We start from the raw sequence: 288,358 nt of genomic DNA on the forward strand, positions 1-288,358 counted from the left end.
TATCTCTGTGCTCATGGAACTTACATTCTAATTAAGGGAGAGAAGGCAGAAATAAAAGAAAAGTGGAAGTTGAAATCTTGGGGAGGGGGTGTGTGGAGGAAGAGATGGTTTGGTGAAGGGACAGAGTGGGAAAAAAGGTTTGGAGATTCTGGAGCAGAGCCCAGATGGAGGTACAGGAATGGCAGACAGCCAGTGAAAGTCTTGTTCATGGGAATGTTACTGGATAGAAGGGGAGGTATATGGAAAGACAAGAAGACTGGAAAGGGAAAGCTCAAACAGGAGTTTAAATTAGATCCTGGATATAATAGGGTTGGCAGCTAGGTGGCACTGTGGAGAGAATGCTGGCCTTGGAATTGGGGAGATTCATCTTTTTTTGGAGATTCATTAAATCTGCCCTTAGAGATGGTTGTATGACCCTGGGCAAATCGATTCACCCCAGATACCTCAGTTTCCTCATCTGTCAAATTAGCTGGAGGTGGAAATGGCAAACCACTCCAGCGTCTTTGCCAAGAAAACCCCAAATGGGATCGTATAGAGGCCAAAATGAAGAGTGAACAGTTCAAAGGATATGAATAATGGTGTGGGAAAGGGATGGTGATTGGGTCAGATCTATTCTTTAGAAACATTACTCTAGGGGCGCAGCTGGGTGGCACAGTGAATGCAGCACCTATTGCCTTGTAAAAACCTAAAAAAAGAAAAAAAGAAAGAAACATCACTCTAGGCCCATGGTCTGGAGCAGGGGGAGACTTGAGATAGGGAAACCCATTGGGGAGTGCTCTGGCAATAGTTCATGTGGGAAGTGATGAGGGTTTGTACCAGGGTGGCAATTGTGTGAGTGGAGAGAAGGGAGCATATAAGAGATGTTTGGCACATCATTAATAGATGCATTTTCATTCATTTTTAAACATTCACTTTCAATTCTTACTCTGTGATCCCCAAATGTCCCATTGGTTGCCAAATCTTGCAATTTCTTGCTCTACCACATCTGTCACATCTGTCTCCTTTTCTCCACTCAAATAGAATCGCTGGTTCATTTGGTCAACATTTATTAAACACCATTCCATATGCCACCACTTCCCTCTGGTCTATTGCAACAGTCTTCTAATTGCTCCCATTTTCTCAATAAATCCAGTGATTCTCTATTTTTTTCCAAGATTACATTGGAAGTCTGCTATTTTCCCTTTAAAGCTTTTTACAACCCAGATACTTTTCTAATTTTTTTACATGCTATCCCTTTACAATCCAGGCATACTGGTTCAGTTTCCCAATGACTACTTTCCTGAACTTTTTCCATCTCCAGAAACTCATTTTGCAAGAAGAAATCATGTAAGAAAATCAGGTACTCATGACTTCCCTCTTATTGAAGAGGGGTAGACATCTGGAGTTCCTCTTCTGACCCTCCTCCATTTAAAGCTGGAGCTCAGGAGATTCTCCTCATTATTTCCCACCCACTCTCTTGGACTTTATAATCTTTGAAAACTCATCATTTTGCAAGATGAATTCTGCATCTTTAGATCATTTCCGATTTGGGCAGTATGAACTTTATCATTTCTCCCCTTTTTCCCCTTTCCAATTTCTTTTTATATAGTATGTCTCCCCATTAGATTTTTGTTGTTGTTGTTTTTGTAAGTCAATGGGGTTAAGTGACTTGCCCAAGGTCAAATAGCTAGAAATTATTAAGTGTCTGAGTCTAGATTTGAATTCAGGTTCTTCTGACTCTAGGGCCTGTGCTCTATCCACTGAGCCACTTAGCTGCCCCTCCCCATTAGATTTTAACCAACTTGAGGGCAGGTTTTTTCATGTCTTTCTTTTTTGTTTGTTTTTTGCTTTTGTTTTTGCAAGACAATAGGGTCAAGTGACTTGCCCAAAGTCACATAGCTAGGTAATTATTAAACGTCTGAGGCCAGATATGTCTTTCTTTATATCTCCAATGCCTAGCAAAGCAGGTGCTTAATAAATGTTTATTGACTCTGACTCTGACTGGTCTTTTCTATTCCTCATGCTCACGTTTCCACCTTTACACTATGCCTATGATGCTTTTATTTCAGACATCATGTCTACCAATCTCCAATTCAGAATCCCCGACCTCCTGTACATAACTTAAACTTCTTATAGAATTAAATGCAGTAAACAAATATAAATGACATTTTATCCAAGAAGCCTTTCCTCTTATCCACAGTGGTTATTTGGTTGATGGTTTAGTGCTTGGTTTTCATTATTGAAGAAGACCAAAACAACATCTCTATGTTAGAGACAAGTTGTAGGGTGCCAGCTGTGGCTGATCAGACCAATACGAGTCTGGTTGGGCAGAAATAGCCCATGTAAACACCTGGAATTAGTACCATCTCCTCAAAGGTTACCTTTGGTGGATATTTGTGTATGTGTGTGTATGAATATATATATATATAAATATATGTATTTATGTATATTATATATACATATTCATACACACATATATTTACTTGGTATGTATCTTGTGTAGCTGAATTTAGAAATCCTGCCCTTCCCCCTCATTAGAATGTAAGCTCATTGAGGGAGTTTCTACTTTTTCTTTTTCTTTCCTGTGCTTTCAGCACAAGATGTAAAACACAATAAGCATGGAATAAATGCTTAGTTTAAAATTTTTTCTGAACTCTAGTGTGTCTTTTTTTTAGTTTTTGTTTTTTTTTTTGCAAGGCAATGGGGTTAAGTGGCTTGCCCAAGGCCACACAGCTAGGTAATTATTAAGTGTCTAAGGCCGGATTTGAACTCAGGTACTCCTGACTCTAAGGCCAGTGCTCTATCCACTGTGCCACCTAGCCACCCATAATGTGCCTTTTTTTAAAAAAAAGTTAAATTAGTCTCTTTTTTGGCATCACTATTGATAGTTGCTTTCCTTCCTTCATTAACCAAGAGAAAGAAAAGAAAAAACTTCCATGTAACAAATATGCCTGGTCAATCAAAACATATCTATACAGTGGCCATGTCCAAAAATGTATGTTTCTGTACTTTGTGACCACCACCTCTCTGTAAGGAGGTGGATAACCTGCTTCATCATAGGTTCCTGTAGATATTGCCGGTTGTTGCTTCGAACAGACAGTTCTCAAATCTTTCAAAGCTGTTGTTCTTTACAATATTGTTGTATAAATTGTTCTGATTCCATTCACTTCACTCTGCCTCTGAGATCATCTCTACCTCAACCTTCATTTCTTATGGTGCAACAATTTTCTCATATTGTTTACACACAATTCTTTCAGCCTCCTTAATAGTCCAAAAGGAAGTCTAAGGCATTCCTTTAAATTCTGGTTCTTTTCTTTTCTTCTCCTTTAATCTCACTTTCAGGATCAGGAATTTTATTTTGTTTATGGTTATTCCCTACCTAGTATTATATTCCTCTTAATCCCCATAGCTCTCTATTCCTGTTGTGTCTGCTGTACTTCTACACCGAACTACGTTTGTTAATTCTCCTTTGTCCATTCAGTGACATTTATTTGAAGCTCTCTCTCTCTCTCTCTCTCTCTCTCTCTCTCTCTCTCTCTCTCTCTCTCTCTCTCTCTCTCTCCTCTCTTTCCTTTGTAAACTATCACATTCTTCATTTTATCCTCTATCTTTCTCTCTCCTCTTCAAACCCTCAGACAGAACCAATCCACAACCAGGACTTCTGATATAATATCCTTTGAAAACATCAAGGTTTTTATTTTCTTGTCTCGCAGTTACTAATGTCTCTTTGGTCCATTCTAATTTTCAAAGAACCATTTGAATGAGCAAAGTTTTATATCACTTGTATCAAACTATTCATTTTCTTTCCAGTTCTTCCATATCTCTAATTGACATTAAAGTTCTAAAGAGACATTGGTCTATAGCAACTCCTGGAGCAGCTAGGTGGTACAGTGTATAGAGCCTTGGGGCGTGGAGCTGGGGAGTCTTATCTTCCCAAATTTGCTTAGGCAAATTAGTTAGGTGATCCTGGGCAAGTCACTTAACCCTATTTGCCTCAGTCCCATCATCTGTAAAATAAGCTAGAGAAGGAAGTGGAAAACTTCTGGAGTATCTTTGTCCTAAAAAAATCTAAATGGGGAACATCAAGAGTTACACATGACTGAAAAGCAATTCAATTAGTGTTACATATAATCATCGAGCTTCTTCCAATTGCTCAAATTAATGTATTTTTCTAGGTTTCTCTGGACTCTTGTGTTATATTTTCAAGTTCCTATTCAGCTCTGGATTTTTTCATCAGAAATGCTTAAAAGTCATCTATTCCATTAAAAATCCATTCTCCCCCTGCAGCCATAGAATTATAAATAGCTTTTCCTTATTTTTATTTATTTATTTATTTATTTATTTTAGGTTTTTGCAAGGCAAATGGGGTTAAGTGGCTTGCCCAAGGCCACACAGCTAGGTAATCATTAAGTGTCTGAGACCGGATTTGAACACAGGCACTCCTGACTCCAGGGCCAGTGCTTTTTCCACTGCACCACCTAGCTACCCCTATTTTTTATTTGTTTGTTTTTTTGGTGAGACCAATTATTTTTAAATTATTTCTTCTTGACTTATTTTCCAGATCAGTAGCTTTTATATCAGCTACAATATTTTATTCAATTTTTAAAATAAAATTTTATTGATATTTTCCTTTTTACAACATTCATATCCCAGAGAACCATTCTTATTTTTGGTTTTTAAGATTTTATTAATCTGTTACTTTTACTATTCTCCCTTCTTTGAACCAATTCAGAAAAGGGCTTGAAAAATAAGCTCTCAGATCTTATTTACACACACACACACACACACACACACACACACACACACACGGAAAAATATTCCCACATTGCCCATAAATGTATCTCTTACCACATTTTAAATTATTTGGAATGAGTGTTATGTTTCTTTTTCATTCTTTTGGACTTATAACTTAATCATTACATTTATCAGAGTTCTAAATTCTTTGGAAGATGTTTTTTCTCTATAGTGTGAGCACTGTATAAATTGTCCTCATAGTTCTGGTCACTTCAGTCTATGTCAGTTCATAGAGGTCTTTTCAATTCCCTATGAAATCATCCATTTCATCATTTCTTATGTCACAATAATATTCTACTACATTTTTATATGAAAATTTGTTCAGCCATGCCCCAATAGGCTCCTTTAGTTTTTGACCAACATGGAAAAAAAAGTTAACGTAAATATTTTTATACCTATAGATAAATTTCCTATTTTATTTTTCTGGGGTATTGATCTAATAGTGGTATAGCTGGTCCAAGGGTATGAATAGTTTAGTAAATTTGGGGGCATGATTCCAAATTATCTTCCTGAATAGTTGGACCAATTTACATTTCCTCCGAAGGTACATTAATTTACCTGTTTTACCAAAGGTCCTTTGACTTTTGTAATTTTCATCTTTTGTCACTTTTATGAATGTGATTTGGAACTTCAAAACTGCTTTAAAATGCATTCTAATTATTAATGATTTAGAACTTTTTTCAATGAGGCTGATGGTAGCTTGGTTTTCTTTCTTTGAAAACTACCTATTCATATTCTTTGACTATTAGTCTCATAAATATGAATCAGTTCCTTCTATATCTTATATATGAGAACTTTATCAAAGAAACTTACTGCAAAGATTTTTATCATTATTCTTCTGGTTTTGATCATGTTAGATTTGTTAGTGCAAAAACTTTTAAATGTATAGTAAAAATGTTCTGTTTTATCTTGTATGATCCTATCACTTTTTTATTTTTTAAATTTATTTATGCATCTATATGCACATGCATATTTCCAAGTTACAAAATTTCCCACCCCCTCCCCATCAGCAGGGAACAGTCAGGTTAGCATTTTACATTCCTATTTTGTTAAACATGTTTACAAATTAGTAATTTTTGGCACCAGGAATTAGGATTAAGGGAAAAAGATACATAAGAGATAATTTTTATAAAGTGTTCATCAGGTTCGGAAGGGTTTTTTCTGTATTTTTTGTTTGTTTTGTTTTGTTTTTCTTCCTCTGGCTGGGGATTATATAGTCCATAACCAGTCAGATACAATTGTCCGAGCTCTCTGGACTGCTAAGAGCTGCTGCTTCCATCAAGGTTGTTCATCTCATAATGTTGTTGTTGATGTGCACATTGTTCTCTTGGTTCTACTCCCTTCATTTAGCATCAGATCCCATAAGTCAATCCATGCTTCTCTAGAGTTTGAACATTTATGGTTTCCTAGAGAACAATAGAATTCCACAGTATCCATGTACCATAACTTGTTTAGCCATTCCCCTGTTGATTGGCATCCCCTCAATTTCCAATTCTTTGTCACTACAAAAAGAGATGCTACGAATATTGTGGAACATGTATGATTTTTCCCACTTTTTATAATTTCTTCTGGATATAGATCTAGAATTGGAATTTCTGGGTCAAAGGATTTGAAAGTTTTTTGGCTCTTTGGGCATAGTTCCATATCGCTCTCCAGAAAGGTTGAATCCATTCACAACTCCACCAGTAATGTATCAATGTCCCAATCTTCCCATAACATTGATCATCTTCCCTTTTTCTCATCTTGACTAATCTAATAGGTGTGAGATGATAGCTCACTCTTTTAATTTGCATTTCTCCAATCAATAGTGATTTGGAGTATTTTTTCATATGATTATATATAACTTTAATTTCTTTGAAAACTGTCTGTTCCTATCCTTTGACCATTTATCAATTGAGGAATGATTTGTGACCTTATATGTTTGATGCAATTCTCCATATATTTTAGAAATGAGACCTTTATTATAACTCCTGGTTGTGAAGATTGTTTCCCAGCTTTCTCCTTCCTTTTAATTTTAGCAGCATTGATTTTATTAGTGTAAAACCTTTTTAATTTAATATAGTCAAAATCATTCATTTTGCAGTTTGTAATCTGCTCTAATTCTTGTTTGGTCATAAATTTATCCCATTTCCATAGATCAGATAGATAGAGTATTTTTTTTGGTCTATTAATTTATCTATGTTATCAGTCTAAGTCTAAATCCTGTACCCATTTTGACCTTATTTTGGTATAGGGTGTGAGATGTAGATCTATGTTTAGTTTTTTGATAGGAAAAACTAGGCATAGATCCTATCACTTTTTTAGCCACAAAATCTTCTCCTATCTATAGATTCCAAATCTTGTGATTTTGTTCTAATACTTCTTGCTGTTTCATGGAGTCATTGATTTTATTCATTTTTTTATTTCAGGGATTTCATTTGTTGAGTAGGTTCATTCCTGTCTCTTCAAAGAAACTTAATTTTCCTTGGGTCTTCTCCAGTAGATTCCTCCTCTCCTGCTGCCTAAGAACACAGATACTTACAGACTCTGTATGACTTGTTTTGGGCCCTGATGGCAATCCCTTTGCTATAGGGACCCCCTTTCCCATTGCTTCTGGTGTCTGAATGATTTGTCATTTCATAGAAAAGGTCATATAATATAATTTATTATCAGATTTCTTGATCTATGTGATCAAATGCAAATTTCAGGAGTTTGTTGGAGTAGGTATGTGGGAGCTGAGTGGCCCTGGATTAAGGTACTCGTCTTCTCAGAAAATTCTAATAAATGCTTTTTAATTGATTGATTGAAGACACCCCTCCCAGAGACCTTAAGAAAGGGCATAAGAGCAGCTCTCTGTCTCTGAAGCTTTATTTCTCTGGGACCTAATGTAAATAATTCACTTTTTAAAATTCAATTTTACTTTATTTTCAGTTCCAAATTCTCTCCCTCCCTCTAGAGAAGGCAAGACATACAATATCCATTATTCATATGGATTCATGCAAAACATATTTTCACACTGGTCATATTCCAAGGAGAAAAAATAGAAAAAAATTATGCTTAAATATGTACTCTGAATCTAACACTTCTCTATCTGGAAAGTAGTTTGCATTTTTCATCATAAATCCTTTGAAATTGTTGGGGATCATTGGTCAGAGTTACTAAGTCTTTAACAGTTGATTAACCTTACAATATTGCTGTTATGTAACTTGTTTTTCTGGTTCTGCTTATATCACTTTGCACCAGTTCATGTCTTCTTAGATTTCACTGAAACTATCCCATTCACTATTTCTTATAGCACAATAATATTTCATCTCATTCATGTACTGTAACATGTTCAGCCCTTCTCTAATTGATAGGCATCCCCTTGGTTTCTTTGGTAAATAAGAATTCAAAAGAGATGAGAAGTTATAGCCTGAGCATAGGTTACAGAACAAAGAAAAACAGTTAATAATAACCAAAGAAATACAACCAGTGCTTGACGGTTTACTCAATATTATGTGCCAGTAGCCCCCTCCCTCCGGTGAAAGGAGAAAAATATATTTCATTGTTTTTTCTCTAGTTCAAAGATTGGTCAATGCAATTCATTGGAGCTTAGCTATTTTTAGTATTTTTTCATTTACATAAAATATAGTTATCCTATATATTTTCTCTTGATCCTGCTTCTGTACAAGGTTAAATAAGTCTTTCCACGGTTCTCTGAATTCCTCATATTAGTTCTTTCTCATGGTTCAATAATATTCCATTATTTGGCTAGTGATTCTCCAACTGATATATGTGTACTTTGCTTCCATTTTTTTCTATCACAAAAGTGCTGCTATGAATACTTTGTTTTATATAGTATCTTTCTGTCTTGCATCTTGTTGGGGGATATATAGACATTTATATTGTTTTGTTTAAAATGAAACATTTTTAAACTTTTGCTTTTGAAATTAACAAATACCAAAAAGAGATCGATAACTTTCCATATACAATTTAAAACATAAAAAGAGAGAATTTTATATGAGAAGCCATGGAACTCTACACACAATTCATTTTTAATTTGAATAAATTAAATATATAACTTTCAGACTTGTCCTGCTTGTCTTTTTTCTTCTGAACTTCTGTTCTTTTTTGTGCATTTAAAAAAATTTGATGACTTTTTGTTTCTTTCATTTTTTTTGCAATACTATCTCTAGCTCCTTTCTCCCTACCTCCCAGATTTCCCAAATAAAGATATAATCTTCAAAACATATAAGCACAGTTACATGGAATAAATTCAAAATTATGCTATTGTTTTTTTAATTTAAAAATCTCATTTAAAAAGTTGGTTTTTTTATATCATATTCTCTTCGCTCTCCCCTCCCCTACCAAGTGATAGTTCTCTATTATTACAAAATCTTTAAAATAAAACCTCAGGAAAAAAGCAGTTCAGTAAAAGTAATATGTTCAATATTCCACACCCTTAGTCTTCTACCTTACCAGTGAAGTACATTTTTCTCAATCATTCCTTGAAGTGTTTTGGTCATAATTACACAACTTTCAATTTCTTTTTTCTTTTTGATTCATTCTTTTTATGTTATGATCATTGTGTATAGTATTTTCAGGTTCTGCTTAATTCACTTTGAATCCATTTATCTGTCTTGTAATGCTTTTCAAGAAATGTTCACATCTGTTTTTATTGATGGTGCTTTGTACTCCATTTGACTCATGATTTGGGCATTTACTTTGTTACCATTCACAATCATTGGGCATTTACTTTGTTATCAGTTCTTTGCTACCACAAAAAGTGCAGCTAAGAATCTTTTGATGTATACGAGAACCTTTCTTTCTTTTCCCTCCTTGGATTATACAGTCATCATCCAGATCTAAAGGTACTTTTCCTATTGGCCCCAAATGGTGGACTCCCCTCCATGATTATCAATTATTATCAACCAATCAGCAAGACTTAATCAGGTTTTACAAGTATTTCTAATGGTGACGTAGCTGGAACAAAATAATCTTTCAAAAATCATCTTTACAGCTTTTCTAATAAGTATATACAGAGTACAGAGCAAAGTGACTTTGATTTTAGAGAAAGTAGGTGACCAAGGGTAGCTCTTAGCAATCCTATATAGCTGAAGTCCTCAAGACATTGCCTTAGATAGGTATGGTGTCCCTTCTCTGTTCGTAAAGCATAAAGTTTTGCTTTTCCTCATCAAGACCAGTGTATCCTTGGTGCCTGTTGTAGACACCCTTCTGCCAGCTGTTGTTCCCTGGGACTCTAAAGTCCTAATCTTTTGGTCTTCCAAGGTTCACTGAAATCTTCTTCTGGATAAAGGGGGGATAGAATGGGGAGAAGTCTGATGCTGACTCTGTTCCTCTCCTCCAACCCCTCTCTCCAGAAATTCTTTTACAGGGACTTGAGTGGAAAGGCAATGAGAATGGAATCCAGTATTTGAATGTGCTTGCAGGTTTTATAGAAGCCCCCCACCCCACCCCGGGACAGCTCAAAATCAAGTCCCTAAACCTGATTTTGGTTCATCCAATGACTTTCAAGACTGTTGAGATAGCTGGGTGTTGTGGGTAGTGTTGGATCTGCAATCAGGAACATCTGAATTCAAATCATTTCAGACCCTAGCCGTGTGACCTTGACAAGTTTTTTAATCTTTGTCTGCTTCAGGTACCTCAACTGTAAACTGGGAATAGTCATAGCACCTCCATCACAGGCTTGTTGAGATGATAAAATCAGAAAATACTTTCAAAGTACGTTTGCAAACCTTAAAGCATTTTAGAAATGCTAGCCACTTTTTGGTTATTATTTCAAAGATAGCTAAATGGATCGATTAGGACATAGTCCACAATTAATTGATTGGATGGAGGTGCCTAGGTCTTGCTCATTCCTAGTGGGTTCTCACTTACTTAAGGTTTCTAAGTGTAGCATCGTTTCACTTACTATGAATGGAGAGGAGTGTAATTGTTTAGGCTAACTCCTATACTTATTACCTCTCTCTGTTTTTGATATTTGCTGTCCTCAGCAAATCTACTGGAGAATTCTTAATCAAGTCTGTAGTCCCAAATTCCAGAGAGCTTTTAAATGACTTGAAGAAATTTTGCATTACCTTTTATGAATACCTTCCTTAGTGTCTGGTTCTAAAGGGAATGGAGTAAAGGCTTAGCCTGGAGTAAAGACTATGTGGCAAATAGGCATTTATTTTAAAGAAGATTATCCAAGGAATCTTATTATGTAATTTTGCTATTTCTTATAGTTCATTTTTTTCCTTTAGGTTATGATTTCTCTCTCAACACATTCAATTTTGATCAATATATACATAGCATGGAAACACTCAAAGACTATCAGACTGCCTTCTGTGGAGGGTGGGGGGAGGGAAGTGAGATTGGGGGGGGAAATTGTAAAATTCAAAAAACAATTAAAAAAAAGGAAAAAAAAGAAGATAATCCAGCAACAGTTCTTATTTTGATAGTGCTCTGGGCTAGGAGTAAAGCTACCTGGCTCTGCCATGTGTCATGTCATGTCATGTGCCATGTCATGCCTGGCCTTGGGCCAGGATCTACCCCTCTCTTGTGCTCAGTTTCTTCTCCAAAGATGGTAAGACTATTTGGTCTTTGGGGCCCTTCTTTCTCTGAGTGCTTGTGACTGTGAATCTAGATTGAGATGAACTATTTTGCTCAGGATTTACAGGAAAGGTGTTTGGTAAAATACTCTTGCTGGTTTTTTTTTGTTTAGGTTTTTGCAAGGCAAATGGGGTTAAGTGGCTTGCCCAAGGCCACAGAGCTAGGTAATTATTAAGTGTCTGAAGCTGGATTTGAACCCAGGTACTCCTGACTCCAAGGTCGGTGCTTTATCCACTATACCACCTAGCTGCCCCTCTTGCTGTTGTTTAATGAAACCAAGACTATTCAGATAGATTCTGGCTGAGCTCCTGCTGAATTCTGAATTCAAACAAGCTCATCTCCAAGCTCACCTGTTAGACATTGTGGCCTTGCCCTCTATTTCTACCTCTGTTCTCCCCAAGGATCTGAACCTATTATTCTATGATTGTGCCTCATGCAGCTGAAACTTTTTACAGTCATTGTGCAACAAATTAATTTTCTTGTCCTTGGACAATCTGTTGGTATATACTACTTCTTAGGCTGAGGATAATGAATTCGTTTTCTCTATTCTTAATAGAAATGCCTTCCTGGAGAGCTGTTAACACAAGGGACAGAATCAATGAATTATTTTGCCTAACATTTATTAAATTCTTCTGCTTTCAGAGTCTGCGCTCTGAAATGTGAGGGGAAGATGTTATCAACCAGATAACAGGGAATGAAGGAAGACTTCTTGGAGAGGAAGGAGCTTTATGAGTTGGACTTTAAAGCATAGACAGGAATTCAGCAACAGAAGGAGAAGGACAAAAGGGATCTTTCCCTCATAACTCTTATAGGTCTTATTGTGGGATTCAAGCAGAGAACACAAAATGTCAGAATTGGAAGGGATCATGGCTTATAGAACACCAAGAACTGGAGTGGGGGTGGAATGTTGGAATATAGAATGTCAAAGCTGGGAGGGACCTTAGAACATAGAAATAGAATCTCAGAGATGGAAGTAATCTTAGAAAACAGAGAGATCTGAGAACATAGCAATGTCAAACCCAGGAGGGAACCTTAAACCACAGAATGTCAAGACCTGGAGGATCCTTGGAATCCAAAATGGTATAACTGGAAAGGATCTTAGAATATAGAATGTCTGAGCTGAGAAAGAACTTAGAACAAAGAATGCAGAATAGGAACTGGAAGATCCTTGGGACCTAGAATGTCAAAATGGGAGTTGGACCTTAGAACAGAGAATGTCTGAGCTGGAAAATATCTATCTATGTATCTATCTATGTATCTATCTATGTATCTATCTATGTATCTATCTATGTATCTATCTATGTATCTATCTATGTATCTATCTATCTATCTATCTATCTATCTATCTATCATCTATCTATCTATCTATCTATCTATCATCTATCTATCTACATTTCCAATTATATACAAAAATAGTTTCTAATTATCATTTTTGGTAGGGTTTTGAATTTATGCATTTCCCCCCATCCTTCCTTTCCTCCCCTCCCCCCAGAAGGCTGTCTGATAATCTTTACATTGTTCCCGTGCTATACATGGATCAAAATTGAATGTGTTGAGAGAAAAATCATTTTCTTGAGGAAAAAATAAAAGTTTAGAGATAGCCAAGTTATGTAGTACATAAGTCAACTTTTTTTTTTTTTAATTGAAGGTAATAGTCTTTGATCATGTTTAAAATCCACAGTTTAGTATTCTCCACAGATAGTATTTATTCTGTCTCGGATACCCTAAAATTGTCCCTGATGGTTGCACGTCCATCAAGGTTGATCATCACCCCCATGCGGCTGTCAGGGTGTACAAGGTTCTGGTTCTGCTCATCTCGCTCAGCATCAGTTCATGCACATCCCTCCAGGCTTCCCTGAACCCCCCCCCCCCCCCCCCCCGCCCCGGTTTCTACTAGAACCGCGGTGTTCCATAATGTACATGGACATTCACTGGATGGAAAAGATCTTAAGACAGAACAGAATGGCAACTGGAAGGGACTGGAGACACGGAATGTCCGAGGAGATGGGCCTCGGCGCAGAGCATGGCGAGCTGGGCGAGACCTTGGCGCCCAGAATCCGGTGGGGACCGCAGGGGGCTCGGGCCGCAGAAGGGCAGCGCAGCACAGGGCCGTGGGGCCGCGCAGCGTCGGAGCGGGCACGGGCCTCAGCCCGGGCGATGCCGAGCGGGAAGGACGGGGCGCCGGCCGGGGGCGGGCCCGGGTCCCTCCTCAGCGCCCCCCTCCGGGGGCTCCTGCCTCCTCCCCGCCGGCCCGGCCCCGCCTCCGGGCCCGGCCGCCTCCCTCCAGCCCTCCCAGCCCTTCCCGGCGCGGCGGCTCCGCGCCGGCTTTTCCAGCGGCCCGGCCGGGGCCGGCCCAGCCCAGCTGACGGGGCCGCTGTGTTTACTGGCCAGACTGGCGCGGGGAGCGGGGAGCCCTGGGGAGCCCTGGGGAGCGGGGAGCCCTGGTGCCTGCGGGGAAGGGGCCGCAGCGGGGCCGCAGCGGGGCCGGGGTCGCCTAGCGCAGCCCGAGGCCCGTTCTCCCGGCCGCCGCGGGGGCTCCGGGGCCCGGGCCGGGGCCGCGCTCTGCGGGGAGGGGGCGCGGGGCTGCCGGACGCGGCCCGGCCTGGGCCGAGCCGGGGGAGGAGTGAGGGGCCCCGGCCACGCCCCTCGGGCCCCCCGCCCGCCTTTCTGCGCCCGCGGGCTGGGGCCGCGATGCGGCCCGCCGCCCCCCGCCGCCGCGCGCCGCCGGCCCTCTGACCCGCCCGCAGCCCCCCGCCGCCGCCCCAGGGCCATGGGGTCCGCGCGGCCGCCCGCGCCGCTGCCCCCGCGGCCGCTGCCGCTGCTGCTGCTGCTGCTGAGCGCTTCGTGCCGCTTGGGCTCCGGAGAAGGCAAGTACTTTCCGGTGTCTGGGCGGGGGCGCCTGGGGGCCGGGGCTGAGCTGACCTTGGCCTCGGACCTCCCAGAGTTCAGCCCCAGGGGCCTTTGGGGGCCCCACCTTGGGGGGGGGGGTCTGCCCAGCCCTAGGATTCAGGCAGCTCCCCCATCTCCCTGCTTCTGGGGCTCAGCCCGGGCCACCTCGGCTCCCTTCCTCATCGCCTCTGGGGGTCCCCACTGGAGACCCCCCCCCTCCCCGCTGTCCTTCTGCCTCTCCGCATCCGCTACCCTTTCTGGGTGTCTTGGGAACCATGGCCCAGCCCCAACTGCATGGCTCCTCTGACTCAGTGGCCCATGATTGCTGAAGAATTCTCCCCCCCCACCCCTTCTCAGTCCCAGGATTGTCCGTCCGGGAGTGGATCTGAGGCTCCTGGGGAGAGCTGGCTTTCCGTTTAAAAGCCCAGATTTCGCCTTTCTCCTCCGGGAGGCTCCGAGCCAAGGGCCCTGAGCAAAGCCGCCTTCTGAATCCTTCCCACCTTCCCATCCCGTCTCATCCCCAGCCTTTCAGGATTTTGTTTGTGGTTGTTCCCTACTCCAAACTGCTGTGGGAGGGGCTGAGGTCCAGCCAGGGTCAGTTATAGGGGAGGAGATGGTTTGGAATGAAATGGGAGGGTTGGCCAGGTCCTGATCCAGCTTTGGTGTTTTGGAAGCCACATGGAGCCACAGCCTTGCAGAGTCAAAGGACTTTAGAGATCTTTTCATTGTGCAGAAAGAGAAACTGAGACTCAGAGAAGCAGAGACCTGCCCAGGGTCACACGACGACTTCCTTCAAAGTGTGGCAGTCTGGCTTTTGCTCCATTCTTCTGCTGAGACCTGTTAATTCTTCACTCTGAAAAAGAAACTTGTTTAAAGTTTATTACCCTGACTGATGGTCAGTCCATAAATCGGGGTTTTCCCCTCTGACGGTCCATCCCTTGGTTTTCTGGTAGATGTAGAATGGTGCCTCTGGAAAGGTCTTCCAGTAGAAACCCAGGCGAGATGGAAGGGGTGGGTTCGAACAGTACTTTGGCTGTCAGGCCTGTTTGCTCTGTTTTTGGGTGGGAAGGTGACACCTGACTTGGGCCTTTACAAGTGATTTTCCATCCTTAGCTCCTGGCTTGAGGAATTCTGGGCTTCTCACTGAAGTTGTTAATACAGGGGATCATCCAGTAGTGAATGAAGAGCAGCCACCCCCGAGATACACAGGAACTCATCTGAAGAATTCCTAAGACCTTCCTGAGTTGGGATCGATCCCTATCATTTTTATTATTATTGAGAATCATCAGTGCTCAGATTATCTGAAAGGGGAGGGAGATGGTCTAGTGTCTGTTTTCCAGAACTTGTTGATATCAAATTTGCACCCTTAAACCTGGGAGAAACAATTGAAGTGGGAAGAAGACCTTTGGGTTTGGGACAGTGAGGGACAGACACTTTTCTTCACCATTCCACCAAACACATGTGAGCTGGGGCATGGGAATTGTCAAGGATCAAGATGCCACCCTTTGCTTCATAGAGTTTCCAAGTCAGATTCCATTTCTGTTGCCTACCACTTGTGGGACCTCAGGCAAGTCTCTTAACCTCCCTGGTCTTCATTTTCCCCAGCTGTAAAATGAAGGGGTTGAATTAATTGTCCTCAGGAATCTCTTAAGAGAAGCTAAATGAGTTGATCAGTCTAAGAGAAGTCCCAAACACAGGAGAAGGTAATCCCCAGTGTCTAGAAGTTGTTCCTTCCTCACTGCTACCTCAGATTTTAACTTGTTTTTTTTTTTCAAAGTACAGTTGTGACCTTTCCTAATTTTGCACCAGGATCTTCCCCTTTGTTAGTGCTCACTATCTCTTTCAATGACTTCAGTATTATTTGTTTATACTTTGTATTTATTTATCTGTGCAGTGCACATGCTGTATCCTCCTGGGAGAGAACATCAGTTCCTTGAAATGAGTGTGACTGGTTTTTGTCTTTGTATTATTTCCAGTACCTAGTTCATAGTGCCATTTTTTTTATTTGTGGGGCAGTCTAATTTATGAGGGTTAAGTGACTTGTCCAAAGTCATACTGCTAGTAAGTAGCTTGAGCTTGCAAATGTCTGAGGTCACAGTTGAACTTAGGTCCTCTTGACTTCAGGCTGGTGCTCTATTCACTGTGCCACCTTTCTTCCCCCATAGCGACATTTCATTAGCATCAGGGGAGGAATGCTAGTCACCATATGAGAGGCATAGGCCATAAGCATCCTGGGAGCTCAGGGAAGGGAGAGAGAACTGTGGTATTCTGGGAGATCTTTTGAGAAGAGATGAGTCTGGAGCTGGACCTTAAAGTCTGGGTGGATTTTGAAAGTCAGAGACAAAGAGAAAGGCACCTTTTGATGACCATGACTTAATTATGCTGAACTGGTGTGGAAAGTTCTTGTAGGGGAGTAGAGACACAGATTTCAACTGGATAGTTGAAGGGGGGAAGATATTCCTAACAAGTAGAACCATCAGAGTGGGCAGCGAAGGGATGGGTAGTGAACTCCCCATCACATAAAAGGTACTTAGCAAATACTTGTCCATGTATTACTTAACCTTCAGAATTAGCCCCTACCATATTATCCAGAGTAACCCAACTGTTTGGGTTTCCCTAACAACCAAGGCATTTTATTAGGGAGGAAATAATGAGAGAGAAGAAGCCTGGAGAGGAGAGACTTGATAGCAGTCATTTAGTATTTGAAGAATGGGCATAATGCAGGAAAAAAGGGTTAGATTTGTTTTCCTTGGCCCTATGAGAAAGAAAGAGTGGCAACAGAAGGAGAAACTTTTTTAGGTTCCATATATCGAAAACTTCCTAATCAAGAGAACAATCCATAAGTAACCAGGGACTGCTGAAGAAGGTAGTGAACCTCCCCTTAAGTAGAGGTTAGAAGATCACTTGTGGATGTCTTATAGTGGGGACTCTTCTTTAAGTGGGGTTTTTTGACTGACTGCCCCCCCCAGGGACCTTTTCTACTCTGAGATTTCTTTATTCTCCACAGGCACCCCTTCATTTTGTCCCTCATGTTTTCCTACTTCCCCTCCCTCCCTTGGTACCTTCCTGACTCTGAGGACCAGAATGATTAATTTGGATAGAGTCTAGATTCAGGTTAGGTTTATCCAGTTTGTGGTAACCCCCTGTTTCACAATAAGGTTTGACTTTAAGAAACAGGCGTGTTGTGGCTTCTGTTGTTAAGAGGCCTACCCTAGGAAAACCCCGGGTTTGATTCTCTTAGGTTGCCAATTTGGAAGTGGATTGATGACTCTTAAACTAAGATGTCACTTAACTGGATACTTGGCTGTTACACATTATAGAACTCTAATGCCTTATTCCCCTGCTCCCCCACTCTACTTTTGTATTTTGTTCATAAATATCTACAAACAGGTGTGTTTGTAGACTCAAGGTGGTGTGCTCTATGGCAAAGAGTTCCCATTCAAAGACAGAAGACCTGAGTTCAAACCTATCACTTGCATCTTACCTCCTTTGTGAAGGCATTTCCTCTCAGTTTCCCCTCCGGAAAATGGAATTGGATGATTGATCTCTCAGGTACCTCCAAGTCAATCTCATTTAAGTGATTATTGTGTATTAAGCACTGGGGATAGAAAAACAAAGGGAAAGTGTCCTTTACTCAAGCAGCTTATTTTCTGTTTTGGTATACACAGGTATACCTATAGAAATCCCTTCCAGGGATTGTACCTTGTTTAATCTTTGTATCTCTTCCAGTGGGGTGCCTAGGGATCTGTACAGAGTGGGCTTTTAATAAATGTTTGATAGAAGAATGAGCAAGAACCAAGTCAGGGGCCATGTTTTGCAGGCAGAGGAATGCAGGGTAGGCAGGGATAGTTAGGATAGTCAGTGGAGAATGTGTCCAGGATCTTGCCCAACACTTTTGCTCCCTCAAAGCAAAAGCAGTAGGTAACAGTTTCAGAGAGGTAGGTTAATAGAAGGAAGGACCCACAATTCACTGGGTCCTCAATTGGCCCAGGTTGTTTAGAAGGTATTCAGGCAGAGACTGAATGGCCACTTGTCAGGGCTATTGTGGAGAGCACCTGTGGTTAAATATCATGTCATATCATATTGTAAAGCTTAAGCCCTGAGGTCCTCTAGTTCAACCCTCTCATTTTACAGATAGGGAATTGTTTGGGTCCACAGAATCCCAGAATTGATCGAGATGGCCTCAGGGTTCTTCTGATATGAAAATTCTTGGATTTTGTGCTGTTCACTCTTTTTCCCATGATCCTTTGCTTCTGCTATTCCTACTAAATGTGTGCTTGACTAACATCTTGGAAATGAGGCAGGGGAGTACAATGGAGAATGTGTTAGGTGAGGAGTGCTGCTCCTTACTACCTGTGTGATTTTGGGCAGCTCACATAACTTCTTTGGGTTTTCATGAACTCACTGGTTTAAAAGGAGGGTGGTAGACTGGGTGATGTCTGAAGTCCCTTTGAAATCTCAGAGCAGTAATGATGTATAAAACAAATCTGTGATGTGTAGGGCTCTGAGGGCCTCTAGGAATCAGCAGGATGTAACTGTGAAGCCAGGGAAGGCCAGGAGATTTAAAAAAAAAAACAAACAGGGTCCATTTGACTGTCTGTCAGACTGTCCGTTGCTGTGTGGCCAGCGGGGAGTGAGTATTTTTGTCTACCTCCTGCCAAGGGTTGAGAAATGGATTGTAATAAGAGACTCCTCGGCAGGCTCTCTCTCCTTAGACTGAATGAGGCTGTTTTCTCAATTGGGAAACTTTTAATTTGGGTCCCAGGGGGCAAAGTGGGGGCAGTTTTCTTGCAACCCTTCCCCCCAACAGTTATGAGCTCTATTGAGATTTGAGAAAAACTTGGTTTTGTCTCTCCTGAGTGATGCTGTGGTTGAACCTAGTATTTTACATGCATTGTCTCATTTGAACCTCTCAGCATCAGGTAGGTGCCTGTTATCTTCATTTTACAGATGAGGAAACTAAAGTTCAGAAAGATTGAAAGATCTATCCAGGATCACACAGCTGATTAGGTGTCTGAGTTGGACTTCCTTCCAATTCTGGTCTTCCACCAGGCAGACTCCAGTCCACCAGACTACCTTTATGTAGTCCAATACCTTTACAAATGGGTAAAACAAGGTCTGAGGATGGTGGGGGTGGGGGGGCAGAGGAAAAGAGAAGACCTAAGCAAGGTCACAAGAGCAGTAAGTATGGGAGCTCAGGCTTGATCTGAGGACTTCTGACTACAAATCTTGCCCTCTTCTGCTTGCTAATCATTCTCTTCAAAGTCTAGTCCAAACCAGCACTGCCTTCCTCTCCCAGTTTTCAAGTTTCCAATCACTTAGCCTTACTGTCTGCAGGTATTTACTGTAAATCAGGTTTAAGTTCCAGAAACTTCTCCCAATCCAGACAATATTTTGAACACTAAGGTTTGACAGGGAGCCTGGCTGCTCCAAGCAGCCCCTCCAGTATTGCAGTTAAACTAGTTTGTCCAGGGAGAGCAGGGGCCCGCCTTCCACTCTGAGAAACTCAGGAACCTCTGCTCCCAGGCAGGGGCCTCCTCTTTCCCACCCTGCCCCCCCCCCCTTTCCTGGAAGTGTTGACAAAGTGGATCACTCTTAGATTTTGAATAAAGTCATTCAGGAAAAAAGAACTTGGAAATCTGGCCCTGTCTCTGTTTCTCTGGGTTCTCCCCCTGGGAGGCTGGTGCCCTAGGAAGGAATAGGACAGGGGAGATCAGTTTGGAGCTGGGGCTGTTGAAGGGAACATAGGCTTGGAGCTAAGGTTGGGCCCAGGCTTGGGGGTGGGGTGGGGAGCTTCCATCGTGGCTTGGGGTAGAGGGTGGAGCCAGAGCAGAGGGAGTTTCTCTGCTCAGTCCATCAGTCACATCTTTTTTTTTTTCTTTTTTAAAGCTGGCAAAGTCAGTTTTGAAGATCCTAAAATAATGTCAGTTGAAAACTGTGATAACAGCATAGTGATGCATGCTGGCTGGCCTGCTAGTCCTGCCCTCCAAAAATCTTGAGATCTTGGAGAAACCCAGGCCTCTGCAATTGAATGATAGAAGTGGGGGGGGGGGGTGAGTGAGTGACCTGTTTGTGTGTTTGTGTGTATGTGTGTGTGTGTGTGTGTGTGTGTGTGTGTGTGAGAGAGAGAGAGAGAATGTATTAATATTTATTAGATGCCTATTATATGCCACAGAAAAGCTAGAAACCAAGAAATAAAACAAAATCCCAACTACCTCATGTATATGTGTATATTAGTATTTATTAAATGTCTACTGAATGCCAAAGAAAGGTCAGAAACTAAAAAATAAAACGAAATCCCAACAATCTTATGTGTGTGTGTGTATATTAGTATTAAATGCTACTGGATGGCAGAGAAATGTCAAAAACCAAAAAATAAAACAAAATCCCAACTCTCTGTGTTTGTGTGTGTGTGAGACACTCCCATTTCTGATAACTGGCATTCTTAATAGCTAAACTGAAACCTCTCCTGCAATCTTCCTAAGGCACTTTCCCCAACCTTTCTTTTAGCATAGGATTTTTGTTTTTTTAAAACCTGGATTCCATAAACTTGCAGTGTTTTTTTTTTTTTTAATTTGATATCTACAATTCTACAATTATTTTCTTGGAAATCCTGTGTATTTTATTCATTTAAAAACCTGATTCTGGGAAGTGGGGTCCATAGGCCTCACTAAATGGATCACCCAAGGACATAAAGAAGTTTGGGAGTCACTGACTTAGAGGCAGTGTAATATAGTGGATAGAGTGTCCCAAATAGAACTGAGTTCAGATCTTTCCTTGGGTCTATCTGGCGTCTCCCTTTACTCTCTGAACTTCAGGGTTCTCTTCTGGAAAAGGGAGATAATTCCTAAAACAGGTATCTCATTGAGCTCTTATGAGACTCCCCTGAGGCAATGTCAATCAACTTTATAAGGCTTATAAATGTCAGTTATTGTTGCTATTTGCTGTCATCCTTCTTCATCATGTCCACTTGAACCCCAAACTAAGTCCTCAAAACCACTCTCCTTCCAACCTGAATATATACATGACTGGTGCCTGCCTGTGGGAGGTGAGGTGTTTTGAAGGAAGTTGTGGCCTTGAAGCCCCAGGGTCTGGCTCTGGTACTTAGCATGAATGTGTCTAAGAGCAAATCATTTAGCTTTTCTGGTCTTTAGTATTCTTATCTTTAACTGGAAAGGATGGAAGCTTAGTCCTGAGAAGAGATGAGAAAATGTACTTCCTTCCCCCTTCTTTGCAGAGGTGTGTGATTATGGGTAATGGAGTATTATATGTGAAAAATCAGATCTTATTAATTATGTTGGGTTGGTTTTATTGAGCAGATCTCTTTTCCTTTCTCCTTCCTTCCCTCCCCCTTTTAAAAAAAATATTTGTCACAAAGGATGGCCCTCTGGAGAGGGATAGTCATTTGGTTAGTGAAGGAATATATTCAGTAATGAAAGCTGTGTAAAAACAAAAGATATAAGTAAAAAATTTAAAAGTAATGGGGTGGGGTGGTCTTTGACTTCATTCAGTCTTAAGACCTGATTCACTGAATTTGGAACATAAGGGCTTGGGAACAAATTCCTAGTCAGCCACTTACTGACTTCTTTGGGTGACTTGACTTAACTTGACTTGATTTGACTTGACTTGACTTCTGGGTTCTCTCCTCCATAACATGAGGAAGTTGAACTAGGGTCTCCTCCAGCCCTTAGGCACCACCATATCAGAAATAAAATGAATTCCCTAAAGTTCCAAGAAGGAAAATCCTTCTTCCATAGAAGCAATGTTACTTATAATGACTCTTTGGCTTTTTGGACCACAACGCTGTTGCTAGGGCAAATACCTATAATTTGTATCAATGTTTCCACCAATTTCTCATACAATGAAGAATACTACAATAGAGTCTGGCTCAGATTTTCTGTATTTGGGGGAGGGTGATGGGGAAGGAGGAACAGGAGCTGTCCAGCGATAGGGATTGGAGTAGATGCTAGAATTAAAGCTTCATGAAGGATCTTTCAAATCATCAAATCTACCTTCCTTGTTCTCTCAGCCTCAGTTTCCTTATCTGTAAAATAGGGATAATCATACTTCCTTCCCAGATTGGATAGATGTAAAGATATTTAGATTTATGTATTTGCATGTGTATTATATTATTTTGGAAATCTTAATGGACCATATAAATGGTAGGTATAATTGCTACTAATTATTGTTATTATATATATTCTACTCATATCATCAAAATTTGATTAAGATCTTACTCTGCACCAGGGAGAAATTGAGGCCCTAGAGGCTAGTCTAGGTGGCACAGTGGATCTGATTCTGGAGTTAGGAGGACCTGAATTCAAATCTGACTTCAGACACTTAATAATTACTTAGTGGTGTAACCTTGGGCAAATTGCTAAATTTCATTGCCTTGCAAAAACCCCAAAAAAGAAAGAGAGAGAGAGAGAGAGAGAGAGAGGATGAAGTGACTTGACCAAAGTCCTATTAGGTAGTGAATGAATGGCAGAGCTGAAATTTAAAGTCAGGTTTTCTGACAACAAATCCAAATTCTTTCCACTGTGTTCATGTTTCTTTAACTAGAAAAGACGATGGAGAGAGGTGTACCCCCTGAACTGGGCCTGGAGGAATTGTTGGGTTTTTATCATTTATACTCAGGGCATCCCTGCCATGGGAAGACTAGAACAATAAAGGTTCAGAGATGGGATTGTGAGTGAGTCTAGTGGGGATTTGGAAGCAGAGCAGAGCAGGAATGAATGTTTTCAATAGTAAGAGGTTGGAAAAGAAGGGTGGACCTTGAATACTAGGATGGAAAATGTGAATATGACCTGACAAGATTCCTGATTAGGGGTTTTTGTTTCTCTTACAGACAAAAATAGGAGCATTATAATAGAATAATAGAACAGATATTTTTTTAGGCCCTCATTGGATGCAGAGACTGTTCTATTCCGGGGAGAGATAGAATAGAAAGTTTATATAAGGTAGTCCCTGCCTCGTGGATTACTTAGTATAATAGAGATAAGACATTAACACTGACAGCTTTATATTCATAATATTCCATGAGGATGAGATATATAAAATGCTTTGTACATTTTTAAGTGGTTATAAATGTCAATTATGATGATGATGATGATGATGATGATAATAATAATTGCACTGGAGTACTTTGAACAATGATCATGTTTGCAGCAGTAGTGAGCTCCTTCTCCCTGAAGGTATCCAATCAGAGATTAGATCATCTTTTGTCAGGGAGGCAGTTTCCTGTTATTCCTAAGATTGAATTTAGAGACTCTCTAAACCAGGTACATTCAACTTGAACATGCTGCCCTCAAAGCCCATTCTTTCTTTTGTTTAGTATTTGTTCTCTATCCAAAGGCCTCAAAGGTTTCTTGGGGTTTACAGGTTCCAAATCATCTTGGCTGGACAACAATGGGTCCCAGACCAAGTCCATTTGGTCATCATTTGGGCCCTGCTTGGTTCAGAGTGAATTCAAACAGAACTTGTTTCTGTTCCAGCCAGAAACTTTGAGGGTTTGCCCCTCCCAGACTAATATCTTTTTGGACCATGCAAAAGGGGTTCCTTTCTTTACCACTTACCTGAGATCCTTGAGGATCTTACCCTTCTAATAATTTTTTCTTTTTTTTGGGAATAGTAATTTTTTGCCTCATCTCTCTTACCTAACTTTAATGACTGAATGTGTATTGCCTCAATCAAACTGTGGCCTGGGAAAGGCCTAGCTTTAAAAAGCCAAGGTCTCATACTATATTCAGGGCTATCTCCAGTCATCCTGATCCATATCTGGTTCCTGCACCTGGATGGCTTCAGTGAGAAAGTGAGTGAGGCTGGTGACTTTGCACAGCACCCCCACCCCCACTTAAATCCAACATACTTAAATGTCATGGTATTACCTCCCTGATTTCATGATCTTTGAGAGGACAAAAACAACAGCAACAACAATAAAAAAAACCCATTCTTGCAGCCCACTTTGGGTAACTAAACAATGAAGTAAAAGGTGAGTGCATGTACCAGCTTTATAGCATCCCAGACCAGTTTAACCCTTAACTAATGTGGCTTGACTTTTTCATGAAACTAACATTGTGTGGTCTCACATACTACAGGAATTTTTTGGTTTTCATTTTAAACAAAATATATGCATATAGGAATTAATATTTTTATTTTAAAGATTATCTGATACATCTCAATTGCAACAGGCAACTTTATTTTATGCAGCATTAATTACTATTTTGTCACAAGACTTAGAATAGATTTCAAGATTTTTAGAAAAGACCATTTGCACTTTATATAATTGCTATGCCATTCTCAGTTGTCATCAACACATTGCTTGCAAATATAATGCATAGAGTTGCAATCAAATCTGCAACTTGTTTTCTTTTTTAGTTTTTGCAAGGCAATGGGGTTAAGTGACTTGCCCAAGGTCACACATCTACGGAAACATTAAGGTCTAAGACTGGATTTCAACTCAGGTCCTCCTGACTCCACTGTGCCACCTAGTTGCCCCTCAAATATGCAACTTAAAGAAAGTTAATTTATTCTGTTCTCTCTGGTCTTTATTGCCTAAAGAAAAATATCTGACACTTCACAAAAATGTCCTGTTTATGAGGTCTCTTTTGGGGAGTATCTTTATTTGTGAGCAACTTTTTTTCCTATATGAAGCATACAAAAAGTAAAAATAGAACAAAAATTTCAGCATCTTGAAAGTATTCTTTGCATCACTATGACCCTTATCAAACTACATATAAATGCATTGGTATCAAAAAGCAGGCTGGGTGTTCACATTAAAAATGTTATGTTTTTGTTTTTTTTAAATTAAATGTTTTATTATGCTGATTTTATTATGTTTTATTATAATTTATATATTATTATTACATTTTATTATTGTATTCATTGGTAATATGGTTACATTGTAGTCATAAATCAATATGAAATTCTCTATGTAGCCCTTTGACAAGTTGTTGTGTGATGTGGCCCAGAAGAACTAAAAGGTAGGACATCCATGCTGAAGCTCTTCCTCTTCTTGGGGTTCTAGTGTTTGGTGGTGAAATGCACATTTTTAGAAGAATCACTTTGGCAGCAAATTCAGGGAGGCTGGGCAGCCTGTACTAGACCCCATTCTTCTCTTAATGCAGCCTAGTCACGTTAATTTTTTTGGCTTTCATATCATATGTTTGACTCTTTGAGTTTAGTGCCTCCTGGAATTCCTAGATCCTCTTTAGAAGAACTGGTGTCAAGCATTATCTGTAATCGGGATAAGTTAGAAGTCTTCCCAACAAGATCAGAGATGACTAGAAATGTTAGTGTTAGCAATAAATGAGAAGTAAAAGAAATTAAAGGAATTAGAATAGATAGTAAGGAAACAAAACTTTAATTCTTTGCAGATAATATGATGGTATACTTAGAAAATTCTAGAAAATCAATTAGAAGAACTACTGTCTGGCTGTATCTCCTTATGACATTGATTTGTGGTCTTCACCTTTTCCATCTATTCCATAAAAAATAGCATAAGAAAAGTTGTCAAATGCTTCCCAAAAAACTACAATACTCCTTTGAATCACCAGGAGATAAGCCCCATTGTAAGTTAGCCTGGTCTGACTTGTTCTTGATGAAGTTATGCTGTCTCTTTGGGATTACTGCTTCCTTTTCTGAGTATTTACTAACCATTTCTTTAATAATCTATTTTAGAATTTTGCCAGGAATCAAGGATAAGCTCACTTACAGCTTGAGGAGTTGATTCTATTACTTTTAAAAAAAAATTAGGACCATATGCATCTTTCTCCTCTTTTCTCTATCTCCCATTCTCAATGATTTTTCAAAACTTATATCTTTGATGGTTAGTGAGTAACCAAATTGGCTAGTTGATTTTGAACCAGAAGAGGTAATTTATCTGGACCTAGTATCTTGAATCATTCCAAGGCAGCAAGGTGCTTGCACTCATACCAACTCCCCAGTTATCTTCAGTATCATCTCCTTATTAGTTCATTTTGTTCTGTTCTTTCTGGTCCAAAGTTCATTCTTCTTGGCAGGAATACTAGATGAAAAATCAGAGTTGGGGGAGAGAGGGAGAAAGTGTAGGGGAAATGTGATGGGGTGTAAGGCAGGCTGTGTGTGGAACCATTTCTATAACAGTACTTCCAACAAACAGGGGAATCTTTTGCTCCCCAAAAGATTTCTATTTTCAGGGTAACATTTCGACATCAGGGGACATTTCCCTGGGACTTTTGATAACTTCGATTTTTTTTTTTTGACCCTTGGTTGGCTCTGAGTTCTAATAACTTAGTTCTAATCTCAGGGGCAGGTTAGCCAAACAAAGTGATTAGATAAACAGGACAATAAGGGGATGATTAATCTATTTAAGAATTTTGACACCGTCTTAATTGGTCTCTCTGGCTCCAGTGGTTCTCTTCTCCAAGCTACCTTCACAGCATCCAAGAAAATTCATCCTGATTGCCTTCCAGAACAGTTTTACCTCCTGATTCTGAATTCAAGGTCCTCCACCATCTGACTCTAACCTATCTATCCTTAGTACAGTCTAGTCCTCTCCAGACATTCTGGATATAGACAAAGTGCCCTGTTCTGTGCTTCTGTGGCCCTGCTCCATTTCGGTAAATTTGCTCCTATTGCTGTCCTGGATCCATCTATTACAATTTACCCTTGTCTTCAGGGCCCAGCTCTGATGCCACCCTTTCCATGAGGCTTTGTTCCCCCCCCCCCCAACCACCAAAGTGTTCTCTTTTCACTTTGCTTTGACTTTTCCTTTACACTTGGAGGAATCACTGAATAGTAGAGTATGGAACTTAAGAGTTTGGGGTTGGGGGATGGGGAAAGAATTACATTCAGTTCCATTTCAGACATTTAATAGCTTTGTGACTCCGGGCAAATCATTTACCCCTCTCAGAACCTGTTTTCTCATCTGTGAAATGGGGATAATCTATGAAGTACCTAATTATACAGTTCTTAAGAAAGAGCTTTGCAAATCTTAAAGTTTATAAAACATAGATTATTATTGTTGTTGTTGTTGCTATTATTATTCAATCTTTTTTTTAAGTTTTTTTGCAAGGCAGTGGGGTTCAGTGGCTTGCCCGAGGCCACACAGCTAGGTCATTATTAAGTGTCTGAGGTCAGATTTGAACTCAGGTACTCCAGGCTCCACGGCAGGTGCTCTATTCACTGCACCACCTATCCTCCCCAGTTGCTATTATTATTACCATTGGATTTCTTTCACTCTTCCTTGTATTGTTATGCTTATTTGCACACAAAACTTAGCTTCCTAATCATAAAGGCTTTAAGGGCTGAGAATGAGACTTCTTTTAGTGACTTGCATGCCGCTGACTTTTAATCAATGTAGATTTGAACCCCAAAAGCTTTCAGCCCATGGAAAGACTAATTTTCATAAATCATAATATGCTAATTATTAAAGCAGGTCCCTTCAAGTCTGATTTTTGCCAGTGACAATAGTTCCTGGCTACATATGGGGCTGTGCAGGTAAATGTTTAACAGTAGACTGGGGGTGGGAATCTATCCACTTTACTCTTTTACATTTAGTTTGCATTTTCAACATTTTCTCCATTACTTTCTTAAGTCTAGACAATCAATGAATTAATAAATCCAGTCCTGATTTGTGACATTTTCTAAATTTCTCATTTATAAATGTTTACACTGAACATTTTACAATCACCTTTGACTCTAGCTCACTCTATTTTTCAGGTCCCTTCACACAATATAGTAGAGTGTAAAAGTAGGTAAAGGATCACCCAGTTCAACCTTTTCATTTACAGATTTATGGAGAATTAAAGTCCTGACAAGTTGTGACATTCATTTCATGTGATAATTCATTCAGCAAATATGTATTGAGTGCTTACTAATATGTCCTGGGGAAGTATCCTAGCTGTTGGGGATGCAAAGCTCAAAACAAGAAAAGTCCCTTGCTATCCAGGAGCTTATTCCCTACAGAAATCCAGTCTCTGTTCCCTTAGTTCTCTACTGTTCTGTACATTGAATGATTCCCTGCCACTGACTTGGGGTCTCCTTACTAGACAGCAGGAGACAAGCTGATGTTGTCCTGGCCAGTCATCGCCTGATGCAGCTAGGAAGCCTATCTACTGCTAGAAGAGCAGAGACTCCTAAATGTGAGACTATTAGAGCTGGAAGGGATCTGAAACCATCTAGTTCAGCCTCCCTCATTTAACAGATGAGGAAACTGAGAAAGCAAATGACTTGTTCAAGGTCTCCCAGGAAGAATTTGATGTTTGTTCTTCATTCTCAAAGAAGACTATGACATCAGGAGAGGTGATGCTATGACAGGCACATGAACTGGATTTCAGTGAAGGGAGGCTGTGCTAAGTCACCAGTCTCACTTTCTCCTCCAGGACCATCTGGATACAGGATGAGTGGAGGTGGCCCTGGATGCAAGGCAATCAGGGTTAAGTGACTTGCCCAAGGGCACACAGATAGTAAATGTCAAGTGTCAGCCTAGATTCTAACTCCCAGCCTGTTGACTCCAAGGTCAATACTCTATCCTCTGCACCACCTAGCTGCCCTCCCAAGGAGGGACTGAGCAACTCAGAATTTGAATGCAGGTCCCTTGTCTCCAAATTCATCTTTCTTTCTGCTGCCCCACTACCGGGATTGTGGACACTAAGTGGTGTAGTGGATAGAGCACAGTCCCTGGAGTCATTAGGACTTGAGTTCAAATGTGACCCCAGACACTTAATAATTACCTAGCTGTGTGGCCTTGGGCAAGTCATGTAACCCCATTGCCTTGCAACCCCCCCCCCCCAAAAAAAAACCAAACAAACCCAGGTCTTCTGATTCTGATCAGTGGAGAAAAGCTGAGGACTCAGGGAAAGATAGTGACTTTCTCAGGGTCCTACACCATGGATTGGGGGTAATCAGAGGAGGTGAACATGAAACTGGACTTTTATAAAAAGACTGGTGGGATTTAGATTGGCAGGGAAGAGAAGGAAGGGCAGGAAGTAAATAAATGGAAGATCTGTTTTAGGGATCATTAATTCCCTTGTTTATTGGAAGTGGAGGGCCCATACAGGTAAGAACAGAGATATATTTTCTCTCTATGTAAGAATGAATGCTTTAAATCTGTTCCAGTGTAGTTTAGGCTCCTTTAGGAGGTGATGGATTCCCCTCACTGGAAGTCAAGCATCTTAGTTTAGAACTGGTTGGAACCTTAGGAGTCATAAGACCAAATCTCTTCATTCCAAGATGAGGAAACTGAGGCAGAGGTTAAATGATTTGCCAAAGTCATACAGCGAGCTTGATGTTGGGGTAATTCTTACTCAGATAGGTACAGGTCAGACTAAATGATACTTTTGAGGTTCTTGCCCTTCTGAGAGCTAGGATTCTGTGAAGCAGTCTAGCCCTACTTATCTGACTAATTTTGTTCAAAGGCAGCTGAATAAAGTACTGGGTTGGGAATCAGGAAGGCTCATCTTTCTGAGTTCAGTTCAGACATTTCCTACCTGTTTGATCCTCACCAGGTCACTTAATCCTATTTGCCTCAATTTCCTCATTTTTAAAATGAACTAGGATATATCATAATCATATATATCATAAGAAAAGCAACTGATATGATGAAAAGAGCAAGGAAAGATAATTTTTAAATTATTGAATTATCTGAAAGTCATGAGTTTTTTTTAAATGTGATTATTTTTCCAATTCCATATAAAGTTAATTTTCAGCATTCATTTTTGTAAAATTTTCTCCCTCTCACCCTTTCCTCCCCTCCACTCTAGAATAGCAGGTAAATGATGAACCAAAGCAAAAGGGAAAAATTAATAAAATAAAAAAAATTTAAGTGAAAAAAAATGAACTGGTAAAGGAAATGGCAAAGCTCCAGGATCTTTGACCAAAAAACATGGGGGGGGGCGGGGTTCACAAAGAGCCATATGACTGAACAACAAATAACTCAAGACACTACCTCTGTGACTTCAGGCAAGTCACTTAAGTTTCCTCATCTGTAAAATGGGGATTATACCATCTTCCTCTTAAGACTGTCATGAAGATCAATTGAGATAATATTTATAAAGTACCTAGCACTTAGTAGGCATTATATAAACACTAGCTATAATTATTATTATTATATGACTATACACATTTGGAAATTATAGAACTATCTTCAAAGCATCTTTAATTCAGAGGTCTTTCTCTTTCCCATGAATATCTAGCTTTCTAGAGCATTCCATTTTATTCTGTGATCCCCAGTAACTTTATTTCTTCTGTCTTGGGGTACTAGGAAGTCAATGTGATGGGCCATGTTTCTTACTCAATGTGGGCGTGATAAGAGGTGAATGTGAGCTGTGATGGGTGGAAGTTCCTGGGTTGTCAAATATTACTTGCTTATCAAAGTGTGAAAAGAGAAAAATACTTGGTAGGCGTTTTTGGGTGTGTTGCCCTGCCTGCCTAACGTTGCCAGGGTTGCTCCAATAGACAAGGTTTGGCCAGCCCTGCTTATTTGGCTATGATGGTGGGTTGGGGGAAGCCTATCTGGTTTGGGAGCTTGAGTATTTGACTGTATTCTGGACCTGAGGATTCAGAAGCTTTTAATATATATGCCAAGCAAAACATCTCTGTTTTCGTGTTGAAGGGGAAGTTAAAAATCCCAAGTAGAGAAGATAAACTTTATTATCAAATGTTAAACATGGGGTAACCATTCAGAATTTTATTTCCAGGAAAGGGGTTCCTGCAGCTGGCAGAGGGTTGGGTAGATCAATGACCTCTAAGCTTCTAGATAGTGCTGAGGGATTGAGATCCTAAGATTCTAAAACTTTCCACTCTCCACCCTACTCTTCTCCCCATTTGGTAGACTGAAGAACTAGCTCTGGAAGGGATCTCAGAGGGCATCCCACTCACTCAATTCCTTCCTTTTATTAATTGAATACAATAGACATTTAAGTACCTACTTTGTGCCAGTTGGAGTATTTAGAAGGTTCAGTATATAGAAGGCCAGACCTGGAGTCTGAAGTTCAAATCCAGCCTCAGACACTTCCTAACTATGTGACTCTGGGCTAGTCACTTTACCCTATCTGTCTGTTTCCTCATCTGTAAAATCAGCTGGAGAAGGAAATGGGTACTAAACCACTCTAGTATCTTTGCTAAGAAATTGAACTTCAACATGTACCAAACACTAGGCTAGGAGTGAGCATCCAAAGCCAAATGAAACTGTCCCTGCCTTCAAGGCATTACCATCCCACGGGTAGAATATATGAATGCCAAGAAAGACAAATTGGAGATCTATACAAAGAAGGTACAAATGAGAGAAGGGCACCAGCAATAGAAGTGGATCAGGATAGGTTTCCTCTGGGAGGTGACATGTTGGAAAGGAAGCTAGAGAAGGGAGTGGATTTGATATAGTTGTGAATATGAGCAAGTCTATTGCCAGTTGTTTGTCTCAGTTTCCTCATTTGTAAATCGAGATAAGAAGAGCATCTCTGGGGCAGCCAGGTGGCTCAGTGGATAGAGCACTGACCCTGGAGTCAGGAAGACCTGAGTTCAAATGTGACCTCACACATTTGATAATAACTATCTGTGTGTCCTTGGGCAAGTGACTTAATCTCATTGCCTTGCAAAAACAAAGATACAAACAAAAAAGAAAGAAAGAAGAGCTCCTATCTCCCAGGGTTGTTATAAGATCCTAATGACAGAAAGCTTTATAAATCTTAAAGTACTATATGAATACTAGCTAGTATTGTTATTTGCGGCAGACAGCTTGCAAGGTTCTCCAAAGGTCAGGGATAAGAGAGGTAGCACCCAGGCCCATTTTCTGGAACTTTCTAAAGATGCAAAGGAGAGTAATGACATTAACCTTCAGACACAGGCTGGAGCCTGATTGTAAAGAAGAGTTTGTAATTTGTCCCTAAAGTCACAGGAAACCCTTGAAACTTCTTGAGAAGGGGAATGACTTCAGGATATTGCTTCAGCAGCTGTGAGAAGGATGGCATGAATAAAGGGAACCTAATTAGGAGATTTCCACAATGATTCAGGGGAGAGGGATGGGAAACCAAGGTTGGCTGATGGGTTGACTGGAGAGAAGGAGATGGTTTGGAGAGAGATTCTAGAGGTAAGGGAGCACCTGGTTGGATATGAGGTGAAGCAATTCTTGTGACTTTCAGAAAGTCATACCAAGGCAGGAAGAGTTCGGCTGGGGGTTGAACCTCTCCTAAATACAGTTCTCTTTCCAAACCTGCCCCATGCTGCCCCCTCTATTATTCCTGCCCTGTGAGAAACTAAATCCTTGCGGCTCTCAATGGCTGGCCTAGTACTTACAGTAACTCCTTCCTGAATATTTGCACAGGGCTTTACTGTGACAAAGCCCTTTCCCACCTATGATCTCATTTGATCATATGCTTAGAAATATTTCCATTTGGTAACATACGTCAGTGAGACAGACAATCACATGCCAGTAGACATGGAATCTTGCCATGAATGGTATTTCAGGACTGGTACTTTCAGGAATGATTCCTTCATAAGGTCAGAGAATTTAGAGCTGGAAGGGACCCTAGAAACCACCCTGTTAGAATCTCTCATCTTTCTGGGGAGGAAACTGAGGCCCAGAGAGAAGCTTTGTGACTTGCCCAGGGTTACTCAGAACATAATTAGAAATAATTAGACCTAGAGAAAAAAGGACCTCAGAGATCATTTAGTCTTAACCTGCTCATTTTACAGAGGAGGAACCTGAGGTTCAAGAAACAAATGACTTGCTCATCGTCACTCAGGAATTACTGTGTTTGAAATCTGAACACACGTTTCCTGGCTTCAGGGATCACTGTATCTCACTGCCTTCTCTAATCCTTGACAAGGGGTCATTCACTTTTTGTTTGCAGACCCTCAATGCTCTTTCTATTATACCCACAGAGAGCACTAATGACTTGAAATAAAATACTGTTCATTATAATAATGATAATTTCTAACCTTTATATAATAATTTGAAATTTACAAAGCATTTTACATTTATCATTATTTTCTTTGATCCTCGTGTTGATCCTGGGAGGTAGAAGTTATTATTACCACCCCCATTTTGTGATGTTAAGTGCCTTACCTCAGGAGCTCTGAACTAGTATATATCTCATGCAGGATTTGAACTCCAGTCTTTCTCCCAAGTTCATTATTCTATATCCAAGATAGTCTTTTGTATTAGAAAGAGTAACAGGCATGAACATTCTAAGTTTGATATTCAGCTTGGCCTCTTAAAAGCTATATGATCTTGACTAAACCTTTTCCTCTCTCTGAACCTCAGTTTCCTCAGCTTTAACCTGAGTGCCATTTTTTACCCAAGATCTCTCCTAATCTCTTCCCCTAAAAAGTAATATCCTACTTTGGATTTACTCTAACTCTACAAAATACATTCAAAATGATTTCCCTGGACCCCGTGTACCAGGTACTATGCAAAGACAAAAATGAATGTAAATTTCTTGAAGGCAGGGACTGATTCACATATATTTGGATCTCCAGCTCCTAATATGGCATTTAATATTAGTAAGATTGATAAATGATAGTTGATCAAATCCCTAAATACCAGAGATCTTCTATCTCTTTCCCCCACCCATCATTCTATCTTTTATACTTAGCTGGTCTTTCTTTAGCCACCCTTTGTTCCCTCTCTCCAACAGAATATAATTTTGAAAAATCATAGATTTGGAACTACAGAGAACTTTAGAGACATTCTTGTCCACACTCCATATTTTTTAGATGAGAACATTAGATAGTTGTGGTTACCTATTCAAGCTTAAATGGGTGGTAAGTGAAAAGGTTCAAATTGTGACCAAAGTTTTCATCCTGCCTTTCCATGCTCCATGGTAGGGACAGTATAGTTTGGTTTTTGTCTCTGTATTCTTGGTACCTACTAAACTATGCCTTACATCAATTAGAAGCTTAATAAATAGTACCTAAATTTCAACTAAGGTCTTATGTCTTAAAGCTACTTCATTGTCCAAGAGGTAGAAGAAGGAAGTACTTCCTAAAGGATTTCAAGGGTAGTTATTGAAGCATTCTAGGTCTAAAACTGGTCTATATTTCAGCTGGTGCTTCCTTCCAGCATTAGAACATATGGCTGATAGCATGGAAACTAGTCACAATTTCAAAGAAGGAAGTCCTAGTTCTGAGCCCCATTTGTAAATGTCAACATTCAGTCCAATGGGGACTCTTGGGCTGTTGAACGGTGGAGCTGGAAAAGTGGTTGGCAAGGAGAAAGTCCTGTGAGTCAGTAGAGAATTAGTGATAACAGGTGTTTGGTTTTAAAGGGGGTTGAAAACAGTAGACTTGTCTTTAATTACTTCAATAAAAAACCCAGGCTTTTGTGAGCTGGGCAGGGCTGTCCCTCCCTTTCCTTGTTAACTAGGTGTTGTATTTTGTGTTGGTAGCTGGAGTTACCCACTGGGACCATGGCCTAGGGACAGACAGCAGGTTTCTTCCTCAAATAGTGGTCAGGTAGAGTAGAGGATTGGTGCATAAGCCGCACAATCTGCTCTAGATATAACTGAGAAGTTAGTGGTCAGAGTAATAAAGGCTGTGGATTGTGGCAAAAAAGGATGTAGATGGTGTTTGGGAAGGTTCTCAGGTCATTAAGGACCATCCTGTGTGAATACTTCTGATCAGGAGAATCTGCCCCTTGCAAGGCAACCTATTATGTTGTGGAATATTTGATTGGGCCTGACCATAAGGAAGTCTTTCCTTCTGAAATCCATGACCCTGTAACTTCCTCAGCACATTTCCCCTCAACAATGGACATGGACAGTGTTGTTTTTAATTTACCAAAAAAATAGATATCTTTTGTTTTTACATGACCTCCATTTTCAAGTATATTCCTCCCCCTTCTCCTCATGCTTAGAGAACCATCCCTTATCTCAAAAAAAGAAAAAAAAGAGGAAGAAGAAGAAAGTACATTTAATCCACTCATTGGTGACATTCAAGACAATTTGGTAATCTACTGATTCTTTGGGGTAAAGGAGTTCGTTTCTTGACATTAATTTCCTTCTCTGGAAAATGAGAAGATTGGACTAAGTAATCTGAAATTCTTTACCATACAAAGTCTAGTTCCACACCCCCAGTCTCCAGGCTTGGCAGAGAAAGAAGGAACAGTGTTTAGTGGTTGTAAAGTTGGTAAATGTGACACTACCTCAGTGATGGAGCAGCCTCAGTCTCCAAGTTCCTGCTTCTGGTCTGAGCCTACTTCCCACCTTGTGAGCATGCAGAACATGTACAGATGTGGTGGTCTTCTTTTTCTTTCAGTGAAGTTTGAATCCCAGGTTTGAATGCTACTCTATGTTATGGAGCTAATGACATGTCCTCTCTGGGACTCAATTTCCTCATTTGGAAAAATGAGAGAGTTGGACTAGATGGATTACTTGAAAGGGATCTTTGAAGGTCCATTAAAGTCGATGCCACAATCTTCAATCCTTCAGCCAGTCCTTGTATGACCTGCCTCATACTGGTTACTCTTTTTTGTGTCTCTACCATATGCAGATAATGTGACCAGGCCCTGGGGAAACTTAGCTGAGAGAAAATATAACCCCTTGCCTTCCTGGAGCTCACGGACTGGTGGGAGTAGGGGTCCTAAGATGGAAGCCTAGGTCATCCTCCTGTGCTTTCCTGCAAGTAAAGTGCCCACTCAAGGGCAGAGAAGGGAGAGGACCCGAGTTAGCCTCCCTCAAGAGGCGTAGTTATTATTTGCCAGGTCTCCAGATTGGTGGCAATTAATTACAAACTCAAGGAGAGGCATCAACATAAGGAAGAGAACCAGAGAAAATCCTCCGCTCCTATGAGGAAATTGGCTTCAGAGGAGAAGGTTGCAGAAAGCAGCTTCTTTGGCCCTTGTTCCTGCAGGCATGAGAAAAGGGAATGGCAGTATATAGACTGGGGATGTTGGTAACCAAGTTCTGTTCAGGTCATTCCCTTCCTTGAGGATATTCAGTGACTTCCTATTAGCTCCAGGTTAGGACGTAAACCCCTAAGTTTGGCATTTAGAACCTTGGACAATCTGACTTTTCCACCTATCTTTAACATCATGGAAACAAAAATTTAGAGCTGGATGAGACCTCAGAAAAAGGAAGGAAGGAATAAATATTAATGTAATACCTACCACATCCAGGCATTCTGCCAAACCCTTTTTACAAATATGTCTTTTGGTTCTTAGAACAATTCTGTGAGATGGGGGGCTGTTATTATCCTCCTTTTACATTTGAAGAAATTGAGGCAGCAAAGATTAAGAGACTTGCCTAGTGGTACACAGCTAGCAAATGTCAAAGGCTGAATTTGAACTCAGGTCTTCTTGAGTCCAGATCCAATGCTCTCTATTGACTTTGGTACCTGGCTTCTTCGGTTTCTCCTCCTGCCCAATGGGGAAAAGCAGTCAGACTCCATGTTTCCCAAGGGCCCTTCCACCTCCTCTTGTATGTGATCACATTTGTCTGTGGTTGCTCACAGCTTCCTTTGGGAAGTCAATTTGCTTACATGACCCTAACCGATCCATCTCCTGGCCCTTTGGGCTGTTGTTAAGAGCAGCCAGAAGGTGGACTGTCTTGCTCTGGTTCAGGACCTTTTTCTGTTGTTTTTTTGTGTGTGTATGTGTTGAAAGGAGAAGGGAGAAGAGGCAGGCAGGCTGGCCTCCTTCCGAGGTGTCCAGAGCAGGAGACACACAGTAGCATTTCTTTTTTCTTTCCAGTTTGCCCTCTGGCATAGCAAGTTCTGGGGAACTGGCTTCTGAGAAGTAACTCTTCCTTTGAACAAACGTGAACTTGGAGAGCTGGGGAAAGTTCATCTTGCCTTTCAGACCTGGGCAGCACCAGTAGAAGCAGGGGGCTGTCGCTAGGGGCTTGGAGGTTTTCTTAGCTGCTGGGATCCTGGGCCTTCAAGCCTCCTCCAAAGTGTAGTGGGTGAAGAAGCACCCCCCCCCCCCCAATAGAACACCGGAAGCTTCCTTCTGCCCAGGATAGCTTCCCACCCCCACCCCATTGCTCAACAACCTGTTTCCTTGTAATCCCACTGTACTAATTACATAATATGAGCTGTGGGCTCTGTTGAGTTTGGCAGATTCTGAGTGTTTATCTTTCTCCCCTTAAGATGTGGTAAAAAGAGCATGAGGTGAGGTGCTGAAAGACCTGAGTTCTAGTCTCAGCTCCTCCTTAAACTGTCATTTTCTTTTTTTTAATTAAAAAAACTGAAACTTAATTTCATTTTTTAATGAATAAAAGTCTGCTCCTTCTTCTTTCCCTTCTCTCCCAATGGGGAAAAATAGAAAGACAAAATTCTTGTAACAAATATGCATAGTCAAACAAAATGAATTCTAGCCTGGGCCACATCCTTTGGCATCATGGTTGGTCATTTTGAGTTGGCATTTTTATAGATCTGGTCATGGCATTCCTTTGCTCACAAACCCTCTTGGGGTCTTTGTGTGCCCTTCGATGAGGCCTTTCACTTTCTCTGGGACATGGTCACAAAGTCATAGATCTACAAGGACATGGTAGGAGCACAGGTCATAAAATCATAGACAACAAGGACATGGAAGCAGAATAGGCCATGAACATTGTCTAGGACATCAGAGGATGTGGGTTTGAATCCTGCTTACTCAATCCCTATGCTTGTGGAATCTGGTCCAAGTCATTTAACTTTCTCAATTTCCCCAACTGTTCTTAGAGGTCCCTTCTAGCTCTAGGTCTAACCTAGTTCCAGCTCTATTTCCTCTCAAACTTGTGGCTCAGATTTTTTGGGCTTCAGAAATGGCTCCACTCTAGTTGATGTTTTAACTGACTCTGGAAAAAAATGCCCATAACATATTTTAAAATTTAATCTGACTCATTGGCATTTTTCTCCATCACTTTTTAATAAACAATCAACAGAACAGTAAATTCAGTTCTGACTTGAAGCATTTGCCAATTTCCAAGGTGCAAATGGTCATCCTGAAAATTTACCAGTCATTGGAGCTGCTATTAACTGGCTCCAGCATACTCTTGGTTCAGGACCCTTTACGCTCTTAAAAATTATTGCAAAACAAAGAACTTTTGAATTTTTGGGGTTACATCTATTTATATTTACTGTATTAAACATTTTAAATTAATTAATTCATTTAACATTATAATAATAGACCTATGACATGCTAATGTTAAATAACATTTTAAATGAAAAATAGCTAAAACTAAAAAAATTATTGAGAACAGTGGGTTGTTTTCCATGTTTGCAAGTCAATTTAATTTCTGACTTACTAGAAGACAGCTAGATTCTACTATCTGCTTCTGTTTTCAATTTGTTGTATCAATGTTGTTGCTTTGGTTGAAAAATTTGAAGAAAAGCTGGTCTCACACAGATATGTAGTTGGAAAAGGGAAGCATATTTCAATAGTCAAATAGTGTTTTAATATTATTAAAAAATCATTTTGACTTTGAGGATTCCCTCTAAAGCTTTCAGAGACCCTGAAGGATCTGGAATCACATTCCGAGAAGCACTGCCTCTGTTGCCTCATTTAATTTCAGAGGTCAGAATTGATCCTTTGTGGTCAAATCACTTAGCCTCCTTGAACCTCAGTTTTCTCATGAGTTAGATCAGGAAAGAAGGACACAGAGGGAAAGATCTCTGACTATGAGGGGGAGGAACTGGTTTTGTTTAGGTCTGATCCTTATTACCTTTGTGACTCATCTGTAAAATAAGTGGGTGGATTTGATGGTCTCTGGGGTGATTTCTGGGTCTTTGATCCTGAGGTTATTTGGATATGTAAAGTCTTCTAGATGTCAGGTTCCTTCATATAGAATGCCTTTAGGTAAAGTAACCTTCTTGTCTTTTCTTTCCCTGTAGTGTGCCCTAGTATGGACATTCGGAATAACCTCACACAGTTGAACATGTTGGAGCGTTGCTCTGTCATTGAGGGCAACTTACAGATACTGCTGATGTTTAAAACAAAGCCTGAAGATTTCCGGGAGCTCAGTTTCCCCAGACTTACCATGATTACGGAGTACTTGCTGCTCTTTCGAGTGTATGGGCTTGAGAGCCTCAAGGACCTTTTCCCCAACTTGACAGTCATTCGGGGGTCCCGCCTCTTTTTCAACTATGCCCTGGTCATCTTTGAGATGGTCCACCTCAAGGAGATTGGTCTCTACAGCCTCATGAACATCACCCGTGGGGCTGTGCGCATTGAGAAGAATAATGAGCTATGTTACTTGTCAACCATTGATTGGTCTCAGATTCTAGACTCAGTGGAGGACAACTATATTGTGGATAACAAAGATGACAAAGAAGAGTGTGGGGATGTCTGCCCTGGGGCAGTGAAGGGAGTCAACAGCTGTAAGTCCACTGTGATCAACGGCCAGTTTATTGAACGGTGCTGGACCCACAACCATTGCCAGAAAGGTAGGAACCAGACTCGAACTCTTTAATGTTATCCTTGAAGGGCAGTCGAGTGGAAACAAAACCAGCCTTGGAGTTGGTTCAAAGCCTACCTCTGGTACTTAGAAACTTGGATATTCTTTGATCTGAGTTCCCCTAGTTCCCCCCCCCCCAGCTCTGACATTCTGTATTCTAAGGGTCCTCTCAGCTGTGGCATTCTTTCATCTAAGTTTCCTCCCAGCTCTGTTATTCCATATGCTATAATTTATAACCCGATAGAGTCTTAATGGCTATTGAGGAGTAGAGGGAGTCTTCTTATTGAGAGTTTCTTGTACCAATGAAATAAATCAACCCAACACTTTACTTGCCCCTTCCAGTCCATTTGTTGCTGGGAGAGGAGCAGAGATGGGAAATTCCATAGTCCTTCCCCTCAAGGAGCTTACAGTCTGATGGGGAAGGGATTGGAGGAAATACAACATAAAATGAATACAAGGTAGAAGATGTTAAGGGTCAAAGAGACATCTAATGTGCTCTGGGGAAATTTTAGGAGAGAGAAGGAAGAGCCTTATTTTCTCTAGCTGAGGCTCCATGGAAGAGGTGATACCTGAGGGCTGAGCTGGGAAGAGGAGGTTTGTAGGTACTGGAGAAAATTAGTCAGAGGGTAAACCAGAAGGAGATCAGGAAACAGGACCAAGTCCATGTGGACCGGAGTTTAGAAATATAGAATCTGGAAAGAGGTGGAGGCCCAATTTTGGAGGACATTAGAGGTTGAGGTGAGCAGTTCAAGTTTTCTCTCGGGGACAACTGGGTGCTACTGAAGCAAGACAGACCTATATGTGAGGAAGATTATTATTATTATTATTATTATTATTATTATTTTATTTTTTTTATTTTGCTGGTGGTTTGGAGGCTAAATTGGAGAGGGCAGAAGCTGGAGGCAGGGAGGTCAGTCAGATGGAAGCATCAAATGCGCTCACTCATCCTTTCAGCAAATATTTATTGACGACAGCTGGGATGCAAATATTTATTGGCTACAAAGGTGTGGGAGGCACCGCCTGCTCTCTTGGGGAGCTGGAGGAAGTGGGCTGCATAGAGAATGGCCTCTGGGGGCAGAAAAGCCTGTTCCTACTTGAAAGAAGTGGTGTGAGGGTAATGGAGGTCCCTGACAAAGACAAAGAACACCAAGAACCTTCGAAACTTGGGGCCCTGAGACCTTGGTTCAGACTTTTGTTTTTTTCTGGATGTCAGTTTTTTCTTCTTCATTTGGGGGTAAGATGGGCTGGACTAGGTAGCAGCAAATCTGTGAAGTCTGGAATCCCTATCTAGTCAAGATAGGGAAGTGGGAGCGTGACAGTTGGAGTGGTTCTGCTTTTCTTTGAAACCTTAGGGTTTAGCACAGGACCTGGAGTACAACCTGGGAGCTTAATAAATGCTTATTGTTTGACTAATGGAATAAGGGTGTGATTGACTGTAGGGATATGTGTGTGTGAGACAGAGAGGAGGGGGGAGAGGTGGGGGGAAGAGGAGGGAGAAAGACAGAGAGAAGAGAGAGAAAACAGAGAGAGAGAGAAGAGAGAGAAAACAGAGAGAGAGAGAAGAGAGAGAAAACAGAGAGAGAGAGAAGAGAGAGAAAACAGAGAGAGAGAGAAGAGAGAGAAAACAGAGAGAGAGAGAAGAGAGAGAAGAGAGAGAAAACAGAGAGAGAGAGAAGAGAGAGAAAACAGAGAGAGAGAGAAGAGAGAGAAAACAGAGAGAGAGAGAAGAGAGAGAAAACAGAGAGAGAGAGAAGAGAGAGAAAACAGAGAGAGAGAGAAGAGAGAGAAAACAGAGAGAGAGAGAAGAGAGAGAAAACAGAGAGAGAGAGAAGAGAGAGAAGAGAGAGAAAACAGAGAGAGAGAGAAGAGAGAGAAAACAGAGAGAGAGAGAAGAGAGAGAAAACAGAGAGAGAGAGAAGAGAGAGAAAACAGAGAGAGAGAGAAGAGAGAGAAAACAGAGAGAGAGAGAAGAGAGAGAAAACAGAGAGAGAGAGAAGAGAGAGAAAACAGAGAGAGAGAGAAGAGAGAGAAAACAGAGAGAGAAGAGAGAGAAAACAGAGAGAGAGAAAACAGAGAGAGAGAGAAGAGAGAGAAAACAGAGAGAGAGAGAAGAGAGAGAAAACAGAGAGAGAGAAGAGAGAGAAAACAGAGAGAGAGAGAAGAGAGAGAAAACAGAGAGAGAGAGAAGAGAGAGAAAACAGAGAGAGAGAAGAGAGAGAAAACAGAGAGAGAGAAGAGAGAGAAAACAGAGAGAGAGAAGAGAGAGAAAACAGAGAGAGAGAAGAGAGAGAAAACAGGGAGAGAGAAGAGAGAGAAAACAGGGAGAGAGAGAAGAGAGAGAAAACAGAGAGAGAAGAGAGAGAAAACAGAGAGAGAAGAGAGAGAAAACAGAGAGAGAAGAGAGAGAAAACAGAGAGAGAAGAGAGAGAAAACAGAGAGAGAGAAGAGAGAGAAAACAGGGAGAGAGAAGAGAGAGAAAACAGGGAGAGAGAAGAGAGAGAAAACAGGGAGAGAGAAGAGAGAGAAAACAGAGAGAGAGAAGAGAGAGAAAACAGAGAGAGAGAAGAGAGAGAAAACAGAGAGAGAGAGAGAAGAGAGAGAAAACAGAGAGAGAGAGAGAAGAGAGAGAAAACAGAGAGAGAGAAGAGAGAGAAAACAGAGAGAGAGAAGAGAGAGAAAACAGAGAGAGAGAAGAGAGAGAAAACAGAGAGAGAGAAGAGAGAGAAAACAGGGAGAGAGAAGAGAGAGAAAACAGGGAGAGAGAAGAGAGAGAAAACAGGGAGAGAGAAGAGAGAGAAAACAGGGAGAGAGAAGAGAGAGAAAACAGAGAGAGAGAGAGAAGAGAGAGAAAACAGAGAGAGAGAGAGAAGAGAGAGAAAACAGAGAGAGAGAGAGAAGAGAGAGAAAACAGAGAGAGAGAAGAGAGAGAAAACAGAGAGAGAGAAGAGAGAGAAAACAGAGAGAGAGAAGAGAGAGAAAACAGAGAGAGAGAAGAGAGAGAAAACAGAGAGAGAGAAGAGAGAGAAAACAGGGAGAGAGAAGAGAGAGAAAACAGGGAGAGAGAAGAGAGAGAAAACAGGGAGAGAGAAGAGAGAGAAAACAGGGAGAGAGAAGAGAGAGAAAACAGGGAGAGAGAAGAGAGAGAAAACAGGGAGAGAGAAGAGAGAGAAAACAGGGAGAGAGAAGAGAGAAAACAGAGAGAAGAGAGAGAAAACAGAGAGAGAGAGAAGAGAGAGAAAACAGAGAGAGAGAGAAGAGAGAGAAAACAGAGAGAGAGAGAGAGAAGAGAGAGAAAACAGAGAGAGAGAGAGAAGAGAGAGAAAACAGAGAGAGAGAAGAGAGAGAAAACAGAGAGAGAGAGAAGAGAGAGAAAACAGAGAGGGAGAGAAGAGAGAGAAAACAGAGAGGGAGAAGAGAGAGAAAACAGAGAGAGGGAGAAGAGAGAGAAAACAGAGAGAGAGGGAGGAGAGAAAACAGAGAGAGAGGGAGAAGAGAGAGAAAACAGAGAGAGAGGGAGGAGAGAAAACAGAGAGAGAGAGAGAAGAGAGAGAAAAAGAGAGAGAAAACAGAGAGAGGGAGAAGAGAGAGAAAACAGGGAGAGAGAAGAGAGAGAAAACAGAGGGAGAGAGAGAAAACAGAGAGAACAGAGAGAGAGAGAAAATGGAGATAGGGAGAGAGAAAAAACGGAGAGAGAGAAAACGGAGAGAGGGAGGGAGAGAGAACACACACACAGAGGGAGAGAAGAGAGAGGGAGAGAGAAAACACACACACACAGAAGACACAGAGAAAGAGAGAGAAAATACAGAGAGAAAACACACACACAGAGAAAACACACACAGAAAACATACACACACACACATACAGAAAACACACACACACAGAAAACACACAGCGAGAGAACACAGAGAGAGAGAGAACAGAGAGAGAGAAAATGGAGAGAGGGAACAGAGGGAGAGAGAGAGAACAGAGAGAGAAAATGGAGATAGGGAGAGAGAGAAAACGGAGAGAGAGAAAACGGAGGGAGGGAGGGAGAGAGAGAGAGAGAACACATACACAGAGGGAGAGAAGAGAGAGGGAGAGAGAAAACACATACACAGAGAAAACACAGAGAGAGAGAGAGAAAACACACACAAACACAGAGAGAGAAGAGAAACACAGAGAGAAGAGAGAGAAAAACAGAGAGAGAGAAGAGAGAGAAAACAGAGAGAGAGAGAGAACAGAGAGAGAGGGAGAGAAAACAGGGGGAGAGAGAGAGAAAACACACACACACAGAACACACACAGAGAAAACAGAGAGAGAGAGAGAGGAAAAACACACACACAGAGGAAAAACAGAGAGAGAGAGTGAGAGACAGAGAGACAGAGAGAAAGAGAGGAGAGACGGAGAGACAGAGAGACAAGAGGAGCAAGAGAGAGGAGAGACAGAGAGAAAGAGAGGAGAGACGGGATAGGGGAGAGAGAGAGAGAGAACACACACAGAGAAAACACACAGAAAGAGAAAACACACAGAAGATACACACACACACACACAGAACACAGAGAGGGGGAACAGAGAGGGAGAGACGGAGAGATGGAGAGACAGAGAGGGGAGAGGAATGACAGAGAGGAGAGAGAAAGAGAGAGACAGAGAGAGGAACGAGAGAGAGGAGAGACAGAGAGAGGAGGGGGAGAGAGGGGAGAGAGAGAGAGAGGAAAAACAGAGAGAGGGGAAAACAGAGAGATGGAGAGAGAGGAGAGAGAGAGAGAGAAAACATACACACAGAGAAAACACACACAGAAAACAGAGAGAGAGAGAGAAAACAGGGAGAGAGAAAAAACAGAAAGGGGGAGAGAGAGAAAACACACACACAGAGAAAACACAGAGAGAGAGAAAACACACACAGAAAAAACACACACAGAGAGAGAAAACACAGAGAAAACAGAGAGAGAGAGAAAACAGAGAAAACACACACACAGAAAACATAGAGAAAACACAAAGAGAGAGAGAAAACACACACAGAGAAAACAGAGAGAGAGAGAAAACAGAGAAAACACACACACAGAAAACATAGAGAAAACACAAAGAGAGAGAAAACACACACAGAGAAAACAGAGAGAGAGAAAACAGAGAGAGAAAACAGAGAGAGAAAACACACACACACACACAGAAAACACAGAGAGAAAACAGAGAGAGAGAGAGAGAGAGAGAGAGAGGAAAAACACACACATAGAGAGGAAAAACAGAGAGACAGAGAGACAGGGAGAGATGGAGAGAGAGAGGAGAGACAGAGAGAGAAGAGAGACAGAGAGAAAGAGAGGAGAGACAGAGGGGGGGAGAGACAGAGTGGAGAGGAGTGACAGAGAGAGAGACTGAGAGAGAGAGATGGATAGAGAGAGAGAGAGATGGAGAGAGACAGGAAGAGAGACAGACCAAGAGATGGAGAGACAGAGAGAGAGAGAGGAACGAGAGAGAGGAGAGACAGAGAGAGAGACAGGGAGAGAGGGAGAGACGGAGAGACAGAGGAGAGAGAGAGACAGAAAGAGACAGAGTCAGAGAGGGGAGAGGAGTGACAGAGAGGAGAGAGAGAGAGACAGACAGAGAGAGAGGAACGAGAGAGAGGAGAGACAGAGAGAGAGGAAAAACAGAGAGAGGAGAGAGAGAGGGAGAGGAGACAGAGAGGGAGGAGAGACAGAGACAGGGAGGAAAGAGTAAGAGAGACAGAGAGGAAAGAGCAAGGGAGACGACAGAGACAAGAGATAGAAACAGATGGGAGAGAGGAGGCAGGCTGAGACAGGGAAAGAGAGAGAGACACACACATATACATACATACACATATGGTCAAAATGAGCCATGTGCTGGAAGAAGTCAGAAATTTCAAGCCCAAACTAAAAGCATCAGACTTGTTATCTTGAAAAGGATCTTGTTCGGTAACATGGAGTTTTAAAAAGATTTTTACTTCGGCTGGGATTCTCTTAAGAGAATTGTGTTGCAAATTTGACATTTGAAGAAAATGCTGAAAAAAAATACTAAATAAATCTTTAAAAAAGAAAAAAGAAAAGAAAACCCCCCAAACTGTGACCACCATAGAGGTCTCAGGGTAGACAAAGGGAAGACTGAAGATTTGCTGTTTACCCTTTAAGAAACATGATTATTATGGGTTTATAAAGAAGTTTCAGTAGATCCCTGTTGATTTTTAGAGGAAAAAAAAACCAACTAAACTCCTTAGCTAGGTCCTTAAAATCCTTCACATTTTGGCTCTAGCTTACTTTTACAGGCTTATTTAACATGAATTCTATGCTTGAGCCAAATTGGTTTCCTCCAAGTTCAGCATTCTATCTCCCACCTCCAGGCCTTTTCATAGCTTTCTGTGTTGCCTGGGATGTCATTACTGTACTCCTTTTCTGGTCTCTCAGCTCTTGCGGGTTTTTTCTGTGGGATATCTTTCTTGAATCATCTCCTCTGCTCATATTATTATTATACATATACTTTGCTCTTTATTTGCTGGGCTCCTCCCAGGAAGATGCAGGCCTTTCACAGGACAGGAATCTTGTTCATTTTTTTACCTTTTGTTTTCATCTCCTGAGCACAGGGCAGTGCTTTGCTCAAGCCTCATTGGGTTAAATTAAAAAGGAAAGTTGAGTTTTCTGATAATGATTCTTTTACAGTTTATTGAAGATTGGCAAGACTGTCCCTCCCATGAGGATTGGTGGCCACAGGATGATTCTGGGATGTCTGGCTCCAGCCATCTGGTGCCCCAAAATCAGTCCAGAGGATTCTTCTGACTGGGTCATAAAGAGAAGGAAATAACTATACATTTACCTCAAAATTTTTTTTTCACTGAATTTTGTTTATTATTGATTCAGTCAGTCAGCAAGCATTTATTAAATGCCTGCTGTATGCCAGTTCTGGGGATATGAAGAAAAGCAAAGCACAATCATTGTCCTCAAGGATCTCTAAGTCAAAGTTTCTGATTGCCTGTCTCAACCTCGCCCAACTGTTATTGTTAAAATCTTATTTTATTTTTTGACTAGATCAAGAAGCTTAGGGACAACAAGGTGGTGCAGTAGATAGAGCACCAGCCCTGGAGTCAGGAGGACCTGAGTTCAAATTCATCCTCAGAACTTAATAATTGCCCTAACTGTGTGACCTTGGGCAAGCCACTTAACCCCATTACCTTGCAAAAAACAAACCAAAAAAAAAAAAAAAAAAAACAAGAACCAGAATCATATTAGTATAGGAAACTCATGCTGGAAACTCCCTCCACTGATCAAGATCTAATAATGTTTGTCCTTCATTTTTGAAGAAGACCACAACATCAGGGAGATGATGCCATGACAAGAAAGCAAATTGGATTTGAATGAGGGGTACGGTGCTAAGTCACCAGCTTCACTTTCTCCTCCAGAACTACCTGGGCCCAATGGTCAAATATGGATCAGGATGACTGGAGTAAGCCCTGGATGTGAGACAACCAGGGTTAATTGACTTGTCCAAGGTCACACAGCTAGTAAGTGGCAAATGTCTTAGGCCAGATTCAAAGTTCCATCTTCCTGAATCCAAGACCAGTGCTCTATCTGCAAATTTATTCTCAGGGATCAAGTGACTTGGCCTTAGTCACACAGTCAATATGTATCAGAACAGCACTCAAACACAAATCTTCCTACTCTAAGGCTCAACTCTCTATCCCTTCCTCTATGCTGTGTATCTTGATAATTTTTTTAATTGTCTTTTTCCCTTTCAGTTCTCTTGCACTGGGAATTGATGATAACTAGTCTGGGGCTTGAAAATTGCCCCTGATATTTTGTGTGTTCATTTATCTAATCTTGGCTCCTGTGAATGTGGTCTGTTTTTCTCTCAGCTCAGAACACACGTCTGTGGGTTGTTATGGAAGAACATGGGCATGCACACTCATGATGTCCCTTGAACACCTGCTCCAGCCCCTCAGGCTGTGTTGGAAGCTTGGTTGTTTTTGATTTGTTCAGGAGTTGTCGTATGTGCACGTGTGTGTGTGTGTATGTGTGTGTTTGTGTGTGTGTGTGTGTGTGTGTGTCGGTTGGGTGAGGAGAGTGTTGGGACTGCCAGTCTCCTGGAAACAGATGGTGGGAGATAACTGTTCTTTCCATCCTGAGCCTGTTTGGTGAGTCTTTTAACCTATTTCTCCTGGCCTTTGGGTACCTAGCCAACCTTTCAGTTGAGGTTTTGAAAGACTCTAGACATCCCTGAGTTCTTACCTCAGGCTAGGCTGAACTGGATCCTGAGGACCCCTCACTTTTGGGAAGGACTTGAAAGTTTATAGAACATTTGCTTTGCGACTGTGCATATTGGTTCACTCTCCTTGAGGACAGGAACTATTTTGTTTTTTTGTTTTTTTCTTCTCTGGTATCTGTCAAATAGTGAATGACTGGGCAAGTATGGGAGTGGATATTATGTGTTTGTCACTGTGAAAGGCACTAGGGGTAGGTACAAAGACAGATTACAAAGTGCAAAGTCCTTGCCCTCAAGGAACTTATACTCTCCTAGAGGAGAAAGGAGAATGTTATATACTCAAATAATTATGATACAAGAAAAATTGAGGTAGAAAAGATTAGACCCACTTTTAGATGTGGAGGGTGCAGAAATCAGGAAAGCATTCCCAGAGACAACACCATTGCAAAAAAGCTGATTTAAACTTGCTATGAGGACAAACTTGCTAATGATAAGAGCAATTAAAAAAGGGGAATGGGTTGTCTCTCTAGGTAATGAGTTCCTCATCACAGGTGTTGTAGCAGAGACTATGTCATCTTTGGGGGCGGGGGGTTTGTAGAGCAAATTCTTGGCCAGGTTCAAGTTGAACTGGATCACCTCAGACATTTTTTCTAACTCTAAGATTCCATGGTATGCTGTGTGTGTGGAGCAATATTAGGACAAGAAGAGTGAAAGTTTCTAGATTGTTGTGTCAGAAAGGAGCATCAAAGGGAGATCGGTGATGAGAGTATCTTAATCTGGGAGTGTTACATAGGATAAGTCCAAGTTGGTGATTCTGAGGGTGGGTGTGTACAGAGTCCCCAGGAGCAGGCTAGGGTTATGGTGACTTCCCATTTGAGCTGAAGGTGTGGCATAGATCTTAAGGGTGGAATGAGATGAACCTAAAAGCTGAGCTGACCCCGAGCCAGAGCCAACAGATGATTCTGGGAAAGACAAGTGGAATTCCAATGGGACGCAGTGGAGGAGGGAAAGTCACACAGCAGCAGTTCTCTGCCCAAGATGACTCTCATATCATGTGATGTGAGTTGATCCTTTGAGAAACAAGGTGGATTGGCTCAGTAAGCAGAAAGGCAGCCAGGGATTTCCTTTACTCCAGACTTTCTTTACATTTTAAGATTTGGCGTGTTTTTCTTTGTGAATATATATCTCTTTTATAAAGATTGCTTGGAGCTAAGAGTCTACAACAAAGGAAGAGGAAAGTTGAGCTCTACAATTGGGTTATCCAGAAGTGATTGCAGTCATGTGAGGATGCAGGAGTGAACATCAGAGTGGGAATAGCTTAGAATGCTTTTCTTTCTCATCTCTTCATCCTATAATTCCTAGCTTTCTTTAAGAATGACATTGGGGACAGCTACATGGTGCAGTGGATAAAGCATCAGCCCTGGAGTCAGGAGGACCTGAGCTCAAATCTGGCCACAGAACACTTAATAATTGCTTGTGTGACCTTGGGCAAGTCACTTAATCCCATTGCCTTAAATAGAAATTTGTAAAAATATTTTAAAAAAAGAATGACTTTGAGTGAAGAAATCATTTTGACTATTTTAAAATACCCAAATCCAACTATAAAAGACATATAAAGATGCTATCTACATCCAGAGAAAGAATCGATAAATAGAATATTATGAAAAATATAACTATTTGTGATGAGGGAGAGAAGGAAAAAGGTGGGGAGACATTTACATGATAGCTTTATTATAGATTTAAAAGGAATAACAAGTTACACAAAATAGATTTGCAGCTTTATGTGCAATCATCCTTTCTTATTACATTATTATGGAAATGCTTATTTTATTCCAAAAATTAAAAAATAAATGAATAAATTTTAATTTTTCTTTGGGGTTCAGCTTTTTCTGGAACACCATCCTGATCTTCTTACCCCTCTCCATTCCATTACTTTGTATTGATTTTAAATATTTTAAAATTTCCCTTATCTGCATACTTGGGTTTCTTCTCTCTCTAACAGATTGTATACTCTCTGGGGGTTGGAACAGTTCTCTTTTTGACATGTCTCCAAGGCCTATTGAGGTACATAGTAGGTACTCAATAAATGCCTTTTGAATGCCTCAATGAATGAATGGCTCTCACTCTTAAGGCCAGCAGAGCCCAGATCTGGCTTCCTCGGGGAGGCCAGGTTTTTGGCTGGGTTTTGGGGCCATGTCCTCATAGGCGTGTTGGCTCTTTATCTTCACCCAGAGATTTGATTACTCAGAAGTAGTTTAATAAAGCAGAATGACGACTGGTTTTATTTTGAGGAAATGGCTTTAGTTTCTCAGCGAGTGGACTCTGTACTCCTGTTTTGATTTTCTTCTTGACCTAGCACCCTGTTGTATGGGCCCATGGAATTAATTTGGCCCCAGCCCTGTGGAATTTGTGACCATTTGAGTACAGGATGGGCTGGACAAGCATTTACCTTTGTACTGTTTATGAAGGGTTTGCAAAGTAAATTAATGTAAGAGCTGAGGCTTATTGAGAAAGTGAGTTTGCAGGTGTAACTACCAGGGCTGTTTGCATGTCTCTCTTCTTCTGGCCTCCCTACCTTTGTGTTGGTGTGCCCCAGTTTTCATTTCTGCACAGGAGGGTTGGCGTGTTTTACCTGTTAGTTCTTTCTCTACCAATCTGCCATAAACACTCCAGCTTTCCCCATTCCTTGAGGAAAAGATCTGTTCTTTTCTTTCTCTTCTCTCTGGCTTTGGCTTTTGTCGAGACTAAGGCTTAGTGAGAATATACCTGTGGGAATTCTATTGACTCCCTTCTCAGAATCACGATGTTAATGCTTTAAAATAAAAACATACATAATTACAAAGGAAACCTTTTATCTTGAAATCAACATTATCAAAATATTAAACAAAAGTTTGTGGAGCCACGTTAAGAAGCCCTACTCTGAATTCATCAAACAAATCAACAAAAACAACTGAAAGAAGTTGTCTTAGAAACCTAGAACCAGGTGTCTTCAGAACCCAGGAAAAAAAATCTGTCCTTTTGAAAAAAATACATTTTTATTGACATCTTTTAATTTTAGATCACTTCCATTACCAACTATAACTCATATCTCCTCCTTCCCAAAGAACTGGCCCTCATAATAAAAAATAAAAAGGAGGGTGGTGGAGTGGAGCAAAATCATCCAACACATGGAAAAAATGTGACACATTTCTTGTTCCACACCCATAGTCCCCCACTTCAACAGAGCAATGTGTCTTGGGGCCAAGTGAATGAAATGGAAAATGAATGTTCTTTAAGAAGTGATGATTGTGATGAATACAGAGAAGTAGGGAAAGCTCTCTATGAACTGATGCAGAACAAGGAAATAAAATCAGGAAAACAATTAGTGACTAAACAATGTAAATGGAAAGAACAGAAGAAATGGGATGGTTTGTAATGTTAATGATCCAATTTAGCTATGAAGAAGGGACAACATGTATCTCTTGTCTTGCTTTATCTGGTAAGGGACTATGGTCCTGCAATATTTAGTCAGCCTTGATTGGGGCATTGGTTAGTTTTCCTTTTTTCCTTTTTTTTTCCCTTTGTTAACAATGGATGGCTTTTTAGGGAAGGAGAGGGATATATATTTAGAAATGATAGGGGCGGCTAGGTGGCATAGTGGATAAAGCACTGGCCTTGGATTCAGGAGTACCTGGGTTCAAATCCGGTCTCAGACACTTAATAATTATCTAGCTGTGTGGTCTTGGGCAAGCCACTTAACCCCATTTGCCTTGCAAAAAAAAAAAAACAACCCTAAAAAAAATTAAAAAAAGAAATGAAAGTGACATAAAAACAAAAGATATCAATAACATTTTTGAAAAATGATAAAACTTGAACTAGATTGTCTCTTTGGCTTTTTCCAACTCAACTCCCATGTTCGTGTGAGGTTTTATGAATGTAAAGTAAGATGGATGATGATAGGAGATGAGGGGCATAGAATCAACTTTCTAGTCCAATTTATATCTGATTTAGAATCCCCATCCTCCCCTAGCTGACAAGTGCTCTCTTATCAGCCTGTGCATAAGGACCTCAGAGAAAGGGGAGTTTCCACTTTTTGGACAGCTCTAATTTTTAGGTACATTTTTATCACTGAGTCTAAATTGGCTTCTTTACAAACCCAGGGTTCTGCCCTCTGGGGCCAACAGAACTAACTTAATCCCTCCTTGTCTGTAACAAAGAGGGATTAGGAATTCCTAAGTGGTTCCATCCACCTGTGTTGGAACAAAATTAATTATACTGTCCTAGAATTAAGTGTTTCCAGGACCTCAGAGCTTATTTGATCCTGATCCCACATTTTTTGAGATAGAAGCTAAGAAAGGGGAAGCAGAAGTGGTCAAGGTCAAGAGATTTGAATCCATGATTTCTGCTTTCCAAATCTGTGGGGTTTTTTTTTTTTTTGGTGTTATATCACTTAATTATATAATTACTGACAATATCACTACTAGTTCCTTTTACTCACTTTGGAAAAAAACTATCAGTTTGAAAGAATGCAGAAATCTCCAATCCCAAGCATAGCCTTCATGATTTTAAAAGCTACAAGGTCCTCTGGGGCCACCGTGGGAAAAGTGAGGCTGGGGAAGCTGTCCCATACCCAGCATGCCGTGGACGTCAACCGGGTCTGTGACTCATAGCTACCATGGCCCAGTGGGATTATCAGTTGCATTCTTGGGTAAATAGTGAGGGAGTCAGCCAGTACTTTCATATGGAAAGCCCCAGGTTTCCCTAGAGGTTATAATACCTTTCAGGTTGTTGTCCATCTTCACAAACATTTGAGGGAAGGGAATCCCTCTGTTGTTTTATAAACCTTTAGCCTCTGTCTAGGGTGATGTTGGAGAATAGGGAAGAGATAACTTTTCTCTTTTTATTTTTTTGGAGGCAGTCAAGGTTAAGTGACTTGTGCAGGGTCACATAGCCCATATCTGAAGGTGAATTTGAACTCAAGTCCTCACTTCAGGACTGGTGCCCTATCCACTGCATCACCTACCTGCTCCTAAGAGTTGGATTTTCTGTTTCATTCATATCCATCAAATAATCAACAACTATTTATTAGATGCCTTCTGTGTGCCAGGAATCTGGAGATACAAAGAAATGAGATAGGCCCTGCCTTCAAAAGTTTCCATTTTATTGGAATGGAAATTGCCCAAATCTACAAATATGATTAGCAACAAAATAAATGCAAGACCAAATACAAGGGAATTTGAGGGGGAATGGGAGAAGACAGTAGTAGATGGATACTCAGAAAAGGACTCATGTGCAAGGGGTTGCTTGAGAACCAAATGTGCTCACATCTGTATTGGAAGGGCGGTATCTTGTCTTCCTTGACCATAGGCTCAGAAAAATGGAAGGATAGTTCACATTTCTTCTATGCTCCAAGGCTTGCAAACTGTTTTGTCCATAATTATTCCTATAAGGTAAGATTTTCCCCATTTTATAGATGATAAAACTGAGAGGGGGGCATGTAACTTATCCAAAGTCACATAGCAGCTAGCAGCAGGTATATACAATCAAGAATTCCAAATCTGGAGAGCAACTTAAGAGACCTTAGTCCAAGTCCTTACATCTTACTGATTGGTAAACTGAAGTAAAATGAGATCCATGTGAGATCATTGAGTGAGGCCATGGCAGAGCAGGGACTAAAATTCCCAAGTCTCTCTCCTCAGCCCAGGGTGTTTGCCCAGCCCCATGAAAGAAAGTTCCCAAAGTTCCCAAGGAATCAGAAAGGCAGATGTAGAGTGTGCATTGGAGGGTCCCCCTGCTCTGTTTGGTGAGGGGGACTTGCCCATTTGACCCCAAGCCTTTCAGTCTCCTAGCCTTCTTGGCCCCACTCCCAAGAAGGCTGGAAGATTCTTTTCACACACACCCCCATACACACCCTGTCATTTGCTTGTGGGTTTGTACCAGGGATTCGGCAGCGCAGGCCTTGCCAGGACTAAAGTCGATGGGCGGTTTGACCTGCTGCACGAGCTCTGGCATGGGCTTACTGGCTGTGTTTCCAGCCCTCGTTCAGAGGCTGACAGATGCTTCTGGATGTCTGGGAGGCAGCATGGGGCAGGGTTCTGAAGGCCTGGGTCAGAGCCCCAATTCTGCCACTTGACTCCCAGGTTGACCTTGGGTAAGTCATAGGGTCCCATCAATGGAAGGAAGAGACCTTGGGGCTGTGCAGAGCAACCAGCACCTGGACAGGATTCTTCTCTACACCATACCTGACAAGTGACTGCCCAGGACCTCCAGGAAAGAGGAACCTACTCCCATTTTGCTGTTGGACAGCTCTTATAAGTTTTTCCTTCTGTTGAAGATTCTTCTCTACATTCCCTGATAAGTGGCTGCCCAGGATCTCCAGTGAAGGGGAGCCTTTTCCCATTTCACTGTAGGACAGCTTTATACTGAGCAGAAATTTAACTTGGACATTTCCCCTTAGTTCTGCCCTTCAGGACTAAGCAAAATGAATATAATCTCTTTTACCAGCCCTTCAAATGCTTGAAGACAACTATCAAACTCTTCCCACCTATCCCTAATTCTTCAACAGGTCTTCTCTTCTTCAGGCTAAATGTGTCATGTCAATAAACATTTATTAATTGCCCATGGTATGGCATGATCCTGAGCCTTGGGGGGAAAATCTTCCTCAATTCCTTCAAAAAACCCCTTATTTATGGGGCATAATCTTAAACCCAACACCATCCTTTTTTCTCCTTTACTTTCTAGCTTATCATTGTCCTTCCCAGAAATGGTCTTCAGAATTGAGCATAGCTCTCAAGATGTGGTCTTGACAGGATAAGAGGGTTTTCTAATCCTTCTGGTTATACCCTCCTGGTGGGGAAAGATAACAGTGTCCCCTGTTTTGGGAACGCCAACCATGCCTTAGGTGATCATTGCCAGGTGGTAGGCCAGCCCTCCAAATAGAATGAGTTGGAGTTAGTCCTGGGGGGGGGGGGGAATCCAATTTTTACTCTGGTTCCCTCGAAGAGATAGTCTGTCTCATCCACTGAAACGCACATCACTGGAAATGTCAGAGCTGGTCGGGATCTTTTCATTTTATGGTGGACAAACACAAGATTCAGAGAGAAGAAGATAATGGTCATATCTAGAAGTAGGGACTATAATCTAGATTTCCTATAGTTCAGGGCTAATTTCATTAAGACCACATGTTTTCTTCTTGCCTTCTTCCATGTCATCAGGGAAACATCAGGTGTTTAAGTATTTGTTGTAAGTAGGGTAGAATCAACAGGACCTTGCCTCTGGGTACCCTATTTATTTATTTATTCGTTTGTTTGTTTTAAAGATTTTATTTTGAGTTTTACAATTTTCTCCCTAATCTTACTTCCCTCTCCCCACCCCCATCAGAAGGCAATTTGCCAGTCTTTACATTGTTTCCATGGTATACATTGATCCAAATTGAATGTGATGAGAGAGAAATCATATCCTTAAGGAAGAAACATAAAGTATAAGAGATTACAAGATCAGACAATAAGATATCAGTTTTTTCCCTAAATTAAAGGTAATAGTCCTTGGTCTTTGTTCAAACTCCACAGTTCTTTCTCTGGATACAGATGGTATTCTACATTGCAGAGAGCCCCAAATTGTCCCTGATTGTTGCACTGATGGAATGAGCAAGTCCATCAAGATGCATCATCGTCCCCATGTTGCTGTTAGGGTGTACAGTGTTTTTCTGGTTCTGCTCATCTCACTCAGCATCAGTTTATGCAAATCCCTCCAGGCTTCCCTGCATTCCTATCCCCCCCGGTTTCTAATAGAATAATAGTGTTCCATGACATACATAAACCACAGTTTGCTAAGCCATTCTCCAATTGAAGGACATTTACTTGATTTCCAATTCTTTGCCACCACAAACAGAGCTGCTATGAATATTTTTGTACAAGTGATGTTTTTACCTTTTTTTCACCATCTCTTCAAGGTATAGACCCAGTAGTAGTATTGCTGGATCAATGAGTATGCACATTTTTGTTGCCCTTGGGTGTAGTTCCAAATTTCTCTCCAGAAAGGTTGGATGAGTTCACAGCTCCACCAACAATGTAATAGTGTCTGGGTACCCAATTTAAAAGGTATTTGAAGTTCTTAGTTTCAAAGAAACCATAGAATTTGTTTGCTCTTAGTTAGCAAGATAGGAAGTGGCTAAGTGATAAGTTGAGGTGAGCCCCCCACCCCGTGTTTGTGGGACTGCCACCAGTAGCTTTATTTTTGGGTCCCAGTATCTCTGTCTTGGGTTCTTCCCGGTTCCCTGCTTTCCTGCTCTTGTTTCTTGCCCCAGGTACAAAGGTAAAGGTTCTTTGTTAAAGCTCTGAATGGATCCATATACTCATTTTTAGTTTATTTCTCCAAGAATGTCTTATTCCTCTCTCTCTCTCTACTTCCTGGCTCTTACTATTTATAACCTTTTCTGCGCTTTCTTCTCTTGCCTGGCCTAATTGCATCAAAGATTTAATTTTCACCACTCCCTGTTATGGGACTTTTTCTCTGTCCAATGGCCACAGACTTGACTCTTGTCAAATGTCCTGTGACCCTGTGATGTTGTCAGTGTTGATCTCATAGACACCAGGAGAGTGATGCCGTTAGCTCAGGTCATAGAATCTCAGAGTCAGAAGAGTTTCTTCTAGTTCAATTAGGACCTGAACCAAAATCCCCTGTGTCCAACATACTTGAAAAGCCTTTGCTTGAAGCTCTTTCAGATAGGAAGATATTATATGGGAGGTATGACTGCCTCCCATTCCTGAGGAAACCAACCCAACATCCCATAGGGATCATCCATCCATCATTTCACCTCTCCACCTGTCTGCCTTATCATTTTCCTACCTGTTTTAAGAGAAAACGAGGTAGCCAGACTTCCTCCTGCCACCCAGTGATCAAATTGTCAGACCTGGAAGGAAATTTGGAATCCCTAAAGTAGAATGGAAAAGACAATATATAAAAAACTCTGTCTACTCTTTGACCCAGCAATACTATTTGGTCTGTTTCCCAAGGCAATCAGGGAAAAAGGAAAACCGTTATGTTCTAAAATATTTATAGCAGCTCTCTTTGTGGTAGCAAAGACCTGGAAATTAAAGGGATGTCCATCAATTGGGGAATTACTGAATAAGTTGTGGTATATGATTGGGATAAAATAGGGAAATAATATTGTGCCATCAGAAATAATGAGCAGGTTCATTTTAGAAAAACAGGGAAAGACTTGTATGAATTAATGAAAAGTTAAATAAACAGATTCAAGAGAATATGTTATATAGCATCAGCAATATTGTTCAAAGAACAACTGAGAATAGCTAAATCATTCTGAGTATTATAAATACTCCAATCAATTACAAAAGACTTATGAAGGAAAATGCTATCTACCTCCAGAGAAAGAAGTGATGAAAAGAAGTTTGCCCAGTAGAGTTTTCCATATATTTATAAATCTGTGTGAAATGATGGCCTTTTCTAGTGAAGGGTAGGGAGGGAGGGAGGGAGTCTGGAATTTAAAATGCAAAAAAAAAGTTTTTAAAAGAGGGGATATAATCTAAACTAATTCCTTTATTGTACATATGGAGAAACTGAGACCCAGAGAGGAGAAGGGATTTTCCCAAGGTTCATATAAGCTACTTTTTTTTAGTAGCAGGACCAGGACTTTAAAACCCATGTCTTTTGACTCTAGGGCCAGGACTTGTTCCATTCCACTCCCCTTCAACATCTAAGTCCTCTCAATATAAATAACAGCTCCCTTCCCCTTTTATCCTTGGTTTCAGTAGGCATCCTTTCATTAAAGCCCTTCATCAGTGGGCTCTTTTTGTTTGAAGACCAAGATGACAAACTCCCTTGGTTCCCTTCCATCCCCTGGGCCCACTGATTACCTTGAGAACTGGTGCTTTTTGCTGGCGGTCTGAGCAGCTGGCAGTCACTTTAATGTTTCCTTTGGAAGGAACAAATTTTGGCAAGGAGCAGTTTTGTAAATATACTCTTCAAAGCGCAGTTTATGATGTAAGAATAGCCATTGTAAAAGACTATTTCCACGTCTCCCCCCTCCAACCCCCCCCAATCCCAGCTTCTGGGAGGAAAAGTCCTTGGTAAGTGGAGTCTATTATTAGTGGAATTGTTTAGGGAGCTCTCAGCTACATTATGAAGTTTGTAGAGGAACTCATTGTGTCCTGGAGGAAATTGTACCAAGCCCTTCTCAGTTCCTAACAATAGCTGGTCAAGAGGTCATTGACCGAATTTCCTAATTATCTCCTCTTTTTGTGTGTAGCTCCCACTAGAGACTGGTGAATGACTGGTGAATAGGGCTGGGGGGTGGGGTGGGCGGGGACAATACTCTGGGCATGAGAAGGCCTGAATGTTGTAACTACTCTGTACTGAGTTTTATGGATGGGAACACTTTATTAGGAGTCAGGAGCCCTGGGTTCAAATTGTTAGGCTCTGTGACCTTGGACTTGATGCTCATCTTTCGTTTTTGGTTTGTTTCTTCCTCTGTAAAGTGATGATCAGGAATTCTTATACTTGGAGGTTGATTTTAGGGGATCTGTGAACTTGGAAGGGAAAAAAAATTCATCTTTATTTTCAACTAAGCATTTCTTTTAATTATTTTAAAAAGATTATTCTGAGTTAGGGGTCAGACTATCAAAGGGCTTCAGGACACACAAAAAAGTCAAGAACTATTGGACTTAAATGATTCATAAAATAAGGGGTGGAAGAAGATGACCTCCAAAATCCCTTTCAGCTTTTCATGCAGTATCTGATGTCCTGGTAAAGTCCCTCCTACCTAGAAAGCCTCACTTTGCTTCTCTGTAAAGTGAGAAAAAGAAAACCTGTGTATCTTGGGCAATAAGCATTTATTAGGCACCTTTTGTATACAAGACTCAGCACTCAGATGAAAACATGGTCCTTGCCCTCAGGGAACTCCCATGTCAACTGGGGAGAATATAACTGCCTCCAAAAAGGTATATTCAAGATTATCCATCAGTTGTTATCAATCTGACTCTTTGTGACTTCATTTGGGTTTTCTTGGCAAAACTCCTAGAGCACTTTACCATTTCCTTCTCCAGCTCATTTTATAGATGAGGAAACTGAGGCAAACAGGGCTAAATGAATTACTCAGGGTCATATGATAAGTTTTAGAGGATAGATTTGAACTCAGATCTTTCTGATTCTAAACCCAGCACCTTAACTACCCCACATTCAAGACTGAATGAGGTTAATCTCCACTAGAAGGTTAATCTCTGAAGGAAGGCACTATAGGATGGGGGTTGGGAATACCAGGCCAGGAATCCTGGTTTGAACTGAGTCTTGAAGAAGCCAGGAAAGTCTGGAAGCAAGGGTGAGGAGAGGAAGAGGGAGAAAGAATGAGGAATGAACCAAAAGGTCCCTGTGACTTTTGAAGGGTACAGTGAGGGAGGGGGGGAATATTGGGTTTGGGAGCAAGAGGCCTAGGCAGATCCATCACTTTGTCCTCTGGGACCTCAGTTTTTTCCTCTGTAAAATTAGTGAGTTGGATTAGTTGCCTCTAAGGTCCTTTCAGGCTTCAAGTCGATGAATCTTTGATTCTAGTCCAAATCCCTCACTTTATGGTTGAGGAAACTGACTTTTCTTCCTTTTAATAGGACTTTGTAAACCCCAAAATGCCATCTAAAGGTCAACTATCATTCCTGTTGAGACATTGTGGACACACTTGAACTGACTCAAGAGAACCACCATCTCTGACACTCACTGGGTCACCATGGACAACTCACCTGAGCCTCAAGCTACTCTCCAAAACTCCCTTGGAAAGATTTGTCCCAGAAACAAAGTCATGGGTCTTTGATAGTTAAGCATTTGAAAACAAGAGCCTTATGAAATTGCCTTATGAAATCAAGAGCAACTCCAGGCCTTTGTAAAATGGGGGTGGGGTGAGGGGGCAGCTAAGTGGCACAGCAGATGGAGCATCAGCCCTGGAATCAGGAGGACCTAAGTTCAAATTTGGCCTCAGACACTTAATAGTTGCCTAGCTGTATGACCTTGGGCAAGTCACTCAAACCCCATTGCCTTAAATAAAAAACTTAAAAAGTAAAATGGGGGTGATAAGCCTTGTCCCATTAGGATTATGGGGAAACTCTAATAGAGATAATTGGAAAGGCTTTTCAGGACCATGGAGATGGGAGGGGTTAATTTTACTTTGACTGTGGAAATTGAGAATGGTTCATGTTTTTCTGCTATGCTAATAAATGTGTGAATGATAACAATGGTCCTTTCTAAAAAGGTTCACATAGTATGTTCCTACCAAGAGCTCTGTGAGTGAGGCAAATACATTAGTCTCCTTATTTTACTGATGGGATACTGGGAGAGTCTTAAACTAGGAGTTTTCAGAGCAGGAACTCCAAGTCACTTTTCTGATGGTCTCAGCAGTGTTTTCCTGCCTCATGGAAGTTACATATGTGGACAAGTGTAGTACAGGTATACTTCATTTTTATTGCTCTTCCCTTTTTTGTACTTTGCAAATATTGCTTTTTTTTTTTTTTTGGCAAGGCAATGGGGTTAAGTGACTTGCCTAAGGCTACAGAGCTAGGTAATTATTGAGTGCCTGAGGCTGGATTTGAATTCAAGTCCCCTTGCCTATGGCTGGTGCTTTATTCATTACCCCTAAACATAACTTTATTATGGGAGAAGTCAAAGTCAAAGGGGGAAGTACTGGGAAGTCAAAAAATTAATGGGATTTGCTTTATTGTGATAGTCACTTCACTATGGCAGTCTGGAACTGAACTCACAAAATCTCTGAGGTTTACCTTTATAGACTCTCTTATGGCAAGTGAGGCAAAGGGTTTTAGGGGAGTCAGTGAGGAAGAGAGCAGAAGATTAGATCAGTGATCAGGGAAGGTAGAATGTAGGTCTCTGGTACTGATGTGTGGGGAAAAGAGGAATGAATGTCAGTGGAAGGTATATTTTAGGGATAGGGTTTGGCTGGAGTGGAGGACTCTGAAGGTATTGAGAAGAAATAAGCATCTAATATGTGTGAGGCACAGTGCTAAGTGGTTTGCAAATATTATCTCATTTGACCTTCACAGTAACCCTGGGAGGTAGGTGGTCCAATTATCCCCATTTTACAATTGTGGAAACTGATACTAGCCTCAAATACTTATTAGTTGTGTGAATCCTGAACAAATTACTTAAATCTCTCTCAACCTCAATTTCTTCGTCTGTAAAATCGAAATAAGGATAGTACCTATCTTAGAGCATGATTTGAGTATAAGATGTGATAATATATGTAAAATATTCTGCAAACTTTAAAATATCACATCATCATTGTTATTATCCTTATCATCCATGGGCAGCTAGGTAGTGAAATGGATAGAGCATTGACCTTGGAGTCAGCAGGACAGGAATTTGAATCCAGCCTGAGATATTTGACTCATACTATCTGAGTGACCTTGGGCAAGTCATTTAACCCTGAATGCTTCAGATCCTGGGTCATTTCCAGGTGTCCTGATTCATATCTGGCATTGGACTTGGATGGCTCTGGAGAAGAAAGTGAGACCGGTGACTTAGCACAGGACCCCCTCATTCAATCCAATTCATGTGCTTGTCATGGCATTACCTTTCTGATGAAGAAGCAGTGTAAAGAATACTGGGTTTGGAATTGGGGACCTGGTTTCAAATCCTCCATCTGCTAGTTACTATTTGTGTAACTAACCTCTGGGAGACTCAGTTTCCTCATCTGTAAAATGAGACAATACCTGATCTCTAAGTTCTTTTCCAGCCCCAGACCTATGATGTCATATTTTCTCTCAGATTCTGGGGTTGGTTTCCATAAAGCAGAGTGATCAGTGTGAAGCGGGAAGGGGCCTCCTCCCACCCTTTCTCTGTGACTCCTCTTTCCTTCATGGACTTTGATGCTTAATTTAAATCCAGGATATAGCTGTTCTTCCTTTCTCTCCATTTCCCTTCCCATCACTGGTGGGGGGGGGGGGGGGACTCTTCCCCACAACTGCTGCCAGGGTTGGTCTTAGGGAAGGGGGATAATGACTCCTCAGGAAATCCAGGTTCCCTTAGATTAGCTCTGAGTGGTGACCTGGGGAAACCATATCGACACTGGTCTCCCCACCAAAGGGAAACACTACCATTTTGGACTCTCAGTTCCAGGCAATTTGGGAAGAGACCTATGACAGTCTTACTAATTTAAGAATGAACCCATTTCCCAGAAATTACTCTGTGATATTGGTTGAGAGCTTCCTGTCAGTTGACTAGATGGATTGGTCTCTCTTCCCTAGGATTTATAATAGGGAAGAAACCTAAAAGTCACTTAGCCTTGACAGTTCCCACTGTTATTTTATAAGCAAGGTCAGTTGAGTCCCAGAAGGGGGCAAGGATTCACCCAAATTAATACAAGTATTATGGAGCTAAGCTAGGATTTGAGCCCTGGTCCTTTACTTCCAAATCCACGATGTTTTTGCATTATCCTGCATTGACTATCTTAGATCTTGATACTTACATTTTGACCAGAGAAATAGCGCAATATTTTCTGCATACTTTTCTCAAAGAGCTTTCCCTAGTGGAAAGTTTCTAAATATCCATTCTCCATTCAGTTCACTGATCTGCAGTGGTGCAAATAGCATGTAATCTGTGTAATAGTTGTTTACAATGTTTAATGGTGTTTTTCACCTCAGACCACAAGTTAGACACTTTCTGCTTGGAGTAGGGATTACAAAATGATGATCTGGTAACGCTTTGTATATTATAGTTTTTTTCCAGAGCAAGAACTATCTTTTTAAGTGGAATTCATTTTATTGGTGCATTTAAAGAAAATCAAAATTTTGAGGGGAGACAAAAAGGAAACTCGAAATCCTCCTAAGATTGGTCACTCCCTCATAATAAAGAACAATGAAGTAAAATCACTTGCTACAGTATTTACCTGCAGTACTGTATATAACATTCTGTCTGCTGTCAGGAAGGAGGTGCTTGTCCATATCTAGTCTCTGGGGCCATCTTTATTGGTTCAATTTCCTTCAAGTTTACTGAAATTGTTTTCTTTTATTTCTGCTTATTTTCCTTCACATCAGTTCATGCAAGTCTTTCCATGGCTCTCTGAATTCCTCCTGTTTATCATTTCTTCCTGTATAATAATATTCATCTATCATATTTTTAGCTATTCCCCACTTAACTGTTACCCCTTGTGTCTCTTATTTTGCTGCCACAAAAAGTGCTGCTTGGACTATCAGAGGACATGGTGGAACTTTGTCTTTGGTTTTGTTTTTTTTTAAACAGACCTAGGAATTTATTATTCTATAAAGATATCAGTGATGAACTTCTACCAATTCAAGATGATTTCTTTTGCAGTTTAGAATCTTAAAGAGTTGTAAAGTGAGCCCGGGCAGAAGACTTTAATTCATGTCTTCTTTACTCTTGAACACCGGCTCTGTATCTACCATGCCATGATGTTTCTCTTCTGAAATATTTTAAAATGGGATTTACAATCATCCCTCTTGGGCATCTCTATTGTTCTATGTCTATGAACTGATGTACCATCTGTTCTCTGATTTTTTTTTCATTTTAAGATGACATTGGCATATAACTCTTGTTCAAGTAGGAACAGGCATGCTCATTGGGCTCTGACTAGTGATAGTTGGTTTAGAAGAGATCCAGGGAAGCTCTTATGTCTTAGAAGCTTTGATTGATCTAGTTGTTCACTGGGGGATACGTTTTCTCCTTTAGGATAGGTGCCAACTCTTCCTGTGTGGTTCATATTCACAATTTTTCATAGGGTATCATCCCAATGTGTCAGAGACTTTAATAAATTTAATAAATGTGAATCCTAGAGTTAGAATCAACTCTGATTTCAGACATTTACTAGCTGTGTGACCTTGGGCAAGTCATTTAACCTTGATTGCCTCCAAAAACCAAAACAAAATTTAAAAAATAGTCTGTATAGCCTTTGGGCTTTTTTTTGTTAGGCGTTTTCTTTATTATATGATTATAAGACTTAAAACTTGAAGGGACCTTGGTGGTCATTTCTTCTAACTCCCTCCTTTTACAGATGAGTAAATAGAGACTCAGAGAAACTCACTCAAAGTCATGTTAAGTGTCTGAGCCAGTTTGTGTTATGGAAAAATCAATGAGCCTCACTCCTAGGAAAGAGACCTGTGGAGGATCATAATGGTGGGAGACCAAGTTTAGGGTATCCCTGCTAGGGGGGATTGCTTGTTATCCTTTCATTCTACATTAAGAGATCTTAATGGGGATGGGGACGGGGGGGGGGGAGAATGTTTGTAAATTTGCTTCTAGCTTTTTTTAATGTTTTGATATCTATTTCAATATAAGTGATTTTCTCTGGAAATCATGATCCTGAGGATTCCATAAAAATAGAAAAGATTGAGAACTGCTCTGTTCTATATTGTGATTTTAAAGTACAGAGTCTTGGGATTTGGCTGCTATTTTAACCTATGATCTTCCTGGGACTTCAGGGTCCTCTAGCTTAAACCTATCTTGTAATCATAGGATCAAAGATTTGGGGCCAGAACCATATAGATCATCTCATTCAATTCTTTCTCTAAAAAGATGAGCAACCAGAGTGCTAGGGATGCTAAGTGATTTGTCCAGTATCCCTCAAGGAGGAAGTATTAGAGGCAGAATTCAAACCCAGACTGGTTAATTCAAGGGTCATTTCTCTTCATGCTGTGACACATTACCTCCACTGGAAAAAAATAGCCTTTAAAAATCTTAGAAAGACAAAGTCTATTGGGACAGGCTACTGCAAGGCTCCATAAACCAGAAAGCCTGAGATCAGTTTATGTGAGGCAGGGGTTGATTGCATGCTTACTATGCATGAGTCAACAGTAGGATTTGGCAGACAAAAAAGTTCCTATTCTCCCGGGCCTCATTGAGAGAGGCAGGGTCCAGAAGGAAGATGAGGAGTTCTGCCATATTCAGGTCACATCTGCACTTACCCTGTTCTATCTGGGAACTGCCTTTTGGGAAGAACATAGGCAAGCTGGAGGGTGGCTAGAAGAGGATTCCTATATACTGTCTAATAATTTTATGTTGATGCTGCATCTAATTTCCATCATACTCATTGTCTTCTCCCTCCATTAGAATATAAACTCTTTGCCTGAGTAGGGATTGTTTCATTCATTGTACTTATAAACCCAGTTGTCTTACCTAGAACTTGGCACATTGTGGGTGCTTAATAATCACTTGGTGACGAATTGATTGCGTCTCCCAAGGACCAAGACTTGAGATTTACCTACCATTTTAGCACATGATTTTCCTGGGACTTTAGGGTCCTCTAGCTTAATCCTATCTTGGAAATGCAATTCTCTTGGAAATAGAGATTGTTTTGTTCTTTATCCTTATAGCTCCAACAACTAGCACAAATACACAGTAGGTACTTAATAAATAGTCGATTGATGAAGAATGAACTGGTGATAATGGTCCATGGAGGTTGCTTGGAGGAACTAGGGTTGTTTAATGTGATAAAGAAAAAACTCAGGGGATATGTACCATTAGATATTTAAGGAATTATCAGATGACAGAAGGACCAGCTTTGCTTTATTGGGTCCAGGCAGGGCAAACCAAGACTGGTTACAGAGGGACAGATTTCAGACTTCATATATGAAAAAGCTCCCTAATTATTGTGGTTGTTGTTGTTGAGTCATTTTGTAGTCATGTCTGATTCTTTGTGACCCGTTTGGGATTTTCTTGGGAAAGATACTTGAGGGGTTTGCCATTTCCTTCTCTAGTTCATTTAACAGATAATTGAGGCAGAGATAAGTGACTTGCCCAGAATCACCTAGCTAGGAGGTATCTAAGACCAAATTTGAACTCAGGGAGATGAGGCTGGAACTCTTATCTGCTATGGTGCCACTGCCCTCCTAATATTTAGAGCCATCCAAAAAGGGAATGTCTTGAGAAGGCACTCCTTACTGAAAGTCATCAAGCAAAGGCTCATTAAATGTTTATAGTAGGAATTCTTCTTGTCTAGGAAATGACTGGACTAGATCCCTTCCAGGTCTGAGATGAAACGGTTTCTTCCCAGCATGGCTGGAATAGGAAGGAAGGAAATGAAAGAGGAATTTATTAAGAATCCACTCTGTGCCAGGCATTGTATGTTGTTATTCCTCTCACTGAGGAAACTGAGGCAGACAAAGATTAAATGACTTGTCTGGGGTCATATAGTAAGTGTCTGAAGCTAGATTTGAAGTCACTTCTTTCTGACCCAAGGTCCAACTTTCTATTCACTGTGCCCATTTAGTTGGTAGAGGTTGTTCCATTGGAACTTACTGATAGTTTGAAGTCTTCTGTCTCTTTAACAAAAGATGGAAAGAAGCACATTGTTTTTCCTAAAAATGAAGTGGTTCTAAGTACTTGAACATAATGCTATGTGTAGAAGGCTGACCTTTGGTGAAGTCTCCAAAATGTGGTCCTAGTCAGTGGTGTCCAACTCACATAGAAACAGGACCATTAAGCTATGGTAGGTGCATGTTGATTTAGAAAAACGCCTGTCAACATTACCTATTATGTTTTTATTTATTTTATTAAATATTTCTCTACATTTTAATCTACTTTGGCACAGCAGTGTTTGGCACCTCCAATCATAGAATCATGTTAGATCCAGAAGGGATCTTAGAGGACATTGAGTTCATCCCTCTCATTTTTCATATGAGGAAACCAAGATCTAGTTAAGTAAGCTGCTGACAATCACACAAGACATGAGATGCAAACCCAAGCATTCTTTCCACTGTACTACATGAGCATGGCAAGCACAGTGCTTTGAGATAAGATAACCATCATGTGATCACAGATTTGATCTGGATTGAACCTTGGCATCCCCCCCATTCCTCTTATTGTACAGATGAAGAAACTGAAGGATTTCTTAAAGGTTAAGTAACTTGCTCAGGATTATGCGGGAAAGAAGTTTGGGAGGCAGGACTTGAATTCAGGTCTTCTTAACTCCGAGTCTGACACTCTATCCATTGAGTCAAATAACTTCCTCTAAGAATCATGAGGTCAAGTGGGATAACTGTGAATGTGGATTCTGTTTTCTTGAGTAAGTTGACAAAGACGGACCTTCACGTCCATGGCTTTTCCTTCAAATTGGCTTCTTAATCCTTGTTGTCAGTCTTGCTGCCATGTTTGATGGAGTAACTCTTGTGAAACCATGAGGGTGATTTGCAACAAATGATCCCCCAGCCCACTTGGTGAAAGGGGAGCTTGGAGGAAAGACTTGCTTAGAACTCTATTTGCTATCAGTTCAAATGAGAACAAATACATTTCTTGGAAACCATTGGGGACAGATGCTGGGGAATTTGCAAGTGGACCTCAGCTCATTTCACTGTTTCTTTTCTTTATCCTTAGATACTTGTTCTCCAAAACTCAAAGCCCATTCACTGGTGGTTTGTCCCTTTTTTGTGGACTGGAGACTAAAGGCAGGTCTGTTGACATTGTTTACTCCCAGGAGGGCAAAGGGCGGAAGCGTCTGACGCTCAGGCAAGCCACCAGAGGATATGATTTCACGTCACTGGGATGTGTCGCCAACTTTGCTCTTTTCTAAGTTGTCTCTAAGGTAAAAAGGAAGTTAATCCAGTGATCTTCTTTGGGCCAATATTTTCAGCTCCCAAACCTGAATGGATACCTAGGAAAGTCTCCAAGAACAGGGGAAAGGAGCATGTTGGAAAGAGATTTTTATCATGGATATTTTATAGTTTAAGAAGGTGCTAATTGGAGAGGGTATGGTGTGAGGGAAGGGATTAAATAGAACTTTCTTTTCAGGATATACTCTTTCAGACCTTCTTGTTACAATTCTCAGATGTCTTTGGGCAGATTTTTAATGACAAAACAACAATAATATAGAGGGAAGAGAACCCTGGTTTTGAGGTCAGAATACCAAGGTTTGGATCTTGCTTCGTTTAATTAGTACCTCTTTGACCTAGAAAAAGCTAATCCCTTTCTTTGGCTTCTGTTTCCTCCTCTGTCAAATGAGGTTTGGACTAGATGGACTTTACAGACCCTTTCCATGATGCTATAGGGACAGCTAGGTGACACTGGATAAAGTCTAGAGTCAGGAAAGTCTGAATTCAAATCCGAGCTCAGATGTTAGCTTGAGTAAATCACTTAACCCTGTTTCCTCATTTGTAAAATGATCTGGAGAAGAAAATGGCAAGTATCTTTTCCAAGAAAACCCCAAATGAGGTTTATGAAGAATCAGATATCATTTCACAATAACAAAACAATCCTGTAATCTACCTTCCATAGGTGTTGAAAGGATTGGATATGTGGGGTGAGTGAAAAACCATGAAGCCAAGAGGAGATAGACCCAGGATCCAAACTGAGTGTCCGTATCGCTCCTTCTTGCTGCCTTAAATTGCTCCACTCTGGTAAGGCAGGTTTGAGGGCTCTTGACTCTGCCTTTGGAGACAGAAAGGCATGGAGCATGGTTAGTAATTCATCTTTTGGTTCTACTTGGATCCCTTTCACCATGAAATTGGCTCTGGTCTGCTCCCATGGGCAGCTTTGGTTGAGAGGCAGTGATTTAGCCTGTCACTGGATGCCTTCTGGATGTCAAGGTCTGGATTTCTGCAAATTGAAGCAGATGGTCGACAGCTTTATTTGTTTCTGGGTCTTTGTAATACCCTTGGAGTCTCAGCCTGACCGCATGCTTTTGCAGACTAATACCTTCATCCAGTGATAAACCTTTTCACCTCTTCATTTGAGTTTAGAGCCCATGGCCTTGGGGGTCCCATGGAGCTTTGATGGGGCAGGATGACTTTCTCTTCTTTTTTTCAAAGCCTTGTGCTCTGCTGGCTCCCTCTATTCTCCTTTTTTTTAAATACACAGAAGAAGGTTGAAGAAAGGAGACATAGATACTTATGATACTTATAAATGTCAATTAGTCTTTCTTTAAAAGTTATGTCTGACTCTGTGGCCCCATTTGGGATTTTCTTGGCAGAGATAGTGGAGAGACTTGCCATTTTCTTCTCCAGCTCATTTTACAGATGAGTAGACTGAGGCAAACAGGGGTCACATAGCTAGTAAGTACCTGAGGCTGGATTTGAACTCATGAAGGTAAGTTCCTGATTTGCCTCTGGCTCTCCTTTTCCATCTTGTTCTTTCTTGGATTTACATTTCCTTACTGTCTAAAAAAGTGACCTGAGACCCCACTTTAAAAATTTCATTTGAACTCAAACAGAAGCTCTCTCTTTGTCTCACTATCTCTTTCACTCCCTTCTCTCTTTTTCTGTTTGCCTCCTTCTTTCTAACTGTCTTTTTCTCTCCATTCTTTTCTCTTTCTCTCTGCCTTCCTCTTTCTCTCTCCCCCTCCTCTTTCTTTCTCTACCCCTCCCCTGCTTTTCTTTCTCTCTCCCTCCTTTTCTTTTTCCCATCCCACTGTCTCTCCTCCCTCTTTTTTCTATTTTTCTATCTGTTTCTCTCTGTCTCCCCATCTGTCCATCATTCTCTCTCTCTCTCTCTCTCTCTCTCTCTCTCTCTCTCTCTCTCTCTCTCTCTCTCTCTCTCTCTCTCTTTCTTTCTCCCTCCCTCCCTCCCTCCCTCCCTCCCTCCCTCCTCCCTCCTCTCTCTGTCTTGCTTTCTCTCATTCACTGTAGAAAACTTGGGTTCAAATCTGGTCTCTGCTACTTACTGCTTTTGTGACCTTTGGTAGAACACTTCACTTCAAGGTCTTCACTTTTTGTGCTCAATGGCCTTTGAGGTCTCCCTCTCAAGGCTGAGTCTGCCAAGATAGCAGGTGCCTTTGGAGTGGGGACATGACTCCAGGGACTGATTTAAAAACCACATTTTTTGATCTTCCCTCTTGGTGCCGAATTTTGGGGGAGATTATGAAGGACTCAGTTCTTGCCCTACTGAGAGTTTGAATTCTAGCTGGAAATTAGAGAGCTAATATTTGCAGCTATCTGAGTAGTGTATCAACTAGAAGCAAATGAAGTTCCAGAAGTGAGTAATAGCTGGGGAGAATTTCCTGGAGGAGATGATATCTGAACTGAGGCTGGATAGGAACTAAATAGGTTAAGAGGGGAAGGGAAGGCATTGGAGACAGAGATAATTCTGAGAAAAAATGTGAAGGTGAAGAAAGTACATAGAATATTTGTGAAGTTGGGTTGGGGTCTAGTCTTGTTGATGCATAGAGACCCTTGAAGGGAAGTGATACAAAATAAAGCTGGAAAGATAGAAAGCCTTGAATATCAGACAAAATCTATTTATACTTAGCATTTCTACTGAGGGTATGAGAAAGTAGTTTTTGTCCCATCCAGGGAAGATTTAAGTTATCTTCCTCAGACTCTCCCTTTTTTCTATTCTCCCAGGAGTGTACCCCAACATGCCTTCTCTGGGTGATCTGGGATCAGTCCACCTATCACTATTAGCTATCAGCAGGACCACAGTGATATTAGGTGGTCATCAGTGTGGGGTCAGGGATTTAGAATAAGGATAGACAATTTGAGTGCCAAGGGCTAACCAATCTTAAACTGGGAATCTGGAGACCAGGGTTCTAATTGTGACTCTGCAGCTCCCTTGTTACTTGACTTTGGACAGATCCTTTCCTGTCTCTGGGAATCATTTGTTCTACTGAACACTGCATAGCACAGAAAGACATTTCAGGGAGGAGTTGATAACCCTCCAGTTATGGTGTCAGACCAAGTTGCTGTTTATATTTCTATCTCTAAAACACTTGAACCATTTTCACTTACTGATCAAATGAAATTGTGCCTACACATTATTGCTCAAGCGTTTTGCAAACCTTAAAACTTGTACAGATGTCAGCTGCAGAATATCCTTTAATGAAAGCTTGCCAGTTCTCTTCTTGGATTTCATCAAAGTTTCCCTTGATGGCCATGAAGAAAACTCTCATAAAGATTTTTGTAGAAATGAGAAGTAGGGACAAGGGACAGCAATTATTGATATTTCCTCTAATACATTTTTGGGGACAATGTAATTATCTTATTCCATCCCCCTCTAGCATCTAGTACTCTTCCAAATATCTTGAGAGTTGATCCCTAAGTGCTATCAAAATTATCATCTCCTTTATGTGTACTTTGTTCAGACCACCTGATATTCTCCTCTTTTCTTTAGTGTCTCTACTTGAAGGAGGGCCTTGAATAAAGGCAAGGCTGTCTTGGGAGCTGGAGTAATTCAATAGAAAGAATGCTGAATTTCAAAGTGGTAGAATCTGGGTTAAAATTCTGAAGCTCCTAACCCTGTGAATTGGGACAAGATCTCTGGGCCTCACTTACTCTCTTCAAATCTGCAATTAAAAGATTCTCGTTCCTCATGCAGAGCTTTGGAGCCTAGATTTGGCAGCTCCCACTGTCTCTGAGAAGAGTTTCCTACAGAAAGATCCTGACAGATCTTTTCCACTTTTTGTCTCTCCCTTGTCCTTGTCCTCCTCTCTCCCTTGTCTCCTTTGTCTCTCCCAGCTTCATGCTTAAGTGCTCTTTGAATGACTTGGTTTCTTTAGGTCTCTCAACAAACACTTTTACTGTTTTTTGTCTTATAAATGCCAGTTATTATTATTGTTACCACTTAGCTGTGGGTTGGCCCTGAGTGGTACAGTGGATAGAGAACTGACCTTGGAGTCAGGAGGATGGGAATTCAAATCCAACCTCAGACATTTGACTGTTACTAGTTGTGTGACTCTGATTGCCTTGCATCCAGGGCCATCTCCAATTGTCCTGATTCCTATCTGACCACTGGACCCCGATGGCTCTGGAGGAGAAAGTGAGGCAGGTGACTTAGCACAGCACTCCCTCACTCAGATCCAACTCATTTGCTTGCCATGGCATCACCTCCCTGACAGCATAATTATGGTAACTTTTTTTCAGGGAAAAAATTTACTTAGATTTACTTGGGCATTATTAGTTTTGAACCAGTTTCTGGACCTTGTCCTTGGGAGTTAAAGACTTGAGACTCCCTTTGCTCAGGTTAGTCTTTACAATAAGGATAGACATTGGACATTGATTACTCTTGTCCTTCCCCATTGATCTGTACTGAGCCAAGATTTACTAACAAGATTTTATTGAGTTTTGGTGGTCTTAGGGGGTTTCCTTGCATACAAGAGTAATAATTACAGAATTAAAGAATCTCAAAGTTAAAAGAGATATCAGACTCATTTAGCCAAGCCAGTCCATGACTAAGAATCTCTTCTACCACATACCTGACAAGTGCCTTTCCAATCTTTGCTTGATACTGTCTAGCAAGTACGGCTCAGGAGCACACTGGAGCCAGTTTGTACCTGCTTGAGCCAAGTGTTATGTTTTGAACATGAGAAGTTAGACCTCAGAAATTGGTAAGCCCCCAAAATTCAGGCTTAATTCAGTTTATTGATTACCTAGAATTAAATGATGGGCCAAATGTTAACAGTATATTGTAAATTTTAGCAATTCTGTTGTAATAAGTACATTTTAAAATTAATGATGATTTTGACATGTATCCTGTGGATTCTTTTCCCTAGGGAGTCAGTTGTTAAACATTTATCAGCAACCTCCTCTCCAGACTTCACTACCTCCCAAAACATCTTCTTTTGGCCGCTTCTAATTGTTAAGAAGTTTTTCACTTATGTCTGTGGTTTCTCCTCTCTTGCCCTTATCTTACCTTCTAGGGCCAAGGACAATAATACAGTTTCATACTGCCAACAGTTTTCTCCTAAGTTGACCTTGAGATGAGAATTTTCATCTTACTATTTGTTTCCTTTGCCTTAATGAATTTTTAATAAATGAGCTATGTTAATTGACTCATCTTGGGTTTTCAAGGTATCCTTAAATCCTATTAATTGTCCACAGTATGCAAGGCACTGGAGAGACAAGGACAAAGATGGAATAGTCTCTTTCTTCAAAGTCCCTTCTTTCTGCATGGGAGAAATTGAATTCATCTTCTACAGCCCTCAAATGATTGGAAATAACTCTTGGATCCTGCCTGAGGTCCCTGCTTTCCTAATGGTTACCATTTTTCTGACCTTTAGGGTTTGCCAAAGCAGACCCCTCTGCTCCTCCAAAGGAGATTGTGAGCTAATAAAGGTCAGGGGCTCGTTTATTTTGTCTTTGTATTTCTGTGAGAACTAAGCCCTGCCCTACTTTGCACAAACACATCTGTTGAGATGAATTGAATTGAACCCAGTGTACTGTGTGTGTGGTATGTAGGATTACAAGAGGAAGTGATTTGCTTTGGGTTGCACCACTAGTAACTGGCAGAGTTGGAATTTGCCAGTTTATCAGACTAGTTGGGTAGACATGGAAAATGGGTTTGTTTTTTTTTGGCTTGGACAAGACTTTAGAAGTCCAGTAGCATAACCCCCCTCTTTGTACAAATGTGAGGGGTTGTGACTTGCCTAAGGTAGGTGTCAGAGCCAACCTTCCCAAGTATCCCATGCCAAAATAGTACTTTTCCTATTAGAGAGACTACTATTAGAGAGGCTTTCTCACCTAGTTGTCTGTAGGTCACCAAGGAATTAAATTAGGTGGCAGGGTGAGTGTTGCCATGTGGTTAGAGTGTCAAACCTGGAGTTAGAAAGATTTGAATTAAAGTCTGACCTCAGACACTTGTTAACTGTGTGACTCTGGCCAAGTCACTTCTGTCTGTCTCAGTTTCATCATCTGTAAAATAGTTCCTAGAGTTGCTGTAATGATCAAATGAGGTAATATTTTAAAAGGTTTTGCAAACTTTAAAGCTTGAGAAATGCCATTATTATTATTATTATTATTACTATTATATGGTCCAGTTCATTATTACAAATTGTATTTTATAAACTGAGCCTGAAAACCCATACCTGTTTTTTAATTACTGGGAATTCCCTTTCTACATGTCCTGCTAGCTCATCCAGTTCACCTTTGGTGACCCAGTGACATTCACTCCTCCTCTTCCTGAAATCCTACAGGAAACATAGCATCATGCTTCTTAAAATAATTGTGAAGGATAGGCTCCTCCCTCTGTCCCCCTCCCTCCCCGAGTGTTAGAGGAGAGAGAAAACTTCCCAAGGAAGGGGGCACATGGGCCAGGGTCACATGCTTCATGTTCTCACTTGACTTCTGGTGAGTGAGCCGGGTTTGGGCTCTGGCCCACAGGCTGGTGGGGAATCCCAGTCTGGCTCTCCCTTTCTCTGCTTACCTCTGGCCCTCTTGCCCTTGCTTGGTTGGTAGGTATATCCTTAGAGATGGGAGATCTAAGTGATTTCAGCCATAACCCAAGCAAAACACTGGCCCACCCCCTACACCCCTAGCAGATCAGGCTGCACAAAGTTTGAGGTGTGACAGAAAAAAAGCATGGTCAATGGACCTGAGTTTGAATCCTGGCTCTTCCATTTACCAGCTACTGTCATCTCTTGGGGTCTCTAGAATGTGAAGGAGGGTGGGATGTGATCTTTGGGTTCTCCCTACTCTGATAGTCTGGGATCTTGGTATTTTATGAAAGTCTTCCCTTCCCCAAGGAATGTCCTCATAGGGGATGGTTCAGATCCTCCTTATTTTTCTTAGGACATGCCTTAGGACTCTGGCAGGTCTACCTCAACATCATGTGGGTTGGCTCACCTCCCAAGTAGCACATTCACTGCTTATGGGGAAACAAACAGCATCCTAAGTTCCCAACAACCAGCTTCTTACAAATGGACTTTGGGAACACACCCTGTTTGCAAGTTGAAGATGGCCTGTGCTTTTTGCATTCCCTCCTCCCAGATTTGAAGGAATGTGATCCTCTTGATGGCCTTTCTGGTTGCTCAACTCCCTTTGAAGGTAATGTTAGTGGGTGTCCTCTGTTTTCCCCTGACTGAGACGAGACGATGATGGAGAGAGCTAGCCCAGTCTTCACCTGGTGCTGGTATTAATAATAATTCTTCTTTCTAAAGCACCTAAAGACTTATTTATAAGGCACTTTCTCATAGTGCAGTGGAAAAAGCTTGCCAATCCTTGTCCATGTCGTGTCATTTCCCACCTCTCTCCTTTTGTATCCCAAGTTTAGAATGTGCTCCCCCTTCCCCTATGCTGCTTAAAATAAAGCCTCTAACTCCTCTCAAAAAGTTTCATTAAAGTTTAATTAAAGTACTATCTTGGGGGTGGCTATGTGGCACAGTGGATGGAGCACCAGCCCTGGAGTCAGGAGTACCTGAATTCAAATCTGACCTCAGACACTTAATAATTACCTAGCTGTGTGGCCTTGGGCAAGCCACTTAACCCCATTGCCTTGCAAAAAAAAAGTACTATCTCCCAACACCCCCAACTTCTACACCTATACCAACACCTTCCATTGAAATTCCCTTATATTGACACTGTATATACTGAATAGTGGGCAACTGGGTGGTGCACAGCTGGAGCCTCAACCTAGAGCCAGCAAGTCCCAAGTTCATCTCCTGCCTCCTATACTTAGTAGCTGTGTGATCCTGGAGAAGTCACTTAACTTCTGCCTCAGTTTCCTCATCTGCAAAATGGACATAATTATAGCACCTACTTCTCAGGGTTATTGTAAGGATTGAATGAGATATTGTTTGAAAAACCTTAAAGTGCTAGGGAAATAATATTATTGTTGTTGTTGTTGCCACTGCTGTTATTCCTCCATTTTCCCCTAATCCTTTGTCAGAAGGCTCCTTCCAAGTCTGCCTGTCTTTCGTTTTGGCTGGCTGGCTTCTCCTGGGAGCATTGATAAAAGGTGAAACCTGCTATACGTGCTTAGAGTTGCCTTTAGAATTACAGTATCAGACTAGCACAGGTGCAAGAGACCTTAGAGACTGTGGAGTTCCAAGCACCTCACTTTGTAGATGAGGAAATGGATGTGAAGAGGGGAAATAGTTTTACCTGCTCTTACTGACCTGTTACCTTCTGCTTTTGTATTGAGTTCTGCAATTTTCCAGAGTTTATACATTTCAGAATTTGTGTGTGTAAGTGTGTGTGGGGAGAGACAGAGACAAAGACAGGCCGGGTAGGCAGATAGAGAGAAAGATGGAAGGGAGAGACAGTTACAAACAAGGACAGAAAAAATAGAAAGAGGGATACAAAAGAGGAGGGAGATGAGAGAAATTTAGGACTTTTTAAAGCCACCCCCTTCCTTCCAGATCAGGGAAATTTTTTGAAATAGATTAATAAATGCAGAATTCCTTTAGACAGTTTCCTGGTTTGGGATTTAAGCTTTGACCAGAAATTGAACTGGGATTATATACTTCTGGGCAGGGTCCATGGATATCTCTGATAGAAGACTCCCCAACCAAATTGATCCCTTAATGCTATAACCCACCTCCTTCTTACTGTGGTTTATGTTAAAGTATAGCCAATAGTAGGGTTTTTTTCTGTTTCTTTCTAATTAGTGAGCACTTATTTTTGCTTCCCTATGCTAATTGAAGAATTAAAAAAGGAAAATCCTTATCAAATGTACATATATATATATGTGTGTGTGTGTGTGTGTGTGTGTGTGTGTGTGTGTGTGTCTATAAAAACCCAATTTCCCAGAATGGCCAGTTCCAGAAATGTATGTCTCATTTTGCACCCTGAGGCCACCTCTGCCCCCCACTGTAGCAAGCATCATTTCCATCTTCTGCAATCATAGTTTATCATTTCATTCATCAAAGGTCTCTCTCAGATCTTTCAAAGCTGATTTTCTCTTAGTACTGTCATTACAACAGTGTCTTTTTTAATTTATAGCTTCTTGTCACTTGTGACAGTTTTCTCAAGTTCTGGAAAAATTATATTAAAATAATAATATATATTTTAAAAAGACTGCCCTTCCTCTGTCTCCCCAGCTGGAAGTGAAGGGACTCCTCCCAGGTCCTTTCCCATTCTGATCAGCTTGGAAGCTCTGACTCCTCTCTTTCCAGCCTGGGTTCTGTTTTTAAGCTTAACACCCTGGAAAGTTCCAAGGGCCACCCACAAGCTTTCTCTGTTGAAGATGATGCTGTTGTCTTACTGGGTCTCATAATCCTAGCTAACTATTCCCAAGTCTAGAATGCTTTACAAAGCACTTTTTGTTTTCTCCATTTCACCAAGGAGGAAACTGAGGCTTGGAAAGGAAAAGACATCTTGGCCAAGGTCACACAGAAAGAATCCCAGCCTTGTCTTGTGAACTACTGTTGCGCTCTCTGGACTCCAAATCTGGCCTTTCTGCTACCCCAAGCTGCCTCCTAATTTAATATTAAACACACCCTCGGGAGCTCCCTCCAAGCTGTTGTTAGCAATACCGAGGGTTTTAATTGTAATAAAGTGGGTGGTTTGAATGGGCAGCGGCCCCAGAATTCTCTGTTCAGAGTGAGCAGTTCTAGGTGTGGAGAGTGAGTGAGGGGCCAGCCAGCATGTGGTCTATGGGGCAATAATAGGTTGGGCCAGGAGCAGATATCTGGGAAGCCGCTGCAGGATCTATTTTTCCTTCCTCCTCAGGTGTCTGAGCCAAAGAATTAAGGTCAGCCAAACAAAATAACACATTTTCAGAAGATCCCCGATTCCATGTATGCTTTCTCTAGATTATTTGTACATGATTATTTGTCTGTTGTTTCTCCCATTAGATTGGAAACTCTTTGAGGGCAGGGACTATGTTTTGCTGTTTTTTTTTTTTGTATCCTTGGGGTTTAGCCCACAGTAGGCATTTAATAAATGATTATTGGCTGACTTACTGAATGACTCAGTGGTCAGAACCCCCCCTCCCATGGTACTTACTTATTTCAACTCTCCAGCCTTTGCTCATCAGTAAATTGAAAGGATTTGGACTGTTGACTTTAGAAGTCACTGCTAGCTATAAATCCTACCATCTCACTCCACTTTAGTCCCACAGGCATAGCTTTTTCTTGATGGCCACTCTCTTCAAGTTTTGTAAAATAACTATCCAAAGAACCTTCTTCCTGTGACCCATTCCAACAGTTTATTTCTAAAGTGTAAACTTGATTATTCCATAAGAGTTTACAAAGCCCCATTCCCCAGAAAACTAGAGGATTGCTCTCTGTGATTGCTACTGCAAAATTCCTATCCGTCATCAGCATTGTCTCTTTTTTCCCCTTCTCATTTGTAGCATGCCTCCTTGCTCTGGTGTAGGTTGGACTAGGAGTCTGATGAGGCAGTTCATTATAGCAGAAAGGACATCACCCACGTGTCAGAGGATCTGCATTCAAAGCCTTCCTCATACTCTGCAACCTCGGACAGGTCATTTAATCTCTTATCTGCTTTGCTCCCCCCCCCCCCCCCCCCCCGCCCCATGTAAAATGGAGGGGTTAGATTAGATGACCTTTAAGATCCTCTCCAGGTCCCTAATAATTCCTTCCAGCAGTAAAGTTTTGTAATTCTAGAAGTCAAGGATTCCCCCACACAAGTTAGTTGGGTCTTTAGTGAACATCTCCAATCCCTTTGTTCCACTGATGGGAAAAATGAAGCTCAGAAATAGGGAAGAGACCTATCTATCCCACTCAGCATGACTGCTTTGTACCATTTAAAAGAAGAATGAACTGAAATGAAAACCATAAACCATAAACCACAAAAACCATAATTTAGTGACCAGCTACTTAATCATGCTAATAGTGAGCATTTTTGTAGTACTGTAAGGTTCACATGCTTTATTTCAAGTCACTCAAATATCAGGGTGATCTGGAGATCTGGGGGTCTCTCCAATGCTGGAGATGGAATCATTCCTGCTTTGCCTCCTATCTCCCCACCAGGGGATCTCTTTTTTCTTCTGAAATTTAATCCTGGGAAGTAGAAAGAAAAAGCTTGAAAGTTAGATTCCTGTTGTTAAATTGGACAGACCTTTCTAGGAGCTCTTCCAGGCCAGGATGGATTGGGGGAAAGTCAGAAGATTGGGAGTATAGAAGGAACCAGAGGAAGCTAGCTCCTGCTTTTTCAGATGAGGAAACTGACCCTCAGACTTAGCAGGGTCAGAGGAGAAAAGGCTTGTTCCAGGTCACTTAAGGAGTTAGCAGAGCTGGGATTTGGACCCTCATCCTTCAATGCAGAAGCAGGACTGCACTTTGAATTGAAAGACTGAAAGTTGATTACTGCCTGGGTAGGGTTTGGCCTGGACACCCCTCAGGGGCCTCCTGGTTCTGGGAGTCTATGTGTCTGCTCAGTGAAGCCAGACTTTGTTCCTGACCAGGAAGGTCTCTGACTTACAGAGGCCTATGTGGGATGGCGGCTGTGCCCACTTTGGCACAAGGAGGCCCCTTGGCCCAGGAGTGGGGGCTGGTTTGGGGAGGGAATACAGGACTGAGGCTTGACTTTGCTCTGAGGAAGTGAGCTTCTCGTCTTTGTTATGCCTGTGAAACATGGAGCAAGGATTGGGCAAAATGGAGGGGCGCTACCCTACCACCCACTTCATGGACCTCTGGGATCATTTGTTTCCTAACTCAGGAATGTGACTTTCACATTCACCTCTTCATCCTGGTTTCTTGCTCATGAATAAATGAATGAAAAAAATCCCTTTCCTAAGTATTTGCTATGTGTTATAGGCACTTATTAGCAGGGCTGGCACTCAACTAAGGGTGGAGGGGTGATTGACAGAGACTGAAGAAAAAGAGTGACAGAGACAGAGATAGATGGACAGAGATAGAAAAAGAGAGAGACACAGAGACAGAGGCAGAATGGAGAAACAGAGACAGAGACAGGCAAAGAGAGACAGAGATAGAGTGAGATGGAGACAGAAAAAGACAGAGGAGAGAGAGAGACAGAGATGGAGACAGAAAGATACTGGAGAGAGAGAGAGACAGAAAGACTGGAGAAAGACAGACAGAAAGAGACTAGAGACAGAAAACTTGGAGAAAGAGAGAAAGAGAGTGGAGAGAGACAAAGAGATAGAGACAGAGAGAGTTGGAAACAAAGATTGGGGAGAGACAGGGAAAAGAGATTGAGACAGATAGACAAACAAAGAAAGACAGAGACAAAAAAAGAGTCTAAGATAGACAAAAGAAAGTGGAGAGAGACAGAATCAGAGACAAAGAGAGACAGAGAGACACAAAAAGAGAGACAGTTTGAGATAGACAACAGAGAGATGGAGAGACAAAGGCAGGGAAAAAAAGATTGTTATAGACGGACAAAGAGACAGTCATAGTTCCTTCATTCCCAGACTGGATGTTGTACCCAAGAAGGAAGATTGGGAATATACATTCAGCAGTTTGGATTCACTTGTCTGCCCTAAAAGGTTGTTAGCATTGGCCACTATGGCAACCTTTCTGATCTAGCCAAAGCTGTAGTCCCTGACAAGAGTGGGATTCACGTTTGTTGAATTCAGTCTACTTTTATAGTTATATAGACTTAAAAACTCATACATTACAGCTAGTAGATGAAGAGACTGAAGGCCAGAGTTCCCCTAATGTCAGAGAAAGCCAGGATTCACACTTAGGGACTTGGCTCCCAGATTCTTTGCCTGTTGCACTGTGGTGGAGCCCTCAGGAATGTTTTTTTTTTTTTCTGGGACCCAAAGCTGAAATGGGACCCAAGGTTACTTTGCACCAAAGACCACTGAATCCTCTATAGCACACACAAGTCCCTGGATTGAGATCCAAAGTTTTCAAACCACAGTTGCTCAAGGGCGAGCCCCATTCCTCATGACCTTCCCAGGAGCCTCCCTGCACACTGTGCTGTGCTTGCAGTCCCAGGTGTTCCTCCAGACACTTTTCCCCAGGCCTGTCCTCATGTCTCTCACCAACCTCAGGGCAGAAGTGGGAGGCTGTCTCAACCCCCCAGCAGTCCTGGGATTCTGACTGGAGTGGCACACCTGCCCCTTTCCCTTTGAAGGCACCAGCTTCTCCACTCCCTCCATGTTAATTAAAAGTTCTCTAAAGAATAGGACATTTAATTACCAGTTTTAATGGATGGTTAAGATTCTTCTTCAGTCTTTCTCTTTGTTTAGTAAAGGGGATCACAGGGACATTTATTACTTTTTAAATACTTGTAAATAATGGTGCTGATAAGACCATAGATTTAGAGCTAGTATTCTAGAGGCCATTGACTCCAATTTTTTTATTGTAAAATTGTAGAAACTGAGGCCCAGGGAAATCAAAGGTCTTGTTCAAGGTCAAGCAGATAGTCCTTGGCAGAACTGGGATATCTTCTGACCTTCAAATCTAGCTGCTTCCCAAGATATTCAAGTTGTTTGTTCCAGGTCATCTAGCTTAGTGTTTTCTCTGATCTGCCCCTTTCCCCAAACACTCTCTTCTTTCTCTCCTTACTGACCTTGGGTACTTTTTTACTTTGCAGTTTGTTATCACATATATTTCCAAGTCCTATCTGGATCAGGGATTCTTTTTTTTTTAGATTTTTTTTTTGCAAGGCAATGGGGTTAAGTGGCTTGCCCAAGGCCACAACAGCTAGGTAATTATTAACTGTCTGAGGTCGGATTTGAACCCAGGTACTCCTGACTCCAAGGCTGGTGCTCTATCCACTGCGCCACCTAGCCGTCTCTGGATCAGGGATTCTTAACCTGGGAAATATGAAGTTTATTTTTTATATTTTGAAAACTGCATCCCAGTATATTATACTGGTTTCTTTGAAATTTGGTATATTTTATTTTATGTACTTAAAAACATTATTCTGAGAGGGAGTTCATAATCTTCATCAGACTGCTAAGGCTTGGGGTGAGATCCAGATTAAGAATATTTATCTTAGAGAATCCAGTTTGAGCCACAGGACCTGAGTTCGAATCCTAGCCCTGTCATTTACTCCCTGTGTGATCATGGTCAATTCCCCTTGACTTTTTGGTCCTCAGCTTTCTTCTATATAAAATAAGGACCATATAGTGAGTGATGTCCCTTCTGGTTCCAAATCTGTGATCTTAGGCAAGGCATGTATCATGTATCCCTTGGCCAGTGATAATGATAAGGATGATAATAATAGCTCTGAAGTCTATAATTCTTTGCTTTTGGTTTTGGAGGCAATCAAGGTTAGTTGTCTTCCCAAGGTTCATACAGCTAGTAAGTATCTGAGACCATATTTAAACTCAGGTCCTCCTGATTCCAGGTCTAGTGCTCTATCCATTATACCACTGAGCTGCTCCCATAACACTTTGTAAAGACTTTTTTTCACAATTAGTTTGTGAGGTGACTTGGGTAGCAATGATCACCTCAGTTTTGCTGAGGATCAGAGAACTTTCAGTTAGTAAGCTTTGGATCTGGGGTTTGAACCTTCAGGATCCAGTCTTTTTCCAAGATACCACATTTCTTTGCCTTGATAATAAGTTTTTGATTGGTAATGTCATGGATTTCATGGATTCTTGGAAGAAGACAGGATGCTGGTTTATTTTTTTTAATTTGTTCACCTCCTCTCTTTCTCTCTCTCCTCTTTTTCTTTCTCTTCTCTCTCTCTCTCCTTTCTCCTCTTTCTCTTCTCTCTCTCTCTCTCTCTCTCTCTCTCTCTCTCTCTCTTTTCCCTCCCTCTTTCTTCTCTGTTTCTCTTTTCTCTTTCTCTCCCCCTCCTTATTAGTAAAATTTTGCCCCACTATCCTAGCAGTAAACGCAGTTCTGGCCATGTCAAAGGACTCATATGCTTGCTGAATTAAATGTAAAAGCGTCAATCATTTGGTTTTGATTACATCTACAAAAGGATAAGGACAGGAAAGGATTATTGTTGGCCTCACCAGCTCAGCATTTGTTAAATGCTCTTGGAGCAAACTTCATGATATCATAGGGCAGCTAGGTGGCCGAGTGGATAAGAGCACTGGGTTTACAACAGGAAGATTCATCTTCATGAGTTCAAATCCAGCTTCAGATATTTACTAACTGTGTGTCCCTGGGCAAGTCACTTCATCCTATTTGTCTCAATTTCCTCATCCATAAAATGAACTGGAGAAGGAAATGGCAAACTATTCCAAGAAAACCCCAAACTGAGTCAGGAGTTGGATACATCTAAACAGATGGCAGCATCCCTTGAGTCTCAGGTTCCTCACCAATAAAATGGGGTTAATATGCTGACTCCAACCCTTTCACAGGGTTGTTTAGAAGAAAGAGCTTTGCCAATCTTATAGCACCATAGAAATGGGACTTGGTAAGTTAGTAAGTAAGTACTCCCAGGAAGATGGGAGATAGCTAAATTCTGAGTTGCATGAAATGGGGGCTTGTTTATTATTAACCTTCTTCAGGATCTCTACTGGACCATGGCTATTTGTTCCCAGGCAGTGTCTTGGGCCAGGCATTATTACCAAAGAGCTTTTTGTTCAAGCCCCAGTTTTTGTGACCTGTATGACCCCAGGCAAGTTGCTTCTCCTGTCTAGGTCTTGGTTTCTTTATCTATAAAATGAGGACATTGGTCTACATGCACTTGTGAGACTCTTCTAATTCTTAATATTGGTGATCCTTCTTGCTGTCTTAGAACAGGGTTTGCAAAAGGGAAGTCTTTTCTATTGGATCTGTGACCTTCTCAGCATGGAGAACTCCCAGTATCAAAGAGGTTCTTCTTCTAACTGTCTTAAATGTCCTTTAATTTATAGTCTTCTCCTTTCCAGAGTTGTGGGGCTCAAATGAAATCAATCAACAAGTGTTTGTTAAGAACCTTATGATTATTGTTCAGTCATATCCAACTCTTCGGGACCTGTTTGAGATTTTTCTTAGCAAAGATACTGGAGTGATATTGGAGTAGTTTGTCATTTTCTTCTCCATTGTGGAACTGAGGCAAACAGGGTTAAGTAACTTACCCAAGGTCATTCAGTAGGAAGGGTGTCTGAGGTTGAATTTGAACTCAGGTCCTCCTGGCTGCAGAACTGGTGCTCTATCCATAATACCACCTAGGAAAACTGACCTTCCTAAGTTCAAATCTGCCCTCAGACACTTGATTCTTACTTACTATATGACCATGAGCAAGTCATTTAGTCCTGATTGCCTTGCATCCAGTTGTCTTGATCCATATCTGGCCTCTGGACCCAGATGGCTCTGGAGGAGAAAATGAGACTGATGACTTAGCATGGTTCCCCACATTAACATTCAATTCATATGCTTGTAATGGCATCATCTCCGTCATAATCTTCTTCAAAAAGGAAGGACAAATAACGTCAACGACAATTTATAGGCTTAATTGCATTGGATTTAAAAGGTCTTCCTACATTCATAGACCTCATTTGTTAGGGGCAATACTTCCTTGGCTCTAAGGCTAAACTCTGTCTTGTAATCCATGGGAGACAATGTGGTACATTGGAAAGAAGAGTGAACTCGAATCCCAGCTCTGCTACTTATCATAGGTGTGATTGAGACTCTTTACTCCTATGTGCCTCAGTTTCATCCATTGTAAATGAGGGGATTAGACTCTTCTATAGATGTTTCCAACTTTTAATTTATTATCCTATGATCTATTACTGATTCTCATTAGTCTTTCTCATTCTTACTATTAAATTCAAATTTGTCAGTGATAATTCCTTTAGCTCAGTATTACCATTGGCCTTTTGGCTTTGGTGATGGGGAAGTTGTTAGTGACCTCTGAAAGGAGGGGGATGTTTTGAAATCCAGGGTTGAGAAATGAGGGTGGAAAGAGGAGCTAACGAAGGCTCTAGAGGAAAGCATAGGACTGGGAGACAAATGATAGTTTGGTCAATGACTTAAGACCGTTCTCCTCTTTAGGCTCCTGATGGGGACTAGTACATCTAAGAAAGCACTTAGGTAGAAGTTCAGGGACAGAGATTTGAGTCTGACATCAGCCAAACTTTCTATCCAATAAAGTGTTCCCAAGTGGAATGGGCTGCCTAGGGAAGGGGCTTCTCTGGCTAGATGGCCATTGTCCTTAGAGGTTTTGGATCTCATAGAGAAGATCATTGTTTTTGTTTTTGCTTTGCAAGGCAGTGGGGTTAAGTGGCTTGCCCAAGGCCACACAGCTAGGTAATTATTAAGTGTCTGAGGCCACATTTGAACTCAGGTCCTCCTGACTCCAGGGCCAGTGTTCTATCCACTGCACCACCTAGCTACCTCAGGATCATTGTTCAGATGTGGGATTGAACTAGATGGTGTCTGAGAAACTGGGCATCTATAACTCTCTCTCTGGAAAAAAATCACTGAACTGGATAGCAATCAAATGATCCAGTTCTAGTCCAGGCTCTGCCATGTAAACTGCAGATTAGCAGGCAGATGATAGCTCTCATGGCTCCTGTTTCTCTAGCACTTTAAGATTTTCAGAGTTACTTCATCAAATCCCCCTGAGGTAAGTAATGCAAAGATTTTTGTGACCATTGTACTGAGGCTGGAGGGGAATGTGACTTGCATAAGGGGACACACCTAGCAAGTGGCTGAGCCTTGATCTTTATCCAGGTCTCTCCCATCCTCAAGTCTAACAGGTTTTTCTTTTCAAGTTTGGGGTGAGCCACAGTTAGCCACAGTGATACACCTTTAGCATGTTAGGAGTAGCACCATGACTCTATGTAACCCCCTTCCTCCTGCAGCTTGCTCTGTCTGTAATTGCTGGGGAACTTTTCAGTTGTCCTGATTTGGAAAATGTGTCTCAATCTGTGTGACGTATGCAGAAAGACCTCTGCCAGAGGAGATGCACAGCTGGGCAGGGAAGGAAGTGTTTGCTGAGGACACCCGGTCTTCACTCTCCTCCTCCTCCACCTCCTCATCTTCTTTTACTCCTCTTTCCTTTTCTCTTTCTCTTTCCTCCCTTTCTTTTTTTCTTCTTTTCCTTCTCTTCCTCATTCCTCCCTCTCTTTTCCTTTCTCTTCCTTCTATCTTCTTATTCCTCTCCTTTTTCTGTCAACTTCCTTGTTGCTTTTTCCTCTCCTTTCTCCTCCACTTTCATTTTTTCCTCTCTTCCCTCTCTTTATCTCTTCCTTCTCCCTCCTTTTTCTCTGCTCCTCCCTTCTATTCGTCTTCTCACCTTTTCCTATGTTTCTTTCTCAGTTATTTGCCCAAATATTTTCTTACCTCATTAAAAAAATATAAAAGGTTAGATGCAGAATACTGTAGGTTATTGTGTTCACTGACAGCAAGCACATTGAGTTATGACTCACAAGACTTCCAGGCTGTACCTGTGATTGATATGAAACACTCTGTTAATGATAGTAATAAACAACAATAATAGCATCTCCAGTAGCCTAGTGGACATCTGGTACTAAATGTCCCACAGATGTCTTTAACTGAGTATGTCCTAAACTGGACTCATTAGCTTTCCTCCAGATTCTTCCCCCTTCTTCCTAACTTTCCACCTACTGGGTCAAGGCAGCAGCATGCTTCCAGTAACCCAGGCTCATGACTTAGGCATGTCATCCTCAGGTCTTCCTTCTTTTACACTCACCCCCCTCCACTTCCCTACTCCTCCAGGTCCTGTGAATTTTACCTTCATGGCATCTCTCCACTGCCACTTGGTACAGACCCTCATCACTCCAGACTGGACCACTGAGATGGACTCTGCTTCCAGTCTCTCCCCCCTCCAGGTCAACTCCTCTCAGTTGTCCTATTGATCTTCCGAAAGCACAGACCTGACCATGTATTCACCCCCATTCAGTAAGCTTCTGTGGCTTCCTATCAACTCTAGCTTCAAATGGAAACTACTTGTTGATTAACTAAAATCCTCTGTTGGTGTTGAAAGCCCTTTGTAACTCTTCCTATCTTTCCAGTTTTGTCTTCTCTCCCCCACAGACTTTATGATCCAGTGGCACTGACCTCCTTGTCCCTTCAAGAACAGGACCTTCCATCTTCTGGCACTGAGCATTTCTCTGGCCATCCTAGAACGTTCTCCCTCCTCATCTTCCCCTCCTGACTTTCCTTTAGTCCTAGCTAAAATCCCATCTTCTTCTTCGAGTCCATCTCAACCACCTTAACCCCTTTTAATTCTATTACTATTTGACAATTTCTAATATATCTTATCTCTAGTTTGTTTGTATATAATTGTTTGCTTGTTGTCTCTCCCGTATTAGACCTTGAAGTCTTGGAGGGCAGGGACTGTCTTTTGCCTTTCTTTGTACATCCAGTGTTTGGTATGCAGTAGTTGCTTAAGCAATGCTCACTGACTCAAAAACAACAGTTCACATTTCTGTTGGACTTTATGGTTACTGGCTGTTACATGTATACTCTAAAACTGAAGAAACCTATTCTAAAATTTAACATGCCAGTCTTGTGAGATAAGAACTACCAGTTTATCTCCATTTTCTAGATGAGCAGACTGGGGGCTCAGGGAGACAGGCAAGGATTTGTCCTAGGTTGCTTATCTGCTAATAAATAATGATAGCTTCTGTTTATAGAGCACTTAGGTAAAGTATTCTCAACCTATATCCAATGAGGCTAGTGATGGTGAATAATAATCATAATAATAATAATAATAACAACCATAGATAACATTTCTAATGCTTTGGGGAGCACTTTAAAAATTTATTATATATAGTTACATATAGAAATTTACCCATATTAAAGCAATTAGGTGGCACAGTGGATAGAGGACTGGGCCTGGAGTCAGGAAGACTCATCTTCTTGAGTTCAAATCTGGCCTCAGACACATACTAGCTGTAGTCACTTCACTCTCTTTGCCTCAGTTTTCTCATCTATGAAATGAACTGGAGAAGGAAATGGCAAATGAAGAGTCAGACATGACTGAAACAACTCAATACCAACAATTACATTTATTAATTTGCCTCATCTGATCCTGTGAGGTAGTTGCTATTTCTCTTCCATTTTATAGGTGAGGAAACTGAGGTTCTGGATGGTTAAGGGAATTTTTTTGCATTCAGTTAGGAAGTGCTTGAGGTAAGATTTGAACTCAGGTTTTCCTGACTCTGAGTCCTCTCTCTACCATTCCCTTTTTGCAGATTAAAGTGACTCTCCTTGGGCTACATATACATAACTTGTGAGTGAAGAGGCTAAGTCTTGAACATGTCTCCTGGCTTTGAATTCAGTGCTCTTCCCATCATACCCTACTGCTATGAGAGACCAGCTAGAATCTGGATCTCCTAACTTCTAACCCAGCCTGCTTTATCTTGTGGCCCACTGCTTCCCACATGCATTCTCTTTTTCTCTTTCTGGATTAAGAGAGATATAGATCAATTTGGGCCTTCATCCCAGACATAAAAATACTACAAAGCTTTGTTTTTTTTTTTAAAAGGAAGGGGACCTTGGGAATTGAGCAGATAAGAGTTGTGATGTTTTAAGCCACATGTCCGATGGAATGAGTTGCCAACTTTAAAACAAAACATTTCCCTCCCACATCCTCACCCCTTCATCTCATCGCTACACATGTACACCCAAACAGAGAGGCTATTTGCTTGGGAAATGGGGAAAGTGTCTGATTCTGGGAAGGGAGGCACCTGCTCGTTTAATTTTATTTGCGCCCTTGTAAATAAGGTTCTCCAGAATTTCCATATTAGCCCGGTAGGGTCAGGGCATCCCAGACTTCATTGTTCCCTGCTGTGGGGAAATTGAATTCATTGCTAAGAATAGAAGTTGGAACTTCTTGATCACTCAAGAAAACTCTTAAGACTGAATCTGGGTCCCTCTGTGGAGTCTGTTCTGCCCGTGCCAAGAACCTGACCAGGAGGGGAGTGCTGGGGAGACAGAGCAGATTATTGGACTTTCTGGAGAATAGAGTTAGCAAATGTACTGTCTGAGCTGTTGAGCCAAAGAATTGGATTTTTTTGCTAATGATTTGAACATGTCTGGGACAGTGGATGTTGTTGCCCCACCCTTCTGTGTCTGGTCCAGGTGCCTTTGGGAGAGTCTTGTGCTGCTGGAAGTCCAGAGACCTGGGTCCTAGACCTAGTACTGGTGACTGGGTGACCTTGAACAACTCCTTTCTAGTTTGGGGATTCATTTCCTCATTTGTATAATAATAGAATTGGAAATTAAATCCAAGGGTCTTTCTTGCCAGCTCTAATGTTCTCTATTCTAAAGACCTTCTCAGTTCTGAAATTTCATGTTCTATAGGTACTCCTGGCCCTGGAAGTTTATGTTTTGAGGGCCCTATTAATTCTGAAATTTCTGTTCTAAGGTCGATCCTCCCATCTCTGACATTCTGTGTTCTAAAGGTCCTTCCAGCTCTGACTAGTTCTGACATTCTGGGGCAGCTAGGTGGCACAGTGGATAGAGTACTGGCCCTGGAGTCAAGAGTTCCTGAGTTCAAATCCGGCCTCAGACACTTAATAATTACCTAGCTTTGTGGCCTTGAGCAAGCCACTTAACCCCATTGCCTTGCAAAAGCCTAAAAAATTAAAAAAAAATTTAAAAAATCCCTACAGTTTTGGGATTTTGTATTCTATTAATAACAAATTCTAAAAGTAGTTTGGCATAGTGGGTTAAAGTATCCTGATTCTTACTCATGAAGAAGACTTGAGTTCAAGTCCCATCTCTGATATGACAGTAGCTATTTGTCAAATGCTTTGACCCTCTCTGAGCTTTAGACTACTCTAAACCACTATAACTTTGAGATAGAGCTTGTTGGAAGTGTCAAATGAGGGCCATCCATGCCAAGTCCATGGTATAAGTGCTTGGGATGTCAGTATGCCTACAGTATCTGCCCTGAGAATCTTATAGAAGAAGCCCATTTTAGGCTGGTTTAAATTTTCCATCTCACTCTACTCTCTGGGATCACAGAGAGCCAGCTGGTCATTTGCAAATACTGCCTGTCCTCGGCCTCCCTGTGACCAAACTATACATGGTGAAGCTTGGAGGTTGGGGTGGGAGGGGAGACATTCCAAAATCTTTTCCAGACTCTGGATGGACTTTTGCCCCTTGATCAGCACGTGCACCACTCTGAAGCCTCATCCTGTGATCTGGCCCACTGCCATGCCTTCCTGCTGTTTCTGGGTCTCTGCCGTTGTGGGGGGGGGGGGTGAGATGGGTCATCGAGTACTCTGCTCCTCCTGTCCCCAAGGCCTTATGGACTCATAACTCCAACTCTGCTTCCCTTGGCTCTCCTGGGTGTGTGTGTGTGTGTGTGTGTGTGTGTGTGTGTGCATGCTATGAGGAGGCAACCACCGAGTGTCCTCCATAAAGACCCACACTCACAGGTTGACCCTCAACTGAATTAGCTGAGTTGCAGAGAGAAGTAGTATCTTTGTAGTTTAAAAAAATTCTTAATATTTTCATTTTTAATTGATTGTGGTTTGACTTAGAGATGATTACTGAACTAAGATTTAATTTTCAATCTAAATAACAAATAATTAGACTAAGAAATGGTATATGCATGACTGACTACAGGATCCTGGTTTTAGAGACCCTAAAATCATCTAGTCTAATCCCCCCTTGTCCATTTATTTATTTTTTTCTTTAAAAATTTTTCTGTTTTATTTTTTCCAATTGCATGTAAAGATAATTTTCAACCCCCCATTTATTTTTTAAACAGATAATAGGATTTTAGAACTGACAGTGATCTAAAAGATCATGGTATTGTAGATTTAGAACTAGGAGACAGTTTGGAGATGTTTAGTCCAATCTCCTTATTTTAAGGATCCATGCAGAATGAGAGAAGGAATGGAGCCTATATTAAGTACCTGCCAAAGGCCAAGCTCTATGTAAGCATTTCAGTTATTCCATTTGATCCTCACTATATCCCATTTTGGGAAACTGAGGCCAGGAGAGGTTAAGTGACTTGCCCAGGATCATACCACTTGTAAGTATCTGAGGCAGGATTGCCTCCAGACCTGTTGCTATATCCACTATACCATCCAGCTACATGGGAAGGAGAGAAAGCACCCTGACTTTGAGCTCCTTCTCTTTTCAGCTTCTTCTCAGACTGTAACACAGGAGAAATATCATCCAACACCCTCATTTTACCATTAGAAGCACTGAGGTGCAGGGTGGAGGGAAATGAAAACCCTCAAAGTCATGCTTTTAATAGGTAGCAAAGTTGTTTAATGAAACTAAGGTTCATCACTCACTACCACCTTCCAGAACCCAGGGTTACTTCCCTTTTTCTGTGAGGCAAGGCAGAAAGGAGGGCTTTATTGGAGGCTTCCTTTATGAAGGTTTATGAAGAATACTGGGGCTCTGTAGAAAGAAGTCTGGGTTTGGAATCTGGATTCAGATTTCAGCTCTGACACTTAGGACACCCTGTGTAATGTTGGGCAGGTGACTTAACCTCTTTGGCCTCAGATCCTCATTTATAAAATGAGGGGATTTGAATGAGCTGTACTTCTCAAGTCTTTATGGCCCTCTCTGCTTCACAGGTGGGAAGTATCATTCTCTCTCTCTCTCTCTCTCTCTCTCTCTCTCTCTCTCTCTCTCACCTTTTCTTTGTTCTTCATTCTTCTCCTTCTTCCTCTTCTTCTTCTTCCTTCTTTTTCTGTCTGTTTCTCCCCACTTTCTGTCTCTCCCTCTTTGTGTGTCTCTATTTCTCACCCCTTTTCTCTGTTGTCTCCCCCTCTCTGTGGTTGTTTGTCTATTTGTCTGTCTGTCTCTCTCCTCCCCCCTTTCCCCTCTCTCTCTGTCTCTTTCTCTTCAACAGATGAGGAAACAGAGGTTAAGGACTTGCTTAAAGTAATACAATTTGTAAATGTCAGAGGCAGGATTTGAACCCAAGACCCTGATTACCACTCTTGTGTTCTATAATTCCAATATCTAGATGTGCTTAAATGTCACCTTTCAGATAGAGTGGAAACAGAATTTGAAATCAGATACCTTGGGTTTCAGCCCCAATCCTATTCCTTCCTTGGGGTATCACCACTGGCAAGCTAAGTGTATCTTACTCAATTCCACATTGCTCATTTGTCAGATGAAAAGGTTGGCCCTTTGAGAGACTACATAATATAATAGAGTTCTGGGCTTAGAGTCCATTAGGAGATCTGGCTCTGCTTTTCACCAGCTCTTTTATCACAAACAAACAAGCCTCTTCACTTCTCAGAGCCTCTATTTTCTCATCTGTTAAAAAAGAGATTGAAATAGGTGATTTTTTCTAAGGTTTCTCCTAGCTCTAAATCTGTAGTATTCTTTTTTTTTAAAGAAAAAAGTTGTATTGGGGGCATCTAGGTGGCACAGTGGATAGAGCACCAGCCTTGGAGTCAGGAGGACTTGAGTTCGGGTTTTGACACTTAATAATTACCTAGCTGTGTGACCTTAGCTCCATTGCCTTTCAACCCCCCCCCAAAAAAAGTTGTATTGATTTCATTTGTGTTTTCTTTCCATTTTTCTTAACACTATTTCCAATCTTTTCAATAAAGATTAAGATAAATGTGTTCAATGAAAACAAACCATCTCTAGTGATACAATATGATAATGTGTACAGATAATATATAACAGTATACCTGTTATTCCCCTAAAAGGAGAAAAACTGCTTTTTTATCTGTCTTCTGAGTGGATGACCATATTACCAGATAATCTCTAAGGTCCCTTTCATCTCTTAAAATCCTCTGACTTGTTAATTTATTACCTTGCTCCCCCACTCTATTTGATGTATAACTTTTGAAAGCAGAAAACCCTGGGCTTTATTTTAGCTCTGCCTCTAAAAGTTATTAGCTGTGTGACCTTGGGCAAGACACTTCTCTCTGGTCCTGAACTGTTCTCAAATGAGAGGGTTTGAACTTGACTTCCAATATCCCTTTAAGCTCTAAATCTAGGCTGCTGTTTGATAATCTCCAAACTCTTAGAGGAGTATGGAAGAGATTCTCAGCTCTGCTTTAGAATATAATCCTTGCCTTGGCTCCTGTTGTCTGGGGACACCAGAAATGGGAGGGCCTATGGACCTTGGTGTTTTTAATTAACTTTCTTTCTTTCTCTCTCTCATTCTCTCTCTCTCTCTCTCTCTCTCTCTCTCTCTCTCTGTCTCTCTCTCTCTCTCATACACATACCACACACACACACACACACACACACACACACACACACACACACGAGAGAGAAATTGTTTTTCCCAACCTGTCAAGGCCACAAAGATTGTTTTGTCTTGGACTTCTAAGGCAAAGTTTCCTGTGGGGCGTGTGCGGCTTGTTCCCCAAGGATGTTTGTGGTTGTGGAGGGAGGTAGGGACTCTGAAGCCTGTGGAGCCCCAGGGTGCCTCCTGGCCTGAGAGGCAGTGACCTCCAAGACACACACAGTGGAGACTCACTGACCCTGGCCACCTCAGATACACAAAACTCCATCCCAGAGCGGAGGCAGAACCTTTGCCCTGAGGATTTCAAAATGTTTGCCATTTGTCAGGGCAGAGACAACCAGGAATCATAGAGGCAGGGTAGCTGGAACTTGAACAAGGAAGCCCAAACTCCTGATTCTGTGTCCTGATCACAGAGAAGCCACGTGTCAGAGAACAGAGAACAGAACTATGCTTGTAGTTAGGTCCAGAAGTGGGCATCTGTACGTCTGTACATCCACCAGAGCAGTGGAACTCTTCAGTTAGTCCCTGAGGGGGGCTACAGCGATTATTATTGTTTTTATCTCATGTTTCCCATTTTTTTGATGGAGTTCAGATAAAAACAGCCTGGAGACAAGTCGCTATCATGTTAGTATTCTTTTATATTTAGTGTTCTGCAGCCTTGTACAGGGAGATAGAATTATAATGACTATTATTGTTAATTAGCTCATGTTTCTGTAATACTGCAACAATGCTTTGCTCTCAATCATCCCTGAGGGGAGGGGGAGGGAACAAGCAATTATTAAGCACCACCTATGTGCTAACACAGCTTACAAAGATAGTTTTATTTATTCTTGCTTCTTTTTTTTTATTCTTCTAAAGATAGGGTTAGAGATTGGCTTTGTGGTGCCCCATGCCCAGGTGAGGAAATTCCCTTCGCCAGTGTAGATCAACACCTTCTCTGCAATTTATAGTCTAAAAGAACATAGAGCATAGAGTTAATCACCTTAGCCAGGATCATATACCTAGAGTAGAAGTTTGAACCCAAAATTTCCTGGCTCCAAGGCAATGGATACACTTCCTATTAGTCCCATTTTTACAGTTGAGGAAACTTAAAGTTCAGAGATGACAAAATGACTTGCCGAGGGTCACAATTAATTTCAGGGCTAGGCTTCCTCTTACCCCTCAGTTACCTAAGAACTTGGGGAGCCTTCTTACCTTTTCTTTCCCCACCTTTCTTTATGTTTTTCACCCTACCCATCACCTCCAGAAGGAAGAACTTAGCCTGGGTACCTAGGTTATATCCTGGAGGAGATGATGGTGCTTTTAGAATCTTAGATCTGGGAGGGTCCTTGAAGGTCTTAAGCTTTTAACCACATTCTCTTGACAATAACCTGAACAAGTGGTCATCAGGTCACCTTCAATGATGGAAGCTCACTAATTCTTGGAGTTATTAGACAATTCTGTTTAAGAAGGCAATTTCCCTTAGATTAAGCTGCAATCCATCTCCCTTTTACTTTTGCCTTTAGGAAGAGAATAAACATTGATTAAATACCTACTATGTTGCTAAGCATTATGCTGAGCACTTTACAAATAGCTCATTTGATCCTCATAAATACCCAAGGAGGTAGGTGCTATTATTATCCCCTTATAGTTGAGGCAGACGGTGGTTAAATGATTTGTGGGTCACACAACTACAAAATGTCAGAGGCTGGATTTGAATGATCTGAATCCAGATCTTCCAGACTCTAGTTTCATCTCTATCTACTTATATCACTTCGTTGTATCTTTTGGGGTGGGCAGCTCACAGATTTTCCACATGAAAATCCATCCTGCACTTGAATTTGGTGACCCCACCTGCTTTCCCCCTATTTATAATGTGAACTTTTCTAGTTCTTACAACTAATAGTTGTAATGAGGAGATGGAGAAGAGCTAGATTTGGAATCAGAGGACCTGGGTGAATTTGGGCAAATTATTTAACTTCTCTGTGCCTCGCTTTCCTCACCTGTAAGGGTTGAAAGGGGATGATGAATTCTAAGGTCTCTTCTGACCCTCTAATCCTCATGCAATGTAACTTTCAGTTTCTCAATTTATTCTTTATAAAATGTGTCATCCCAAACTGAGCACATTAATCCAGAATACAGTAGGATTCTTACCTCCTTAGTCCTAGATACTGTTTTTCCTAATGTATCCCAAGCTAATGCATTAGTTTTTCCTTGGTTATCATGGAACAGTTTTGATTTATGTTGAGCTTGTAATGCCTGCAGACTCTCAGATCTTTTTCATGTGAATTGTTATTGATTCATAACTGTGCAGTGTTTCAAAATGCCTTATCAGACTGGGTAGGTCTTGTAGCATTAGAATGCTTGCTGGCATGTCAGGAGTAAACTAGGAACCAAAAGCCATTTGTAAATGTTCTCCACCCCAGATTTATCTCAGCTTTGTCTTGTATGACTTTTCAAGATGGTGACAACAGACAAGAGAACTGAAGATGTGACATGCCATTTTATGATGACCAAGGAAGTCATGATACTGGTCGTGGTTCAGATGTTTGGAGAGCAGCTTTTGGAGAGTTCAGAGGTCCCTTGGGCTGAGACCTTCAAACGGAAGATGTCCTGAATGGGATGGACATCTCTCATGAGTGAAACTGCCAGAGTGGTCATGATAGAAAAAAAAGGAAAGAGTCTAGGATTATGGTATGTTGGAGATGTTTAATAGGAGAGTGTGCTACAATGGAAAGACTCCTAGCATTGAAATAGAAAGACATGAGTTTAGATCCCAAGTCAAACTATTGTGTTTGTAAGGATACCACTGAGTCTGTCTCAACTGGGAATATCAAAGATCCCTCTCTTAGCAGTGTTATGAGGCCAACTGGGATGACTTGGGACAGTACTCTGTATCTAGTTTGTGTATAACAGCATGAGACGAGAAGAAGAGTCCAGGATGTGGAGTCAGAAGAGATCTGAGGTTGAGTATGAGTCAAAAATCTAAAACATACTAATTGATATCATGAAAAAGTATTTTTAAACTTTCTAAGCCTCATTTACCTCATCTTTAAAATGGGGATAATAATATCTGTAGCATTTCACAATGATGAAACAATATAAAAATCTGAAGTACTTTGTAAACTTTAAAGTGCCCTATAAATGTCAACTGATAATTATTTAAGGTGATGTTATCTCCATGGATACACAGGGTACTTACTCTCTGAGCTAAAAGGAAGCATATAAAAGAAGACAACAAAGACACACATCAACAGACAAATACAAAAATGGGCATAATTCTTGAAGAATGGTACAAGAAACCCAAAGCCCTGAGCAAACTGAAGTTCATGAAGAATGCTAGTGCTAGGCTTTGTTGGGGACAAGAAGTAGAAAGCCTTGGTGTTTGCAGCAGCAGGCTATAATTGTAACAGATGTTAGACTGTTTGCTGCCTATTTTGTTTCTGTCTTGTTTATTAAGGTCCATGATTTTTCAGCCTGGGAAGGGTAAAAAAAAGCAAACAAAACAACCACCAAACATGGTTAAAGGAGAGCAGGGACAGGAATAGGGATTCAGTGCAGGTGAGGAAGAGGAAGTCCTTTGAAATAAGGCTAAACCCTCATTTCAGGTTCAGGTGAATTATATTACAAGGGCCTGAAGGATTATCCAGATGGGATTTCTGAACTAATATCCACAGTGAGGAATGGTGGACACTTGGTGATATTTGGAGTTGTACAGATTTTTTTAAGAGGGGAAATCTGTGAATTCTAAAAACATAAATTTTACTCCATCCTTGACAAAAGACTAGAGTAGATTGCCAAATAAATGGTGAATTTGGAGTGACGGATTACTAGGAGTCAGCCTAGGGAGGGTAAGAAGAAATATCATGATAAGAAGAAATCATCAAGATGAGCTTTAACATTTTGGTCAAGATTGCTAGATTGCTTTGGAAAGAGTGTCTGTAGTCACCTGTTCCATCAGGATTGCTGCAAGATATTTGACCAAAGTCTCTCAAGATATCTTTGTTGATAAAGTGGAAAGATGTACATTGGTAAGAGAAAACATCAATGGATTTGCAACTAGTTGAAAGAATAGAGCAAACTAAGGATGTTGATGAATAGAGAAGAGAATATGTAAGTAGGTCTGGAGTGATATGCCACCGGGCTTTATCCTTAACTTTTGTCTGTTCAAATGAGAGCTGCTGCTAACCTATCATCTATATAGCATTTTATAGACATTATCACATTTTTATCCTCACAACAACCCTGGGAAGTGAGTGCTATTATGATGATCTCATTTTACAGATGAGGAAACTGAGGCAGACAGATGTTAACTGACTTGTCTAAAAGGTCATAAAACTAGTAAATGACAGTTTACTTGGATCTTCATGATTCCAGGTCCAGGTTTCTAGCCACTATGCCATCCTTGGCATGCTTATTAGTTGTTTTTTTCCAAGACACAAAACTGGGAGGGATAATTGGAATGCTGAAGGAGAAAGTCAGCATGTGGAAGGGATTTCCATTTTATTGTGATAATTACATCTGTTAAGGAGGAATGAAAGTACCCTCTCAGAGTTGTGGCTAGTAATGAATCACACCACTTTTGCTACTTAGCACCTTGGGGAAATGGTCCCCTAGTTTATTCCTGTACCTTCCTGAGCTCAAGATAATATTCACACATTGGGTTTTCACCCTGGGGAAAGGTGAGTATTTCAGTCACAAAAGCCTGTTCAGGCCTTAATAGGATGCTAGCTAAAAAAAAAAAAAAAAAAAAAAAAAAGGTTTTAGGACTAAAGAATTCAGGTGGCCCTGATGTTCTCAAGGCAGAGTGATATATTGAGGAGATTTGCTTTGGGGAAAATGTGAGATCTTGGACAAATCACTTAACACCCTCCATCTCAATTTCCTTTTTTGGACTGAATGGCTCCCTTCTAGCCCCAGATCTATAATCCTAGGTTGTGAAAGCTGTTTCAGATTCAATAGATCCTCTAAAGCAACCAAATATAAGTTTAATTGTTTATGGTATTTTGGATCATAGCTTTGATTGAAAAGCCTACATTAGTGTTTGTGTTTGAAATTTTGGCAAATATTCTTTTTTTATATTTCCTCATTGGGTTTGGTTTTTAAAAGTAAACTTGGGCTGCAAGACTGTCAAGTTGCAGTGTATTTATTATGCAAAACATAGTCCCTGAGTTTCGGAGTTCATAAATGCAAAAAAAAAACCAAACTACAAGATACAGGCAAGGGAAATCTGAGATCATTTCAGAAGGAAGGCCCTGAGATTAAGGAGGACTGGGAAAGGCTTTTTGGAGAAGCTGAGACTTCAAGGAGGTCAGAGAAGCCAGATTGGATGTTTAGAAATAATTGGTTTGTCCATGGATCCGTTAGAAATGATTTTATATAGTTGTTTTTGCCTCAGGATTGCCTCAGTACAAGATCCTTTTGGGGGATATGAGAGAAACAAGCATGTGCTCAGACCCGAATGTCAGAGCTAAAAGGGACCTTAGAACAACAGTGGAGGTGAAAATAGACCGTCAGAGCTGAGGTCAAACTTTACAACAAATATGGTTCTGTTGAATTGGGGTGAGATGCCTTAAAACAGAGAATGTCAGAGCTGGGAGGGCCTTCAGAATAGGAGTTGTCAGAACTGAGAGCAAGTCTTTAAAGATCATCTAATCCAAATCCCTCATTCTACAGATGAGAAAAGAGGCCCACAGAAGGGAAGGAATTTTCCGAGGGTCATATAGATAGCTGAGCTGGGACTCAAATTTAGGTCTTTTGACTCCAGATCCAGGCCTCTCTTCCCTCCACCACACTCCCCAGAGCACCCCCCAGAAGCCAGCCTCAGACTGGGCCTAACACATCTGTGTACACACATCAGCTTCCAGACCTCTCTGTGTGGGCTGTGTGCTCCAGTATTTGCCACTCGATGCATCAAATTTCCTTAAGGAGATGAAGAGTATTGCTTCTGGGATCAAATACACACTTCTGTGTTCAATGCCTCCAAGTCTACTTTCCAACCTGATTTCCTATGACTTCTTTTCTTACGGTCCAGGCTTTGCCAAACTGGCCGATTTGCTGGTCCCTGAAGTTAGCCTTCCATCAGCAAGTGGGAGACCTTTTCATTTTACCGTGATAATTTATGTCTCTTAAGGAGGAATGAAACTATCCACTCATCATGAAGCACACCAGTTTTGCTATTTAGCATCTTGGGAAAGTGATCCCTTCATTTGACCCTGTGCCTCCCTGAAATGGAGGTAACATTCCCAGTCTGGTTAATATTCCCATAGTCATTGCTTTGCATTTACACAAGTTGGCATGACCCTCTCATCTGCCCAGTCTTTCAAACTCACCTCTTATATTAGGAGGCAATTAGGTAGGCAGGTCTCAGGGTAAGGAAGACCTGAAATTTGTTCCTAGATGCTTCCTAACTGTGTGTCTTTGGGCATGTCTATCACCTCTCTTTGCCTCAGTTTCCTCAACTATAAAATGAAGATAATAATAGCACTTACCTGGAAAAGATTTAGTGAGGATCAATTGAGAAAATTGTAAAATGCTTGGCATATAATAAACTTTATATAACCTTGTGCTTTCCCCATCTTCAAATTTGCATATTTTTATATCTGTTAACATATTTATTATTCCCCCTTGTGTCTTCAGCTTAATATACAGTAGATACTTAATATGTGCTTGTTGATAGAGGCACCCTACCCTGTTAGACCATCTTTTGGAGAGACTTCTCTGAGTGGGAAATACCTAGAGCCATAGCCTATCTAATACAGCTCTGGAATAGCTGGTTATTATCCGCCCCCCCCCCCCATATTTTTTCTTGGTTCTCAAAGAGAACCATGACATCAGGGAGGTAAAACCATGACAAGCACATGAATTGGATTTGAGGGAGGGAGGGAGGGGCTGTGTTAAGTCACCAGCCTCACTTTCTCCTCCAGAGCCATCTGGGTCCAGTGGCCAGATAGGAATCAGGATGAGTGAAGATGACCCTGGATGTGGGGCAATCAGGGTGCAGTGATTTGCCCAAGTTCACAGAGCTAGTATCAAGTGACTGAGGATGGATTTGAACTCCCCTCCTCTTGACTCCAAGACCAGTGCTCTATCCACTGTGCCACCTAGCTATCCGCCCCCCCCCCATCTTCAACTTATTATAGGGTAGGTGCTTAAGACATGGCTGTTGGTAGTGGCACCCCGTCCTGATGGACCACCTCTGGGAGAGACTTCTCTGAGTGGGGAAGGCCGGGAGCCAAGTCCCACCCAAGGCAGCTCTGGAAGACTGTAAATAGCTGAACAGGTGCTGACCTGCATTTGTAAGGGCTGCTCCCCCCCAGGAGTTCTCTATAGCGATGAAATCATTGGTGGAGTTTGTTGGCTTGGATTTGGGAGATGCACAGAGGAAGGAGCTTTAACACCGGGAGGTGGCAGCCTGGCATGGACTTCATTTGGCGCGTGAGGGCCGGGCTTTGTAACCCAATTCTTGTGCTTCCTAAGGGTCTAGGCCTTAGGGCCCTCATGTGTAAAATGAGGGGCCCGGCCCAGACGGCCTCCAAGGCCCCTTCTTCTTCTAAACATGGCCCGGTCATCTTCGGCCCCCTCTTCTTGGATGGCCCAGGACCTGCCCTTTCGACTCCCCCGTTAAGCTTCAGCTTTCCTCCCTTGGAGGATGAGAGGTGATGACTCCGGTTTGAATCCAGCCCCTGGTTGGGGTTAGGAGTGCCCCCGGGAGTGAGACTCCTGCCGAGCAGGAATCCGGGGGCCCGGAGTGACTTGCTCCGGGTGGCGCAGGGGGACTTGAACCCAGACCCGCTGCTCCTCGTGGGTGGGCGCTCAGGCTCCAGGTGCCTCAGTCCCCCAGAGGAGGTGGGTGCCCGCCTCCCGAGGGGCCGGGGCCGGGCCAGGCCGCCCCTGCCCCGAGCCCCCGGGGCCGGCCAGCGCGGCCAGCGCGGCCAGCGCGGGGTTAAGCCGGGGCTGCTCCCTCCGCCCCGCGGGGCGCTCAGTGGCTCCGGGCTCCGGGCCCTGCTGGCATTGGCTCCGGGGGAGGGCGGTTCTGCGGCCGCCTGGCTTTCCCGGCCTGGATCCGGGCGGGTGCGGACGGGCCGGACGGGGAGGGGAGGAGGAGGAGGAGGAGGAGGAGGAGGAGGAGGAGGAGGAGGAGGAGGAGGAGGAGAGGCGCGATCGCCCGAGCGCAGCCTCTCGGGGGGCAGGCTCTGCCGCCAGCCCGGACCCCTCCGCCCGCAGCCCGGCCCAGCCAGCCCCGGGGTGGGAAGAGGACTAGGAAGGGCCTTTCTCCCCCGTGGCCCGGTCCTCCTGTCTTCTCGCCCCTGGCGCCTTGGGACCCTTCCCGACCTCCTCTCCCGAGGGCTTGAGGATTCCTGCTCTGGATGGCACTTTGCCTGTGTTGGGGCAAGATCAGATCCCCCCGGCCCCCACTTTCCCAATACAGTGGGGGCCAGTGGGCTGGAGCCTGTAGTTGCAGGGGCAGGGGTGGTAGGGGACTTAGTTGGAAAAGAAACACTCACTGAGGAGGACTGAAACCCGTGTGTTCGCCTCTTAACTTTCCCAATCCCGCCAACGGCTCCCACCCAAGTGGTTTTCCTTGCTGGCTTTTCCCTTTCCCTCTCTGCCCTCTTACACCCTTCTTCTTCCTTGCTTCCTCAGTTCTTCTCTTCCCCTCCTGGAAGGGCCCTAAGAAGGCTATCCGAGCCACACTCCTCATTTCCTACGTGAGGAGGCCCAATAAAGTCAAGTGACTTGCACGATGTCTCCTGGCAGCCCCGTGGGCTTCTAGCCGAGGAGATTCATCAGCCACAACTGCTGGGCCGCTTGCTACCTTTCTCTTTTCTTCTTACCTCCTCCGCTCTTCTTCTTCCCTTCTTTATGACAGCAGTAAATCCAAGCCTCCCAGTTCTCTGCCTCTTATAGAGACCAACTCATAGTGAATCTTCGGAAAGCTAACTGAATCAGAGGAGAGATGAAAGACCACCATGGTCAGCCTTCTTCATTTAAGGAGGGAGAACTGATTCCGGAGAGGGGAAAAAACTTTTCCAAGGTCATACAAGGAGGCATGGTAGAATTGGGATAAGTCTTTTAACCCTCTGGCAAAATATTTTCCCACTTTGCTCCTGACTTTCCCATTAAAAACAAATAAACAAACCTAAAATCACTGGTTAGATTTTTTTTCCTGACTTATTTTCTGCTTAAAAAAAGTAACTTTTTTTTAAAGCTATTAAGTTTTGCTGATTGAGATTTGGGTTGAAAGTCAGCCCTTTGGTTATTGTGATTGTTGGCTAATATGATGCATTAGCTTCTTTATTTGTGGAGAACCACCTCCCCCTCCCATTAGTGCCTACCCCAACCTAAATTCAGAAAAAGGGCTATCTGCAAAGAATGGACTGGGAATCAGGGCACCAGTTCTAGTCCTGGCTCTACCAATTATCAATTGGCTAGTGATCTTGGGTCAGTCCCTTTCCCTTTGTGGGTCTGGATTAGAGCTTTTCTAAGCAATTCCTCCTCTGATTTCTTTCTTTTTTTTGCAAGGCAAATGGGGTTAAGTGGCTTGCCCAAGGCTACACAGCTAGGTCTTTATTAAGTGGCTGAGGTCGGATTTGAACTCAGGGACTCCTGACTCCAGGGCCGGTGCTGTATCCACTGCACCACCTAGCTGCCCCTGATTTTTTTTCTAAGTACTACATGTTTGAAGGATGAGGAATGAGAAATGTAGTTGTCCATTATCTAGGTTCTAGAAGAGTATGAAAAAGTTTATACCTCATCTTCCCCAAAGTAAAATATTTTAGGAACTTTTGAAACTCCAACATTTAAATAGAAGATCTCAGTTTCATTTTTTATGGAAGGAATGGAAAGTAAGTGTGTGTGTGTGTGTGTGTGTGTGTGTGTGTTTCTTTTTTCTAAAATTCTTCCAGTTCTCAAAATTACTTTGTATATATTTTGATTTAAATTATTGGCCATGTCACTTTGTATACATTTTATATATACTAATGAATATATATATATTTCCTTCCCCAAAGAGAATATAAGACCTTGAGAGCAGGGACTACTTCATTTTTGTCTTTCTATGATCAGAGTGCTGGGCACATAGTAGGCATTTTATGTTTATTGAGTTGAATTCCAGCTCAAAGTCCTGGGTTCCTACTTTGAGGCAATGGGGAAAAGAATGTTAACCGTTTTTTGAAAACAAGTTGGTAATTTGGTGAGACTCTGGAGCCATTTTGGTCTATTAGTTAAATATTTAGCTCTACAAAAGCAACTCTTTGCTGCAGACCAGCGTGGCTCCCATGTTTACATATTTGAGATGTGAGCTGTGAATACTGAAATATTTCAATTAAGAAATTTTTGAGAGAGAAAAAATCTGCTCCACCATTATTTTTGGATAACTCAAATATTTAGCTATTTTTATGCCTCTGTTCACCCTACTTTTCTTATGTTTCAAGTGGAATGATGATACCATGTTACCAATATCACAGGGTCATAATAAGGAAGATACGTTGTAGTCAAATCAATCAATAAACATTTATTAAGTGCACATTATTAGCAGACAGTGTACTAATCATTGTGGATACAAAGAAACATCAAAGACAATCACTACTCTCTAGAAGCTCATAGCATTATATAAACGACTATATACAAACAAGTTTCAAACAGGGAAAAGTGGGGATAATCAAGAGAGGGAGGCACTAGAATTTAGAGAGATTGTGGAGTTATTTTACAAATACCTAAATTCTTTCATTTTAAGAATCAATTCCTGAGCCATGTTCCGAAATGTAGGTTTATTAGAGAAAGAAGCAATTGACTTACAACACATATTATCTTGAGTTCTTCATCCTCCCTGCCAAGGGGATCCATTGCAGAAAAAATAAAGGATTTTGCCTGACCCAGTATCTTTTTTGCTGCATTCTGATAATTGTTCATCTAGCCTTTGTTTGGAGTACAGCAGCAATGGAAGAGCTCATTACCCCAGAGGCAGTCTTTCCATTAATTAAAAAAAATTAAATTGACAATAGACATTCATAGAGCACTTTTTACAACCATTATTCTTTTATACCATCATGTTATACCTGTAAGTTAGTTTGTTTTATAAATAAGAAAATTGAGGCTTAGATGTGGATTGGTCAGGGAAGTCACTGGTTCTGAATGAGATTATGGCCAGCCTGAACCTACCTCCTGAAAGGAGCCCACATGGCTCAGTCTACAACTAAGGAAGACTTGAGTAGCATTGGGTCCCAACCTTGGTGGGATGTAGAGGAAATCAGCTGAACTGGCCAAGTTTGTGAGAGCTTCCATTACCCTTAGGGCAAAATTTCTGTATGGAGTCCCTGGGAACATTTCATTCTTACAAGAGACAGCAGACAACCAGATGAATTAACTGGGACAGAGTTAAGAAAGAGTGATCATCAGTGTTGACCTTAAAGTCAGGAGACAACAGATTCAAACCCTGACCCCATCATTTAGCACCTGTGTGACTTTGACAAAGCCCCTTCCCCTTGCAGTCATGGTTTCCTCATCTACAAAAATGGAAGCCTCCTTGTGAAGCTTGACCTGATTCATGGAGTTGGTTATATAATTCAATATATATTACAAGCCCACAATGTATAGAACACTGTGATGGAAGAGACAGAAACACAAATGATGATGTTTGTCCTTCATTCTCAAAAAAGTCCATGACATCAGGGGAGCGGATGCCATGGCAAACACATGAATTGGATTTGTGTGAGGAGAGGACTGTTCCAGTCATCTGGATTCAGTGACCAGATGTGAAATCAGAATGCCTGGAGATGACCCTGGATTCGAGGCAGTCAGGGTTGTGTCTTCCCCATGTCACACAGCTAGTGTCAAAGATTCTAACTCCCACCCTCCTGACTTCAAAGCCAGTGCTTTATCCATGGCAGCACCTAGCTGCCCTAAGAAAAACAAATAGAAAAATCCTCAAGGAATATCCATTCTGAGTGGATACAAAAGAGAATCCTAGCTTCCAGGACTGGAAAGGACCTTGGAAACCATCTAGTCTAACATGCTCATTTTACAGATGAGGAAACAGGCACAGAGAAGAAGTTAAGAGACTTTCCCTAAGTCTCCTAGGTGGGAAGTACCAAAGGCAGAATTTGAACCCAGGTCTTCTGAGTCCAGACCAGGACTCTTCCATAAGGTGGTCTTCCTCCTACCTTAGGGTACATAGATAAGTCAATAAAAACAACTTGAGAAGGGAAAGAGCGCTAACAGTTGGGGACCTGGAAGGCTTTGGAGAAGGTGGCATGTGAAGGCGAGATCGAAAGGAAAATGTAGATTCTGAAAGGAGATATGGAGCAGAATGGGGAAGAGCAAGGTGACTTGCATATGAGGCATAGGTCATTTGCTGTTCTGTTCTTAAAGACTTGGAAAGTTGAGCTTAGGACTTTGGGTGTTGTGTTTTGCTTTTTGATCTGGAGGCATAAGGAACCAGAAGATCCTTGAGCAAGGTAGTGATAATGGTCTGATCAGGTGCATTAGGAGGTTGGTAGCTCTGAAGCACTTGTTGGAGAAGAAAGACTCTAGGAAGGAAGACCAGTTGGGAAAAAGAGCAGGTGAGCACCTGAGCTAGGGCCATGGGAGAATCCTAACGAAGGGGAAGGATGTTGTGTACAGTGGACTAGACTTGGCCAGTGATTGGACTGGGGAAGGAGGGAGAGGTTGATGATAAAAGGACTTTGACAGGCTTCAGACGCTATAGAAATGGGAGTGGCTACAAATCCAAGTCCAATCCCCTGACGCCTGGCTGAGGGCCAGCCCAGAGGAGTCGCTAAGTGTTCTGGTAATTTTGTAACTTTGCCCTTTATGTTGTTATTTTAAACCTGTCTGTTTCCTTCTAGCTATGGCAATTAAGAACAAAACAAAACATAATATAACAAAACAAATAAACAAAAAACCCTAGCCTCTTGTAGACTGGGAGAGATCGAGGAAGGGGAGAGTCCCAGCAGAAATTCTGAGAAAACTGGGGAATCCAGGGAGCAGCCATGAAGCTGAGGGAGTAGTATAGCCAAGCCTTGGGGCCAGGGGAAAAGGTGGGGCTGGGAAACCTCTCACTGGGAGGCCCCATGGGGACACCAACTATTTCTTCCCTTCTCACAGGATCATTGCATCATAGGAGTTAGAAGAGACCTCAGAGGTCATCTTGGCTAATGTTCTGATTTTACAGATGGGGAAACTGAGATTCAGAGAGGGGAAGGGACCTTCCCAACATTGGTCAGTTGGTCAAACATTTCTTAAGGACCTGACACAGCAAAGAACTTTTAGGTAGAATATGATTCGTGACCCCCCCACCCATGACGTTTTCTTGGCAAAGATACTGGATGGGTTTCCTTCTGTATCTCATTTTACAGATGAGAAAACTGAGGTAACAGGGTTAAGTGACTTATCCAGGATCATACACAGCTAATAAGTGTTTAAGGCAAGATTTGAACTCATGAAGATGAGTCTTCCTGACTCCAATCTAGACATTCTATCCACTCTAACACCCAGCTTCCCTAAAAAGGAGTATTATAATTCAAAACCAAGTCTACTGAGTCCAATCAAACAATTGACATTTATTAAGTTCCTACTATATTCTAGGCACAGTGCCAAGCACTAGGAAATAATAAAAAAAAAAAACCAAAAAGCTAGTCCTTACCCTCAAGGAGTTTCCGCTCTAATGAGAGAGACTACATGTAAACCAATAGATATGGAGTGTTATGCCGGATAAATAGGAGATCATAAATACAGAGAAAACACCTGAGGCTTTGATGAAGGCTTCCTATAGGTGGGACTTGAGTCTGAAATAAAGGAAACCAGGGAGGTCAGTAACCAGTGAGATCCAGAACTGTATCTAGGCAGCATGGTATGATGGTTAGAGGACCAACCTGATCTGGAGTCATGAGGACTGGGTTCAAATCCTGACTCTGACACTAATTGTAAGCCTTAGTTTCTTCACCTGTAAAATGGTAGTCAGGAGTCTTTACCCTTTTTTGTGTCCTATCCTCCTGAGCAGACAGTCTAAAGAAGCTTATGAAAGTCTTGTTTTTAAATGTTTTAAAATTTAAATCTTGTTTTAAATCTTTAAATACTAAACATAAAATACACAGGACTGTAAAATGAAACCAGTTATATTGAAATAAATATATAGTCCCTCCCAGTCCAAGTTCATAGAACCCCCTTTGAGATGGCAACTGTATAGAGCACTGGTCTTGGAGTTTGGAGGACCCTATCTGAAACCTTTAGCTGTGTGGCTCTGATCAAGTCACTTAATCTTGGTGTGCCTCAGTTTCCACATCTTTAAAATGTATGCAACAACAGAGCACCTACTACCTTTTTCTCCCCCCCACGTTGTAGGATCAAATGAAATACTTGTAAAGTTTAGCAATATAGTAGGTGCTTATCAAAATTCTTCCCTTTTTCTTTCCCCTTCCCTTCCCATTCCCACTGCCATTTTGAAGTTGAGCAAGTTTGGTTTTTTTGTTAGTGTAGGAAGCTCCCAGTGACTTTGACTAATACCTGCCTGCCCTGCTACCTCAAGAACTACAGCCTTGCCAGAGAGCACTGAGAGCTTCTGCAGCTTGTCCAGGGTCATCATCGACAGCTTCTCCTTAGTTTCCAGGGAACAGAATTGCCTGTTGGTGAAGTCTGGCAACCAGAACTTTGAGTGCCTATAGAAGACACTTTGCTCAGTACAGTGATCCGTTCCTAATCTCAAGGGGTAACGTAGTCCAGTAAATGGAAGCTCCATCTTTTTTTCATTAGAACTTTTTTTTGTTTTAAATTTATTTCTTCAATTCAATTTTCCAATGAATGAAAATACATCATTTTTTCCCCCTCTTCCTCCTCCCTATTCCCTTCATCTCCACTGGGAGAAGAAAGGGCAAGGCAATCAACACTTATTAAAGATTTATTATGTGCCCTGTCTTCTAGGAAATTACATTCTAGGGGAGAAGGGAAGTGGAGAGTGAGGGAAAGGAAGGGAAAGAAAGTACCCCCAGGAAGCCTGGTGGGTATATAAGTCCAGAGCATCACATCTGGGAGGGGACTGAAGCATGGCCAGCCTCAGCCTATCCCCCAAATGAGGCCCCAGATAGAGCTGGCCAATGGGAGGTGGCTGGCATTGGAAGAGGGAGGAATGTTCCAGGGTGCCAACCTTTGTTACAAATACGTATATTCAAACAAAACAAACTCCTGCGTCGGCCACGTCCAAATAAAACATTTTGGTCTCCTCTGGATCCAGCACTTCTCTGTCAGGGGGTCAATAGCATGTTTTATCACAAGGGCTTTGGAATCCTGATTGGTATTCATATTGATTCAAATTCTTACGTCTTTCAAAGTTGTTTTACTTTTCTATGTTGTTATTGAAATGAAACCTCCCTTCCTTCAGACTGTGGTAGACTTTAAAGTCCTAGAGCAGAGGATAACTTTCATTTTTGTCTCTGGAGCCCTGGCACATTTATTAAGTGGTTATTGATTGATAGCAAGGGAGAGAGCATGGATTCCAGTTTTATTGGGCAAAGGAAGCCTTTCACTTAAGAAATAAGAGAATTACTTGGGACTGAAAGAGTTTGAAATTGGGGGTCTTAAAGTCAGTTGGTGATAGTGCCAAGCATTTGGATACCACATCCAGATCTTGAAGCCCCACTATCTCTAAACAATGAACAGACAAATCACTTAGACTGGGTAAGTCAGAGGAGATCTCCACAGGGCAGAGGATGCCATACATTCCAAACCCTGGCCAATCAGGTCACAGATCTCCAGGGATTTCTTGTATGTTTGAACCAATCTTGCAGATGGGTGGACATTGAAAATATCACACCCCTACCCCCCACCATGGGAATCTAACACACCTCAGGGTCCTCCTCTGGGCCAACAGAATCCTATGAAGAATCCCTCTGGGAACTTGGGAACACAGGCCAGTGTGGTTCACTGATCTTATGGTCAGGTCTGACTGTGATTTGCCTTTTTTCCTACACTTTGTAGCTTATGGTCATGGGCAGATCCCTTCTCTGAGCCTCAGTTTTCATTTCATAGTTGAGTCTTTTACTATATGCTCTGATTCCTGCCGAGAATTATTATAAAGATAAGACTTGATAAAATCTTGGTAGAGCTGATAGGCATCTAGATGAGTCAGTGGCTAGAACTGAACCTGGAAGTCAGGAAGACCTGAGTTCAAATTCAACCTGACACTTGTTGGATGTGTGATCCTGGGCAAGCTGCTTAGATGGTCTGCCTCAGTTCCTTCATCTTTGAAATGAGAAAATTTTCTCTCCCTTGTGAGGATAAAATGAGTGCTTTGTAAACTTTAAAGTGTTTTATAAATGCATGCTATTATTATGCCATTATTGTTATTAATAATAAACCTTAAAAGTCTGCTGATGTTATGCCCTTAGTAAGCAGTCCCAGATGGGAGGCATGGCAGAGATTATTTTCCCATTTTAGAACTGAGGAAATCAAGGCCCAGGGTCAGAAAGCACATTGCCCCCAACCCTGTCCAGTAGGGAGTGAATGTCAGACCAGAACCCAGGTTTCCTGATTCCTTGTCTAGAGCCCTGTTAACCTCGATCACCCCCCACATGTTCAAGGAGGTCATCTGGTTTATTGGGGGATAAGTTTTAAATGAATCCTGGGCAGGCAGAGGGACTGGTGCAGCATGGGGATGAGATGGGGTCAGATATAATATCTCTAAACTGAAACTCCCTTAATTGGGAACAAGCATGGCCCCTTGAACCCTAGAATATCTGGAGCCATATAAAGGAACCAGTCAAAGAGGAAAGCATGGTTTCCCCTTGGTGGTTGAAAGCTTATATTATATCAGCAAAGAAGGTATGACTTTTTCTCTTAGGGAAGATTCTTGCAAGCATTTTGCATACGACTGCCCTGGAAGATCCTAATGAAGAGACATTTTGGTAGGTGGAGTACAATGACAGTATGGACCATGGAAAGAGGTTTGATTCAGAAATGTGAAAATTTGAGTTCCAATTCTGTCTCTGACTCTTACTTCCATATGATCTAGCTTAGTCACTTAATTTCCCTGGACCTTAGTTTCCTTATCTGTAAAATGAAGTAGTTAAATTAAATGGCCTCTCAATTCCCTTCCAGCTCAAGGTCAGTGATTCTGTGATCTAACAGACAGTGAGTTTTAGCCAGTGGCAGATCAGGAATTAATCCCACTCTGAGGGTGGGAAAGATTTTTTAATCTTTCCGTGATTGTGCCTTCCATCTATGTTGTCAACATCTCTTGTGTTTGTTTTTTTCTCTCTACTCAGCTGTCTGTACCTTTGTTAGGTCTTCATCACCTCTCACCAGGACTATTGAAGGGATTAATCAGTCTTGTTTCTAGGCTGTCCCTTCTCTAATCCATCCTTCCCACAATTGCCAAAAAGCTCAAATTTGCCTGTGTCTCTCCTCTACTAAAAATTATCAGTGATTCCTTATTGCTTCTATTGTTTATTGGGATAGAAACCATCATTTTGTTTTTAAAGCCTTCTATCTGACTTCTATCCCTTCACGGACACTGACATTCTGTTCATTTCTAGTACAGTTGGTCTGTTGAATGTTCTCATTTCATCTTTAGCCTTTGTGACTTTGCCATGAAGTCCTCCCCTGTATCTTAAATGCATTCTTTCCTTGCCTTCTTCCCCTCTTAGGATGTTTAGCCTTCTCCAAGGCCCAGTCCAGGTACTGTCATCTACACAATTCTTTTCTGGTCCTTAATCCTCTCCACAACAGTCCTGGGTGGGATCTTCCTATGAGAGTACTTTGTAATACTCTAAATGTATTTTGCATTCTTTTTTGCCCATGGTGTTTTCCCTGATACAATGTCTGAGAGCAGAGATTTTCACTTGGTCTTTGTATCCCTAACACTTAGTCTGGTACTGGCTCATGATAGGCATTTGGTAAATGCTTGGTGAATTGAAGGCAGCTGAATTGAAAGCACATAGGGTGGATATATCGGACCCTTCCTGCTGAGTCTGGTCTTTGCACCAGCAAAAGAACAGGGGGTGGAGGAGGGGGAGGGAGAAAGAGACAGAGAATACTTCCCTGTTGGAAAAACAGCCTAACTCTTGCACAATAAAGGGTTTTCATAATGTTTTCACTGCATGTTCTGTAACATGGAGACAGTCATCAAAAGCAGCCCTGGTAGTCTAGGTTTGAGGGTGATTTCATGCATCAATGGCTTCTCCCTGGCCAGGAGAACAAGTGATTTGGATACCAGTGATGATTGCCATTTCTCTTTATGTTCTCGTTCTCTCTCTCTCTCTCTCTCTCTCTCTCTCTCTCTCTCTCTCTCTCCTGAAATAGTGGCATTCCTTTTTTATTGTTGTTGGGGTTTTTTTGCAGGATTTGGGGGTTAAATGACTTGCCCATGGGCACACAGCTAAGTTTTAAGTTTCTGAGGTTGGATTTGAACTCAGGTCCTCCTGACTCCAGGGTTGGTGCTCTATCCACTGTGCCACCTCATTGCCTCAATAGTGGCATTCCAAGTGGACATCTAAATTTGACCATCTTGCCTATACAAACATTTGCATATCCTCAACGTGGTGCATTCAGTAAATGTGAGCAGAAGAAACACAAGTCTAAAAGTAGAAGACCTACGTTCCAGTTTTCACCTTTGCAGTTAACCTACTCTGTGACCTCAGCCACAAGTCCAAGCTGGTACATAGCAAATCTTGCAGTTGAGAAATCCCTTCCCCTCTCTTGAACTGATGGTGTAGGGCCTTGGCTTTGGAGTCAGAAAATCTGGATTTGAATCCTGCTTCAGAGTTGTATGACCCTGGGCAAGTCATTTAGCCTCTCATAGCCTTAGTTTATCCATCAATAAAATGGAGATCATAAAGCACCTGCCTCCCAGGGTTGAGGATCAAATGAGATGATATTTTTAAAGTGTTATTGCAAACCTGTAGATGAAAGGCTGCTGCTCTGACCTGATGGAAGTAGTTTCCACACACTGAGAGTTTCCCCATTGAATGAAACTACAGGCCTGAATTACCTATGCCTGCCTATCTTTTATCTAGTACTTAAAAGTTGGCAGTGCACTTAACCCACATTAATTTGAGCTTCCCCACAACTCTGTCAGATAAGTGCTATGGATATTAAAATGTACCCACTTTATGGATGACAAAGTTATGCATATTAAAAAGAGACCTACTTTACAGATGACAAACCTTACAGAGGTTCGTCATTTAGCTGGTGTTGGAAATAGAATTTAGGTATAGGTCTTCTCAACTCTGAGTCTCAATCATAATTGCTCTCATTTCTGGAGAGTTTTCAGGCTTGCAGAGACTTTTCTGAAAACTGTATATCTCTGTGAAGGGGGATATACTAGAATCATTCTTCCTCAACTTTAGGAGGGGGAAACAGGTCTAGCCCAGTGAGATTGGAACCTGACCCCTCCACACAAGTCGAGTGTGATTTTCATTCTGTCGGCAAGAAACTAGATGAGAGATCCCTCTCTGGGGTCAGAGTTGAGTGCGACCTGTCTCTGAGCCTAGCTTCAGATCCCACCCCCTCTGCTCCTGGAACCTGCTGCTGCTATTTTTGTCCCCTGCTGGCTTGGAGCAGCTAATATTTGGCTCCTTTTCCTCAGTCCCAGTAGAGCAGGGCTTGCTGCTTTTGCTTGGATTTGCTGGAGCTAAAACTTAAAGGTAACACCCCACTACCATCTCTACCCAAATCACAGAGATGGCCTTCTGAGTTATGAAGATGATAGGGGTTGAGAGGTGGAAGGGACCTCAGATGGCATCTTAGTTGATTCATTTTATGGACGGGCAAACTGAGACTACAAGAGATTAAGTGACTTGCCCAAGGTAATTCAGCCCCTAATGAAGCTACTTAGAGGTAGTTGGAGGCCCAGGGGATAAGGCATGAGACTTGTAGTTCAAATCCAGCCTTTGACACATCAGAGTCATATGACCCTGGGCAAATCCCTTCACCTCTGCCTGCCTCTGTTTCTTCAACTGTAAAATGGGGATCATAATAACATCTACCTCACAGGGTTGTTGTAAGGATTAAATGAAATAACTTGTAAAAAAAAGGTATTTAGCTTAACACAAAATAAATACTAAACATGTGGCAGAATTTGAATCTAGGTCCCCTAATTCTAGATCTTAGCTCTTTTCAGCTACATAACACATTTCCCTTCCCCTTCCCTCATGGTTCATTAACTGTCATAACTTGAAATGTCTCTTAGAGATGCTGAGAGATACCCACTACTGTCTTGTTTTATATATGGAAAAACTGAGGACAAAACTGAGACAAAGGAAAAATGACTTATCCAAGGTCACACAATCAATTAATAATAGCAGGGTGGGTGGATACTAGAACCTTTCTATGGCTCTGTGTTTTCTTCTAAGACTAGTCATCCCTGAAACTAGTGGTTTACAATTTTGAATTTATCTTCCCCCTAAGATTCCAATAAACTAAAAAAAAATGTTGATTTAGTTCCTACTATGAATTTATTGGGTCATGTACAGAATGCTGGGGAGAATACGAAGGCTGAAGCCCTCAAAAAACTTACAGTGCACTTGAGCGCTGGGTGGGAGTGGGGAGTATGAGGAATATACACAGATATGTAAGTATGATAAAAGGTAGAGTGGGGGAAAAGAAGATCATTTTTGGCTGAAGGTGAGGATCAGTGTCCATGATGGTTCTGCCTTCTGGAGGTTTTCTCCAACTGATCATTCCTTATTTAAAGCTAAGGTTTTATTCAGGGATGGGTATTCCTAGACACACTTCTTTCACTCATGTTCAGAAGAAGGTGGGTGGGTATTATATTTTTTATTTCAGTTCTCAAAAATATATTTACATAAAGGAAGAAGCTTGCCACCAGTGGAAAAAATTCAATAGAAAACAGACCTCCTGCTTTTGATCTAGTTTATTCAAAAGTAGAGTTCGTTTCTTAGTTTAAAAACATTCATAGAAACGGAGAATGCTAAGAAAACAATCTTTTTACACTAAATCTGAAGCAATGTAAAATTTCCCATGCATTGTTCTTGGCTGAAAAGCCTAGTTCTGCTACACCATTCCTTTCTTCAACCTGTTTGTGGCCTCATGGGGTGCTCTCTGGGCTTTCTGACCAAAGGCTTTCTCTGTTTCTCTTCCAGTATGCCCACCCCCCTGTAAGTGGCAAGGCTGCACGGCAAGTGGACAGTGTTGCCACAGTGAATGTCTGGGGAACTGCCGGGAGCCCAACGATCCTGAGAAGTGTGTGGCCTGCCGAAATTTCTATCTGGATGGCAAGTGTGTGGAGACATGCCCGCCTAACTATTACCACTTCCAGGACTGGAGATGTGTGAACTTCAGTGTCTGCCAGGATCTTCACAACAAATGTAAAAACTCCCGGAAGCCCTCATGCCCTCAGTATGTCATCCACAACAATAAGTGTATCCCTGAATGTCCCTCTGGCTACACCATGAACTCCACCAAGTAAGTACTAACCACATGGTCACGTGCACAAGTTTGTCTTTATGTCTTCGTTTAAGTCTGTGTTGAAATATTAATGGACTGATGTATAAAGAAAGGCAACATAGAAAAATGAATGCTGACCAGGGAGTCATATCCCACATCTACCATTTTTTATCTGTCTAATCTTAGGCTCTGTGGGTCTCATTTTTCTAATTTGCAAATGATAGGAGGGGGCTAGTCTAGAAGATTCCTTTCCATCTCTAAACCCATGATCATTTGATCCAAACTCTTCTGATTCCTAGTTTTGTGACCTTGGATAAATCCCTTCCCCTCTCTGGGCTTTAAAACCCCTTTCAATTTTCAATCCTGATCATACAGATGATTCCTGCGAAAGCAGTCTGACATCATCATCTTTTATCCTGGTTCAGACAGGTGGGTGACACCCTCAGGTACACAGTCCCCCAGGCAAGAGTAGAAAAGTAAATCAAAGATCTCAAAACCCATCCTAGAGTTAGTTGAGCCTCTTACCGCCTGCATCATTGTGTGCAAGTCCCTTAACATCTCTGACCCTCAGTTTCCCCCACCCTCCCATAAAATGAGGAGTTGAATGAGATGGTCTCTCTGTAATTCTATTGACATAAATCTAGCTCTGGCCTCCAGGGATCTTGAGAATTAGGCAACTTCTCTAGGGACCTGCAGGGAATAGTATGATGACCCATTTGTGTTCACGTTTGTGCTTGGAAGAGGATGCTACTCATTTATAAAGGTACTCATAGCCTGGGTCATACGTCAGCAGTGTCTGGGGAAGGAAAATGGGAACATCTTCTTACACACTCTGCTCATGATACCATGGCCCTTTTTCCAAAGGCATATCAAAGAAGAGGAATGTCAATCCCCTGAACAACAAAGGCATCGCTTTCATAGGCAGCTATGTGTGTGTAAAAATCATCTCTATATATGCCCACCCTGTCCTTCCCTGTTGAGTGTGTCTCTACTTCAGGGCTTATGTCTCTCATCCTGAGAGAAAAGGGAAGCTGCTGCCCCATCAAAAGTCCTGGGACACATCCCCATTCTGAATGTCAGATAGCCAAGCCAGGCCATGTTCATGGCCACATTACCGTTTCCATGAAAATGTCCCTACTTTCTCACAGTGGGATCTGGCCCTGGGGATGAGGCAGGTTTTGTAGCTGTGTCCTTGATTTGTGTTTATTTATTCTTTGATTAGCTTCTTCAGGAGATTGGAGCTGGCTTTCATTATAGCCCATTTCCTAGTTAGTTTCTGTATTTTTCTGTTGTGTTAAAAAGCACACCCAAAGGTCCCCAGAAGTCAAGTGGTGGGGGGGTGGGGGCTCCTGATGACATCAGAACTTCCCTTCCTTAACTTATCAGTTTCAAGGACTTGGTCTGCCTTTAATTTTCCTTTTCCTCTTTTTTCTTTTTCCTTTTTTTAAATTTTTGGTGCTGAGTCAGTACAAACAAGGAGAGAGGAGAAGGGTAGAAGGGATTTAGGTCACAACTCCCCTAATGTAGGTTTACAGGCTACGTCATGTGATGACTCTGAGAACAGTGTGTCTTGTTTTATTGCATTAAAAAAATATTATCAGGTAACCTTGTTTTCCCAAAACATGTGTCTGCAAATCAACTTGGCTTTGCCTTCAGCAGCAGCTGCTTCCTGTCTTCTTCAGAGGATGGGTACAGCAGGCAGTCTTTGCCTGCTCTCCTGTCTGGCATACCTTTGAAACCGAGAGCGGGCGTCTTCATTTCCCCTTAGAGACGGGCGTTGGTCTCCTACCCACTAATTAGCTTTTAATAGAAGGAGCATCAGTTTCATTATAACTCAGGCTCGAGGAGTGAATGAATCATCATTGTCCCCTTTCAATATCTCAGAGTGTGAATCACAGCCACAAACCACCACAGCTGAAGATGGTTGGGGCTGTCGAGTGATTTCTGGAAGTTGGCTAATGAAGGGGAAGAAGTTTGTAAACTGGGAAGCCTTCGGGGCTACCCTAGCTTCTGTGAGGATGGTGAAGGGTCATAGGATTGTCTGTCTAGAACTGATGGACTTCTGAGACCATCCAGTCCAACTCCATCATTTTAGCAGTAAGGAAACTGAAGTCCAGAGAGATTAAGTGAATGGCCTTATGTCCCACGGGGGTAGGTTCAGAGTTGAGATTTGAACTCAGGTTTTCTAATTCCAGATAAAATTTGTTCTTTCTATTACATCATAGCCTGGTCAGCAAATACTTATTGCAATATGGGCTAGGCACTAGGCTTGGTTACTGGATATAAAAACAAGAATGAAAATAGTTTCAGTCCTCATTCTAAAGAATGAGGGCTTGGACATATGTGAAAGATTGTGGATCCAGATAAGTGAGTATAAATGCATATAGAATCTATATGTGTGTGTGTGTTTATAAACATGTATCATGTATATATAACTGTTTGTAAATGTATAATACATAGAGAGCGCATGTATATATATAGAGGTAAGCATATCTGAAATATGTATAGGGTGAGAGTGTGAGTTTTGGATGGAGATAATTATAGCCTAATATTTATCTAGGGGCCTTTAGGTCCATGTTGCTGGACCTGGAATCAGTAATACTCATCTTCCTGAGTTCAAACAGCCTCAAATATTTACTAGCTTGTGTGACCCTGGTCACTACTCCAGTTTTCTCATTTATAAAATATATCATAAAAGCATCTACTTTATAGAGCTATTTTGAGGATCAAGTGAGATAATATGTTTGCAAACATTAAACATTATAGAAACACTTGCTATTATCTTGGTGATAACTTCTTTGACCACAGCATCCTATGAAGCAAAGAAAAAATATAGAATAGCTTTGGGTCTCCTGTAGTTCCATCACACTTCTTCAATGATAGTGATGAAAGGGCAGAAGAAATACAAAGAGGGGAGAATCAGATATACACAGAGGTTTCCATCACTGATTCAGAGACTATTTTGAAAGAATTAAGGGATAAGTTCCCATTATATCTGAATGAAAAGAAGAAGAAGAAGGATTTGAAAAAGTTCATAAGTCTTATGAACAATAAAGATGAAGAAGGAGAAGGAAAAGAAGAAGGGGGGAGCAGAGGAGGAGGAGGATAGAAGAAATGGAGAAGGAGGAGGAGCAGAAAAGGAAGAAATATGAGGAAGATGACAAGGAGGAGAAATAATAATAATGTTAATAATTACTGACTCATAGGCTTACTCTCCCAGTTTTGTCAAACCTTTACCTTAAAGTGATCTATGCAGACATCAAAGGCAACATTGAAAGTATGACAAGGGAAGCAGGTAAGGCTGTGAATGGTTAAAACAGTATTTTCTAGCAGGCCAGATTTTTAACAAGTGATTGAAAAATCTAGAGGCTACAAGATTCCATTGAGGTCATTATTTGGCTTGATACTAAAAAAAAAAAGACAGCTGATTCACCAGGAGCTTTAGAGATCCTTCTTCCAGAAAGTATCTCCCATCTATATGGAAAAAAGTATACAAGATTCTTTGGGAAAGCTAACAATAAAAATAACTGTTCAATGTCCTCTTTGATTGGTCATGACAGGAGAGGCATAAATCAGAGGGAATTGCTACTGTCATGGAAGATGTACAGTAAAGAATTCAACAGAAGCGAGGTTCTCTATAAGTTTGATCCCTTTTTGTGGAGTTGACCCTGTGGTCAAGCTGGTGAAGCCCAATACTACTGTTGTTCTTATCTATATCCACAAGAGAAGAAATGCTAAACATCAGCTTACAGATCAATGAAAATAAAGATGTAATTTTTTCCCTTGTGAGTCCCCTACAAGGACTGTAGGTTAAGAACTCTTGCTAGAGATAGTGAAAGTCTTCAGATGCTCTTGGTTGAGGAAGATGATGTTGTTTTCGTGACTGAAAGCCCCAAAACAAACCCAGAGTCTCCTAAATGGGGTCCATCATCAGACCTCAAGAGTTGATGTGACTTTCTAACTTCTGATCTTTGATTTTCACAGAAAGAAAAAGTGAATGAATATATCTTGTCCAGATTAGCAATCCTTTCCTTTAATGAATATATCTTGCTTAGGGACTACACATATTTCCAGAATTAAAAAGGAAGAAGAAAGCAGAGTGATTACCTTGGGAAAATCATTCCATGTTTTTAATGACTCCCAAGCTTCCACCTGAAACAAAGACTCACCTCTTCATTATTAATGATCTTCTGGTGCTGCTATAGCTGTTGGTCATGGAAGGCCAGTCTCCAAAGAATTAAAGATATAGCGCCCTGCCAGACAAAAGATGGTAGTGGAAGAGGGGACAAGTCGGGGCAAATAGGCAGCAACATATCACCCACTAGGAATTACCATGGAGAATAGACATAAAGGATGGTTCAAGAGACCAGCCAAGGAGGTGATCAAGTCCTGTAGCAAAAGTGATGGAGTAGGGGAGAAGATAGAATTGACTGTACAGCCCACATGTACCACTGGAATCCATACAATGTCAAGACAGACACTTAATTACCTAGCTGTATGATCTTGGGCAAGTCACTTAACCCCATTGCCTTGTTAAAAAAGCATCTTGGAAAAAAAGAGAACTTTTGGAATGAACTCTCCCTGAAAATATTGTACAGGATGCCTCAAATAAAATATAAATGAACTGTGACTACCATTAGTGAAAGAAGTGGCCCTTGCATCATTCAAGAGTCCCTCCCAACTCTGTCATCTTCTGTTTTAAGAATCTTCATTACTCTGGCATCCTTTTTTAAGGTCTCTCTTGTAATTCTACCATACTCCATTCTATGGATTCCCAAAGCTCTGACATCCTGTGTCCCAAGGGTCTTTCCAGCTCTGACATCCTATGTTCTAAGGACCCCTCCTGCTCTGACATCCTGTGTTCTAAGGATCCTCCCCACTCTTAAATTGTGGATTTTAAGGATCCTCCCAGCTTTGACATTCTCGATTTTGAGAGCAAACTCTGATAGTCTGTTATCCTGTTTGTGGTTCATTTTTCATGATTATATCTAATAATGATTACTTCCTGATGACAACCAAGTTTAATCTCTTAATCTAATTAGTAATGTAGAATCCTACAGCAGGATGATAATAGGCAGGTTTCTCATTAGTGAGGTGTAAATTCTCATGTATCTTCTTTATAAGAAATCCCCATTTTTAATTCTTCCCATTTCACCACCTTCTTTTATCTGGGTCCATTCAACTTTGAAGTTTGTAATTCCATCTCAGTTATATTTTCAGAATCAAAGAAGGAGGGGAAGGGTCCTTTTCTATCCTGTGATAGTACCATGTCTATGCACAGGAACATATAGACTAATATGTATATGTGTATATGTGTGCTATATATTTTGGTTTAGTTCTATAACATCATTAGGCAGCTAGGTGGGACAGTTGACCTCTCTTAGCATCAGTGTCTTCAAATGTAAAATGAGGAAACTCCCCAGATTTGTGAGGATCAAAAGAGATGTCATATATAAAGTGTTTTGCAAATCTTGAAAGTATTATATAATTGTAGTTATTATTATCACTATTATTATATTATAATTAGTATTGATTATATGAAATTTAATTTATATTATCATTAATAATATTATTAGCACATTTATCATTATCATCATCATCATCATAATCATCATCATCTTTGCAACAAGGTGCTGCTAGTGAAGGACACTCCTCTTCCAAGATTCTACTGTGCAACTTGCAGTCTTAAAGAGTAGCTTAAAGGGGGAAGAAAAGGAAACAGTGAACAACCTTTATATAATGCCTATTGTATGTCAGACCCTAGGCTAAGCACTAGACATGTATTGCCTCATTGGATCTTCACAACATTCCAGGGAGGGAGTGCTATTAGTATCTCCATTTTAACAGCTGAGGCAGCTGAGGCAGGCAGAGGTTAAATGACTCACTCAGGGTCACACAGTGGCCATCTGAGGCCCAAATTGACCTTGGGTCTTCCTGATCCCAGGCCCAGAGCTATATCCTCTGTGCCACTTAGATGCTTCCAGTAATTAATTACTCTTAAGAGATGAAGGTACTTGCCAGAAGCAAGGTATGTCAGAGACAGAAAAACTCAAGTCTCCCTGGCCAGCTCTCTACCCGCCTCTCCATTTTGCCCTTTCATACAGCCTAGAACTCTGGGCTTTCAGAGGCTGGGTACCACAAGAAAATGACAACTCTGGCAGGTTACCGTGTTGGAAAAGCTCTGAGTATAGGCTTTAAGAGACTGGATGTCTTATCATCTGAGGTCCAACACAGCTAAGCTCAGAGTCAGGGCTGGCCACTAGGGGATAATGATGGTGATGATGATGATGATGATGATGATGATAACAATTAGCATTTACATGATGTTTTAAGATTTACAAAGTGTTTCATATTATTATCCCTATTTTACAGATGAGTAAACTGAGGCAGGCAAAATTTAACTGATTTCCTGAGGGTCACTTGTAAGTATCTGGGGTGGCATTTGAACTCCAGGTCTTCCAGTCTCCAGACCCCAGAGGAGAAACTGCACAACCATTTGTTGACTTTGCTGTAGACGGGATTCCTGTTCTATTATAGGTAGGACTAGCTAGTTTCTTAGGCTCAAGTCAACATTCTGTGATTCTTTAAAAAAACCTCCCCACTCCTGCCAGAGTTTAGTATCTAGTCAGATACCCCCAGCTATCTTGTCATCAATATTTGAGGGCAAGCTAAGTGGTTCAGTGGATAGCGCCTGGAGTCAGGAGGACCTGAGTTCAAATATATGCCTTTGGGTAGGTCATTTAACCCTGATTTCCTCTCATCCAGGGCCATCTCCAGCCATCCTGATTTGGACTCAAATGATTCCAGAGGAGAAAATAAGACTGGTGACTTTGCATAGCATCCCTTCACTCAAATCCACTTCATATGCTTGTCCTGGCATCACCTCCCTGATGTCATGGTCTTTTTTGAGAATAAAGGACAAACATCATCAATACTAAGAATGACAAGAGATTGATAGAGTTAGAAGGGACCTTTGATATAGTCCATTCCATCCTATTTGTCGATGTTGAATTGATTTGCCTGCATGAACATCATAGGCAGGATTTGAATCTGTGTTCTCTGACTCCAGAATCAGTGTTCTTTCCATTGAATCCTATTGCCTTCTTACTGGCTATGTCGCCCCAGTTAAGTTTTTTTTTTCCACTTTGCTGAGGCTCAGGCAATCTCCTATGGGGTTAGGAAGTCACCAGAGCAGGATTCAGCCTTGCTACGATGGACCGTGGAGAGCCAGCTGATCATCATTCCAACAATGACTTGTTATATACTACAGAACTGTTCTTTGTGTCTTGTCTCTCTCAGCCTGCATTGTTCTCCCTGTTCCGGTCCCTGTCCAAAGGTCTGCAACATCGAGGCTGACCGGACCATTGACTCTGTGCATGCTGCCCAGGCTCTGCGAGGGTGTACCGTCATCAATGGGAGCCTTGTCATAAACATCCGTGGTGGCAGTGAGTGTCTGGGGAAGGGCATGGACTTGGACTTCTGTCCAAGGCAACACTAATTAGGTGCCAGTTCTGTGATGCTTACAAATAAGTGGGGGGGTGGACTTCACAGCTTGGGAAGTTCCTCCTGCTCCAGGGTGAGGAGAGTCTTGAAAATTGGAACAGCAGCTCACTTTTTTCTAGTATAGTTGAGAAAGTGCTTTCCATGAGGCCAACTGTGCACATCTTACCAGCCCAGCCATTACCCTGATCCTGAACAGCAAAAGAGCTCCTTAAAGTCATTAGTCCAATGTCAAATAGCAGAGCCAGGATTCCAAAATCAGGGCACCACCTGGCACCCCACAAAACATTCCTCAGGTGACCTGCTAGCTAATCCTCTAGCCAGGCTGACTGCATCCTGGATATGTTCCAGCCAGACTGTTTAATATCACAGATAATGAGGAAATTAGAACTGAGTAGAAATCATTTGTGTCAATATGCAGAGCAAGACTCTCTCAATGATTTGGACTTGCTGACGGTGTGTTCCCCCCTCTCTCCCTGCTCTCCAGATAACATAGCAGCTGAACTCGAAGCCAATCTGGGTTTAATTGAGGAGATCACAGGGTACCTTAAGATCCGTCGTTCCTATGCCTTAGTATCCCTCTCCTTCTTCCGGAAACTGCACCTCATTCGAGGAGAGACCCTGGAAAATGAGTAAGCCTGTCTTCTTGACATTCTGTACTGTGGACTTTTGAGTGGAGAACTGGCTCCAAGTGTGTGTTGGGTGGAGGGTAGGAAGCTTGTGAGGTTTTTAAGTGAAGAGGGGTGTCATTTTAGAAGCTTCTTTGACTATTGGAGGGAGTAAACTTGAAGTAGTTTGGATTGGAGTCTCCCAGAGGTAGGGAACTCATATTTTTACCATGTTTGTAAAAATAGACTCACAGGTCCCCAAGTAACACAAATACTGACACTTCCATAACAATCATTTCAATTCACTTTAAGTTCAGTTCAGTTCATTTGAAGAAGCATTTATGTTCCAAATGCTAGAGATAAAAGGGAAAAAGAAACAGTCCATTCCCTCAAGGAACATATGACCTTCTTAGGGGCAATAACATACACAAATAAGTCAAGACAAAATAAATAGGAGATTACTAAAATGGGAGAGACCAAGCTCCCCTTAACTGAACTTTGAAGTGAGTAACCCTTCCAAAAGGGTCTCTTTTGTGAACAAATATGAAATATGGAGACCCAGGTGGTTGGTTTTTGTCCTTTCTTGTCATAGAACATCAATGTGGTAGAGGCAAATTGGAATATATCTGACTGTGATTGATGAGACGGATATGAGCTTGGAACACTCTACCACAGGTTGGGCACAAATAGGCCATGTGAATACTTGGGGTGATATACAAATATATGCAAATATATTTATTTGTGCAAATATATACTGACACACTTTTAGTACATCCAAAGGATATACATATGTTGTTCTCCAAGATCAAACCTGCCATCTGGATAGATCCTAGTCAGTCTATAAGTAAACATCTATTAAGCACTTACTTTGTCCTAAGCACTCTGCTAAAGACTGGGAGTACAAAGAAAACTACAAGGATGGTCCCCACTCTCAGGAGTTTATGGGTTTCTGTCGATGAAAATAAACATCTATTTATGGGGGCTAGTTGATACAGTAATTGGAGTCAGAAGACCTGAGTTCAAATCGTGATCCAGATACTTACAAGCTGTGTGACCCTGGGCAAGTCATTTAACCTCTGTCTGCTTCAGTTTCCTCATCTGTAAAATGGGGATAATATTAGCACCTCCCTCCCAGATTGTTGTGAACATCAAATGAGATAATATTTGTCAAGTACTTAGCACAGGGCCTGATATAGAGTAGTAGTATATATATATTATAAAAACTTGTTCCCTTTTCCCTTCCCTTCCTCTTTCAGGCTATTTTCTAAGAATAGAAGTTGCACAGAAGTTGCTGATCTGCCTTGGTAGAGGGAGTTTCCTAATTGGCAGGTCCTTGTTGCAAAGATAATGATGATAATGATAAATGATAATAATAACTTCCATTTTATAATACTTTTAAGGTTTGCAAAACACTTTATGTATGGCATCTCATTTGATCTTCACAATTCTGGGAAGTATCCCCATTTTACAGATGAAGAAACTGAGGCTGAGAGAGGTTAAGAGCCTTGTTCAGGATCACACAGTTAAACAATTCAGGTCTTCCTGACTTCAAATCCAATACTATTATCAACTGCTCAACCTAGCTGTCTAATAGACTTGAACCAAAATATACAGTACACACTTGCACACATGGGTGCCTATATACACAGGCATGTGCACACATGGTTCTACACATCCCCTGCAGTTCTCCTCCATTGCTTCATCTCAGTGAGGTTATCTTGGCTTCTCAATGATGGTACCATAAGAATACCTCTCATAGATGTCAACAGGCTCAAGAGGCTTTATGTACAGGACTGGTGACATTCGATGTGTTATCATTTGAGAATTGCATAGTTTATCTTGGCAAGGCTCATCACTCAGATTGAGTGATGCCCCAGGGACTCTCAAATACCATCCAACAAGTTGTCAGGTACTATGAGCAGCATTGGAAGGGGAGCTCTCCTATGGATAAAAAACACAAGTCCTTGAAATGTACACATCAGTTTTGGAACTCGAAATCCAAAAATGTTTTTAAAAGTTAATAGTTTTTTAAATGGTATTGTATTGCTTTTCATTGGATGGGGAAGGGACTGGAGAAAGGGAGAAAATTTAGAACTCAAAAAATAAAAAGTTAAGAATAAATAATAAATTAAAAGAAATGTGTGCAGCCAATATGCCTTTGTCCTGAACCAAAGTTTTTGGTTAAGTCAGTTTGCAAACATTTAAATACCTACTGGGTGTCAGACACTATGATTGGCATCAAAGGTACAAATATAAAAATGAAGCTGTTCTACCCTCTGGGAGCTTCATTTTATCACAGTCAGACTTGAACTTTGGAAAACCCACTCTGGCAGTTGTTTAGAGGATGGATAGGAGAGAGATGAGATTTGAGGCAGGAAGACCTGTCGAGATTATGGAAGTCATTTAGGCAGGAGGTGAAGAGGTCTGGAGAAGGGTGGACCACCCTTCCCAAGTAAGCTGATCCAACCTTTCCATGTGTTCCCCTCCTTAGGAATTACTCCTTCTATGCCCTGGACAATCAGAACCTGAGGCAGCTGTGGGACTGGAGCAAACACAACCTCACCATCGCCAAGGGGAAGCTCTTCTTCCACTATAACCCCAAACTCTGCCTTTCTGAAATCCACAAAATGGAAGAAGTTTCTGGCACAAAGGGCCGGCAGGAGAGGAACGATATTGCATCGAAGACCAACGGTGACCAGGCATCTTGTACGTAAAACTTGGTTTGGCAAGACCTCTGTGGCAGGGCGGAGGCTAGGGCCCACCTATCCAGGAACTATCCAAAGATGGCTAATATCATAGTGGATATTTGATTGGGGGTTGGAATCAGGAGAGATCTGGTTTCTGGGTTCAAATCTCACCTCTGATATTTACTAACTTCCACCCTGGTAAACATGTTCACCTTCCCCAAATCTCAGTTCACCTGCAGAATGGGGACATTAGCTGCTCTTCTTCTGCCATAGAATTATTGCTTGGATCAAATGAGATCCTGCAGTAAATTTAGGGGGCCATGTCAGTATCAGTTGTTAAATACAAGGGGTTAAAAGGATGATGTGACTTGGGGCATAAGGATCTTGGCCTCACAAAGTGGGAAGTGGTTTCCATTTAGTCTTTTTACAGTTCCACTTTGGGAGCCATGAGGGCAGTAACCCTCAAGCTAAGACATTCTTAGCATGGTAAAGTCAACAAGCATGTATCTTACTATGAGGGGTGGCTCGGTGGCGCAGTGGATAGAGCACCGGCCCTGGAGTCAGGAGTCCCTGAGTTCAAATCTGACCTCAGACACTTAATAATTACCTAGTTGTGTGGCCCTGGACAAGTCACTTAAAGCCCATTGCTGTGCAAAAATAACCTAAAAAAAAGATCTTACTATGTCCTGGATAAAGACTTTCTACAGGTCCTGGGATACAAAGAAAGGACAAACCATCACCCCTACTTTCAAGGAGCTTGTATTCCAAGGGGGGGAAACAACACGAAAATGGTTATGTGCCTACGAGATATATATAGAATAGTTGGGAGGCACTAAGGGGTGGGAGGTTGAAGGGAGGGCAGGTACAGGAAAGGCCTCCTATAAAAGATTTAAGTCCTGAAGTAAGTTGGGAAAGCCAGAAAGGGAATCTGAGAAAGACAGAGCATTCCAAATATAGGGGACTGTCAATACAAAGACACAGAGTCAGGAGATGAGATATCACAGTTTAATCATTTTCCCCTTCCTAAGCCTCAGTTTTCTCATCTGCAAATTAGGAATAATATTACTTTCCTTGACTCCTGACTCCCTCACAGGAAAGGGAATAAATACTTCTCTAGTGCTGGGCACTGTGCTAACTACTTTACAAATATCACTTCATTTGATCCTCACAGAAATCATGCAAAGGTTCAATATTATCAGAAGCTGGATTTGAACTTGCAGCTTCCTGATTCCAAACCCAGACAATGCCTGCTCTGCTTTTGTAGTTTTTTTTAATTCCCTGGAGGGGAGAGAAGCAAAGTGATACCCCTAGTCATCTATCGGTTATACATTAGAAGCAGGATTTATAACAAGAGGTTCCTTGGGTGACTGGGCGGTGCAGTGGATAGAGCACCAGCCCTGGAGTCAGGGGTACCTGAGTTCAAATCTGGCCTCAGACACTTAATAATTACCTAGCTGTGTGGCCTTGGGCAAGCCACTTAACCCTGTTTGCCTTGCCAAAAAAAAGAAAAAAGAGGTTCCTTACTCTAAGGCCAACTCTCTAGTCCTCAAGCCTTGTTGCCTTAGAGTTAGCCTTAATCTCTGAATGACTGTACCTTCAGTCAAACCTCTTAAAGACTTTAGCTTAGGGGCAGCTAGGTGGTGCACTGACTCTGGAGTCAGGAAGACCTGAGTTCAGATGTGACCTCAGACACTTAATAATTACCTAGCTGTGTGACCTTGGGCAAGTCACCCTTGCCTTACAAAAACCAAAAAAAAAAAAAAAAAGACTTTAGCTTAAAAGATCAAGGTCTTCCAATCATCCAGGGCTATTTCTAGTCATTCTGATCCATATCTGGCCACTGAATACAGATGGCTCCAGAGAAGAGAGTGTTGAGGTTAGTGATTTTGCATAGTTTAAATTCAGTTCACTTGTATGTTATAGTATCACATTCCTAATGTCATGGATCTCTTTAAGAATGAAGGACAGGGGCGGCTAGGTGACATAGTGGATAAAGCACCGGCCCTGGAGTCAGGAGTACCTGGGTTCAAATCCGGTCTCAGACACTAAAATAATTACCTAGCTGTGTGGCCTTGGGCAAGCCACTTAACCCCGTTTGCCTTGCCAAAAAAAAAGAAAAAAGAAAAAAAGAAAGAGAATGAAGGACAAACAACAGCTATTAAATATATATATATATGTGTGTGCGTGTGTGCGTGTGTGTGTATATATATATGTATATATATCCAAAACAGTGTGGACTAAGGAGAACCCAGAGAAGTAGGGAAACCCTGCAAAACTTCTTGATGAAAGCAGAAGCAGTTTGATGGGAGATAGGCAGAGCAATAGGAAGGGGAGAATATCTTGTTGGGGATCCAGGAAGGAAGACAGTTTGGCTGAAACAGAGCCTACATTGGAGGAAATCATGCAAAGCCTGTAAGTCAAGATTGGAGGATCTTGAAATGCTAAGCAGATGCAAAATGACTGAGAACCAAACCAGAATGAGAGGGGAGACTATCTCCCCTTGTGTTTTGTAGAGATGGGGATCCACTGTATATTTTTATAGTTAGTTTTGCTGAAATTATTTTTTCATCTTTTTCCCCCTTTTATTATAAAGGGATTGAGACTCTGGGAGGGTTCAGGAGATGGATACAGTGGGAAATGTTGGTGACATAAAGACAGAAGATAAAATAAAAATGCCAAATATTTTCTCTGAGAGCCATACAGAGCAATGGAAGTTTCTTGTGTCAAGGACTGGCCTGGTAGACGAGAGCCTGGTCCTCTGATGAATGATGTGTCTCCACTGGGTTCCCCCTCATTGCCTCAGCTGCTAAGGAAGCTAGCAGACTTAGTTTCTGAGCTGGGTCTCTAGGGCTGAGGGAATGATGCAACCCAGGACAGAATTTCCTCTTAAGTGAGGTCCACTTGTTTTCTTTTTAAGGACACCGAAAGCTGGGGCCTCTTACTTATTATTAGGAAGTCTTGTTGTGGGGAGTGCTAGTAGTCTCTTACTGTTTGTTTAACACTTGCCTAACTGGAGTTTTTAGTAAATAAAAGGATCAGGACTCCTCTGAGCCTCCGAATGGAAATATGGCTCTCTTACTCATTACCCTCCATTGGGGCCTTGCTTATAATAGATGTTCCATTTTGACATGGGAAAGCAGGAGTGAATAACCAGGTGAAAGAGGGAATCCATAAGTGAGGGATTAGATGGGCAGGTGAGAGAATGGGCATGAACAATGGGGAGGGGGCATGAGAGCGATTGTGGAAGGAGATGATCTGAGGAAAGGAATGAGTCAGTTTCCAGGAATAGCTAATATTTATATAACACTTTAAGTCTTGCAAAACCCTTCTACAAATATTATCTCATTTGATCCTCACTATAATCCTGAGAACATAAGTGCTATTATTAATATTATTATTATTATTATTATTATTATTCCCATTTAACAGAGTTGGAAACTCAGTCAGATAATGGTAAAGTGACTTGCCCAGGGTCACACAAGCCCAACTTGAATGCAGATTTCTGTTTTTCTAGTTCAATATTTTTTCCCCTGTGTCAATTAGCGGCCTCTCCAGAGGGAATACATTCTTCTTTGGGCCTGGAGGAAGCTGAACGTGGGCTGCCCTTCTCTTGTTCTCAACCTTGGTGGCTGTGTCTGGGGGAGGGTTTTTGTTCAGGCAGATACTGATGCAACTCTATATGGGAAGCAGGTAGTGGGTGTGAGGATGACTGGGAATAGAAGAAGACAACAGGAGATTGGAAAAAAGTCTACCCCAACCAAGGTCAAAAAGATTTGGAGTACTCCGGATGATATGGGGAAATGACTGCCATTGAGACTGGACATTTGCTGCCTCTCGGTTGAAAATATTACTATGACTACTAATGACAGACATTTACTTAACATCTTAAAATTTGTCCAGGGCTTTATTTAACTGTTTCATTTGATCTTCTAAGCAACCTTGGGAGGTAGGTGTTTCAGGGCTTATTATGTATGCCCTTTTTATAGATGTGAGCACTAAGGCAGAGAGAAGTATCACTTTGGCAGCTGAAGGTGGAATAGATTAGGGAGAGACTTGAGATAAACTGGGAGACCAGATCTGTACCATAGCGGTGATTGTGAGTGAGCAGGGAAAAGGGGACGTATAAAGAAAGAAGAGTCACAGAACTGGCCAAGTGTTTGGATATGTGGGTGAATGGAAGGGAAGAATCAAGAATGACACTGAGGGAAGGATGGAGACAGGAAGAAAACTGAGGCAGACAGGGATGAAGTGACTTGCCCAGCGTTCTACAGTGTCTGAGGCTGGATTTAAATTCAGATTGCTTTGACTCCCAGCCCAGGGCTTTAGCCACCTGACTGGGTGACTAGGGGGATGGCAGAGCCCTCAATATTAAATAGGTTTAACATTTTTTGATGCATGGAGGGCAGAAAAAATATTTTTTTCACCCCTGGGGACACAGGTCTGGAGAATGCTGAAGGATTAGGGCAGAAGATATAAGGGTCATCATGATCATCTTGTCCTATCTGTACTCCACATCTTCTAGAGATGGTTTCAGTGAGAAGCTCTCATCCATGAATGAGCCAGACTCCAGCCTCTGAGATGTTACACTTTGAGTTACAAAAACCTAGTCATTTTTGTCACTTTGCACAATAGTCTGAGAAAAGAAAACACGAAAAGGAGGAGTTGGCTGGCAACTTATCCTAGGACTGGGTTGGTTTGAACTCCATCCCTTGGATGGGAATACTACCCAACCTTCACCAGCTATTCCATTTGGGCATATAATCCCTCTTGGCTTCCATTTCTTTAGGGGGGAATATGGAGTTAGAACTCAGTGATCTCTAAAGTCCCCTCTACCTCTAAACTAATGATCCTAGAAATAAAAAACTGAGAATGAGAGTAATAAATAGGTGGCATTTCTAGAATGCTTTTAGATTTGCCAAGTGCTTTATAGATATTACCTCAATTTATCATCCCAACAACCCTAGATGGTAGGTGCTGTTATTATCCCCATTTTACAGATGGGAAAACTGAGACAAACAGGTTAACTGACTTAACCAGAGACATACCATCTAGTAAGTGTTTGAAACTAAATTTAAACGAAAATTTTCCTAACTGTAGGTCCAATACTCTATCCAATGTCACCTAGCTGCCTAATTAATATTACTATTTGCTAATATTAATCATATCAACCTAATATTGCTACTAACAGTAATAATAAACATCCCATCAAATATGAAAATAACAATAATGATAATAAACATTCCATTAAATATAAGGGTGAACAATTGTTATTCATAGTTGGTTAATTCATTGATGATTATTTCCATTTCTATGGTGTATTAAAAACATGTTTTATACAAAGCAAACACTTAATAAGTGTTTGTTATATTGAATTGAAAATAATTTAGAAAACTCTTTCTTCATCACTACCTCATGAAATAGGTAACAGAAGACTTATTATATTCATTTTATTGAGAGGGAGACTCTGAAGTTAAGTGACTGTCCCAGGGTCACACAGTAATTTATCAGTCCTGGGATTTGAAATCAAGTGTCCTTACCTCACACTGTCTCTGATTTCAGGGATCAACACTTTCCATAAACACTTAGGGACAGGACAATTTCCAGAGCCCCCAGGTTTTTTAGCTAATACTTTTTTATGTGCCTGTATTTCCCCAGGTGAAAATGAGCTGCTCAGATTTTCTTCCATCAGAACCTCTCACGACAAGATCTTACTGAGGTGGGAGCCTTATTGGCCCCCTGATTTCCGAGATCTCTTGGGATTCATGCTGTTCTACAAAGAAGCGTGAGTAGAAACATGGTGCTGGGAAACCACAAAGAAACCGAGGGAAACAATTGAGAGTTGCCTGCTACTCGCCCCTACTCCCCAAGCTCACTCATCAACCACAATTGTCTCAGCTTATTCCCTAATTAAGTGTTTGGAAAACAGGAGAAAGACAAGCATAAAGCCATCTGTCCTATATTTGTTAATTAGTTTTCTGGTCTTGGCTTTTCGTATCTCAACATGAATTCCTTTTCTTCTCATCGATTCATATGTATCCTCCCATATTACTCTGAATTCTTCATGTTCTGCATTTGTAAGAATGAAGCATTTATTAATTGCTTGTTGTGCAACTATGCAAAATTCTGGGATGAAAATAAAAAAGTCAAAACTCCTGCCTCCAGAGAATCTACACTCTAATAAGGAGAAACAACATATAGAGGAAAGTGTTAACCAGGATGTTGGTATTTTGTTCCAGGAAGTTCCCAGGATGGTGAGTGGAGCCACAGTTGAATAGATGGATGCACTTCTTCCAGAAACAAGGGGCAGAGTAGATTTGATCATGGTTTCTGATTTGGGGATGGCATTGGGAGAATGACCTGGTGTGGGATTCCAAATCTCAGGCTAGGATGCAGGATAGTTGTTGACTTGGTTTTTTTTGGGTTTTTTTGCAAGGTAATGGGGTTAAGTGACTTGCCCAAGGTCACACAGCTAGGTAATTATTAAGCTTCTGAGGGCAGATTTGAACTCAGGTCCTCCTGATTCCAGGGCTGGTGCTCTATCCACTGTGCCACCTAGCTGCCCCAGGTAGTTGACTTTGTTGAAAAGATGACTGGGGAGTAAGGATTGAAGTCAATCATGGCTGAGGCTAGGAAAGGCAGTAACCAATCAGGAGAGTAGGGTGCTGGACCAGAAGTTCCAGAGATGAAAGAGTAAAAGCTCTAGGAGATGGAGAAATCTTTCTGGTTCAGGAAGCACAGTGGCTACAGAAGGCTGGCTTTCTCTTGGTGCAATAATATATACCCAGTCCTGTGGGCATCTACTTTGTATCCAGATTTTAACTACCACAAAAAGTGTTGTCATGAATAATGTGAGGACTTTTTTTTCTTGTCCTCCATTCATTTTGGGTACTGCCAAGTTCTTGTATAAATCCAAATTGTTTTTCAAAGCAATTGGCTCATTCAACAGTGTATTAATGTGTCTGTCTTCTCCTGGTCCTTCCAGTATCGACCGTTTCCCAAATTTCCCTACACTCTTGAAATTTAAACTTTATTGTAGGCTCCTGATTCATAGACATGAAATCTTTGTGAATGAAAGGGAACATGGGAATTTTGGAATACCTTTTTAGTTTAAAGTCAGATGCTGGACAATTTCCTAACTAGCAGTGGTTTATCTCTGGGAATAGAATGGTTTGAAAGGATTGATGATGTTTCAGTCATGGCTAAGTCTTTATGACCCTATTGGGGGTTTTCTTGGTTCTTGGCAGAGATACTATAGTAGTTTACCATTTCCTTCTCTTAACTCATTGTGCAGATGAGGAAACTGAGGCACACCAGATAAAATGACTTACCCAGGGTCACACTGAACTCAGGAAGATGAGTCTTCCTAACTCCAGGTTTATTGCTCTATCTACTGTGATACCTACCTGCCCTAGTTTGAATGAATTAATCCTTTTTGAGGGGGTGGCATAGAATAAGGTAAAGAGTACTTTAACTTCAGAGACTTGGATTCCAATCCTGATATTACTGAGACTCAATTTTTGTCATCTGTAAAATAGAAGTAATAATAATAACCATACTCTCTAATCTCAATCATAATTTTGTTTTGGTGTGAGTTTTCCCAGTTTAAGTAACTTTGCTTTTCTGCCCAAGAGAATGATTTTTGAACAGGAAAGAACAGAACAAAGTTACTGGAACCCAAGATAAGTAGAGAAGAGAGTAATGGATCACCTAGTTGATGGTATTGAGTGCTGGGGACTGGAAACAGAACACCCTAAATTTAAATGTGACCTCTGACACTTACTAGCTATGTGACCCTGGGCAAGTCACTTAACTTTATCAGCCTCAGTTTCCTCAACTGTAAAATGGAGCTACTAATAGAACTTATCTCCCAGGATGAAAGTGAAGATAAAATGAGACTATTTGTAAAGTACTTCACAAATCTTAAAGTGTTATATAAATATTTATTATTAATTTGTTGCCTTCAATTAGGTCAAATCAATGTAGTCAGGTAAGGCAGCAAGATATGACTGCAGAACTGAGCTATTATCAGTGACCTTTGTGAGATCTTGCAGAAGGGGATAAGGTATTGCAGATTTGGAGAAGGGTAAATGTCCTAATTTTTTTAAAAGAAAAATTTGTAAACTAGACTTATGAGTTTGACTTTGTTAGCAGATTGTCTCTAGAAAGTTCTACAATTCTATTATTTGCTCTTGTTTTCTTTTGTGTTTAGAAACTTTTGGTTTAATATTGAAATTACTTGGTACCCTAAGTCTTCTAGAGTATCATAATATCAGAGGTTGAGCCAGGTTTTCTCCAGGAGAAATCTCTGCTTAGACAGTTTGGGCAGCTGCTCATTGAAAGCACCAGATTCTAACCAGTATTCTACTGGGATAACCCTTTATTCTTTGTGCTGTACTCAAGGCCTTACCAGAATGTGACCGAGTTTGATGGCCAGGATGCCTGCGGGTCCAATAGCTGGACGGTGGTTGATGTTGAACCCCCAGTGAGATCAAATGATCCCAAGACACAGAATCAACACCCAGGGTGGCTGATGCGAAACCTGAAGCCATGGACCCAATATGCCATCTTTGTGAAGACCCTAGTCACTTTCTCTGATGAGCGGAGAACCTATGGTGCCAAGAGTGAGATCATTTATGTCCAGACCAATGCCACTGGTGAGTCTCATGGACATGAAAACCACAAAGGGCAGGACCCCTAGGTCTTGCAACCAAGTCTAGTACTTCCTCTCCCACCCACCTCCACATTCATTTCTAATACTTAGCATAGTGAGGAAATTATTTTGAATTACTAACTGGAAGGGTAGAGTCTCTATCACAAAGGGAGAGATGTTCTCTGGGCTAAGCACACTGAAATTAGTCAGCTGAGGAAATTTCGACTTCATTGCAGACTTTTTTGCCGGTTTGTCATGTTCTTGATTTTGATCGTTGATAAAATTCTCAACCTAAGAATTTTTCTTTCTCTGTAATGATCTTTATCTCTATGTGGTTAAGATGGCATCATGCCATCTTATATAAAACTCTGATGTTATGCTCTGACTCCCCAAGGAAGGGCTTCTTTGTAAATGATGAGTAGAATGGTAATTTTCATCATATTTTAAAAAGTAGATATATTTTGATACTTTTGGATTTTGTAACATAGGCATTTATTTCTCAGTAGCTTTCCTGCCCCACAGCAAATAAGCTCTCCTTTGTAAAAAAAGAAAAATTAAAAAAACCTCAGTAAAACTAACTCAGCCAGTGACATTGTATGCAACTCCCTAACATTATGCCTTTACTGAAGGGAGAAAAAGATACTGCCTAATGTCTTCTTTGAGATAAAGATTAGTCATTATAATTATTTAGCCTCTGACTTCATTTAAGCAATGTTTTTTTTACATTATTATAGTCATTCTGCTTATTATTCTTTTGTTTCTGCACACTAAATTCTGCATCAATTCATATAAGTCTTCCCATGCTTTGCTGAATTTGTTGTTTCATATGTTCACATTGTCCATTACATTTATATAGTAGTTTGTTTATTCTTTCCCAAAAGGCATCCACTAGTTTATTGTTAACACAAATTTGTATTATTTTGGAACCTATGGGCATTTCTTTCTGACTTTTACCTTCTTGGAGTGAGGCTAGTGGTGGAACTTCTAGGTCAAAAGTTAAGAATGAATAGTTTAGTTAGTTTTCACTCATAATTCCAAAATAATTTCCAAAATAGTTGAACCAATTAACAACTTCATGAATAATTTATTAGTATGCCTGTCTTCCAGCAACCCCACCTGTGTTGACTATTCTATCTATTGACATCTTTGCCAATTTGTTTCCTTCCTATTTGCAGTTCCTTCAGTCCCATTAGACCCAATATCCGTTTCCAATTCTTCATCCCAGATCATTTTAAAGTGGAAACCACCTTCTGAGCCAAATGGTAACATTACACACTACTTAGTGTACTGGGAGAAGCAAGCCGAGGACATCGAGCTCTATGAACTTGATTACTGCCTTAAGGGTGAGTAGTTTGGCACCTACATCTACATACCAATTTAGACACACACACACACACACACACACACACACATTCTCTTAGGTATCTATAGGTTTTACTTAAGGATCATTATTCACAGAGTGAGAAGTAAAGAATTTTAGAATTGAAAGAAGAAGAGGAAGAAGAGTAATAATAATCACAATAATAATTAAAGTATAGTCCTTTATGGTTTACAAAATGCTACCTATTTTATATTCATACATTTGTAAGGTAGGTTGAAGGAGAAGGAATAAATGTGTGTATAGCTCACTATTTGTTATACTTCAGGTAAAATGCTTTATAAATATTAAATCATTAAACACGGCTATTGTCGTCATTTTACAAGAGAACCTAGAGAGATTTGATGACTGATCCTGGGGTCAGGTATCTGAAGTCAGATGTGAATTCTGTTCTTCCTGCCCCTAAGATCAGGACTTCATCACCTTTTACTCTGCTGCCTCTCAGGTCAGTTACTTCAGGCCCCTCATTTTCCAGAGGAAGAACCAAAGGTGTCAGAGACTCCTGTATTTGAACCCTGGTCCTCTGACTGAAACTGGCATGCTTTCTATTATATCTTTCCACCATCAGAATCATAGATCTTTAAAATATGGAAAAGAGATTCTCAGCTGTCTAAACTCTAAAGATTCATAACCTTGGGTTAACCAAGAGAAATAAGTGAGTTGTAGCTATATTCTCAATAAGTGGGTGGATTGCCTTATATCAGTAAAGACTGGCTTCTGCCATTGGTCTTTCCCTATAGACTGATGGAAGAGCCTGCTAAGCTAATTTGGGTCAATCTAAACGTTCCCATTCTGTGGGCAAGACCATTAGAGTTTTTCTTTACTCAAGGACTGCTGAATTGGCCAGGGTGCTACATTTGTTCCCCAAAGTATGCATGTCTCTCTGGTCCTATCTCTAAAGAAGTATGAGTGACATAATTTAACATTCAAGATCTGAGTTCAGAGTCTGCTGTTTTACTGGAAATCACTATGGCCTTGATAAATGCAAAGGAATCTGCTTAAGCTCATTGTTAATATAGTTAATTAGTAAGCTAATGATTTTACAGTTCTCTACCTTCATAAAATGCTGTATAGAGAACTGACCACCAAGCAGTCTTTCATAGAATGGAGGAATCTTGGACCTGGAAGGGATTTCTAAGGTCACTTAGTCCAATTCTCATCTGAAGCTTAAAATCCTCCAATACCATTCCTGAGAAGGGTCATCTGCCCTGTACCTGAAGCCCCCATAGAATGTAAGTTCTTTGAGTGTAGTGATTGTCTTGTAAATGTTTGGACTGGATCTAAAGCTTCCAGGAAAGAAGAACCTAACAAGGCATCCCATTCTGATTTCAGACAACTCTAAATTTTCCACCATAAATTCAACAAAGAAGCAGGAAGGAATCTCCAAGATTGTCTAGCTTCATTCCTTTATTTTACACACAAAAAAACTAAAGCCGAGGGGCGGCTAGGTGGCACAGTGGATAAGAGCACTGGCCTTGGAGTCAGGAGTACCTGAGTTCAAATCCAGCCTCAGACACTTAATAATTACCTAGCTGTGTGACCTTGGGCAGGCCACTTAACCCCATTGCCTTGCAAAAAAAAACAAAACAACAACAACAAAAAAACTAAAGCCCAAATAAGGAAAAATGTATGGCCCAAGTCAACCAAGAGCCAAGATTTAAGTGAACATCTCCATTCTAAGTGCAATAATCTATACCAGAACAGCCAAATCTGGTATATTAATATCTCTATATACATACAAACTACCCTTTCATTATAATGTAAGTTCTTTGAAGGCAGGGACAGTTTTTTTTTCCTTCATAATCCCAGTTCTTAGTCCATTGCCTACCATATAGGAAACACTTAATAAATGGTTAGTGATTTCTGATGAGGAGGGCAACTACAATAAGCATTCATTAAAGTGTATTCATGTTGAAATACAGTAGCCATGCACTAACAATTAGAATGTGAGTTCCTTGAGGATCTACCTTGTAACTTAAAATAGTGACCAGCCCATAGAAAGTGCTTGGTAAAAATGCTTGTTGAGGGGCAGCTAGGTGGCGCAGTGGATAGAGCACCGTCCCTGGAGTCAGGCATGCCTTGAGTTCAAATTCAGCCTCAGACACATAATAATTACCTAGCTGTGTGGCCTTGGGCAAGCCACTTAACTCCATTGCCTTGCAAAAACTAAAAATAAATAAAAATGCTTGTTGATAAATTCATTAAATGCCTGCTGAGTATTCTGGAAGATTTAGAATTTATGTTAAGACTTGACTTCTTATGAATCTCACTATATGTAGTAGAATTAGAAGCAAAATTAATCAGTGTAATATGCAATCGTTAGTTGCTCCTTTGAGAATGATTGATGATGATGATGATGATAGTTGTCCTTTTTGAAGAAGACCATGAAATCAGGGAGGTGATGCCAAGACAAGTACTTTAATTGGATTTGAGTGGGGGGGAGGGTTGCTGTGCTAAGTCACCAGCCTCAACTTTCTCCTCCAGAGTCATCTGGGTCCAGATATGAAGCTAGATGACTGGAGATTGTCCTTATAGTAATATAAACTGAAAGAATCCCTTTGGCCATTTTGGTGGGAGATTTTTTCCCAGTTAGGAGAATCAGACAAGCTTCATTGAGGAGATGACTTATGATCTAGGCTTTTAGCTCTTGGTAGGAATTTGGAGCTGAAGGAGAGAGAAGGGGCATTTCAGGCACAAGGGGTAAAGATCTCTCATGTTCTTCAGACCAAATCTGCCTCTCTATAACATATCAGCTACTCCTGATTCTGCCCTCCAGGGCCAGAATTTATTTTTTAAGTCTCCTATCCTTCTTCCACATGGCAGCCTTTGAGTTCCATGAAGACTGATGTCATATCTTCCCTCCCCCTAAGACTTCTCCAGCATAAGGGAAACAATCCTGGTTCTTCCATCTGTTGTGTTACGAGGTGTGATTTCAGGCCAATCAGTCTATTTCCAAGCACTAAGATAAATAACACAGACATGAAGAAAGGCAAAATCTGAAGGCCCTTCGCTGTCCTGGTAGCTTAAAACCCTGTCTTCTCTTCCTCTGTGGTTAGCTGTGAGAATGGTCACATTTGGCTAGTTAGATCCAACAGAACCTGAATAAGAATCTCTTCTGGAGCATCCCTAAGTAATTGTCCATCCTTTCCTTGATCTCCAGTGACAAGGGACTCACTACCTCCCACAGTGGCCCATTCAACCACGAGATTGCTTTAGTTATTTAGAGAACGAACTTTTTTTTAAAAAAATTTAGTTATTTATAGAATAAACATTTTTTAATGGCTATTAGGTACCAGGCACTTTACAGGTAGTATTTCATTTGATCCCTCATACCTGCAAATAGATGCTAGTATCTTCATTTTATAATTCTGTTTTATAGTTGAATAAATTGAGACAAACATAAGGTCACACATTCAGCAAATATTTGAAGCTGAATTTGAACTCGCATCTTCCTCATTCCAGGCCCGGTATTCTATCCACTAGGTCACCAACTGCCCCAAAGTAGGAGGCAAAGTATTGTTTCTGAGCCTTTTCTACCACTGCTCCTCATTCTATTTGACCCAGAGGGCAAAACTTTCTTCTTTCACATGACAGCCCTTCCAATATTCAAATATTTGAAGACATCCGTCATGTCTCCCTTAATTCTCTTCTCCAGATGAAACATCCCTTGTTCCTCCTACATTCTCTGATGGCATGAGATTAATGGCAGAACAGAGCACAGCTGTATGTAGACTCATCTGTTCCTAATCCATTCTGGGATCACCAGAAGGGAATGAGACAGCATTGGCCAATGCTGTTGGGATCATAGATCATAACCTAGTTATGTATGTTTTCCCAGGAGAAGAAAAAGGATAAATCATTGCAAGAGATAGAGGAGGATTACTATTTTGAAGAGAGTCCTTTACAGAAAGAGGCTCAAGTAAAGTTGAGGGTGGTAATAAAAAAGAGCCCTTTCTTGCATTAATCAACAGGCATTTATTAAATATCTAGAATACGCCTAAGGGGCAGCTAGATGGTGAAATAAATAAAATGACAGATCCAAAGTCAGGAAGATACATCTTCTTGAGTTCAAATCTGACCTCAGATACTTATTAACTGTATGACCCTAGTCAAATTACTTAACCCAATTGAGAGAGAGAAATATTTTATTTTTTCCTCAAGAATATGATTATTCTCTCAACACATTCAATTTTGTTCAGTGTATAGCATGGGAACAATGTGAAGATTTTCAGATTATCTTCAGTGGGAGAAAAATTGTAAAATTCAAAATATAACAAAAATGATAGGTAGAAACTACTTTTGGATATAATTGGAAAACAAATAAAATATTTATAAAATAAATATTTTTTTAACAAGGCAATGGGGTTAAGTGATTTGCCCAAAGTCACACAGCTAGCTAATTATTAAGTATCTGAGGTTGGATTTGAACTCAAGTCCTCCTGACTCCAGGGACAGTGCTCTATTTACTATGCCACCTAGCTTCCCCCATAAATAATTTTTTTTTAAAAAGGGGGGAGAGAGGGGACAGAGAAAGTTGTTCCAAATATCAATTTAAAAAGGGGGGGGGAGCATTTGAGTTTGAGTTCTCAAGAGAGAGAAGGAAGACAAACAGCCTGGGTGAAGACATCAAGGTTTGATCTGTCTTCTGCTGTCAGGTGAATGCTGAGGATGTTTGTGAAGGTACAGTTCAATTCACCAAATTTGTATTAAGAACATAATATGGGGGGCCACTAGGTGGCACAATGGATAGAGCACTGGCCCTAGAGTCAGGAGGACCTGAGTTCAAATCCAGTCTCAGACACTTAATAATTGCCTAGCTGTGTGGCCTTGGGCAAGTCACTTAACCCCATTGCCTTAAATAAATTAAGAAAATTTTAAAAAGAACATATTATGGGCTAGTCTTAGTGTATGCAAAAATCAGAACTAGTTGGTCTGTTTCTGCAGACTGGTGATGCAACATACCCATAAGCAAGTATATATAAACTATGGTAATATAAAGCATTTTCTAGAGGAAAAAGAATGATTTTAATTGGAGGCATTGGGAAAGGTATTTCATAGGAGATGTCTCCTAAAGGGTGCTCTGAAGGAAGCTAGAGATTTGGTAAAGCTGACTTAATGTTCTGGGTTCCTTGATATCCATTCCTCAATTTCAGTCTCTCAGCATTGAAGTTAGTGCACCTTAGTAGAAAGAACCCAGGACTCAGTCACAGGGTCTGACATCAAAGATTGCTTCCACCACTTACTTATCTATGTGACTTTGGTCAAATCTGTTCTGCTCTTATCCTTTATAGAATGAGGGGAATGGATCATGAAGTGATCTCCAAGGAAGGTCCTTTTGGAAAGGGTTCCATGATGCCTCTGAAGACTCAATCACTTTGGGTAAGACCATCCCATGCTGACTTTGCCTCTCTCATCTGTCTTCTCTGCAGGGTTAAAGTTGCCATCCAGGACCTGGTCCCCTCCCTTTGAGTCTGAAGATTCTCAGAAACATAACCAGAGCAACCATGAGGACCCTAATGGAGAATGTTGTTCTTGCCCAAAGACTGACTCCCAGATCTTGAAGGAGCTGGAGGAATCTTCTTTTAGGAAGATGTTTGAAAATTACCTTCACAATGAGGTTTTCATCCCCAGGTGAGACACACCTTTGCCTTTTAGCACCTTTGTGGGGATTGATTTGGTTTTGAGTCCAAGGTGGACCTGGAGAATGGTGGGGTGTAATTGAAGTGAAAACCTTGGGTCCTGTTGTGCAGAACTGGCAACTGAGTAATGAGTTATCTCCTAGTCACAATAATTGGATAATTAAACAGAGGTGGGGTATGGAGTTGTGCATTTAATTCTGATCACCATGTTTTAGGAAAACTATTAATAAGCAAGAGAGATATGTGATTCTCTTTAAAAAAGAAATCATTTTCTCCCCTCCCTACACCTCCCAATACCTCCCATAAAACTTTTAAGAGGAAAAAAATCTTTGGAAGAAAGTTCCTTCTTTTCCCTCTCCTCCCAACCCTCCAAATCCTGGCCAGTCGAGATCATCAGGATTCTCCATCTAAATTCTCAGTTCTATCTTTTCTGAGGTCAATGGGCTTATTTTTCTCTTATATTCAGCAAGCATTTATTAAGTCCCTACTGTGATAGACCCTGGAGATAGAGAGACAAAAATGAAACAGTGCCTACTTTTAAGGTGCTTACATTCTACCTGAGGGTATCAAACTTAGAATACTATTGTGCCTCTACTTCCCCAAATTTCCTACTTTTTCTCTTCTTGAGAATATCAAATGTAGAGATTCTTTGAGGTGCATGGCAAATGTCCTATTTTATTCATCCCCTATTTCAGGGCTGCAGATAAGAGTCTGTGTGAACTTTTACTCAAACACATCATGGCCTATAAGTTATCTGCAAGGAAGAGCTTCCTATCATTCTTGGTTAAGTTGAAGATAGCAAATCTCTGGTTATAGTTGACTATATTTTTTTAAAGTCATTTCTGACCAGGCAAGTTCTTTCATTCAGCAGCTTTTGCAAGCAAACATTCTGTCTCTCAGCCTAGAGGATCAACTTGTTGGTATATCTTATGGAAGTTGCATTGGCCATGTATATTCTTCCAAACAGCTCTGTTCTCTGTGGACCAATGCCCTACCACCCGTGGTGGTGCCAGAGTCATCTTGCACTTGATAACATTTTTTTCCTTTGGGTTATTTTTCTCAGTATTCACCTGTGGCCAATCATGAGGACGGCATGATCCCTTTAACTTGTTCTCTGAAGCTGCCAGACCCCTTGGCATCATCCTTTTGTCAGAACATTCAGTATAGGAAGCTAACACTTGGTGTTGGATCTGCTGTCCTTCCCCAGGGCTCTGCTTAGTAACATAGTCTAGTCCATAGTTAGGGAGGCCTGATAATCATATAACAAGCCTCCTGGCACTACGTCCAAAGATAGAACAGAAGGTGGGGCTCATCTTTCCTGTCCATCTTCTCCCATACCTCTGAAGATGATGGGAAGCTGTGGACCATTAATTCTGAGACCCAAATGGATTATTGTGGAGCCCTTGTGACTTAAGAGTGTTTACCTGGCCGATTTTGGCATTTAAACTTGGGGAGTCTTAGCAGAAAAGAAGGAATGGAGGCTAAGAGGCTCTGGAAAAGATATTTTCCTTCCTCACCCCCCTTCCCTATTCTCTTCATCCTACAGCCCTTTATCACCCTGTTTTTTTTTTCCTTTCCATCACCCTTTTTCTCTCTGCCTTCCTGTAGAGAAAGGATGCCTGGTCATTCAAGGATCAGCAAAATAAGCTGGGATGTTTAGCCTGGATAAGAAGAGATTTCAGGGGATGGGGATGATGTCTTCCACTGTTGGAAGGATGATTGGGTGGTGGCAGGGTGGACTGCTTTGTAAACAAATAAGTTCTCCCTCACTGGGACCCTTTAAGTGGAGACCAGATGAGCTCCAATCAAGTGGTCTCTGAAATCCTTTGAAATCAGAATTTCAAGAATCCTTCTCCAGCTGAGTTTACTGCTATGTAGACCCCTTTATTCTTTTTGGACAATGCCTCTGGAACTCTTTTAGGAGCTCCAAAACCCACCGTGGCAGCTTACGTGGGAGATTGGGAGGGGGAGGCTTCCTTCTGTCAACAAACACAATTCCTGTGGATTCCCTCCCTGACCAGACTCTCAACCTCCCCACAGATACCAGAAACCACTTTCTCCTTATAGAATCCAACAGAGGCTCTCTGCCTAGGCTACCCCCACCCCCTCAGCTTCATTTCCTCCTTTCTAACCTAAAGTTGCTATTTTATTTTTCCCTCTGCCACATCATTATAAGTCTTGGTTTTTTTGAGGAGAGATTTCCACATATGGATAAAAATGAAGCTAAGGAGAGATTTATTCTCTCTTGTTGAGGCATCCAGAGAGACATGGGATCTCAGAAAATAGAGAAAGAAGGGATCTAAGAGAATATCTGGTCCATCTCTCATTTTATTGAGGAGGAAATGGAAACCCAAGAAATTATATGACTTACACAAGGTCACACAACTAGGAAATGTTTGAACTAGAATTCAAACCCAGGTCCTCCTTACTCTGAGTCTTGCACCATTTCTAGTTCCCTAGGTGCAGTCCCCACTCTTTCTCTCTTGGATCAGTGAGGCCTGAAAAGTTGTTCTTCTTAATAATGGATAATACCTATTAGAACTGACTAATTCTTTGTTTTTTAATTTTTTAACATTTCTATTAAAGTTTTAAGTTCTGAATTCTGTCCCTCCCTCAACTTCTTTCCCCCTTCCCTCTCCTGAGATTATAAGCAATCAGATATAGGTTTTACATATACAATTATGTAAAACATTTCTATATTAGTTATTTCGTACAAGAAGATTCATCAAAGAAAAAAATGAAAGAAAGTGAAAAATAACATGCTTCAGTTTGTATTCAAGCAGTATCACTTCTTTCTCTAGAGCCAGATAGTGTGTTTCATCATTAGCCCTTTGAGATTGTCTTGTATAATTGTATTGCTGAAAATAGCTAAGTCATTTGTAGTAATTCTTCATTGACCAATATTGCTATTACTATGTTCAGTGTTCTGGTTCTGTTCACTTAACTATGCATTAGTTTATGTAAGTCTTTCTGAAATCATCCTGCTTGTCATTTCTTATAGCACAATAATATTCCATTACAATCACATGCAATGGTTCATTTAGCCATTGTATCCTTTTGATTTCCAATTCTTATTCACTACAAAAAAACTGCTATAATTATTTTTGTACAAATAGATACTTTTCCCCATTTTAAGATGTCTTCAGGATACAGACCTTTTGCTGGATCAAAGGGTATACAGAATCTTAATAGTCCTTTGGGCATGACCAATTCTTAAGGCAATGGAAACCCTGAAAATATTTGTATCTGAAGGAAGTCCAAGTGTTATTCCTTCAAATGCCAGTGTTTTTAGTATAGTTTAGTATATTTAGTATATTTTAGTATATTTCCAACAATAGAGTTTTTCATGTTTAAATTCATTTTGATATATTTTTTCAATCACTTTCATTTTCCCAGTATATCCCTATTATTCCAAGAGAGTCATCCTTTATAACAGAGTTTTTTAAAAGAGAAATGTGATTTAGAAAACTAACCAACTTACTTCTTAAGTCTGAGGTCAAATGATGTAGGGGCAATTGAAAGACAGCATGGCCTAGTGAATCAGAGTGCTGAGCCTCCACCCCCTCATGCACTTGCTAAACTGGGTGACCTTGGGTGAATCAAGCCTCTATCATCCCTTGACTTGTAGGGAGAGTTCCCCATAAAGAACATATTCATAAAAATTGGTTTCTTGTCATTTATATTTTTTCCTTTTTATTATCACTATGGGTCTCAGAGGGGATGCAAGCAGAGGTGTAGACATAGACTTGTTAAAAAAGAAAAACCCATTTTCTAAATTGGAGAAACTACTGAATCAAGTTTTAGACTTTTGGAATCTAAATACATTTGAGGATCATCCGAGCAGAAGTCCTAATCCAGCTCCCTCACTTTGTAGATAAGGAAAATAAGGACCAGAGTGGGAAGGTCATACAGTCAGTAAGTGGCAGAGGCAGAATTAAAATCCAGATGTTCTCTTTTTGACCTGGAGCCTCTCTGCTCAATTACTTTGATGATAACAATTGGCTAGTGGTAGGACCCAGAATCAGGAAGACCTGAGTTCATATCCAGTTTAAGACACTAACTGTGTGACCTTGGACAAACCTCTCAGTTTCTTCACCTGAAAAATGGAGATGATACTTTGGAATATCTCCCAACGTTGTTGTGAGGATAGCATGAGAATTTTATAATGACTTTACAAACCCTAAAATACCATGTAAATACTATTTATTATCATTGTTATTTTTATTACCTAACTCACATGCAATGTGGTGGTGGTTGAAATCTTCCTGGATCAGTGTCTTTATTTTTTCTTTGCAATGTAAGCACCCAAAAAAAGAGCATCTCCCTACACCCAACTGAATGCAATTTGCGTTTCATACCACTTGAGGTTTTTTTAAGTCTGTAATAAATTCCACACATTACTTTCAAAACGGCCCCCGCTTACATCTGCTTCCTTCTGGAATTCCTTCTGTTCTCTTCTGTGCATTTAAAAAAATATTTCAAAACTGTCTTTTCTCTTACTTTTTTTTGGCATCAGCCCTGCTCAAACCCCCGTCTTCTTCTAATGCCTCCCTCTCCAACTAATTAAAAAACCAAGAGAAAGAGGAGGGGAAAAAATAGTCCTTGTAACAAACAAATATAGTCAAGCTAAATGAATTGAGATGGGAATTGGATATCTAAATGGATGTCTCCAACTGCACCTTGAGTCCATCTGACTTGTTGATTAGTAGATGAGTGACATGTTTGATCACTTCTCTTGTGGATACATGGTTTCTGGAGTGGAGGGTGCAGAAGGGGGTTGTTTTCACCTAATTTGTCCCCATCATGCATCTTTGAACCATGCCCTTGGTTGGGAGTGGCATATGAGCCTGGCAAGAACCTCAGTAACCTCCTGTGCATTCAAAGCTGCCAGTAGGAACAGTTGGGTGAAAGGAGAACTGTGTGATGTTGGGACAAGTTGCTTTCCCTCTCTGAGCCTTAACTTCTTCCTCTCTAAAATGAAGGGCTTGGGTTAGATGTTCTTTCAGGTTCCTTCTAACTTCACATCCTAAAAGTCGGTACACAACACCTGCTCAACATCCCAAATAGCAGACTCTCCAACTTGGAGTAAAAGCATGGGAAAAGTAACCGACAAAGTTCAATCTGCCTTCAACATGGTTGGTTTTGTTTCCACAGAAAAGCATCCTCAGGGAATGGCGCAGACGACTCTAGGTATGAAGTGAGCCTCTTGCCCTCCCTGTCTTGTCCTGCCCCAACCCTGCCCTGCTAGCCCTCGTTTGCTTTCTGGCCCGCAGGAGGCAGTGGATGGCGGGCGGGGAGGCCGATGGATGTTCTTGTCGCAGAACCCCTCTAGTGACTTGTGGGTTTTCCATGTGCATTGTGCATGTCCTGGCGCTGTCCTGCAGGGGAGCTTCCTAAACCAGCCAGGGCCCCCCCCTAACACGTGCTCCAAGGCGTCTCCTTTTCAGCTTTCTCCTAATGACAACCCCGCATGAATGGCATTTGGAGGGTGGGGTTGGGGTGGAAAAACCAGCTTCACTAACACTTAAACTGGATGGACCAAGTTATTATTGAATACACTCCTTTGTATTTTCCATTTAAATCAGGGTCCAACTCGACATTTTTCCACAGCAATCCATTCATTGATGAAAAAATATTTATTTAAGCACTTATTATCGGCAAGCCACTGTGCTAAACACTGGGGATAAAAAAAGAGGCAAAAATCAGTGTCTGCCCTCAAAGAGTTTACACTCTAACAGAGAAGATAACAAATATATACAAAGCAAGATATGTACAGGATAAATAGGAAATTATAAATAGAAGAAAGGTACTGGAATTAAGAGGAGCTGGGGAAGATTTCCTATAGCAGGTGAGATTTTATTTGGGACTTAAAGGAAGCCAGAAGACAAAAAATATATACAAAGCAAGATATGTACAGGATAAATAGGAAATGATAAATAAAAGAAAGGCACTGGAATTAAGAGGAGCTGGGGAAAGTTTCCTGCAGCAGGTGAGATTTTAGTTGGGACTAAAAGGAAGCCAGGAAGGTGAATAGTCAGAACAGAGGAGGAGAAAGGCTTCCAGGCATGGGGGACAGCCAGAGAGAATATCCAGAGCTAATCGGCTTCAAGAGAGGCTGGGTGAAAATCCTGGCAGAAGTCTCTGTAGATACCAGCTTTGGAATACGTGCATGTGAATTGGCTGGCATAATTCTTCATAACGTTTGTGAACCTACTCATGTGTGGTCAGCCACTGGGGGAAATGGGAGGCTTAGATAAGAGGTGAATGGACCCTGTCTAGTAGGGGAGGAGGGTTGGTACACAAACATGGATAACTGTAATACATAGTTTGATAAATGGCATGATAAGGGAGAGATGGAAAACAAAACAACATTGCAGGGAAAGGTTGGAGGGGAAGGGTGCAAGGTCAAAAGTTTATGGTGAGAATGCTGGACTTTGGTCAGCTCCAAAGCTATCTTTTGGCCAGAAAAGGCTGACTCAGTTTAAAAGGAGGGAAGCGGTATAGCTTTTTATTTGAAGGCAGTTAGCTGTTCTTTCAGAACTGGCCTTGGGGGCGGCTAGGTGGCGTAGTGGATAAAGCACTGGCCTTGGAGTCAGGAGTACCTGGGTTCAAATCCGGTCTCAGACACTTAATAATTACCTAGCTGTGTGGCCTTGGGCAAGCCACTTAACCCCATTTGCCTTGCAGGAAAAAAAAAGAACTGGCCTTGAAACCATTGGGTAGTCATGGATTCTCTGAGTGAGATGAGACTTCCCCTCAAGGGCAGTGGGTTGAACCCCTATCTAAAGGAGACACCCCTTTCAATGGGAATCCAACACAAGGAGTTTCATGGAACTCAAGTGAAGTCTGTAGCTGGCAAATTGGGACTTCTGGAAAAACCATCTTTTCTTTCTAATTCAGTGGAGAATAGCTTTATTTTTCAGGAGCCATCCATTTCTACCTTTAGTTTAGTTCATTTGACTGCCTGTATTGAATTCAATTTGAGGTTTCCTACTTGTGTGTGCCTGGACAAATCCCCTCATCTTTCTAGCCCTATTTCTGTAAAGCAGATATATTTGTCTCCCTTTGGCTACTTGCTTCCCAAGGTGATGGAGAGAAAAGCTAAGTATTCCAGAATTGCATTTCTCTTTTCACGATAGGATTTTAGCGATATTAAGGACCTGCTGATTACAAAATTAGATGTAGCCAGTCATAATAGAAAACACTAAGGAGGCAGTGACTTTGGAATGAGGGGCATTGGAGTCAGAGAACGCTAATTCAAATCTTGTCTCTGTTACTTATTCCTTATGTGACCTTGTGACATTTAACCTCTCTAAGCCTCAGTTTCCTTATTTGTAAAGTGAGAGTAGATTTATGATCCTGTGAACATCTTTAGCTTTGTGATCCTTTGGGAAATTAATTTATTTAGCCCCTTTAAGCTTCAGTTTTCTCATCTGTAAAATGAGATTCATATTTAATAATAATAGTAGTAATACTTGTGTATACAAGATGAGATGCAGGGATAACTCCAGGACAGAGGGCAGGCCTCAGAGTCAGGACCACCTGAGTTCTGATCACAAGTCTCTAAAGATGAAGAGCAGATGTTAATTGATATTGGTAGAGGGAATTTCCACACTGGGAGTCACTCATACCCATGAAAAATCTCAAGTTTACACCCCCAAATAAAAAAATAACACTTGTCCTTTTTGCTTTGAAGACCTGTTACATGAAAAACCCTTTGTAAATCTTAAAAGTGCTTTACGAGTGTGAACTCCTTTATCATTTTCCATCACCATGCCCCACCTTGGTTTCTTCCAGAAGCCTTTTGATATTCAGGGCCTTCAGTGCCTTACATACTTCTTAGGCAGGGTTGCATTCTTCTTTGGCTGGTTGGTGAAATCACAGGCTGATGTTGCTGAGCCATTTGCCCATTTGCTCTGACCTGCACAGCTACAGAGGCAGCTACTTGCAAGAGCAGTAATTAGCCTGGCAAGTATCTAGATGATACCAGATTCTTGAAAGAGTTTGACCAGTCCATCCCTTTGACACTCCCATGCTCAAAGTCTGCACGTGTGTATCTCTAATGTGATAAGTGGTGGAATGTGTTTGTCTGTCAGGAAAAGATGTTTAAAGGAACTTTGTCATTCAGGGCCATCACCAAGGTTGCCAGGTGCCCAGATTCTTGCCAGCTTCTGTAGAGTAGATTCCCTAAATGACTTGTCTTGTTTAGCAGAGGGGTTTTAGGATGTTTAGAGGAGAAATGTTCAGATTGATATCTCAAAAGGCATTGAGATGAGTTTTTATGAGTTAGTTTGTGACAGGGTTGAAGGATAACTGGTCTTTGATGCAGGATCCTGGCTCATAAATTTAGGAAGTTGTTATCTTGTGACTGCTGAATTCTGAACAGTAATTGATAAATCCATGAGGAGAATATGGACCCAACCCATTGCTGGCCAAGAGTATACTCCCCATCTGAAGCCAGGGTTAACCAAGGGACACGGTCCCCTTGACTAGTCTTGTCCAAGAGCTTACCCATCTCTAGGTGTTCTAAGCTGCTTGTTCATTTGGGGGCTGTTTGTATTTTAGTGTGTACGGTTATGTTGGTTGTGTTTGTTGTTCTCCCCTGTACCCATCCGTTTTAACCCTTCTTGTGACAAGTGAATTGTGTCCTTTGAGCCATCCAGGGGACTGCACAGAGACATGTGAGTTGTGTGTGTGTGTGTGTTGTTGCAGACCAGCAAGGAGGCGAAGGGATCTCCGGGCTCGTGTGGCAAACATGACCGTGGTGACACCCACAGGGTCCTCATTCTTTAACACCTCTTCCACGACGGCGCCAGCCAGCACGGAAGAGCTGAAGCCCTTTGAGAAGGTGAAGTCTAAGGAGTCCCTGGTCATCTCTGGCCTTCAGCATTTTACTGGCTACAGGATCGAGCTCCAGGCATGCAATCATGACGAACAGGAGTCCAGGTGTGGCCTGGCAGCGTATGTCAGCGCAAGAACCATGCCCGAAGGCAAGTCAGCTTCCTGGTGCCTCCTCCGTGACGCATGATTTCGTTCCTTTTTTCACTGACTCATTCCACAAACATTTACTCTAGGCCTGTTTCATGTGTACAGGGTTATGGACCTCTCTACTAATGGGCCCCTGAGGAAAGGGAGGGTTTTGTTTTTTGTTTTTTTGTTCTTAACCTGAATGGTTCTATTCTTTCAGCATTCTGAAGATCTTGACTATTAATCTCCTTTGTAAATTCATGAATATTTTTTATTAAAGTAGTTTGGTTAAGGAAATGATGAGTATTTCCCAGGTAGGGTCCTAAAAGCAAAGAAACAATCAAAAAAACATTAGATTTAGGGAAGAAGACCCAGATTTGAACCCAGTCTTTGCCTCTTACGTCTCATATCATATGTTTTATCACATTGATACATCTTCAGTCAGTTTCCCCATTCATCTCATAATCTTAAACTTATTCCTTTTTTTACTTTTGTAAAGTGATTTTATATGAAGTTTACAACTTGAATTACTTTCCAAAATTTTGTAACTTTGAAATAAATACTTAGATTGGTTTTATTATAAATTTAATTTGAACAAATCACTTCTTTCTCTTCATCCATAAAATAAGGGGTTGGATTAGTTGTCTGCGTGTTCCCTTTTAGTTCTAGACCTGTGATCCTGCCACCACTGGTGTGCAATCCATGTGACCTTTGAGGATGAGGCTGGGGAATCGATTGAGCTCAGGAGTTCTGAGCTGCAGTAGGCTGGGCTACTAAGTGTTCCCCTTAAGTCCAGCACCAATATGGTAACCCCCAAAGAGAGAGAGACTCAAACTGCCTCTGGAGGGGTGAACCAATCCAGATGAGAAACAGGGTAGGTCAAAGATCCTGTAAGTACTTTTTTCCTAGTCTAACTGAGATAGGGAGACTTAGTCTCAAAAACAACTGCTGATCTTTCACATAGTCTCCTTTGGCTAATAATGGGGGTCAGGCCAAGGTACTTCTTAGGGTCCCTCCACAGATTTCCAGTTGACTGATTGGGATTGTTCTGTTCTCTTGGTACGCTGACCTTCAGATTTTTGTTCTTTTCTAGCCAAGGCTGATGATATTGTTGGTGCAGTGACCCATGAGGTGCTGGAGAACAACATTGTCCATCTGCGATGGCAGGAACCCAAACATCCCAATGGCCTTATTATTCTATATGAAGTCAATTACTGGCGTGTTGGAGAAACTGAGGTGAGGAGACTCTCTGTGGATATATGACTCCAATATGCCTCCTGGCTTTTCCATATATGAAATAACATTGGTGCATCCTCACTTTCCCATTCAGCTTGCAGTCTTTACCATAATTCCTATTTTTACTTCTTGACCTGGGAACTGTGGGTTGGGAAACTGGCTATACATTCATTGAAACAGTAAGCATTTATTAAGACATAATGCTAGATGAAAATGAATGTTTTTGCCCTCATGGAACTTACCTTCAACATGAGGAAAATAGGAGGTACCCAGTAAACACAAGTTCAATTAAAGAAGTATTTATTGAGTGCCTAAAATGAACCAGGCCATGTCCCAGGTGAGAAATATTCCCGTCTTCAATAACCTAACATTTCACAGGAGATTTCAACATGTATGCAAGTGAATCAAAGTATTTATGAAGGATTTTAAGTCAATACCTATGATTTTGTTGGTACAGGGAGAAAGCTCCCTCTGCTGACTCAGAGAGAAACTGTTTTGCAATTTATAGGCTTAGAGTTTCTTTTTAAGAGTTGACTTTATTTTATTACTATGCTCTAAAACCAGAACCAGAGAAGATTATCTAGTATAGGGTTTAATTTTTTTCTGTAATCTATAATACATAAAAAAAAATTTTTTTCAATGAGCAAAAGTAAATTTTCTATCCCTTCTTCCTCTCCCCTCCCTACCTCCCATTGATGAAGGTGATGATAGAGTAACAAAACCCTTGTCACAAACATACAGAGTCAAACAAAACAAATTTCCCTATTGGCCATGTTCAAAAAATGTCCATCTATATCCTAATTGCCCCCATTTATCTATCAGGAACTTTCTCATCAGTCGCATATGAGATTATAATGGTCAAGTACTAACCTTTTTTCCTGGAATATAGTTGGAGCTTAATAAACGTTGCTTCCCTTTCTCCCCTCTCCCCACTGAGGAATCATGATGCAAGGTTCTTAAAGTCTTTCAAACTTGTTTCGTAAAAGGGTTCTTAACCTGGCACCCATGACCTACTTTAACAGAATGATAACCATTTGAATATAATTGATTTCCGTTCCGTTAAATGCAGTTCTATGCATTTAAAAACTTAATTCTGAGAAGGCATACCTAAGCTTCATCAAGATTGACTGTCCAAAGGATCCAGGATTCACAAAAGATTATAAAGCTTTGCTCTATCCAGACTTGCCCAAGATTGTCTAGCTTGTTGTCACAGCGATGCCATTCACTATTTCTCAACTCTAAGACCAAATTGCTTTCTACTAAGGGTCCCCCAGCTCTGATATTCTATGTTCTAAGGGCCCTTCCATTTCTGACATTCTAGCTCCTATGTCCTGTAACTGTTGTTAAGTCATGGACTCTTTGGGCAGTCTGAAGCCTATGAACCACTTTTCAATGTAAGGTATGCATAAAGATAAAAATATAGCTAATTTAAAAGGAACCCAAAATATCTTGAAATACTACATTTATTTATTTATTTATATTTAAAGTTTTCACACCCTAGGTTAGGAATCTGTGTCCTAAGGGCTCTTCCATCCCCAACTCTTGGGGCTCTAAGCTATTTCCCATCTTTGATTTTCTGTGGCTCTGAATTTTATGCCAACTATCTCCTTCAGGTTTCATATATGGTGACCTTGAAAGCTTTTAGGAATTAATGGTCACAATGAGTCTCTCTCTTGAAACTTAGGTTGCTCTATTCTCAAGGGGTTTTTTGTGTAGCTAACTGGAGTTGGAGGGGGTATTATAAGGGAAGGAGAGGAATGAAGGAAACAAGAATTTATTAAGAAGTTAACAATGTCAATTATGTCTCATTTGATCCTCACAACAACCCTGGAAGGCAGATGGTATTATTTAGCCATTATGAGCAATCTGAGCCAATAGAGATTAAATGACTTTAGCCAGGGTCATCCAGCTAGTAAGTGTTTGAGGCTGAACTTGAATTCTGATCTTCTAGACTCTATCCACTGAGCCACCAGCAAAGAGTGTTCCTTAGGGAAATATTTTCCCTGCTTTTATTTTTTTTTACTTAAAAGGACATTCAACAGCTCAACCAACCCTTGCCTTTCAGAGTTGGGATAAGTCAAGTCAGCAATTGTTTATCAAGGACCTTCTATTTGGCAGGCACTGTGTTAAATTCTGAGAATACAAAGGAAAGTAGTTCTGAGAATACAAAGAAAAGTAAACATGTACTCTGCCCTCAGGAAGCTTCTAGTCTAACCCTGGGAAGAGGGAAAATAACATGTAAACAATAATGTACAAACAAGCTATAATCAGTTTAAAGGGAAGGAAACCAACAGGGGAAAAGCATTACTTGGAAAGTAAAAGACTTCTTGAGACAATAAGAATTTGTCTTGGACTTGAAGCAATCTGGGAGATGGAGATGGGGAGAGAGAATGTTTCAGGTATGGGGGTTGATACTAGCTAGAGTTGGAAGATGATTTATCTTATGTGTGGATCACTGAATTATAGAGGATATAATAGTGGGTAGAGTATGAGAAGACTGGAAAGGGAGAAGGGGGCCAGATTATTAAAGGTTTCAAAAGTCAAATGGGATTTTTTTATTTGATCCTGAAGGTAATAGGGAACTTCAAGATTTTATTAAATAGGGGAGGAACTCTCTGATCTGTGCTTTAGGAAGATTAATTTGATAGGTGAGTGGAAGATGAACTGGCACAGGAGAAAAGGCTTAGGCAAGGTAGACAACCAGAAATTGATTGCAGTAGTCCAGGGGTGAAATGTCCTGGCGTCAGAGAATTGGGTAGAATATATATTAGGGATATTACAAAGACACAATCAACAGGATTTAACAATTTGAATGGGGGATTGAGAGAAAGTGAGCAGCTGAGGTTGGCACCTATGTTTTCAGCCTAAATAACTGAAAGGCTAGTGGGGGATCTCAACAGTAACAGGGAAATTCAGAAGGGTAATAATTTGGAGGGGAAAGATAATGAATTAAATTTTGAACAAGTTAAGTTTAATATGTTTGCAGAAATTCCATTTTTAGATGTGATTTAGATGGAGATGTGATTTTGAAGGTTAGGAAAATCTTATGAATAAATCATCAGCATTGAATTCATAGGAACTGATAAGATCACCCAATGTAATAACATGGAAGGAGAGGAGAAGCTGGCCCAGGTCAGGGATCTTGGGCACCCAAACAAGACCTAAATGATAAAGATCCAGCAAAGGAAACTGAGAAGAAGTAGTTAGAGAGGGTGGAGGAGAGCCAGGATAGGGGAATGTCATGGAAACCTGGGAAGAAGAAAGTGTAAAGGAGAAGAGGGCAAGTAAGAGAATCTTGACCACAGAGAGGTCAAGAATGATGAGAGTTGAGAAAAGGTCATCGGGTTTAACACTGATTGTTGATAGCCTTCTCAAGAAGTTTAGGCACAAAGGAGAGAAAATATGGTGACCAATAGGTCATGGGAATAGGGGAAGCCAGATGAGGAAATGGATAGAGCACTGGGCCTGGAAGACCCTAGTTCAAATTTGGCTTCAGACACTAGCTATGTGATCCTGGCAAGTCATTTAACCCTGTGTACTTCAGTTTACTATCTATAAAATGAGCTGGAGAAGGAAACAGCAAATCACTCCAGTATCTGCCAAGAGAACCCCAAATAAGGTCTTGAAAAGTTGGACACAACTGAAAAGTGACTGAACTGAATTAGTGGGAATAGTTCAATTAACAGTTTTTTGAAGCTAAGAGATATGGGTATGTTTGTATGCTGCAAGGAAGGAGCCAGTAGACAAAAGAGAGATTGAATATAAATGAGAAAATGAGCATGATAGAGGGGATGATCTGAGGAAGGTGGGATGGAATCAGACCAATAAATGGCAGAATTGGAATTTGAACTTTTGACTCCAAATCTGGTCTTCATTGCGCTAATTGCTTTTTGTTTTTAAAACTTAGGTTTATTTGAGTGGTTAAGTGGCGCAGTGGATAGAGCATTGGCCCTGGAGTCAGGAGTACCTGAGTTCAAATCCAGTCTCAGACACTTAATAATTACCTAGTTATGTGGCCTTGGACAAGTCACTTAACCCTATTGCCTTGCAAAAAAACAAAACAAAACCTAAAAAAAAATTTTAAAAATTATTAAAAAAGAAACTTAGACAAATCCTCCTTGTCTCTGCTCCCAGCCCCTTGAAGTATCTTTGAGTTTTCCTGGAGGCTGCTCCTGTCCTGAATTCAGCCTCTGTCCTCTGGTCCATGACTGAGTCCACCTAGAAGAGTGTAACCTTTGAACAGAGTTGTTTTTCTGGTTGGTTTTCTTGCTGGTGATCAGGATCACATGCTTTGTGTATGGGATGGGTTTGGGGCTGCTTTTTCTCCCATTTCTCTTTTCCACCTGAGATCTGGGCCTGGACTTCTCAGCTCTAATAGCTGATGCCAACTAGTCAATCAACAAGAATCTAAGTGCTTTTTCTAAATTAAAGATTTTATTTATTTTGAGTTTTACAATTTTCCCCCCTAATCTTACTTCCCTCCCCCTACCTCCCACAGAAGGCAATTTGTCTGTCTAAGTGCTTTTTCTGTACCAGACGCTATGTGAAACATTCTCAGATTAATTCTGAGAATCACAGAAAGAATGACAAAAAAAATTCCCTTCCCTCAAGGACCTCACATTTTAATGAGCAAATCAACTTGTAAATAACCTGGCACATAAAAGATGGAAGCTTATTTTAGGAGAGAGTGAATCACTACCTTCCCTTTACACAGTATCATATGTCTTATGGAGAGCTTTTCCTGAAGACTTGATAAGTTTGATAATTCAGAAGACCTCATCCTCATTTTATTGATGAGGTTAGTAACTAAGACAAGATAGCTTGCTCAAGTGTCACAGGCTAAGAAATGTCAGGTCTGGACTTTGAAGCCAGGTTTCTGGACCCAGATCAGGGTTCATCAGCCACTGCCCACTGTAATGGGGACCTCTGAGTGATGCTCTCCTTCTTTTTCCCCCACTTCCTTTCATGGAAGGTTCTTGCCACTGGTGCCCATCTCTCTTGACTCTGACCCATTCAATCAGTTACTTAAGAACGATTTATTAAGCAGTTGTTTTGTGTTGCACCCAATCCAAAGAGCTCTAGACTGAGATTCTGGTAGAATTAGGTTTTCTCCGATTTGACCATTGATTTATCTCACTTACTTGACTTTGGTAAAAGTGGCTTGCTCATTCTCGACTTCTTTTTTTAAAAATTTTATTTATTTAAGGCAATGGGGTTAAGTGACTTAGCTAAGTAATTACTAAGTATCTGAGAGTAGATTTGAACTCAGATCCTCCTTCCCCCACCCCCATTCTGGACTTCTGTTAACTATTCTATAAAATGAAGGAGCCTTGTGTGGAGATGACTGTTTGGAATGACAGAATGAGCAATATATTTGAAGTAAGGAAGACTTGGGTTCAAACTCCACCTCAGATACTTACTAGCTATGTAGCCTGGGGCAAATTACTTAAACTTGCTTAAACTCATTTTCCCTATCTGTAAAATGCAAATAATAATAATAGCAACTCTCTCACTGGGTTTTTGTGAGGATTAAATGAAGTGATCTATGTTGAGTTTTACAAAATTGAAGTATAAATATGAGCTGCTGTTGTCTGAACTAATTAAAGTATTTTAATACTTTTTTGAATTATGTAACTGAACAAATTATTTTCACTTTTCTAACCCTCAATTTTCTTCATCTATGAAATGGGAATAGGCATAGCAGAGGAAATTTGAGTTTGGGAAGGGCAATAATTTGCCTAAGGTCACAAAAAGTCACAAAAGCTAGATGGCACAGTAGATAGAGTACTGACTTTGGAGTCATGAGGACAGGAGATTGAATCCAGCCTCAGACACTTGACTCTTATTAACTGTGTGACCCTAGGCAAGTCACTTAACCCTGACTGCTTCTTATTCAGGAATATCTCCAATCATCATGATTCATATCTGGCCACTAGATCCATGTGACTCTGGAGGAGAAAGTGAGGTTGGTGACTTAGCACAGCATCGCCTTACTCAAATCCAATTCATGCGCTTGTCATGCCATCACCTCCTTGATGTTGTCCTCTTCTTTGAGGACAACAGGGGCGGCTAGGTGGTGTAATGGATAAAGCACCGGCCTTGGAATCAGGAGTACCTGGGTTCAAATCCTGTCTCAGACACTTAATAATTACCTAGCTGTGTGGCCTTGGGCAAGCCACTTAACCCCATTTGCCTTGCAAAAACCTAAAAAAAAAAAAATAAAGGACAACAAAGAAAACAAACAAACAAAATTGCAGAGTTGGGATTTGAACCTAGATACTCCCAACTCATAAGTATATAGTCTATAAACCAGGCACTATGCTAAGTGTTTTGCAACTGTTACACCATTTGCTATCCTATGAAGTAGCTGCTGCTATCCTCATTCTACTGATGAGGAAACTGAGGCACAGTCACCTAGCTGGTAACTGTTTGAGTCTGGATTTGAATTTAGGTCTTCCTGACTCAAGGCCCAGTGTTCTATCAACTGTGCCACCAAGTTGCCTCATGGAAACTCTAAAACATGTAAAAATGGGGCAATAGGTGTTATTATTATTATCATTATTATTGGAAAGACCCCTGAAGTTTGAATCTAAGTCTCAGTTCTTCTCCCACTGATCTATTGTCACATTACCTTGAACACTTTTCTTCCCTCTGGGTTTTAGTTTCCCCCGTCTGTAAAATGGGGATAATCGCCTCTTTATTGTTTACTTTCCAAGTTTTTTATGGGGATACTGGAAAATATCAAAGTATAGTGATTGGAGAGCTGGACTTAGGAGTTGGGAGCACCTGAGTTCAACTCCCATCTCTGTTTTACTTTACACAAATCACTGCCCTTCCCAAACTCAAATGTCCTCTACTGAAAAATGAAGGAATTGGACTTGTGAACCTATATAGTACCTTCTACCCCCAAATCTGTGAGTTTGTAAATATTATGTGTGTATGTAAAAGTATGGATGGATATCTGTATATGTAGGATAATCTCCAAGCTTGTTAACCACTCTGAGATTCTTCAATGTATTTCTTATCAGAGTTTCCTACTTAATGGGGACGGAGCACTTCCCATCAGGCTGATCTCACACCTTGTTCAAAATGGCAATTTGGCCATACAGCCTCATTTGTGTAATAGCCTCACACCAAAACAAAAAAATAAATAAAAATTTAACCTCTTCTCTCTTGTTCTTTCTCTTGGTCTTCTCTCTCCCCACCTTTCTCCATCCCCTAATCAGGAACTGCATCTCTGTGTTTCCCGAAAACTTTATGCCATTGAACATGGCTGCAGACTCCGAGGTCTACAACCAGGCAACTACTCTGTTCGCATCCGAGCTACCTCTTTGGCAGGAAATGGTTCATGGACTGAGAACACTTACTTCTATGTTGCAGATTATTGTAAGTTCCTTCTGTCAATCAGAAATGACTTGCCTATTGTGTGATAGAGCTTCATAGGCTGAAAACCCTTCCTTCTAAAGACTCAATCCTTTACTTGAGCAGCTCCAGATTTCATGGGAGGATTCTGTGTGATCATGACCAGATGAGTGGCCTGAAAAGTCTGTACTGCTATATTGTGAGAAGTGTGTATGTGTGTGTGTGTGCGCGTGTGTGTGTGTGTGCACATATGCATGTGCATGTGATGCACACTCAAAGAAGGCTTCCTTTAGGAAGAGGATTGAAGCTGGGCTGTAGCCATGAAACTCTCTAGAGACAAATATATGGACAACAAGGGCATGGGGTCTACATGATCAGGGTGGAAAGTATAATGGGCTTGAAGTCCAAAGAGTTCAAATTCTGACTCAGACACTAGCCAGTGTTGTGACCCAAGACCAGTCACTTAGTTTCTCTTAACCTCAGTTTGCTCATCTAGAAAATAAAGATAAGGGGCGGCTAGGTGGCTCAGTGGATAGAGCACTGGTCCTGGAGTCAGGAGTACCAGGGTTCAAATCCGGTCTCAGACACTTAATAATTACCTAGTTGTGTGGCCTTGAGCAAGCCACTTAACCCCATTTGCCTTGCAAAAAAAAATGAAGAAAATGAAGATAATTCTATCATTCACATATGGTTGTTGTGAGGATCAAATGTGCCCAATCTAGGTAAAGAAAATGCTTTGTGAATTGTATTTTTTATTTATTGAAGATTTTATTTATTTTGAGTTTTACAATTTTTCCCCCAATCTTACTTCCCTCCCCCCACCCCCCATGGAAAGCAATCTGTCAGTCTTTACTTTGTTTCTATTTTGTACATTGATCCTAATTGAGTGTGATGAGAGAGAAATAATATCCTTAAGGAAGAAACAAAAAGTCTAAGAGATAACAAGATCAGACAATAAGATAATCTGTTTTTTTTTTCTAAATTAAAGGTAATAGTCCTTGGTCTTTGTTCAAACTCCACAGTTCTTTCTCTGGATACAGATGGTATTCTACATTGCAGAGAGCCCCAAATTGTCCCTGATTGTTGCACTGATGGAATGAGCAAGTCCATCAAGATACATCATCACCCCCATGTTGCTGTTAGGGTGTATAGTGTTTTTCTGGTTCTGCTCATCTCAATCAGCATCAGTTCATGCAAATCCCTCCAGGCTTCCCTGAATTCCCATCCCTCCTGGTTTCTAATAGAACAATAGTGTTCCATGACATACCACAATTTGCTAAGCCATTCCCCAGTTGAAGGATACTTACTTGATTTCCAATTTTTTGTCACCACAAACAGGGCTGCTATGAATATTTTGGTACATCACTTGTACCCTTTTTCATCATCTCTTCAGGGTGTAGACCCAGTAGTGGTATTGCTGGGTCAAAGGGTATGCTTATTTTTGTTGCCCTTTCGGCATAGTTCCAAATTTCTCTCCAGAAAGGTTGGATGAGTTCACAGCTCCACCAACAGTGTAATAGTGTCCCAGATTTCCCACAACCCTTCCAACAATGATCATTATCCTTTCTGGTCATATTGGCCAGTCTGAGAGGTGTGAGGTGGTACTTCAGAGAAGCTTTAATTTACATTTCTCTAATAATTAATGATTTAGAGCAATTTTTCATATGACTATAGATTGCTTTGATTTCATCTGTGTGAATTGTAAAGCTCCACCATACATTAATAATAATGTTGCTAGGAATAATAGTAGCAACTAACATTTCTATAAGGTTACAAAATACTGTATATACATCCAGTATTTCATTTGAGTCTTACCCATGGTCTTGTGAGCTTAGATATGTTGTTAATTTATTATGGTTTATATATTATTGCATATTATTGGCCAATTTCCTTATTTTTAAGAATAGTTTTTCCTCAATTCCATGTAAAAACAATTTTTAACATTTTTAAAAAGTTTTGAGTTCCAAATTCTATGCCTTACTTCCTTCCCTTTCCTGAGACAGTAAACAATTTGGTATAGGTTATACACTTGCAACCATATGAAACATTTTCATCTAATATCCATATTTTAAAGAAAGAGAAGCTGAAGATCAGAGAGGTCACGAGACTTGCCCAGAGTCACACCTTTGCAAGTGATGGAATTTGAATCCAGATCTTGATTCCGAGGCTAGCATTCTATTTACTGTGCTAAAGTAAAGATGTGTGTGTGTGTGATTGGGCAAAATACTTCACCTTTAGTTCAGTTTCATCACCTGTAACTTCAGGAGATTGAATGAGAAGTTGTCTAAATCTCCATCCAACTGGAAAAGTCTGTGGGATCCAGATGGATAGACCTCAAGCTATGAAACACTTAAAGAAACTCTCCCCAGAGACAAGACCCCAGGGCGGGGGGGGGGGGGTCAGATTAGGGCAATTTCAATCTTCTAGTCAACAAAAATTATTAAGCAACTACTATGGACCAACAACAGTGCTAAGTCCTAGAGACACAGAGAAGGACAAGCCCTGTCCTCAAGGAATTTTCATTTGAATGAAGGAGAAAACATGTACAGAACTATGTACAAATAAGCAAAATAAATTGGAGATAATAGCAGAAGTAATCTAGCATTATGGAGACTCAAGAAAGATGTCTTACAGGAGGGAACTATGTATATTTGGATCCATGATCAATGATGCTTGGGTAACCTTGTTAGGTCATTGACTCCTCGATTCCAAGGTGGAAGGAACCTTAGTGACCAGATAACTCAAGCCTTTCACCTTAAAGAGGAGGGAACTGGGTGCAAGAGAGATGAACTTTCTTGTTCAAAATCTTAAGGTTATGAGGCAGCTAGGTGGTGCAGTGGATAGTGCACTGCCCTTGGAGTCAGGAGGACCTGAGTTCAAATGTGACCTTAGACACTTAATAATTACCTAGCTGTAACTTCAAATTGACATTGTATGAATGTTACCTTTATTTTTGTTTTTGTTCTGTTTCAGTAGATGTCCCATCGAATATTGCAAAATTTATCATCAGCCCAATCATCATAATGGTTTTCTTGATCTGCCTGGTTATAATTGTTTATGTCTTTGTGAAGAAGAAGTGAGTACAAACAAGATAATAAAATTAAAATTTTAAATGAAAAATGGGGGGGCAAGTAACCTAGGGAGAAAAGTATAATCTTTTTGATAGCACAGAGACACATTCAAAGAGACAATCTCACACACAAACACACACACACACACACACACACACACACATCATAGAGATATACAGACATGAACACACACAAGAAAACCCAATCCATGGGGTCAAGTTGTTCCCAGCAACCACCCAAAGCCTCTGTTCGCCTCTTCCAATCCAGAATACTTCAGTGCCAGAGATGGTGAGCACCTTGCCCTGTTAGGGACATGGGGCCATTGTTATTGAAGAACTGTCAGATGCCAACAAAGTACCTATAGAATAGGATAACTGTTCACTGGGAGACCCATGGGACTTCATTTGCTCATCAAGCATTTATTAAATGCCATCTGTATAGGGGCATCTAGGTGGTGCAGTGAATACAGCACTGGCCCTGGATTTAGGAGGACCTGAATTCAAATCCAGCCCCAGGCACTTAATAATTACCTAGCTGTGTAACCTTGGGTTACTTGTGTGACTTAACCCCATTGCCTTGCCAAAAAATTCCAATAAATAAATAAACAGACAGTAAATAAATAAATGCCATCTGAAGGTAGAGTTTTGGAGATTGGTTCAAGACAATCCCTTTTTCCCATTTGTGGTCATAAGAAGGCTATGACACATTTTCCAATATTTTACAGATACAATACTAGAGAATAGAAAAGAATGAGCAGTCCTTTGTATCTATGCCAGAGAAAGAAAAGATAATGGTTTGGTTAGGGCAGAAGATGAGTCAGCATGGTATAGTGGATTGAGAGCTGACCTGGAAGCCAGGTAGACCTGGGTTCAAGTCTCAGTTCTGACCCATACTGGCTTTCTTATCCTGGGCAAATCATTTCAACTTGAAGCATTCTCAACAATTCTATAAATCTTTAAGTAACACTGTGTTACAACCTGTGTTGGTAGAAGGATTTTCTTCATCTTGGATTTCACTTCCTATTTCTATCCCCTCCATAAAATGAACATGCTTTTAAGGAACCTAACAAATTCAGAAATCCATAGAAAAAACCGTATACCCTCCAAGAGTCTCTAACTTAGTGAATGCCAAACTCTCATTAAGAATCCAGTGATCGGGGTGATGTAGTGGATAAAGCACCGGCTCTGGAGTCAGGAGTACCTGAGTTCAAATCCAGCATCAGACACTTAATAATTACCTAGCTGTGTGGCCTTGGGCAAGCCACTTAACCCTGTTTGCCATGCAAAAACCTAAAAAAAGAAAAAAGAAAAAAAAAAGAATCCAGTGATCTCTTGGATTCCCTGAAGAACTGAATCTTTTATAGGACTCCAGACTCCTCACTTTCTCCAAAGAATTGAATAATCTACAGGGTTCCTTAAAAGCTAAAGTGAATTGGGGGGCAGAGGGTAAGAAGTAATTTATTCACATCAACAAATTCGCAAGGGAATTTCAACAAAATCTAACCAGTTGCTGGGTTCCACCATGAATCTCATGACCTCTAGGGTTACCACAAGGAATAGAATGATTTTCTTCATGATTTCCTAAAGATCTTAACAATCTAATCTCTAAAGTTCATTTAGATTCTAAAGACATTTGGGGCTTTTTCTTCCCTGTTATTCCAGGCAAACGGAAGGACCAACGGGCCCACTGTTCGCCTCTTCCAATCCAGAATACCTCAGTGCCAGTGATGGTGAGCACCTTGCCCTGTTAGGGACATGGGGCCATTGTTATTGAAGATTTGTCAGATTTTTATCTCCTCTTGCAACTGAGTCATATATGGACCCATGCATGTGTGTATGTGAATGTGTCTCAAATCCATATATGTCCGTTTTGATTAAGGAGTGATTGAAGAACAAGATTTGGCCAACCTTTCATTTTCCAGTTCTTCCTTCCTTAGACCTAGAATTCTGGGTCCCTGCCACTGAGTTACACTCTGGATATCCCACCTCTTTGTCCAAGAGCATGTGTGAGAAGCCCAAGGTTGTATCAGCCCTGCCTTCCAATATCATTGGTTCACAAATTTAGAAATGTCGGTCATGAGTGATGACATACCCATGAGTGATAAGGAGGGAAACTATGTGGACCTATTACCCTCCCACCTTGCTGTATCTGTGAAAGCACCTGTCCTCCCTAACTCCCTCCCCTACTAGCACATCCATGGACAGGAGCAGAAATATGAGAGAATGGTCTACAAATTTAGACTTCACTCTCCCCAAAGGTGTGGATTCAGATCCCACTGTTCACTGAATGGATTTATGACAGGTAGTCTTATGGATAGTTCCCTGGGCATACCCTAATTCCACTTCTGATTATGCTTCTCAGTAGTTGTGTAAATGTGGGTATCACTCTGGGTCTCCATAAAATAAGGGCTTTGGGACATGGATGGCCTCTAGTCTCTTCCTGCTCTAAGTTTATGATTTTGCCTTGGGGTCTGCTCCTAACCATAATTCCTTGGGCAAATCTGGGCTATTTCTCTCTAAAATGATCACAACCTTGGAGGGCTGTGGTGAGATTCTGCAGTGAGAGTGATAACTGAGCATTCTGGAAAGGGGGGCCATGGATGTCCCATAAACACCAAGGTTTTTTGTGGGTTGTTGCAGTTTATGTACCAGATGAATGGGAAGTAGCCCGAGAAAAAATCAGCCTCCTCCGTGAGCTTGGTCAAGGCTCTTTTGGCATGGTTTATGAGGGCAATGCCAAGGACATCGTTAAGGGGGAGGCCGAGACCCGTGTGGCTGTGAAGACAGTGAATGAGTCTGCCAGCCTCCGGGAACGTATTGAGTTCCTGAATGAGGCTTCCGTCATGAAAGGCTTCAGCTGCCATCATGTGGTGAGTCACATCTGTGTGTATTTACCAATGGTGGCTTCAAGGGTAATACCAATCAAGGGTTATCCATGGTGGGGGGAAAAGCATTCGATAGATAACACAGCCCACCTCAGATGTGGAGAAACACGTAAGGGGAAGTAGACCCAGACCCTGCTCCCAGGGAACTCCCAAACTAGGGGAGCCTTAGAAGGACCAGATCAGGGTCTTGTTCTTATGTAGATGGTTCAGTCTGGAGAAGGGAAAAAAAGCACTTTTCTGGGCTCTGTTTTGGGTGGTAACTCATGAGTTTAGGGAAACAGGGGAACCAAGGGGAGAAGAAAAAAGGAAGTGATCCAAGGTAATAGAGTAGCTATCATAGATCTGAATTCTGAGGAAAAAGGATTGGCACAGTTTAGAGAGTTCATTTCAGCCAGTGCATTTCTTCCTTTTGAGAACCGTTCTGGATTTTGTGGCTTTTCTTACTCACCCTACCCCACCACTCAAGCCCTGTCCAAGGACACTTGCTTAAGCCTAGCCTGTCTTCATCCTACAGGTCCGCCTCCTGGGAGTGGTCTCCAAAGGGCAGCCTACTCTGGTGGTCATGGAGTTGATGGTACATGGGGACCTGAAGAGTTACCTCCGTTCCCTACGGCCGGATGCAGAGGTCAGTGGGTCAAAAAAAAAAAAGCCTAGGGAGCTAAACCTTTCTTGGTCCATTTTTGCAAGTTTTTACTCCACTCACCCACCTTTTCTTCCTTCAGAACAACCCTGGTCGCCCTCCCCCAACCCTCCGGGAGATCATACAGATGGCTGTGGAGATTGCAGATGGCATGGCCTATTTGAATGCCAAGAAATTTGTTCACAGAGACCTAGCTGCCCGAAACTGTATGGTTGCCGAAGACTTTACTGTCAAGATAGGAGGTAGGTTCTTGGGGTTCGGAGAGGTAAAAACTCTTGAGATGGGGCTGCATTTGTTTGGCAGCAGTCATTAAGAAAGGAAAATTTAGATAACAAAGTACAATTCTGTCACTTATTCCCAATATGACCCAGAGCAAGGGTCACCCCTCTAGGTCTCAGTTTCTTTATCTGCACAATGAGGCTAGATTCAATGATTTGTGAGTTTTCTTACAGGCAGTGTTCTTGCAGTATGCTACATACTAGATTAGAAAAGAGACAATGGGGGCCACCTGGGTGGCTCAGTGGAGAAAGCACCAGCCCTGGAGTCAGGAGGACCCGGGTTCAAATGTGGCCTCAGATACTTAATAATTGCTTAGCTGTGTGACCTTGGGCAAGTCACTTAACCCCATTGCCTTAAATAAATGTTTAAAAAAATTTTTTTAAAAGATCCTTGAAAAAAAGAAAAGAGACAGTGCCTACCCTCAAGGAGCTTCCATTCTAATGTAGGAAGAGTGCACTCAAAAGAGAGCTGAAAAGCAAGGGGGATAGGGTTGGCAGAGGTGGGGAGTACCCAGGAACCCACACAGGGACATTAAGTCAGAAGGAGAGAAGGGAAATGAAGGATTGTTTCAGTGACAAAATCCAGGGCATCCAAAACAGTCAGGAGGGGAATGAAGCTTTGATTCTGTGAACGGAGGTTCTAAGATTCCATAAATAGTTAGTTTCTAAGGTCCTTTCCAGGTAGGGGTATGCTAGTGAATGTTTAACAGGTCCTTAGAATGGAGGGGGGAAACCTACTAATAACAAATCTGCATGACACATTTCCAGAGTTTAATCTCCATCACTCTAGACAGTCAAAAAATACCAAACCAATAAATCAAGTCCTGGTCTTGGTTTGCCTGTTTCTGAGGGGTAATTGCACACTGAAAATTTAATAGTTGAGTTTCTCATGAGCAGGTTGACTCCAACGTGCCCCTGATCCCAAGTCTGGAAGTGGGATCTCTAGCCTCATAAAGCACCCTGGTTCATAGGGAGCTATGAGACACAAATAGAGTTTTGGGTTTTTTTGTTTTGTTTTGTTTTGGTTTTAGGTTTTTGTAAGGCAAATGGAGTTAAGTGGCTTGCTCAAGGCCACACAGCTAGGTCATTAGTAAGTGTCTGAGGCCGGATTTGAACCCAGGTACTCCTGACTCCAGGGCCGGTGCTCTATCCACTGTGCCACCTAGCCACCCATGAGACACAAATAGAGTTAACAAGAATAGACACAATTTTGTTTTGTAATGCAAACATTACTAATCAGGGTCCAAGGCGGATGTTAGCTATTGAACAGGTAATAAGGACAAGGTTTCCTTGAAAAGACAGCTGGCCTGTAAAGGATGGAGGGAAATCTAGGAGGAGAAAAGAGCACAAGGAAAGGCAAGGAAGCAGGAGAGTTCACAGCTTCTTTTGGAGGAATATAAGATCATGTATAAGGTTAAAATACTTAGTATGGGGTGTGGCTAGGTGGCGCAGTGGATAGAGCACCGGCCCTGGAGTCAGGAGTACCTGGGTTCAAATCCGGCCTCAGACACTTAATAATGACCTAGCTGTGTGGCCTTCGGCAAGCCACTTAACCCCGTTGCCTTGCAAAAACTAAAAAAAAATACTTAGTATGGGGCTGAATTGTGGAAAGCCTTGAAAGACAGGCAGAAGAATTTGAACTTCTGCAGGAGGCAATAGGGAGCCATTGACAATTTTTCCAGGAGTGGAGTAAAATAATCAGATGATTAAAATGACCAAATCTATAGCTAGGCTTTATTCCTGAATCTCCCCACATTAGTCACTTTCAAAGATTTGGGGGGGGGGGGGAGGTAGAATGTGTGTTTGGGAGAGGAAAGATTGGTGCCAGACTCTGTTGGGGAAATAGGATAAAGGGAGTGAGTTGTCTATGAGATATCTTTCTAACAGTCTTTTAACTATTTGTTGCCAGACTTTGGGATGACCAGAGACATCTATGAGACAGATTATTATCGAAAAGGGGGCAAAGGTTTGCTCCCAGTGAGGTGGATGGCGCCAGAATCTTTAAAGGATGGTGTCTTTACTACCTATTCAGATGTGTGGTAAGTACCCTATCTGAGGGTCTCCCAAGACCTTGTGGACTTCAGTTCTGAGTTGGGAAGAGAGTGGAGTTCAGAGCTTTGGGGCCTACCTACAGGAAGGCTTCCCTCTGATCATGACCTTCATGTTTTTATTCTCAGGTCCTTTGGTGTGGTCCTGTGGGAGATCAGCAGCCTGGCTGAGCAGCCTTACCAAGGCCTGTCTAATGAGCAGGTCCTGAAATTTGTGATGGATGGAGGGTACCTGGACCAACCCGATAATTGTCCAGAGAGAGTGTAAGTATTTTGTAAAGGGGGGGATTGAAAGGACCCTGACAAAAGAAATGGTTATATTTGAATAATACTAGCTTTTCTCATTTTTTGCAATACGTTTTCCATTTCTCTAACTTTTAAAAGCATTCTCCCTTCAGTGAACTTGTGAGGTAAGTGATAATAAGAAGAATAAGTTACCATGTCAATAGAGTTTTATATACATTATCTGATTTGATTCCCACTATACCCTGGGAGTTAGGTAATGTAAATAATTTCTGAATAAGCTTATTTTTACAGGTGTTTATTATCTCTCCCTCCCATATTTTACTCTGAGCAAGGCACTTAAGCTCTTTTTGCCTCAGTTTCCTCAACTGTAAAATGAGGATGCTAGCAGCAGTTGCCTCCTAGGGTTGTTGTGAAGCTCAAATGAGATAATATTTGAGAAACTCTTTGGACATAGTAGGTGATATATAAATTCTTATTCTCTTCCCTCCACTTTTTCTCTTTCCACCTTTAATAGAAATAAAATTTTAAACCATCTTCAATACATATAGTCCAGCAAGCCAAATTCTCACTTTGGCTGTCTCCAAATATCCTTGTCATTCTGTCTGGACGGTGTGATTATCTTTGGCCTTCTAGACCCCTGGTTCATCCCTGCTGTGACTTAAAACCTTTTAATGATTTGCACAGGATCATTCAACTAAGTGGTGTGACATTCATTATTCCCATTTGGCAGAATAGACTTAGATGGAATGGAAGATTAAAAACTGGAAGGAGAACCTAGCTGCCCTGTCATTTCAGAAAAGATGAAAAAGAAAACCCGACCTGTGCAAGTAATTTGACATAGGTTATGTAGGGAGTAAGCAGAGAAAGCCAGGACTCAAACCCCAGACCTCAGTCTCTGAATCCAGCCCTCTTCCAATAAAACCATGGGCAGATGACTCATGAGCATCAGAGCTTGGAATTTCCTTGCTTCTGAGTGTCTTCCTTCTCTGGACCTCAGTTGCTTCCTTTGTAAAATGAGAGAATTGTCTTATCCCAGTTTTATCCCAACTCTGACATTCTGTATTCTAAGGGACCTCTCCCAACTCTGACATTCTCTGTTCCACGGACCCTCCACAGCTCTGACATTGTGTGTTTTAAAGGCTCTTCCGGTTATGTCCTTCTGTCATCTTGTGACTCTATTTGCTGACCCCAGAAAGCCAGAGTAACAGTCATTATTTCTTTTGTTTTCAGATCTAACAATTGGCTTTTCCAATATCAAAGTACTTTAGACTTAAATGCCCTCTCCCACCCTGAATCTGACTGAGGGTCCTGTCCTGAGACTGCCTAATTCACACAATACAATATCCAATAATTCCCATGGAAGCCTATCAGTATTAGAATGCAGTCTCCTGGGGGGGGGGGGCACATGTTATATGCCTTTGGAAGCCCCTGAAGTCCTGGACTCTGTGAACACACAGGAAGGAGGGAATCCTTGTTGCTATAGAGAAGAAGGCTGCTTCTTCCAGCATCCTCCCCCCCCCATTTTCCTAATAAGGCAATAAGTCCAGTAGAAGTGACCTAACTTAGCCAAGGGAGGGTCTCTGTCTCCTTCTACACCATGGCATCCTTGCCAAGGTAACCCACCCTGAAAGAAACTCTCTCCTTTTGCAGGAATAGCCTAATGCAGATGTGCTGGCAGTACAACCCCAAGATGCGCCCCACCTTCATTGAGATCATCGAGATGCTGAAAGATGACCTCCACCCCAGCTTCCGGGAGGTCTCCTTTTTTTACAGCGAGGAAAACAAGCCCCCAGAGAGTGAGGAGTTTGAGATGGACTTTGAAAACATGGAAAGCATCCCCCTGGACCCTTCTTCTTACTCCCAGAAAGACGAGGTCCTGGGGAGGGACAATGGGCCATCCCTGGGTCTTAAGGGAAACTATGAGGAGCGGATACCTTATACCCACATGAATGGGGGTAAGAAGAATGGACGCATCCTCTCCTTGCCAAGGTCGAACCCTTCCTAACATTTCCCTTTTGGGGATGAGTGTTTTGGCTCCCCCCCACCCCGGGGCTTTGATGTTCTCACCGGATGGATGGCCCGCCCCCTCCGGGAAATCTCAGGATTCCTCTGATTGCTGCCACCCTGCGATAGACACACGACTCAGACCCTACCATCCCTCCCCTTCCACCCCCTTCTCATTTCTGTCCAGTCAGTTCAGTGACTCGGATGCCGATTTCATTTCTGTCGTGCCTGGCTGTCTGTGGACCTCACTGTGAAACCCGTGTCCTGGGAGACAACCTCCTGGGGTTGCTGGCATCCCGGTCACCACTGCTCCCAAAGGGGGAGCGAGAGAAGCCTTGACCGGCTGTGTTTTCAAGCACAGGACACTTTGCCAGGGTCCAGGTTTCTTCAAGCAGAGCCCTTGTTTGTGGGGGGGAGAAAAACTTTCAAAAGTGGGGGGAGGGCGGGGAACCAACCCACCTAACCACAAACAAACTCATACATCAATCCTTTTCCAACAGAATTCCAGGCTTTTCAGGATACTCCCCAGAAATTGTTTCTTTTGTTTAAAGACTGAAGAATATTTTTTAAGAAAAAACAACACAAAATCAGTTCTATTAGTTTCTCAGATTGACCAATAGCTGCTGCTCTCACACTTTTTCATGGGTTTCCAACCCTCAAGTGTGTGTGCTTGGGTGTGTACCTGTGTGAGTGTGTCTGTGTTGTGTGTCTGTACCTCTGGTGTGTGTCTCCCTCAGTGTACACACGCCAACGAAAGACTCTTGTATCATTCTCAGAGGGGCTTTGGACTCCTTCGGGGTGTGTGCCTCTTTTCTTCTCCAGTTTGCTGGAGGGACAGTACCCCCAAACCAGTGGTTTTTGTTATGAGATCCCCATGCTTGTCCCTTCCCTCTCGCACTTGCTCATTTATGTTTGGTGATTGCATCTTCTAGGAGCCAGGATCTCTGGAGCGGGGGATGAGGGTAGAAAATTGGGGGTTCAGCTTGAAGCTGGTAATCCTTTCAAGACCAAAAAAAAAAGTCAGAAAAAAAATCCAATGGAGGTCTCCAGTTCTCTTTTCCCCTCACCTCCCGCCGTGGCAACCTAAAGCATACCTTTGTTGGGTTTAAGCATATTTAATTTTTTTTTAAGTTTTAAACATTAACTTCATATAAGTTATTGACTGTTTTCGATTCTTAGGTTTGGGCTTTTTAGGTCTGTGTTCTGCAGGTGTGGTTTCTTTGGTCTGAAAGCGACCTATTGATCTGGGAATAAACTGATTTTAACTGATCACAAGCTGAGGAGCTGAGAGGCATAAGTTGAGTTTGTACTTGATGAGGCTATAGAAATAGGTTCCTGATTTATTTCATTTGTGTGCAGGTGTGTATGTGTTTGTGTGTGTGCGCACGCACGTGCACATATGTGCACGCCAAGATCTGTGAGCTGAGACCTCAGCAAGGGCAGGTGTGATGGACACAGATATCCTCCTCCTCTATCTCTTCTCTCACTCCTTTCTCCTCTGCTCCTCTTCCTCCCTTCTTCCAGTCCACCTCTTGTCCTTTTATTGTCCCCTCTCTCTAAACCTTTCCTCTCCTCCTCTTCTCCTATCTTCTTCTCTTTTCCTCCTTTTCTTCTCCCCCCCTTCCCATTCTTCCTGGACTCAACTCAGCTTTTCTTCTTTTCCTTCTTCCTGTCCTCTCTCAAATATTCTTTTCTTCCCCATTTTGTCCCACTTCCTCTCTCTCATGTATGTTTTCCATAAATACTAGAGGAAAAATATTTAATGCAGGAGAGCCTCCACCCCACCCAAATACTTAGGAAAAGGAACAGACCACATTAACTAGTGTCTGAGAGAGAATCTGAAAATAAATGTCAGCCTCATCCTAAGGGTCCTATCTTCACTTTCCTCACCTTTGGTCTCACTTGTGTCTTTTTTTCAGTGCAAATGGGTGGGAAATCAACAGCTCCCAAGGTTCTCCCAGATGATGACTTGGTCCCCTGCATGGCCTTTGGCCAAACCATCTCAACCTGGAGCTTGGCAGAGGTAGAGGCTGGTGGGTGGAGAGTGAGGTATTAAATTCAGGTTTTAATGTCCATGTATTATGACTTATCCAAAGCCCTTAAATCATAGCTGTTTCTCATTGGGCAAATGTGGCGGCCCAGATGGAGAAGATCCCTTGATCCAGTTTCTCAGAAGGTTGCTCCCATCAATCATCCCTAAGATGTAGTGGTGGTCCTGGCTCTCCTTTCCTCTTACTCCCTTGCTTGCCCACTTTTTCTCAGGTATTCCATGGCCTTGATACTGCAGGCTTCTGGGAGTTGCTTCTCCCTTCCCAAAATTGTGATTAAGAACAGGATTGAGAAGTAATAAGGATCCTCCTTCCAGCCTCATAACCTTTTGGTCAGGGATACAAGTGAAAAAGAAATCTAGGTCAAGCCTGTGGCTAAGACACGGGGGATTTCCCCTTGCAGTTATCATAGAAGTGACCGCCCTTAAGAGATGGTCTGATTGGACAAAGGTGCAAATGGAAGAGGGCGTGCACTCAAAAGTCACCATGAGGAGGTCGTGTTTTCCCTAGTACCCTATAGGTAGTAATGAGCAGCTCAACACTACATTATCAGGAAAGAAGAGAGATGTATTCTCACATTTTTTTCTAATTCAGAAAGGTTTTCTTATTAGGAAAATAAAATTTATTTATTTTAATATAATATAAATCACTGTAAAAATTTGTTTTCTTAAATTGAAAAGTGTGTCAATTTTTATTGATGAAAAATTTGCAGGAGGGTGCAGTGCGATGATTTTTTTTCCTCTTCTGTCATAGTCTACCTCAGTCTTGTAAGGATGTCTTCAATGAGGGATGGATTTTGATTGGAAGCAGCTTTGTCTGGGCCCAGTCTGAACCAGAATGATTGATGTCAGTGGATGGCAATGCTAGGGACCCAGGAGGGTCATTGTGGGTGGGCTCAGGTAGAAGGGTCTGGTCCCTCCTTGTATAATCTAATGAGTGGAATAGGGACCCCCATGTAAGTCATGCCCCACCTCCCCTTCTAACATTTCCCCCAATCCCACGATTTAACAATACCATTTCAAGATGGGCATAATTTTTGACCTTGCCATCTAGTCCCTGTTTTTCCCAGGGAGGCTCAGTAGGAGATTGCCATCTGAAATGAAATATCCATATCTCTCCTGGTTCCTACCCTCAGGAATGGATCCAATTCTTCCGTCAGAACTTTGTGGTCTCAGTGACCAGTTAGAGCCTCGTGAGTACAAATCTGTTGTGTGTGGTTTGGTCATTTCAGGGGAAGTCTTCACGGGTCAGGAGGGGGGGAGTACAGAATTACAAAGGTTGAGCTATTGCCAATGTTAAAAACAACAAAACAACAAAAACCAAGTGTACTTTCCCCAAGTGTACTTGGTGCTGGACCTCTACTCAAATGTACAACATAATTTTTTTTTCCATGTTATTTTTTGGATGGAAAAAATGCAATTAAAATGATCATTTTTATAATGCAATATATATTCAAAGAAACAAAGAGGAACCTGGCACAACCTGGATTGTCTGTGAATTGACTTTTAAACCAACCTCTATAGGCCCTTTTTAATTCACAGAATTCAGAAGGTTCATTGAAGTAGGGTGACCACATACTGGGTTCATCCTATGAGGACTGGGAAGTTCAATATCAATAGAAGAGTCTATATACTCCACAGGCATCGTGAAGTGCCAAAATCAATAACAGCTTGGGTCTTTTTTTTTCCTTCTCTCGTATTTTACTGTGTACAACAGAATTACTTCAATCTTTGTCTCTCTGTCTCTCTCGAGTTTGTAGATATATGCTGCAAGGTTTGGTTAATGCAGATCTCTATTAATGGAGTGAAAAGTAGCCAGGTGTGTTGCAGAATGCCAACGTTTGTATCATGTTGATGGTGAATTCTTGGTCCTTGGGTAATTGGGGATGGCAGAGCTGAGTGGGCACTTTCAGGTGTCGCTCAGGCTAGATCTGTGCTTTAGATGACCAGCTGTGACCAAAACCAAGTTTGGCAAATGGGGTGTGAGTGTGGGGAAGAAGCTTAGCTTTGGCCTTTACCTGGTTCCATGCAGGGAGAATCCTAGAAAAAATCCTTTCATCTTGGGAAATGAACGTATTCTCTCATTTGCTTGGATATGAAGGTTCAAACAAGAAAGGATGGGGAAGATCCAAGAGCCATGTTCCAAAGGGGTCATAGGCCTGGAAGCTCCTCTGATGTGATAGTGTAGGCAGAGGACAGGAGAGTGATGAGAGGAGGCAGGAGGGGGAAGCTAGTGATGGGTCTCTGTCTTTCCCATTAATCTTGGTGCCTGAGAGTAAGCTTGACCCTTAATAGACTTCAGCCTAAAACAGTTGCACACCTCATCATCCATCCTTTTAACACAACATCCCACTGCATTCACCCCTCACCCCATGCTCAGCTGAGCCCTGCTTTGGAAAGCTTTGACCTAGAATGGCTTGGGGAAGAAACAGATTTACAAAGATTCTTGAGCTCTGATGACCAGAAACCTTAGTTTCTGGAACAAGGAGCTAAAGTTTACAAATTTCCCCCGGGATAGAAGAAAGGAAGCCTTGAAAGACCCCTTGAGATCATGGAGAGTGGGTCATCCTTCCTGAATGAGTTCTGTGCTGTTAATATACTTAGATGTGGTTTGGATTTCCCTCATCTGGATTTCTCAGGGTTCTCTGGTGGATGATGAAGAGAATACTTCCGACTTCCCGTTCTCTGTGGCCCCAGCCCCAGTCATCTAGTAACAAACTTGGCCAAACTAAACCTCAGCCGGGTCCTTAATTCCAGATGCTTTGAAATCAAGGTGTTAGACCAGCTGGAGATGATAAGCCTTTGGGGATGATAAGATTTATAACAACTTTCTATATATTTCAAATAGAACTGGTCTCTCTTGCTTGGCTCTCCCCTAACTCTAGTGGCTTCTGAGCCACTCTTAAGGCTCGAGTCCTTTGTTATTTTTTCCAGTGTTTGATTGTATCTGTATAATTAAGACTCCTGTAGAAAGGCCTAAGGAAAAGGCCTTTTCTGGGATGACTTCAAGGTGAAATTCAGTTTTTGCATTTTGAGTTGCTCAACAGCTGACATTGTTCCCCTTTGTCCCAGCAGAAAGGGAACTAGCACTGGCTGCTGAGGGAAGCCCCTTGGCCAAAGTAGCTGTGAAAGAAGGAGGGGGCATCCTCTAGGTCTCCTAGTCACCCTCAGGCTAGTTCTGAAGTCTGCCTTACTCAGGCTTGGACTTATTTATTTATTTTCTATGTCAGCTATGTCAGCAGTGAACCCAACACAGAATGGGAACTGGGAGTGGGGATTCCATGCTACCCACAAACCAGCCTTAGAGGGCTAGTCAGTTCAGCTTTCCCATCTTGTTAGGCTGTACCATGGGCATCAGTCCCTGACCTCCCTGCATTAGTAGAAGGATCCCATGACCTACTGTCAGTGCATCTCGTTCCCAACCGTGGCTGAGCATCTGTCTGCTCCCTGAAGGTCTTGGGCCACATTTCTCCCATTCTGGGAGTCTCCCAAGCCTCCTTGCCAATGGGTGGCTCTGCTTCCATCCTTCATAATGTTCTGCATTATACTGACTGAAAACATATTGGTTTCATGTAGGAAATACTTTCCAATGGGATCATCCATCTTCCCCCCCAAAATACCCAGGGTCTCTGAGTTCAGGGAGAAGAAGGAAGAAGAGATGATGGTATGGCTTTAGAGTTAAAGCAATGGATTTGGGAAGGGGTTGAATCTGGGAAGAGTACTAGGTGAGGTTTGGCTTGGAGCCATAAGAGTCAGGCTCCCAGAATGCCTCAGGGGTCCCTGAGAGGACCCTATTCCTCAGGTCCCAGAACGGTGCCAGTTCCTTTTGCAGATGCCTCCAGCTTGATAGTAATGTGTAAAAGGATCAAATGTGCCATGGTTTAAAAAAAAAAACAAAAAAACTTCAAAAAAACTCAGAAAAACAAAACAAAACAAAAAAAGCTTGATTACTTTTTTCAATGTTTTCATACAAAGAGCCAAGCAGTGACATGTACAGAGATGCCTTTGAATATTAAAAAAAAAAATCTTGCTGTGTGTAAACCATTGAACAATTAACTGTTTATATTAAAATTCTGAATAAATTATCGGAGAATCACTTTGGCTGTGCTGACTCTGCTCTGTGGTTCTGGGCTCCAACCTACTTCTTTGGAAGCCTTGTGTTCATCCCTGAGATCTAAGAAACAAGCCCTTTGACTTTCCTCTGAAGTTTGAAACCAGAAACTGATACTGGGTAGGCAAACTTTCCTAACTATGGGCCCCTCATCCCTTGAGATGTTCTAGTGGAGGAGAGACAGCATGGTAATTAATTGAACTTCCTAATGATTGAGGCTGCTCAGAAATGGAATCAGTTAACTACGGAGATAGAGAACTCCTCATCCCTTGAATTTAGTGATTTGGGGCAAGTCTCTTTCCTTCTCTTTTATCATCTAAAAAAACAATCAAACAGGGCTTGGAATTGTTGGTTTCTAAAGAAAAAAATAATGTAACTTGTAGCCCAGGGCCCCCCAAGATTCTGGGATCCCATGAACTGGGTCCAATTTTTTTTTAGGTTTTTGCAAGGCAATGGGGTTAAATGGCTTGCCCAAGGCCACACAGCTAGGTCATTATTAAGTGTGAGGTTGGATTTGAACTCAGGTACTCCTGACTCCAGGGCTGTTGCTCTATCCACTACGTGACCTAGCTGCCCCAACTGGGTGCAATGTTGAAGGTTTACCCAAGATTTCCTCTGACTCATTTTGTCCCCATCTAGAAAGGATCCACCAGCTCAGATTAACAAGCTATGGTACCATATTTTGCCACACAGAAAAAATAATTCATAGGAGTTCATAACATTTATTAAAAGGGCCAAGTGCTCTGATAAGTTCTGATAATACAAGCAAAAGGAAAGACAACTCTTGCCCTCAAGGAGATTAGAATTCTGAAGGAGAAGACAAGCCACCAAAGGAAGCTGAAAAGGGAAAGGGAGAAGGTGGGTGTAGAGGGAATCAGGTGAAGAGGACATCTAGAGGAAAGAACTATGGTGACAAATCAAGGGAGGACCAACCTAGGTGCCCTTCGTGTGTGGAAGTTCTAGAAAGAACCTTCTAGGGGTGGCTAGGTGGCACAGTAGATAGAGCACTGGCCCTGGAATCAGGAGTACCTGAGTTCATATCCAGCCTCAGACACTTAATAATGACCTAGCTGTGTGGCCTTGGGCAGGCCACTTACATTGCCTTGCAAAAACAAAAATGAAAAAAAAAAAGAGCCTTCCACTTCCCAAAGAACTAAAGGAGCCCCAGGGGTAGAAAGGACTTTCAAGACATAAGTCCCAGGGCTGAAATGATAAGAAATATAGATAACCTACCAGACACCCAAAGAATTGCCAAATACACCAACTCAGAACAAGCAATTGCATCTGAAGGCTTCTGACTAAGCAACACCCCTTCCCATCTGACCTGCACTGTCTGAATCACTCATTATATTAGCAAATCTTAAAGCACTATCTAAATGTGAATGATGATTATTGTTATTATTTGAGGGGGTGCCAAGGTCCAGCTCATCTGCTTCCCCAAGTCACAGGTGCCTCCACTTCTCTATTAATCTGGAGAAAAGGGAAGGTGTATAGGGAGTACCCCCTTCTTTCTCTAAGGAGGACACACTCCAAGTAATCCCTTTTATCCCTAGAAGGTTAAGACTCCAAATTCTCAAACTTAGGATCACCTGAACTTGATGTCACAAATAATGTCTTCAATTCCTCCAAGGCTGGAGCTGTCCTGCCTGGGAGAGATAACTCCCCCTCTTCAACACAGGAGGATGGGGTTAAGGAATGTTGTCTAGGAGCTCCATATTTAGGCCAAGTGGGCAACCATATGCCTGCTTCTGCTGGGACTCATATCACTGTGATTACTGGTATCTCTGGGCCGGGAAAATAAATTCTCAGGAATCCTCTGAGTTCAAGAGAGCAAAAAAAGTGCAGGTAACTTCCATGAGCCCATGCACCAAGGTCAACTCTTTCAGCCCTTCAAGCTGCTGTCAATCACCTGAACAGAGAAAGGGGAACAGGAATCTAAAAAGCTGGTTTATCAATTCACTTTTTAAAATTTTTGCAAGGTAATGAGGTTCAGTGACTTGCCCAAGGTCACACAGCTAGGTAATTATTGAGGCCAAATTTGAACTCAGGTACTCCTGACTCCAGGGCCAGTGCTCTATCCACTGTGCCACCTAACCGCCCCTATCAATTCACTTTTAAAAAATTTTTGTGAAGGAAAATTAGCTTCTACAAGTGCATCCATCCATCTGAGTTCTGGCCAGCCAATGAACTTAGGGATAGTTCTCAATTTTCCTCTGAGGTGCTGCCACATGTATTCTTGCACAATAGGGAAAGAGATATGCTTAAAGTGACCATGGGAAATCCTGGATTTGGAGCCGGGAAGACTTGAATTCAAGTTCTGCCTCCACTTCATTAGAAGTGTGATGCTGGGCAAGTCACTTAATCCCTCTCTCCCTCAGCTATAAAAATGAGGATAATAAAAAATAGCACCAGCTTCCAAGGTTGTAGACAAAATGAGATAATACATATAAAAGAGATTTGCAATCCTTAAAGTGGTATTACTATCATTGTTATTTATTTATTCATTATATCATTCATTAAAATTTTATTATATTAATTATTATTACAAAGAGTTTACTGACCTCAATAAAACTTTAAAGTTTGGGAAGTACTTTACATAAATCATCTCATTTGAGATTCACAATAACTCTGTAAAATGGATAAATCTAGTATTATTAGTAATCAGGCTTATTTTGTAACTGGGGAAAGTTAAGGTTCAAAGTCTTTGAGTGACTTATCCAGAGGCACAAGGCATCCATAGTAGGATTTGAACCCAGAACTATATGATTCTGAGTCCAACACTATTCATTGTGCAACTGTAACTCTCCAGCTCTGACCCTCTTTGAGGGGGCTGTATGAGGTGGCACTAGTTAAGTATGGGTCTTGGCATCTGGAAGATCTGGGTTCAAATCCCACTTTGGGCACTCATTGTCTGGACGATCCTGAGAAACTTGCTTTACCTAACCAAGTTTCAATTTCTTCCTCTGTGAAATGACAGAGTTGGAGTTGATAACCATTAAGATTCATTCCATGGGGTGGCTAGGTGGCGCAGTGGATAGAGCACCGGCCCTGCAGTCAGGAGTACCTGAGTTCGAAACTGACTTCAGACACTTAATAATGACTTAGCTGTGTGGCCTTGGGCAAGCCACTTAACCCCATTTGCCTTGTAAAAAAAAAAGATTCTTTCCAGTTCTGAATCTCTAGACTTGTCTCCTTCAGTTTCCTCATTTGTAAAATGGGAATAATAATAATAATAGCACCTACTTCAAAATTTTGCAGTGAAAACCAAATGAGATCCTGTATATAAAGTGGTTTGCAATTGAAAAGCACAATTATTATTTTGACTAATATTATTGCAGTGCTTTCAGTCTTTTTATTTATATAGTTTATAGACTTATATTTATATTTTAAACATTTAATTACTATATTCATATTTTATATATTCATTTTCTGTTTTATGATCTAAATTTTTATTCATGGTATTTCATTTTTGTTATATTAATTATTATTTACTATTACTATGATGTTTGCTGTCCCCAGCATCTGCCCTAAAGTTCTTTGGCCTGGACTCAGGAAAAATCCTAAAATGCTTCTAAGGTGAAAAGAGATCAAATATTTGTTAAGCACCCACCATGTGCTCTACAGGTCTTAGCTAGTTTGGTCTAAAATCGCCTGTATTTTGTCCAGAACTTAGTGATCTAAACTGGTCTGACCACCAAGGGGGCTCCAGACCCTCTTGGGCTCCAAAAAAGTCTGAGTTCCCTCCTCTTCCTACCCTCCTCTTCCATTTGGGGACTGACCCAGGTTCTCCCTGCCATGGGAATATCTCCTGAAGCACTTTGGCATAGCTCTTGAGTCTGGGCTTATCTACAAGATTCCACAGACTCTTGTTTTCTAGACTAGTTCCCTGTGCTGGCCTGGCCCAGGTCTTTGACCCAGGCTACCCCCATTCTTACCCACCCCCCCACAGGACTAGCCTGGCTTTTGAGGAAGCCAAGGTCTGAAGACCAAGTCCAAGAGGATCCCAAGGGATCCTCAGAAAGTGAACCTGAGAGAGCCCTAGTCTGGGTGTAAGGAATCCTGAGATAGAATTCCACCTCAGATACTCATCTAGGGATCTGTGACAAGTCTAAGCTCTTAGTTTATGGAAGGTCGACTAGCCCAATCTCCTCATTTTAGAACAAAAGACTAGGGAGGTTAAGTGACTTACCCAAGGTCACACAGGTAGTGATTGGTAGAGTCTGGATTCGAACTCAGGTCCAAGGCATTACCCTGCATCTCTATCCCTTACTTCCCCATTTATAAAATAGTGAAAATAATAGCATTTACCTCATAAAGAAGTCTTAAGGATCAAATGAGATAAAGCTTTACAAATCTTAACATGCTATGTTATTATTTTATCATATTTTAATAAAATATAATATATGATAAAATCCACAAATATTAAAAATTAAAATGAATATGATTGAGTGTGTTAATATATTTAATTATATCATATTAATTATATATTTAAGCAATGGGTATTTGTCCAATATGTTATTAATCATACTATTCTATATTATTTAATTCTTCTTGCTATTGCTTAACCTTCCAGGATTGTTGTGGGAATATAATTTTTTGTTTATTTCTGTTATTAATAATAATAATAATACTTTTTTGCCAAGGATGGGAATTCCATCAAATAGCCTTCTCTGATCCTTCCTATGCCAAAAACTCTCTAGGATTGTTAAAGATCATTTGCCCAAGTCATGCAACTAGTAAATGTCAGGGGTCACATTTGAACTCATATCCTCTTGACTCCAAAACCAGTGCTCCATCCCCTGCACCACCTTGATTGCTTTGCACTTAGGACCATTTCCAGTTGTCTGGATTCATGTCTGGCCACTGGATCCAGATGGTTCCAGAGGAGAAAGTGAGGCTGGCATCTTAGCGCAGCCTCCCCTCACTCAAATCCAATTCCATGTGCTTGTCCTGGCATCACCTCCCAGATGTCATGCTCTTCATCAAGAACAACGGACAACAACAATGAAAGGTCCTTGGAAAGGCAAGACCTTTCTCTTAGTCCTTGATCTCTTCCAAGCCGGGGTCTATGGAGAGAGAGAGAAGATGATCACCATAACAAAATGATATCCAGGGGTAGTGGTGCTAGGCCATCTGTGACCTCTGCCCCTGGAAAAGGCTCAGGTGGATGGATCTCTGTTTGAGTTCTGAGCTACAGGAGAGCTAATGCTAGTAATGAGATAATAAGGCTCAAGTTAATGATCAAAGCAATGATCCAAGGCCATTCTAATGGGCCCATGAGGAAAAGTGCTCTCTACCTCAAAAAGCATACTTGAGGACCTCCAAGTGCAGGTTGAGGCAGATTTTTCTTAAACTTTATTTTCTGTTTTCTTTTGCAACATGACTCATGTGGGAATATAATTTGTATAATGTATAATCATGTATAATCAATATTGAATTGCTTGCCTTCTCAAAGAAGGGAGAGAATTTGGAACTCAATTTTTTTTTTTTGCAAGGCAAATGGGGTTAAGTGGCTTGCCCAAGGCCACACAGCTAAGTTATTAAGTGTCTGAGACTGGATTTGAACTCAGGTCTTCCTGACTCCAGGGCTGGTGCTCTATCCACTTGGCACCTAGCCACCCCTGGAACTCAAAATTTTTAAAAATAAATGTTAAAAAATGGGTGCATTTGGGAAATATTTAATGAATAGTGAATAAATAATTAACAGATAATAAAAAAAGATTTTTGTTAATAAAGCTAAAGCTAATCAGGGAATGAAACCCCTGGGAGGACAGGACCCCCAAGCTGCAGAAGGAAACAAGAGACAACACAGGTGGGAAAAAACAAGAGTTGAAGAGCTCCATGTCAATCAGTTCTGAGGCCAGACCAGTGAGCAATAGTTGCCATCCCAGTTTGGACAAACTAGGGAGACTCAGGCTCAAATAAAATTACATTTTCACATCACATAAGATTCTCAACTCATCCTCACAATGAGGGAGGCAGGGCAAGAAGGATCAATAATTATCCTGTCTATTTTGAAGCTAGGGAAACTGAGGCCCCAGATACCAGAAGAGACCCAGCCCAAGGATGGCAAGATCCTCGATTACAAATCCATTGTATTCTTGGCACTGCATCAATTGGGCTAGCTCTGGTTTACATCTGCACCATCACTACCAACCCTCTCACTCCTTTGAAAAGAAAGTGAGGTATCTTTCTCCAAGGGCTACACCACAGTCATCCAGGTCTCCTGCCAGGCTGCCCTATGAATTACTCAGATATCAAAGCATGTACCCCAAGAAGAAACACAGAATCCCCACACACCTCTCTGATATGTATTTATGGGTTTTGTGTGTGTGTTTTGGATAGGAAACTGGAATTGGAGTTAGGAAGACCTGAGTTCAAATTCTGCCCTGGATACTTGGTCTCATTTCCTCATCGGGAAAATGGAAATAATAGCAGCTACCTCAGATTGTGATGAAGACCCACGAAGATAATACCTGGAAAGCACTTTACAAACTGTAGAGTCCTCTCTAAAAATGAGCAATTGCTACTCTATGTACAGATAATGTTATCTGTTATCTTATCTGGAGAGGGAAGTCCTGATGAAGAAATGCCTTCCACCAATGCAGATCATCAAGGGCTCTGCCATGTAGTCATTCCCCTTCTTCACTTACATAGTCTTAGAGAGTTGGAGGAGGGGAGGAGAGGAAATGAGGAGTTTTCAGGGTCCCACAACCCCTAAGTGGCAAAGGTGGGAGCTGAATCTGGTCACGTCTCTCTCTCACTTGTACACATGAATATGGTTGGCTCTCCATGCGTCTCCATTGTGTGTCCGTGTTTCTGTGTGGAACTGTATGTATTACTTGTGTGTGTCTGGGACTTGGTAATATCTGTTTTTCAGCATGACTTGAGGTTTATGTGTGAACACATGTGAGTGAGTGAGTGTGTGTGTATGTCTCTGTGGTTTCTGAAATCTGTTTTTTAGTAGTGTGTTACAGGAAACCGGTTGGGAGGTAACAGCCCCAGGGACCTGGTTCCTCTAGAACCCCCTAGACCTGCTCCGCCCTTGAGCCCCAGCTTTGCCACCTGCTTCACCCCACCCAAGACCTAACTGAAGGGGAGAGGAGTTTTCTAAAAACAAATCGCAATCTTCACTATGAGCAGAGAGAGAAAAAGCAGAGGCTGAGGGATCTGTTCTGGCCAGGCTGTGGACTAATGTGGCTACAGAAAGAGGGAACTTGCAGGTTCCAGCAGGCCAGGGGAGCCCCACACTGCAGGGTGCAAGCCTGAAGAAGGCTGAGGAGGAGGGGGGAAGAGGGGAAGGAGGGAAGTGGGGGGAAGGGAGTGCTTTTGATGGGGGGGAACAGAGTTTTTGTCATATGGAAAAGAGGAAGTTTGGTAGGGGTGGGTCAGCCCCGTGGTTAAGTATCCTTTCTCTGAACTCAGATCAGAGATGCCACCCTGGATTCCTCCTCTTGGGCAGTACAGGAGGGCAGGACTCCCTCCATGGACCTCTTGTGATTTTTGTCTGTTGCAGAAAGACCTCTGGATGTAAGGTAAGATGGCTTCATGGATACCAAATCTAGAGAATGAATCTAGTGGTGATATCTGGAGTCTAGGTGGGGGATGTCTCGGTGTAGGAAGGATAAAGGGGGACGAAAGGCTGTTGGCTGTGCTCTTAGAGGGAGTTCAGACAGAGAGAGTGGATGATGTGGGAAGAGGAGAGCCATAGGAAAGATCTGTTTGGGTCATCTCTCCCATTAGATCGTTGAGCTCCTTGAGGACTGGGACTATCTTTCACCTCTCTTTGTATCCTCATAATTTGGACAATGACTGATATATGGTAGATGCTTAATCAACATTTACTGGCAGATTATGTGGTCTTTAGAGAGGACAGCCTGGAGTATCTCTGGGGAAGGCTGTTGTTTGTCCTTCATTCACAAAGAAGACCATGACAAGCCAATAAACTGGATTTGAGTGAGGAGAGGCTGAGCTAAGTCACCAGCCTCACTTTCTCCTCGGAGCCATCTGGGTCCAGTGGCCAGATATGGATCAAGAGATAGTCCCAGATGCAGAGAGATTCCTGGGGAAGGACGGACATGGGAACGGAGCCTCCGGAGAAGGATTGACACCTGGGGACTAAAGACACAGCAGTGGCTGTGCTGACAGGTCTAAGCTAGTCCTAGACTTCTGGGAGCTAAAAGATCAGAGCTGGACTCTGAGGTTGATCCTCTGAGGCCCATCAAGGAGAGACACTAAGATTCTCAACCTCGATTTATGACCAAGGGGACTGCAGAGATGAGACAAGGAATGGGAATTGGGGGGGGGGGGTGAGTCAAACTGGTTGGCCAGTGACCAGAGAGAGAAAGTAAACTGACTGTATTTCTGACTTCTACCAGCACCATGGGAGACATGATACAACTTCCCGGTCTCAACAAAAACCTTTTCTGGACCATGGTCTATCTATCCCATCCCTTTTCAGCAGCCCAAGCAGGCAGAAGTCCTTCTGACCCTGACTCAAGTGTGACACAATCCTAGGCAGAGGTAGCTGGATATAGATAGTCTCAGGAGAAAGAACAGTATGTGTATGGGGTGGGGGTCAGGGTAGAGTCTCTGGAGGACCCAGCCTCAGGAAGGCTCCTCTGTGACAATATGTTCTAATAAAGAGAGCAATGCGCTTTGCTCAGAACTCTGGTTCCTATTCTCTCTGCAAGGCAGTGCCAAGTCAAGAATTGCTTTCTTCTTTAGTGCTTTCATTTATAATATGAAAAGATAACTTTTGAGTTCTTCCTAGGCTCTAGTAGCTTTGCCTAATAGGGATCGAAGACCTTTCTCTTATTGGACCTTCATCTCTGTGTTGACTCGGAATATGGTCAAGTGGTGGGCCTGGATAGTTAAGGAGTTATGCCTTCAAATCTAGCTCTGACCCTCCCCGTTTATGGGTCCTTAAGCAAGTCAACAGAATCTCTACTTGCCTCAGTTTTTCTCCATTGTAAAATGAGGATAACAACACTTATCTCCCAAGATTGTTGTGAGGATCAAATGAGATAATAATGGCTGACACAAACTATGTAATCTATAAATATTACCATCATCACTGTCATCATCACATCATCATGGTGTCTGGTGGTACAACATGTTTTCAGCTATGTCCAACTCTTTGAGACTCCATTTGGAGTTTTAAATTCTTTGCGTTTTGGGGGGTCTTTTTTAGGTTTTTGCAAGGCAAATGGGGTTAAGTGCCTTGCCCAAGGCCACACAGCTAGGTAATTATTGTCTGAGACCGGATTTGAACCCAAGTACTCCTGACTCCAGGGCTGGTGCTTTATCCACTGCGCCACCTAGCCTCCCCCTGGACTTTTAAATTCTTAACAAATACCTTGTGTGGCCTTGGGCAAGCCACTTAACCCCATTGCCTTGCCAAAAACCTAAAACAAAAAACAAACAAAAAAAACCAAATATTTGCTTCTCTTCTTCCCTCCTTCCCTCCCTCCCTCCCTCCCTCCCCCTCTCTTCTTCCTTTTTTCCTTCCTCCTTCCCCTCAAAAGTGAGCACCCTGAAAGCTACCACAGATTCAAGGAACTCTATGAGTCAGCATCTATTCAAAACCACAACCCATGTATGTGTGAACCCCCATCTATGTTTCTCTTTTCCAGACAAACCAGATAACACATTAATTCAAAGCAAAAAGTATGTAATTTAACAGCATAGCAAGATAAATGACAAAGAAAATCTCCCCTTACACAGTGGGGCACATTATCTCACCACTAGAGAGGGAACATCCATGGCCAGGAAACACATGTGGAAGAGGGCACCCTCATAATCAAGGCAATTCATGTTATTTGGAATTCTTTCTAGGTGGAACCCCTCAACTACCTTTAATGCTATTACTTTCTTTGCTGAGAGTTGAAAGCTACAGGAGTCTTCTGCCATGCAAATTCTCTCTTGGGCTGCCATTTGTTTATCCTTTGTTGAGATGCCATCTGCTGGTTCTCCAGTGGTCTGGTCTTGTTATTTGGTGCAATGGAGAGCAACCAACTTCTTGCAGTTAGGAAGACAAGATTAAGTCTGGCTTCAGATACTTAATAGTTATATGACTTAGAACAAAGTCCCTTGACCTCTATCTGTCTCAATTTCCTCATTCATAAAATGAGCTGAAGAAGGAAATGGCAAACCATTCCAGCATCTTTGCCAAGAAAACCCCAAATGGGCAGAACTGAAACAACTCAACAATAAAAACGATTGTCTTATTCTCTTCCATCCCCAGCCCTTCTCTCAACCCCTTTCCCTCCTACTTTCCTATCATCTAAGATAGATTTCTGTATCCAACTGCATGTGGATATATATCTTTCTCTCCTTGAACCCATTCAAATGAAAGCGAGGTTCAAGTATTGCCTGCTACTCATCATTGTCCTGCTTTCTATCAGTTCTTCCTTACTTGCCTCACTTATATTAATTTTCCCTGTTCTTCCTTTACCCCTCTCTCTTTTTCATTCTTCTTTGGAATTCATCCAAATATGATAGAATCACCAGGTAGCTAGCTATGTAATAACATCTAAGATACCTAAAATATATATAAATACCTCTAGTGGTGATAAAATTCTGAAAGGGTTACATATATCCTCTCGTCTTTTAGGAATGTAAACTATCTAACCTTTTTATTGTTAATTTTAGCACTTACAATTTCTCACTCATCTTTACCTTTTTATGTTTCTTTTGAGTCCTGTGTTTGAATGTCAGATTTTCTATTCAACGCTGGACTTTTCATAAGGAATTCTTGAAATTTATTTATTTCATTAAATATTCATTTCCCTCCTCAAAGGATTATACTTAGTTTTGCTGGGTAGATTACTTCTTAGTTGTGATCCTAGATCCTTTGCCTTCTGGAACATCATATTCCAAATCCTCTGTTTCTTTAGAATAAATCTTATTTGATCCTAGTTATAGTTCCATTGTACTTGAATTCTTTCTTTCTGGCTATTTGCAACATTTTCTCCTTGTCCTGAAAGTCCTAGATTTTGAGAGTTTTTATTTGGGGGTTTCTTTTAGGAGGTGACTGGTGGATTCTTTCTGTTTCTAATTTATCCTCTGGTACTGAGAAATCTGAGTAGCTTCCTTTATGATTTATTGAAATAAATAATATTTTGACTTTTTTGTTAGTGGTTTTCATGAAGTTCAAAGCTTCCTAAATTATCTTAGATGTGTTGTATTTCCTTTCAGATATTTCATATTTTCTTCCTTTTTTTCAGACTTTTGCCTTTGTTTTTATTATTTTTTATCACAACCATGATTTCGATCACAACCATGCTGAGAGCTCACAATCTTGCTTCATCAATTTGAATTGGTCTTTGCATTGATGAGAGTTCTTAAGTCTTTCACAGTTTCTCCTCCTTGTTCTTTTTCTTCATCATCTTCTTCTCTTTAATGCCCCTCCCAGCTCTTATGTTTTAAGTTTTTTAATTTTAAGGGCCCCCCTATATTTCTGATATAATAGCTTCTAAATTTCTTCCAAACTGTGACATTCTCTGTTCTAAGGGTCCTCCCAGCTCTGACATTCTGTGTTCTGAGGACTTTCCCAGTTCTGATATTTTGTTCAAACGGCCCTCCCAGTTCTGACAGTCTGTGTTCTAAGGGCCCTCCCAGCTCTGACATCCTGTGTTCTAAGATTTCTCCAGGTTCTGATATTCTATGTTCTATGTTTCAATATCCTTCTCTTATCTGACATTCTATGTTATAGTACTGTTTAAATGATGAAACTATGCTAGAAAGCAGCAGGAAAGGGGAAGGAACATCACATTTGGCAGGACTAGCTCTGCCACATGCTTCCTATGTGACTATGTGAGTCATTGATTCTTAAGCAAAATAATTTTTTTTTTCCATCATGGACCTCTTTCAAGAGCCTGGTAAAGCCCATGGATCCCTTCTCAAAATCATGTTTTAGATGCATATAAATTTAATACATAAGATTGCAAAGGAAACTGGTTTATATGGGGATACAATTATTTGAATATATATATTTTTAAGTGCTTCATTTCCAAGAGCACTTTGAACTCTGACATTAAATTGCCTGTGACTTCTCAAAAACAAGTATTGGTAATGAATCCCAGAGAACATCCTCATTTCAACTGAGACTTTCAGCACCTCCAGAGACAGGACTAATGGTGGAATGTGACGCCTTCCTTTGGCATAACCAAGTGGGCAACCACTTGTCCTCCCTCTTGGAGGGTTGGCCCTTGTCCTAGGTCCTTGGCCAAATGGGTGGGCTGAATCCCTTAGAGCCAGGGATGTATTTGAAGCTCTTTTGCCACCAGATGGCATCACTGAATCAAATATAGGGTCTACCTCTTGGCCTGGGCAATGGTTAGCCCCTGGGGCAGTGAAGCAGCCCATGTGTGTCTGTTAGGTCCTTAGAGATCATTTATGCCAATTTTGGGGGTCCAACTTCCCTTATAAGATAAATGGCAGCACTGAAAAGAAAATATAGCCCAAGGCCACCCAGAAGGTTAAATGGGGTCTAAGCCTTGGCCTGCCTGTTCCCCCTTACCAGCCCCCCTCAACCACCTGAGAATGAGGGAAGGATTGTTCTGGGCTCCATTCCCAGGGTGGGAGGTCCTCCTGGCTCCTGCCCTCCCCCAGCCCCTGTTTCTCAAGTCAGAAACCAAGTGTGGGAAGCTGAGGCTCAGACCAAGTTGTAGGGAATCAAGGGCAGGGGTGATGGAGGGTCATCCTTTGAAGGTCACTGTTGGCAGAGCCGTGAACTCTGAGTAGCTCAGGGCCCAGAGCCAGCTGGGGCCCCAGGGCAGCTCAGGTGGGAGCATTCCCTCCCCCAGCATCTCTCTGCCTCCGGCTTTGACTCCCATCAGCTGATCCAGGCAGGCTGAGCAGGCCGGTGGCGTCTCCACCCCCTGCCCCCCTCTTGGCAGCCCCTGTTCCAGGGCTGCAGCCCAAGCTAGAGCAGGCACTGTCTCCGCGTCCTCCCAGCTTCTGCAGGCAGAAGTTGCTCTTAGCCTCGTCCCGTCCCGGTCCCCAAGGGGAATCCTGATGGCGGACTCGGTGCTCAATCATTCCTGGCCCTCTTTCTCAAAGCTGTGGATGAAGAGATGGACCTTCAAGAGAGGTACTGGTTGGGGGAGGGGAGCCTTGGGCTTGGGACATGGGAACACCCAGATCCCCCATTTGCTCTTGTATCATGAATGGTAATGAGCTGCTTGAATTGTCCCTTCTAGGTCACTGGGCTCCTAGAATTCTGGAGACTTTGAGAAGGAAACGTACAGAATAGGCTAAGACCATTTGCCAAGCTAGGAAGGGTTGTTAAGCTTCCTTGGATCCTCGCTGGGCCCCCACTGAAGTGGTGGACTTGGGTGGGAGCTGGGAATAGAAGGTCATCAGTGCTATGGATGTATGTCCCTAACCCTGGTTTCTGGAGGCCACTGTCTCCTACATTATTGTAGTCTGAGAACCTCATCTGCTCTTCTAAACTCTAGGCTAAGCATGTCTCCCAGGGCTAATTCAAGCCTGCCCCCAACTCACCCATGAAAGGAAGTAGTGGGAAGAAGTCTGAATTGGAGTTAGGGGGCCTGGGTTCAAATTCAAGTTCAAATCCTTTGTATTTCCTTGGGCAAGTCACTTCATCTGGACCTCATTTTCCTCATCTGTTAAATGAAGTAGATCTAAACTCAAAACTAGCCAGCCCAAGCCTCCTTCAGAGGCACTGTCTCTTCTGGGCTTCTTTTCTAGGGGTGCCAAACTTTTCTATAATTCTTTCTGGTGACCTGGGCCCAGAAGCCAATTGGGCAAGTCGCTGAAGTGGCTGAAGGGAGCACGATGGAGAGAATATTGGGTAGACCTGAGTTCCAGTTTGATTTCAGTGTAAAGGGCAAATCTGTTTCCCATATGTAAAATAGAGGTATTGGGTTCAATGACCTCTTAGAATTCCTAAGATCATAGATTTGGGAGCTAAAAGTGATCTAATCCAAGCTCCCCCACCTCTGATAGCTTGTCTATGGTTCTAGATACCCTTAATCTTAAAGTCCTTGAACCCCTCTCCCCTCCCCCATTTGCTCAGTTTAGAGTAGACCCTGAGTTTTCACAATGTATATTCTGAAACCACCCCACCAGAACTAGTTTTGTCCCAGACGTTCTCTCGTACAGACGAAATGTTTTGTGGGTTCCCTTCCCCTCGCCAACAATGACAACATATTTAAGTCAGCAGGGGAAAATGAGACCCCTCTTTGGAGATGGTCATGGTATATGGGGCCTGAGTTACATTATCAGGGAAAGGGGATGAGCAATGGCTAAATATCTACTCTCTGCCTGTCACTGTGGGGATCAGAACAGGAAGTCACAATCAGTAGAAAAGGAAAGACGAGGTAGGAGGAGATAAAGTTCTTGGTGGCAGGAGTGTGAATGGTCAGTGGGGATGGAACCTGGTGAGATGGAGCCGGGCAGAGCAGGAGGTGGCAGTTGGCTGGAAGGGGGATGGGACAGGACAAGGCCAAGGTCAGTCCCCCTCCAGAACAGTCAGTGAGGACAAGTTTGGGTCAGGCCAGAAAGGGGTCAGTTAGAGATAGGTTAGGAAACCCAGGCTAAGGTAATGCAAAAATAAACAGACCTTCCCAGCACATGTTTTCCTCCTTAGTAATGCATTCCTTCCCCCTAGAGCAGGTCGGTGACTAATGCTGAGTCCCCCCTGCCCCCTCCCCTCCGCTTCCCGACAGCACCTTCCACCAGGCCCAAGCCTGGCACGTCTGGTCCCGTCAGACCTTGCTCCATTTATACCACCCATCCAGTCCCATGTCCTTGTGTGTGAGAGAGAGAGGGAAGGAGTGAAGGAGGGAGGAGGGAGGTTGATGTCAATCAAGGCTATGACTTCGTGGACCTCCCTGTCCTGCTCAGCAAAGCCTAAATGGCCACCTTCATTCTTTTGCCTTAAAATTTTGATACCTGTTGATAAGTAGCTTCCCTGGGAGCCCTCACAGACACACCTCAGAGGGTGGAGTTGGAGTTGGAGACACATGCTGGTGTCTCACAGAGGAAGAATGAACATAACTTTGGGCAAATCCCTTTGCCTTGCTGGGCCTCAGTTTCCTTTTCTGTAAAATGAAAAAGGTAGATTAAATGAAATTCTGTAAAATGAAAAAGTTGGTTGTGACAGGCAAAAGGGAAGGATGCAAGGAGTCAGAGGGGCCTTATAGTGGGACACTGAGACCAGACTAGCCCTTCCTCTCCCATTGCTACAGTCTCAGGGGTTGCTTCGTTCTTTGTCCTTAGTCCAAGAGAAAAACAAGTCAGAAATGAGAAAAAGTGAAAAAGGTCTTGGGACCTTTGAGGAAATTATGAATCCTCCCACTTCTTCTTCCAGACCTGATGAATAGCCATCTAGGCAGAGGGTGACCACAAGCATGGTGGTCATAATGGAACTAGGAATTGGACTTGGGTGAAAGTTGAAGATAAAATTTGATTAAGAGATAGTGACATGGAGTTGAGAATAAGGCAGTTCTGGGGACACAGAGAAGGGGCTAAAGGTGGGTTTTGGAGTAGAGGTCATAGATAGGATCATGGATTTAGAACTAGAAGAGACCTTAGAAGGCAAGCCATCAAAGAGGATGAAGAAACTGAGGCAAACAGAGTTAAGTGACTTGCTTTAGATCACACAACTAGTTAGCATCTGAAGCAACATTTGTACTCAGGTCTTTCTGACTCCAAGACTAGCACTTTATCTTTTGGGCCACTCAGCTCCTTGTGTATAAGAATGATAAGATTACCGTAGGGTTACCAATGGAGATGGAGATTGGGTTAGAGATCTGGAGATTAGGATTAGAATGAGAATTGGACTGAAAATGGGGCAGCAGGGCAGGAGGGATGGAAAGATCAGAGATTTTATTGAAGTCATAAGACACCCTCCTCTCATTTTAACAGATGAGGAAAGGAGGCATAAAGAAGTTAAGTGACTTGTTCAGGGTCACCCATCTAATGAATCTTGGAAGTGAAATTTGAATCCAGACCTCATTGAGTCCAAATCCAGTATCTAATGTATTACATCATTCTAACTAGAAAGAAGTGGAAATATGGAGAAGGGATTAAGAATTAAATGAATCTGGGAGGGATGGAGTTGGGAGGTTGAAGCAGGATTAAGAATGGAAATGGGGACTGTATTGGAGACATGATGATGAGGATTGGTTTGGGATAAAGGTGATTGGAGGTGGGGGATGAAATTGGAGGTAAAGTTGAGCATAGACCAGAAATAGAAATCAAGGATCACCACAGAGCTACACCTGGCCTAACTTTCCCCTTGATCCCCAGGCCCTTTATTCTGTGTCTGATGTTTGGAGAGAAATTTCCTCTCAGAGCATCAATTTTAAATATATAGGCCCTTGATCCAAGATTGGGATTGGGGCTAACCTAAGACCATGAGAAAAGAAAGAAGCTTTTTGATACTATGCCTATATAACCTTGCACTGTTTTCTCAATACTACTGTGTTCTAACCATTGAACAACTCTGGTTTGAGTTAACAGGGTGTTGGAGAGGACTGTTTTAATGAATAAGTAATGTTTTGGGGTTCTCAGTCAGCTATTTCCCTCTGGTCTTTTCCTTCCTTCTGGAACCACATTTCTATCCTCCCTGTTGTACTTCACCAGTCCTTTTCTGGCAAGCCAAGCTGATGAGCTGAGCCCTAACCAGTGATGGATTTTGGTGTCTGCTGAAAGGAGTTCCACCCGTGTGAGATATATGAGGGAAATGATGCCCCCCCCCAGCTCATTCCCCCTAAAACCCATCCTCCCTGAAGTCCATCCAGCCCCACCCCCCAGGCCTATCCTAAATTATGGATTTAAAAGAACCTCCCCCTCCAGGCTGGGGAACAGTGGTGCTAACAATACCCATTTATGGCTTCCAGTTGCAAGTGTGTTCAGGGAGGTTAGGGTGAAGGAAGTCTCCGAGGGGTAGCAGGACTCTCTGGACCTTGGGAGAGGATGGTGAGAGTGGTAGGGAGACAGAGAAAGACAATGAAGTATATCTCTGAAGCTGAAGAAGCAAATTAGAATTGGGGGGAACTCTGTTTAGGGAACAAAGAGGCAGGACCAAAGTTAAGTGGGTAGGTGTTCCTTTTCTCTCCAGTCTCCATCTGCCCCACCCACACTGGACCTTCCCTGGAGCAATTTGCTCCCCCAGGGTCCTTGACTTTAATAGCTTCCACTGAGGCTAACTTGAAGCATCCCCCCCCCCCCCCATTTGAGTTCAGGGAACAGCCAAGAAAAATCTATGACTCTCTCCCCACCCAGGCTCTGGCAATGGCCTCAGAGCCCAGTTCAGAAAAGGTGTTCTAAAGAGAGAAGACAAGCCCTGTCTTAGCTCCCATACTATACTTCAGAAGTAGCCCTTAGGGTGAAAAGCATCCTGGGCCAGGAGGCAGGAAATCTGGGTTCACTGGATGACCCTCACTGGTCAGCTATATGATCTAGGCATGTCCTCTCCCTGGGTTTAAGTCCATTTATCTGCAAAATGGAGACAATAATCCTGTCCCTCCCTACATCCTACTTCCCTAAGGTTTGGAGAGGATTAAATGAGGAAATGCCTGTAAAAGTCAATTGTAAACTCTGCAGTTGCTTTAAATTGCTGTCAGCTTGGAGGGGGCTGATTGAAAAGGGGAGGCAGCAGTTCCTGATGGAGGCTTTGCTCAGTCTCCTCCAGAGATGGATGGGCTCAGGATTCTGGGGCACCATATGTGGGGGTTGGATTGGGGCTGAGGATGAAGTCCCAAGGGGTGAATTCTGTATCCCTCTGTGGGACTTTCTGGGTAGGGCTGGCCAGGGACAGTGGCCTCTCTCCATGGTCCTGCCCTGGGGACACCCTGACTTCTCCCTTTCCTTAACTGCAGAGTCCAGTTTCAAGCTCTGCCCTGCCTGGTTTCTTTCTATTTTTTTCCTGTCCTTCCCCAAAGCTCACCCCTCCTTTGTCTCTATCATCTCTTATTTTCCCTGCATCTATCTCTTCTCTCTCCCATCTCACTTTGTCTTCCTCTCCTCCAATCTCACAATACCTTCTGGGGGCCAGAAAAGAGCTGACTGGGGCAAGGGAAAACAAGAGACTGAATTTGAATCTGGAATCATTACCTAGAACTTAGATGGGACTGAGTTCAGACTTGAGATCATAGCAAAACTAACAAACTCTTCCCCTGCTCCCCAACCCAGAGATTTAAAACCACAGATTTAACCTGGATTGTAGCCCCAATCTCCCTTCCTCTGATCTCCCTGACCACAGGATGCCATGACTCAGGGTGAGAGAGAGCTCTGCAGTAGGTATTGTGCAGCGGCGCATTGAGAACCTGGGATCACTCATCTGCAGTTTTCTTTAAGTCTCCAATTAACATTTTAGTGCCCATTGGAACTGAAACAAATTTGTTATCTAATCTCAATGGAGTCCTCTTTATTCTTTTATTCCTTCCAGACTATCTCCCACTCCCTTGAACAGATATTTTAGACCTTCCTCTACTCAAACCATCTCCCCTCCCTAACTCTGGATAGATACTTTGCTGGGAAAAAAGTAAACCCTTTATTTGCAAGCATCCTTTTCTCCCCAGTGAAATGCTCATCATCATCAACCTGCCCCATTCTCTCCTCTTTTGTTGCCGAGGCTCAAGGATTTTTGCCACCAAAGCTGACCTCTCTGTACAGTCTCTTGATCTCATCCCTTCCCAGCTCCCCTAGCAGCTTGCCTCATCAATTATTCTCTCTCTAATCCTGAACTTCTCCCTATCCACTTATTGTTTCCTGTATCCTAAAAACATGCTTTAAAAAAAAATCATCACTGGGGTGGGGGGGCTAGGTGGTACAGTGGATAGAGCCCCAGCCCTGGAGTCAGGAGTACCTAGGTTCAAATCTGGTCTCAGACACTTAGCTGTGTGGCCTTGGACAAGTCACTTAACCCCACTGCCTTGCAAAAATCTTAAAAAAAAAAAAGGAAAAAAATCATCACTTGATCATTCTACCATCCTGCCTCCCTTCTTCAGTCCAAACTGACAGCAATGTAAAGCAACTCCAAAGAGTTTACAATTTGCTTTATAGGTGTTTCCTCATTTAATCCTCTCCAAACCTCAGGGAAGTAGGAAGTAGGGAGGGATAGGATTATTATCTCCATTTTGCAGATAAATAGACTTAAACCCAGGGAGAGGAAGTGCTAGAATGGTAGGACACCCTACCAAGCTAGCATTCTATGGCTCTCCTTTTTACCATCTTACTCCTAGAAAAACTTTTATTTTTACTTTTTCACTTCCCACTCACTGATTCTCTAGAAAACTTCCCAGAAGCCTTCTCAGCCTGAAACATTCCTCCACCCTCACTGCCCCCTTCTTTGATAGCTGAGTTCTTCTCAGATCCTCCATTTTAAAGAAGTTCCCAGGCCAGCCACACTCACTCTTTCATTCCTTTCATGAAGCTCCCACTTGGGTGCCACCCCTTTCAGTTCCTTTTTATGTGTTGTCTTCCCTCATTAGAAGGAAGCTGCTCCAGAGTAGGGACTGTCTTTCTTTTTGCTTATATTTGCATTTCCTGTACTTAGCAGAGAGCCTAATACACAGTGAGTGTTTAATAAATGGTTGTTGACTTGACATGTTTGTTGAAATTGCTTTCTCTGGCATACAGTAAGTACCTAAAAAATATTTGTTGAATTCTTTCTCTAAAGTAAATAATAATCACTTTCTAAAATTTAATTTATTTATTTCATTTTTTACAAACATGTATTATCTCTCCCAACTCATTGAACAATAAAATAAAGAAAAAAATACTTCATAACTAATATGCAGAGTCCAGCAAAACAAACAGACATTGGTCATGCCCAAAAATGTAGTCTCATCTTGCATTTCCAGTCCATCACCTCTCTGTCAGGAGGTGGGTTGAGTTCTTTATCTCACAGTTCTCATTTTTGTTGCCGGGGAAAAATGTAGTTGGCTAAAGATTGGGGTACAACATGAAAGAATTCATGTAAAAGACCAAATCTGACCCAGAAGAAATTTTAGGGACAAATAGGTTTATTTAAGTATTGCTGTAGTATATGTTGTGAGAAGATAAAGAAAAGAATGACTAAAGGCAGGAAACTTTTGATCCCCTAAACAACCTAAGCAACCTATGTCACCACGAGAAGATAAGCCGTAAGGAAATCATGAGATGCCATGAGAGGAAAGGTATAGGAACATAAGAGGTTACCTGGTGGATCATGCTCCCCAAGAATGGGCTCCCCTCCCAAAGGAAGACAATCAGGGAATAAGTAATAAAGGTAATAGGAGCTATTTGGGGGATCACACTCCCCCAGAGCAGGCTGCTCTCCCAAAGAAAGATGAGCAACTCCACTGAGGAGTGAGTTTTTAAAGGAACAGGAAAATGAGGTAATGTAGGTGTATATGATATGGGCAGTAACTCAGCAGAGATGAAGTAATTAGGGATATGTAGGTCAAAGACTTAATTCTTTCAAGCTAGGGTAGGAACCCGTTGTTTTGTTGATAGGGGCTTATTTTGGATCTGGAAACATGGATTTAGCAGGAGTCCTTGCCAAGGAGAGACAATGAACTTTACTAAAAGTTCATTGACCTTATCTCATAGTTTGGAAATGGGATTTGGTGGGGTAGGGATGGTCAGTGTTAATGTAAGGTACATTGTCAGTGCACAGGGAATAGATTAATTATAAAACACATTGGTGTGGCTAGGTGGCGCAATGGATAGAGCACTGGTCTTGGAGTCAGGAGTACCTGGGTTCAAACCCGACCTCAGACACTTAATAATTACCTAGCCATGTGGCCTTGGGCAAGCCACTTAACCCCATTTGCCTTGCAAAATCTAAAAAAAAAAAAATTATAAAACACATTTTCCCATTCAATATTTCCCCTACTTCATTTTGATCAGTGTTCTAAATCTTTAGAGTTTTTTTTCTTTTAATGTTGCCAAAGGAATAATCTCTTTCTTACAAAAGCTTATGGTCTTTTCTTAGTCCTCACTCTTCTTCACCTTTGGTTAGGGTTTAACAATATTGACTCCCCCTCCTCCTGGATATTCTCTCCTCCCTGGGTTTTAGTGACTCTCCCCTCGACTCCTTTTCTTTCTCCCTGTATGTCTGGCTTCTCCTCTCAATCACTTTTTGGAATAACAGCATTCATGTTGCTAGTCACTAATCATGGGAATATGCATAACTTTCTAAGACCTTTGTTCATTTTACTTTCACACTCCCTGTTGGTGATATCATACAGATTTCATCTCTATACAGATGACTCCGAGATCTACAAATTCAGCTTTCATACATCTTTTTCCTGAGCTTTGATCTTTCATGTCATTGGCTGTCTCCTCCTACATAAGCATTTCCTATTGCCTTTCAAGTTCAATGTATACCCAAAATGTTGTTCACTCATTTCAATCCTTTCAGACTTTCAGTGACCCCATTTAGGGGTTTTCTTGGCAAAGATACTGGAGTGGTTTGCCACTTCCTTCTCTAAATCATTTTACAGATGAGGAAACTGAGGCAAACAGAGCTAAGTGACTTACTCAGGATCCCACAGCTAGTAAGTATCTGAGACTAGATTTGAATTACATTTTCCTGACTCCAGGCCTGGCATGCTATTCATTGCACCTCCTCCCCAGTTGTCCCCAAAATAGAACTCATTATTTTCCCCCCACAAACTCACTCCTCTCTGCATCTATCTATGACTTGTAAGCTGGAATAGTGGAGTATGTGTAGGAACAGAAGGAAAAGACTGGGAGAAAAACCAGTCAGTTCAACCAAGTAAACATTTTTAAAGAACTTAATGTATAGTGAGCACTCTGGGAGACAAAGAAAGAGATGACACAGTCCCTACTCTCAAGGAGTTGAGGGTTTTGAGAACTGAGGATGTTTTCCTTGGAGAAGGAAAGACCCAAGAGAAGTTTGATGTGGAAGAAGGATCAGAGTGATTCTTGGCTCCAGAGATACAATCAGGAGAAGGGGTTGTAGAGAGGTTGACTTCATCTGAATCCAAAAAAAAAAAAAGAATTAGAACTCTCCAAAATCAGAATAATCCTGTCTGGCAGTAATGATTGCCCCATCACTGAAGGTTTTGAGCAGAAATTGGATGACTTTTAGTTACGGTTGTTGTAGAGTTAACATCTACTCAGTTATGGCCTGGATTAGATACCTTCCGAGGTGCTATGCAACCCTTGGATTCTTTGCTTCTGAGCTGAATGGGAATAGACAGGGAAGACATATTTACAAATAACTTTGCAAAAAAGAATGGAATTGGTAGGAAATAATCAAGAGAGGTTGTAGGTCTGCAAGGGAGGAGAGTTTCTTGGTGGAGCTGATTCCTGAGGGAGAAAGACTGGTGGAAAAGTCTTCTAGGCCTAGGGGATAATCTGTGTCAATGCACAGAAGGAGAGAGAGGAAGCAGGAGGATCACTGATTTAGACCTGGAAAAGGGTCCTCAGACCTGTAAAAGGTCCTCGGACCAGAATACTCCACATCCTGTAGCCTCTCAGGTCCCTTCCTCTACTGACATCTCCTGCTTCTTTCTTTCTTTCTCTATCCACAGGCTCAGAGTGCAAGGCCTGTGACCCACCCTCTGATGGCAGCCCCCATTCCCTCCCAGAATCCCTAAGAACTGACAGTCATGCCCTCTTCTCTGGCATGGCTGGGGAACAGGCAAGTATCTGAGGGTGGGAGTGGGTGGCACAGGGTTGGGATGTTGGTGGTTTTGAGGTCTGAAGGGATAAGGAAAAGGGAATTGAGGGAATCTAGAAGATCTGTTGAGTCTGGAGACAACGAGGATGAGGCAGAGGCTCTGAAAGGCTAGAGAGGAGCTGGCGGAGACAGGGGGTGGCAGGGCTGGAAAGATCTGGAGGATTTAGACTAACAGACTGAATGGTGGATAGGGTGAAGGTTTGATGGGGATCAGGGGAGTCAGAGAAAGATGGCCAAGAGAGTGGAAAGGGCTCGCTCTTAGGACTGCTCTGGTTATGCTGGGCTCTCTTTTCAGTGGGGTTAACCCATAGCCAGCATCTGGCCTCTTCTGAACCTAAGCATTGCCTAGGGCTTCTGCTATCTTTAGGACCAGGCCTTCAGATAGGCCAGAACTAGCAAATCAATTCAATTTAATTCAGCAAGCACCTACTGGTGCCATGCATCTTGCTTCTTGCTAGTTGGGTACACAAAGACAATAGTTCTTACCCTCAACTACTTCCATTGTATTGGACAATCACAGTCTCCCATTGTTGTGGAGGACCTTGGAGACCATAGAATCCAATTTCCCATTTTGCAAATGGAGGAAACAGAGGCCCAGAAAGAGTACTTAGAGTCACAGAACAAACAATCTCCAAGTATATATGAAACTATTATTTGATAATCAAATATCAAAGGATATATTAAGTACATTTGATGTCAAAAAATATTTATTAAGAGTGTCAGCTCTTTGGGGTGGCTAGGTGACACAGTGGATGAAGCACTGGCCTTGGAGTCAGGAGGACCTGAGTTCAAATCCAAGCTCAGACACTTAATAATGACCTACCTGTGTTGCCTTGGGCAAACCACTTAACCCCATTGCCTTGTAAAAAAAGAAAAGAGTGCTGGCTCTAGGTATACAAAAATAGGCAAAAGACAATCCCCACCCTGGAGGAGCTCCCATGATAGGGACATGCAAATGCCTATGTATAAACAAGCTGTGTTTAGGGGATAATCACTTGAGGGAAGACACTCCCATTAAGTCTTCATGAAGAAGGTGAGATTTTTAGCTAAAACTTGAAGGAAGCCAGGAAAGCCAGGAGGCAGAGATGAGGAGCAAGAGCATTCCAGGCAAGAGAGAAAAAGCCCCCAAATGTAGGTCCTGGGCTACGTCTGAAGGTACAAATGTGAGAGTGAGATGATGTCTATCCTCAAGGAAACAAAACAAGAAAACAAAAACTGACTTTTCAAGCAAATCAATAGGAGAGCTGGTACTGGAACCTAGGTCTTCTGAGCCCCAGGATGGAACGCTGTCCTGTATTCCATACCAAGACCCCTTCATTTGAGAAAGTCAGAGGCTAGTTAAGTCAGAGGAATTGAGTTCTGGGGTGCTGGGCTGAGCCCAGGATCCTGGATTCGGATTCTGAGCTCCAGGCCCAAGATTTGACTCTTTAGTCTCTGACTGATGGAGCCCAAACTGAAGGGGGTGGGGAGGGAACCTGGCTCTGTTTGCTGCCAGAGCTCTGCTGCCCTCCAGCAGAGGAGTTCACAATGTCCTGACATGTTTATGTTTCCAAGAAAATGAAAACCAGAGGAGCACAGGGGATTTGGGAAACCAGGAAACTGCTCCAGCCTCTAGCTACAAACACAACAGTTTTGCCTGGATGTACAGATAGCCCAATCCAAACAGACATGAAGACCTCCCAAAGTCACACAGTCGGCAGTCGCAGCACATTCAAATGCATGCATATGGGTGAATGAACCCATGTACAGTGTAACTCACAACCCATTCATATGCATGTAAACATACATGTGCCTACATGTTTGTGGTTGGGTAGATACCTGCACAATCATATGTTTGTGCTCATACATCTCTATTAATAGCTCTTATTTCTCTGTCCCTATATCGTCTTATTTAAGCCTATACCCATGTCATGTCTACAGGAAGACACAAAGGCAATATGGAATATTCACACAAAGTAGCTAGATAGAACGCCAGACCTTGAGGGAATATTTGAGTGCAAAGGTGATCTCAGTTAGCAACTGTGTGACTCTGGGCAAGTCACTTGACCTGGATCTGCTTCAGTATCCTTATCTATAAAATGAGGATAATAATAGCCTAAGATAGAGCACCAGCCCTGGAGTCAGGAGGACCTAAGTTCAAATTCAACCTCAGATACTTAATAATTCCCTAGCTGTGTGACCTTGGGCAAGTCATTTAACATCATTGCCTTAAATAAATAAAATTTAAAAAAAAATCATAGCTCAAGATTTGTGAGGATAAAATGCATGTATAGTTCTGGGTACATTTTAAAGTTCCTTTTTGAAAAATTTTATTTATTTTCTTTTTAATTTATGTAATAAAACATGAGCAACTCCATAACATAGTATAATAAAATAGATGATTGCACATGAAGCTGCAAGTTCCATATGGATTCTAGTTCTAATAGGAAGTTATTATTGTTATAAATGATACTGTGTGACTGTGGGCAAGTCATTTAACCCTGTTTGGCTCAGTTTCCCTTTTCTATAAGGTGAGAGGGTTGGATGTCAGAGGTTCCTTCCAATTCTAAGTCTGTGATCCAAAGAACTTGTGAGAGATCTTTATAATAATAATTATCATTTATAACAATAATAGCTTCTTATTAGAACTAGAATTCATATAGACCTTGCAGCTTCATGTGCAATCATCTTATTATACTGTTATTGAGTTGCTGTTTTATTCCATAAATTAAAAAGAAAATAAATAAAAAAATTTTAAAAAGGAACTTTAAGGTATGTACAGAATTATACACTATACACGCAGTTTGTCCTCACAAATTTTGGGCTATTATTATGCCCATTTTGCAGATGAGGATACCAGGATCACTTAGGCGTTAAATATCCGAGGCTGGATTTGAATTCAGGTCCCAAGTTCTATCCACCATGGTACATAGTTGTCTCATTTGAAGCTTGGTTGCTTCAAACCCCCCACCACCACAGACTGCATCTGTCCTCTTCTACTGACTCAGCATGTGCAACCCCCTTAGTCTCTCTGGTTCTCAGTTTCCTTTTCTGTAAAGTGAGGCAGTTAAACTCGGGATCTCTAAGGTCAGATGTTTGGCAGTTCTAGGATTCTTTGCCAAAGTTCTTCTCTTGGACCCGAGTAATTTCATAGCTTTCTCTCCCATTCAGACTGAAGCATCTCAATTGATTCTATTTGATTTTTCAGGGAGCCCACCTCCCCTCCCAGAGTGATCTCTAATCACTTGGCTTCTGTCAGGACCTGTGACCAAGGACCTGCTCTTTCTAGTCCTCAGCTCTCAGACCCTGAGGTGGGGACTCCAGACCTGATGCTCAGACCCCAACCCTGGAGTTAGGCGGCTTCCAATTTAGCTTTGTGATTTAGCCTCTCACTTTATAAAAGAGGGAAACTGAGGCAAACAAGGTTAAATGACTTGCCCAAAGTCACATAATAATAACTTCTTATTAGAACTGGAATTCATATGGAACTTGCAGCTTCATGTGCAATCATCTATTTTATTATACTATGTTATGGAGTTGCTCATGTTTTATTCCATAAATTAAAAAGAAAATAAATGAAAATTTTCAAAAAGGAACTTTAAAATGTGCCCAGAACTATACATGCATTATATTCTTACAAATCTTGGGCTATGATTTTTTTAATTTTATTTATTTAAGGCAATGATGTTAAATGACTTGCCCAAGGTCACAAGTCCTTAAGTTTTTTGAGCCTCTGCTCCCTCATCTATCATATGAACTAGTTCTAGACGTTCTCTGAGGTTCCTAAATTCTATGAGTCTAAGTGAGAAATCCAAGGATCGTAGATGTGGAACTGGCAGGGAGCTAAGTCCAAACCACCCCTTACCCACAACTACCACCATCACCACCACCACCTTATTTCGTAGATGAGAAAACTGAGATTAAGTGATTTTGATATTATTCAATTGTGTCTGCTCCTCATGACCCCATTTGGGGTTTGCTTACCAAGGATATTGGAGTAGTTTATTATTTCCTTCTCTAGTTCATTTTACAGAAGAGGAAACTGAGGCAAACAGGATGAAGTGACTTGTGCAGGGCCACTCTACTAGTAGGTGTCTGGTCTTCCTGACTCCAGGCCAGGCAGGCCTTCTATTCACTGCACAACTACCTAACTGCTCCCAGTGACTTGCTCAGGCTCAAAGAGGTAGAATGCATTTGAAATGGGATTTGAACTCAGGTCTTCTGAATTCCAAGTCTCATGTTTACCAGTGCCATAGTGCCTCAAGACACTTCCCTTCAAGCCCTAGACTCCGATGCTGCTCCTAAACCAAGGGACTAGGGTTCAGAATGGTTGGGAGGGCTGCCACCGGGACTTGGGGGGCAGGAGTGGCACTGGGGCTCCAGGCATATTTGTAGGAGGTCACCTCTCTTTCTTTGGCAGGAGGCTGGTTCTGTGGCCGAGTTGGAAGATGACCACAGCAGTATAGAAGACCTTCTCTCAATAGATGTAACTCTCCAGGACACTGAATACTATAGGGACCTGGGCTATGTTACATCTGCAGATATGACGTCATGGGTCCCTCCGGCCCCTGGGTCACAGGAGAGGCTACCAGGGGAACTTTTAGCCCCACAAATCCTGGAACCTGGCTGCCCCCTTCAGAGCCCCAATGACCTTGGTCCTGGGGATCGAGGAGCTGAGCCTTTTCCCACACTGGCCCGTTCAATGATCACATCTCGGAGACACAGCTGGGAGAGGCCTCTGTCTCCCTTGGATACAGAAAGAAGGTAAGGCATCACAGAGTGAGGTGGAGGTGGGAGGGGAACCTTCATCAGGAGTTTAGCCATTGCCACACTGAGGGCAAGGGACTAGGAGCACCTAGACTAGATAATTTGGCTCATTCATATCTTCTCCTGTTTCCTCTCTCCTCTACTCCCTCTCTTCTCATTTTTTTCCTTTCTTTTCCTTCTCCTCTCCTCTCCTCTTTTTTCTCCTCTCCCCTCTTTCTTTTTCTCTTCTCCTCTCCCTCTTACCCCCCACCTGGTTCCCTCCTTTCCCCTTCTCATCTTTCCTTTTCCCTTCCATCCTTTCTCTTCCCCCTCTTCCCTTTGTAACCCCATCCCCCCCATCTCAGTGCTTCAAGATGGGCTAAGCTCTAACTTGTCTTGAAGCAGGCCACCCAGATAAGAGGATGAAGGGTGGCCATATTTCCTCTCTCACACCTTCCTCTTCACTTTCCTTACTTGCGCAGTCTCTCCAAACAGGCAACAGAAACCTCCACCCCAAATCCTTGACCTGGCCCTCACCATATTTCTGACCCTAAACTTGACCAAATATTTCCACTGGGGGTCATTATGGGGACAGAGATGCTAGCATATTTTTCTCTGGGTTAAACTGTATTCATTTCCTAAATGGTAGTCCATGGGCATCCCCTCCACCCTTGAAAAAATATAAATGTTTTCCCAAAACAGAAATTCTACTTGCCCTGGGTATGGTTTGTGGTGTTTGCCCCAAATATTTAAACCCCTAGTTATAGTTCTGAGGATGATGGCTGTGCAGATGTAGACTACGAAGGGTGTCCATGACCCACCACAACTCATTGCTTTGTCCCTACCAGACTCAGCCTTGACACCTCCGACATGGGCAGTGACGAGGAGAGGAGTTTGCCCAGAACATTTGCTAGCCACTCCTTGAACCTGTCTGGAGGGGGTCTGCAGGCCTGGGCAGAGAGGACAGATCAACGAGCAACTTTCAAAGGGAGAGCCTCATCTGAGCTGGCCTATGTCACTGTGGAAGAGCCAATGGTAAGCAGGCATATGCCACAATAAGTGAGTGGGCACACTCTGGACAGCCTTTCCCAGTTCTGGGACAAGGTCAGGCTACAAAGTCCGTATGTGCTGCATATTTCTGTCTTGAGGCAAGACTTTTCTTATGGTCAGTGGTACCTTGGTCTAGCCTGGCCCTTCTCAAAAATCTTCAGTAGCTCCTTAGTTCCTTAAGGGTAAAATAACTACAGTATGGCATTTAAATCCTCTTGAATATAGTTCCCATCTTTCTTTACCGGCTTTTAAAAAAATTCTTTTTATTTTATTCTGAGCTTAAGAAATAAAACAAGTAAGGGGCAGCTAAGTAGCACAGTGAATAGAGCACCAGCCCTGGAGTCAGGAGTACCTGAGTTCAAATCCGACCTCAGACACTGCTGTGTGGCCTTGGGCAAGCCACTTAACCCCGTTGTCTTGCAGAAACTAAATAATAATAATAATAATGATAATAAATAAATAAAAATAAAACACGTATTTTCATAACATAGTAGAACCAGGTTAATTTTCTATTACTCCCTTTTCATGACTCTAGTATCTAGATAAGCTGCTCCATTGCCTTAGTTTGCCATTTCATCTTCCATCTGCAGAGGAATTCCAAGAAGTCCTTCCTGTTCATCTCTACCCTATGGAATTATTAGCTGCCTTCTCAGCCCAGCTCAAGTCCTGCCTCCCTCCCATGAAGCCCAGCCCTATCTCCCTCCTTGTTAGGATTCTCTTTTCTTAAATTATATGTATTTATTTGGCCATATGTCAGTAACTCATCACTCTAGTGGAATGGGAGTTTCTTGAAGGAAGGGACTTACTCATTTTTCTTTTATTCCCAATACCAACACATGCCTCAGATATAGTAATAAGCAATTAATAAATGTTTCTTTGAATTCAATCAAAGGAAAAGCCCTTTACAATTTGTTTTAAGATTCAAGAACATTTTTTTCTGATTCTCCACATCTTTCTCTCCTGCTCCATTGGTCCCTACAACTGCTATACTCATGTAGAACTTGATTGAAAGACCCAGAGAGAATATTTCCAATCCCAGGAAATGATCATTCAATTCTTCCCCCCTCCTCCCAATTACATGCAAAGATGGTTTTCAACATTCACCCTTTTGCAAGTTTTTGAGTTTCGTATTTTTCTACCAACCTCCCTTCCCTCTTCCTTCCCCATGGGGTAGCAAACAATTTGATATTGCTTGTATATGCACAATCATTATTTTTCCCAAAGATTTTATTTATTTTGAGTTTTACAATTTTTCCCCTAATTTTGCTTCCCTCCCCTCACCCCCCCCCCAGAAGGCAATTTGTCAGTCTTTATATTGTTTCCATGGTATACATTGATCCAAATTGAATGTGATGAGAGAGAAATCATATCCTTAAGGAAGAAAATAAAGTATGAGATAGCAAAATCACATAATAAGATAATGGGGTGGGTTTTTTTGTTTTGTTTTGGTTTTTTTGCTAAATTGAAGGTAACAGTCTTTGGTCTTTGTTCAAACTCCACAGTTGTTTCTCTGGCTACAGATAGTATTCTCCATTGCAGAGAGCCCAAAACTGTCCCTGATTGTTGCACTGATGGAGTGAGCGAGTCCATCAAGGTTGATCATCACCCCCATGTTGCTGTTAGGGTGTACAATGTTTTTCTAGTTCATGTACAAACATTTTTCACATATTTCCATATTAGTCATGCTGTGACAGAAGAATTAGAACTAAGGAGAGGAAAAAACCCTGAGAAAGAAAAAAATATGTTTTAAAAAGTGAACTTAGCATTCTTTGCTCTGCATTCAGAATCATAGTTTCTTCTCTGGATGTGGATGGCATTTTCCTTAACAGGTGACTCAGGATTGTCCTTGATTGCTTCCTTGAGATTAAGAGGTTGTTTCCATTGTAGTTGACCTTCTCACAATGCTGCTGTTAATGTGTACAATGTTATCCTCCTGGTTCTTGTTCACTTTACTCAGCATCAGTTCTTTTTTTTTTTTTAGGTTTTTTTCAAGGCAAATGGGGTTCAGTGGCTTGCCCAAGGCCACGCAGCTAGGTAATAATTAAGTGTCTGAGACTGGATTTGAACCTAGGTACTCCTGACTCCAGGTCCAGTGCTTTATCCACTACACCACCTAGTCACCCCCAGTTCTTTTTTTTTTGTTTTAGAAAGATTTTATTTATTTTGAGTTTTACAATTTTCCCCCCATTCTTGCTTCCCTCTCCCCACCCCCCACAGAAGGCAATCTGTTAGTGTTTACATTGTTTCCATGGTATATATTGATCTCAGTTGAATGTGATGAGAGAGAAATCACATCCTTAAGAAAAATAAAGTCTAAGAGATAGCAAAATTACATAATGATAAGGGTTTTTTCCCCCTAAATTGAAGGTAATAGTTTTTGGTCTGTTCAAACTCCACAATTCTTTTTCTGGATACAGATGGTATTCTCTATTGCAGATAGCCCAAAACTGGCCCTGGTTGTTGCACTGATGAAATGAGCAAGTCCATCATCAGCATCAGTTCTTACAAGTCTTTCCAGGCTTTTCTGAAGTCAGGTTGTTCATGATTTCTTCCAGAACAATAGTATTCCATAATATTCATATATTATAGCTTCTTCAATAATTCCCCAATTTATGCGTATTATAAGGAGTATTTAATAAAATTTCACTAATATATCTATTAGTATGAACTTTACAGTGTCTTTCTCCTTCCATATCCTTTTTTTGATTAGATCTATTTTTGTTTTTGCTTTATCTGAGATCAGGATTTGCTACCCCTGTTTTTTTTTAACTTTAATTGAAGAATCATATATTCCACTCCAGCTTTTTATCTTTATCCTGTGTGTATCTCTCTGCTTCAAATGTATTTCTTTTTTGAAAATTTATTTAAGGCAATTGGGGTTAAGTGATGTACCCAAGGTCACACAGCTAGGTAATTATTAAGTATCTGAGGTCACATTTGAACTCAGGTCCTCCTGACTCCAGGGGTGGTGCTCTATCCACTTCGCCACCTAGCTGCCTCAAATGTGTTCCTTATAAACAACATTTTGTAGGATTCTATTTTTTAATCCTCTCTGCTATACACTTCTGTTTTATGGGAGAATTTATCCCATTCACATTCATAATTAAGATGACTAATTCTGCATTTCCCTCCATCCTACCTCCCCCCCTTGCATTTTTCTCTCCTTTTCCCTTATCACTCCTCACTAATATTTTGCTTCTTAACTGCTACATCTCTTAATCTGCCCTCCTTCTATCATCTCTTCCTTTTTCATTTCCCTTTTTTCTTTTACATTGTTTTTTTTAAACTTTACTTTTACTTATCCCTTCTCTTTTATCAGCCTCACCTCCTTTCTTTCCCCTTCCCCCCTAAATTTCTAAACCCATTTGGGAATATGTTATTACCTCTTTGAGCTGAATCTGTTGAGAGTCAGATTTCTCAATGCTCACACCCTCTCTTTTTTTCCTCTAGTATAATAGATCCTTTTTGCCTCATCATATGGTGATATTTCTCTTCTATGCTTTCTTTTCCCTATATAATTATTTTTTTCATGTATTGTTTTATTTCTGTCTTGTACCCACATCCTCTGTCAAAATATACTCCTTTTAATTGTCCTGATAGAAGTACAATGGAATAATCTCTCCAACTGTTCCAACATAAATACAACCCTCAGAGCTAAGAGTGTGATTACATCACACTCAATTTATACCTACATCCTCTTCTAAATATAGTCCTTCCAACTGTCCTTTCAACAGTTCTCAAGAGTTAATCAACACCCCCCCCCCCATTTACTTTTTTATTCATCTCCTCAGTCTTGTATTTAAAGATACTGTTCTGGTCTTTTTATCAGGTAAATTTGAAAGTCCTCTATTTTGTTGAAAATTCATCTTTTCACTGGCAAATTGCCTTCTGTGGGGGGTGGGGTGGGGGGAGAAGTAAGATTAGGGGAAAAATTGTAAAACTCAAAATAAATAAAATCTTTATAATTCAAAAGAAAAGAAAAGAAAAGAAAGTTCCAAGTTTTTCAGTACACTTACTATGGCAGAGTTATAGGTTATTCTAAGTAATGGGTCACTTCTACAAAGACAATGAAAAAGGTAAATTAACTGAAGCTAAATGTGGGGACCTTTTGTGGGGATAACCAGGAAGAAATGGGGAAAAGCAAATGATTTCAGGGGTGAACATTTTATACTCATTGTTTGGTGAATATAAGAATGTAAATTTTGCGAAGTAAATTCTTAGTAAATTTGTGAAATCTTCAAAAGAAAATCCATCTTTTCCCCTGAAAAAATATGCTGAATTTTACAGGGTAGTTGATTCTTGGTTGTCATCCAAGTTCCTTTGCCTTCTGCAATATCATATTCCAGGCCCTTTGACCTTTTAATGTTGAAGCTGATTATGTTCTGATTAATTCTGACTATGGTTACCTGGTATTTAAATTTATTCTTTTTGATTGCTTGTAGTATTTTCTCCTTCAGCTGAGAATTCTGAAATTTGATTATAATATTCCTTGGAGTTTTTATTTTGGGATCTTTTTCTGGGGTGATTGATGAATTCTTTCAAGGACTATTTTAACTTCTTTTTCTAGGATATCAGGGCAATTTTCCATGATATTTCCTGCATGATAATATCCAGGCTCTTTTTCTGATTGTGGTTTTCAAATAGACCAATAATTTATAAATTATCTCTCCTGGATCTATTTTCCAGGTCAGTCATTTTTCCTAAGAGATACTTTACATTTGCTTCTAATTTTTTTTTTTTTGTTTTGTTTGAGGGAATCTTAGTGTCTCACAAAGTCATTTATTCCCATATATCAAATTCTAATTTTTGTCCCCTGTGATTTCAATAAGTAACTTCCAGTGAGGAAATTCCCTCTACCAGATCAGGACCTCTCCCCCCTTCCAGTTTACAGTTCTGGAGAGTTGTTTGAGGCCATGGATGGAAGGAAGAGTTTCTCAGGTCACATAGGCAAGGTTTCAACCTTGGACTTCTGACTCATAGACTGGTTCTGTATCCACACTGCCTCTCTGTATTAACAAATGTTTATTAAGATCTATAAAAACTCCCAAGAATCACAGAATTTTATCATTGGAAACATTAAAACTAAGCTGTATGAGGGAACTATCCTTTCAATGCAATTCTATTAACAAGCATCTTATATCCCTAATTCTAGAAGGTCAACCAAGGTTCTGGTGTTGGCATTGGGCTCACCCCTTCACCAGGTTCTGAGTTAGACTGGGTCCTCTTCCCCACAAGGCGTGTTTGAGATGATGTGAATGCTGACATCTTTTCTAGGCCATAGCCCAAGAATGAATTAGAAAGGGTCTTGGAGAGCACAGAATCCATCTACCCCTTTGGACCTGGGACTTTAGAGACAGCTCTTCTAAGGAGCCTGACCCAACTATGAAATCTTGAGCTGCCCATGTCTTTTTCCCACCTCTGGGTCACAGTTTTCTGCTCAGTAACAGTTACAGTTTGCACTAGATGCTCTCTAAGATGTTTCTCCCTCTCTAAAGGTTTTTTTTTTCCATCCTGAGATTCTTTTTTTCAGTCCCTGATTCTTCTCACTGTGATACCTAATCTTTGTAGGTATTTGAAAGCTCTTGGAAGAGGCTGAGGTCAAGGTCTGTTCCTCAAACTGGTGATATGGTTTCTCCCTCAAGAATCTCTCAGAACCTAGAGGTTTCTATCCCAGCTGCCCAAGGTTTGTTTTGCACTACTAGGGGGTGGGAGTAGGGGGATATTCTCTGCAGCGTGACCTTGACTTGGGTTTCCTTCCCTCTACCCAAATCTTCCCACGGGTAAGGCCAGAGAAGGGGAGCCCAAGGGATATGCTCTTTGACAGAGGGCCCCAGATTTGGTTCAGAATTGGTAACTCTAACTCCTGGTTCATCATTTAGTGAGCATTTAACTAGCCCTGCCTAAGTGAGATAGACCTCAGTTCTTTCAGAAAAGATAGGCTCCTTAGGAGAAGGGCATCCCAGATGCTTGGGTTTGAAGAAGTATATGACTGGGCAAAAATTCCACTTAGATTCTCCTGATCAAATCCATGGTCTCGTTGTCCATAGACCAGGTGAAGGGACTGAGGTCTTGTTCACAGAGGAAGAGGGACCTACAGAGGAGTTGTCTCTCCTTCTACTACTGCTGCCCCAGCTCCCAATACCCCAGGGGTACCCACTGCTTCCCCTCTGCTGTGGTTTTCTCTGGACACCTTTTATCACTTTTAAACCATATGTCTGTGGTTCTATTGCCTTTCTCTCTCTCTCTCTCTCTCTCTCTCTCTCTCTCTCTCCCCCCTATCTTTCTTCATCTATATCTGTCCCTTTCAGTCTCCCTTTTCTCCTGTCTTTCTCCTCATGTGTATTTCTCATTCTGTCTTCTTTTCTGTCTGTCTCTTGTCTGTGTCCTCTATGTGTCTCTGCTGGTTTTTTTCTCTGTGATAGATGCTATCTCTGTGTCTTTTTTCTATGCTTCTTTCTTTGGGGGAGGGGCAAGTTCTCCTGTTTTTCTGTATATAACCTTTAGTACAACACCCCCAGCTTTCTGTGGACTGTACTCAATCTTGGGGGCAGCTCCAAATTCTCCTTCTCTTCAGTTCATTTTGTCCTTCCCTAGACCTCTCTCCTTGGAAAAATCTTAGACTATACCTTAAAAATAGATCACCTCTAAATGTCCACAGACCTTAGTCTTGACTCAGACCTCCTACAAAGACTCAGTGTAGCAATGCTTATATCAGATATAAGATAGCCCCATTGAATCCCCCACCAAAAAATGAGGAAAATGCATAAAGGAAAAGTAGCAGCCCATCAATAATCTCCCTTCCTCTTTTATGAGTCCCTTCTTTTCCCAAGCTTCCGAATCCTCCAGACTCAGGTATCTGGATTCCTTTGCAGTTGCTAGAAAGGAAATTCTCTGACATTCAGCAGTTTGATTGGGGGCAGGGACAGTGGATAGAATCAAGAAGACCTAAGTGGGAATCACCTCAAATACTAATGATGGGACCCTAAGCAAGTCACCTAGAGTCTCTAAGCCTTAATTTCTCATCTTAAAAATATGACTATTAGGGACGGCTAGGTGGCACAGTGGATAGAGCACCGGCCCTGGAGTCAGGAGGACCTGAGTTCAAATTTGACCTCAGACACTCAATAATCACCTAGCTGTGTGGCCTTGGGCAAGCCACTTAGTATCATTGCCTTGCCAAAAAAACTTAAAAACAAATATGACTAATAACAGCACCCATCTCCCTGGGTTTCTGTGAGGATCAAATGAGATAACATTTATAAGATGCTTTTCAAACTTTAAAGTGATATATATATAGATGCCGGCTATATTTGTTATTATTTCAAGGACTCCCACTTTTACCCCAGAAGCCTATAGAAGGGACAGTTCTTTCACAATGAACCAAGCCAATCAGCACCTCTTTGACCACAGGCCTATCTTTCATGAGCTTCCATGAAGCTAAGGACTTTGTCCAAATCCTCCCTTGGCGATAGGACCTGTACCTGTTATTTCATTGGATTTAGGAAACTCCCAAGTGAGGAAATTCCTTCTCCTAATGCAGGTAATGCTATTTAGAGAGCTGCCTGGAGTACAGGAATATGAGAACTTGAATTCTCCAATAAGAGGGGGAAACCCCCTTTGGAATTGCTAGAGAAACAAGTTCCTTTCTCACTGGACTTGTATCATTAAGATGATTCATGGTTACCTCAGTCCTCTGACAGAATTGTTTTAATAATCATAATAGCTAGCATTTATATGGCTCTTTGAGATTTGCAAAACTCCTTACAAATATTATCTCATCTTTATCCTTACAACAGCCCTAAGAGGTAGATACCGATATTATATCTATTTTTGCAAATGAGGAACCTGAGATCAGCTTGCCCAGGATCATTCAGCTCTTAAATGTTTGAGGTCAAATTTGAACTTGGGACTTCTTGACTGTAGGGCTAGCACCCTGCACCACTCCCTTGTTATGGTTCCTCTGCCACTCTACTCTCTTAGAAGGGTCAAGTGACCAATCCTCCTCTCCCAAGAGGTTGGTACAGATCAGGAACCCCAATTCTTTCACCAGAAGGACTTGGAATTATTAGTGATATAATTTGGAGGGTGGTATGGTCTGCAAAATATCCCTTCCCTTTCTCTAGAACTGTATTCTGGAACTTTAAAACTTGGGTGGATATCAGGGTAATCCTGAGTATGGCACTACCCATTAAAAATACTCTTCTCTCCCTAGATAGCTAGACAATAGGAACATATTGCACAGAAAACCTCCTGCCTCTAGTTAAGAAGCTTCAGTTAAGGAATTCCCTGCATACTACTCTCTATAACTCTAGCATTCCAGAACTCTCTTAGGGCAGATCTCAAGTGTCTTTGAGGTTATTCATGGGTTTTGGAGAGTAACAGCTTCTCCTGGGACCCAAGTCACCCTTATAGCATTATTAAGTTCTCCAAAAGGAGAAATAAAGAAAAAGTCCAAGTCTTTGATGGAGAAATTCCCTTTTTATAGACCAACAACAAAGGGACAGACAGCTCCTTCGATAATGAAGAAAAATAACCAGCTCATCTTTGATGACAGGCCTATCTTCCATGAGCTTCCATGCAGCTAAGGGGCTTGTCCAAATCATCCTTAGGGGATAGGACTTGGTCCTGTGATTTCATGGGGCTTAGAAAACTCCCAGGTGAGGAAATTCCCTCTCCTAATGCAGGCAATGCAATTTATAGGCTTAAAGAGATAAGAAATTTAGGTTTACTAGCCCATCAGAAGTGAAGAGGTGTGAGGCGTCAGAGGTGGAACTTGAACCCATGTCTGAGGATGACTTGATTTCAGGGAGATCTATGAACTCAAATGGAAAAAAAAATTACATCTTCATTTCTAGATAATTGATTTCCCTTGTAATCCTATGTATTTTATTTTATGCATTTAAAAACATAATTTTTCAATGGGGTGCATTGTTCCGGGAGTCCGTGATATAAAAGGTAAGAAGCCCTGCTCAATAGGAAGGTCATAGGGAAAAGTCCTAAACAAAGACTCCCACCCTTATCGGCTAGATCGGGCAATTCTCCCACATTCACCCACTAAGGCTCTCTTTGTCTTTTTTCATTTTGTGTTCATTCCTTTTTCTCTCTGTTATTCTATCTGTCTCTGGCTGTGTCCATGTCTTTCCTTCCCATGTACCTCTATTTGTCTGATTTCTCTTTCTTCTATTTTCTCTTTCATATTTCATGGACCATCATTTACTTTCCCTCATCCTTTGACAATACCACCTAAGCTGATGTCAGATCCCAAACAGCTATATGCCTCACCTTGCCAGGGGCCAACAACCTTTGGTATTGGTATCACAGGGGTTGGGGAGTGGGGATTCTGATGAAGTCTAGATCTTGAGAGCCTGAATCTTATTTCTCTGTGTTTTGTGTTTATTTTGTGTCTATTTTTTTTGGGGGGGGAATGCATCTAGGTATTGAACCCCCTGTTCTGGAAAGAGCAGAAAAGGATCACGTGTCCCCTGATCATGTGTGAGTACCCCTGATTTTACATTATTCCAGAGGCAAGAAGGGGAGAGGAAGACACATGAGGGCTGAGCTAGGTGTTCTGCCTGCCTGAGTAACAAGATGAATTTGGATGGGGAGAAAGGAGGTGTCAAGGCAGTAAACCACTCATTGAGCAGTAGCCCTTCATAGCTAATCTTTCATTTTCTGATATGGTATTTGATCATGGGCAAGATTTTCTCACTCTCTGATCAATCAACACACAGTCTTGTTTTGCTTAATCTCCCATCAAGTAAGGACATTGTACTTGATAATTCCTATAATTCATTCTAATACTGTGCATTCTGAATCCTTCACTTTCTCCCTGTCACTCCACAAGGGAAGAAGCTTTTTCTTAAACAATCAAATATAGTGTTGATACTTAAACCAGGAAGAGTCAAAACATCAAAAGAAAACTGCAGGTCAATTCTGCTAATGAATATTAATGCAAAAATTTTAAATAAACAGACACCTGGGAGGCTCAGACACCAAGACAGTCCTAAAGCAATTTCCAACCTGAGGCTTTAGGTTCACTTGGTTCTCCAGTTCCCTTCTCCATGCCTTTGCCCAAGCTGCACCCCCATGTCTAGAACGCCCTCTTTGGTTTCCTTCAAAGCTCAACTCAAGGATTTTCTTGATCTCTCCATCCCCTCTCCCAGCTAGTGCTATATCCCCTCACTTTGTATTTATTTACAAATTATATTTAGGGCAGCTAGGTGATGAAGTAGATAGAACACTGCCCCTGTTTCCTCATCTGTAAAATGAACTGAAAAAGGAAATAGCAAACCACTCCACTATCATCCAAAAAATGTCAAAAACGGGATAACGGAAATGGCTCAACAATATCAACCTTGTATTTATTTTGCATACATTCTTATATTCATATTCTTCAATAAAATGTAAGCTCTCTAAGGGCAGGAAGAATTTATTTTTTTTCTTTGTATCTCCATCACCAGGTCCAATGAAGGGCACATAATAGGTGCTTATTATGTGCTTAATTAATTTGATATACATATACATAAACTCATTTTGACCAAAATATATAGATTCAGACACCCCAAATCATGGGTATCATAAAAAATTATGCTGTATTTATTTATTTATGTTAACATTCATCTAAAACATTTTTAAATTCCAAATTCTCTTCCTCTCCCTCCCTCTGGCCCCTTTCCTACCCATTATAAAAGGGCAAACAGGGGCAGCTTGGTGGCCTAGTAGAGTACTAGCCCTGAAGTCAGGAGGGGATCCAAGTTCAAATCCAGCCTCAGCTATTAATTAGTTGTGTGACCCTGGGCTAGTCATATAGTGATCCAGTTGTCCCCCCCAAAAAAGGCAATATGATTGATATCAATATTTCTATTTTTAGCCATATGGGGCATCACTTAGGATAAAGGCTGTGTTATTCTCTCCATCTCTCCCTCTAGCCTCATTGTCCAGCAAGTCCTTCATGAGCTCAAACAGTATCATGGGTGAGTATGTCAGTATTCTTAAGTCCCATGGACTTCAGCTAGTCCTGCCAGGCTCCTTCAGGGAGAAAATAACCCAGAATTTGGAGGTGACCTGACCATAGTTCAGGCTCAGGAAGTTGTGTATATGTGTGTTTGTTTTCTGAGCTATGGTTAGCAGAATGCAATGGAAAGGATGCTGAGACTTGGAGCCAAGAGACTTGGAGTCAAATCTCAGCTTCTCAGCTCAACCAATGTGTGTGTGTGTGTGTGTGTGTGTGTGTGTGTGCTGTGGTAGGTCCCTTCCCCTCTCTGGATCTCAGTTTTCCCATCTGTAAAACAAGGGGTTTGGGCTGAATGATTCCAAGACCCCTTCCAGCTTTAACATCCTGTGATTTCTGTCTCCAAATCACAACATGGAATCATCTAGTTAGAGCTCAAAGGGACCTTATTGTTCATCTGGCCAACGTCGGCCCAGCACATTTTCCCTGGGTGCCAGCCTAGGGTTCTGGGGTCACAGACCAGATTGGTCTTCTCATTGCATGGCTCACGCACGTGCCTCTGCTCGTTATAGTCACTCCACTTGGGATCTCTTCCTCATTCCTCTCTACCTCTTCACGTTGTAGCTCAGCTCTCTAGACTCACCTCCTCCCTGAAGCCCTTCCAGGATGAAGCCCATCCTTAGCAATTGTCTTCCTAATACCTGCTGATGCCAATTATTTGGAATTTATTCACCTAGGGTCTCATAATGTTATTGGTTTCTATAGATGTGTCTTATCTCATCAAACTACATTGAGAGGGTCAGATCTCCTCCATCTCTAGACCCTGTAAGTCCCTGTCACCTAGGGTGACTTGGATGTACCTAGTCAGTATTTATAATTGAACATCTTGAGTTCTATCTCTATGAGTGACCCTAGGCAAATCCCTTCTGTGGGCCTCAGTTTTCCCAGTTGCAAAAATTCCCAGTTTTCCCTTCCAGTTCCAAATCACTATAAACCTATATAAAACAATTAGAGAGCATTTGTAATCTATGATCAGAAGTTAGTTTACAGGGTTGAACTCTGGATTTCAGAAAAGGGGAAATTGCTCCCTGTAGGTTGGAGTCATCTAGACATATGGAAAGTCTTATAGGGAATGCACATTTAGATCTGAAATAGACCTTAGGCACCATCTGGCCCAACCTCATCATTTTACATCTGAGGAAACTAAGGATTGTAGAGGTGAAGGACAAGCAGTAAAGTTGAAATTTTGACATCAGATCCCTTGACTCTGAATCCACCATTTTTTGTATGGCTCTAGAATATCAAAATTGGATTTCAGTTCTATTCAACCATTTTTCTTTCTTTTTTGAAAAAATAATTTTTATGGATGTCTTGTATTTCTCTCTTTATAATTTCCCCAGGACTCTTCCCTTCCCTCCTTAGAGTCAGCCCCTATAACAGTGTTTTTAAAGAGAAAAAGACAAAACTAATCAACACATCAAAAAAGTCCAAAAAGTTGCACAAGTTGCAAAAAGTTGCACCTTTGTGGACTTTCCCCCATTGCTGAAGAATGAATAGGAGTGTCTTCTTATATCTTTACTTTTGAGTCATGTTTGTTCATAATGGGTTTTTTAAAATTGAATATTTAATTTTTCCCTGATTACATGTAAAAACAATTGTTTAAATTCACTTTTCAAAATTTCTGAATTCCAAATTCTCCACCCCCCCATTGAGATGGCAAGTAATTTGATATAGGTTATTCAGATATAGTAATGCAAAACATTTCCATGTTAGTAGTTCATTATGGATTTGTAACATTCATTTTAAATTTTTTGTGGTTGTTTCCATTTCAGTAAATATTTAATAAGTGCCTCCTCTGAGATAAGGACTTGAATACAGAGATGTCTTCTGTGAATTAAGTCCCTTACAGGGATAAGCTTAGCCCACAAGGAAAGTATCCTTGGGGATCTAGGAGAGATCCAGACAAAGGGTTTTGGGAACATTGGAAGAGGAAAAAAAGATCTTTAGCTGACGGGAATCAGGAAAGGCTTCATGGAGGACATGGTACCTGAGCTGGGCCTTGAAAGAAGAGGAATTGGGCAGGCAGAGATGAATATGGGGTGCACGGCATGCAGGAAACACAATCTTAACAAATGCATGGGGTCTGGAGAGGGCAGGAAGAGATCTGGGAATGCCCAGAAGGTTCGTATGGCTGGGAGATGAGAGCTTTCTTGGAATGGGAGGCTAGAGAATTTAGAACTCAGCTGGGTTCCCTGGTATTAGAAAAGAGGAAGTAACAGAACATGATAGGCCTTGAAGGATCAGTGGGGTCTTATTGTCAGAATTCTAGCATACAGGGGACCTGGTCAGTTTTACATCTGAGGAAATCAGGGCCCAGAAAGATTGGACAATTTCCCTTCAAAGAGAGAATAGGTAGCAGAACTGAGATTTGAACCCAGGTCTTCTGACTACAAGTCCAATACTAGTTCTACTTTTTTCGATGGAGAGAGCAGTTGTTGGCAGTTCGAATGGTGTATCAGAGACTTAGCAAAGCAAGGCAATGAACATTTATTAAACTTTATTAAATGCCCTCAAGGAGCTTACATCCTAATGGGAGAGGGGCAGTAGGTGGCACAGTGGATGGAACACTAGCCCTGGAGTCAGGAGGACTTGAGTTCAAATCCAGCCTCAGACATTTAATAATTACCCAGTTGTGTGACCTTGGGCAAGTCACTTAACCCCATTGCCTTGCAAAAATGAAAAAAATCTTAATAGCAGAAAATATACAATAGGGAGTTAGGTAGGCAGGAAAGGTATCTCCATGGGGGCATAGTATGGAAGGTCAGAAAGTCAAAAGTAGAGCCAGGAGGGGAATGAAGGTTGGCCAGACTGGGCTCCTTCCCAAAATGGCAGCTCCTGGGAGGAATTGGCCACTGGGGAAGAGAACTGGCATGACAGAGGGATGCTCCAGGGTGAGAGGGCTTTAGGAGCAGAGGAGATGCCAGGCACTGAGGGAAGTTCCATGGTAAAGGCAGCTGAGGCATGGAGATAAAGTCCTGAGATTCAGAAGAAGAGGGTAAGGAGGATAGGGAGTCTCTAAGTGGGGAAGAAGAGGAGGTGTCAGGCAGCCCAAGCTTGAACAAATGGAAAGATATAGGGGTCCTGCCTGCTGGAAAAGGCTACTGAACATCTGGAGAGCCCTAGTCTGTGCGTAGAGGTATGCAGCAGAACCAGAGAGATGATGACCAGAGCGATGTTGCCCAAGACTGCTGGAATCTAAGGCTTTCCTTAAAAGGGGCTACGCTGAGCTATTCTATTTGACCTGCACAGGGCGAAGCAAAGGGCTCACTTAGGGGATGGCCCCAGGGATTCCCAGCAGAACATAACTTGGTTTGAGTTCCTGTCCAATGAGTGAGTATGTGGGGGAGTGGGGAGAGATCTGGCACCAGGCTTGGGAAGGACTCCCAGGAGGAGGCCAGTGCTAATGGCAGTAATTCACAGCTGGCTTTGCAGCTTGGGAGGTCTTGGGGAGAATGTTCTTGGGGATGAGCCTGCTATCACAAGAAGCTCCAATCAAGGACATGGGAAGAGGGAGGTGAAGCACCCACCAGCTTTAGGGAATAGGAATGTGCTGTTCTAATGGGCTTTGGGGAGAGCCTATGGGCCCTGGTCCCAGGATCTAGGAGTAGAGAAATGGACCCAGCCAAGAATCTGAGAGGCTGAACCAACCCAAATATCCCTGGCCTGAGCCTCCTGGGATTTTCTGATCCCCTGACCTGGACTCTGTTGGGGATCCCGCTTCAGGAAGGAAGATGATGGGAAGAGTGAAAAGAGTGAAAAGGGAACCAAGGTGAAGAGGAGGCTGAGCAACCTGAGAAGTCGAGTGACTGGCTCCTGGCAGAAGGATAAGGTGAGGATGGGTGGGGAAGCCTGGCTCTATCATGCTGGAACTGGGTGTCAATTGGGAGTATGCTGGCCATAGCTAGGAATGTGCTAGCCAGAACTGGGCATGAGCTGTCCAGGTTCTGATGGGAGCTGGCCAGGATCAGGGAATCAGAGAGGAGCTGCCCAGTCCTCCCATACACCCTCACCCCATACCCCTAATCCCCACCTTCTCCAGAAAGCACCCCAAGGGTCTGCTGAGGCTTCTGTCCAGTGGATATTTTCTCCCCTCAGGGCCCTGTTCTCTGCTAAGACTGTTCTCATTGTGATCCAATATAAGCAGTTCTGTATCTAAAGTCCAGGGACCTGGATTCAAATCCTAGCTCTGTCTGATTCTGAGCAAGTCACAGACTGTCTGGGCTCCGGTATCTTCATCTGTAAAATGAAAGAGTTGAAATGGCCTCTCAAGTCCCCTCTGGCTCAAAATTTATTAGAAAGTAGGAAATTACATAATATATCCATGATGCAGGATGACTTAAAGGGCTCCTCCCATAAATCTGAACCCAGGTCTTCCTGAATTCAGACTCAGCATTCTATCTACCACTCCATCAGCTTCCTTAGTTTCTCCATTTGTAAAACAAAGGCAGCTCTAAAACGAGGTTTCTCTGATCAGCTCTAAGACCTTCCTTCCTTCTTTCTCAGGGTAAGAACAAAGAGCAACAGAAAGAGATAGAGCCGAGGGAAAAATGGAAAAGCATAAATGGTCACCAGTTAGTGCCAGGGACTTTCTCCAGCTGCATCAACTGCTCCCTGTGTGGCAAACCTTTGCTCAGTCGGAATGGGCTGCAATGCTTAAGTGAGTACCACTGGCTGGCCTTCCACAGGACTGGCTGCCTTTGGCTCCCCAGGCTCATCTCCTTTCCCCCAACCTTCAATTCCCCCACAACCCTTCCCATCCCTTCCCCAGCTGGCTGCCCTTCCAAATTGTTCTCCATCACTCACCTCTCTGGCTCTGCTTGTCTCACCTGCCTGGGGTCACCAATGCAAGGCTGCCCCAGCTCACTCTTCTCCACCACCCCCCATCAGTTCCCTCTTGCTAAGTCTATTGGCCCAGATCTATTCTCTTTATTTTCCCTAAAGACTGATTTCATGAGCTTCCAAAGTCAGGCAAAGGAGTTTAGTGGGAAAAGGCTGCATTCTGAAGCAGAGATCTGTCTAAAATGTTGGGCCTAGAATCAGGAAGACTCTATCCTGAATTCAAATCTACTGGGTGACCCTGGATGAGTCTCAGCACCCTATTTGCCTCAGTTTCCTCATCTGTGAAATGAGCTGAAAAAGAAAATAGCAAACCATCCCAGTATCTTTGCCAGGAAAATCCCAAATGGGGTCATGAAGATTCAGACACAAGTTCAATGGTCTAAACATAGTACTTTGTGAAATCTAACTGGGCTGGGGTAGGGGCAGACTAGGGAGGGGTCGGGGCAGCTAGGCAGTGCAATGGATTGAGCACCAGCCCTGGAGTCAGGAGGACCTGAGTTCAAATTCAGCCTCAGACATTTAGTAATTACCTAGCTGTGTGACCTTGAGCAAGTCACTTAACCTCATTACCTTGCAAAAGAAAAAGAAAAAAAAAGAGAATGGGGAGGGGTCAGAGTCAGATCTTCTACCTGTGGCATTCATTTGGCCAGGAATATACATACAGAGGAAGGAAGGAGGAAAATAAGCATTTATCAAATACCTACTATAGATGAGGCTCTGTGCTAAACACTTTATAAATAATATCTCATTTGATCCTCACAACAACCCTGGAAAGTGAGTGCTATCATCATCTCCATTTTACAGATGAGAACACTAAAGCAAACAGAGACCCAGTGACTTCCCTGCAGAGAAAGGAGCCTTCTTTTATGACTAGTATAAATATTTGCCATTTCCTTGATGGCTATTCTGAAAAATCTCTTCTACTGCCTTCTTAGAGGGGATAGAGTGCTCTCTCAAGGACCAAAATGAGAGGTCAGATTAAAACTCAACTTTGAAAACGAGATTTGGGGAAGGAGGATAAGGAAGCTGGTTCTATTTCTATCAATAATGAAACATTTACTCCCATAGGCAAAGTTCCTGCCCTCAAGGAACTTACAATTTAAACAGGGAGAAAACATGCAAAATATTTATAGATAGATAGATAGATATACACAAAGCAAGCTCTATACAGGGGAAAATAGGAAGCAATTTACAGAGAAGGCTCTAGAAGGAGGAGCTTAGAAGAAGATTCCCAGTAAAAGAAGGAATTTTAGTTGGAACTTTAAGGAAATTAGGTCAGTAGATGAAGTGGAAGAGCAAGTAGTCTAGGAGAACTTAAAGTTTACAAAATCCTTTGCAAAAATTATTTAGTTTGATTTTCAAAATAACACTAGGAGGTAGAGGCTTTTATCTGCATTTTAGAGATGAGGAAACTGAGGCAGAGGTTAAATGACTTGCCCAGATTCTCACAGCTAGGATGTATCTGAAGTAAGATTTGCATTCAGGTCTTCTTGACTGGAGGTCTAGTGCATTGCCCACCCATTTGCCATTTACCACTTGTGAGACCAATGTTAAGCAAATTCTCTCACTTCTTTGAAGCATTTTTTTTTCCATGACAAAACATGGCGGTTGGATTAGATGGCCTCAGAGCATACATCTGAGATCCCTGCCAGTTCCTGATCCATCATCAGGATTGTGACTAGGAATTGGAGTACTTATGTGTTCTTGGGAGAGAGTTTTCTCCTATTAGTGGAACTAAGTGCTGTGTCTGCTTGGAGGCCAGTAGGGTTCTTCCTTAGGGTCCTTCAGGAGTTCCCTTCTTCTTGGGTAAGCCTCAGTGTGACCCTAGCCTCCCAGTCTAGAGAATGATGGAGCCTGATAGAGAACAGGTCAGGCACCAGCTCATAGAAGGAGGGAGAGAGAAAATTGAGAAGATACTTGCTGAAGTACAACCTTATCCATGTCACTCATTGGTTGCCCCAGCGGAGGTGAGGCAAACCCGGGCAGAGGTCCTGTCTGACAATTCAGACACCCTCCTTGGCTGGCCAGGGTTGAGTGGACAGCCCATTGGGCCATGCCCGGATTGAGTGGTGCTGAGTTAATTGGAAGAGTTGGTTGGGGTCCAAAGCCTAGCTGTTTCCTGGTAGGAATGGAAAAACATTGGCAGCTTGGAGAGCCTAAGGCAGTTTCTGTTGTACCAGAACACTGGGCTCACTTGGGTGATACAAACAATATCTCTTGTCATTTTGATTCAGTGTTTCTACCTCTAGAGGTTTATGGGAACTGAGGTGAAATTCTTGGGGTGTGTGTGTTTATAAGGGAGAGAAGGGAAGGACACCCTATGGTTTACAGTTTAAAGACTTATCTCTGGAACCTTAGAGGTGAGGCTATATTGCAGGTGATTTAACCTATTTGGGTGTTTATCTTGAGAGGCAGTGTGGCCTCTTGGATAGAGCCTTGAACTTGGGGTTAGGAATATCTGAAGGCAAACTCTGCCTCGGTTAATGGTTAACTATATAACCCCAGATAACAGGTCTTAGATTCACTTTACTTCTGGTTCTCTCTTGACTTCCTCCGGAACTGTTCTGGGTCCCCTCCCCTAAGACTAACTCCCAGGCGGGGCCCTGCCCTAGGTGCTGGACTTAAATTAAGTCCTTTACATAAACAAGCTTCTCCTATTTACGCAAAGGCCTTAGATGGATCCCAGGGCGCCCAGGTGGTGGTATTATCTCCGGCTCTCAGCTGTGTGTGTGTGGTGTATCATGAAGACAACAATAATTCCTTAAACAGACATTGTTGGAGGAGAGAGGAGTCTCCTGTCTTAAATCAAGCTTATTTTCTGTCCAGATGGGCTGTGACTTTACCAGGCTGTATTTAACATGGACAGACAGATAAAAGGTACCTACCACTGAGAGGGTGTTGGATGGTGAATTTGGAAGACCTGGGTTCAAATCAGGCCTCAAACACTGTGTGACTCTGGCCAAGTCAACTTAACCTCTCTTTGCCTCAGTTTCCTTATCTATAAAATAGAAATAATAATAGTGCTTATCTCCCAGGAGGAGAGTGGAAAGTGAGGAAGGAAATAAGCATTTATATAGTACCTATTATATATCAGACACTACTCTAAGGTCCTTCCTTCCATCCTTCTTTCTCTCTTTCTTCCTCCCTTTTCTTCCTTCCTTCCTTCCTTCCTTCCTTCCTTCTTTCTTTCTTTTTTTCTTTTTCTTTTGTTCTTTTTCTTTTTTCTTCTTTTTTGTTTTCTTTCTTCCTTATTTCTTTCTTCTTTTTTATTCCTTCTTTCTTTTCTTTCTTTCTTCCTTCCTTCCTCCCTCCCTTCTTTCTTTCCTTTCATCTGATTTGATTCTTACAACCACCCTGGGAAATAGATGCTATTATTACCCCATTTTCCATTTAAAGAAACTAAGGCAAGCAGAGATTAAATAACTGGCCCTGGGGTCATATAACTTATAAATATCTGATATCAAATTTGAACTCAGGTCTTTCTGACCCCAGGCTGCCTGTTCTGTCTTATGTTGGAATCCATGAATTTGTGTAATTTGAATAGTCTGAGAGCCATATTTCAATATAGTTGGTTCTCCTTACAATTCTATATATTTTCTTTGATTCACTTACCAACATGATTTTGAGAAGAGGTCCAGTGTGAGGTTCTTCTGTCTCTAAGACAATAGGGATCTAAAGAAATCAGAAGCTGAATGGATAAATTTAAAAAAAAAACCCTTGAGATTGGGCTAGAGCTTTTTGAAGTTCAAAACTCTGTGTCATCTTTCTTTCTGATAGAAGGAAGCTGCCTGGAAAAATCAAAGGGAAGGCTTTGGCAGCTTGCCTAGGATGGCTGTGATAAATAAGACAGGCATTCCAGCTAGAATGGGAAATTGTGGGAAGGCCTCCAGGAAAGGAGATGAGCAAACCTACAGAAGGTCCCAGACAGATCCCCAGGAAAGCCACCAGGGCTGTCCTCTGTCCTCCATCAGGTCCAGCCTGCCCCATGCTTGGCCAGTTCCTTCTCTACTTTCCTTTTTGGTCATCCTCTTCTGGGATTCCTCAAAACTTGGCTCAGCCCACATGTGCCTCTAGGTAGACTTTCTTGGAAGATGGGTGACTGTTTTTGACCTACTATGAACCGATTTTTTTTCCCTTGAGCAGCTGCTGTATTACAAAAGCATCAATCAACGGCTCCTCTTTAAGACTTAGGATATCATCTTCTTTCAGAGGGCCCTTTTTATGCCCAAGGGCCAGAGAAATATTGTAAGCCCACAGCTCTAGACTTGGAAGGGACCTCAGAGGCCATCATTTTACAGATGAGGAAACTGAGGTGCAGGAAGGTCTAGAACTGGAGGGGATGTCATTGAGATCTGGGTCTGTCCTTTGCTATTAGTACTGTCAATGGGCCTGAAATCTCAGCCTCTCTTCACACACACACAAATCTCTGTGGTGATTTATTTAGCAAAATATTGCCTGGGGCGTTCAACTCCTTAAGTCAATAGGTGGCAGGCACAGCTCTAGGTGGAACTATACCAGCTTGGTTGGTTTTATTATTGTTGCCCAGATTGGTAAGGGTTTGGGAAGGGAGGGGAGAGGGGAGCATAGGGAGAGAGAGAGAGGGGGGACAGAGAAGAAAGAGAGGAGAAAAGGGAGAGAGGGAGAAAAGAGGGGAAAGAAGAGAGGAGAATAGGGGCAGCTAGGTGGCCCAGTAGATAAAGCAGCGGCCCTGGAGTCAGGAGTACCTGGGTTCAAATCTGGTGTCAGACACTTAATAATTACCTAGCTGTGTGGCCTCGGGCAAGCCACTTAACCCTGTATGCCTTGCAAAAAAAAAAAACCCTAAAAAAAAGAGAGAGGAGAATTGAGGAGAAAGGAGAGGGGAAGAGAAGGAAGAGGAAAAAGAAGAGATAAGAAAGAGGGGAGAAAGGAAAGGAAGGAAGAGGAAAGAAAGGGGAAAGGAGAGAGGGATAAGGGAAGAGAGAAGGGATAAGAAGAGGGAAAAGAAAGGAGAGAGGAAAAGAGGAAAGAGGGAAGGCAGAGTAGAGAGATATTCCCACTCTTCTAGATATAACTGTGGTCCAGGACTCAACCAGAACTGAGTTTTCATAAGCTAGAAGGAAAAATCTTTCAAATCTATTCAGCAAACATGAGAACCTGGGCAAAGTCACTTAGCCTCCTTTATCTATAAAACAATAGGGTAGGAAAAAGATAACTTTGAAGGTCCCTTCCAACACTAAATCTAAGCAACTCTAGTGGCTCCAAGGAGAGAACATTCCACTTGGTAGAATTTGGAAGCCCTCTGTTTGGTTCCTGCCTCAGATAGTTACTAGGTGATGCAGTGGATCGAGAACTGGCCTTGTAGTCAGGAGGACAGGAGTTCGAATCCAGGCTCAGACATTTACTAGCTGTGTAACCTTGGGCAAGTCATTTAACCCTGACTGCCTTGCAATCCAGATCATCTCCAGATGTCCTGATTCCTATCTAACCACTGGATTCAGATGCCTCTGGAGGAGAAAGTGAGGCTGATCTCTTAGCGTAGCAACCCCTCACTCAAATCCAATTCATGTGCTTATCATGACATCATCTCCCTTGATGTCAAGGTCTTCTTTGAGAATGAAGAACAAACATTACTAACTCTGTGACCCTGGGCAAGTCATTTAACCTTTGCCTCAGTTTTCCCCATCTGTAAAATGGAATTAATGGCAGCATTCAGTTTCCCGACCTATAAAGTGGAATTAATGGCAGCACTTCCTTTCCAGTGAGGATCAAACAAAATAATATTTGCAAAAGGTATTTTGTAAACCTTAAAGCTAGTAAGACTCGAAGAATATTTCTTAAACATCTACTGGGCTCTGCTATCTTGAGGATACAAAAACAAGGATGAAAGAGTCCTTGTCCCTAAGGAGTTTCCTACTGGATCAAACATCATGTACACATCTCAACCGGGATTTATTAAGTATCCCACAATACCTCTATTTATTTGTCAGACACAGTGCCAGACTGAAGATACTAAGACAAAGATAAGATACTAAAACACAACTGAGAGACTTCCTGCCCTCAAGGACATTTTGCCAGGGTAAACAGCAGGAACATTAGCAAATAGGAAGCATATTGTGATCAATAACCATTTATTACGTTTCTACTATGAGCTAAACACCAGGCATAACAAAGACAAAAATGAAACTCTGCCTGTCCTCATAGAGCTTAAATTCTATCTAGAGAAAGCATTTTCATGGAGTAGAAGTTCCCAAAAGCTCTGGGAACCTGGAAAGGCCTTGCAAGCAGGGCATTCTCGTGAACAATACCTCTCTTGAGTGGAGCATTCAGGAAGCTAGGCAGAGATATAAAGATGGGGAGATTCAGGGTAGGGGGCATTTAGAAGTGTGTAAAGACCCCCAGAGTGGAGAGAGAACATCTTGTATGGGTTTGACTGGCATTGGGGAAGTAAGAAGGAGAATAGTATGAAAGAAGACTGGAAAAGCTAGTTTCTTATACAGTCTTATAAGTCTGGCAGCTCTAGAGGACAGAGCAGGGGAAAGTCCCCTGCCGGCTGCCTTCTTGTCCAGGCAAGGCCCTTTGGGGAGAAGGCAGTCTGATATTGGCTTAGAATAGGTTGGGTTTTGTTTGTTTATTTTTTTAACTCTTTTTGGGTAATGGATGCTTTTGGCAGTCCTGTGAATCATGTTGTTCAAATACATTGAATAAAAGGCATAGGATAAAAAAGAAAACCAACTATAATGTAATATATTTATAAAAATGTTTGTTAGAGAATCCTGTTCCTTTTTTTTTTCTTTTCAGTTTTTGCTAGGCAATGGGGTTAAGTGGCTTGCCCAAGGCCACACAGCTAGGTAATTATTAAGTGTCTGAGGCTGGATTTGAATTCAGGTAATCTTGACTCCAGGGCCTGTGCTCTATCCACCGCACCACCTAGCCACCCCTGTTCCTTCTTACTAGATTAAAACTAGGTGGCCAAGGTTTCCTTCAAAACAAACAAACAAACAAAAAAAACCAAAGGAAGTTAATAACTGGGACAATCTGGTCTACAAGTTTGAACCCTAGCTTTCTGACTGAGGAAGTTGTTTCCCTTTTGGGGGGACTCAGTTTCCCCAGGATCACAGACTTTGAGTTAGAAAGGATCTCGTAGCCATAACCCATCCATGATAGAAATATCCACTGTATCACACTCAGCAAGTGGTTGCTGGGCTTCTCCTTCCTTTTAACATGGAAAATACTTGAAGACCCTATCACATAACTCTTGAGTCTGTTTTTCTTCAGCTTAAGATTCCCAGTTCCTTCAACTGAGCCTCATATATCATGGATTCAAATCCCTTGGCCATCTTTGTCACCCTCCTCTGGACCCTTTCGATCTTATCTGCCTCCTTCTTAAATTGTATGCACAGAAATGAAAGCAAAACTCTTGCTAATGTCTAACACAGTGGGGCCGACATTCCTACATTCTGGAAATTATGCCTCCCAACAAAGTCTAAGAGTGAATTATTTGTTTGATTGCTACATTCCAATGATAACTCATATTGAGCTTGCAGTCCATCTTTCTCTGGACAGTCATTATCTCACCATGCCTCTCCGGTCTTGTATTGGGAAGATGATTTTTGTACCAACTCCAAATCTTTATTTACATTTATCCAATTGGACATAATTTTATTAGCTTCAACTTGGTGTTCTAACCTGGCAATATCCTTTTGGCTTCTTATTGTCATCCAGTGACTCTCCTATTAAAGCTCTGGGCCATCTACAAAGCATAATATTTTTATCCAAGTCACTGATAAAAAAATATTAAAAAGCACTAATCCCTGGGACACTCCATTGGAGACCTTTTGTCTTGTTGACATTGGACCACTAATAACTACTCTGAATTTGGTCATCTGGTCAGCTCTGGATCTGTCATCTAATCCATATCTCTCCATTTTCTCCAGAAGAATGGTATGTGATATCTTATCAAAACTTTGCTGAAGGGGTGGCTAGGTGGCACAGGCCCTGTGCACCTAGAGAGCACTGGCCCTGGAGTCAGGCGTACCTGAGTTCAAATCTGACCTCAGACACTTAATAATTACCTAGCTGTGTGGCCTTGAGCAAGCCACTTAACCCCATTGCCTTGCAAAAACCTAAAAACAAAAAACTTTGCTGAAAATCTAGGTAAGTTATATCAGTGATATAAAAGTTTTTCTTCCATCTATCTTAAAAATGACATCATAAAAAAAAAAAGAAAATGAAGTTATTCTCACCCAATCTTTACTTGCATCTACCATACTGGTCCTTGATAATCACTGCTTTCCTTTCCAGACCTCTGCCAACCATCTCTTTGATGATCAATTCTAGAATTTTCTCAGAAATTGGGATTCTTTTCTTTCCTTCCCCTGCCACTCCCCACTGGTGCATTTACCTTTCTCCAATCTTGTGGTTCTTCTCTCCCATTTTCTATGATGTTTAAGATGTCACCAACAGTGGCCCAGCCCATCTCCATCTCCTTGTTCTCTCAGGATCCAAGGTTGGAGTTCAACTGGCCCAGGTTCATCAAGGGCAACTCAATAATCTCTTATTACCTCCTTACTCACCTGTTAGTCATTTTCCAGTACAAAGATCATATGCTTATTGGGGAGAAAACAGAACCACGGGAAGTTTGAACCCTAGCTTTCTGACTGAGGAAGTTGTTTCCCTTTTGGGGGGTCTCAGTTTCTCCAGGATCACAGACTTTGAGTTAGAAAGGATCTGGTGGCCATAACCCATCCATGATAGAAATATCCACTGTATTATATTCAGCAATGAATAGTTCTGCATTCTCTTTGTTAACAGTTATGAACTTCCTGCCCTCCCTAAGCAAAGATCCTGTCCCTTCTTTAATCTTCTATGCCTCCATTTTCTCTTTTCCTCCTCTGTAAAATAACAAGTTTGAACTTGATAATTCAAGTCTACTTAAGAAACTTTAAGGACCTATATTTAGGACTGGAATATTAATTACCACTGATATTTATGGAAAAAGTGGCAAAAGTACCTTGCCTTTACTATTTCATCTAAATCCCATTTTACAAGTAAGAAAATTGAGCATCCCACAAGTTAAGCCATTTGTCCCTGGTCATAGTTAGTTAGTATCAGAGGCAGCATTTAAACCCAGGTCTTTCTGATCCCAGGTCCATCTGATCCCAGGTCCATCACTCTCTTTACTACACCAGGTCAGTAGGAAACAGACTCTGATTCATAAGACTCCCACATTTGAACTTTCCAAGTATAAGATGGGGGAGGCATGGATGGACAGTAGACTTTCTGAAACACATTTGGAGATGTCAGCAGACCACAAGCTGAATATGAGTGCCTTAGTAGGAGATAGTTATTATGGAATCTGATGTCACCTTGGGCTGCTAAGGGAAGAATGACTTCCAGGTATAAGATGATTATCATCCTGGTGTTTAGTTCTAAGTATTGGAGGAAGGCAAACAGGACAGTAAAGGGTTTTAAGTCCTAGTTGTATAAATACCATTTGAGGGAAATGTTTTGTCTGAAGAGGAGAATACTTGGGGGAGCAGATGATACCTGTGAATTATTTGAAAGATTTCCATATAAGGTATGCAATTTGTCCTGTTTGGTCCAAGAGGTTAGACGTTTCAAAGAGATAAATTTAGGATGGATGTCAAATGTCTTAATCATTGTTGTTCATTCATTTCAACCCTGTTTGGGAATTTCTTGGCAAAGTATTGGAATGATTTGCCATTTCCTTCTCCAGCTCATTTTACAGATGAGGAAACTGAGGCAAACAGGGTTAAATAACTTGCCCAGGATTATATGACTAGTGAATGACTGGAGCTAAATTTGAACTCAGGTCTTCCTGACTCATGGCCTGGCACTCTTATCCATAAAAGGAATGGACTTGCCTGGGAGGTAGTGGGTCTCCTTCCTGTTGCATTAGCAATGAACTTCCCTTCAATCTAAATCTTTTCCTCTCCCATTCCTTTCATCTTCTATTACTGAAACTTGGCTCTCCACTGATGACACAGTCTTCCTGGCCACCCTTTTCAATACTGGTTGCATCTTAGCCCATTTTTCTTGGACTCACTGGTCAAGGCAGGGGAGTTGAGAATATTTCTTGTTCCTCATTGCTACCTCCAGATTTTCTCCCTATCTCCATCACTCAGTGCCTCCTCCTTTCTACTATCCACTCCAAATCCTGGTAGCTCTTGTCTTTATACCACCAGGTAACCCCTCCTTCCTTAATTAATGAGTTAGGTATCTAGCTCATCATACTCTCCAACTCCTGCCCTCATACTAGGGAACTTATGCATGTAGATTGACTCTCCTTCAAACACCCTAAACCTTCAGCAGTTCCTCAATCTACTCCTTTTCCATGACTGTCCCCTCCTTTAGATTGTGAGTTCCATGAGGGAAGGGAATATCTTTTGCCTTTTGCATCTCCAGTACTTAGCCTATTTTGCCAGATACATAATAGGCACTTGCTTAATAAATGTGAATGATTGATTGGCCTCAGCCAGGGGCAAGTGGGTAATGAAGTAGATAGAACACTGTGTTTGGAATCAGGAAGACTCTTCTTCATGAGTTCAAATCTACCTTCAGACACTTACTACTATGTGATGCTGGGCAAGTCACTTGTCTCAGTTTCCTCATCTGTTAAAAAGGAGCTGGAGAAGGAAATGGCAAACCACAGCAATATCTCTGCCAAGAAAACCCCCAAAATGGAATCATGAAGAGTCAGACACAAATGAAATGATTGAACAAGAACATATACACAAAGATGATCATATCCTTGATCTTGCCATCATGCCACAAATGCATCACTTTCACAATCAAGAATTCGGGAATCGGACATAATTTACTGACATTCTACTTTTTCCTCTGCTTTTCTTTACCAAATCCTAGTCTTTATCCACACTGTTGTCTTCAAGTCCTCAACTGCTCAATTGTCTCCCAAACCATTTCTTCTGTGCTAGCCATTCTCTTCTCTTTTCCCCATCTTGACCCTTTGTTGAACTAATTCAACTCTATACTGTCTTCTTCTCTAAAGTCCTTAGTCTCCTTATAATATTGCTGATTGAACCCTGCAAATCCTCAGCCTGGAGCATCAAGTGAGGAGTTTTTGAGGATGGGGGAAACATGGATGTGTTTGTAGGCAGTAGAGAAGTAGTTTGTAAAAAGAGTAAGAGGAAAAATGAGCATGACAGAAGGGGCAACGTATTTTTTTTTTTTAGCCAGGCAATGGGGTTAAGTGATTGTCCAAGATCATACAGCCAAGTAATTATTAAGTGTCTGAGGCTGGATTTAAACTCAGGTCCTCCTGACTCCAGGGCCAGTTGCTCTATCTACTGAGCCACCTAGCTGCCCCAGAGGGGGCAATCTATTGGAGAAACGGGATTCAGAATCAAGAAGACCTGGATTCAAATCTTACCTTCTTTACTAGCCATTTTAGTTACTATTATAATCCTTCTAAGCTCTTTATAATTAAATTCTTGTAAAGGCTCTCTACAATAGGTGCTTCCATTTTCTCCCCTTTCTCCCTTCTTAACCCTTTACAATCTGGCTTCAGACCTTATCATCCCACTGAAATGGTTCCCTCCAAAGTTTCCATGATTTCTTAATTTCCAAATTCAATGCTTTTTTTCTCAATCCTCAATCCTGACTAAGTGCAGCCTTTGATACTGTTGTTCTCTCCTCCTTGACCCCTTTCTCTAATTGGTTCTCCCTGTACCCATAAGAACTCTCCTTCTCAATCCCCTCAATCTAACCATAAATGTCTCACAGTGTTCTCTCTTGGGTCCTTTTCTCTTTTTCTGCCACAATACAATTGAATTTTATTCACTTACTATCTCTATGCTGATAATTCTTAAATCAATTTATCCAGTCCTAACCTCTCTGCTATCTTCTAGACTTGCATCTCCAATTGTCTTTTAGGCATCTTGAACTGAGGTTTGGTGGACAAATTTAACATGGCCAAAATGGAACTCATTGTCTTTTCCCCTAAATCCCCACTAACTTCTTTTGAGAGCAACACCATTCTTCTAGTTCTCCAGGCTCACGATCTAGGAGTGATTCTGGATTCCTCGATATTTCTCAGCCCCATTATCCCACATCCAATCAGTTATCAAGAACTGTCAATCTTATTTGTTCAACATCTCTTCAATGGGTCCCCTTCTCTTCTCTAACACTGCCATAGCTCTAGTGCAGATCCTTATCACCTTGCATCTGGACTACTCTTGCAATCATCTGCTGACTCAAGCCTCTACCCACTCCAGTCCAGCTTTCATTCAGCAACCAAAAAGATTTTCCTAAAATGCAGTTTTGACTGTGACTCTTCCCTATTCAAAAAATTCCATAGGTTCCCTATTACCTCCAAGATCAAACAAAAGATCCTGTGTTTTCCTCTCCTCCCTTTCCAGTCTTCTTACCCCTTACTCCCTAATACATACTATTTGATCCAGTGACACTGGCCTCCTGGCTGTTCCACTAACAAGTCCCTCCATCTCTCACCTCTGGGCATTCTCTCTGGCTGCCCCTCATGCCTGAGAATGCACTGCTTCCTGAACACTGACTACTGTCGTCCCTTGCTTCCTTTAAGTCTCAATTAAAATCCCACCTTGCACAAGAAGTCTTTCCCAACTCTTCGTCATTCCAGTGCCTCTCTCTGTTAATGATTTCCTATTTATCCTATCTATAACTAGTTGGTACATATTTGTTTACTTGTTGTCTTCCCCACAAGATGGTAAACTCCTGGAGGGCAGGGACTATCTTTTGACTCTTTTGGTAACTCCATTGGTTGTTTAATTGATTGACTGCCCAGTCTGTTCTGCCACCACTAGTTCATTGGATATAGAGCCTCATCACAAAATACAAAATATTTACCTCATATTTACTCATTTTTCTACATATATCTTCCTCAGTTTCCACACAGGATCACAGATAATGAGTTTTTAAGGTGAGGAAATAGAGACCTAGAGGAGTGAAGTAACTGGTCCAAAGATTTGAACTCAGGTCCACTGACTCCAAATCTGGAGCTCTTTCTTTAATTTTATTTATTTAAGGCAATGGGGTTAAGTGACTTGCCCAAGGTCACACAGCTAGGTAATTATTAAGTGTCTGAGGTCAGATTTGAATTCAGGTACTCCTGATTCCAAGGTCATCACTCTATCTACTACATCACCTAGCTGCTCCCCACCCCCCAAAAAACTTCTTCTTTTCCTTCTTAGTTAAAATGAGGGCACTGATCTCTAGGGTCCCCTCCAACTCTAATATTCTGTGATCCAATTCTAATCAAGTCAACAAATACTAGATGACATGCCCACTGAGGACCAGACTCTGTGCTAAGCTTCAGCTTATAGAGATGGAAGAGAGTTCCATTCCACTGGGAGGATACCCATGCATATGTACAAATGTATAAATACTAGATAAACTCCAGATAACTTGAGATGGGATTTCTCTCCCTATATAGAACCCTGCTTGGGGGCTAGGGGTGGAGAATTGGCCTTGCCCCTGGTACTGCAGCAGCAGCAGCTCCTCCCTCTGACCTTCCAGTAAAGACATTTCAACCCAGTTTATTACCATCTGCCACAGACAGAAAATGATCAAATGGCAAGTTAAACTTAATATATAATTAGTCACGCATAATGCCTGAAAGGATAATTCCCACCCTTATTGACTTTCTTGTCTGGCACCTCAAACGTATCATTAATGAAAAGCCTAAGGCTCTACTCCACCACAGGGGGCATGGTGAAGCATTAATGAGTTAATGAATGAAAAAACATCTATTAAGTCTTAATTATGTGCTGAGGAACAGAGAGAACACCAATAGAAAAGTGAGTAAATCCTTGCTCTCTAGGAGTTCATATCCTAATTGAAGACTACACATACATATGTACATACGTGTCTGTGTGTGTGTGTGTAAGGGTTGGCTATGGGCAGATGACTCCTGTAGATTGAAACTTCCAACCATGAGAAAGCTATGATGTAATCTCCTCTGTCCTCCCACTATGTTGACCACAACCCCCTCCATCTTCCTTGACCTAGGAGATTGCTGTTCTTTCTCTTATATAAACCATCATTAGAGAAGCCCACTTCAGAGCTAAAAGCTCTCCTTGTTCTTTCACAGTTTCATGGACACCAGGGAAATACTTGGAGATGTCCATCTATGATCCTTCACTCTTGGCAAATGACTAGCCCACCTCTTTTCTGGGCAGAAATGTCCCTACTGACAACTTTTATGCTACTTCTCATGTACAAGTCAAATACATATTATATATATATATATATATGTGTGTATATATATATATATATATATATATATATATACACACATATATATTTGCATACATACATTCTATTGACATGAATCTTTCTTTTCATTGACCTTTCTGTTGATGTGAGGACAGGGACCATGTCTTATTTAATTTGATTCTTTTTCTGGTCCCTAATTCCATGATCTCATTCAGCTGGTACTGAATATGTTAGATTAAATCAAAGAGACAACTAACTAAATAATATGCTGGGCCAGAAGTTGGGAAAACTCAACTTGAGTTCAAATTCGACCTCAGACTAACTAGCTGGGCAAGTCTTTTAACCTTGTTTAACTCAGTTTCCTCATCTGTAAAATAAACTGGAGAAGCAAATGGCAAACCACTCCAGTATCTTTGCTAAGAAAACCCCAAATGAGATCACAAAGAATCAGACATGACTGAAAATGAGTAAATGACCAAAAAGGAGGAATCAAAAGCAGTCCATTTCTAATAGACCACAACCTTGATTCTAGGCTGGTACCTGAGTGATTTAATACTACTAGGAATAACTAGCTTTTATGTAACAATACAAAATTTGCTCAGGGCTTTACATGTATTATTTCATTTTTATCTTTGCAATAACTCTAGGACTTATTATCATATGCTATGATATTCTCATTATTGAGGAAACTGAGGCTAAGTGACACAGCAAGTGAGTATCTGAGAATGGATTTGTACTCTGTTTTCCCTTTTGTTAAATGTTCTATCCACAGTAGATCAAAGTTGTGGGTGACCTGAAGGACAAAGTAGAGATTTGTCAGTGGGATATAAAAGATATGTGACCTGTACATGGGAAGTGATATAAAAGATGTCAGCAGGGACATTTATGCCCACAAAATGAGGTATGCTTAGGCAAGTCACTTAACCCTCACTGCTTTATATCCAGTTGTCCTGATTCATATCTGGTCTCTGGATCCAGATGGTTCTGGAGGAGATAGTGAGAATGGTGACTTAGCACAGATCCCTCACTCATGTGCTTGTCATGGCATCACCTCCCGGATATTATGATCTTTTTTGAGAATGGAAGACAAACATCATCATCAGATGCCTGCTATGAATCAGAGACCTTGCTAAGCTTTGAGGATTCAAAAAAGAGGCAAAAGATAGTCCCTACAAATAAGGGGCTCACAGTTTCATGTTATCTTAGATGTCCATGAAGTTGTGAAAGAATGAGAGGAAGACTTTGCAGTGGATTTCTTTTTTGGATAAGTTTTTTTTAAAGATTTTATTTATTTTGAGTTTTACAATTTCCCCCCATCTTACTTCCCTCCCCCCACCCCACAGAAGGCAATTTGTCAGCCTTTACATTGTTTCCATGGTATACATTGATCCAAATTGAATGTGATGGGGCAGCTAGGTGGTGCAGTGGATAGAGCACCAGCCCTGGAGTCAGGAGTACCTGATTTTAAATTCGGCCTTAGACACTTAATAATTACCTAGCTGTGTGGCCTTAGGCAAGCCACTTAACTCCATTTGCCTTGCAAAAACCTAAAAAAACCAAAACAAACAAACAAAAACAACAAATTGAATGTGATGAGAGAGAAATCCTATCCTTAAGGAAGAAACATAAAGTATAAGAGATAGCAAGGTCAGACAATAAGATATCATTGGATAAGTTTTTGAATGTAATCCTTGACAAGGTGAAAATATTAGCTCCCTTGGGTCTTCATTCAGATAGCTTAAACATCCAAAAAAAATAGTGATGAGTGGAATCCGGTTCTTTGTTCATTTTCCATTTTTTCAGTCAACAATTTACGTACATTGGCTTGAAACTTGTGATTGCTTTGGAGTGTGATTTTCTCATTTTTATCTTTTCTTCTAGTACACTGACTTGGGATTGTTGTGATTGCTTAGGGTGTGATTTTCTCATTTTTATCTTTTCTTCTAGTACACTGACTTGAAACTGTTGTGATTGCCTAGGGTGTGATTTTCTCATTTTTGTCTTTTCTTTTAGTTTTGTAGGGGTATTTGACCTTTGTACCAATTAGGAATGGGACTGAAAACAGAACAACTAAAGCTGAAATGAGGAGTTAGTACCCAGTTATTTCCTAGCCTATTAAAACATTATTTTCTTTCTCTCTCTTTTCCCGAAGGATGCCTCTGGTATCTAACCTGACATAAAATTTGTTGTTCGGCTTTTGAAGGCCCCTCTTCTTCACGTGGCCCATTCGGACCTCCCCAGTCTTTTCCCACCTTGCTTGTTCTTTGGAATAGGCAGTCTCCCTTGGGGATTTTCTGTATGTGCTCCTCCTCCTCTGCCTTCTGGATCACTCATTAAGCTTTCCCTCAATGGATCATCTCCAGGACCTACAGACCACTCTCCCCTTCCCCAGGGACGATCACAGCTTTCACCGTGTGCTGCCAGGCCCAGGGAAGGACTCTCTGCCTACGGACTGGCTGGCTAATAGTAGCAGAGCTGCAAGCACAGGTTTTCCACTAAGAATCGAGCCCATCCCCGGCCTGAGCCCTCTGGGGCGCCCCCTCCCCTGGCCTCCAGCGCAGGGCTTTCCTCTCTGGGGGTTTCTCTGCCCGGACTGCGGGGTTTCCTTGGCAGAGGGGCTGCAGGGCCTCTCCCGGGCCCCTGGGCCGTGCGGCTGCGTCGTTTAATCCTTTATTTGTCTTGCCCGAGGTCCGGGGGGCTGGGCTGCCTGGGCAGGGGCTCGGGTGTTTGGCTCCAGCGCGCGGGCTTCTGGGAGTCGCCCTTCTGACCTCTCCGCCGGCCCCGCCCCCCGGAGGGGCGGCGCCAGCTCTCTGACCCCGGGGCCACAGACCGGCGCGAGCCTCCCGGGGGCGCCGGGACAGCAGCGGTCACGTGGGCCCGGGCCCGCCCCCGCCGCGAGCCAGGCGCCTGCGCAGAGCGCGCGGTCCGGCGTCCGCTTCCGGCTCGGAGCCCGTCGCCGCTCGGGATCCCGGGGGTCGGCGGGGGCGGGGGCGCGCGTGGTCGCGGCGGGGCCTGGTGAGTCCCCCGGGGGCCGGGGCCGGGGTCCGAGGGGGCAGCAAGTTCGGGGGCGCCGCGGGCTCCCGGGAGGCGGGGAGGGGTCGGGGCCAGGAAAGGTGCGTTGAGCGCGGATGCGAAGTTGGGTCCCGCGGGGCAGGGGCGGCCCGGACCCCGGAGGACTCGGGGGCGCAGCCCGCCGTGTGGGGTCGTGGAGGGGCTCAGAGTCGGGGTGGGTGAGAGAAGGGGCCGGGGAGGAGACTGGCAGCCACGGAAGAGGCGAGGGGATTCCTCGGGTGGAAGCGGGGACACGGGGCGCGGACCCACAGACAGCTGCCGGCAAGCAGGGCGCGCAGAGGGCTTTCCCGCGCCGGGGTCGCTGTAGATGGGGAGCCGGGCCCGGCCAGCCCCGAGGGCTTTTGGTGAATGAAAAAAAAGACTTCATTTAGACGTTTCTGTGTGGAAAAAAAAGTAGGAACGTAGTGTAAATATTGTGGGTAAAAGTGATTGCTTAGAGGGTTTGTTAGCAAAGCTAATGGCTGACAATATGAGGGAGAAAGGCGGGGGGCGGGCGGGACGATTTTCCTCCTCCAAACGCTGGCGGGAAACTTTAACAATCTCACTATGAAAAGTCTGGGTCCCTCTGCCCGAAGGGACGGTGTTGCCGCGGCCGCAGCAGTGGGAGCTGCCCGCCCTGCCCTTTACCGCCCTTCCTCCCCCAGGCGCCGAGCCGGCCCTTGGGCTGGCGGGCTGGCCAGTGGCGGCACCCCCTGTTTGGGACCCTGATGGGTTTTGCTGTGCCTTGTGGAGACATCTCCCCTAAAACCGTGGGGCTGTGCCGGTTGGTTCTGGTTTTGAGGAAGCTGGGTATAGTTTAGGCTCAACCCTCTTGTAGTAGCTTGTATTAGAAAGAAATTACTGTAATTAAAAAAAAACAAAGACCCAAGTCAATTAGGAGAGACTTGGAAAGTTTCAAAGCAAATTCCTGTGCCAGGGAGGAGGTTGAAACAAATGACCTCAAAAGTACCTTCTGGTTATTAAGAATCCGGTTCTAAGACTTGAGTTTTTTTTAAGTTCAAGATGCTTGTGTGTGTGTCTCTCTCTCTCTCTCTCTCACACACACACACACACACACACACACACACACACGTTGCCTTTAGTATTTCGAGAGAAAAAATGCTAGTTCCTATGGTATATAATGAAGTTTTAACAATTACATTAACAATAATGACAGACTTAGATGCTGTAGATGGAGATGGGGCTGGGGGAGTCATAACTAAAAGATTTCTGAATATGTTTTACTGTTACTATAATGGGACATTGACAGAATTTCTCAGTTAGTTTCCCCTAACCCTAAGTTAGACAGTTTAGTATCTGTATTAAAACTTGAGCCTGGGTCTTGTGACAACCAGGTCACTGCACTTCTGTTGTTTTCTACTCTTTCTTATCTAAGATCATAAGATTTAGGAACCTTAGAGGTCCTCTATAAAGAAACTGAGGCCTAGAGATAGAGTCTGAGTCCAGGTGCTCACTCCTACTTCCTAGTGATTTCCTCCTCACCTTTGGGGCAACTCCTAACAGAATCTTTCCTTGTAGCAAGTTAACTATAGTTCTGCCTTCCACATCACAACTTTTCCATCATCGTTTTGATATATCATAGGTTTGCATAGGGAATTAAATGGAAACTTTGGGGAGTTTTGCAGAAGTTACAGAGGGTACAAAAAAGTTTAGAAATTCAGAAATGCTTAGAATATATGTTTAGAATTGTAAAATGTCAGCATATTTTATCTTTTAATATAATAATTTATACTTCTTCTCTGGTATGAAGGGAGGGCCCAAAATTTTTACTTGACAATTTTCCAGACAGGGGACTCCTCGAGCCTAACTCTTGAGATGTGAAAGGGTTAACTATATACTTATGAAAAGCCAATCCAAACATGGGCCATATATGAAATGATCAGCTTCATTTTATACCTATGGTGTAATGGATAGAGCATTGGTCTAGAGTCTGAAAGACCTGGGTTCAGATCTTGCCTCAGTTACTAGCCTTGTGACCCTGGGTGAGTTACTAGACTTCTACCTTTTTAGTCCTTTTCTACCTCACTCCCAGCCAATATTCTTTAATCCAGTGATCTGGCCACTTCAAGAATCTTGGTTCTGGACATTTCCTTTTGCCCCCCCCCCCCCCCCCCATGTCGGGAATGCTCTTCTCATCTTGTACCTTCTGTCTTCCATGGTTTCTTTCAGGTCCAAGATAAAATCCTACCTTGTACAGGAAGCCTTTCCCAGCCACTCTTACTTAATTCTAGTGCTTTCCCTCTTGTGTGCAGCTTGTTTGCACATAATTATTTGCTTGTTGTCTCATTAGATTGTAAGCTCCTTGAGAACAGGTGTGCACACTTAATAAATGTTATTGACTGACTTCACATCTCTGTGACTGTTTCTTATCTCAGAGGATTGGACTCAATGGCCTCTAATGGGCTTTTCCAGCTTTGATATCTATGATACTATGACCTTTCTGCCTGAAGATGAAAGACATGCTTCACAATCAAGGCCTTTGAAGTCATGATATAGAACCACATTAATCAGAATTTTCAGATCTTTCTTTTGCATTATTATGACCCTCATGTAAATTGTTCTTCTAGGTGTGTCATTTCTTAAACAATGACAATAATATAATATTCATAGCTGCTGTTTATTCAGCTATTTAACCATGTTAGTGGATACCATGTTGTTACTAATTCTTGGCTGCAATAGAAATGCTACCATAAATATTTTTGTATATGTGGAATCTTTCTGTCTTGAGCCTCTGGGATTGGTATTCCCCAGACTGAAGGGCATTTCCACTTAAGTGACTCTTGTTAGTTTGGGTCTGTGGCTCTGCAGTCCAAGTGCTTGCCTTCAAACCCTGGTCTCTACTTACTGCCTTCCAAATTGTTATCCAGAACTACTGGACCAGTTCCACTAATGGGGGGACGGAGGGGGGAACAAGAGTGTATCTGCCTGTACTCCTATTGCCGGGCCAACTTTGGGAGTTGGGTGGACATGAGCCAGTTCCTCCTTCCATCCTGCTGCCTGCCTCTTGCTTCCTTTGTTCTTTTCCTGATCATGTTCTCCTCAAATGTTCTGAAGAACTTTACTGAGATTGAGACTCTAGATGAGTGAAGGCTTCTAAGTATGATAGCTCATAATTGCACCCAGTCCTTTTTCCTCAGTCCCTACCTTCAGATCACTGAGTTTGGGTGGCAGCTTTCATCCTTATCCTTTCCTTTATGTGACTGGCCAGGAGGAAGATGGTACTTTAATTGGCATTAGGTGTAACTCTGCAGAGTCTCACTGGTGGAGGTCTCCCTGGTGACTTAGTGACACTACAGTGGTCAGTCTTTTTCTGTAGCCCTTGAGATCAAGCCTGTAACCAGCTGAGCAGGAAACTGGAGGTTTTAGAGGTGAAGGGACTCACCCAAAGACACATCATAAATACGTAAACCAATCTCTTTTTAGGATCCATAGAAGTTACATGATTTGCTCAAGGCCTCACCTCCAATATGTGTCAGAGCCTAGATTTGATCCCATTTCTCTCCTCACTCCCCATCTAGCACTTTTCCCACAGTCAGTTCAGGAGGTTGAGGAACTGGACAGCGCTTCACCCAGAGCCAGAAAAACCTGGGTCGACTTGCCCTTGGTTGTCTTGCTGTGTGACCCTGGGCAAGTCACACCAACTTCCCATGTCTTACTTCCTATGAATCCATTTATATGACCAACTCTCCAGTTGTACAGTCCTTATGTCCCTATGTACAGTTTTGTTTTTCCTTTTTATTCTGATAGAGAAGTTATATGAGCTTCTACCCAAGAAGTCCACTTGGGGAGATGCCCTGTACATTTCCTGGGGCATAAATGCTAGGATCATTTTTTTTTTCCTGTTAGAAGTAGCAATTCTAGTTATGACAGAGTCAACAATTGTCAGGACAAGAGCCATCAGACAACATGCTGGAATGTTCACCTGTCACATGACTGGCATGCCTTTGGTGCTGAGGCAGGGTCAGCCACTTCTTTGGGATCTCTCCCTTTTCTTGGTTTTCAACTTCCAGACTTAGAATTTGACAGATATTTTGATTTGTGTCTTAAATAATGAAAAAATGGGGGGAATAATGCAATTTAATTTACAAAAGATTTGATTTCAAAAGATCAAATGACTTAATGGATGTAAAGCCCTTTGCAAACCTTTAAAAGTACTATAAAAATGTGAGTCATGATTAAGAGGAGCAGCTAGGTGATGCAGTGGATAAAGTGCCTGGTCTGGAGTCAGAAAGACTCATTTTCCTGAGTTCAGATCTCTGGCCTCCCAACAATACTAGCAGTGGGACCACTTAAGGCAAGTCACCTAACCCTCTTTGCCTCAGTTTCCTCATGTGTAAAGTGAACTAGAGAAGGAGATGGTGAACTACTCCAGTGTCTTTTCCAAGAAAACCCCAAATAGGGTCACAGACAGTGAGATATGAATGAAATGACTGAACAAAAACCTGTAAGGATTGTCAGCTTGTGGGACTAGGTGGTGCAGTGGATAGAGCATGGTCTCTGGAGTCAGGAGTACCCGAGTTCAAATCCTAGCTGTATGGCCTTGGGCAAGCCACTTAATCCCATTTGCCATGCAAAAACCTAAAAACAAACAAACAAAAAAGAATTGTCAGATTGTCTGCTTTGATGTGAAAACTGGTTTATTTTCAGAAATTGATATATTGGACTGAAATCCATTTTTCCATTTACAGAACAGTTTGATAGCAACTATCAGGTAGAATGGTCACAAAGACCATCTATTCTTGCATTTGAGAGAGATTTTAGTGAAGTGACTGTGGGGGGGTAGCTGAGAGACTTGAAGGAAGAGCCAGGAGGCCTGAGTTTTTCCTCCTGCCTTTCCTACTCTCTCCCTCACTTGGGGCCAGTCATCTCACTTGTCAGAGGGTAGTTCAGTGGTACAGTGGATGGAGCACTGGCCTTGGAGAGTTCAAATCAGGCTCAGACACTTGACACTTACTAGCTGTGTCACCTTGGGCAAGTCACTTAACCCAGACTGCCTCACAACCATGGGCCATGTCCAGTTGTCCTGATTCTTATCTGGCCACTGGACTCAGATAGCTCCAGAGGAGAAAGAGAGGCTAAGAAAACTGAGGCAAAGAGGGTTAAGTGACTTGCCCAGGGTCCCACAGCTAGTAAGTATTGGAGCCCAGAGATCTGAACTCAGAAAAATGAATCTGACTCTAGGCCAGGCACTTTATCCACTGCATCACCTAGCTGCTCCTCTTAAATGCAGTTCATGTGCTTGTCATGGCATCATCTCCCTGATGTTGTGATCTTCAAAAATGAAGGACAAACATCATCATGTCAATTGAAATGGGGTTTAATTCTGTGTCTCTAAAGCCCTTGAATAATATTCTAGGTAAGACTGCTCCAGTCAAAAGACTTGTTTGCATTTTGTACAGTCACATCAAAATATAAAACTTTGAACTTATCAGACCAGGTTGTAATTGTACATTTTCTCATAGGATAGGAAACATTAGATGCCTTGAGCGTGGTTTAAAACCAGAAGCAACCTTAGAGGTTATCTAGGCCAAGGGTCAGGCCCTCTAAAGGGTGAAGAGCCAGGTTCTATAACATTGTTAGAATGCAACTTTTTTGCAAAGTCCCATTATGCATACTTTCCTGTATTTATGATTTCATCATATTGGTACTTCCACTTGGTAAAGATTGCAATACCTCTGTACCTTCCCATCCTAGTTTACTTTTTTCCATGCCTTTCAGTAAAATCATTGGGCCACTTTAAAAGATCATAGAGACTGGGAGAGGTGACCCAGGACTGGCAAAGAGTAAATATTCTAATTCCCCCCCAAAAAAGCAAGAATAGAATCTGCAAAATAACTTTTCTTTTAGTGTTTGTTTCTTGTTAAGAATCTTGCTAGAATGTTGTATTGCTATAGGGAGTAGCAGTGATTCCCAAAGAGTCAACTTGGCTTCATCAAGAACAGGTTGTGCCAGATGAACCTCATTTTCTTTTTTCATGGTTGCTAGACTAGTTGAATTAGAGAAATGCTATAGATATAGTTTACCTAAATTTTAGCAAAGTATCTGATAGTCTTATGCTGCTCTTGTAGAAAAGTTGAAAAATGTGGACTAGACATCAGTAATGCAAGGAGGGGCAGCTAAGTGGCATAGTGTAGATAGAGCACTAGCCCTGGGGTCAGGAGGACCTAAATTCAGTCTCAGATAATTAATAATTACCTAACTGTGTGACCTTGGGCAAGTCACTTAACCTCATTGCCTTGTAAAAAAAAAACCCAGTAGAACAAGGAGAATTTCAGAACAGATTGAATGACCAGATCCAAAGACAAGGCAGAAAAGGTTCAGAACCAGAAGAAACTTTAGAGGTTACAAAGGCCAGTGTCTCCAATTAGCAAACAAGGAAATCAGACCTAAAAGAATTTGCCTAAATTTGAGTTTTGGTTCTCTTGACTCTAAGAGGATGATTAGTCTGCTTGTCATCTGGGTGGGAGGTGCGGAGGCCCTGAGCTTGGCCTTGTGACTTGGTGACAGGGTAGACCTGATGTGCTTCCAGGTTTGTAAATGAGATGAAGCTGAGAAGGATAGTTTGACCAAATGGACCGCAGAGTCAGGATCCAGAAAGGTTTTGGCAGGTTAGAACATTGTTAGGATGAAGCTGTTGGGAGGTTGAGATGCTTTGTGAGGATCCACTGAAGCACTTGGGGATGTTTGGCAGAGAGAAGACTAAGAAGGATGGCTCATTGTGACTGTTGTTAAGTGTTAGAAAGACTGCCCCGTGTGACAAGAATTATATGTGTTCTCTTTGGTTCCTGAAGTCAGAACAAGGAATAATGGTAAAAGAGGTCTCACTGAACTTATTAAATTCCCTGGTCTTTTTTCTAACAAATTGTCCAACGATATTGCCTCACTTAGGAGAGGAATTGGAGTAGGGCTAGATCATAGAGGGGCTTAGGGAGAATGTAGACTTTCCTCCTTAGAAATAGGGAACCACTGAAGATACTTCAGTAGAAATGTGATATGATGAAAGTACTTTGTACTTTTGCCAGGTTAACTTTTGTTAGGTTTGAAAAGGGTTGATATTAGAATCAGGACATTCAATGAAAGAAACATCTAGTTATCTGGAGGCTGGGTGTAGAACTAAGGTGTCAAACACTTGACCTCTAAATGAGCAACACTGGGGAGTTGGGGAAGAACCAGATTAAAATGTAATTGGGATGGGGGCAGCTAGGTGGTGCAGTGGATAGAGCACCAGCCCTGGAGTCAGAAGTATTTGAGTTCAAATCCGGTCTCAGACGCTTAATAATTACCTAGTTGTGTGGCCTTGGGCAAGCCACTTAACCCCATTTGCCTTGGGGAAAAAAATGTAATTGGGAAATACTCAAATTAAAAATTTAATAAAACATAGATGTTACACTTTAAAATTAAGCCAACATGCCCCAATGGGATTCTCATGTATGGATTAGTGACTCTAATTCTATTATAATTTGGTACCACTAGTGTAGACTGATGGTAGAGAGGATGAATGGGAGAGACATTTTTAAGGGCTAATTTTTGCCCTTTAATTCAACCTCTACACGTCTACTAAATTCATTTAATTTTTCAGTATTACTTTCATCACATTCTCCTCACTGACTGCAGCAGTTCCCTAAATTAATTGGACTGTGGAACAACTTTTGAACTTGAAATGTAAATGAAATCAATAAGTGTTCTTTCTTGATGGGAAGCCAGAGGAGGCAATATAGATGATATCATTGGATAAAAGTTGGGTTGGGGAAATGTTGGATTGAAATAGAGGAAATAAGATATTTTCATTTCACTACCACCATGTGAACAAAGTACTTGTTGCTTAATTTCATTTTTAATATTTTAGGGCAGGATTATCTTTAACCACTGAGGGCCAAAAGTAGTCTTTTGATTTTTATACTTTAAATTATAATAAAACATCATTTTACAATGTAAAAATTTTTCTAGCTAACCAGTGATACAAAAAATTGCTAGCATCAAATTTCTTTTTTTATTATTGTTTTTTGAATTTTACAATTTTCCCCCAATCTCAATTCCCACCCCCCACAGAAGGCAGTTTGATAGTTTTTACATTGTTTCCATGCTATATATTGATCAAAATTGAATGTGTTGAGAGAGAAATCATATCCAATTAAAGTTAATAATCTTTGGTCTTTGTTTAAACTCCATAATTCTTTCTTTGGATACATATGGTATTCTCCATTGCCGATACCCTAAAATTGTCCCTGATTGTTGCACTGATGACATGAGCAAGTCCATTATGTTTTTGGGGGGGTTTTTTGTTTGTTTTTTAGATTTTTGCAAGGCAAATGATGTTAAGTGGCTTGCCCAAGGCCACACAGCTAGGTCTTCATTATTAAGTGTCTGAGACCGGATTTGAACTCAGGTACTCCTGACTCCAGGTGTTGTGTCCACTGGGCTACCTAGTCACCCCATGCAAGTCCATTATGACTGATCATCAACCCAATGTTGCTGTTAGGGTGTGTGCAATGTTCTTCTGGTTGTAGCATCAGATTTCTCATAGAAATCTTATTATAGTTACTTGAGCTTTTTCTAATATCCCCAATTGTAATTATTAAATCTTGGAGGGCAGGTTCTGGGCTAAATTTAAATTTATCTTTTTATCCTTAGGTGCTTAATAAATATTGAATTGAATTATATTTGCATGCTTTAGATGCATATTTTACCAAACTTAAGTGGGGAAATCTGGACCTAATGGAGAAAATTCAGATTCCTCAGCCTTGCACTTATCTCTTTGTCCTAACCATTGTCTGAATGGCATACTAATTACTGCGTGTCTTTTTGGTGACTTTTAATTATATCTCTACCCCCTACTCTCTCTTTGCCTTCCTTTGCCCTCTGCCATTGAGCCCTGCTGTGAAGCCTTCTCTGCACTACACCAGCCAGTACATTTCTCTTCTTCCCTTCAGACTTTGTGTGTATCCCCTCCACTTGAGAGTTAACTATGAAGAGTTTGTCTTATAAATTAGAGGACAGGACCTGGTAGAAACAGTCCTGAACTTTTTCATTCTGGAAAAGCTGATGTTGCAAGTCTGTCTCCTCTTTCCAGGTTTGCCACTCCAGAAAGACCATTTAACCTTCTGAACTTCAGTTTCTTCAACTGTAAAATGAGGATAATATCAGTATCTCCTTCCTTTGTTAGGATGCACTGAGAGTGTATGCAAAGCAGTATGTAAATATCTTGTAAAACATCTGGCTTATTTGATAGATTAGCCAACCTAAGTCCAGATAGAAATGACTTGCCCTGGGCTACACAGTGATTTTATCTTTTTGTACTTTTGTCTTCTCCAGAGGTAGTTAGAATCTTGAACCACTTTTTCATTTCCACCTAGAATAGTGCCCTATACTTTTAGTTCAGTAAATTATTGGTAAGCAGATCAAAAGAAAATGAACTTAGTTTTCATCAAGAAAAAGTTTAGACAGTAACTTCTTGGTGGTAAAAGTGTATTTTAGTTAAAGTCTAACCCCTTATAGTTAAACTGGATTCTCTTATCTCTGAAGAGTGTTATTTTTTTTTAAATACAATTGATTTTTATTTTTCTGGACTATTTTTATTGTTAATCCACCTCTACCTTCTCATTGAGCTATCTTTTCTAGTTTTCTAGTTCTGTGACACTACAGCTGCCTTAGATCACAGATGTGAGGTGTATGGGAAAGCACTTTGAAAGCTCTAAATGTTATTAAAATAAAAAATGGTGACAGAAGAGCATTGGCAGGTTTTATGTTTGGAAAACCTTCCACTTCTGTTTGGAAGGTGAGAACAATTTAACTCCCAGGTTATTAAAGTACATAATTATTTGACTTCATCTCCAACTTGGGGGTTAGTAACTAGGACAGTGCTGTGTTTTGAGAGTTGGCACTGACTGTAAACCAACTGTTAGAAACTAAGAGAATTTAAAAATGTATTCCAGCTGTAAGTGGTTTTCCTTCAGCCATGGAAATGAGGTGGAACACTTAAAAATATGTTCAAACTCAAAGTACTGCAGTTACAAAAGGAATTCTGGTGAATTTTGAAAATGTATTATTTCCTTGTACACAAAAATGTGCTGACTTATTTAAATTAGAGCTAGTGTTGCTAGAAGCATTGGGAGCTAGTAATACCCCCAAACCATGGTTTTCTTTTCTATTAACAAGCCATTATTTTAGGACTCTGGGATTCCATTGCACAGTTAACATACTCTTAGTTACCAAGTTTGTAAACTCTGTTTTCACTTACTGGAAATAACGCTATTGACAGGTATGTTTTATTATTTACATTTCTAGTCCTACCTGTGGAATGTGGACTAAAAGAACCAGGTTACCCTGGCAAATATTTCCCATTAATAGAATTTAAATTTGTAAAACACAGTCAGGTCTAGTTTTCTTTAAAAGAATCAGACTTATTTTATTTCCTATTGTGGCTTAATGTCAGTCAGCTCTGTCCTTGGGCAGAAATTCAGACCTGCCTTCCTGTAGTAGGTCTTTGTGGATCTCACTGATCTTAAAACTATTTCATATTTCCTTTTACACAAATGCAGTGTCCTTGAATAATTTCCTCTGTCATTATAGATATGTATTTTCCTCTTCTAATTTGACTTTTAACAATGCGCTTTTATTGTTATAAAAAGAAATTAGTTTACAGTAGGTATATTTAGGAAGATTTTAGGGGTATGGAATGGTTGATTATAGGAATTATTCTTTCCCCAATAACCTTATCAATTTAGGTAGAAGGTTGTGTACACTATTGAGTACAACTGAATTCAAATTGAGGTTTTTTTCCTTCAGGAAAATCACTTTTTTTTTCTATTTGCTTATATTGTCCAATTTCAATTTATTTTGATAAATAATTTCAATTATATTGATCATGTAGTTGATGCAAATAGTCCAAAAATTCTATCTTAGTCTTTATTATTTGTCATTCTATCCTTGTTATATAAATATAGACCTTGATATTAGAAAAGGACATTTTGGTCCAGTAGTTTTTTACTTAGAGCACAGAGTACAGATAACCTCTCTGTTTTCAAGTAATCCATACTTTAAAATGATAACCAAGAGCTCTTTGCTGCCCTAGAAAGTGTTATGAAAATCCTTGGAGCTAGAGGTCCATGGGACCAGAAGTAGAGAAAGCAGGAGCAGTTTCCCAGGGCTTCCCTGGGATGGAGGATACGTCTTTCCCTAAATGCTTCAGAGCTGCATCTTTTTTCCTTGGTTATGCCATCAGAATTTTACCTGTGAGAGGTTCTTTTGATTAAGGAACTTGAATCCTTCAGACCTCAATGTGAAGCATTCACTTAAAGCGTTTTCCTCTTAACATTTAGTTGAGGTCACTTCTGGGAGAATGAGAGTTTTGATGGTAATGGAAGAAATGAAGTGGGAAGAAATAAAAAGTGATTTTTTGAACTTAGAGCATATTCTTTTACTCCCCCCCAACTATTCTTGGATATTCGGGTTTTAATAGAGTCAATATTTAAGCCCAATCCTATGGTTTTATCTATGTAAGCTTTATCCTTGACCAGAGAGGAAAAATAGGTCATAAAACTTTCCTGTTTCTGGGAGTTCATCTTAATTTTTTTGGTAAAGGAACAACCTTAAATAATAGAATACAGGTGACCTTTTTGGAAAACTGATTTGTGTTCTTGTACAAGGATCATTTGATCGTCTAGGAATCTTTGTATGTGAAGAATGTTTGCACCTGATTTGTACTTTGGGTCATGTTCTAGGACTAGCTGGTTTTCTGCCAAGAATGTTGTTCTTTGTTCTTTGGGTGGCTCAATCTGTAACATTGCTTCATAAATCCTTATCTTTAGTGAATAAGACTGTGGGGTTTAACTTAAAATTAGAATTTTCCTTCTCTTATAATTTTAAAAAATACTATCTGTATCCTTTATGGACTGATATTTTGGAATAATTTAGACTTTTTTAAAAATTTCAGACTGTGCAGTGAATGTTCATAAGAATTGTAAGAATTTACTGGCCGACTGCAGTAATAGCAATAAACTCAAGGTAGGTTTTAAACTCAGCTCTTTTCCCAAGAAAGTAATTAACAAAGATTCTCAATTTAAACACTGGATATAACTTAAACTACAAGAATAATACATGTAAGCTCAGAATAGGGCTTGTTGCCTGGTTCCCACATTTTTCCTAGCTTTAAAATTTGAAGCAGATTTTCCAGTATCTCAGTTGTCAGAGATTTCAGAGGTCATACCTGTCTGTTCAGGGCTCCTCTCCACAAAGAAATGGCCATCCAGACTCCATTTGAAGGCCCTTGTTGGTAAAGAACCACCTGCTATACTTTGAGACAGATCTGATCACTGTAGGAAGTGTAGCCTTAAATCTAGTCAGAATCTATTTTCTCTACAACTCTTACCTACTTGGTCAAGCTCTGGTTCTGACCTCTGAAGTTCTGCTCCTTTTCCTACAAAAACAATCATATCTCCCTTTTGAGTTTCTCTTCCTCAGGTAAAATATCCCTGCTTCCTTCAACTGATCTTTCATGTTAGAGGACAAAGTCTCCTATCCCTTTATCATCTGCCTGCTCTCCTTTGTCAATCTCTTTCCTTAAGATTTGGCTTCGAGAACTCTAGATGTGCTCTAACCAGGACAGCTTAGAGTGCTAATGAATTCTAAGATTCTTCTTGTATCACTCTGATTCTAGGAGCTAGCAGGTCTCTTAAGATCACCAGATCTTTTTCGTTTGAAGAATCAGCTGATTACTTACTTTTTTAAGCTTGTACAGTTGATTCTTTCAACTTAACTGGAGAACTTTATGACCATCTCTTAAATTGATTTGGCTTCTCATCCTAACCTGTTTCAGATGGATATTTGGCAATCTTGGTCTTATCCAGTGTGTTAGTTGTTCCTCATCTCTGTGTCACTCTTAGATATGGTGGCATGCTATCTATATCTTTCTTCAAGTTGAAGAATATAAAATCTTGGGGGCCCTCTAGTAGCATCTTCCCTCCAAGTTAACATTGATCCATTAATTTATTTATCATTTATCATTTACTGACCCGTTGATTTTTTCACTACCATCTCTCAAGGATGATATTTAGATGAATGAGTAGATATTTGCAAGATATTTCAATTCCTGTTCTAAAGTAAAAGTTTTACATGGCATAAAAATATTTTATCACTATTTCCACTGATAGTGTTTCATGCCATGAAGAACACCACCTATTTTAATGATGTTTATCCCTAAAAGGAGTAGTAGGTTCTGATATTGGCATGAATAATTAATTACTACTTCAGACTTTGACAGTAATTTCTCAGAAGTCACCAGAATAAGATAGCTGTTCTTAAACAACTTGTACAAAGCAACACTTGATGTTATTTTGGTGTGCAGTCTTATAAATACATTTGCTCTCATTTGCTAAGAATTAAGATTTTGCAACATCTGAATTTTGATTTTATTTTTTTTAAATGTGAATGCCTGCTATGTCCAAGTCCCTGTAGGGGATATAGGGAATCATCTCCGGAGACATTTAGGTATAAAATATTTTCAACCAGGAAAGTTGAAATGAAAATTTTCTGTCTCAACCTAGGTTAACCATAAAATTCAATGAATGGAAACTATCCCCTAAGCATTTCTTTTGTCCTTTAAAATTTATTTAGCTAGGGGAGATTTTAACTTTGCTTTTGCATTTAATTTTTTCAAGCTTTTATAGCCAAGCTATGGCTTCCTTCCTTCCAACAAAGATTAGTTCTATACCCTTTTCAGGGTACTTATGACTTCATTTGAGATGACTATTCAGTCAAGATAAACCACTGATTCATGCTCCTAAAAATAGCAAATGTTCTTTAAAATGAAGTGCTTAGAAATTAATTTCCACTCTCTTTTCTCGCTGAAGCAATTCTATAAGAAGGATCAAACCCTGGGTTTACCTTAAGAAATGACCTTAGGGGTTTAGGCAAGAGTCAGGAATTTTTGCTGATCCTCTATTGCTGCACACATCATCAGTGGTGTCTTGATTAGTTATTAGCAAAGAAGTTATCCTGAATTCAAGTCCTGGTTAGCAAATGAAGAAAGAACTAGTAAAATTTGAAAACAAGCCAGCTTGAAGCTAATTTTATTGAAGTTGGAAAGAAGGCATTGAGAACTTTGAATCTTTGCATTTTAAGTTTCAAAAACATTTGTAGAAAATGATGCAATGATGGTGCATTTATTTAATAAAATGCAACTCAAAATTTGTGCCCAAAATAATTGCAATATTAATTGTGTTCTTTTTTTCATAGCAGAAAGATTTCCAGCATAAATCTCCAGGATCCCCACAAGGTTTGACACAGATTTCAGCCCAGAGTTTTTATCAAGGTTTGTTCTTGAATATCATTTCTCAATTTTTAAAAGGTATACACTATATTTATTTTTTAAATTTCAGTTGTATTTGAGAAGGACAATGCTTCTGGTTTATAAATTACTCACTGAGATGCCCAGTACCATTTTCTTCCCAAGTCACAAGGATGAAGAACTGTTGGGGTTTTTTGCTTTTGCCTTTTCACTTCTGTTATAAGCCTTCTTGCTGTGTAACATCAAAATGAGGTAGTTAAGAGAAATCGATGTGTTAGCTTCTCATTGATCACATCTATTCTCAGATGTTGGAAAAGACTAGAACTGTGAACTGAAAACTTTTTACATCATTTTCCTGATTGTCTATTTAAAACTTACCTGTAGCTGGGATTTTGCTAGAAGGCTCCAGAGACAACTATTCTCGCTCTGAAAGAAAATCTTTATTGAAATGAAAACTGATTTGCAGGGATTAAAAACTTGTACAGAATAACAGTGGACCAGTTTCTTCTGAAGTGGCTTTTTGCTGCCAGGACGTTCCTGCTTTCCAGAGGCTGTGATCTGATAGACTATCTTTTGGGGGGCTTTTTTGATGAAACAGTTGCAGTGGAGGAATTTTTGCCACCAGCACAATTGAACACATCTACTGTTAAGAAGTAGTCAGAGTCTGCATATTTAGTATGTAAAGTGCTTTCTTCAGAATTCGTATTCTGCAAAGCAAATATGTAAAGGATTTTTTAGGATATATATGGCAAATTTTAAAATTTATCAAAACGGTTATTTCATATTTCTGCATTTTGGAGGGGGGACTTTTCTCTAAGATTACCTTAAAGTTTGGATCAGTGGATTTCTCAAGATTTAACATATAAAATGAGATTTTTTTTCTGGAAAGAATTCATTATAAGGGGTGGCTAGGTGGCACAGTGGGTAAAGCACCAGCCCTGGAGTCAGGAGTACCTGGGTTCAAATCCGGTCTCAGACACTTAATAATTACCTGGCTGTGTGGCCTTGGACAAGTCCCTTAACCCCATTTGCCTTGCAAAAACCTAAAAAGAAAAAAAAAGAATTCATTATAAATTGTCTTCAGGTGAATAAAAAAGTTTTTTGCTAGAACTTCATTATATTTGGGGGGGGACAGGTAAGGTCCTGAGCTGAAATTATAACATAAGTACTTGTTATCACAAGGAAACTGAGGTAACCCCAGAACACTTGTTGTGGGTGAGATGAGGCTGCTACAACATTACCAAGAGCCTTTCATCATTTTTCTCTTCAGGCAGACAAAACTTATTCCTTTTTCACTGTTGTTCACTTCTTATTTTAGTATCTGTTCCTTCTGTAAGTCTCCCATGAAACAGCTCTGTGGTACAGTCTGTTTGACTGTGATAGGCCGACAGCAATCGATAGGAAATCTCAGCAGTGTGTAGACAGTGCTAATTAAACTCCAAAGATGGGGTTTGGGTCAGGGAAGATGGTGCAAGGCAGTCAGGGTACACCTCACCCTGTGGCCAGTAGAGCCAAGCTCTAAGAAATGTCTGCTTTCTGGATCCTTGGACTTTTTGTCTCAGAGAAGCTGCTTCTTATGCTGAATATTTGCTCTTATTCTCTTAGAGCCAAAACCATAGTGATCCAGCCTTTACAGACCGAATTTGTCATCTTTTAGACATGGGTTAGTGATTTCTCTAAGGAGCTGTGATTTTCTTTTTTTTTTTCTTTTTTTTTTTAGTTTTTTGCAAGGCAAATGGGGTTAAGTGGCTTGTCCAAGGACACACAGCTAGGTAATTATTAAGTGTCTGAGACCGGATTTGAACCCAGGTACTCCTGACTCCAAGGCCGGTGCTTTATCCACTACGCCACCTAGCCGCCCCGATGAACTGTGATTTTCAGCTTTAGTTGGGTCAGATATTTATTTTTTTTTAGCTTATTTATTTATTTATTTATTTATTTATTTATTTATTTATTTATTTATTTATTTATTTATTGCAGGGCAATGGGGTTAAATGGCTTGCCCAAAGCTATACTCCAGGGCCAGTGCTCTATCCACTGCACCACCTAGCCACCCCCTGGGTCAGACATTCTGACCTGAGATTGGCAGTCCACCCTTAGGGCAGTCTGCCGCAGAGCCATGCCTTGATGTCCTCTATAGGATAATTGTTTCTATGTCACCGCAGATATTTGCCCATTATTGATAGTTTTCATTTTAAATGTAGAATAATGGCCCAAATGAAACGTTCAAAAACTTTGAAGGACTCTGGCTGGCAAACTTCTCTAGGAGATGTTTAAAAAATGTGATATATGTCTAGATGAATCTGTTGAAGCTTTCCCTAAAAGAAATTGTGGGTGCATTTTACAAGCACCTTTTCAAGGATCATAAATCTATTTTATGTCTATTTTGCTTACAAAGGTAGTAGCTTATGTGTGTTTATACAGCACTGTCCCAACTGTGCCCATGTGAGATAGGTAGACAAGTCATTTAGTATTTCTTAAGTAGCTTCTTTGGATCAGCCATTGAGCTCATTCTGGGTATATAGGGAAGAGCACAAGGCCATCCCTCCTCCCAAGGACTTCACAATCTAGTGCAGGTATTAGTACACATGAAGACATGGAAGTGCAGAAAGGTTAAGTTATTTGCCTAGGATCACATAGTAAGGAAATGTTAACAGGCACAATTTTAACTCTGGTCTCCTGAGTGTTCTTTCACTAAATCCTGTGTTCTTTCACTAAATCATGGTACTTTTTCACATATCTATCCTATGCTAATGATTAATATTTATCCTAATAGTCTTTGTGTTTTTTTTGTATTTTTTTGCAAAGCTATAGGGTTAAGTGACTTGCCCAAGATCCTGCAGCTAGGTAATTATTAAGGTCTGAGGCTGGATTTGAACTTAGGTCCTCCTGATTACAGGAACAGTGCTAACAGTGCTCTAGTCACTGTACTACTCAACTACCCTAAAAATCTCTTTTGGAGGCAACTGAGGTTAAGTGACTTGCCCAGGATCACATAACTAGTATCTGAGACCAAATTTGAACCCAGGTCCTCCTGAATCCAGGACTAGTACTCTATCCATTGCCCATCTAGCTGCCCCTTGTTTTTTTTTAAGGGTTTTTTTTTTTTTGCAAGGGAAATGAGGTTAAGTGGCTTGCCCAGGGCCACACAGCTAGGTAATTATTAAGTGTCTGAGGTCAGATTTGAACCCAGGTACTCCTGACTCCAGGGCTGGTGCTCTATCCACTATGCCACCTAGCCGCCCCTGCCCCTTGTCTTAATAAGTTTGAGGCCCAAAAAGATCTTGAAATGTCATCTTATTTACCAGAGGCAGATTTAATTATGTTCAGTTATAGGTTTAATGTAGTGTATTCTAATTCATTAAAAATGCAATTATTCATATATGATAACTTTTATTAACCAGAGTGTTTAGTTAAATGAGAGTCCAGTCAACAGATATTTATTGTTGCTTTTTCTGTTCATGACGCAATTTCAAAAACCATTTATTCAACTTTGAAGAACAAAACTACTAAGATGAAAATGAAGCCATTCCTATCCTCATGGTGTTTACAATATAATAGAGGATGCCATATGAGCACAGATGAACCTTAGGGGAGGAAGCCTGCACAAAGAACTGGGAAGGACAGACTTTACAAAGGGGAGATGTCAGAACCAAGACTGGCAGGACAGGTTAGATAAATGCATGGCAGTGGAAGCTGGAAAGTCAAGGGTGGAGAAGAGCCATTATGCCCCTTTGGCAGTGTATGAATGAAGGGAAATATTATGAAATAAACCTGGAAAAGGAATGAAGAGCCAGACTGAGTTGGTGTTTTTGGTAGAGTTAAGAATGAAGGCTGTTTAGCAGGCAGAGGAGTTTGAATCCTGACTGAGCTTAAGATCCCTGGTCAAATCTCAGCTTCTGAGACCTGTTGCTGAGCATCCACATAGAGGGAGTTTAAGAAATGATAAGTGTTTAGCTAGTGACATCAGTGAACACCCTGGGTATCTCTGTCCAGTAAAGGGCCTTGGGTCAGGTTCCTTTTTTGTTTTTGTTTTTTTGCAAGGCAGGAGGATTAAGTGACTTACCCAAGTTACATAGCGAGGCAATTGTTGTCTGAGGTCGGATTTGAACTCAGGTCCTCCTGACTCCAGGACCAGTGCCCTATCCACTGCACCACTTAGCTGCCCCTTGGGTTAGGTTTTTAAAGGACTCCTTCTGGTTTAAATCAGGGATCTTTTGAACCCCCTCAGCTTTCTAAAGTTATTTCTTGGTATTAATTCTCATTGCCTCCTTTGCTTGTCTGCAAAGAAGATTGAATCCAAATTTAATGATGTAGAGGAAGAAACTTGGATTCATTTGAGGCTTCTACTTGACTCACTTCAGATGTTCACTTGTTTGTTGTGGGACCAGGAGCAAGGGACCGAACCTCACTTGTCAAATAGATTGCTACACCAGTCATACTTAACTTATGGGGCTGTTAGGATCAGATGAGACTTAAGTTATGTTGACTGACATGTAAATATGAGTTTACCATTGTGTTTGTTTTAAGTCATGGTAAAGAATTTCTGGGTTAGGTATAAAGTCACTTCATGTAGACTTTAAATGCTAATATTATTTTTTAATTAAATATTTTATTTGTTTTCCAATTGTAAATAATAGTGGTTTCTGCCTATTTTTTTTTGTTATGTTTTGGATTTTACATTTTTTCTCCCAATCTTGCTTCCCTCCCACAGAAGTTTTTGTATTGTTTCCATGCTAGACATTGATCAAAATTGAATGTTGAGAGAAAAATCATATCCTTGAAGAAAAAATAAAATAGAAGAGATAGTAAAATTACATAGTACATAAAATAACTTTTTTTTAATTGAAGGTAATAGTCTTTAGTCTTGTTTAAACTCCACAATTCTTTCTTTTGATACGATGGTATTCTCCATCGCAGATATCCTAAAATTGTCCCTGATTATTGCACTGATGAAATGAGCAAATTCATTAAGGTTGATCATCACCCCCATGTTGCTGTTAGGGTGTACAGTGTTCTTCTGATTCTGCTCATCTTGCTCAGAAATGCTAATATTATTTACAGACTCATTTATTCTTCTTCACTTCTCTTCCAGAAATTTTATGATTGAAATACCTTGTATCTTTATTTCTCTGTAAAGAAGGTCCAGCTGTGATCACTTTTAAATGCCAGTCCATATTAGCCTGCCCTGAGATTCCAGTTCTGAAATTTAGAGTCTTAAGTATAGATTAGCTAACTCTTCATTCTCTGGGCTTCTTCATGCCAAAAGTATCAGGTTGTAGATAGACTGATGAGAATTCATGGATTTACTGCTTTCCCTTGAGGTGCTGATCTCTAGGTGAATTTTCCAGGTCAAGGCAAATTGTAGCAGACCCCCTGCTAAGATCAACCACTGGACAGATTTATTTTAATCCTAATATTGTATGTCTCCTTGTATAGAGCACCACTCTGAAATGCCTTTTTTTGTGGTAGGGATCAAATTGACCTTCAAGCCTTTCTCAGGCAGGTGCTTGGCTTGGGATGGCTATTTTGAGAGGAAAATTTAGCATAATGATGGTTTTTTCCCATTCAGAGAAATGTAGAAAAGATAGGGATAAATACACAATTGAATCTACAAATGTATTAGTGAGTGGAAGGAGCTCTTAATGAGTATTGCATATTAAATAAGCATATATGGTTAGCATCAAGACTTCCAATAGTAGAGTTCTGTCCCTGGCGTTGCGTGGCCATTAGGTCCTGGGTTTGGGCCTCGGTTGCTGCTGGGCTGTGTAATTTACAAAGCAATACACCAACTTTCTAGTCCTGTCACTCACGCGGGAGGGGATTGATTTCTGAGAGGAGCCACGGGCGGACAGAGTGCTCTGTGGCTCCCACACTAGACCCGCACAGTAGGGACCAATTTCCTGCCCTTCAGACCTGCTGAGTTAGCCAATAGAGTAAGTTAAGTGGAGCTTTACATTTCTAGAAGGATCACACGGTACTATAAAGCCAGTGCTGCTTCTCTGATCCTCGCTTACAGTACTCAGTTGGAGGAACCCAGGTGTCGCCATGGGCACTGCAAACTCCAAAAGCAGCAGCCGAAACAGCTCCATCCCGGCTCATCCTGAGCTGGCTTTTTATGGCTCTTTTTCCAGGAAATGGAATGAGAATGTCTTTTTGGATACTGAACTCTTAACATCCAAGATCTTGTCAGCGCTTCGACCAAATTCTGAAAGGGGCTTAAGAACTGGGAATCTTCAATGTCCTGCTCGTTTTCTGAGTAACAACTCTGTGTTTGCATCCGTAGCAGTCTCTTTGAAAGAGCAACCTCGTAGCACCCTCTGGGGATCTGAGGGCACACCAGTTCTGCCTAGGAATGTCGGAATGACTGTCTCAACCAGGGCAAGTCTTCAGGTGGCAATGAACACTGCTGGGACTCTGAATAGGTTGGGGTAAGTTGGCTTACTTCAGATAGCCTCTGGATTTCCCATCTCTGATTTTAAATGTGACTAATTAACTATGTTTCATCCCAGAATGTTCTGAAAAAATGTGATTCTGAACTTTAAGAGTGCTGCCTACCTTTTTTGTTGTTGTTAATGAAAAATCCTAAGGAACACTTGACTTTTATTTCCCTGGCTTATTCATTGTATTTCTTAAAACTGTACTAGATCAGCCCTACAGATAAGAATGAACCTCCAAAGGATCCACAAGCAACAGCCCTCAAATCTTAATTCTTTCCCATTTGTTGTAATGAAATAAGTTCTGGTGATTTATTTTGACAGACTAATTTGAGTCAATATTCCTAATTTATCATTCCTATAACAAAGAGGATATGTGGAAATCATATATAAAGTAGACAATCAAACTTCTCTAATTAGATACTAATCTATACTTGGCCAAATGAGAATTATATTTTTTCTTTTTCTTATTTAGATCGGGTACAGGAGAAATGGATGAAACCGATACTGGATTTATAAAATTCAAGCAGGCAACAGATGATTCTCTTTCGCTTGCGTCATCAGCTACTGAATCCATTTTCTTGGAAGGTATAAAAAAAGTCTTACCATTTCAAAGATTCCAAATAATCTCTTTGTAGCAGGCATAAAGGAGGGTGGAATAGAGAAGGACATGGCATCTTTTGAGTCAGACTGTCTATGCTTTTTAATTAGATTCCTACTCTGCCTCACTAAGAAGCGAAATAGAAGCTGATGCCCAGGAGTTTGAGGCAGAGTCCTGGAGTCTTTCTGTAGAACTGCCGTATGCAAAGAAACAAAAAAAGGAAGTAATGAAAAGGCAAGATGTCATCTACGGTAAGGACTGTTGCTTTCCATGTGTTCATTAGCAAGACTCTCCAATTATTCATTTACCCGGATGTTGAAAAAGGGCTTATTTTTACCCAAGTGTTGGTCATTATGTTATGCCATTTCCTCCAGGTCCTCTTGGGGATCAGAAATATTGGACCATGTGTTATCCTAGCTCTTGCCCCTTTCTTTCTCTGTCACCTCAGTCACTTTATTTAAGTTTGTGTTTCCTTAGCTGTAAAATGGGGCTTCTACCTCTCTAGCCTATCTCATTTTTGTTTCATAAATATAAGTAACGTCATTTGGTTTAGACCTATGATTTCATTGATGTAGGACTGGCACTAAAATAACCTCCATTGATACAGACAAGCAACTCCTTGGTAAACTGGGTGACTTAGAAAGGTGCCTAGAGCCCTGAGAGCATTTTATAGCTAGTAGATAGAGAGCTATATGGATAGAGATAGAGAAAATGATCTCCTTCCATCAAAGGCAGGATTTGAACCTTGATTCCTCCAAGGCTAGCCTTCCACCTCTACATTTGCCATTTTGAGAACATTCTTGTTGCTATATTTTTGCCTTATGCTCCTTAAAGTTGAGTTAGTGAGTACTTATCAGAGGCCAGCACTCTCTTCAGAATAGTCATTTAAGAAATGCTCGATGAATTGAAGAAACAATTTTGCTTTCACAGAAAGTCAATTCATTACTTCTGATTGTACTCCAGGCCGAAGGAGGTGTACAGTCACTTCAGTCTTGAAGAAAGTCTGGCCTGTCTGCATAAGAATAAGATCTTAGTTTTTTCTTGCAAACATTTACCATTGTTTCAAATGAAGAAAATGAGATCTTCAGGATCTCACATGAAAATTATTTTTACTAAATCATTGGCACCTAGAAGCATCTGTTAGTTCCTCAAATGTGAGAGAAGATTCAGTAATGAAGCTGGTAGGACAGTTGGGGCAAAGGGGAACACCACATAGATAATCTTATTTGTCAAGTTCTTTGTTGTTTTCAAGTATGCTGTTTATTTTGCCCTTGGCCATTAAGTTACATGGTTCAGCAGATTAGAATGAGCTAAATTGGTGTACAGATGTGACTGTGAAGTTATTCTATCTTGGCCAGTAAGGGCAGACCTGGCCACTGTCTCTGATCCTCTTGTCATCACTTCTCAAAGGCTATGTCATTTGGCTGCCTGCTCTTGTCTGTCAAGCCTGAGTTGACCTCACCAATGTTATTATTCTTTGGGATGAGTTATTATTTAAAACCTTTATCCTTTCTTCAAGGCGTAGCTCCCATTGAACCATCTCCATTAATGAGCCCATGACTGCTCCAACCCAGCACTAATTACTTTACTTTTCCGGACTATTTCCAGCCTGTACCATGCATTTGAGACTTAGCACATTTGTAGATGTTAATACATAGAGAAATCTAAGTCCCCATGTAAGTTCTAAGTGTATCACCCATTGTCACCAAGCTATTTCTTGTAAAGTATTCAAAAAAAAAATGAGGGTTTTCCCAGTTTAAAAATTATTATTATCTTATGGTTTTGGATTGCCTCCATTTGTGACTATATTCTTTCCTCCCCAGCAAGGCAACCTTCATGACAAGAAATCTTTTAAAAAGAAAAATTAGCAAAACTAACCAAGATTTTAGGTATAATAATTTCTATGTTGTTCTACACCCAAAGTTCCCAATTCTACAAGCAAAGGAGGGATTTAGGTTTACTTATCTTTTCTTTTGAACCAAACTTAGTCATTGAAATTGCAGGGTTCTATTTTGGTTTTTTGTTCTTTCAGTTTACATTGTTGACATTGCATATATTGTAATTCTGGTTTTGCTTGCTTAAACTCTGTTATCCATTTAGATGAGTCTTAGAATACAATAATATTCTATTACATTATTGCTCCACAATTACCATTTACTTTTTCCATTTCTTTGCTATCATATAAAAAATATTTACTATGGATATTTTGGTATATGTGGAACCTTTATTTCTTGGGAAAGTATATGCCTATCAGGGAGATCTCTGGCATCTTTTTGGCATCGTCCCAGATTGTTTTTCAGATGTTTTAACAATTCACTGACCTCTCAAGAGCTGGCTGGGCCTGTCTTCTAGGCTTTCCCAAGGTGCTCAATAAACATATAGATGATTGAGAACAAACTTCTCAATTTCTTTTTCTGAATTCTAGGGGGGATTTTTTGGTTTTTTGTTTTTTTTTTTTGCAAGGTAAATGGGGTTAAGTGGCTTGCCCAAGGCCACACAGCAAGGTAATTATGAAGTGTCTGAGACCAGATTTGAACCCAGGTACTCCTTACTCCAAGGCCGGTGCTTTATCCACTACGCCACCTAGCCGCCCCTCTTTTTTCTGAATTCTAAAAGTATTATTACTACTACTCTAGGGGAGTAGCCTAGTTGTTCTTATTCTCATATTTGGTTACTTCACAAACCATGGCAACTGGAGTCCATTTTCTCCATGTTGTATTTGCTTTTGGAGTCAGTTTGGGCCAGTAAAATCCCTTGAAGTGGAAGTTATGTAAAAGGTGCTTTCCTGCAGAACAGTGGTGTGTCTTAAGAGTATGCTTTTTCAAGGAACAGATATCCAACTTTTTATAAAAAAAAATATCATAGCTGCCATATTTAATCATTTCTATATGATTTGCCCTGAACATAAAGCACATTATAAAAATTAACAGGGCAATGAAATCATAATGAATTATTTCTAATATCATGAAACCTGAATTTTAAGAGACTTAATGCCATCTCATCTCTAAATAAGATGTCCCCCTTTTATAGTGTCCCCAACTTCTCTTTGAAGACTTCTAGTGATTCAGAGCTTACTGCCTTTGAGGTACCTCATTCCATTTTTGAAAGCTCTAAGTGGTAGGAAATTTTCCACATCCTGCACTTTGTCAGCATTTTTGTTGTTTGTTTTTTTTTTAAACCTTTTTACCTTTCTCACTTTTGAATTTCCTTCTGGTAGATTCAGACCAACATTTTAAATTATTAAGATCTTTTAAAATCTAGATTTTCATTTAGTTATCCTTCCCAGCTTTGTGTTGTCCCAAAATATGATGAACATGCTCTCTCTACCTTTGTTCAGTTCACTGATTAAAAAGCATAGGACCATGAACAATTCCACAGAGTACTTTGGCTTGAGATTGATCAGTCTTATCACTAGTCTTTGGGGGGGTGTTAATCAATTTGACTCCATATTCCCTTAATTACACTTGCTGCAGTCCAGGGGTGGTATGTCTGTGGCCTCTCCTGATCACCCTGCCAATCTAGTAAAACCCTCTTAAAAACAAGGAAAAAGAAATTTAGTTAATCTGACATCCCCTGTAGTGTCCAGGATGGCTTTTAATGTACTCTAAGACTTTGATGGGAATAGAAGTAATTAGAAAATGAGACTGGGTCTTTTCTCATTCTCTTGCTTGCTCCCACTCTCTGTCCCCACCTCCACCTGTCAGGCTCAAGTGACTGCTGTTCTTCACTGTTGACATCTTGCCCTAGACACTGCCATAGACTCTTGAAATCTCCTTTGGGGCCAGTATACCCACAGAGACTCCAGTCTGTTGTAAGGCTGTAGGATTTAGGGTTGCAAGGGATTGGAAAGATGAATTAGACCAATGTCTGCCTTTTTCTAGATGAGGAAAGTAAAAGTGAAATCTCTTGTCTGGGGCTCTGCTAGCAGTAATTAGGAGAGTCAGGATTTGAACCCAAGTCTCTGGACTCCAGATCTGTTTTTCACCACCTCACACTCCAATCACAGTCTGTTCGCCTTCACTCTGCTTCTCATGCCTCTGCTGTTCTGTCTATATGAGCTTCCTGTCACTCAGACTTGGGTTTAATGAATCTGCCCAAAAGGCAGTGGATTTGCCAGAATCTCTATAAATACTTCCTGTGATGTTTGCTTAGTGTCATTTGCTGTGTGAACCTCGACAAGCACCCTTCCCAGACTTATTAGGATCAATTGAGGTAATTTATTTGTGAAGCACTTTGAAAAACCTGCAAATTAGAACACTGTTAACTAGTGATTAGAATCACGGACAGACATTGCTGAGCACCCAGCTGTATGTAAGGCACTGTGCTAAGTTGGGAATAGAAAAACAAAAACGACAACAATCCCGGAGGCAGCTAGGTGGTGCAGTGGATAGAGCACTGGCCCTGGAGTTAGGAGTACCTGAGTTCAAATCCGGCCTCAGACACTTAATAATTACCTAGTTGTGTGGCCTTGGGCAAGCCACTTAACCCCATTGCCTTGCAAAAATAAAAAAAAAATAAAAAAAACAGAAAACAATCCCTACCTACAAGGAGTTTACCTCACATTGAAAGGACAGAGCCTGGCCATGTTAGTCATTTCAGTCATATCTGACTCTTTGTGACCCCAGTTGGGGTTTTCGTGGCAATGAGACTGGAGTGGTTGCCATTTCCTTCTTCAGCTTATTTTACAGATGAGCAACTGGGCACCACTGGAACTAGTGGTGTCTGAGGCTATATTTGAACTCAGGAAGATGGGTTCTCTGGACTCCAGACTCGGCACTCTCCTCTGTACTACCTAGCTGCCCAGATAAAACAGTAACCAAAGAGGTGGTACCAGAGCTATGCCTTGAAGATCAAGAGAGAAATTCTAAAAGATGGAGAGGCAGAGTGTGACAGTTCAGTAGGGGCTGGAGACAATTCAGGTGTGTGAAGAGAAGACTTATGATTTTGCTGCAGCTGCTTCTTAGTCTTGGCTCTCTGTGTCTCCTGCAGAGTTAATGCAGACTGAAGTGCATCACGTCCGAACCCTGAAGATAATGTTGAAAGTCTATTCCAAAGCTCTGAAGGAAGAGATGCAGTTCAGTAGCAGAATCATCAACCGTATCTTCCCATGTGTGGATGACTTGCTGGAGATGCACAGCCAGTTCTTGTACCGCTTAAAGGAGCGACGCAAAGAGTCCTTGGCAGAAGGGAGTGATCAGAATTATGTGATTCAGAAAATTGGAGACCTCTTGGTACAACAGGTGGGAACTATAGTAATTGGAGAAATCAGGGTAAAAATTATCATTCTAGCCTCTAGGATCAGTGGAGTGGCCCATAGTCTGGGACCATAGAGAGCGAGATAGTGTCCCCATTTTAGGATCCTCTTTTAGAATTAGGCTTCTTGAGGATCTGTTCTCTGCAGAAGTTCATGGGAGAGGGATAAAGAACTTATCAGATATGTTGCCCAGATCACTTCTAAAATGAAAAGCAGAAATTCCTGAGGAAAGTAACTCTCTCTCTCTCTCTCTCTCTCTCTCTCTCTCAGAGTTCTTTCTGGAATCATTTTCTAAACTAAATGCTACTTTTCTCACATTTTTGGCAGTTTTATTAAAACCCTTATTTTATCATATTGTTAGGCTGAGTATGCACCTCTAAGATTTCTCTTTTCTTTTTAAAGAGAAACTGAAATTGTAAATAAGTTAGGCAATCTGTTTGAAGCCTGATGAAATGGATTCAGATAGACTATGGTGGTTACAAACAGGTTTCTCATGATTTGTTTTCTGTCTCATTAGTTTTCAGGTGAAAATGGAGAAAGAATGAAAGATAAATATGGCATCTTTTGTTGTGGTCACAATGAAGCTGTCAGTCACTATAAGGAACTGCTCCAGCAAAACAAGAAATTCCAAAATATGATAAAGGTAAAAAGAAATTAAAGCCTTGTGGCTGAAAATTTTGAGAACTTGACTTTTTCTTGTGTTCCCTGATACTTTTATTCATGAGGAGAGTTATGAATAGTTTGCAAGAGTATTTTTTTTTTTGCAAAGCAATGTGATTAAGTGACTTACCCAAGGTTACACAGCCAGCAGAGGCTGCATTTAATAGGTCCTTCTGCCTCCAGGACCCATGCTCTATCCACTGTGCCACCTAGCTGCCCCAGCAAGAATATTTTTATTTTTCTATTTTAATATTTTTTCAGTTACATATATAGTTTTCACCATTCATCCTTGTAAAATTTTCTCTCTTTTCCCCCCCTTTCCAAAACAGCAAATAGTCAGAAACTAAACTGAATGGAAAGGGAAAGGGTAGCTGGAGGGTGTATGCCAATGTGATGAGCAATGCTATGCACCATCTCATGCTATAGAGCCAAAAAACATGTCCAAGAGAAATATTTTTAACCCAGTAGGAAAAAACTAATATGCAACATTGTCACTGGGGTTGTCCAGACCCAGAAGGTCAAGGCCACATTCTTAGATATTTTCTGTATCAAAGACTTTGGAGTCCTACCAGGGAGAGAGACACAGAGAGAGTCTGTGTCTTTGTGTGCGCAAGTCTTTTGTGTATTCATTTTTAATCATATAATTCCATAGCATAAGAGAATAATTAGCAATATGTTTTGAACCAATAAAACTTGTTTCTCTCTTCTTCCCCCCCCCCAGTGACAGGGAAAGGCTAACTAACTTTGTTAGGCTTGCTGCATAATCCCCTGTCCTCCCAGGGAGCTGTACCCTCCCTTTTTTTTCCCTTTTGGTTTTTTCAAGTTGAAAATCACGTTTTCAAAAGCACTGGGGGGGGGGGGCGGCGGCTAGGTGGCGTAGTGGATAAAGCACCGGCCTTGGAGTCAGGAGTACCTGGGTTCAAATCTGGTCTCAGACACTTAATAATTACCTAGCTGTGTGGCCTTGGGCAAGCCACTTAACCCTGTTTGCCTTACCAAAAAAAAAAAGCACTGGCAGCCTCATACCCTGTAACAGGTCTGTCAGAAGACTAGGAATTCATGATCTGAGAATGGAAAAGTAGAAAGCAGATTGGCATTGAAGTGGACTAGGTGGAGGAATGAATCAGATTCATAAGCTTGGGCTTTTTCTTTCCATAGAAAATTGGCAACTTTTCCATTGTGAGGCGGCTTGGTGTTCAGGAATGTATTCTTCTCGTGACTCAGCGAATTACAAAGTACCCTGTGCTGGTGGAACGCATTCTTCAGAATACTGAAGGTACCAGCGGGCATCATAATTACCATTTGATAAAGAAAATACTGTGAACTATTGGTTCCATATACTGTCTTCCTAATATGCGCCAATTATGGTCCTCTTTTTGCTTCTGAGTAGTGTACTAGGCATAATTTCTACGAGGTTTCCCCTGACCACTGAAAGGTATTATGGGGTCACTTTAGGTGCCTTTATTTTGATGCATTAGAAATGAGGACTCTGCAATGGCACAGATAGTAGTTCTTGTTTTAGGAAACCTATGAGCTTTTTAAATTTTAGGATCCTCAGGTTGCTGTAATTGGGGATTCACAGGTCAGGGGGAGACCATCATTTCTTGTGTTTGCTATGTTTTTAAAAATATGAAAAGAGCTAACTCTGCTTCCTGTGCTAGCTGGCACTGAAGATTATGCAGACTTGAACCAGGCTCTTGGCCTCATAAAAGACATTATCACACAAGTCGATGCCAAAGTGAATGAATGTGAGAAGGGGCAGCGTCTCAAAGAGATCGTTGGCAAGATGGACCTGAAGTCCTCTGGCAAGCTCAAAAATGGGCTGACCTTCCGGAAGGAGGATATGCTCCATCGGCAGCTCCATCTCGATGGAATGTTGTGCTGGAAGACTGCATCAGGGCGTCTGAAAGGTAAACCTCTCCACTAGGTCAGTTCTATTTGTGACTAGCCATGCCCCTAAAATAGTATCAGTCAGCAAGCATCAGTCAGTAAGCATTTATTAAATGCTTACTGTATACCAGGCTCTGGGGGTACAGAGAAGGACAGTTAGGAACTTTGTTGTTTATTTAAATAAAATTTGCATCATTATGGTGCTTAGGTATAGTTTTGATAAGTTAAGTAACTATACAAATTATTTCTTTCCCTGATTTGCTGATCTGTTTGACTGGGGGAAATATTTGTGTTTAGCTCTTCTGCGAATGCTTCATGAGTTCTCTTTCATCAAAACACATTTTGAGAGATTCATAGTTTGCAGTCAAGGAAATAAATATCAACCCATGTCATGCCAACCCCATGACATCTTTTTGCCCACAAAAAATCAGGGCAAGAAGAAAAGCTGTCTTTACAAAGCTTTACTCTTCAGATTTCCCTAGCAGACCTAACTTTGCACCAGCTCCTTTTCTTTCCAGTTTGATGTCCCAGTGTTCTTGGTGTTAACTGTAGCTAAGCCACATGGATATGTTCCTTTTGGAACACAGTACATGCTGTGCAGAAATTTTCCTTGTCACCTTTGTACATTAGGTAGAGGCCTGTTTTTCATGTCTAGGGTTGTAGTAGACTCTTTGCTTCTGGATATGCCTTCAGAGAGACACTCTCTAGCTCATTCATTGGCTTGCTGTGGTTGAAATAGGAAAGCAACACACTTGTTTTTTCCTCTAATCCAAGGATGAGGGAAAAGGGAAGACCAGGAATGTCTACTCACACCAGGAGGCTTTTTAGATGGTGCAGAGCAAAGTTACTGTCTGTCACCAGACCCCATGTGAACAGTCTGAGGAGACTCCTAGGACCCTGGAGATCCTCTCATTCAGTTCCTTCATGTTACAGATGAGGCAACTGAGTCCCAAAATGGTGAAGAGCCTTCTGCTGTGGGAGTGCCAGAGATTCGAACTAACTTTGGATCCTTCCTTCTCAATGGGCTATTGACAGCATTCCATGTTCTCATTCTGCTTTCTTGATAGATGTTCTTGCTGTCCTGTTGACTGATGTACTTTTGCTGCTACAAGAAAAGGACCAAAAATATGTCTTTGCATCTGTGGTGAGTATTTTGTGTACTTTCCTCCCTGTAATTGACTCTTAACTCAGTCCTTCCTGGACAGTCCCTGAGGTCAAGGCCCTCCAGGAGCTGCTGTTTAGTTTTCATCTGTGCCCATCATTACTGCCCAGCTTGCAGATGTTTATAATTCTAGTCATTCTCTCCTGATGGGAAATAGAAGGCAATTTAGTGAGAAGTGAAAGAGTCAAGTCTGCCTGTGTCTATGCAATGTGAGTTGTGATGTCTCACTGAGGCGTGAGAATCCAGGGGCAGTCCTCTTGTAAAGCAGCATGGGCACTCCTGCCATAGGTCATTGGAGAATGCTGCAAAGGATAACTTCTGAAAGCAGCTGTGCTGAGAGACCCAGGAGAGGTGATAGCTTCATACGTGTACAGGGAACTTCCTGGATTTGAGGTATTCCTTTCAGCTCCAAGTTGGATTCTCTTTTCTGGAGAAGGTGTTTCCAGCTTTTCTTCATTCTCTAGGATAACTACAAAGCTAAGGAAGACATTGGAATCCCTTGTCCCCTACTGTTTTTGATCTGCAAAATGGACATGAAGGGGTCCTCTGAACTTTTTTTTTTAGGTTTTTGCAAGGCAAATGGGGTTAAGTGGCTTGCCCAAGGCCACACAGCTAGGTAATTATTAAGTGTCTGAGACCGTATTTGAACCCAGGTACTCCTGACTCCAGGGGCTGGTGCTTTTTCCACTACCCCACCTAGCTGTGCCCCCCTCTGAACTTTTCTAAAAGTATAGGTTTGAGAGGGAAGAGTCATAAATATTTGAGAAAAGAAGAGCAATGATCAGTCAGCCCTAAGCTAGAGTAACACAAACCACTGGAGTCCAGAACTGCAAGTCCTGAAAGGGGCTTTACTTTAGAAGAGTGGAAGGAGCAAGATTGGGAAGAAAGGATAAAGTTTGACCCCCTGGACAGACTGGCCTACTGAGATAGTGCACTAAGGAGCCTATTGTGGGAAGGTACAACTTTGTACCTGCCTTTTGTGGTTACCATGTTTATGTGGACTCATCAATAACTCCAAGACAAGAAATGGAAGCTGATGGTTATTGTGACTTGCCTGCTGAATCTGATAAATCTCTGATCTGTATTCAGGACAATAAAGGGAGAAATGCTGTTTTTAAAGTGAAGATCTTTGCCAGTGATGTTAGCATTGGGACTTTTTGCCTATAAATGGATTTGAGTTCTTCCAGAGACCATTTTCCACAGGCTTGGCTAATAGATGAGTTTAAAGATGATTGATTAGTGTAGTACTGTAGTGTAGCAAATTGTACTAAGGATGAGCATATCTATATTGAGAAAACTGTTCATTTGCTTTTGAAGTGTATTTTTATTTTATTTTTATTTTCCAGTGACATGTCAAAATAACTTTTAGTAATTTTTTTGTTTTTAATAGTATTTTTTTCCAATTATATATTGTGAAAATTTTTGCATTCATTTTTGCAAGATTATGATTGCCCAACTTTTCTCCCATCCTCTTCTGAAAATGACAGGTAGTTTGATATAGTTTATACATGTAAAACATATTTCCATATTAGTCTCAGTTGTGGAGGAAACAGGTCCAAAGTGGGGGGAAACATGAGAAAGCATAAAATAATTGAAAAAACATGCTTTGATGCATTCAGAGTTCATCAGTTCTTTTTCTGGATATGGATAGCATTTTCCTTTCATGAGTCCTTTATACTTGTCTTGGGTCATTCTGTTGCTGAGAAGAATTGAGTCATTCATAGTTGATCATCATATATTGTTGCTGATATTTTGATATATAAATGTTTTCCTAGTTCTGGTCATTTTACTTTGCATCTGTTTGTATAAATCTTTCCAGGATTTTGTGAAATCTGTCCATTATTCCACAGTAGTATTTCATTACATTCATATACCACATCTTGTTCAGCCATTCCTCAATTGATGGACAAACCTAGAATTTCCAATATTTTGCCACCACAAAAGGAGCTGCTGTAAATATTTTTGCACATGTAGATCCTTTCCCCCTTTTTATGATCTCTTTGGGATATAGACCTGGTTAGTGTAGTACTGTAGTGTAGCAAATTACTCTCAGAATAGTTGATCAGTTCACAACTCCATCAGCAGTTCATTAATGTCCCAATTTTCCCACATCTTTTCCAACATTTATGATTTTCCTTTTTTGTCATGTAAGCCAATTTGATAGGTATGAGGTGGTGCCTCAGAGTTGTTTTAATTTGCATTTCTCTAATCATTAATGATTTAGAGCATTTCTTCATGTGTTTCTAGATAGCTTTAATTTTTTTTTCACTGAGGGCTGCCTATTTGACCATTTATCAATTGCTAAATGATTTGTATTCTTAGAAATTTGACTCGATTCTCTATATATTTGAGAAATGAGTCATTTATCAGAGACACTGCAAAGATTGTTTCCCATTTTTCTGCTCTCCTAAACTTGATTGCATTGGTTTTGTTTAAACAAAAGCTTTTTATTTAAAAAAATACAAAATGATCTATTTTACATTTCATAATGAGATCTCTCTCTCTCTTATTTGTTCATGAATTCGTCCTTTTTCCATAGATCTTACTAATAGACTATTCCTTGTTTTTCTGTTTTGTGTCTTATGTTTTCCAGTTTTCTCGGCAGTTTTTGTCAGATAGTGAGTTCTTATCCCAAGTCTTTGGATTTCTCAAACACTAGGTGATTGTGGACATTGACTGCTAATCTTGTTCCACTAATCCATCACTCTATTTCTTAGCCAGTACCAGATAGTTTTGATGATTAACACTTTCTACTGTAGTTTGAGATCTGAAGGCCACCATCACTTGTTTATCCCCCCCCCCCCCATATTCTTAACCTTTTGTTCTTCCTGATGAATTTTGTCTAGCTCTAAGAGATAATTTTTTGGTAGTTTGATAGGTATGGCACTGAAAAGCAGAATTATCATTTTTTATCATATTGACTTGTCCTACCCATGAGCAACTGATATTTTTTCTGTTGTTTAGGTCTGACTTTATTTTTTATTTCGTTCTTATAGTTCCTGGGTTTGTCTTGGTAGGTAGACTTGGAATTATTTTATATAGTTTACAGTTTTTTAAAATGGAATTTCTCTTTCTATCTCTTGCTGCTAGGATTTGCTAGTCATGAAAAGAAATGCATGGGATTTGTATGGGTTTATCTTATATGTCCTTTGCTTAAGTTGTTAATTATTTCATCTAGTTTTTTCATTGATTCTCTGGGGTTCTCATAGTATACTATCATATCGTCTGAAATGAGTGATAGTTTTGTTTCTTCATTGCCTATTTTAATTCCTTCAATTTCTTTTTTTCCTCTTATTGCTAAAGCTAATATTTCTAGTACTATATTGAAAAATAGTGGAGATAATGGGCATCCTTGCTTTACAAACCCTGATCTTACTGGGTTTGTATTACAGTTAATGTTTTCTGATGGCTTTATTTATTTATTATTTATTTAGTGAGGCAGTAGAGGTTAAGTGACTTGTCTAGGACCGTACAGCTACTAAGTATTAATGGTTAGACTTGAACTCAGGTCCTCCTGACTCCAGGGCTGTTGTTTTATTCACTGGGCCTACTAGCTACCCCTTGCCGATGGTTTTATCATTTTAAGGAACACTCCCTTTATTCCTATGTATTTATTTTGTCAAAAACTTTTTCAGCGTCTGTTGAGGTAAATCTTGATTTCTGTTGGTTTCGTTATTGATATGATCAGTTATGTTGATAGTTTTCCTAATATTGAACTAAACCTGTATTACTGGTATAAATCCTATCTGATCATAGTGTATAATTCTTGTGATATATTACTGTAATTCCCTTTTTAGTATTTTCAAAATTTTTGTATTAATATTCATTAAGGAAATTGATCTACAATTTTTTTTCTCTTTTAACTCTTCCTGGTTTGGGTATGAGTACCATGTATTTTTCATAAAAGGAGTTTGGTAGGATTCCTTTGTCTTTTTTTTTCCAAATAGCTTATATAATATTGGAATTTGTTGTTTTTTTAAAAGTTTGGAAAAATTCACTTATGAATCCATTTGATCTTGGGAATTTTTTCTTAAGGAGTTCAATTTTTTTTTTCTAAGATGGGGTTATTTAGGCATTTTCTTTCCTGATTTTTTTTTTTTAGGTTTTTTTGCAAGACAGATGTGGTTAAGTGGCTTGCCCAAGGCCACACAACTAGGTAATTATTAAGTGTCTGAGGCCAGTGCTCTATCCACTTCACCACCTAGCCACCACCTTTGGTTGTCTTTTTAAATCAGATTAACTCATGACTTACCTGTCTTACTGGATTTTTTGTTTGTTTTTGTTTTTTCATAAGAACAACTCCTAGTTTTATTTATTAGCACAATAGTTTTAACTTTCAGTTTTATCTCACCTTTGATTTTCAGGATTTCTAATTTGGTGTTCAATTGGGAATTCTTTTTTTTTTGTTTTGGGTTTTTTTTTTTAATAGCATATGTTATTCATTGATCTGTTCTTTTTTTTAACTTTGTTGATATGAGAATTTAGAGAAATAAATTTTTCCTTAAGTACAGTATTTACTGTACCCCACAAATTTTGGTATATTGAAGTGCATTTTTAAAAACTTAATTCAGCAAATGAGATCATTGTAAATTCTAACTAGCATTTATTTATAGAAAAACATGAAAACAAAGTGAAGAAAGTTTCATATGAGTTGAGTACCTTTAAAGTGTGAACAGTTTCGTTAATAACAAGGAACTGGCCCTTTTTAAAAAATTTTTCTTTTTTTAAAATTTTTTTATTTTTATTGAATTTTACAATTTTTCTCCCAATCTCGCTCCTCCCCAAAGAAGGCAGTCTGATAGTCTTTAGATTGTTTGCATACTATACATTTAACAAAATTGAATGTGTTGAGAGTAAAATCATATCCTAAATGGAAAAAATAAAATATAATAAGAAATAGCAAAATTACATAATAACTTTTCTTAAATTAAAGGTAATAGTCTTTGATCTTTGTTTAAACTCCACAGTTCTTTCTTTTGATACAGATGGTATTCTGCATCGCAAATACCCTAAAATTGTCCCTGATTGTTGCACTGATGGAATGAGCAAGTCCATCAAAGTTCACCATCACCCCCATGCTGCTGTTAGGGTATACAATGTTTTTCTGGTTCTGCTCATCTCGCTCATCATCAGTTCATGCAGATCCCTCCAGGCTTCTCTGAATTCCCATCCCTCCTGGTTTCTAACAGAACAGTAGTGTTCCACGACCTATACATAGACCACACTTTGTTCAGCCATTCCCCAATTGATGGACATTCACTCAATTTCCAATTCTTGTCTACCACAAACAGAGCCACCATGAATATTGTTGTACATTTTACCCTTTTTTCATGATGTCTTCAGAATAATGGTATTCCTGGATCAAAGGGTTTGCACATTTTTGTTGCCCTTTGCCCTCTTTTTGCAGTATTTTTATTATTGCATTTTTCCATTTCCTCCTGAGCAGCTGTCAGCTATTAGTGCCAAGATCCTGCTTGAAGAGTTCTCTTATTACTGGCATGTTCATGCAGGGGCCTGATTGGGGTGAGTGGATTTAGACCCACTATTTTACCCTGGAAAACAGTCCCTGCCATTCTGCCTTTAATTTGTGACCGTGGTAACCAGTAACCAGCTGGATGCTGGAAGATCAGAAGAGCTTTCTTCAAATAGATTTCATGAGTCCCAAGCCCAGTGTCATTGTGGAGCACATCTCCTGAGGGACCTCCTGGACCAAGGCCCATCTTTTTATTTATGGTCCCTTTAGATGCTTGTTCATTTGGTTCAAAACAGTCACTTCCTAGTTGGCACTCCCTTTCTGAACAGTGCTGGAAGTCCTGGTTGCTTGCTATGCAGAATTGGGGGGGGGGCACTTAGATAGTGCTGGGTTTTCTTTTTTTCTGATTAAACTGATGCCCATTGCCTTTTTCAAAGATTCAGAACAGTTCCCTATTTCATGAATTGCACCAGCTTCTATCTATAAGCTGGAGTCAATAAAGTAAGTTTCCTGTATGGTAGGAACCCATCTTTTCTACACCTTCCTATTTCTACTTTACTTCATATTTATTTATATACTTTACTTCATATTTATTTAAAGTAATTCTTCCAGGGGCAGCTAGGTGGTGCAGTGAATAGAACACCAGCCCTGGAGTCAGGGGGACCTGAGTTCAAATTTGACCTCAGACACTAGCTGTGTGACCTTGAACAAATCACTTAATCCCATTGCATTAAATAAATAAAAAAAAATTTTAAACCATAAAGTAATTCTGATGGAAAGGCCTTCTCTCCCCCCATCCCCCAACCTGTGCTGAAGGGTTGACCTTCAGGGGGAGGAGCGCAGCTTTTCCTTACCTCCTCCTCTCCCTCCCCAAGATCCAGGTCATCCTGGCTCTTTCAGACATCTTCTCACTCTGGACTTTAATCTTTGACTCGTCACCAGAGAAGCAGATGAGGAGGAAATGTGAAAGCCTAGCCCAGGTTGTGAGGGGACCATAGAGGCCATCCAGTGAAGTTAAGTGACTTGCCCAAGGTCACATAGAAAATGGTGGAAGATCATTTGGGGAGAAATAAAATAAATTAGATTCTGGTGATAGCTGGAATTGAGAGAAGACACGTCCCTTCCTGATGAGCAAGAAGGTGGGACTCAGGAGGGTGAAGTGACTGACCAGGACTGTCCTGTAGAATAGGGTTTCTGATGTCTGTTCCTTTTGCTCTAAACCCTTGACTTTGTTCTTCATGCTGCTTTTCCACAGAGGTTAAGTTTTCAACACCAGCAGAAAGTTTATTTCTACAAACATTTATTAAATGCCTCCTTCGGGCAAGGCATACTTTTCCTAGATTGCTGGGGATACCATTTTTCTTTAGGGGAACTTGTAAGAGGGAGAAGGCAGGAAGAGGAGGGGGTGGGAACACTGGGAGATGGAAGAAGGCATGCATGAGAGCCAGGAACTGTCTTGACTGGGAAAAGGGAAGAAAGGAAGTGAGCCTGGAAGATCTGTGGTGAGCGCCAGGTAGAGGGGTTTATTTTGAGCCCAAGGCAGTAGCATCTCCTGGGATTGGGGTGGTGAGACTTTTATCAGTAGTGAGGGAGATGAGAGAGCAGGGAGGCTGGAATTAGGGAAGCCTTGGAGGATGCCATCACAGTTGGCCCTGGGGAGGTGCTGTGGAGAGTCTGAACCAAGGTGGGAATTGGAAAAATAAGAAGGGAATGGGTGTAAAAAATAAAGTTAAATGGCCAGAAATAGAAAGTGAGGGTAATTAAAGAGCTGAGAGTTAATCTGAGGTGTTGAACCTCAGTACAATGGAAGTCATTGTTCCCTTGAATCAGATAGGGCCCTCACTGCAATGAGGCATCTTTTTGTGCTTCCCTAATCAGTCCCCCCCCCATCAGCTGAAATATTTAGCTGAAAAAATGGAGACCATTCACAGAGAACTTTCTTCTCTTATTCTTCATTTCATATCTCTTTGATGCCTTCTGCATCACAAGAGATAAAAAAAGAGAAATAAGCCTTTACATATCTGTCTACTTTATGCTATAATCCCCATTTTTACAGTTGAAGAAATGACTTGTACAGAGGTGTATAGTAGTGTCTGAAGCCAAAATTGAACTCAGGTCTTCCTCGCCTCCCCTAGGTCCTTGCTGGAGCAAATCCCTCTGCTTCCACAAGTGATCCTATTCCATTCTATCTTTTCCAGCCAATTGCCTCTCCCCACATAATTCTCATTCTTTCAACTTCTCTTCAGTCCCTCTCTTCTGCTACCTACTTCCCTGCTGCCTACAAACATGCCCATGTCTTCCCCATCTTCAAAACTCCCTTGATCCATCTGTCCATTCCTGCTAGCTGTTGACCTTTTTTCTTCTCTTCCATTGCTGGCCACCTTGCCAAAGCCCTCCACAATGGGGATCTCCCCTTCCTTTCCTCTTATCTTCTTTTTTAATTTTGTATCTTCACGTCTGGCCTCTTCATTCCACTGAAAATGCTCTCTGCAAAGTTATTAATGATCTCCTAATCATCGAATCCAATGGCCTTTTCTCAGTCTCCCTTCTTGATCTTTCTGAAACCCTGGGCACTGTCCTTCACTGTAGCTCCCCTCCGTTACACTCTCTTCTCTCTAGGTATGTGTGCCACTGCTCTCTTTCCCAGTCCTTCTTCTCAATCTTGGCTAAATCTTCATCTAGCTCATGCCTACTAACTCTTGAAACCTCTACACTTTTTTCACTTGGTGATCTTACCAGCTCCCTTGGATTCAGTTATCACTTCTGTGCTGATGATTCTCAGATCTACTTATCCAGGCCTAACCTTTCTGCTGATCTCCACACACATGTTTCAAATAGGATGCTTCATGGATTCTTTTTAAACTCAACTCTCCTGGGAGTGATGACCTGGGAGGGCTGGAAATTTACTGAGATGATAAATGAAGTTTGGGGAGTATAAGGACACACCCCATCTAGTGTGTCTAGTCAAACAGTTGATTTGATCTTGATTCCAAAACTGGATGGAGGTTGGGGGTGATAAAGAAAGGGCCACTAGTCTGAAGAGTAGAACTTCTAGGCAAAATCTGTCATACAAGGGGAAGGAGTTATGGGAACTTGATCATCAAGGCTCATCTGAAGAAGTGATCTAAAAGAGCTAGTCTAATCAGGAGAGGAACGGAAGCAACAATAAGAATGATTTTTTTTTTCTAGGTGTTTCTCAGTCTCTTACTTTTCATTGATCTACATTGAGGATACAGTTGAGCATGTTGGTATTTTGTATGCTTTATGAATTAAAAGTTTATTGGAGGAAATAAAAATTGTCTAATTGCTTTGCTTTTGGTGAGACCCAGTTGAGAATAGACAGCAAATGTGTAGTGGGCCCAGGTAACACAGTAGCAGGTTTTGAGTGGCATCAGGACAAGCAAAGGTGTTGATAGTAAAGGCTAGTGTATAGTTGAACTTGTTAATAACCATTGAGTCAAAACTCTTAAGGACTGGAAACCACATTGAACATGGTTTAAGTGGAGGAAGAGAATAGTAGTGACTTTAATCAGAAAAAATTTTCAGTCTTAAGGATTGTGGAGGTCACACTTAGGGATGTTGGTAAGATCTAACATTGCCATCTGTGGGTGACTGAGGTATAATAAGAACAAAGGTCAGAGGAAGGGGAAAGAAGGCAAGGTTTTTTTAAAAGGATATCCATGAGATATATTGTAATCCCTGACTTTGAGGGCAAGAGTAGGGCTGGACAATATTGTGGGATGATGAGCTGTGAAGGACTCAGCTTTTCTCAGCAGTGCTGGGACCTAAAGACAACTTTGATGGACTTGTGATGAAAGCTATGATAATGAATACAGATTGAAGTATGCTTTTTTTCATTTTTATTTTTCTTGAGGTTTCTTTTGGGGGCAGGGGAGTTTTTTTCTTTCACAACATAACTGTCATGGAAATAATCTGCTGCTAAGGAGAAAGAAGTACTTAGTTTTGTGAGAAGGTGATGGCACAAAAAAATAACACCCCCCCCATCTGTTTGTTTTTTCAGGACTCAAAGCCACCTGTTATTTCATTACAAAAGCTAATTGTAAGGGAGGTAGCAAATGAGGAAAAAGCAATGTTTCTAATCAGTGCCTCCCTGAAAGGACCGGAAATGTATGAGATTTATACATGCTCCAAAGAAGAGAGAAATTCCTGGATGGCCTTGATCCGCAGAGCTGTGGAAAGGTAAATAAAAACTTTGGAAGGGTTTTCTTTTCCATTTGTGCATTTGTTTCATTCAGTGTTAACATTTTTCCTTTGTAGCCAAAAGAAAGTTAACTGTATTTTAGTTCTTAATAACTTAATAAGTGGCTAAGCAGCTGATAAGAATTCTGTAAGTCAGTCAGAGAGGGCTCTCTTCTCTCTCCCATACTTGGGGGGGGGGTTCCCTTTGAGAAGAGCTGTGCATGCCCTTCCCCCTTTTAACTTCTATCCTCTATGCAGATAGAGTCCTCCACAAATGTCTGCTGGTTTGTTTCTTCCTATTCCTTCTGCTTTTTTTTCTAAGTTAGTGATGAACAGGTTTTACTCAGTGTCCCTTGTAAAGAAACCAGAGAAAAGCAGTCAGGCCACAACAGTGTCCCTCCCTTCTTCCTTTAGTTGTCCTGATGGGGAAGAAGAGCCATTCAGTGAGGCTGAAGAAGACAGAAAAATGGCTGAGGCCCGAGCTGTAAAATTAAAAGAATTCCAAGGTAAAGGGACCAGGAGCAAATTCTACCAGGAGGGTCTGAGCCCCCTATACCTGGAATGGGTGTGGATGTGGGTTGAAGTTCTTCCCTTGCCTGAGACAGCTGCTGGCAGCAGAATATCATTGGGGCAGCAGCAAGGAAAAGGGGAAGTGCAGCATCCAGACATTACCTTGTTTCAACCTTGAGTTAAGCTCTCGAGAAGTCATTTGTGATAGGTTTGTAAACTTAAAACTGAAAGAAACTTAAGAAGTCATCTAGTTCAGGCCCCTCGTTTTATAGATGAAGAAACTTGAGTCATGGAGAAGTGAAGAGGCCTGCTCCAGGATACCCTGCCGACAGTGGCAGAGCTGGTTTGAACCCAGATCCTCTACCTCAATCTAGAGCTCTCCAGAGTTGCCAACAGCTTGAGAAGAAAAATGGAAACAGTTGTTGTTCTTTGCCAAGATCCTCCTCAGGCAGCTTGCTGGGCAGGCCAGAATAAAGAAGCCAGGAATCAGAAAAGGGGGGTGCCAGATAGCTGGGAGCAAAGCTGGACATTGATTACTTTGTAGCACAAAGTCAGCTCCTCCCTGATTGGACACAGAGCCAGTGTCCATGGGCTGGGAGTGGTCTCTGCAGCTTGACACCCTCTCTAGTGAGCTGGTAGCAGTCTCTCATCTAAGGGGATCAGTCCCCTGAGCATCAGAGGCTTCTGAGGGAGAAGGCCCATAACAGTCATCCTGGGGACCAGGTAGCAGAGCATATGAAGTCCAGGTGTGGAATGTTGGGGAGGGGGCCTCACTTGCACTGCGCCAACATCTCCTGAATGCCTCACAGCTAGGACAGTGTTGATAATACAGCCTGTTGGAAATAGCCATTTCTGTTTCTGTGTCATTTGAAGGAATTCTTGAGATTTTTGCACTTCCCAGGTTAGTATAGTAGAGGTAGATAGAATGCCAAATAGAGTCAGGAAGCCTAGAAAAGTCTCAGATATTTCTGTTACTTCAACTCTAAAATAGGCACAAAAATACCTGGCAAGGTTGCTGTGAATGTAATACTTTGTAAATCTTATTAGCAAGCTATAAGCATGTGAGTGGTTCTTGCTGACCTAAATCACAGGTTGGCTCTTTAGGCAAGTCTAAGGTATTCCAACCAGTCTCCTGGTTGTCTCGGAAACATTCTTTTGTCTTACTCATTTTGGCCCCAGCCACACTGAGAGGTTTCTATTGTATAAAATAACAAATTAACCTGGTAGATACCAGCACTCTTTTCACTTGACTCTTTTTTTTTTAGAGCGTTTAAGCAAGAAAGATGAGATGATTGCTCAAAGTCTCCATGAGAAACTACAGATTTATTCAGAAATGTCTGAGATGAACAACTTTGAAGATCTTCCTGGTTCCCAGTCCAGGTTCATTTTCCGAGGAGGGGAACCCTCAGAGATCCTGCAAGGCGAGATGATTCTGAAGTCGGCAATATCTGAAAGTAGGTAACAAAAGACCCTCCCAGAGTGTGGCCAGGATGACCCCACTCATGAAAATGTGCCTTAGAACTGTAAGACTTAGTTCTTGATAAGGACTCATATACCCCCATTCCAGCTCCTTCATTTTACAGAGCGTGAAACTAAAGCCGGAAGAAAGAGTCATTGACAAAGCAGAGACGCCCAGTGATGATGGGACATCTCCTGAGACATCAGGGTGCCCACACTGACTCATCCACAAACATTCATTCACAGCATATGTAGGAAGCTCTTCCTTTATCCGAGTTAAGGAGTGGAAAGGACTCAACCCCAAGAGTGACTCAGGCGCAGGGCTAGTCCTTGGACACGCTTTCACATGTTTGTCCGTGGACAAAGCTACTGTTTCTTTGGTTATCCTGAATTCACATTTCAAAAAAGTAACTTTCTTGAACTGATGACAAAATCTATGGCTATTGGCATCCTTGAATCAGATATCACTATGGACTATTTTGCTTTGTCTCTTCCATGGCCACAGTCTTGGCCTGCTCACCTCTTAAGGGCTGGGTAAGGGCATGGCTTAAATCAGCAGGAATCACTCAATATTGTTTTAAACACGGCTCAGAGGGGGCGGCTAGGTGATGGAGTGGATAGAGCACTGGCCTTGGAGTCAGAAGTACCCGAGTTCAAATCCGGCCTCAGACACATGGCCTTGGGCAAGCCACTTAACCCCATTGCCTTGCAAAATCTAATAAATAAATAAACACAGCTCAGGATATGAACTTTAATGATAGTAGTCATCTTCAAAGAAACAAATTAGAAAGCCCACAATGTCCCTTTAACTTCTTGTGCAGACATTGGTTTCTTGTTTCTTTTGGCAATAGTAATAAGAATGGACCAAAACTCGAATTCCTGTGTGAAAGAGATGTGAGGTTCTGTGTTTCTTTCTGGGTGTCTGACCACCTTACTAGATGACAGCAATAATTCTATGTTCTCTCTTTCTTTCTCTAGTTGAGAATATCCAGAACCTGATCTATAAACAGCTGGGGAATAGCAACTGTCGAGTCGAAGATAGCAGTGGAGGGGATGATTTCTTATTACCCAGGAGAGCAGAGACTTTTGGAGGCTATGACAGTAATACAAGCCCAAATAAAAGTAAGCAGTCAGACACAATCTCTTACCCCTCACCCCAACCCTTACCCCCCAGATGACATCAGGGGGTCCATCTTGTCTTGATAGTAATGTATCCTGGTCTGGCCATGGTACCTGTGGGTACATTGATAGACACATCAGTTTTACCTTTTAGCCTAATTTGTTCCTCATACTCTTTGGAATGTGATGTTCTATGACTGCATTGGAAACACTGAAAAATCAGGCAAAACCCTGCCATTAACATAGACCCTGGAAAGACCTTTCATAGTAATTTTTTCTGTGGACTTCCCAGGAGCTGTTTCCAAAAGTAGATTTAAATCTCAAATTGGCTTCTCCACTTTGTCCTTTGGCCAATCTTGGCAAGTCTCCTCTTCTTGTTTTTGCTTTTCTTGGCTTGGTTTCAGAATGCTGTTTAGTCACCAATTTTGGAACTTTTTCTGATAATTGGCAAGTTTGTTTCTAATTCCAATTGCTAGTCATTCTCCTTCCAAAACTAAATTTGGCCTCTGTGATATCCTAATAAGATTGTCTTAGGAATTTATTTTTTGTCTGTTTTTAAGATGCTAGTTTTAAGAAAAAGGTCTGCAATAGTGATGCCTGGTTTAGAGACCGGAAAAATCCCCTTACCAGCTCAGACTCACAGCTTGGTGACCTTTCAGGAGATTCTGAAGAAGGATCACAGACAGTATGTTTTTCTTCATTTTAATTCTCTGTATTTTAAAAATGAGTCCATAATGATGAAGCATACTATCCACCTCCAGAGAAAGAACTGATATTGTTTGAATACAGTTACCCCATGCTACTTTTTTTTCACTTTCTTTCATTCTTTTTCTTTTGAATCTTAAACATAATGACTACATGGAAATGTTTTGTGATTTCACATGTATTACCTTTATCTGATTGCCTAACTGTCCCAGGAAATAGGGAGGGGAGGGAAGGATAGAATTTGGAATTCAAAATATTTTTTAAAGTTTAAATGTAATTAGAGAAAATATATTTTTTAAAAATAAAAATATTTAAAAATAAAATTGAATCCAACTGCATGAGAATGGGCAGCAAAGAGTAGATAAACTTCCTCACTGAGACCAGTGCATGCCCTGGTGGGAGTGAGAATACAAGGAGTACTGGAAAGAGCAGTGTCACCAATGATGGCGATGTCATTAGGTCAATCAGGCCTCGTGAGTGCTGGCAGTGGGAAAAGCAAGAAAGGAAGCAAGCTTCTCAACTATGGGGCAGTCACTCCAGAAAGCATATTGGAAGAAGTGAGATGTTGGGGGAGAGGAAGATAGAGGAATTGGAGTGGGGAATGGGGGGAGGGAGGTTTCAAAATCATTGGAATGGAAAAAATAGGAAGGAGCAGAAGTTCATTGAGGGAGATAATTTAGTTTGCTCAGGGTCCTCCCTCAACTCTGGAAGCCTGACTACTAGTGTGACCTTGGACCTTGGCCTTTCTAAACCTCAAGTTCCTTAGCAGTTCAGTCTAGGTGGGACTTTTTCTATTATATTATGCTTTTAATTATAAACTTAAGATTATGTGATATCTTTAACATATATTATTAACTGTGTAAAATAATATATACTCTATTAAATATAATTACATATTATATATGTTATATTTTTATTAAGGATGTGATTATATATTATTTGCTATGTAATAAAACTAATTTGTATCCTTCTGTGGTACTCTTTTCAGACTGAGGTAACCCAAGTGGACTGGAACAACAGTGTCCCACCAGGAATAATGGAACCTGAGGTACTCACCCTGAACAAAGTCATTTTTGCTTTCTCAGCCATGCTATATTGGGTTCATCTCAGCCCAGAATACACCCATATGTTTCTGTCAAGAGCAGTACAAGTTCATTCCCAGTTCTGCAGCTGGTCCTTCCTCTTTTTCACTCTCCAGGCTCTCCCCAGCCCTTTGTGACCAAGCTCTAATCCTAGTGAAATTTTCATCTTAGACTTAACAAATCTAGTGAATGTTTTTTCATCTTTATAGCTTCCTTGACTTTTCTGAAGTTTTTTAACACTCCTTCCCTATATGGCTGCTTTTTGGTCAGGATTCATTTGGATCCTGATCTTTTTTTCTGAACCACTAAGTGAATATTCACAAATATTCTCTCCTTTAATAGTCTTTTTAATCTCAGGACTTTAACTTCTATTTCTGGGTCCATAATTTTTTTTTAAGGTTTTTTTTTTTTTTTTTGCAAGGCAATGGGGTTAAGTGGCTTTCCCAAGGCCACACAGCTAGGTAATTATTAAGTGTCTAAGGCCGTATTTGAACACAGGTACTCCTGACTCCAGGGCCGGTGCTTTATCCACTGCTCCACCTAGCTGCCCCTGGGTCCATAATTTCTATATCTTTATTTCTCATTCTGACCTCTCTTCTCAAACCACAGTGTTCATTTTCATCTCTCAAAAGAGAGATACAGAGACAGCTAAGTGGCGCAGTGGATAAAGCACCGGCCCTGGAGTCAGGGGTACCTGGGGTCAAATCTGGTCTCAGACACTTAATAACTACCTAGCTGTGTGGCCTTGGGCAAGCAAGCCCCATTTGCCTTGCAAAAACCTGGAAAAAAAAAAGAGAGATTACAGAATGAGACAGGAATTTTTAGCCATTATGGATTTGCTTTTCTTCACCATGGTGTTGTTCAGTCATTTTTCAGTCACGTACTGGTCTTTGTAACCCCATTTAGGTTTTTCTTAGCAGAGATATTGGAGTGGTTTGTCATTCCCTTACCACCTCATTTTACACATGAGGAAACTGAGGCAAATAGGGTTAAATGACTTGCCCTGCTCACACAGTAAGTTTCTGAGGCCAGACTTGAACCCAGGGAGGTGAATCTTCCTGACTCCAGGCCCAGCTTCACTTCATATTTTTTACAAAGTTTTGGTTGGTCAGCATATCTGCCTTTTTCTAAATGTAGGGTGGGAAAATGGGAAACAAAAATATAAATGTTAATTTTTAAAAAGAGATTTAAAAGCTACTAGTAAGATCTCTCTACTAGGGTATCCTAATGAAATTTAAATTTATTTCTCCCTCCTACTGTCACTGTTTCTGGTGCATCTATTCATTCAGTTTCCCATTTTTTGTAATCATTGTTGCCTCTTGTTTCTCATTTACAAAGGCCTTCCAATTCTGCATTATCCCTCTTGTGCATTTCTGTTGCCACCTCCCTAGTTAACATAATTCCTTATCATTCCTCACTTGAGCTACTGCTCCCCCCCCACACACACACACCTTTCATCCTTGCTCCGATAATGCCTGGACTCTCTGCCCCATAGTGCCACCCACTGTTCTATCTTTGTAGCTTTAGTTTGTATTATTCTTTTCCACACTTTCTACTTCTCATTGAGTCTCTCCTAGGAAACACCTCATGGTCTCCCAAGATTCATACATTATGTTTCTTGTACCTAGTCCCCCTCTTCCTCTTGCCTGTTGAATACCTGTCTTTCCTTTAAAGTCCAAGTCATCTGCCCTCTCTTTTCTGTATGACCTCCCCGTATCACTAAAGGCACTTAGCCTGTCATGGGCTAGTAGATGTCTTATCCTTTTGTAAAACTCTTAGCTCCACAAAGAACTTGACCTAAATTTTTTGACATCACAGCCACTAGGACAGTGTATCCAGTGGGTATTTAGTCAATGTACATTATTTTAAATACCAATTCAAACCAGTGTCGTTTTCTTCTAAAAATCCTTCTTTTCTTCTCAGCTTGTGCAAAGAATACAGACACTATCACAGCTGCTTCTCAGTCTTCAGGTAAAACATGGACTTTTTTTAATTGGAATTTTATTTTTCTAGTTACATGCAATGATAGTTTTTCAACATTCGTCCATTTGCAGATTCATGAGTTCCACATTTTTCCCTTCCCTCCCCCCTCCCCATGGTGGCAAACAGTCTGATAAAAGTTGTACATGTACAGTTCTATTTAACATATTTCCATATCAGTCTTGTTGTGAAAAAGGAATTAGAACTAAGAATAGGGCTTACTGCCATACCACCCTGAAGTGCCCGATTTCGTCTGATCTCAGAAACTAAGTAGGGTTGGGCTTGGTTAGTACTTGAAATGGGAGAACTAAGGAGGGGCAAAACATGAGAGAAAAAAAGGAAAAACTTAAAAGAAGCTTGAAAAGTGAACATAGGATGCTTTGCTCCACATTTAGAATCCATAGATTTTCCCTCTAGATGTGGATGGCATTGTCCATTGCAAGTCTTCCCAAACTTGTCCTTGACCTCTGAGCTGCATCCATCCGAGTTGATCAACTCACAATATTGTTGTTAATGTGTACAGTGTTCTCTTGAAAACACGGGCATTTAGAAAATAAATTAATTAACTGTTTTCTTGTATATAACTTGTAGTCTGAGAGGACATAGTTTTTTTAATCTTTTATTATTTAATGATCACTGAAACCCTGCCCCCTGGTGGTCTCAATCCTTCCTGACTGCTCTGTTCTGGGTCTTTTAGGCAGTGGTTGCTCAGCAGGACAGTTACATTGAAATGCAGAGGGCCATGATCCTGGACCGAGAAAAGCAGTATAGGCTGCAGTCAACCCGTGGAAACTTCCTGTTAGAACAGGAGAAGCAGCGGAACTTTGAGAAGCAGAGAGAAGAGTTAGCCAATGTTCAAAAGCTCCAGAACCAGCTGAAGCAGGAACAGCAACGCTGGGAGCGTGAGCGCAGCCGGCAGCAGAGAGAACTGGAATACACTGAGGCCCGGCTGCAGGAGCGTGAGAAGGAGTCCCAGCAGCTCCGGGAGAGGCTGAGCCAGGACAGAGAGGAGCTGGACCGGCAACGGGAGGCCTACCAGCATGATCTGGAGAGGCTCCGGGAGTCTCAGCGAGCTGTGGAGAAGGAAAAGGAGCGGATGGAACTTCTAAAGAAATTGAAGAAGCAGAACACAATGCCTGGTGCCTTACCTCCTGAAGGGGGAGAGGTGAGGCAGTCATGGGCTTTGGGAGGGGGCTGGGTTTTGAGAAGGCTTAGGAAGGAGACAGCTCAGGCTTTGGCTGAATATTGGGCTTTTTTCTCATTGGAAACAGGAGTTTCTGACTTTGACAATGGAACTGGATTGATGGGGGGTGTATTAAAACTGAATCTGATGGGAGTTCAAAAGGGATAACTGCAAAGTCTTAACTGTAGATGTAAAAACGGCCAATTGTGAGCTTTTTTGTTTGTCATCTCACATTGTTGACTCACTGAGCTTTTGATTTAGGTTAATTTTTAAAGCTTTGCCCTGACGTCAAGTAGTTTATTACCCAGTCCTCTTGTCCTGACCACATCTGATGTGACTCTATTTAAGTTGCTGATAAAAATGACAAGTAACATCAAATATGCTTGGGCCACACCACTGGAAACCATCTTTCATCAATTCGACCTGTTCAAATTCCATCTACTTGTATTATCATTCACTTTGCTAAATATCTAGTCAGACTATAACTGCAACATTCCCTTGCTTTATCAGTTTAGTAACTGGACAAGAAGGAAATCAGATTAGTCTGCTCCAAGTGGAGACATGACTTGCCCCCCTTTCCTGAGCAGAGCCAGCCTGATGGGGATCTGCCAGACCCCTTCTTAATGACCATACTTTCCTTTTCTACATGTACATTAACCATCACATTAATATGTTCTAGAATTTTGTCACTTGCCAAGGTTGTTGGTGAAGGGATGTGTTTGATCAGGTCCTTTCTAGCTCCAGGATCATTATGATTTTATGACTGAAAAATGTGACCTAGGAAAGAAGTCCTAAGTATTAAGGGCTTTGGAACATGAATCATCAAGTATTGTTCTTTGTTAGAATAAAATAATTACTGAAGTGAACCTGAATGTCCTGAAGAACTCCAGGTGGATGCTGAAGGACATGCATCCTGTCCCTGCCCATCATTCCAGTTTAGTTCAGGACAGAAGCCATATATACCAGAAACTGTAGACACAGGGAATGAACCAGGATTAGGACCTAGGAAGTGCCCTAGCAAGTTGACCGAAGGAGAATACACTCCCAGCCAGGAACCTGTGGGTTTTACCTGGTGGCGGTATTTCCTGCTTAAACAGAAAAGCATTGAGGAAAGGTTGGGGATGGAGCAGGGATGGCAGCAATGAATTGAGCTGAATCAAAACTGAGTTTTCTCTTCTAGGGCCACGCCCTGGGCACCTCCTCTAGTTTCAATGGTGAAGGCCTCGAGGGGGCTGTGCAATTAGCCAAGCCCTTAGGGAGGACCAGCACCCTGTTGTCCAGTTCTGATTACGCGGAGCGTCCAGAGGTGTCTCGTCGGGACAGCACAGCCGAGGGTCGCCTGGTGAAGAGCGACGTGCCGATTCAGTTACTGAGTGCCACCAACCAGATCCAGAAGCAAGCTGCCGTCCAGCAGCAGATTCCTACCAAGCTGGCCGTGCTCACAAAGGGGAGCAAGGAGAAAGGGGGGAAAAGCAAAGCTTCGCAGCGGTCTGACAGCTCCAGTTAGTGTTTCCACTTGTACCTCCCCCCTCTCCTTTTGGGGCTCTCTGTATGCCTTTGGCCAGTCCAGGCATATTTGGACTAGGCCAGGTTCCCCCTGTGTTGGTGACCCAGCTGATCCCCCACTGCACCTGAGAGTCTTGGTTCAAGGCTCACTGGCCAGTTTCCTGGGGCAGAAGAGAAGCCAGTCCCCACTGGGCAAGGAAGTAGCCTGCAGAGGAATCGAAAGTCATTACTGTTGTTGATACAGTTAGTTGGGGGAGTCATGAACTATAAGAAATGAAACAGACTCTTCTTAGAAAGAAGAGGTGTGAAGAGAAAATGGAACCTTTGTAAACTTGTGGCCCTCCTGAGGGTCACATCCCTTTTTTTTCCTGTCTTGATCACTAAAAGGAGATGGAGAATTTGTAAGGGTGGGTGTTCCTCAGATGAGCCAGGCTAGAGCCAGCACTAAAGGGCTTTTAGAATTGCAGAAATAGAAGCATAAGCTATATTTACCACTGAGAAGACAATTTAAAGCTGCACTCTCTGCAGTGAGAGACAACACTAATGCCACAAATCTGGCCACTTTCTGAAAACATCCTCTTAAAAATACCTTAGAGTTCTACTCCAGATGTGAAGCCTTGGGGAGCCTCTTGCTTGGTGGGCCATAAGAGTAGAGTGTCGCCTGGGCTCTTGGGCTATGGTTTGGTCCAGAGTGATTGTGTTTGGGCAACTGCATCCCTGTATTGCCCAATTCCTCCAGAGAGCCCTGGCTTTAATTATGGCAAAGAACAGAAGACCGCTCACCCATGAAAAAGAACCAAATGATGAGAGCTTTGGATTGTACTTAATATCCTTAGAACCAGAAGCCAGGAAGCACTTTAACTTGTGGTGCAGAAATGAGGAAGAAACCCAGGTTAGCTTGTGTGTGCCTCTCACTCCCCCCTAAGGCTTTTGCCTCCTTATTTGACATTTTTATAAGGTAGATTGTTGCTCATGTGGTTACTGCTGTTTGTGAGAGGGAGTGTGAGGGCAGGGAGGGACCCTAAGATGAAAACAACCACTTGTATTTGATCCACCACAGAACTGTTCTATGATTAAGAATACTCCATATATAGAAACACATGTATATGCTATTCTTTGTTTTAATTACATGTGAATTTGAGGTGAAGACTTAGATTTGGGATTAGCATTGCCTAGTAGTGTACAGCCACATCTGTGGTGAAAGGCTGGCATTTATTCAGGTACCATCTCTCACATCTGCTTGTGTGGCAACAGAGATGGAGGGGAGGGCAACACTCTCCCCCACCCCCAGCTGTTTTTTGCCATCTAAATGTTTCCTGTCCAGAAGCTGGCAGTCCTTCATAGATCCCTAGACTTCGGGAACCTGAGGAGGGTGGAGGCAATTTGAAAGATTCCCTGGAAATTCCTCTCCTTTTTTTCCAGCTTCCTTTGACCTAAAACAGCAGCTGAGTCTCACCAAGTTTATGGGTAAAGAAGAAAACACTATAAAAGGCCGCCAGTCTCTGAGTCCTGTCCTGACAAGTCAGAATGTTTTTGTACAACAGGGTAAGACCTTGGGCAGGGAGGGGGCTGAGGGGCTAATGGATATTTTGTGGGGAATCTTTTACTGACTTCTGACTTGGGATCACTTGGATCTGGTGTTTTTCAGAGTCATGTATGCCAGCAGATGTCCAGCCCTTGGAGATCTCTCCTCTCAGCCCAGGGAGTTTCTTCAGACCAAACAGTGCTCCCATTCTCTCCCCCCCAGCCCACCCTCCTACTCGGCTCACCTCTGAAGATGATTCCAATAAGGAAGATGTCATCTTTTTCTAAACCACTGTAGTATAGGGTACGTTTGGTGCTGCCATCTTGGAGAGAATCTCCGTGGAGACCCAGGCCAACAGAGACCCAGTGCTGGCTGACATCTCCCATCTCCTCATGACAGATGCTTCAGAGGAAGCCAGATTTTCTCCCATACAGTCAGTGTTTACCTGGGAACTCCAAAGGGGTCATTGTGCTAATGTTAGCATTGGCTTTTCTTTTTTGCAGGCATTAACCACTATGGACTTGAACATGGCCTAGGTATATCAATTCTGAATCTATTGATGTGTTGCCATCCACCATAATATGCTCTTTTTGGTGAATTTGCAATGATTCTTGGTTAAGTTTTTAATCTTC

At 41.4% G+C, this 288,358-nt stretch overlaps 2 protein-coding genes across 12 annotated transcripts in view; both read left to right on the plus strand.

Annotated features, from left to right (window-relative positions):
- The first annotated feature begins 14,139 nt into the window (after nt 1-14,139).
- INSR (insulin receptor) lies at nt 14,140-174,617 on the plus strand. Of its 3 annotated transcripts, none has more exons than XM_074205131.1 (22): nt 14,140-14,210; nt 39,022-39,573; nt 113,458-113,779; nt 121,061-121,206; nt 121,749-121,893; nt 124,361-124,575; nt 130,212-130,338; nt 132,957-133,210; nt 134,382-134,549; nt 140,014-140,215; nt 145,378-145,413; nt 148,936-149,213; nt 150,284-150,426; nt 157,653-157,812; nt 160,762-160,864; nt 162,521-162,588; nt 163,499-163,728; nt 164,258-164,368; nt 164,466-164,625; nt 166,571-166,700; nt 166,839-166,973; nt 168,606-174,617. In XM_074205131.1, exons 2-22 carry the CDS (start codon nt 39,033-39,035, stop codon nt 168,958-168,960), a joined length of 4,029 nt encoding a protein of 1,342 aa, XP_074061232.1. In that variant the 5' UTR covers nt 14,140-14,210; nt 39,022-39,032; the 3' UTR covers nt 168,961-174,617. The 3 variants fall into 3 exon arrangements, with proteins under 3 accessions (XP_074061232.1, XP_074061234.1, XP_074061235.1); XM_074205133.1 differs by having other exon boundaries at nt 160,765-160,864; XM_074205134.1 differs by lacking the exon at nt 145,378-145,413.
- Nucleotides 174,618-182,152: 7,535 nt separating this feature from the next.
- ARHGEF18 (Rho/Rac guanine nucleotide exchange factor 18) overlaps nt 182,153-288,358 on the plus strand; it is a 110,406-nt gene continuing 4,200 nt past the window's right edge. Inside the window, exons 1-32 of one of the 9 annotated variants that reach the window (XM_074205139.1) lie at nt 182,153-182,374; nt 182,543-182,652; nt 197,641-197,750; nt 202,189-202,532; nt 203,363-203,549; nt 209,133-209,247; nt 212,999-213,056; nt 214,493-214,537; nt 217,825-217,905; nt 218,299-218,404; nt 219,079-219,232; nt 248,630-248,700; nt 250,930-251,005; nt 257,268-257,412; nt 257,894-258,006; nt 258,130-258,270; nt 263,009-263,259; nt 263,791-263,916; nt 265,092-265,209; nt 265,595-265,843; nt 266,891-266,967; nt 276,480-276,658; nt 277,073-277,164; nt 278,434-278,622; nt 279,605-279,748; nt 280,306-280,430; nt 281,439-281,498; nt 283,456-283,503; nt 284,210-284,677; nt 285,876-286,197; nt 287,624-287,746; nt 287,850-288,358. The exon at nt 287,850-288,358 is cut by the window's right edge and continues 4,199 nt beyond it. In XM_074205139.1, coding sequence (XP_074061240.1) covers nt 197,736-197,750; nt 202,189-202,532; nt 203,363-203,549; nt 209,133-209,247; nt 212,999-213,056; nt 214,493-214,537; nt 217,825-217,905; nt 218,299-218,404; nt 219,079-219,232; nt 248,630-248,700; nt 250,930-251,005; nt 257,268-257,412; nt 257,894-258,006; nt 258,130-258,270; nt 263,009-263,259; nt 263,791-263,916; nt 265,092-265,209; nt 265,595-265,843; nt 266,891-266,967; nt 276,480-276,658; nt 277,073-277,164; nt 278,434-278,622; nt 279,605-279,748; nt 280,306-280,430; nt 281,439-281,498; nt 283,456-283,503; nt 284,210-284,677; nt 285,876-286,197; nt 287,624-287,746; nt 287,850-288,013 — 4,386 coding nt within the window. In that variant the 5' untranslated portion in view covers nt 182,153-182,374; nt 182,543-182,652; nt 197,641-197,735 and the 3' untranslated portion in view covers nt 288,014-288,358. Of the gene's footprint in view, nt 182,375-182,542; nt 182,653-187,772; nt 188,214-197,640; nt 197,751-200,832; nt 201,080-202,188; nt 202,533-203,362; nt 203,550-209,132; nt 209,248-212,998; nt 213,057-214,492; nt 214,538-217,824; nt 217,906-218,298; nt 218,405-219,078; nt 219,233-248,629; nt 248,701-250,929; nt 251,006-257,267; nt 257,413-257,893; nt 258,007-258,129; nt 258,271-263,008; nt 263,260-263,790; nt 263,917-265,091; nt 265,210-265,594; nt 265,844-266,890; nt 266,968-276,479; nt 276,659-277,072; nt 277,165-278,433; nt 278,623-279,604; nt 279,749-280,305; nt 280,431-281,438; nt 281,499-283,455; nt 283,504-284,209; nt 284,678-285,875; nt 286,198-287,623; nt 287,747-287,849 lie in introns of those variants that run through there. The other 8 variants (XM_074205140.1, XM_074205136.1, XM_074205135.1 and 5 more) reach the window with 8 other exon arrangements.

The sequence above is a fragment of the Macrotis lagotis genome, chromosome X, assembly GCF_037893015.1.
Source record: "Macrotis lagotis isolate mMagLag1 chromosome X, bilby.v1.9.chrom.fasta, whole genome shotgun sequence".
NCBI classification, from domain to species: Eukaryota; Metazoa; Chordata; class Mammalia; order Peramelemorphia; family Peramelidae; genus Macrotis; species Macrotis lagotis.

Excerpts from the sequence above, each read along its gene's own strand:
- INSR (XM_074205131.1), top strand. The coding sequence starts at position 39,033 with ATGGACATTCGGAATAACCTCACACAGTTGAACATGTTGGAGCGTTGC. Across the intron at positions 124,576-130,211 it reads CAACGGTGACCAGGCATCTT|GTGAAAATGAGCTGCTCAGA; the intron begins GTACGTAAAACT and ends GTATTTCCCCAG. Across the intron at positions 166,701-166,838 it reads ACTACCTATTCAGATGTGTG|GTCCTTTGGTGTGGTCCTGT; the intron begins GTAAGTACCCTA and ends TTTTATTCTCAG.